This window comes from Pithys albifrons, chromosome Z (genome assembly GCF_047495875.1).
Source record: "Pithys albifrons albifrons isolate INPA30051 chromosome Z, PitAlb_v1, whole genome shotgun sequence".
Lineage (NCBI taxonomy): Eukaryota > Metazoa > Chordata > Aves > Passeriformes > Thamnophilidae > Pithys > Pithys albifrons.
Genome location: NC_092497.1, coordinates 15,314,474 through 15,602,831, shown reverse-complemented (window position 1 = coordinate 15,602,831; position 288,358 = coordinate 15,314,474). Strand labels below are relative to the sequence as shown.

Here is a 288,358-nt window from a genome sequence, read left to right as displayed (position 1 = left end):
ATTAAGGATCCTAAGTGAGGGATATTAACCCAAAAAACATGGAGCACATCTCTAGATTTCACTCTTCTTTTGCAGCTTAGGATTCAGTATCGCATCACCATGCATCCTAAGCTTCATTTATAAGCTTAAATTTGTCTGGTTTCATAGCACTGAGAAGTTCATAATACTGTCTCTCAAACCAAATGTTCAAATACATCAGAGTATGCCAAGGAGGCTGTACCCCGACACATCTAGGCAACTGACTGGTTCTCCTGCAATGATGAGCAGAGATTCTGAAGGCAGGGAGCCTGCCAGAGTATGGGGGCAGGCACAGATAAGACCTCTGTCTGGGAAAGTGCAGAACAGAAAGGCTGCAGAGGTCCAAGCAATACAGATCTTGCTACTGATCCACCAAAAGGCAGAATTATAAGAAAAAAGCTGCTACATCTCAAATCCCTGAAAACTGTCCTACTTTTAATACCACATTTGAGCAGCAAAACTTTCCTGACTTGAATGAATATTAATGTTAATAAATTTGGCTAGTATTTAATTTCATCAGCTAATCTTGTTGACATTTGTTCAGTATCTGTCCTTGTACTTGGACTATTGTTATTGTTGTTATTATTATTATTGTCAGAAAGAAGAATTATATTAACAGTTTTCTATTAGAAAGAGTAGTGCAAATCTGAGTGTCCAGCAGCATTAGGAAACCGATCAGTGTTCTTTCCACTTTAATTTTTCTAATTAGATCCACTGGAAAGGGAATAGTTTTCCAAAGATTTTTGAAACTGCTAAATATGTATCATGTGGCATGAACTGCCATACAAAAGGTCATAACTTTTACCACACAGAAGACCACAAAATATCTCAAAAGCTGACAGCTGATATTTTGTTAAAATGTTAATGAGTAAAACATTCAGTGTTCAAGTTTAGGGACCAGGTTTTGTCAAATTTTGTAAAAATGGAAATTGAGAGTAAGTATTACAGTATTACATGTAGCTCTATTGTTACATATAATCCTATGGTATTACACAGATACAAATTACATTCCACGATTTCAGGAAGCATGGGTTCACTAAGGAATCAAAAAGCAAATACATGATGAAGTACAGCATAAACAAATTTTAGAACATCTTTAAACCATAATCTTCCCTGCAATCATCCAATCCCCTGATGCAGTTTCGTGGACAGCCACCATTCACACACCATAATCCAAAATCCCAAATTTATATAAAACTCTAGGCTCCAGTTCCTCACCTTCCCTCTATTTTCTCCTTGAAGCAATATGCAGGAGAATTTCAGAGAAGAATCCAGAAATGTGTCAGACCAGAGAAATGCAGAAGAGTTAATAAGCTATTCCTATTAGACTAAAGTTCCGAAATAGCCATCTATTTTTAAACACACGACAATGTAATGCTGCTAGCAGTTCATTCACTGACTAATCTATCCTGGATTTGCTTAATGCTCTCCCCCTTTCCAGAAACCTTCTATCAGCTCAAGGAAAAGCGACTGCCTGAGTCCAGCAGAACCCAATGAAAGGGAAAAAACCTCCAGTTTCATTTTACTTTGTAAAGTGGAGGAGGGAAAAACAGTAGGAAAACAATCAGTGGAACCACTTCAGAATTAGTGTTTCAGACAAAAGGAAAGAGAAAGAAAATGGAGAGAGAAAAGAATTGTAAGCAGCTGAACTACTTTAATGGTGATAATTTCTAGAGCACAACTTATTTCTCTATTTATCATTACACTATAAAACCTATTGGATGGCAGTTTTTTCCATACACTTATGAATGAAACTGCTGTTTAAATGGTATGCACATGAAATTATATGCCAGCGGGAAAGCATATTGAGAAAAAATATGACTTTAAAACCACAATGATACTTTTGTATAGTACTAAAGGCAACACACAGTGCCACTGGTGGTTCATGTGACTGTGCATTTAAAAACATAGAGTCATAAGACTTCCTAAGGTTTCTAGAACAGCTTTTGCAAAGAGAGGAAAATGGGAACAAGACATAGAGAGGAATGGCCTTTTCAGCTCTTCCAAACTAAGCAAGCTAACACCACGAGGCAAGTAGATAAAATAAGACAAGAAATGGTGAATGTTGCCCTGAAATCTGAAAAAAGTGCAGCTGGCAATCCAGGTTACATTCTCTCATGACAAACTCTGACTTGTCAGGTGCTGGGCACGATGACAGCCTGGGCACAGTCAGAGCCTCTGGCAGTAAAAGGCGAAGTTCTCACGGGATGGATGCCTCACTGCTGAGCTCAAAGGCATGATAGCAACTCTCTGCTCGATGAGGGCACCCTTTCACCCTCTTGGTTATTTAAAAAAATGCAATGTGAAGAACTGTAAAGTCAAAACCAAAACCAAAACCTTTTTTATTCTTCACAACAGTTTAAAAATGATATTATGTCATTTTAGCACTACAAAAATAAGGTCTGGAAATGAAGACATGCAAAGAGTTGCAGGATTTTCAGTAACAGCTTTATTTTCAGATAGGAAGGGACATTGACTTGTTTGATCTCCTGTACCCTCTCTCTAGCAAACAACTTCCTTTAAGAGTCTGAAACTCTCAGGAAGCAGTGTCTTGATCAGCTCCTGAAGAGATGTCTCTGAAGAAATTCTCCAGCCAGCATCTCACAGCAGGCACAACACTGTCTTTAATCTTGCCTGGTGATATATCATGTGTGAACAAAGTCAACACTGCCCTGAGCTAGAACTGCCTGCTTTGCTGGCACTAAACTTTTCAGCCTCTAATGTAAAGATTAACAACTTCTGGTTCCTCCAAAGGTCCCTGACTGAACCTTCGCAGATGATATTTACTCTCCTGTCTCTCCATGGCAGCAGCATTTCTCAGTGCCACAGCATGAGCTAAGAGACAAAAAGAAAGAAAATGCATGTCTATTACATCCTCTTCATATAATTAGTACTTAATCCAGCTAATCACACTGTTTAATCTGGTGACACCATGCAGAGCTCAACAGGACTGAAAAGAGATTATTCTCATAACCTCTAAATCACAAGGCTGGCATCATTTCATTTACTGGATCAAGGAACTTCATACATTTGTGTATCTCATTTTTGAACCTCGGAGTACCCCTAACCACTCTAAAGGCAAAGATACAGTAATTTATTACAGTGATCATGTACTCTAAAAACAGAAAACCATTAATCTGAAAGCCTGCTCCCACCTCAGAGCCAGCATCAAGCTGACATCCTGCACCCCCCAATCTCTCCATATAGAACTCTACATTTTTCATAGACATGATACAGAATTGAACATATACAGCATTTGTGTGCATTGTTAAATCAATAGCCAAGCAAGAAGACAACCTCTCCTTGCTATGCTCTTTTCTTCTTCATGAAAATGAAGTGACATGTGCACATAGACCAAGGTATTGTGACCATGAAATATTAGAATTTTCAGTCCTCAGGGATGTAAGGAGAGCCACCATTAAAACCTCTACTTTGGACTTCCAGAGAGCAGATTTTGGCCTGTTCAAAAAACTGATTCAGAGCATACCCTGGGAAACAACCCTTAAAGACAAGGGGGTCCAGGAGGGATGGACATGTTTTAAGAAGGAAATTTTGAGTGCACAGCAACAGGCTGTCCCAGTGTGCCGAAAGGCCAGCTGGAGGGGAAGATGGCCAGCTTGGTTAAATAGGGAGATTTTGAAAGAAATCAGGGATAAAAAGAAAGTTTACAGACTATGGAAAAAAGGGCTGGCTACTTACGAAGAATTTACAGATAGAGCCCGGTCATGCAGGAAAAAATTAGGGAAAGAAAAGTGGAATTTGAAGTAAATTTGGCTATTTCAGTTAGGGATAACAAAAAAGTCCTTTTATAAATACATTAATAACAAAAGGAGGGGCAAGGAAAACCTCCATTCTCTGTTGGACTTGGAGGGAAATATAGTTAAGGAAGATGAGGAGATGGCTGAGGTACTTAACACCTACTTTGCCTCAGTTTTTACCAGTAGGACAGGTGGCCCTCAAGAAAACTGGCCTCTGGAGCTGGTAGACACGGAAAGGGAGCTGAATAGCCCTCCTGTATTCCAGGACGAAATAGTTACTGACTTACTGAGGCAGCTGGATCCTCACAAGTCTATGGGACCAGATGGGATCCATCCCAGGGTGATGAGGGAACTGGCAGAAGAGCTTGCCAAACCACTCTCCATCATCTTCCAACAGTCCTGGCTCTCTGGGGAGGTCCCAGATGATTGGAGGTTGGCCAATGTCACCCCAATCCACAAAAAGGGCTGCAAGCAGGACCCTGGCAACTACAGGCCTGTCAGCCTGACCTCCGTGCCTGGCAGGGTTATGAAGCAGTTCATCCTGAGTGCAATCACACAGCACCTTCAGGGTGGACAAGGGATTAGACCCAGCCAGCATGGGTTTAGGAGGGGCAGGTCCTGTCTGACCAACCTGATCTCTTTTTACGATCAAGTGACCCACCTGGTGGATGAGGGGAAGGCTGTAGATGTGGTCTATCTGGATGTCAGCAAGGCCTTTGACACTGTCTCCCATAATATACTCCTGAAAAAGCTGGTAGCCCATGGCTTGGACAAGTGTACCCTCTCCTGGATTAAGAACTGGCTGGAGGGTCAGGCCCAGAGAGTGCTGGTGAATGGAGCTGCATCCAGCTGGCAGCCGGTCACCAGTGGTGTTCCCCAGGGGTCTGTGTTGGGTCCAGTCCTGTTTAACATCTTTATTGATGATTTAGATGAGGGGTTTGAGTCCATCATCAGCAAATTTGCTGATGACACCAAGCTGGGAGGGAGTGTCGATCTGTTGGAAGGCAGGAGGGCTCTGCAGAGGTATCTGGATAGACTTGAGAGATGGGCTGATTCCAATGGGATGAAGTTCAATAAGGCCAAGTGCCGGGTCCTGCAATTTGGTCACAACGACCCCATGCAGTGCTTGGGTACAGAGTGGCTGGAGAGCAGCCAGGTAGAAAGGGACCTGGGGGTACTAATTGACAGGAAGCTCAGCATGAGCCAACAGTGTGCCCAGGTGGCCAAGAAGGCCAATGGGATCCTGGCCTGTATCAAAAATAGCGTGGCCAGCAGGACCAGGGAAGTGATCCTTCCCCTGTACTCTGCATTGGTGAGGCCACACCTTGAGTACTGTGTTCAGTTCTGGGCCCCTCAGTTCAGAAAGGATATTGAGGTGCTGGAGCGAGTCCAGAGAAGAGCAACAAGGCTGGTGAAGGGACTGGAGCACAAGCCCTGTGGGGAGAGGCTGAGGGAGTTGGGGTTGTTTAGCCTGGAGAAGAGGAGGCTCAGAGGTGACCTCATCACTGTCTAGAACTACCTGAAGGGAAGTTCTAGCCAGGTGGGTGCTGGTCTCTTCTCCCAGGCACTCAGCATAAGGACAAGGGGGCACGGGCTTAAGCTCTGCCAGGGGAAATTGAAGTTGGATATCAGAAAAAAATTCTTTCCAGACAGAGTAATCAGGCATTGGAATGGGCTGCCCAAAGAGGTGGTGGATTCACCATCCCTAGAGATTTTTAAACGCAGATTGGACGTGGCGCTGAGTGCCATGATCTAGTAAATGGACTAGAGTTGGACCAAGGGTTGGACTCGATGATCTTGGAGGTCTTTTCCAACCCAATCGATTCTATGATTCTATGATTGTTCATTTTAGGCACTGTCACAGCTCCTGCTTACTATCACTGAAGAGGATACTCCTAATATTCTTTTAAGGTGTTTTACATGTTTTTCCATTGTAACAAAAAATGGACAAAAATTACTGCTTGTATGTACAGTTCACTTTACAGAAGTAAACAGGTTAAGTCAGCAGCTTTAGTGAGTTGTTACTTTATGTCCAAGACAATCACACACAAATAACAAATTGTTGGGATTGAACTTGAAAAATTCCTAGAGGAACCAGACTGCTAGCATGATGATGAAATGAAAACAATGGAGTCTCATTTCTGATGAACATAGAACCTGTTCACCCTTTCTATTTTAGTACTAATAATAGAATTTCTCATCTTATAATGGAGTCTAACAATACATTTACTAAATCTGAATTTCGGATTACAGCAGTTAAATTAAGGCAGAATTCTGAGCTTTGAAAAGTTCTGAAATACTACTGGATTAGATTTTAAAAAAAATATACTGGGACTTCTCATATGGCCTGATGAAGCTGAGTTCTCTTCCTTCAGCCCATATGAGAATGCCAATTCTAACGAAGTTTTCTTGTAATCATTTTTTCAGAGTAATTTAGATTTTTTTTAATTTTTATTTCTAGCATAATAATTCAAGGGAGACTAAATAAATACCATTAATAGAAGTATTTTTTCATCCTTAAGTGGTTTCACTAGGTGACCTAGTTAGTTTGCGCTCCAAGATTTGGGCACAACACAGACATCTTTTGAGCATCTCCCTATCAGTTCTGTACTGAAACACATCTGTCAATCCCTCTATTAGCAGAATGTCTTACACACAAAAAGTATGGTAGCAGAGGTAAAACTTGACTATAAATGTGAACAGAATGAGAATGCAAATAAGTTTTAACATTCAGGATGCCTTGGCAGACAGTGCTTGTTCACAGCCCAGAAATCCTTTATATACACTGTGCTGTATTTGCCGGTGGGAGGATTAGTGGGACCAAGATCAAAACTGAGTTCCCATTGCTAAACCTGCCAGACTTAGGGAGGCTTCACAAAGCACTTCTGATGGATAAAATTCCTATGGAACTGTATTGCACCTCATTGTCATCTCAGTATCTACCAGCGGAAACTCAGGTCCTTCACAGAAAAAGACTCCAGTTTTAAAAAGGAATCGATTCTTATTTTAATTGTGTAGCAGTCAGGAACCAGGCTCCTCTGTAGCACCGTCTTGTGTAGACTACCACCTACAGCATCAAGGCCATTGCTCAGTCTGTAAGACTTCAAACTCCAGGCTCATTTACTGAATGCATTCACCAAAACTGGGTCTGATTATAAACTTTTCTTTACATTTTTCTGCACACTTGCAGATAATGACATGTGTTTCTAAGGTGACCTGAACAGTAGTGTCAAATGAAAAGACCTTTCTCACTGTGTGGACACACTGTCATAGAAGTGCATGCTCCTTCAGAGGAACCAAGGAAACAAATGGAGCATCAAAGTGTGTGACCTGAAGGGTTCTCACTCAAATTATTTTACCCCTGTACTACAGCCCTGAAATCCACATTTCTATTTTACATCCTTCTGATCTCACACTCCATTAAATCTTACAACACACCTATTACACAGATACAGATAGACACCACAGACGCCCATGTGCAATATCCAAGGAAAACCAAAAACTGCCAGAGAACACGGCATTGCTGCAATTCCTCTTCCCACATTGGCTGACTACCACCAGAGTATCCATTGCTCTTATCACTGTTTTTGCCCTCCCAACAGACTTGCCAGTTGCTGTTCCTCACTTTACTGAAGAGAGCAAAGGTGGAGTAGAGATCAATGGAAACAGCCTCTCCCATTCACTTCTAGATGTCGCAAACCAACAGGTGCAGCAATTTCCACTGAAATGTCACTGAGGGCAGTCCAGTGCAATACAGCACATTCAAAATCACCCAGCCACATAAATGCTCTTATTATTAAGAAGTTCTCCGATCAGAATGAACTGAGGGAAAATAACAAAGAAAACAAGGATACTGCCAAGACAAACTCTTCTCAGAAGGAATCACTTTCTGAATCAACATCTGTAAAAGGAAGTTACATTCTTATGGTGAATTCCTGATGTGTTGGCACGACTTTTGTTTCACTGATACCAGTACCTTTTCCTTATGAATACCCTAAGAAATGATGTCCCCAGACAGTGTCTTTTTTAGTAAAGGCTCTGTATTGCCTCGTGTGATGGTCTGCACCTTATTTTTCTCTACTTAGCAAGATATCAGCTGTTTCAAGTGATATCAAGAAACCAAAAGGGATTTGGGACAGAAAAAAACACAAGGGATTAAAAAAACCTCAAAACAAAGCCCTAAGGAAGAATAAACAAGAAGGCATTGAAATAAAATGCTTTAAAAAAATCTTCATTATTTATGCAAAAAGTTGTCAATCTTACAACTGAACTGCTGTCAAGTGAATTCTCTGCCAAATGGAGCTGATTACACTTCAAATTAATATAAAAATTCGTCATTGATAAGCTGTGGAAGAGTTGACACTTTGCATTAGTACTACTTTTGTAAAGCTTTTCTTTGATGTTTTTTTCAAGATCTGACCCTTGTACAACCTGAGCATTTTTCAAATTGTCATGCATGTCCCCAGCCTTAGGGGGAGCTCTCCAGGTGCAGCCCCAGCCTCTCAGTGACACCTGCAGAAATGCAGTCCCAGTGACAAACACAAGTCCTGAAGGATGAGATGTGCAGCTGCAGCAGCACAGGTAAACGGAGCCCAGACTGAATTTCGTTCCCTATAAGCAAAAGGATACAAGATGTAGTGCCACAAAGGTCTGCAATGTTCATGTTCAGTGTGGTGGTGCAGCTGTACAATTCACCCACTCCTCAGCAATTAGGGACTATGAGACAAGGGGAAAGCTGTTGATAAATACCTCGCTGCTTTTCCAGGCAGCATTTCACAAGAGTGGGAAGCGCAACACTCAGAGTGGCTGAACATGCCTGGAAAACCCAAAATTCCTGTGCCCCTGTGGCATGATTTTTGCTAGCTCCAACAGCCCTGTGCACTGCTGAGAGCAAGTAATGAGAATTTCCCTATTAAATGCTAATGAGAATGTGCTACTGGGAATTAAACACTGATTATTCATCTTAAATGTTATATTTATTGAAGCTGGTAAGTGATCAGCTCTCCTTCAATGCAACAATGCCATTCATGGCCAGAGAAGTGGAACTTTATTTAAGTGCAGAGCTCAAGACTCAGTTCTACAGTGTAATTTTTGTGCCTCCTGATTTCTGAACCAGACTTGGGCCTGAGCTCAGAGACTCTTCAACTTAAGTTCTGCAAAACCAAATGAGGATTCTGTGGAACCCACAACAAATGAAAAAACTTCAACTTTGCACCAATCTGCCATGCGTACAAATGAAACTGAAAATGAGAAGCACTGGTAGATTCTCCTTTTGTAACTATTAGCATAGTTTCATGCTGTCCCCTCTCAGCCTGCAATTAATTCACAGTGGCTTGGCAGGACAGGCAACTGCTACTGCAATCAGCTTCTGCAGAACTAAGAAAAGGTGATTCTTTCTATTGAGCTCTACAGAAAACCACATTATCTATGGACCTGCAGATTTTACACAAACAGCCTCTCAAAGAGGCCACCTTGCACACATGAACTGAGCATGATTTCATGAAACCTTTCACAAACATTGAAGTTCACAAGTAGATTTCAGCAAACTACAGGAAAAGGTATGGAAGTAATAGTATCACAATTGCAAAATAACAAAATATATTAACTGCAAAATAGAAAAAAAGGGTTCAAGTCCACCACTAGTAGTTTTTTTGAATTGTTGAATGCCAGATGAGTTTCCAAGCACACTCTAACTCCCTTGCAGGGAATACTCTATTTTGTAACTTTCTTCCAGACTAATACATCCTTATTTTGCAATAAGAGCTTTGAAAGTCATGATAGTATCAGCATGCATTCCTGCACAGTCTAATAACCAGGTTATCTTAATGAGGGACTAAAGAGTCCTTAAACTTCTGATACAATCTCTACAACATAAATGACATAGTAATTCAGACAGAAAAATTACTTCAATTATAAACACCTGAAAAGTATGGGGCTTGGGGCACTGAGCCAAGCCATACACTGCCATTACAGCAACAAATTGCTCCATGGTTTAACACCATGTCTTTCCTAGAAAACTGGAGGTGTATTGGCTGGGCTCCGGGTGCTATTTTCAGAGAAGTGAATGGAGAGCCTTTAAACCAGCTGTTACCTATCTGCTCAGTATTGATGATCTAATTTGCAAGGATTAAACTGTGCACACAGATTAACACACTGATGTGCAGCTGGGTGGATTTACAATTGTCATGACAACTAGCAGAAAATGTATCCCAATAATCCTCTATGAGCAGAACTGTCTCCATGCACAGACACACTTGCAATGATTTCACTGCAAGTATCATGATTAGTATAATCTCTAACTCTCTCTGCATCTTAAAATACCAATTCACAACCACAGGAGAGGCTCAGTTTATGAATAAATGCTGAAAAAAATGAAAATCCTTGAATGCTGTCTGTAATGTATAATTTCTAAGAAAATACTAGTGGTTTCCAATTAATTTTCTATACTTCTGAGTGTGCAAATTCATATTTATTTTATAAACATAACAAAGTCCCACATTAAGCATAGTCTCATATTTCAAGCCAGAGATACACTGATTTCTGTTTTGGAGTTATCTTTCTTGCTAACTTGTTTTTTGTGCTGGTTTAAAGGTAAACTGGGAGGAGAAATTAACCCAACATGAAAGAGATTATAAATCAGAGTTACAATTTAATAAAAATATTACAATAAATGCAAAGGCACAAAGAGAAATTGGTTTTAACCCACAAACCCCAAAAATATAACCCAGCCCCCTGGGGCACAAACACAAAGGGGTTTGTTAGCTCCTGTGCTGAGACCCATGTTGTCCCCCTGAGTCCAAAATAAAAGGAGGTGAAAAACCTGTTGGTGCAGATGATGGTCTCAGTCTGGTTGAGAGTAGCAGTCTCCTCCTGTCAAGGTTCTGGTCCTCCTCTGGATCTGACCAGCGGTACCACAAACCCCCAGATGCCAAGATTATATACACTCAAGTTCAGGTGGGAATGCCCAGTACCTCCCCCAGGGTGGGGAGTTCCACAATGGGTGATCTGACTCTGTGAGTCATGGGGTATTTTTGGAATCATTGATGGCCCATTAGCAGACATGACCCCTCAGGCTGGGTGTGAAGGTGCTAACAACTTCCTGGAGGGGAGTAATCACAGCTCTTATCTCACAGGCTTCTTTAACTCCCAGCTTACAGCCTGAGGGGTCGGGTGTGCCCTGGGCAGCTGCTGCGAATTGTCAATTGTTAACAGTTCATGAGAGATTACATAGTGGGTGGAGAATATACAGCTTTGGTCACACTCACACAGTGGTCCCAGTTGCTGAACCAGTACAGTTTTCCTTGTAATAGGAAGAATCTTTAGTTCTATGATTCAGAAGAGAAAGTCAGAAAGCTGGACAGTGCTTTCAGTTCCATTACTGCCTGCTTGCACAATTATTTAGTCTGTATAACCACAAAGAAAAACTAAAAAAGGGAAAATAAAAGCCATTTACCTACTCTATAGGAAGAGTTAGAGGCTGAACTAAATAATAAGTGCCAAGTGTCCTAAAAGAGAGACATCTAGGCATGAAGGACTACTTTTTTCCAAAGACACAGAAGAGCCAGGCTGGAGATTTTCTCAGTGTCAACCAAGAATATCAAAGGAGAAATTTACTTTCCTACTCACAGTAAAAATCTGGAAGGGGAGCAAATACACTCAACTTTCAGTGCTTTGGAGTAACTGGAGACAACGACTGGCCATGAAGAGGTTGTGTAGTGTTTTCAGCTGTAAGGAGTTAATTCCATCAGTTGTCAGTGTGGTTCAATACCACATGCTCTCATTTGCTGTGTTCCCTCCACCACAGTGTAACTTTGCCTCTAAAACAGAGCAACAACCCCAAATCCTCCCACTAAGAGCACCGTTTGAACATAGAGATCTTACAACCACCTCAGTCACATGTGCTTGCCTCAGGCAAAGCTCTACATCTGCCACAATGCCATGTCTGCTTGGGTCAGTGCTGTGTATTTCCTGGAGTGGGAACTTGCAGTGTCTTCACTCCACAGAGCATCCCATTTCCTCAGTGGTGAAGTCCAGAAAATCCTGCCATGAAATTCAACATACAGGAACCAAAGAAAAATCCTTTTCAGTACAGGGCTAATAAATCAGCTTATGGTAATGTGGTTGCAGTATGAATGACCAATTATTTTTCAATGCAACTTAATTGCCTTCAAAACAGAATCAATATATCAGAATGTATTATAATGAATTATTTATATTTGCAATAATGCAGATCCTGTATTAATTCACAAAATCATTGTATTTTCATTTGACAAAGCTATGGACTCCACAACTAGACATTTTTAGACCTTAGAAGGTGAAATCTTTTTTAAAAACAGTCTGAAAAGATCCCAAACCACCAATTGTAAGAACAGGAAAACTGGCATATTAGGTATCTTTATTTTCTTGTTCCCAAACAGACTATCTATCTATCTATCTATCTATCTATCTATCTATCTATCTATCTATCTATCTATCTATGTATCTATCTATCTATCAATCATCCTGAAGTCCTTGCCTTTACCTGTGGGATAAGACACTACAGAGAAAGGAAGTGTCAGGCACTAGAAGATGGATGATAATATTTAAGTGGACAGGAATAAACTCAGTCAAATTATTTGCTCATTTACAGTGATGAGATTACTCAGACCCTGGAACTGCTATAGATAAAAAAAATATATTTAAAAAGAAATTACATAGTGTAAGAAAACGTTTGTAATTTAGGACCTTTTTGATAGCATTATACTTCTTAAATTCAGGTGGGGTTTTTTTAATACACATATAAACAAATACTCTTCTCTCTCTGAAAACAAGCATCAGATTTCTGTTTTCTTCCTGAATTGTGACCATCTAAACTTGCTGGAGCACGTGGACACCCATAATAACAAATCTGTTGGTGTGAATCCACTGAAATGCCAGACAACATCCTTAAAGGAGCAAGTTCTGAAACTACAGACGTGTTTCTGACACGCGCTGTAAGGGCAGTGACTGTGCCTGGCGCTCTGAAGCCTTAAGGAAAGACTACACTACCCAAGGAACAACAACCCAACACCAAGCACACTACAGCGTGTCCCCGCTCCTTCCATGGACTCAGTAATGCATTTTGTAGGTGAAGCTCAGGACGGGATTTCTTCGAATGAAAATGTTCGTGCCTCGGGCTCCTGTCAGTCCCGAGTGTGAGAGGTGTCGGATAAAACCCGCATCTAAAGTAGCAACTGGAACCCACTGCCCGTCTCGGGGCGCTCACGCCGAGGTATACCCTCGCGTAGCTCTGAGGGATTTGAAAAGGCTCAGCATCAGGAAAATGAGGGATGCCGCACCAGTAATCTCACGGCAGAAACTACGGACCCACAGCATCCTTACGGCGGGAGGGACCTCTGGAGACCGCCCAGCCCACCCCTCACCTGGCGCAGGTGACACTGGAATGCGCCCAGGTGGAGCTGCAATGTCTCCATGATTCCTTCACTCCGGTGTACCTCCTCCAAGCAACCCCCCTCACAATCTAAAACATCCCCGACGAGGTATCGCTGCAATTCCCGGAGCTCGCCGGCGGCACCGCAGCAGATGTTGCGGGAGGGTCGTTCTCCCGGACTGGCCGAGCCTGCCAGGGCAAGCAGAGACCCGCGGGTCGGCCGCCTCCAGTCCGGGCCCCGCTGACCCTTCTCTTCCCTTCCCTTCCCTTCCCGGCATTGGGTTCCCGGGCAGCAGCGCTGTCCCGGCCCCAGCCCGCCATTTGCTCCCGCCGGGCGGCTGCGTCATTCCCGCCTCTTACAGCGCTCCCGGCGGGAGAGCCCCTGGGATGCTCCACAGCTTGGGCAGCTCCGGCCCCGGAGGACAGCCCGCACCCTACCGGCACCCCAAGGGCCTCCCGGACCCCGAGGGAGCCGCAGCTGCTCCCCCTTCCCGGGTCCAGAGTTGTAACTTACAGCCAGGTGTGTTCCCAGGGACAGACCAGGAGCGGCAGAGCGTGTGTTTTGAGGGAAGAACTCTCCCCAAGGGAGCAGAGTGTGGAGGGGGTGTGTGTGGGTGTGGGTGTGTGTACACAGACGCTGGGGGGCAGACAGGATGGCAAGGCGGCTGTGCCAAGGCTTCCACTCCCGCGTCATCCTTCCCTCCTTCAGCATCAGCTGTTCCAGCGAGGAGGCACGAAGGACTCCGCGGGTGGGAGCATTCTGGGTTTCAGTCATATGGAAAGGAAATCATAGGAAAGGAGGGAAGTTGCAAATAAAGCCCCACCAGCAGAGTTACTGCTTGAGGAGAGCCTCTCTCCCTGTGCCTCAGGGTGAGGATGGGGCTGGTCATGGTCCCACCATGGTCACAACCCAGGCTCATCGGGAATCTGGAGTGCGCAAACACTGCGCACAACAGCAGAGAATCGTTTCTCCCCAGCCAAATTCGTGAACTGTTTTTGGAAAGGGGAGATCAAACAGAGCCAAGAAATAGCCCAGCTGTGCTTACCAAACCCCCGGCCTTGTCATCAAAACCACGGGAACTACGTGATTTAGACTGGACTTAAATTACCTGAAAGTTTATTTAATTGGTCAGACAGTTCCTTTAATTCCACAGAGTCTGCCTAAACACCTAAAAATTTTAAGCATTAGGCAGCTAATTAAGGAGGCCTGTCCCCTCTGTGTTATCAAAAGACAAGCTGCTTATCAGAAGGCAAGTATAAATATAACAGCTAATTTTATTTTCATGATTAACGCTGGGCCACATTCTTCCCTCTGCACAGAATCTCATCACAAATTACTTGCATCTCAGAAAACATAAAACATAATAAAAAAAGAATGCAAGTTACATTAATGAAATTATTTGAAATTTTAATCGAGATCCATGTGTTTTGCAACAGTTTCTCAAAAACTACGATGAAACACATTCTTGAATGATACTAAATAAAAGCACAAGTCCCAGGAAATAGTTGTGCATTTGAGGATGGAATAGAAAAGCCCGATTTTAACTAAGATCTATAAGATTACCAAGAGCTTTAGGGAATGTCCTTGCAAAAATTAATTCCTTTATTTAAGGCTTTGAAAAGAAAGTTTTTCACAAGTGTGGAGCACCTCTAACCTCCAGCAGTAATTACGAATTGGAAGTTCTTAGCATCCTTGAACACAGACAAGTATTTTCTAAACAAATCCAACTTTACAGTAAGGAGCTAATAATCGTATTAAAAATGAGATTGATTCTTAACACTGGAAGCTGGCACTGTAATTGCCACTCAGTTGTTCCTAATACACTGGATGAAACAAATAATGCAACATTTAATGGTTGGTATTGTTTTATTGTCTAATATTGATCAAACTATTTACACTCCTGCTTTTCAATCCACAGTTTAGCATTCATACCTATGGCTTTTACTTTTATGTTTAGCACGTTGTGTCAAGTGTCAGAATTTCATTTCAAAAAAACAAGAACCTGATACCATATGGACAAGTCTCCTCTATATTTGTTTAAACATATTAATTTTAAAAAATGATTATTTATAAAAGAAGAGTCTGCTGGTAGCTTTTTTCCAACACATGTTTATCACAGAGTCTACCAAGCTTTTCCTATTTTTAAGTGTCCCTTTTAGAGTGTCCTGCTTCCTCCATGTGGAATCTGTTCCCTCCCTCAGCCCCCCCACCTCTAAATTTAACGCAAAAAGAAAATCAGTAGCTGACAATTTTAAGCAAAAATATAAAGCACTATAACATTACCTACATTGCCTTTTGCAGAACTACATTCTCGAAAACACTAGAAATTTTGTGAAAATGTAACTAGTCAGTGTTGAAAAGGCACGGGATTTTTGTGCTCAGAGACCTTCAGCAACAGTGCTTTTAGCCCAGTCTGAATGATCCGAAATTTCACAGGTATGTGATTGCCACCTACAAAATAATATAATCCCTCAGATTTTACTGATTCTCCTGCTACAGACACCCTGCAAATCTATACAAGTGTTTGCTCCTACTGCAAGACGAAAAGAGGTGAAATTACTCCTATATATACCCAGGAATGGCATAACAATGATACAAACCGTTCATTGCTAAAACCTCACAAAGCTGTCCGTTTCTGTGGTATTTTCTGTTCCATGGCATTATATGAACAGGAAAGTTATTTTTCACATATGAGAGAAGTTTAATTGTACATGAAGAAAGCTAATTTTGGTCCACTTGTTCAGCTTCCTTGGACAGCATATTGGAAAGGTGACCACTGACAATTCAAAAAACCAATGTAAAAGTTAACAAAAATAATTTGGTATTTCATTCTTAAACCTGCAGTGTCATTATCTGTCTTAGTCAACCACATTTGCATTCTGCGTGTCCACTAATTGTTGTGGTTTTAAGTCTTCAGCTTGTTCATGATGCTCCTTATCTGCATCATCTATTTGATTAGGTTCCTTTTCTTCTGCTTCTCCTTGATCAACACTTTGATATTCTACTTGTTCAAGGTCTGTTCCATCTATAAGTTCTGCCTGTACCTCTTCCATCTGTATCTGATTTACATGCTCAACATGTAACTGCTCCACATGAACTTCAGCACCTTGTTCAGTCTGAATGTGTTCAACTTCCAAGTAACTAATTTGTACCTGTTCTTGCAGTTCCTCCATCTGTGTGCCTTTCACTTGATTGTCCTGTATGAGATCCTGGTGCATCTGTTCCACAGTTACCTGTGCAGGGTCCACCTGTACCTGAATTACTGGCAGGACATGGACTTGCTCAACTTGCTCTATTATTGTCATTGATGTTACTGGTTCAGCCTCCATAGCTTCCACTGGAAGAACCTCTTCTGTCACCAATAGTTCTGAAATATTGTGGATATCTTTGAGATGCCTTCTCAGCTCGCTGCCTTGCATAAACCACAAATCACATAAGGTACAGTGGTTGGGTTTGTCACCAGTGTGTATTACCAAGTGATCTTTGAACTGATCCCAGCTGTTAAACACGCTGTTACAAACCTGAAACAAAAGATACAATACATTAAACAGTGCCAACAGAAGTATGACAAAGTATGGTGCCTATTTGAGATCAAGGCTTCACATAGTGTAGCTTCTTGCTGCTTGGATTCAAAAATATAGACACTAAAAGTAAAAGCTGAGAATTAAGCTTCAGAAGAAGAGAAGACTTGGTATTTATTTATTCAGTTTTTTCAAAATGGTGAGCTACTTTGAGTTGTGCCTACACAGGATACCTACAAAAGTCATGAATTAGTAGAGCATTTGAAGAAAAAAAATCAAGAAAAATTTAACCAAGAACTGCTGCAGTTTCTTCAAGCTGAAGAGACACTAATCCACATTCACAACATCTGTGAGAGGAAGAAGAAATTTAGACAGAGAAAGCTATGACATGAAGTAATTAAACTGAAGGGTCACCAATTGTGAGTCACTGGATTATTATATTAATTATTCGCTCAGATCAACTCAAGTGTGTGTATGTGGTGGTGGGGGAGAGGCAGGGAAGGGACACGTCAGATTTCACAGAGGTGATGCCCTGTCCCACACACCAGCCCCTTGGAGCCTCCTGGGGCAGTCACTGAGCAGCTGTCAGTCTCTGGACACCAGGAAGACTCCCACACACACCTCTGAGTCCTTGACCAGCCCCAGACTGGATGGCACAGTGGAAGTCCTGTCTGGGGGTGGCCACAGGGGACCAAAGCAAATTGAAACAGCAACACGCACTCTCTATGCTGTTTAAACCCTGACACATGGACATGTGGGAGCTGGACTCTCACAGGACTCCAGTGGTAGCTGTAATTCTTTTTCCTCTCTCTTTCTTTACTTTTTCTTCTTCTCCTAATCTCCTTTCTTAGTATTTTGCGTGGTTTGAGTCCAGATGGGCTGGAATTTGCTAAGCTGTATGGGTTAGCATGTGCTAAGCCAATGCTTTGTGGAATGCTTTATTTTGCAACCAATGTTACCCTTTAAAATTTTGCCAAGTACTCTTTATTTTCTACACTTTACCAGTAAAAGTACCCCTGAGAAAATCTGTGCAGCATTTCTCCTTTGTGGTCACTCTTAAGGTGTTAAAAGAACCAAGGGTTCTTCCAGTAATCCAGAGGGTGGATATTTTTGGAGCACTGTATATTTTTAAATGAAAATTCCTTTGGTAAGCTCATAGCTGGGGTCTCGTGTCTTACACCAGCACACAACAGTATGTTCAGTCACAACTTCGTGTTACACATGTATGTAATAAATGTTAATCTCACATTCAGAACAAACTTATCTTTAAGACAAAGGCATGTTCCCCAGAATCAGCTTCAGACTAACATAACAACTAAATGTAACAGCATCAGTGAAACTTTTGATTAAATGATTGATTTGAAACACAAAATTAATTCATCTCTAGCAGTATTCAATGCCTTCTGTGAATAAGATCACTTTCTTTTTGGAACAAATAAAGCCAATATCCAGCAGTTTTCTTCACTATATAACACAGTTAAATCTCAAACCACAGCCATTAAGTGAAAAGTGAGAGAAAGAAAGTTGGTTAAAACTTGGTTGTAATAATGCCAAGGTTATAGGTTCAATTGCCTGTGTGGGGCCATTGACTTAAGAGTTGGACTCTGATCCTTGTGGGTCCCTTCCAACTCAGAACAGTCTGTGCTTCTGTGAAAGAAAAGGTGGCCTGAAGGGGGACAAAGAAGAGAGAGGTAGGGATTCAAGGGGTGGGGAGAGATTGCAGTGGAGGAGAGAGAGAGGAAAAGAAAGGGGTAAGGAAGTGAGCAAGGAAAAGAGCAGAGTAAGGTAGGGGGAGGGGGAGAAGAGTGAAAGGGAACGAGAGAGAAGGTGGGAAAGGTGGCTAGAGAGGACAATGAGGGAAGGGGTAGAAAGTGCGGGGAGGAGGGAAAAAACATGTGGCAAGAGCGAGAGAGAGCAAGCACAAGTGAACGGAAGAAAGAAAGAGAGAGAGAGAGAGAGAGAGAGGAGCAGAGATAGAGGCAAGGCATGTGAGAGCATGAGAGTTTGCAGGAGAGCAGGAGAAAAGTGTGTGTGAGATTTTCACAGCCGTAGGGCAGCAAACCAGCAAGTAAAATGCTACAATCGACCTCAGCTCTTGTATTTTCTAGCTGTTCAGAATCAGCTTTTAAAAGTAAAGTAGGATGTATGTGAACAGTTTTTCAAATGACAATTACATATTACCAAATACCCCAGCAAACTCTACAGCATTTATTTTGTTTTAAAGACACCACAGATTGCTATCATAAGTTGGAACTACTTTCCACACGAAGTCGGTATCTTTGGTATCAAACAGAAGAATAAAAAAATAGGAAATTAAATAATATTTTGTATTTTTGACCTTTAAGGAAGCATGCTGGGAAGGGCCTAGGGCAGTGCATTGAGAACCTTGAAAAGGAAGCAGAAAGACCAGTAAAATTAAGCCTACCTCATTAGAATTTTCTGGATTATAAGTATTATGAGGCTTCACATCAGTAATTCCACATTTTAAATAGAGCAACTTAGATAGAGAATTTATGTGTATAGTGTGGTTGAATGTGATCCCTGTATTTTTTTACTGAAGCAGCTCTTGGAGACATAAGGCCACTATCACTGACTTTCCTGTTCAGTTCCCCCCCACGCCCTCGAAGGAGGGAGATCTCTAGCCTGGGACTCTGCTGCTTCCATTACCCACCTGACATTCATAGAGCTTCTTTCTTCCCTTTTTAGCTCCAGCTCCAGACTGACAGGCTGTTAGGTGACACTTGAGTGTGCTGTTCCTAGCAAAACGTTCATGGCAGTTTGGACATTCAAAAGGTTTTTCACCTGTTGAAACAGACACAGTGATTTGTATGTGTACAAAACCATCCAGTCTTCTGTCAGGTCTCTCTGCTTTCCCTCTCTACCCCTTGTCTACGTTGATAAATATGCTGTAAAGATGTGGCCAGGTAGATGATTCTAGAGAAGAAGAGAAGGATATTCGGTGTAAAAGGGAAAAAACCTGATGTGTAGTCATAACTCTCATGTTGAAGAAAACCAATGTAACACTTACCAGTACCATTTAAGGTACATTTAGGCTTTTGTGGAAATTAAATTACCATTCTGACAAAGTAACTTAAAGAAATAGCAGCTATTTCTCACTTTTCATCTGATAATTGTCACAATTAAAAAATCAACATTAGTAAATATACAAAGTGACACATTAAAGAAGTATTTAAATAATACAAACTTTTGTTTTCAACAATAGTAACAGTTTATGCTTGAGAGCTGAAACTGAGCTCCACAAAAAGAAGCTGGCACAGAATGATCATGAAACAACAATGCATTAGTATTAAAACAAACAAAACACTGCACCTCCCTCCTTCCCCAAAATCCAGTAAAAAGAAAGCATAGAGGGAAATAAACAGGCAAAAGCAAGATAAAATTTCCTTTCAGTTTGTCCACTTCATTTCAGCCGTGGTATCAAACACAGAAGCCACCTATGGACAACATCAGGGGAGGCTGAAAACAGATCTTTTTATCATCCAAAGCAGTATAATGTCATCAAACAATAACAAATAAAAGGACTCTACTAATTCCACCATGCACAAACACACTGAAATTCAAGAAAATCAAATTAAAAGAAAACTGGAAGAGTGTGTTTCTTCTAAAATCTGATAATTAGGGACTGGAGCATAAGTCCTATGGGGAGAGGCTGAGAGAGCTGGGGTTGTTTAGCCTGGAGAAGAGGAGGCTCAGAGGTGACCTCATCACTGTCTAGAACTACCTGAAGGGAAGTTCTAGCCAGGTGGGGGTTGGTCTCTTCTCCCAGGCACTCAGCAATGGGACAAGGGGGCACGGGCTCAAGCTCTGCCAGGGGAAATTTAAGTTGGAGATCAGAAAAAAATTCTTTCCAGACAGAGTAATCAGGTATTGGAATGGGCTGCCCAGAGAGGTGGTGGATTCCCCATCCCTGGAGGTTTTTAAACTGAGATTGGACGTGGCACTGAGTGCCATGATCTGGTAAAGGGACTGGAGTTGGACCAAGGGTTGGACTTGATGATCTTGGAGGTCTTTTCCAACCAAATCAATTCTCTGATTCTATGATTAACCTGCAGAGATACAACATCACTACTGAAACAAACTGCTCAATGAACTCCAGAAGAGGATGAGCCATTACAGTGAATACCATAGGAATCTATTCTAGGTAGTTTAAGAGCCTGCATTTTCAGGAATGCAGCAGTTACTGGATATTGAGGTAGAAAGCAAATAAACCCCTATCTTCAGAAATATTCAGAAGTTCTTAATGAGCTTCTCAAAAGAAACCCACATTTCTCACTTAACACACCTAAAAGCTACAGAAAGAAGCTCAAATAATGGGAACATTCCCCTCAGTGGTTACAAAATGCTGTATTTTCGAAGACTGATGCACAGGTAATGCAGAGCATTCTGAACTGCCTCCAGTGTTGCAGGTCACAAATCACTGACTTTGCCCAATGGACTAATCATGTTGGAATTAGATGATCTTCATCTAAGTCCCTACTAATGCAAACCAATCTGTGATTCTACAATACTACAGAGCAGGAGGATACCTGCACGGATGAACAAGGACCTCCTGGACAAACTCTAACAAAAAAGAAGCCTACAGTGGTAGAAGCAAGGACAAGTAGAAGTAGAAAGACTACAGAGTGCTGAGCAGACAGAGATCAGGTTAGGATGGAAAACAAAGCCTCATAGAACGAAATCTGATCAGCGACACCAAGTGCAACAAGAGAAGCTTCTACAGATACATGGTAAAGACTAGGAAAACTGTGGGCCTTCTCCAGAAGGAAATGGGAGACCTGGTTACTCGGGGCATGGAAAAGGTACTCCATGACTTTTTTGGCTTAGTCTTCCTCAGCAAGTGCTCCAGCCACACTGATCAAGTCACAAAAGGCAAAGGCAGGGACTGGGAGAATGAACTGTCTGCTGTAGGAGAGATCAGGTTTGAGATCATCTTGATAAATCTGAAGGTTCACAAGTCCATGGAACCTGGTAAGATGCATCTGCAGGCCCTGAGGGAGCTGGTGGAGGAAGTGGCTAAGCCACTATTCATGAAATCTGAAAAGGTGTAGCAGTCCAGTGAAGTTCCCACTGACTGGAAAAGCAGAAGCATAACCCTTTTAAAAAAAGGAAATAAGGAAGGCCTAGGAAGGTACAGGCCACTCAGTCTCAGCTCTGTGCCCAGCAAAACCACAGAGCAGATCGTCCTGGAAACTGTGCTATGAAGGCAGGCTGAGAGCATTGGGGTTGTTCAGTCTGCAGAAGAAAAGTCTTCAGGGGGACCTTACAGCACCTTCCAGTATCTAAAGGGGGCCTACAGGAAGTTGGAGAAGGACTTCTTAAAAGGGCATGGAGTGATATGACAAAGCGGGAATGGCCTTAAGCTGAAAGACAGTAGGTTTAGATTTGATGTCACAAAGAAATTCTTTAGTCAGAGGGTGGCGAGGCACTGAAACAGGATGTCCAAAGAATTTGTGGATGCCCCATCCCTGGAAGTGTTCACGACCAGGTTGGATGGGGCTCAGAGCAACTTCATCTAGTGGAAGATTCCCTACCCGTGGCCCCAGGGAGTGTAACCAGAAGATATTAAAGTCCTTTTCAACCCAAACCATTCTATGATTCTATTTCTGCTGCAAATACTATTTTCATGTAATTGCTGGTGTAGTGATTGATCAACAACAGGACCAAATACTTTTTAGTACATTTTCTCCCAAGCCTTTCAATTTCATTTTAGCATTCAACCAGTGCTATTCAGAACTTGGAAAGCCTATGACTGAATGGAAATTTTTCCACTGATCTTGGGACTTAAATGGTGGTATCTATTTTGATTTTGATCTTCAGGCTTTTGAAAATGCTAATCTGGAAGTAATTAGATTCCAAATGTTATACTTACTAGATCAGTATGTATTTATAAAGTACTCTGTACCTCCTGTGATATGCTAACTTACTTTGAACCACAAATACTTTTTTTTGCGATAGCAACCAACATATTATGTTCTTCAGATTATTCTGGTTATCTACCACAAACTTTATTCTGAAGAGATTTTTGTTAAGTAGCTTGTATGTGGGTTGCTTATAATGGAGAAACACTCCCTGCTTCATAGGGAAGTAAAGATTTGCCAAAGACCGTTTATAAATGGAACTTTTAAGAGGCTATTGGGAATAGACTGGACACTGTCATATCTCAGTATTCAGTAGTCCCATACACAGACACATTCTAATTAAATTAAGATATTCTAATGAAAAGGCTTAAACAGTAAGAAGCTGCAAAAGAAATAAAGCTGCTATCCTCTATTAAATTTTTACTGACGACTCATGACTGACATATTAAACAAAAACATCTGGAAGCCCAAGATCACATACCCATTACATTCTGAGTTATCTGTGCCATGCTCAGTATCTGTTCAGATAGCACACTTTTCAGTAAGAGGAAGTAATCTCCCATACTATAAGGAAGAAAAAAGGAGCATATGCCACTTTGTACTCAAAAGATGCTATCTAGATTTCAAAGGCAGATTTCACAGTAAAGAAGTGTACTAGAGTGACTAGAAATGTTTTACTGTTTTTAGTAGTTTTGCTTAATTAACCAAGAAAATTTATATAATAGATGAGATGTCAAGAACAAGGATGAAACTTTCCAAACAAGATGGTACAAAAGAGAATTCTTTGATGGTAGTTTATGTCTAATAGGCACTAATAGGCATTTGCTAAGAAGTTACGTAAGATAAGAAACTCTCTAGAGTGTATTCCACCAAGAAGATCATGATTCAGATCATATTTCAACAGAAGCATTTACTAGAAAATTTTTAAAATAAAAGTAGGATCTCAGTTTTGTACTTTCGAAGAAGGAACATGCCTTAAGGAAGTATTTTGAAAAAAATCTTTAAGATTTAATAGACTCAACAAAGAAGCTTCATTAGTGCTTTCTGGTTTTAGGTGCGCATTTTTAAGCAACTCAATCCCCCAAAAGTTTACATCAATGGAAAACAAAAACAAACAAACAAAAAGACATATCAGCATCTTAATTGTAACTAGAAGCCAAGTATTTCTAGCACTCAGGACTTGTGCGTTTTCTTCAGCATATTCTCTATTTTCCCCAAAACGTGCAAAATCTCAAATTGCGAGAGCCAAGGCCACAAGCACAGGAGTGCAGCAGTGCTCTTACCTGTGTGCTTCCGGAGGTGCTCTTTAAAATGCCCAAAGTGGTCAAACTGCTTATCACAGTACTGGCACACATGTATTTTCTTGCCAGGTCTTTGCTTCTTGCTGGCACCACCTTCATCAAGGTGGTAACAGGTGAGGTGCTGTCTCAAAGCACTCTCTCGTAGGTATCTTTTATTGCATATGTCACACTTGTAATTCTCAGTAGAGTGTGTTTTCATGTGTTCCTTAAAATGGTAAAACAATTTAAATGAACGGTTACATTTCTCACAGTGGAATAAATTGTTCATGTGTGACAGCTGAAGTTCCACAATTTCAATACCTTCTACCTGTTTGCACGAGGGATCAGTTGCACTATCATCTTCTTCTTGGACCTGGCACTTTCTCTCTCCTTGACGATATTTGCTGGTGATATCGGCCAAAAGAGCCAAAGCAGATTCATCTGATGTAGCTGTTGTCTGTATGTACTTTATGGATTGCTCTGCAGAAGTGACTTCTTCAAGTGTTTCAATGCTGTCATCTTCCACTTTTATCGTCCCTTCAGCAATCTCAACCTCAATTTCAACGGGCTCTGATTCTGCAGATGGCAGTGTTTCTGTGATAACATTAGAGGTTTCAGCAATCTTCCTCTTTTTTGGTTTATTTTTACCTTGTGCTTCATTTGATTCTAAGGGTGATGAATTTTCTTTGTTCCTGAAATGCATGTGCACAAACATGGTTAAGATCCATTAGCACCGACATAACAATTCTTGCCTAGTAATGAGTTTCTGCATCCAACACTGTAGCTGTTTCTCAGAGTTGAATGAGTGACTACCCGATCTGTGATGTCAGCAGCTAATTTGCCCTTGATCTACACTCCCAAGTTACTTAAAACAGCATGGTTAAAGTTGCTAAAGTGTTTAAAGTACCTCTCTCAAATGATACAAAGTTCTTATCAAGAAGAAAGGCAAGGGAAAATGTGTACTTGGAAAGAAAACTCTCCCAAAAGAAGGAGTTCTTTGGCCTGCCTTCTCAGAAATAAGGTTCAAGTCCCTCCTACGCTCTTCACCTCTTAAGCTCTTGAGTGTGTGCAACTTCCTGTCGTGCTTAGAGCTTGTTAGAAAACACCACAGCTGTGACTCCACACAATGGTTATCATAACATCTTGTACTTCAGGAAGGCACAGCTAACAGCTGAGGTAAAAGCCAACAGGATGGGGAGAGTATTTTAGTTTAATTTTCTGGGCTTCAACACAACCCTCAGTTCTGTTGCTGTTCTACCTGTGTAACACACAGTCAAACCCCTTCTTCCAAAATGTCAGAAACAGCATGTCATCTCAAACAGAAACAGAGTTGAGCAGATCAATGCTTTCAAGTTATCCACAGCACTTACATGCTGCAGGTTGCACTACTGATTACCAGTCTCCAAAGCAAGTGCCTGTGTTCCCCTCAAACAGACTGACTGGGCTAAGCTGTGCTTTTTACTTTCCTTTGCAGCATGATGAATCCTTTCATGTAATGCACGCCCTATCATTTCCACATTTTTCTAGTAACAGGAGACAAGACTTGGCCCAATATCTCCAAGTCATATGTCAGAGATGTGTGGCTAATGATGTAATGCAGGACACAGCTTATCAAATTGCACCTTACTCTATCCACACACAGGGAAACAGAGCAGCTAAACTCAACTTCATCTAGCCTGGATTTCTGATGTCTACAAGATGACAGCTATATTGCACATTACTGCAAGGAGCTCCAGGATCATGTACCAAAAGCTGCCACTGTAGCAGAAAGAATGAAAATGTGACAGCACTTTGTGGAAGTGAAAGGGAAGAAACGGGATGAAAAACAGCACGACGAGACTGGCACCCATTTTTCTCATGTTGGAGTTTGGCAGTGGAGTACACTTCCTGGTACAGGATAAAAGGTGCCACAGCAACATTGGATTAAATACTGAACCCAGATAAAACTGACTATAACAGTTACATTCATTCAAAAAGTTTGAGAGGTTAGTTTTGCAGTAAGAAGTTTTAAAATCACTGCTTATTCTCTCAGAAGTAGCAGAAAGCTGCACAAAATTAAAGCACCAGCACAAACTTTTTAATGTGTTCTGATTACCTGAGGCACATTGTCACTGTGCAGTCAGCTGTCAGTCAGCTGTGGGCCTTCAGACAGCACAGAGATCTGGTATCAGTCACCACCAAAGACACAGCCCTACAACTTCAGCAACATTTACAAGCTGTGTCACTCGCCTTTGAGTTCCAGCCCAAAAATTGTGACATGTCTATTTTAGCCTGTGTAATTCTGACCTGTATGCCATAGTAGAAAAAGTATGTGGTGCTACAGAAGTTAAGGAGGTTCCAGCATAAGGAAGAGCATTTCAAAATACTGGCAGTCAACTTGCAAAAGGATTCTTGAGACTCTAGATTTCAGTGCTGGGAAGAAAAAGAGGCTTATGTGTTTACCTGATTTCAAGTGCTTTGATTGCTTCTAGCATCTGTAGATACTCAGCTGCTTTCCAAACATCATTTGCTTCTTCCTCACCTTGGACCATTAGTTTTGCTGTATAGGTGAACTCAATGAGGTGACGAAATGCCATATTACTTACACCTGTATACAGACAAGATAAACAAGAGTTTCTTTTACCTATTTCTCAGTCTCATCTGCCTGCTGAATCTTGCATGCTTGCCTGCACACCATTTTGATCACAGTACTGTATCTGCCAGTCTGATAAAGATGATACACTTAAAAGGCTCCACAGAACCACTGAGTGGCTGGAATTCATGTTGGAATAAAAAGTTACTACAGATGCATGTGAATCTGGAACAACTGGAGTTTGGCTGTGACAAAGTTAAAAGGAAGGACAAGACGCACAAAAAACTGTTTGAATAAAATATATATTTGAAAGCAAAATATTATCTCCCTCTCCAAAGACCTCTGAGGAGCAAGGTACTGGAGGCTGAAATACTGCTCCAGGAATTTGCTCCTTGACCACCACACAAGTACTGCTCAGTATCTGTCCTGCTCTTGCATACCAGCCAAGGCATCTGCCATTGGCCATCACTGTCAGCCTTTTTCATTGTTAGTTTCAAAATCTTTCATGGAATTTTATAAAGCAAAAAATATGCAAGTATTCCCCCAAAGAACGGTAAGCAGTGGAAAGGACTCAAAAGGCTTATTTCAGAGGGGAAGATGCTGAAAACTTATAGATCCTAATGGCACTGTACGTCTGTACGTGCAGCACCGGCCTCAGAGCGACGCTTTTGTTTGTTCCTCAGGCTTTATTGTGGCTTCCCCCACCTCAGCTCCCCCTTGCAGCACATCTGTGAGCATTCTCTCTCTTGTGCCCAGGGAATAACCTTCTGTGGAATGCATGCAGAGAAACATCCCAACACTGTGTCTAGGAAAGACGCCTTGTTCCAGGAAGGAAAGCTTCCTTAGAGAAAAATAACTGCCTCCTCCCTAGCAATATCTTCTGGAAAAGGGCTATTTACCCCTAAAAACTTCCAAAGTGATGGCTGGGGAGAGGACTGCGGGATTATGCCTGAATTTGCTTTTTTTCTTGGACTTCACTTTTCCCCGGCTTAGGAAGTGGTCAAAGGTTTCCCTGCACTCATTTATGCTGGTGCCTCACACCTTTGCTTCCATGTGCATGGGTGTCCAGCCACTGCTTTGCTGGGCCAGCAGTAGCACTGGGAGGCTCCTGCTCAACCCCAGCTCTGCACGGTCTGTGCTGTTTTCCTCTGAAGACAGCCACCACTGCCTGGATTTTGCCTCAGACTCAGCGGGGGGGGGGGCAGTGCCATCTGCAAAGGAGCTTCCAACTGCCCAACGCCTTCAGAAAGATGGTGAGAGGGTCTGCGCTGCCCATGGAAATGGCTCTAGCCCATCGCTGCAGGCCATTTCCATGTGAGCTCTGGAACTGGCACCGCTCCTCAGAGAGGGTACTTGCACAACCCACGGGAATGGCTCCAGCCTGTCTCTGTGGCTGCCACTCCCAAGTGAGCTCTTGCGGTAGTTTGGCCTAGTTATGCCTTAGTTTTAGTTAGGTGATGCCCCAGAGGTTTTTTGATTTTTTGGTTTTTAATTTTTATAGATTTTAGAAGTACTTGTAATTGTAGTAAAATGTAGATTTTAGTGAACTAGTATTCCTAGTAAAAGGGTAGTTAAATGCCTCCCTGACATCCAATCCCGTCAGATCTCGGAAGCTAAGCAGGGTCAGCCCCGGATTAGTACTTGGATGGGAGACCTCCTGGGAAATGCCGGGTGCTGTAGGTTCTAGTCCTGAGGACTTCACTGGCACCGTCCAAGCTCACTTGGCCGTGACAGATGAACCTCAGGACTTAAACAGTGGGGCCAGTTCTGCGCACGCTGAGCCTCACCTAAAATCCACTGCGCAGGCTGGAAGGGCACACCCACGTGGGGACAGCCCTTCCCAAATCTTCGTTTGCGAAGTTTGGCCATACATACAGATTCCTAGTAGCTTAAGTCCAATGTCTGTGTATACTAACCCTTATTCCATATCAACCCATTAGCTATTTAGTCTTGTTGTCAAAGCAGAGGCTGAATAATATCTTAAGGCCTGAACTTTGAGACATAAATATTGGCAGAGTGACCTCAAAGCCCAGAACACTGGAAGGCCTCCAAGTGCCCTGTGTGCTGCAAGGAAGATGAGGACGATGAAGAGGGGGTCCCAAAACACCCCAGACTCAATTCCTGATGGGACGTGCCAGGAGGCAGGACAGGGCAGGACCGAGAGATGAGTGGAAAGAGATTAGATAGACATTATTATAAAACCCAGAAAACTAGGATTTGAGTTGGTGCCTCATCATGTATTCCTGTAGACCCTAGGCCTGGACATCACTCTAAGTTGGCTGGAGTCCTGTTTTCTGCAGTCTCTCAAGGCATCATAGGCCTAGAACAGGTGTTAATTTTTAGTAAGCATTGGTAGGTGCTACACAGATTAGAAGGGACAGGTGTCACTTGACTTAAGCAACCAAAGAAACATTTCATACCGGTGACATAAACTGAAGTATAAAACCAGTGTGGGAGGAATCTCGTTTTTCTTCTCTTCATGGCCACAATCCGGAGAGGACGTGCTGTATTGTTCTGGGAGGACTAGGCCCCAGTGCCACCATACCAATTTGTTATCTCAGGAAGTATTTTATTGTTAGCTTCTCCCTTTTCCTTGCCAGGTGTCTCTCAGGAGGTGTCTCTTGGGGTGCTTTGTGGGGTTGGAGTGGTGAGAGTTTGCTATCCACTGGGGAGGTGGAGAATTGTTTCTTATCTCTTACCTTTCTGGGAATGAGTTGTATTGCATTTTGCTTTTAATTTTCCCTTTTGTCTAGAAATACTTAAGCCTTTCCATTTTATGTTTCAGTTTTTTAACTCTGTTTCCTTTGTCAGCGGACTCTGAGTTGCTGTGGTGAATACTTGGCATTTTGCCAGGTCAACCCACAACAGCTCTGGAATCACTGCCATTCCCACGTGAGCTCTGCAATCCCTGACATTCCCATGCAAACTCTGCAATCCGCACCATTCCCACGCGAGCTCTGCAATCCGCGCCATTCCCACATGAGCTCCACAATCCGCGCCATTCCCACACAAGCTCTGCAATCTGCACCATTCCCACACGAGCTCTGCAATCCGTGCCATTCCCACACAAGCTCTGCAATCCGCACCATTCCCACGCGAGCTCTGCAATCCGCGCCATTCCCACATGAGCTCCGCAATCCGTGCCATTCCCACGCGAGCTCTGCAATCCGCGCCATTCCCACATGAGCTCCACAATCCGCGCCATTCCCACATGAGCTCCGCAATCCGCGCCATTCCCACATGAGCTCCGCAATCCGCGCCATTCCCACACAAGCTCTGCAATCCGTGCCGCTGCCCCGGCTGTGCCCATGCCTGGCCGGAGCCCGGAAGCGCCCCCTGCTGGCTGAGTCGGTCCCTGCAGCCCCTCCCCGCGAGGCACCCCCCGCTGTTTGCAGCTGTAACTGCACTGAAGGGCAAAGCAAGAGAAGAGAACTGAAAGCTCAGGTTATCGTGTTGTTTGTTCTGGTTTTGTTACACATATACAAATTAGCAAAAAACTGTTATTAGCCTTTTCTACGTTTTGTGCCTGAAGCCTCTTAATTTTGAAATAATAACTTGGAGGGAGTTTTCCTTCTTTCTATCCCAGGAAGGCTTTTGCCCTCCTTTGCAGACATTTTGTCTTGTTAAACCAAGACATTCATCTAAACAGATTGGATGTTCTTGGGGAAAAGACTTTGTGTCATGTCCTAAAAGCGTACAGGGTCAGCCTGACCTCCATTAGCCATGTATTAGGGGAAAGAAAGGAAAAAAGGAAGCAAAACCCACCCACTTAATCTCACACTTTCTCTTCCAAAATATTTAATTCAAGAATGTTCCCTTCCTTTCTGATTTTTCTTCAGAGGAAGAAAAATTTCTTTCCAGTGGTGGTAGCTGTCTCAGAACAACTCAAGAGCAAGGATCTAGAAAGCTAATTGGTATGACCATGCACATTTAAGTGTTCAAGTCCAGGTTGGATAAGGCCTTGAGCAACCTGGTCTAGTGGAAGGTGTCCCTGCCTGTGGTGGGGGGCTGGGCCTACATAATCTTTCAGGTGCCTTCTAAATATTCACATTCTATGATTCTATGTATGTAGGCCTGTACCATGGAGGCTACATTAACTTCCAGCTTGAGCATATAACTCTGTTTATACTTGTATAAATCAGGTTACCTTCAATCTCCACCAAAGGCTCCTGAGTGAAATCTTGGAAGAATTTGTGGAAGAACTGGCTACAGGCAGCAAGAACAGCCTTATGAGCTTTGAAATGGTGACCTGCAAAGAGAGACAACAATTTTGGTTTAGGGTAACACACTCCTCCCTCCACAGTGCAGAATAAGTGCAGATGCAGAAAAAAGACAGCTCAGTCTAAACATCTCTTCACTATTCCAGTAGTGTATAGTCACTGTGTTTCTTTGTAACGTGGGATACCGCAGCGATCCTGTCCCATCTCTCGAAGAACCTTGCTGACATCACTGATCTTGCTAAAGCTCTGCAACTCAGCTGGCTGGAAAAGCCATTCACTCACTCCAGTGTTTCTCTTTTCAGATATTTAAGTTATGGGAAATTTCTACGCGGATTTTTTTTATGTCTTGGGCTGAGCTTTAAGGTTTTCGTTGCTTGTACAGACTGATACATATTATCACCACTGCCAGTATAAACACTGTTGCAGAACAGACGCGGTTCTGCTCTGTTTCTTCTGTTTTACAGACTGTATACCCCCTCACTGTGTTGCCTTCTCCCTGCTGGAGGCACGAACATTCATAAGGCTCCCTGGGACAGAGATAAAAACAGCAACATGGATTGGACCTACATGGCTGCACACCAAACCAGCACCAAGTTCAACACATGGATTTGGTAATGCCAGAGCAGAAACATTCAGGGTAAGCACTGTCAGTTAAACTAGGGCAGTTCTTGAAGGGTAATTTTTTTCCTCATTTGCTTACCGCTTTCTAATCAGGACTCCGTACGATATCCTTTTCCTTCAAGTGAGTTCCTGCTATGCTCTTAAACATGAGATGGTACTCCTCTAGCTAAGCCTGTTGTAGTGGGCAGTGCCTATACTGCCTGAAATGTTCATCCATTCTAAGACTCGTTTAGTATATGAAGGAAGCTTAAATGATCTATCAGACATCACTTTTTTCTAAGGAGATAATAAGCACTTATATCTCTGCCATCCTTTTAAAACAATACTTGTGTCCTTAGAACATACATAAAAAGAAAAGTGAGTGCTCTACCCTATTTTAAGTAAATATTAAACTAGTAGGCAGATACCAGAGAAGGAAGAAGTTTATCTTATTTCAAGCTGTGGTTTGTTTTATTTAAACACAGTATTTGTAAAAGTTTTTTGCATGCAAAAAGATCAGCTCAAGTCAGAGAAAAATATTTTAACAATGTTTTGGAAATCCTTAGACATCATGTTAAATACAGCACTGCAGTTTCAAAGAGGGCTTCTATCTGAAAATATTTAGCCCTTTGTTTGCAAAAGCAGAAGAAAAATTATTAATCACTGCTGGCGTCTCTGTTCACCATGAAATTTTAAATGAAACTTTGCAAGTAACTCACACACGGTGCAGTACTAGGAATTTGTTTGCAGTCCAGTCTGACACTGACCAGTGACAAATTCAAGAGCATCCCAGCACAACCTTCCAAATTCCCTGTATATCACCTGGTTCCCAGGCCTGTACATACCATCGACAATCAGGGTAATATCTGTAAATTGGTCCTGCTCACGTTGTTCATTCAGTCTATCCAAAATAACTTTATAGTGTTCAGGGAATTCCTGGATACAGTCCATCGTTTCCTCGGCTTCCATGGCGAAAGACCAGGTCTGCAAAAAAACATGGTATGAGAGTAAAAATACCATGCCACTTGGTGAATACTGTACACAGTCAGGTCTTTTTTACAAACATAAACTAAGCAGCACTTTGAAGGGACTATAAAACCAATCGAAACACCAAATTGTATTCTTACAGGTTTTTTACCTGATGTGAGCTGACAGGTAGGAAATAGCACAGTTAAGTGGTGTGGAATATTGTCTTATTTAGACCCATGAAAAAACGGCCAAAGTGGGTAAGCGTATTTCTTTATCCTACAGATTCAGTAAGGACCCAGCACCCTCAAAGCAAATACTGCAGTGATGCAACATCTTCATGGCTAATTATTCAACACCACAGCAGGATAATGTCACAGTCTTTATACAGTTACTTCTCACAGTTCCAGTAATCCACTTGGTAGAAGAACAGTTCTTAGACATTTCATATTTAAGTCGCATTTTGCACCTTGTGAACTCAAGATGTTTACTTCCTTTACGCATCCATGTAAACATGCAGCAATTTTCAACTTTTGAGTACACTGGAGTTGCCAGGGAGTTCATTTACTGTCACACTCCACTCAAGCTTATTCATCCCTTCTACTTACACTTCTACCCCTGTAAGGTGAAATATTCTTTGCCAGCCTTTTGAGAGAGACATATATGCTTGTAATTTGATGGCCCTTCCTCCCTTACTTATACAACGGCAGATGGCTGTGGCAGTTGCAGAGGATCTCAGTCATAAAGAGGCAACAGAACTCTGTGCCTGTGGATGAGATGCAGATGTTGGTCTGTTGCTTATGCAAAAGAACCTCAGGAGAGCATCCAAGTGCTTCAATGAAAGCACTTCACAAATCACCCCCAGGCAAAATTACTTCAGATCCGTGCAGCAACACTCATCTCCGACTTCCACGTTAACACAGGCTTACACTTAGAATGCTGCAGGAAAAAACACCCATGGAGAAGTCATTTTGTCAGGAGAACAAAATAAGTAGAGCAGAAGCAACCACTTAGGGAAGCTCAGCTCTACCCGCGACTGCTGTGTTGCCAGCTAGGGAAATGTCAACAAAAATCAGATCCATTACCTGGGGGGCAACAAGCCAGTAATTAAAACACGCAAGAGAAACAGTGATTATTTATTTCAGAGTTGGTGCAAGCCTGGGTGCCTGGTGGTATTCCACAAATGAAGCACAGCAACTATCAAACCTTTTTACTATTTTATATTACTATTTTACTATATTATTATACCCTATAGAACACAAAGGAATTCATGTTCATTGGCTACAACTTACATAGTTCTCTTGCTAATTAGTATTCAATCTTCAATTGGTTAATGATTTGCTCACTTCTTATACTAATTAGTCCACATGCTCAGTCTTTCTCTTGAGGCCCTGGTTTTCTTGGGTTGGTGGACATGATCTCCCCTGGCCAGAATTACCTGCTACCTATCTGGAGCTGATTTCAGCATAATTGCTGAGTTGCTTTTGTTAGTTTATTCTTTATCTTGGGGGTTCTGCCAAATGTCCTTGCAGCCCATAAATTCTGCATTCTTTGTGTCCGCTGTAAGGTGGGCATCATTCTTCCCAAGCTTTGTGAACCTCCCTGTAGGTTTGAGATCATTGAAGCGTGTCTGGCTCTAAGACTCAACAAGGCAATTCCAGCAACAGGTAATTTGTTTTTCTAATGCCTGGATATCATTTAGAGTTTTATGGCTCCTCTCTGTTTCACCGATTAAATCTTCCTTCTAGTTGATTAAGCTTAAAAGTATAAAGAGATCAAACATAAAAGAATATCCTTTCTCAGGAAAATTTTACATATCTCACATTTTGTAAAACACCTGTCAGGATCTTCAAGTGTCAGAGGAGAGACCAGTCTGCATGGCTAGGTGAGGTGGAAGGGAGTGGATGCTGCTGCTACAGTCACTTCACCTCACCTTCACCTTCACCTTGTAATGATGGGTCTGAGACAGAGAACCAGCAGCTCCTGCTTTCTTGCATCATCTGATATTTCACATAAAATCTTGTGTGGGAAGTTGTCAGCCACTTCCTTCACTGTTTAATTCTTCTTGCCCATTTTTGACATATCATAAAAGAAGAAAGACTAGATGACTTGCAGTTAATAGCATGATTTCTTAAATCAAGCAAGATTTTGACCTCCAGTTGTCATGACTTCTACCTACCAAAATGGGATTTGGTTCCAAATTGATTTATAGGGATATCTAACCCACCCTCCCCGCCCAATCTCAAAACAAGATAAAAACCTCACCCCAGCAAATCCAAGATATTTTATAAAGTTTCTTTCTCAGAACTCTTAAAAAACAGAGTAAGGAGACATATAACTTACATTAGCTAGTTCAATGTCATAAAATCTATACAGAGTAAGTGAATAGCAGGAATTTACCATGTATCTCAATGGAGTTGCAGCACTCATTAAGAACTCTCATTTCAAAAACTCGGTAATATTGCAGAAAAAAGCCCACCAGAACAGCACATGTTCAATAGGAACATGACTTTTGGAGGAAGGAGCGAAAGGTACAGATGGGAAAACAAAACTGCCAAGGAAGATGGACAGAAGTGATCCAAGTTCCCATTTATGAGTGGGCTCACAGATGAGGGATGGAGACTGAACAACTACAGCTGCTCACCCAATTTTCTTGGAAACCTCATGGAACCACTGCCTTGACCTTTCCAGCCTGTACCTCTGGACACCTTTTACGGGATCCGCATGTGATTTGCATATCTGTTCTCATAACCTCAGCAGAGCCATCTTATTATTCCTCTCCTCCCGGACTAGTCCAGGCACTCGCTGTATGAGGCACAGACACCTGTCCCTGCGCGGGTCGAGGCCCGCAGGCGGGGGCAGCTCGGGGGGCAGCGGCGGGTGCCCAAACCAGGGCCATCTTGGGCAAGGGGGCAGGCGCGGGGCTGTGCAGTGGGGCAGCGGGAACTCCTTGTGCCTCTGCCGCGGGGTTTTGCACAAAGCCGGGGCCCGGCAGGCGCAGCCCCGATCCCGCTCCCGCACTGCGGGTTCGGCGCCGCGGCCGCCAGGGGGCGCCCCTCCCGCGGGCTCCCCCCGCGGGCTGCGGCCCCCGCGCTCCACAGCCTCCCCCGCTCCCATTGGCGAGCGCCCACGTCAATCAACACGGATCCCGCCAATCGCGAGGCGCGAACCCACCCCAGCCCGGGCGGCGCAGCCAATGAGCGGCCGCCGAGTGCGCGGAGCGGCCGAAGGCGGAAGGCCCGGGCACGCAAGGCCCGCGGGCCGCGGGCGGAGCGGGCGCGGTGCGGGCGGCGCCGGCGTGCACGGGGGTCCCGCGGGGGCGGCCCCAGCGGGGGCCCGACCGCTGCCGGCCCGAGCCGGGCGCTCGGTAGCGCCGCCGCCTCGTTAGCCCTCATTACGTCATCAAAGCGCGCATTAAATCGATCCCTTTTCAATTCCTGGCCGGGTCGCGGCCCAGCGGCGCGCCGCGCCGCGGGGTGAGGAGGCGGTTCCGCCGGGGACTCACCGGGAGCAGCTCCTCGCCGCGCCGCTTCCCGCTCCGCCGCCGCCGCTTCCTGCTGCCCGGCACGCTGGAAAGCGGGGCGCGCGCCGGCCAATCCCGACTCGCATTCCCGGCCTGCCCCGCGCGCAACTCACACGCGACAGGGCGCGCGCGCGCGGGGGGCGGGGCCTGGCGGCCCGGGGCACGCCGGGAGTTGTAGGCGCTCCGCGCGGCTTGGCGGGACAGACACGGAGCGGCGCAGGGAGCGCAGTGGGACAGCGCGCCCAACCCCCTGCCCGGGCAGAGCACATGGCACAGGATTGAGGCCAGACGGTTCTTGTGTGTCTGCACAGAGGGAGACTCGCCGACCTCTGTGGGCACCCTGTTCCTGTGCACAGTCACCCACAGAGTAAAGAAGTTCTTCCAGATATTCAGGTGGAACTTCTGTGTATCAGTTTCTCCCTGTTGCCTCTTGTCCTGTTGATTGGCACCACCGAGAAGAGCCTGATCCATCCTCTCGGCACCCTGCCCTCAGACACTGGCACAGGCTGAGGTCCCTCTCGGTCGCTTTGTGTGGCCGAACAGGCCCAGCTCCCTCAGCCTTTCCTCCTAGGTGTGAGAAATGCTCACATTTTACCAATAAAATATAGAGGGGACAAAGTTGTCAAAGCAAAACTAAACTTTTATTTAACAGATTCGGCTGAACCAGGTATGTCTTTCTCTGGCCCAAGAGACAGATCCAGAACAAAAAGAAGCAGAACTTTTTATATCCTTTCCTGGCCAAAAGGTCCCTGCCCCCCCCTTCCTGTTGGCTGGGAATTGGGGACTCACAGTCTGACCCGGTTTGCCTGCCTGTCCAAGACTCCCCCACCCCCCTCCAAAGGTGGGAAAAACTGTTAGGAACTAATTACACCACCCCCTATTCTCTTAGAGTTTCTTTAGCTTCAGCAAAACCTTAATTCTCTTTCTAACATAAGAGAGATGCTCCACTCCCCTGATCACCTTTGTAGCTCAACTTTTTTCCTCGTGGGGATGGGAAATGCTGTGTCTGCTCTTCCAAATGCATTTTGCAGTGCTTTATGCTAAAGTGACCACTTCCCTTGGTGTGGAATGCCAGGGCACTCTGGAAGGTGGACGGTGGTGGGGCCACACCACCCTCACAGACAGCACTCACACCCCGGGATTCCCTTCAGTCCATGTTCCCTCCCCTCTGTTACACAGCCACTCTTCCATACAGTTCCATAACACGATGTTTTGTAATTTAGATTGAGCAGTGCTCAAAACAAGTGATATGAAGTGGTGTCAAAAGCTGCAGCTGAAATACTGCCCAGCAAGGCTTCTGTTCCACTCTGTGTGCCCAGCTCTGTCACTCCAGGTCCAAGTCCCCACAGCTGAGGACAGAAAGGCCCCGGCAGCACCTGCAGCTACTGGGTTATTTGGCTGAGACACCTTAGGAGGACACAGCAAGTGCGTGGCACGGGATGCAACCAGCCCCTCTGCCACCCTGTCTGAACACTGGCGATGGGGAACTCAGATTACTCTCCTAGGACAGCCTTCAGGGCCAACCCTGCTCATCCAGGTGTCACGTCCTGTCTCCAGATGAGAATGTGTTCAGCCAAATAAACCAGTATAATAATTTAACTTGTCAGAACAGACACAATGATTGCCCCTTTGACAGCCTCTGTGTCAATGGTACAACAGAAGAGCAGCCACATGCAGTGTCTCTGTGCTCTACTGAGCTTGCCCATGCTAATGCCTCATGGGCTTGTTTATGAATTCCATAATTTTCTGTGATGCCACATCTACACCATTACTTTTGCCATATTCTTTCTGTGCCAAAAGGGCATCTATGAAGTTAGAAAAAATCTATGGAAATCCCACAACATCAAACAAACATAAATAGTAGACATTTGGCCAAGTTCAAAATAATTTTTATATACTCTTCAATACACAGACTGCTAAGACTGTACAGCATTTTATAATACAGTAATACAAGAAAGTTTTATCAATACTGATGGTTGTAAGACATGGAAAAAATGTCAAATTTATGTCCCTTTTATTTGCTTCTGCCTTGCTAATGTAACAATACTAATTGTTCCTGTTAGTAGGTCTGATCAGGCAGTTGTTTTCAGTCTAGGTTGCCTGCCACACCCATTCTTGTTTTCTGGTACACAGCAGCACATAAGCAATGTTGATGCCTGCTGCATTTAAAAATATATAAAGATTTGTTTTAAACCACTGGAGATCTAACTTTCAGTAGAAGAATTGTATCTACAACAGCTTATAATAAAATAAAAATATTGCCGAAGTTACCGCTCTTGCAAAGTACAACACAAGAATTAAGAATTTCCATTCCAGCACCTTCTACCTATCCAGACAACATTAGTGACTTGCTTGTTTTTCACTAATGTATGGTTTGTTCTGACTATTTACTTTTTTCTCATGGTGTTTTCCATTGTGTTTCTTTTTTTCCTATGGATTCATCCATCTAATTTTACTGTGAAGTTAAATGGAAGCTTTTAAATGAACAGTTCACACATTATCCTAATAGCTTGTGAAATATAAAATTAGACTGATTAAGGTATAATTCTTCAGACTGTCCTCTTCCTTTCTCAGAGCTGGGTGTGTTGTCTCCCAGCACAGACCCCTAGGATTTCTGAGAGCTCTGTTACAAAAACATACTATTTAGTCGTTAAGTCTAAAAATTACCTGTTTTATAGTACATTTTATTTACATGAGGAGTCATATGTTAAGCAAATATACAAAAGATCTTTATCAATATCTCTGGTTCAACCTGTATTAGCCATTTGTGAGACTGAAAATTTCATGTGCTTTTCTCCTTTTCCAGAATCACCTCAATGACACTGGAGAGTCCTGTATTTGTTAAGGTAACCTGCTAAGTCTTTTGGACATAATGTTCAGCTGAGTTTGGGAAAGTTACCAAAGCATAGATGTTCTCTTCTAGCTCCAGCCTTCTCACAGCAGTGTTGAAGAAGGCTGAGATCATCTGTCCAGACTGAGTGTTGTGTGCCTCTTCTCTTCACAGGGGGAGCTGTGAAGTAGGAAACAGACAAAAATGAACACTAAACTAATAGTAGAAAAGTTTGATTCATACATTTCCATTCTTTAATAAAAGAAACACTTCTTTATCTGAAGAAATGCAGTAATTAATAAATGGCAGATGTGAAACCAAGAATTCAGAAGGTGTGCTTATGTGCAGCAATGAGTAGATAACTATTTTCCAAAATCAGGTGATTCAGATAATAAATGAAGGCCAAAAGGGACCATTACCTTACCTAGTGCAAGGCTATCCACCTAACGGCATATGATATACACCTAGATTGCTGGACAGTTTAGACTGGCTCCCCAAATGGTTTTGAAAGCTGCTTAGTGCACTCTCAGGACACCCAGATCTCCCATACCACAACCAAATTATTCACCCAGTCAGCTGCAATGTGGCCATTACTGGTCTCTTCTATTAAAAAAATTTTTACAAAATCAACTGATCATTCCTGTAATGTTATCAATCATTTGCAAGAAATCTTCTCTGTGTCAGATGACTTAGCATGTCTCCATTGCACAATGACTTGTTCTGTGCATGAAAAGGCTTTACTGTCATGCCTAGAGCAAGCCAGATATGTGCTGTTATGCAAGAGGAAAACATTTCTATAGAGCCCCTTTGATAGGTATGCAGAGGGAAACAATATCTGTTCCTATTTATGAAGTCTTAAAGGAAAATAAACATGGATTGTGCTTCTGACAGAGAACTCTTCTGTTAATCCTCCTTACTTCTTTACTATTTCTAGAGGGAAGATATAAGGACCTAATGAAAGTAAAAATGATAGTGGTTATTGGAAAATGCAATGCTTGAAAACTGTAATGTGTTGAATTGTGGCTTGATGTCAAAAATCCTTAAGCCTTACTCCTGTGACACAAAGGTGACAGCCTGTTCCTCTGTTATCTTTCTGTTTTCAGAGGAAATGACCAGCTAGGACAGGATGGGCATTTATATCTATTCAGTATTATCTGCAGACCTATGAGCTCCATGCCAAATCTTATCTACTGTTGACAACTGTCATATTTTTGTGACTCCGTAAAGACCAGCTGACTAGTGAAATCAGGGAGATCACTCTCTGGTGAACATTGCAACAGAGGATGGTTGAGTTCTAGTGTTCTTATTTATGTATTTTCTTTTATATGATTTTATATATCTGGAAGAAGAAGCAAGTCCAACAACTTACTGTCTATCAGTTTCACAAACCATAGTGATTTGGATTCTGCAGAATTATGAGAAGTATGCCTAAAGGAATTGTATAGTGCCTTAGTATTTAAATAAGAGTAGATGTTAAGTAGTTTGCTATTTTTTTATTTTTCACCCAGAATATAACATCATAGATATAAATATAAACTGGGTTGTGTTGGAAAGTTTCCTCAAAGATCATTAACCAGTAAATATTCAACAGGCCTTAACTAGGTCAGTACTTGTCTAGGAAACCTCTTATGGAAAACCTCTGTTAAAAAGTTATCTGTGTTGATTGTTAAAATGCATACATACCATGCCTTTTTTGTATTGGTATGCATTGTGCATCATGAGTATAAATAACATACGTAGACATTATTAATAATTTGTATGTGTAGTTATTACCTCTTCACAGGTGACTCAGATTTTTCACAACCAAATCTGTAACCTGACTAGCAAAATTATTTTTGTTTTGTGGAGCTTTTTGATAAGCAACAGTGAACACCATGCATCAAGACATGAATTGTTGGATTTTCAAGCTCTCTTTCATAATCTGTGAAAATCTACAGGGTCTGGAAGGGATTAAAGCTAAACGGTAAGAAGAGGTTTCCACTTAGCCCACAATCAGTGCTGCAGTTGCACGTATTATAGATGCAGAAGCCTTAGCAGAGAATTTTTGTTAACTCTTCTTTCAGGCAATGTAATCTTCCTAGAAAACTGTAGACCTATGGATCATTCTATTGCTATGAGAAATTATGTGTGACTGATAGGTACATAAAACGTCACTATAGGTGAAAGTCTACTTCAGAATCAGGGAAACATTCCACATTCAATTAAGATAACAGTAAGAGCAATAAAAAGCTGAAAAGTTGGGCAACCTAGAAATAATTCTTGCTGTTATATAGGGGAATATTGCTTTTCCCTTCAAGAACTTTTCCTTCTGGCACAGCCTTCCATCCATCAAGTGCAATTTCCATCTGTGCCAGACAGTGTGTGCTCTGTGTCATATTGGCTGGGACTGTGTTGATTTTAACAGCAACATAAGAACTCCTTTTGCAGATACACAGGTGGAGCAGCTACCAAAGCACACATGCTACTGAAAGAACACCCAGCTTCTCACTGCTCTGTCACTTAGGTTCTTAAGACCAGCCTCAAGCGTGATCCACACTGTAAGCCTCAAACTGCGCCTGAGCTGCTGTCTGTATAATGATTTGCCTGAAAAATGGATTCTGAAGTCCTACACTTGGCTTCAGGACAACTGAAATCCCTCCTAGTCCTTTAATTATGTATTTTATAACTTAGCTAGATATACATCTGTGTTAAAGAATTAACCAAAGTTTTATTATTAACTTAAAACTTTTACAAGTAAGACATCATGAAGTTTTGCAAAAAGGGGAATACAATTAAAAAGCATTTATTGTTAATTATTACTGCAGTGCAGTCATGGGGTCACTTATGCATTTAGTTTTCTGGTCTGTCTCTCCTTCTGAATGCCTGTTAGTTGTGTTGAAGAGAATGTTCAGCAACTTTATCACCACAATTTTTAAAGTGCTACAATATTTCTTCACAGTCGTATTTCATTTCCTCTTCTTTAGCTCTTACAGGAAATCTGGCAAGGATCGTGATGCAGGATCAGCACAAAAATCCCTACTTTGTTTTTCTTCTTTTTCACTTTTTGCTGACAAGAAAAAGATCAGAAAATGTCAGTTTGCCATTGAGTGGGCTGGATAAAATGCTAATGGGTCAAAGACAGGTGTGGGAGCAGCTCAGTTGTTCCAACATGAGGTACAGACTCTGGGCTGGCTCTGTGGGGGTTATTAACACCTCCTTAAATACAATCCTTATGACTGTTATATGCCTGATATGTAAATAAAACTAGTAAATAATACAAGGCATACATGAATAGTATTTTGAACAAGTCTTCCAGCCCAGAGGGAGACATTAAAAAATGAAAATAGAGGTCAGCTAGAAATGAGGACTTATCAAGGTGAAATGCCAACCTGGGACTCATCTCTCCTATAGTTCTACAAGAGTCCTTTCAAATGAGCATCCATGGAAACCTCTATTGAGTGGAAAGCCGTTCAGACATTGTGTGATGATTACTTCTTGACAGGACCTGGACTTAGTCACATTTCAAGTTCCACAAGTTGAGCAGGTGCTTTTGAAATGGGATGAAGAACTTCAAAAGTGGGTGTTGCCATTATTACCTGTAATTAGAAAACATGATATGAAGCATTTTCAGTGTTAATTCTCAGACAATCCAAAAGGTCCATCCAAACACATGTGAACATAAGAAACAATGGTAATTTCATAGAAGCAGTCAGTAGTGGCTGCTTGAATTTTGCTGGACAGATTTTTCCATGTCTTTGCTATTTGCAGTGATGTGGAGTAGTGTGGCTTGTGTAGGTGACTTCCAAAGGTGTTCTCAGACAAAACTGTCATTGTATCTTCTCTACTCTCGCTTCTCTTTCTTTCCAACACTGAGTTATTTCCTCTGTGTTACATTCTTCACCCTTTATTCTGGAATGCTATTGCAGTTCTACTACTCTGATTTTGCTTTTTCCTTAAACCAACCAAAAACTAGGAGAGCAAAGCTCTAGGGAGAACAGGAAGACTACCAGTGTCAAGGTAGGGCTAGTATGTTTGTCAGATATAATGGTCTTTAATCTTTGCTGACCTATTATCAATGTAATACAGAGGTAATATTTTGTATTAAGAATTTTACTTTGCCTTCATTGTTACCTTTGACAGCTGCATATGTGGAAAATAAATATAGGACTGTAGTATCAGAAGATCAAGGACTTTTATTTATATGTATTTTCTTCAAAATACATGAAAATAATCATATGTTAGTTAATAATTATAATTTCCAGCAAAAATGTGAGCTCTTCATGAGAATCAGAAGTACTTGGATATGTGAAGCTATTAATAATATTTTTCTTTTTTTTTTTTGTCCACCAGTTAGTATGAATTGATGACAGCTACGTTATGTACCTTACCTGGAGCACTGCATCCAGGTTTGGAATACTCAATGCAAGAAAGACAAGGACCTGTTAGAGCAGGTACAGAGGAGGCCACAAACATGATCAGTGGGCTGGAACACCTCTCCTATGAAAAGAGGCTAAGAGTTGGAGTTGTTCAGTCTGAAGAAAAGACTCCAAGGGAGACTGCATTCTGGCCTTTCAGTACCTAAAGGGGGCATGTAAAGAGGAGGGAGAGGGACTTTTTATATGGACGAAGAGTAACAGGACAAGAAGCAATAGTTTTAAATGGAAAGAGGGCACATTAAAGTTAGATGTTAGGAAGAAAGTCTTTGCTCAGAGGGTGGTGAAACACTGTGACAGGTTGCCCAGAGAAGATGTGGCTGCCCCATCCCTGGATATGTTCAAGGCCAAGTAGGATGAGGCTCTGAGCAACCTGATCTAGTGAGTGGTATCCTTGCCCATGGCAGGGGGGTTGGATCTGGATGATCTTTAAGGTCCCACAGCCTTCTATGGTTCTGTGATTCTATTATACTCCAGTGTTAAAGCATTTAGCACTTCCAGAAGATGTGCAGTCACCCAGATTACTATAGGCATGGCCATTGCATTCAGTGTGAGTTGCTGACACAAGTGCCTCTCCACCAACAACTAAGGCCAAGCACTTGACAAAGTACTGTCTGCTGAAGACATAACTTATAACCCAGTACAGCTTTGTCAACAAAAGTCAAGTCTAGGCAGAGGCTGAATGCCACCTGCTATTGCTGACTAATAATGCCAATGACAACAACAGCAAAGGTGTTACTGTAAGATAGTTGCTGTAAGTCCTCCTCCCATACCAAACCGTGTTTTCTGATATAAATCAGGTAAAAATAAAAAAAAAACTTTAAAAACCTGACTCATACAGACTTCAGAGTCAGTCAGTCTGTTCGTGGTTTAATTGTTGCAAGCATATGTATCAGCACAGCTTTCCCTCTACTTTTATATTTAATAAACAGTTCTGTCTTCTCCCAGTCCTTAGAAGGTCAGTATTGCTTTACAATATTTCTGTATCTACCACCTGAGGTACTTATGTTTGGTGTTCTTCATAGTACTTGGAGGCCCCTTTCTGTGAAAATGGTTTTAATTTGTGGTAGAAGATGGCTCTTAGTCTCAGCGTCCTGTGTGCTGCAGCAGCAAAGTATATTTTCTGAAGTGAAAACTGTCACTTGGACTGATATACTTTTCTGTTTCATCTGCATATTGTCTCAGTAGCTCACATGCAATTGGCTTCTTCAAGGGCTTTCATGCTGAAATGGCAGCTGCTTTTGAATTTCCAGAATGAACAGAACAGTAAAAAGTAGTTGATTTAGTCAGTTAGACCTTCATTATTGGTGGCACATTCACATACTCTTGCCCTAGAAAGAGACAATAACATTTTCTATCACATTCAGTATTCCAGGGCTATGCTATTTGAAAAGAAGTATCATCAGTAATCAAAGTTAAAGTCATAAGTATTTTAGTTTAGTATGTAGACTTCATTCCATGTAAGACAATTGCAATCTTGCACTCAGCTATCTGAATATGACCATAAACCCCCCTAACATCTCTTACACATGATAATGTTTGCAGCCACTCCTGTATTCTCAGGAAAATAGAAAAACGTAGAGCCACAAAAAGAAATTTAGCCAAAAATGCATAATCCATTTCTTTTTATCACAGTTCAACAGTTCTTGAAAAAGAACTTTTTTATATGCAAATCACTCTTATTGATTAGCTGTACCCAGTTTTCACTTCAGTTTTTATGTATTTTGCAAAAGATAAAGAACAGACTTGAACTTCCTGTCAGGTTCACTGTATATCGTCACTGAATCCCACCTACTGGGCTGTCTTAAATTCCATTCTGTGTCTAGGGTTCAGTGCAGCGAACTATGTCTGGGTGACTTATTATAAATCATTAACAAGAACTTGCTGGTACCGGCATTTCTGGTGGAAAGTGTTTAAATTTAGTCACCTTGAATGAACTACTGTGGATTTAGCTGATGAATCATTTTCCCCCACATCTCCTAAGGAGAGTTATTTTGTATAAAGGGTTTAATAGGAATTTCATGTCTTGCTGATGATATTTGTGAAGTTTTGATTACTGTTATACTCTCTTGAAGACTCTATCTGTTAATGTGAAGAGAACTTTCTGAATGTAGAATAATTGATGGTTTTGTTTAGCTTTCTTTGTATTCATTGGTCCAGATTTGTAGTGACTATTCATGCATTTACTCAGTGAATTGTACTGGAGAGCCTAAAGCTGTCTGCTGAATTCTGGTGCTACTGCTTAACTGATTATTGTGTAGGATGTGAGATCCATATGGGGGGCATGCACAGATATCCTGCTTTGAGCATGATTACATTTGCTTCTACTTAATTTACTATCCTAAACACTAGAACCCTCAGCAGAGTCACACCAAACTGAAAGAATTTTCAGTTTTCCTCTACAGATCACTGGACTGCCAAATATTACTAAATACACTAGTAAATATACAAAATACAGAAGATGTTTGCTGTGATCATCTTAAGCACCTCTTGGGCACTATCAGGAAATTTGTTCTTCCTTCAAATGATAAGAGGACCACTGGTTTTAAACCCACTGATGTGACAGGGAGAATTTGTGGGTTGATAGAATTATTGCAGGATAAATGCAGAAAGTAAACAGAGCTAGTAAGGAACTCAGAACACATGTAGGTACGCAGCAGCTAGGATCTGTTTGCATTTGTAATCTGTAATCATTTGCAATGATTATGGGTGAGGACACATCTACTAAAAAATATTTCCCATCCTAATTACAGTGTGCTACAGGTAGGTGCAAGATGAGAATGACACTTCATTATTATAATGGTGTTTCCAAGCAGAAAACCCTAGCATTTTGCTACTAGATCAGGTCTTCTTTAAGCCTCATTTGGTTCATAAGTAGACAATTGCATGAAGGACCTATTCCTTTGCTCGCTGAAACACTTCTTTAGGCCTATATCAGAGGATGTCAGCTTTTGTTCCTTCCTTTGAATTCTGAGAAGTGTGCCTTTAGTTATCTTATGCTGCTCTGGATCTCACATGACAGGAACATAGTTACTTTAATTTATCTTCTTACCCTTTACTTAAGTGACCCTTTTTTTACAGCATTTATTCAAGAGTTTAAGGCCTCATAAACAAATGGAAATTTCTGTATATAAGCATTCAGTAACTAACAGCCTGCTGTTGTTGCAATGTTTTCCACAATAAAGTATGAGTAACTACACTGAGTTGACACAGATTTCTAAGACATGAGAAGAACCAGTAGAGACTTTTGATCTGCAAGTGGACTTTGAATTCCCTGCTAATGACATTTTTCAGTCACAAGAGCAAAACAGACACCGAAGTCCTAAGGCTTCATGACAGATTTTGTGCTGGATCTGTGTTCTGCTCCTGTCCTGCCATTCTTGGCACACGTTCCAAATCACTACAGCAGGCTTTACCAGAATGTAATTTCTGACAGCCACAATTCCTTGTTCATTTGAGTTGTGGTATTTGTGGTATTGTGTTGAGTTTTGGTGTTTTGTTTTTTGTTTTTCAAATATGTGCATTACTAGTCTAGATAACAAACCTAACAAATTATATTTCTGTGCTCTGATGCTTTGAAAAGTTTGAAATGTCAAAAAAGGGGGAGCTGTTATTTCTACCAAGACTATTATTCCCCCCCAAAAGGAAAGAGAGTGCAAACAGAACGATAATTATAAAAATTATTGTTTGAATCTGAGGGTTTGTCCAAATTAGAGTTCATAACTGCCTCCTGCTGTGAGATTGGAACAAACTCAACAACTAAGAACATACTTGCAGCAGAAAGCAAAACAAAGATTAGCAATGAAATGATCGGATTCTTAGACTTAGACAGCTTTGTCTGCTGTTTGTAAAAAAGAAAAAGGTAGAAGTGGACATTTTTCACTATTCAAAACATGTAATGCTTCAGCCTGAAGTTTAAACATCTTTAGTGTTTATACATTTCTAAACCAAATTAATTAGATCTTAATCCACAGCCATGATTATAACATTCCCTATCACTTGTGTTAAGTCAGAATATTGAGGCAGTACAGTGATCTCAGATAAGATGAGTGTTATAAAGCAAGATGCTTATGGCTTATCACTAAGAATGTAGTTGAACTCACCTTAAAATTATAAATGTTATAATAAATATAATGTAATATAATACTAAATGATAATAAATATAGCATTTATTGTCACAGTGATAATTGCTAACAACAGCTGCTTCTCCTCTGTAGGTAGGGCAACTGAGGGTCTGCAGGAGTCTTTGCATTCTCTAAGGGAGGAAGTACTAACTTTTTAGTAGTGACCACTGCAGCTTTCCATCCTCAATGTCGTTTCCACAGCTTTCCACAGCAAGGTCACTGTTTTATATGTTAGCTGCTTCAGTTCAGTCTACTCTGTCTGGACTCTTTGTTCTTCAGTACATGTCTTAGCAGCACTCACTGGTATTACATATAGTTTATAGGTTCAGCAGCCTTTAATCAAACCTTGTCCACATCCTCTCTACAAAGCAGAGAAGAAATGGGATGGAATATTGCTCTTCATTTGAGAATTTCTCCACCTGTGTTGCAATAATTGCCAAGAAACCGTCACTGCATTATTTTATTAGCCCTATTAATGGAATATTTTTATTAGCCCTAATAATGGATGTATTAGCCCTATTAATAGAATAAATTTTATTATTCCTATTAATAAGCCCTGCTTCATTTCTGTTTGGCTGCATCTGTGCTTATGTAGGAATTGACAGACTTACTTCCAGACAACGTTCCAGGACTTTATTAGCACTGAGAATCAATACTCAAACCTGAAGCAAGAGGTCAGCGAATCGTCTATGATTTGGAAAAGGACATCATCAAAGATAGGAGGGCTTGGTCCCAACCCAGCAAAGAATGCAAAGAGGTGTTTTCCTAATAATATAAGGAATATAAGCACATTCCTTTCTAAAAAAACTTCAGGACCAGTATGATGTCTGTGTTTTCTGCATTGTATCTTTCAAGATTATTGAATAAAAGTTCAGATCTTTTTTATTCTTGCCACTGTCTAGTGCATAGGACTACTACAGCATAAAACCACAAGTTCAGCAGTTCTCTTTCTTACACCCTGCCAGGAGCATAAAGCTTATCTGTGCAGAAGACAGTCTCGGGCCATAGAACTAAGCAGTATGAATCTCACCACTGTGAACTCTGAGGGCACACCCAGTTTTTAAACATTTATTTATTTACCCATAAACACATAACATTTATACTGAAGGAAATCAAACCCAAGCAAACTGCTGATGAAGTAAAACACATCAAGCATAAACAATTCACCAAGCCAAGAGAGTAATGAAACAGTTTAACCTGAATGTCAGTAGACAGCTCGGTGATGAGAGTGTTAAGGAAATGTAACAGCGAAATACAGAGGGTCAAGAAGCTATTGCAAGTTGCTAGATCTTCATGAGTTTCATGTAGGTACATTGATTTCAATGGCTCAGGTTCTGGGCTTTAACTTTCTACAAAAGCTGAGAAACTGACACCTTCTACAGAACACAAAGTGATGTAATCAAAAGCAGCTGGGCAAAAGGAGCTCAGTATGCACATGCCCTTAGACAGAGCACACGGTTCTCTAAGGCAAATATCAGATAAAGCATATGAGAAAAAACCTGCTAGCTCAGCGTTTTTATAATTAGAGGAGTACCTTCCCCCCTCACTGTGGTTACCACTGTGTTGAGAAAATAAAGACTCTTTGGCCCATCCCCCTCCCCTGACTGTACCACTACCTCCATCTGACTGGGGTGACCAACTAACCACATAATATGATATTTCAAGTCTTTATATTAAAAATACATCACCATTATGCACCATAAGTGCATTTCACTTGGAATTAGTTAATGGAAAAATATTTTGGCTCCTTTTGCTAAAGGGGTTTTCTTCACTTGCAAGGTCGTTCAGAAAAAGCTCCCTGAACTTTGAACCGTATCTGCAAAGTGAGATAAACAAGAGCCATATAAATACCACAGCCCTTTTCCCCACACTGTTTTCTTCTGCAGCAGAGCCAGGCAGAGCTGCCAAGAAGGGGGAGGAGGAAAGGGTAAGTGTGCTGGGTTTACTGTGAAAGAGCTTCATGACTTAAGATTTGGCAGTGTCTGCTTGTTTCTTTGGCTGAAAAGGCTGACTGTGGAAATTTCCATTGGAAACCAAGTAGAAGGTTGAAATGTGAAGAGAAGTATAATGCAGAACATAGCTCTCCTGTGGTTCACAGGGTGAGACAGCTGTTGCTGGGCGCTGTATACCAGTGTTGCAGAAGGCTACTATAAAGGCATAGAAGGATCTCAAAATGTCATAGGAGTTCCATGTGTTTATAATGGATGCAAAGGGAGGCAGCTTTCGTGGTATGTGGAAAGAGTGAAAAAAGGCTCTGTTGGTGTCTACAGGACCACAGTTTAGTCTCTAAAGTACTTTATGTGGAATGCTTTTAGTAGAACTGCAGAAAAGGAACATTAGGGACTGCTGAATTTCACAAATGCAGCATCTGGGTCTTCTTTTAAAAGACCAATTATTAAAATATTTGATTATTTAGAACATGACAAGATTGACAAAACATGTGTTATTTATCAGAACTTATTGTTTTCAAACTATTCTGTCAGACTTCTATGTAAGTGGTGAAGTTACACAATTCCACATCATAGGACATGTTGGGGACCACCTTTATAATTTTATGCATTTCTCAGTAACAGGTATTTTTTGAATATTACAAGCCAAATTTGTGATGTTAATGGAATAAAAGGAAAAGGTAATTACAGAATTTCTCATGTGCTTTTCTTTTCATAAACATTAAAAGGACCAAGTGTGGATAGGAGGTTTGTTAAGATCTGAAGAATCCTGAAACTCAGTCTTCATCTCCTGTTTTTGCAGATTTTTTTCTAGTGCCTGTCTTCTTAAGAGATTTTTGCAATGACATTCAGATACTCCAGACTGACTTGTAAAAATCTTGAAATCTTTTTTAATGTGTTCCGCCAGGTTCTGTAGTCCTTACAGGCTACCAAAATACAGTGTTGGTGCATATACTTTTAAACCTCTTTTAAATACTCTGGAATCTGGAGTGAACTGGGGTAGATTCTTACTAATATAAACTGACTGAGCACAATTGGTTTTAAAAACCAAGAAATAGGCTACTTGAAAACCAGTGAAGTGTTAAAAATGGTCCCAAAAAAATTACAAAGACGAAGAAATAACTCTGAATGCTTACTTTTCAGCTGTTCAAATGCAGTAACAATCCCTTCCCCAAAAAAACAACAAAAAAACCCCCAAACCCATGATAAAGTAAAAACACCTGCCTATTTATTATAGGGGAACTCCATTGAGCAGTAAACAAAGTAGCTCAAATTTATTCCTACAGGTTTGATTTTTTTTTTTTTTACTGAATGGAGCCAATATGTTGCTGTGCTTTCTTATGGGAATTTCAGAACCTGAACTTTATTTTGGCACTGATCTCTTTTTTATTTTCTCTCTTCTCAGGGAAAGCCCAGCCATGTGGGCAGAGCTGGGGCTTGTTCTGGCTCTCTGCTTCCTCCCAGGAGGAGGAACAGAGATCCAGAACTGCCAGGAGCCCCCAGAATGGCATATTGGGGAGGAGAACCCAATGCTGAACTCTAGGGGCTCAGTGACAGTGGTGGCTCTCCTCCAGGCAAGCTGATTGTTGTGCCAGCGGCAGGCTTCCAGGTAAGCATAAATCTCTCCCCAGTTTTGTTATTCAGCTGAGGAACTATGTGTGTCCTACCACAGATGAACTCAGTGAACTCCAGCTGCCTCAAATGCCAGCACTGCAGCTGGCGTGTGTGACCTAGTGGCCAGGTTAACTCTCAGCAGGAGGGTTCTGTGCCAGAGGGTAAGATTCTTTATCTTGACTTTTCTGTGCCAGTGGGTAAGATTCTTTATCTCTTGGCTTTGGTCTGACTGACAGGTCATCTTCTCAAAATTGTATTTACAATGTCCTGTGATCAAGGACATTAATGAAACCCAAACCCCATGAAAACCCAACAGAAACAATTCCTCGAGGTTATGTTTCAGTTAGCAACACCTGATTAATGTAGCAAAGATGCTGAAGCCAAGAAACATCATAATTCTCTGACATGGCTAGATCACCTGAAACAGAGATCTGTGATCGCTCCTTTCTTACCTAAGGTCTACAGGGGGAAAGACAAATCAAAACCTTTGCTTTCAATGTGCTTTTCCAGCCTGTGTTTGGAGGTCCTGTATGTATTTAAAAAAATCCAGAAGATAAGGTAAAGACTGGCCTTGCAAAAAACAGATGAAACATTCAAGGAAGTGATCAGTGTTATGTTTTCATACAAGACTGGGACACTGGGGCCCTGATTTCTAGAGCCTACTCTATGCAAATAATTAGCTATCATGGCCATAACAGTAGCAAGAAAATAATTTTGAGCTGACCCAAACAGGAATAGCATAAAGCCCTTATCTAGTATTCATTTAGTGATTATGAAATAATTTTGGCTTAGAAATTAATAGTACCACTTTCAGATTTGGATTTTAGTCACAGTAGGAACATCTTAGTTTGCCCCCTCTTGGCTGCGTAAGTTCATATTGTAATGGGCTTTGCAAGTTTATTAAGAATTTGATTTGAAAAAGAATTGGTAAATCTCTAGCTCCATCAAAGTGTAAAAAGTGGGCTTTGCATTTGGATTTCAAGGTAGTTGGGTTTGAGTCTTACATTTTAGAAATATTTTAAAGAATCTTCCACATTCTAGATGCTTTCCTGTAACTGAAAAATAAAGGTTTTCTGGAGCAATTCAGTAGGAATGGTACAAATGAAAAGGAAGAAACCCCACATCATACAGCAAGAAATCAGCTTTCTGTACTATTAGCAGAGATAGACTTCTGTGATGAAAAGCTAGAGGAAAGACTTAGTTAGTACTTGGATGGGAGACCTCCTGGAAATACCAACTGGGTGCTGTAGGTTCTAGTCCTGAGGACTTCACTATCACCGTCCAAACTCGCTCGGCTGTGGCAGATGAACCTGAGGATTTAAAGGGTGGGGCCAGTTCTGTGCACACTGTGCCGCACTTAAAAAATCCACTGCACAGGCTGGAAGGGCACACCCACGTGGGGAGAGCCCCTCCCAAATCTTTGTTCACGAAGTCCAGCCATACACACATACATATGACCTAAAACTTAGTATTCGAATAAAGGCATCATATAAACTGTGTTAGACCATGAAGATTATGAGAGAACTGGCATAAAAATAACACTGAATTTGGTTTGAAAACAGATGTCTGATTTACTGCATTCTACTTACAAGGACAGGGAATATTAGCTCTTGTAAAGTCTGGTTTGATCACAGTACAGTTGATAGACATAGAAAATGGAAAGATTGTTTTAATAGTGTTAGACTTGCTATTAACACTGGGACAGAGTAACTTCCAGTGTAATAAAAGGAAGATTGACCATAATAACTTTTGTGGCAAATGTTACAATTCTCTAACGATTTATGGTCCTGTTTCTCTACATTCCCACTAGATTGGAGAACCTGCGAGTGAAGTTAGAGAATGAAGGACTGGTCAACATCTCATATGTGGTTGTCAACCATCAGGGAGCTCAATCCCAGAGGGAATTTCATCGACTGAAAGAAAGTGTTTCAGACTATATTACTGTCTACCAGCAAGAAGAACAGCAAGATGATGTCTGGACTACCTTAAATGGGAGCAAGGATGACTTTCTTATCTATGACAGGTGTGTATTTACAGAGAAACACAGGAAAATATTTGTGTATATTTCATTTCATTGATGTGCAAGTAAAGACATCATAATCAATTGCTAAGATGAAGTGCTAGCATTTACTGGAAAAATAGTCTGCTGTTGCATAAGTGACTTTGGAGTAAATAATTTTTTTGGTATAATTACTGTAGATTTAGATTAACCTAACTGAGTGCAGAATTTGATAACAAGTTTCTGGTTTTACACTGTTCTTATTTTCAGACAACTTCATTACATGCATGCATGTCAAAGCAGAATCAAGGAGGAAAGCTATCCAAGTTCTCGTGGACACATTTTCAGCAGAGTTGTTGAAAATGTAGACATATGGAAAAATTAGTCTTTAGTTGAAACTTAAAACCTCAAAAGAAAATAGCTTTTTGATACACGATTCTGGCACATGTATATTTTGGCAGAATCAGTAATAACTCTAACTCAAATCCTGATTTTTCAATTTTGATGTGATGGTAGTTATTTGAAAAGTCTTATGCTTGTAACGTATCTATCTTAGTTCCTTTATGTTACTGTAATGAACATTCCAAGTGAGTGCTTGTTGCTGGAGGTGCACTGCAGACACGCAGGGAGCTAAGACTAGAGGACCCTATATTGACACTGCAGGTGGGGTACTTAACAAGGTGCCCTTGTGAACAGATCCTGCATTTACACCGTCTCCTTCGAATGGACCAGTTGCATAATCAGGTGCATATCAGAACACTCAAGTACAGACAGAGAGCAAATAGTCAGCATCAAAACCCCCTCATGTATGCTAAATCAGTAATGCACTGCAACGTACATTTCAATCAAAATATGTAGTATGTTGCCTAAAAACACTTGATAAGAATGCAGCAATCACTGTGCAAACAGCCCTCCTCATAAGCCAGACAGGTCTGTGATAAGTGTACCTTTGCTAGTCTAAGTGCCACTAAACCAGAAACTTCTGCCAGTACAGTTTCCACTTCAGCCAGAAGTCAAGCTTCACGCTACTGCCTGATGCCCCTGAGCAGGCAAGCATTTGTAAGGAACATAGTGGATTTGCCTGCAAACTGCTTGAACAGACACTCTCTCCATGGGACTATACAGTGAGGGTGGATTGATGCAAATTAAATCAGATACGATAAGAAGAGTGATTTAATTGAGGTATATGTAACCACAGAGTTCTTTCTCTCCTTAGATGTGGCCGTCTGGTGTATCATCTGGGTCTGCCCTATTCCTTCCTGCATCTCCAATATGTAGAAGAATCCATAAAGATTGCATACTGCGAAAACAAGTGTGGAAACTGCTCTTACATGGTATTTTCTTGTCTCATTCTGTGTATACTAGGAAAGGAAACTGCACTTGACTGGTACTTAAAAAAATTTTTTCAGTATGAATAATCCACAAAGACATGATTTGGAATTAACACAGTTATATGTCTTGTCAGAGAGCTTTTAAACATTTTTCCAAATGAATTGGATCTAATTTATAATAGACTGATTATATGAATACTTGCCCTTTATAGAAATAATTTAAGAAACCTAAATGCAAGCTTGGAGGCTAATTCTGCATGTGGAGTTATATACAGCTAGTGAGCAATTAGGTAACCAAGTCATGGGGGATGGGTAAGTAATAAAATAAATAAATAGGGTTTTTTAAAAAAAACTGGTAATCAAATCCAAGCTGGTCTGAGTTACTATTCATTTTCGTTTGCATTTAAACATAGTGTACAATAGTTAATTTTAAAAAGTCATAATACAAGGTGACAAATTATTGTTGCCACATAAAAGAAGGGTAGCTCTGTTTTACGTAAAATTAAAGATCAGTATTACTCTAAGGAGTATCAAGAAATATATGTACATTGTTGTGGAATTTCAATGAGAATATTAAGTTTTGATCCTATAATGCAGTTTTCCAGCTAAATATAGGTCATAGGCAGGTCAGATGTGGAATCTAGAAAAAAATAATTGTTATTAGCAATTACTGGAATTATAGTTGCTAAAGGCTTGCATTAAGAGCCCTGTCTAGTTATCAGTGGTGTTGCAACACAAGGTTATTTTTGATACATAAATACGTTCTTCAACAAAGTAGCACAAATAATTTAAAAGTGGATTTCAGGTTCTGCAAAAATGTTAAGGTAGTATTTTACAGCTAGTTAAATACAGTGCCCTGTATTTAATCCAAGTCTCTGTTTTTCAGGAACCCGATATTGATGATATATGTGAAAACATCACTAAAAATGCAGATAAGTTAGCAGAACCCGAACCAACTGGTCAGCACTCACATCACCACAACCTGCACAGACATGGGCACCACCACCACCACCACCATCACTATGGCAGTCGTCGTCCCAAAAATGAGAACCATCAGACTTCTTCTGAAACCGAAAGACATCATCCTCACAGTGCCTGGCGTCATAAGGGTTTTGGCCACCACAGACACGATCACATGGGTAGTCATGAGCGGGTAGACACTGTCCCTCCAGGAGAAAGTGTAGAAATTACACAAGATAAAAAGCTATGAAAAAAAGGGAAAAACAGCTGTAAAAACCAGTTGTCTTGAAACTGGCAGACAGCATCAGACTCAACTTCTAGTAGCTGATGCTGTCATTGTCGACACCTTTTGTTTGAAGAGTTAGGAAATTCTGTCACTTGACAGTGTCGTGGAGCACTTCCAAATTCTTGCAGGTGACATGGGCAGCTGGCAGCAGAGGATATCACTGAGTCATGACAGTGACGTCTGCTCTCTGCTGCCTGACAGTCATCAGCAGCAGGAGGAAGTGAAACTAGTGATACCTGAGAGTGACAGGAAAAGGCAGGAAACTGAGCCTGAAAAAAACCAAACTAAGCACCTTCAAAATACAAAGGTATCCTACTAACTAAATTCATACAGTTGCAGGAGTGGAAAAATGAGCAGATTAGGTATTTGTTGCCCCAAATTAAAAATTACACTGACTGGTGTGAGTTAAAATATCACAAGGAATTAGTCTTTTAGACCAGTGCTCTTATTAGAATTACAGAATACCTGTCAAATTCCATCAGCAAAAATCTTCATAACTTAAAAGGTATTTAATTGACCTGTAGTTTGGTTTTTGGGTGCACTTGGAAGATGTCTACATTCTTGATTAATTTGTCTTTCTTGTTTCTCTTCTAACATTCTGCTTGCATTTGTGAGGATAGGGGCATAAACTATGACCTAGGGGCTCCTATCTGATGTTTTGCACTCAAGAACAGAAGATAACCAAGACAGAGATTTTAGTCACTTTTTATTAAGAAGATAGAATATATTCAAAAGCTGAATTTTTTTTTCCTAACCTGGGGATACAAACTGTGTACACAAAAAACTTATTCCTAAGCAATGTGACAACATAACTTTTTATTGAAAATGTAATATACGAACAGTAACTGCATTATTTTAAACTAACAGATTTATATGCTTCACTTTTATGGCTTAGATACAGTAATAGGGTCTATTAATATGTAATCCTACCAAATCAGTAAGATCATGCCTAAATCAAGAAGCAGTGTTAACAGCTCTTCATGCAGAATCAGTATCAGAATCAAAAAGGGGGGGATAAAATTAGTTTAATCTTGGTATAATGTTTATCTTTGTTTATAACAGTGCTGAGTGATAAATCTCTATCAATTAGTAAGGTAATATGCCACTGAAACTTACGTAATTTCTCTGTAGCTTAGCATTCCTAATGTTTGATTAACTGAATGGAAGTAAAAACACTTGTTTGAAGGATTTCTGGATGAAGAAGACAATAGTCATGAAAGGAAAACTGCTATGAAAGCATACACCATAATTAATGATGGTTTAATAGGGAAAAAATTACTCCTACGAAACCTGAGTCTTTTTATTGTGAATGTTGATTAGCAAGAGAGTAGGCCTGAATATACACAGAATGCATGGCTTTGGAATATTTGACAAGAGCGTTTTGAATAAAAAATACTATCCTCATGTATTGTTTTGACTCTGAGATGCGCAGTTTGAAGTATGTTGTCTGTATTTTGCTTTGTATTTACTACTGAAATACTTCATGTCATTCACTCAAAATCGCTTCCGTTTTAAGGGCAGGTCTTGGCCTTTATGAAGACGTTGCTCTAAGTCTCTTATGATGTTTCGGAGAACTTCAATTTCCTTGTTTTTCTCCTCCTGGAGATGCTGAAGCTTCTGCAAAAGTGCAAGCAAAGGCTTTGTTGTTAAAGATCACATAGAATAACAATACAATTTGCTATTGCAAATGAGAAATTTTCTAATAAGAATGTTTTTTCTCATTATTTTGTATCACAAAATTACAAAAACTACTTCCCCAGAATCCTATTTTTGTGACATCCCAAAGTCTCAAGCCTACAAAAAACAACAAAAACAAACAAACAAACAAAAAGGCAGCACATGCATAGTTTTGTATCAGTGTCATTTATGTCAGCTCTATCTTAAGTTTCCAGGTTAGCAATTCTGTACTAAAACTACCTCACACGTGGCCTTTTGTTGTTGAACCCCAGTGGTATCAATATGCAAAAAGACATGACAGTTGAACTTGATGATCCTAGAAGTCTGCCCTAAGTTAAATTATTCTATGATTCTATGAATTTAGTTATGGAAGAGATGTGTGGGAGAAAACACACAGACACAGACATAAATAACCCATGGAGGTCCTGTTTCAAACAGGCTGGAACAGTACTTGGTATCTCTGGACCACGGGCTGCCAAAGCACATACCCTTCGATAAATACTTTGTGGTAAGACAGACGCATCTGAAAATGACTTGGTGGTTTTATCCTGAGCTCTTGCTAATTTAGCATTGAACTGAAAGAATCAAGCAAACATAAAACAGTAAGAACCAACAGGAAAAAGTTACAGTAAATAATTCAAGTGTAATTTTCACTTTTTTTAGTTGCATTTTTTTCCCAAGAGTAATAATCGCAAGCTTATTGACTAATTAATCCTAGGAAAATGAAGCTATGTACATTTATTTTAAAAAAGAATGTAATTACAAGTTATATTTCTTTTAAAAAAGCCTCAAAATATTTCAAAAGTAGTATCAATATGATAAACCAAATAAATGTAAATGAAAAAGACACTACTGAAAAAAAAGTTGAAGGCTCCTCAGGCACATGAACACTCTATTTCTTTTTTAATTTGTGAAAGGTTTGAAGTATTTCCTAATTGTTTCTGTAATGAGATTGGTTTAAAACCTAAGCAATTAAATACATCTCTGCAGGATTAGAATTTTCTATTGGAATTTTATTAAATATATATATTCCCAGAAGTCAGAAATTAAAACCAAGAAAGTTAAATAGAAAATGTTGTTCAAATTTTTTATGGCTCAAAACCTAGAAAAGTTCCAAAGTATTTTAATTTAAAATAGGAACAGAGCAAACTTCAGTCTCCCAGTACAGTAGCTAGATCTTAATTCCTGAGCAGAAGTGAGTCAGTTCCCATTGTGGGAGTACCTGACACTGATCTTTGTAAAGACAATAATTTTTTAAGTTTTCTGGTTTCCATCATTACTTTGTTAAGTACTCGTTAATATTTTTCACTACAGAGTTTCTTTGAAGTTTATCCAATGCCCAATTCATCTTTAAGTCAGCTTTGCAATGCATACCTCTATCTGCAGTTTAATTAATTCATTCTGCTTCTCTTCATTTTGAATTTTCAGCTGTCTGGTTAGCTCCAGTATTTCCAGTTCTTTTTTCTCTCTCTGTTCTCTACACTCCCTTTCTTTTAGTTCAACTAGCAACACAATAACACCAAATATTATGATTATAGAAGATTCTTTGATGAAAAAAATAACATAATTTCCCAAATATTAAAACTTTCTTGAATATCAGGTCAAAATTCATGGGAAAACATTTTCATTAAAGCAAAATCCATATGAAAACTGTGTGAAAACCACACTGTCCCATCCCAGTAAGATGGTGTCTCTTTAAAAAAGTCATAATATTTTACAAAAAGTCTTCTGGTTGTTTTCAGCTATGTGGATGACAAAGAAATCCTGCTTCTCAAGGTTATGCCTCTAATGGAAAAAGTTACTATTAAAATCAGATTTTTCTCATTGCAATATTATTTATTTGTGAAAATAATATCCTATTTTCCTGAACACAGAACAGCAGTCTAGCTTACAGTTCAAAAAAAGTTTTCAGTCTACACTTAACACAAAATTTCATTCCTTCAGATTTTTAGGTCCAAGTTCTCAGCATTTTTTGTTTGGGAATTTCTGGTCATCCTGTATTGCTCTACTATTGCCTTATTGTCACTGTCTACTCTCTTCAGCAAAGAAAAAATTCAGTTATAAACACTTCTAGTGTTCACATTTCTACAAGAAATGGAACTTGTACTCATCCTAGAGGAAATGTAGGTCCTACAGGTTATATATATTTTACCCAATGCGATAGCATTCAATCTTCAAAGAACTTACGTTTTTTCCTTATATCACAGTTCAGCTGTGTTATTTCTAATTTGTGGTCTTTCTCTTTGTTTTTAATTTCTGTCATGAGTTTCTCAATCTGATCTTTATATTCCTGTGAATGTAAAATGTTGTATAAAGATACTGCAGTTTCTGTGCTCTTCAGGCAAAAATTATATACTGTGTAATATGTACTCTATAATTCAGTAGTTGTTTTATCCTCAATCTTGTAAACTCAAAATGCCCAATTTACTTCTTACACAGACTGGATCAAGTCCACAGAGGAAAATGTAGCAGATTTCATTGTACTGCAGCTGTCAGCTAATATAAAATTAGAAACTATACTTCTTAAGAGAATATGTACATGGAGAGGTGATATTCCTTTCCCTAGCCTGGGGTCTGACACCATGCAGTTAGATAAGGGACTACAGTTTTACTTTTGTGGATTTTTGACACTAACATTGCTTTTAAAAAAGAGTATTTAAAGTATGAATTTTGTAGTATTGTTAATACCAAGGATTCCACAACTTCCTACTGGCAGCAGTAGAAAGACCAGCACTGGTGTGCACTGATAGAGTTTGAGCATGCCAAGTGTATAAATACTGGTATAAATGTTTAACTCATAGTACAAACACAGGCAAAGTAAATCAGCATTGAGATTACTAATCCTATACAGGTAACATATCTGCAATCTTTGCACAGAGAACTAACACAACTTATGAGCAGCCCTGCTGGTTTTGCCTCCTTTGAAAAAAATGAGTGCTATAGATAAAAAGAGAGATCATAAATGGAATTTATTTTGAGACACAGATGAGAAGACCTGTTATCTTTGTAGTATTTATTCCCAAGGAAACTAGACAAAATTCAGACCATTATTGATTACCTGGCAGCACAACCAAGCATCTTGAATACAAAAAAACATATTTCCGTATAAAAAATTAGTTCAGTGCAACACATTAGAATTTTAGTAAAAGTTGAATTTAAAACTAAATAGAGTTAAAAAAAATCCCAAATGCATCTTAGATTGAGACAAAGTTCTCAGCATATAGGTGGTTTTGACCTCTCAGTTCTTTTAACACCTTCTCACATGGGTGCTGTCATGAGATCAGCCCTTCTCTTTTTCCATATTATTTAGGAGAAGAGCAACAATCAATGGCAAACCCAAGAATATAAAGATACCTGAACTGATACTAGAGATAAAGTGTTATTCCTCTACCTAAAGAATGATCATTTGTGACGTACCGCTTCACAAGTCTTTAGTTTATCTTCCAAGATGTGAATGGTATCCTTCAGTCTATCATTTTCATCTATGTAAATAAAAAACTGTATGACAAACTAAAAAGTACATTTTGACAATATCATTATCATGAAAGAAGAATAAGGAAAAACTTTTTTGTAGACATTATAATCATCATTTATAGAACTACATGCTCTCAGTCTCCATTTTTTAACAAGAAAAATCATAGTTTCACCCTGGTATTTGCCTGGTACCACTCCTTGGAACTGTTTTTAGCCTTCTGATAAATGACTGATTCATGAAAATCTAGATGGAAAGATCTTTGACTCATAAAATAAAAGATTATTCTCATGACTACAACAGTTTTGAATTGGAAGATGCAAGTTTTTAAGTACTTGTTTCCTAAAAACTAGAAAGTAGTATCTCAAAAAGAGAATATGGAAAAAAAATAGATGCTTAAAAAAATTAATATCAATTTGGGTGTTAAAAGCAGCCATATCCTTGCAATTTTAGAGGTTTATTAATATTTATGCTAATAATGCCTTGAACACATAATTATTATACAATTTACTACAGCTGAACTGTAGTATAAAGATACAGAAAATATTTACATATATTATTTTAAAATAAAAATTAGTAATTGTCAAGTATTTACCAGCAACACTTTAATGATATTATACTAAGGATTGACTCGTTTAACAAGTGATAAAAACTATGCATAAATGCTTTAATATGTACAGTCCAAAAGCTGAATGATACTTTCTCACCTTTTGTAAAATTGCCTGGGCTATGCTGAAATAAATTTAAAGCCCAAATATCAATTAAAATAAACTTACTAAAGCAGAACTTTTTAACCTGTGGATTCTAAATAGAATAATAGCAATAGATATTTATTACAACATGAGATTGATTTTAGATATATTTTTTTAGATTTTTTTTTGTCTGCCAGTGAGTTTGAAAGAAACCAAAAAATATAAACAAAAAATTAGATACCTGCTCATGTGAAATTGCAGTTCAGCATATGTATAAGAACATTTTTGTCTTTACCTTTGATGTTACACTGGTTTTCAATAGTTTGTGTTAGACCCTTTATCACATTCTGTAGAGTAGTACATTCTAAAAGAAATCAAATATCCAGGTTTTAAAAAAGAATTTCTTCACAATTTTACATTTTGTTTATAGATTTTTCAAATATTTTATAATAATTTTGATTAAACATTATTCTAAGTGGTCTTATTGACTGTAGAAATAACTGAGATGATTATGACTGCTTAATTTTAGCTTCTAGTTGGGTGATAGATTAAAATCAGTGTTATGAAGCAATACAAGCAATTTCATAAAATGATTACATTTTTGTTTCTAGCCAGAAAACAAGGAACTTATTGTATCTGGACAATAACAGAGGTTTTCCATATCAATCTTCCAGCAATTTGATGTATTTAATGAAACTTTACTGACAGCATTTTTGCCAAGATTCTTTTTAACAAGTTCAACCACATCCATTCATTGCATTTTCTCACGCACTTTTGAGAGCACATTAACATTCATCATTTGCATATTTGTATTTCATGATTTTATTTTTAAACTGTATTTTAAGTATGTAAACACCATGTGTACTTCCTGTAATACATTTGGTTTTCATTAAATACTTCTTCTATCCCTTATGTTCCTTGCAAACTTATCAGTGAAGTCGCAAAACAGTCAAAGACTGGGAAAATGGGAGACAGTAAAGGTGCGGTTGCTTACTCAGAAAAGTTCTGTTTATTTCTGGAGTGCCTCTGCTTTTCTTAAGTGTCTTTTGATTTCCACAGCAAAAATAAAATACGTAAGTTACTCGTCTCATCAGACTAAAGCTCCGTTGAAAACTTTGTCATATAATTAAAGGTTTCATTACAAATAGTGGACCCAGGATGATGAATTAAGGTCCCAGCGAAGAGTTTTAGTTTTCCATTCAATCTTTGACTGTCTATTTTTCCATCACGTCTGCTTTTCCTGCAGGCTCGTACTTTAGCCAGATGTCTCCTCCCATTCCATGCTTCCAAGAAAAAACAGTAGAGGGAGCACGAGCAGCACAGAAACGTTGCCGGCTCTCACGATGTACTGGATCAAAAACATGCATGGGAAAGTCCTCTTCGAAGTCGAAAGTACGAGGTTCGCGTGCCCATTTGTACCAACTAGTTCCACTAAAAACTTCCTCCCGCCTGAAAATGTATGGAAACTCAAATGCTTGTAATTCATGCACAAGTGGAAAGGTGTCTCTTGAATCACAGCTATTCAAGTGAAAGCCATTCTTCTGTTCAGTCCCAAGAATATCTGCTTCGCTTTCTCATTTTTGAAGGACTAATCTTGGCAAATCCCATACATAATTACAGTTGTAACTGGAAAAAATTACTGGGAACCCACAAGTTTTGCTTGTCTACATTCAGGGAAACTCCAGAATTTTACTAAGTGGTTGCAGGTTTGAGGATCACTGGCATGTCTGTTATGCATTCTGTGTAGTTCCTTCCCAGTACAGAATATTGCCTACATACAGGAAGACCAAACAGCCTAAGTGCTCATTTTCCCTGCTTAATAACTGACTTAATGTAGTTTCTTCCATCCACATTTATAATTGATTTTTTATAAGGCAATTACATCAACCACTTTTTCCTTTCACACCTTAGAAACACTAAGTAAACAAATACGGAAACCTAAAATGCAAAACAGAGCCACCTTCTGTGTTTCATAGATAATAATGAGATTGCTTCCTTCTAAAAAATTACAATAGAATTTAGTTCAGAACTGTAGCACCACAAGAGTCTGTTTAGTCACCACAGCAAAGATTTAGGAGCAGAAAACAAGGATGCCAGACATGCATCTGTCTTAAGTGGATCTGCAATGATTTGCACAAAGCAAAACTTCCATTCTGAATTTCAACTTAGCAAAGAGCATATGAAAAGAAAATAAATTTAATTTACGACCTCGTAGAAGGTGTATACACTTGCCAAGCTGCTTATGTTTTCCCTCCTTATCTTGGGTACAAGTGTTTCACTGCCTTCTCCTCAGAGTTTTAGAAGTTTTCTTTCTTCCTTTGCTTTTCCTTCAGAATTCCCAGTCTCCTTTTACCTTAAACAGTTCTACAGACAGACTTTTGGCAGTCAAGGATATCAAGAAGCCCTCAGGTTCTCAGTTGCTGGAGATTTCTTGGGGTGTGAAACTACTTTTTCTGTTTTGTGTATTTACAGAGTTCTTCAGCCAAGATAAAACTCCACCTCCTCCACTCTACCACCACCAGTAGCCACAAACCCTTCAGACAGGTGGAGCAACAGCCACAAAACTCTTTCTGCTCCTCTGCTGTAAGCAATTGCTGCTGCCTTTGGACCAGCTCTTCAAAAGATACTTTCAGAACTGTGGCTGAGCTGGGTTCTGGGAAACAGCCTGGAACATAAGGCTAGGAGAAATCTTTTTTCCAAGCCACATTTGGCAATATCATTGTATAAAAGCCATTCTCACTACAGTCTGTTAGGATAACTGTTGCCAGAGGAAGTGATGCCTGTAGATTGCGTACCCCTGTGAACAGAGACACACTGCAGACAAGTTAATGGAGAAAGATATAGAGTTTTATTAGAAGAACCTTCCACGATCAGACCCAAGGGGGTTTGACCCCAGGTCTGACCCTATGGTCAGGAAGTCATGGGGTTTTATACCCCTCACAGGCATCCCATCAGAAGTTCCTATTTCTCTCTAATGACCACCCAAAAGTCCTGCCAATCTGCCCCCTTCATGATGGGGGGGCAGTTAGGCCTTCTCTCCTGTTGTTTGTCTTCTGTTATCTTGCAGGTGTCTGCTGAAAAACAGCTCGGCCTTGACAAAGCCTGCTAGCTGGTGGGAAAGGCACTTTAATATTCAGACTTAAGATCAGGGCAACTCAGCAAAGATTCTCTGATTCTAAAACCTTTCTAAAATTGCATTAAATCACATCTTTAGGCATCATAAGAATGAAAGTCTACTTGCTTCATTTGGTCCCTTGCATCTCCTTCAGTTCTGTGAAGAATCCCTCTATAAACCTCATCAATATTAAAGGGTGTTGTTTGGGTTTTTTTAAACCCACAATAGTTTGGCATTCCAAAAGTTTTTTACAAAGAATTGAACTTTGGATGCAAACTCCTAGTACTCTGATTCTGAATACCACATACACCTCCACCCCTTTTGGAGGGTCAGTGTGGCAGGTGAATTTAATAAAGGTGCAAAGCTCAGAATCACAGAATCACAGGATGGGTCAGGTTGAAAGGGACCACAGTGGGTCATCTGTTCCAACCTCCCTGCTCAAGCAGGGCCATCCCAGAGCACATGGCACAAGATTTTGTCTGAACCATTCTTGAATATCTCCAGTATGGGAGACTCCACAACCTCCCTGAGTTTAACCTAACAAATCAGCCATGATAGCTGTCTTGATTTCTAAATGCATTTTATTGCTTTGCTGTATCATTTTTATTTTACTTCCTTATCATCAAGTAACTTTTGGAGTCACCTCTTGGATGTCCTACACTGTTCCAAGTTGCCGCTTTTCACTTTGTGTTTGGGGTTTTTTCCGTGTTTTTTTTTTTGTTTGTTTGTTTTGGGTTTTTTTGTTGTTGTTGTTGCTGCTACTACTATCTCTGCAATCTCTCTTACTCATTAACCAGAATCCTTGTCTTCCAACAATTTTGCCTCCTGTCTATATCTGTAAAACTTCCATGGCTTCAGTTATTGAGCTTTGTTTTTTCCTGACTATCCCTGCTGCTAAAACTTTGGTTCATATTTCAGGTTGATTGCTCTGCTATTTTCACTTGGATTTCTGCCACACAATTTTTTTTCCACTGCATGTTTCAAAAGAAGCTCTAGAGGCCATTCTCTTCAGTTGTATCAGCATAACTATCTCATAAAATAATTTCTCTCTTATCAAAATGAGGCATTACTGTGTTCAAAGCTCAAGTCTGTCCTCTGACTTTCATCTGTTTCCATCCATTCTACTTCCTTGTTTCGGTCATCCCAGCTGCTCTGATTTCCCACGTTGTCTTTTTCACTTTCTGTGATACTTTTTACCCCATAGATTTTACAGTAAGAATAATTTCTTCTTTTTATTCACCTTTACCTTTCCCATTTTACAATCTGTTTTATATAAAACCACTCCTCTCTGGTTCCATCAATAAAGAAGCCTCTTGTTCTGTTTCTGAGTGACTGTCAGGCACTATCTTTTCTGCTTAATAAAGAAACAAGTGTCTCTGACTTAAGTGAAAGTTCACAGTTCACTATTCTACTTCACAATACCCAGTAGAAGATACTTTGTGAAAGACAAAAGAAAGCTGGATAAACACTACCCTTAATACATCCTTTAAATTTCCAAAACACAAAAGTAAATGAGACCTCAGTGAAAGATACTGTCTTCATGTTTAACAAATTTGTTAAGTTTTTTTTTTAATTTTTTTTTTCTAACCTTTATGGACTACTCTATAATGCCATTATCCACAGGCTTCTGTGGAACTGATTTAACTTTATTTTGTAATGCACTTTTTGGAAGCTTTAAATCAAGTTTTATTTCCATATAATTCTCTTATTCATTAGACAATGAATATTCATTCCATAGTAACTTTCTCTGTGCCATTCACAATGTTACAGCTATGAGTCCTGTCAGCAATATTCTGTCTTGTTAGGCTGAAAAGTTTCCAGCCAACTTAAGGCTTCCTTCAGATGTTCCAAAATTGTGACCAAACCTGTGAAGGCCCCAGCTGCATTCTCCCCCAGGCACCTTCTGGATGTTTGGCTGGTGCCCTTGAAAAAAGCTGGAAATAGGTTCAGAAACAGCTGCCTCTCCTTTTCTGAGACTTTTGCCCTGGTCCTGTGGTGCAGCTGTGTTGCAACCACATGCTAGACCCTGATCATGACCTAGGGAGTGACTTTCTGGCTTGATAACAGACTTATCTCATCATTAGAGACCTGGTAGGGATCCCTAGACCATGTCTGGTCTTTGTTACCATTTCTGAACTCCATTCTGACTCAGCCTCCTGAGTCACTCCTATCACTACGTACTTGTTGGTAATGTGCACTTTTGGCTGACTGTGGCTGTCCTGGCTGGGCCAGCCTTGCACGGGTACAAGTGGGAGTAAGTCTTGGGTGCTTAAAGCCCCTGCCTGCATGGCCCCTGTTGCATGACTGGTTCCTGGTTCCCCTGCCCCTTGCTCCTTCCTGACAATACCAAACTTTGCCACCTTCTGTTACCTTTTAGTTTTAGCGTGTCTGTTTTGGTATGTGTAGACTAGAACACATGAAAGTCACAGACCTTACACGGCCATGATGTTTGTTTCTTGTTTTTCTTCCACAATCATGCCCAGCACTGTGTTTGTTTCTTTAACCAGTGATATTTTAAGCAAACACTAATATTTTAAGAGAACTGTTCAGAGGACACCAAGATCTCTTTCCTGAGAAGCCGCCAGCTAAGACCAACCACTGTTTATATAAAATGTGTCCCTTATGCACTGCTACTGGTTTTCATCTCCCCTTTGCATCACCTGTCATCCTGTATCATGGGTGTTTTGGTACATCTAAAGAGATTACCATCATTAGGAAACTTCACTCACTTATCAATAGCTTAATTTCCCAATTTCAGTACTCAATTTCTGATTACGCTGAATTATCTAAGTCCCAGGGAAGATTTAAGTGAAACCAACCAACTGACATCTCACTCCAACATGAAACTAAATTTATTCCTACCCTGTTTCCTAACTTTCAGCAAGGTTGACTTCCCAGAGATGAAAGTCCTACAAAAAGATGCACCTTTCAGCAGCTCTACCAGCTACAGAAAAATAAACAACCACAAATCTACACTGTAAGTACCAGATAATATTTCTCATTTCAAATATTCATCTGAAAACAAACAGTTTTCAAATAAAACAAACAAACAAAAAAATCTTAATTTTATAGTTTTATCTTTAGGTGCCCCTTTATTTGGCAACTTTTTAATTACAATTACAGACTTAAAATTCCCACCTGTAAATGGTAAATACCATTTTATTAGCTTTCATTGAACAGTTTGAATTCTCATAATATTAAACTGTTACTATAAGATAGATTTCATTGCAAGACCTAAGATTAGTCATTACTGCTTTTAACTTTTTACTTTTTGAAAGTATCTTAGATTCTTGCTATTATATTTTTTATTTTATATGATTGAAAATAATGGAAATATTTAACAGAACTTCCTGAGTATATACAAAAATTATACCTCAATAAAAAAACTTACCTTCCTTCACTGATTCCTCCTTTGACTGGCTTAATGTTAGCAACCTGTTACATTTTTCCAGCTGATGAATTAGTAGGTTATTTGCTTCATTAATTTCTGATATTTTCTAGAAAATTGAAAAAAGATTTATATTTTGAGTTTTAAATAAATATAAAATTTAACAATTTCACAACACTGCACTCACAAACCTGTACTATTTCCAATGATTCAGGAAATTCCTGTATAGAGAAGAGCAATGCTAGACTTGAGAGCCTGTGCTATTGCAAGTTTACCTGCAGAATGCTGACATACATTACTAATTATAAACTACTTTCCTCTCAAAGTGTCTCCACAGAATTTACTTCTGTAACATCAAGATATAGTCAGTACAAACCTTTTCCAAATGAAGTTGGTATTACAGGGCATAACAATAAGCTGATACCACTTCAAAGAAATTTTCACTTGAAAAGCTTTTTAAAATGTCACGAGAAAATTATAGATGGTTTCAACATTTTTTACCTCTTCACTTACCTTTTCTATCTCTGAGAAGTCATCTAAAAGTTTATCAAGGTTCACCACACTGGTTTTCTTCATAGTATATTCATCACTGTGATGCATTTATTTCTGAACCATATAATCTAATGATCACTGTATACATTAAAAAAATAGATCTATGAAGTCATATATTTATCACTTATATGAATTCTTATGCACAAATGTAAGCAGAACAAAGAACACCCTCTTTTTAAAGTTAAAACTACTTTTTGCATGTGAAGCTAAACTTCAGCCAACCTAAGATCTCGCATTTCTAGGAAATACTGTGAATGTCAGAAAGCCCAAGAAAAATCTATCGAACGGTTAGATGATACAGTTGAATTTGGAATTTTTGCTGCAACTAAAAAAATTCACCTGAATCCACTTTCACAGACAGAATGATGCATCAGGCACATATTGATGCAGCATCTAGACCATTTTCTTGTGCAGATGCTTTAACTCCTCAGGTTTAACATTATTTACATATTTTCTTATAAACAATGTGTGTTAAGATCCATGATAGACATTGCAGCACATAAACCTTATTGCAGAATAAAAAGACAGTATTTTGCCAAACATCTATATAGTTCCAGATTACTAACACAATTCCTATTTTTATAAATTCTACTTATGAAATCTTCAACTTATGTTTGCAAAATGGATCTAAACCACACAATATGGATGCTTCTAAAAATACCTAAACTATCTCTGAACATCAGCCTCCAGGAGACAAAAATTCCAATACCAGATAATCCAGGTAGTCCAAAAAACCCCATCACTTCTGTATGATAATTTGTGAATGGCCATTTTACAAATAACAAAAAATTACACTAAGAGAGGTGAAACAGGAGTTAGAATGTGTTCACAATCCCAGAAACTCAAAGGGTTTCCAGACAGAAATACTGGCAGTACAGTCAGGCAGGAATAGATAGGTAAATGCACAACACTAAACAGGAACCAGAATTACTTAACTATTTGCTCAGTTGTTCAATATTTACAAGCCTTTATGTGTATTTAATTTCTTCATCAAGGCAGTAAGATACTGGTTTTGTGTGTTTAATATTCTGTTTTTTTCTTGTACCCACTAATTCCTCAGTGAAAGTAAAACTAGTTACTAGCCAAAGTATTTTTTTTTGATCAACAATTTTTTTGGAATATAGGTAATGTTAAAGGATTAATGCTTCTAAGTTAAAAGAGTAGGAGTTTTTTTTGATTAAGTTAGCAACCTTAATGACTTTAAACTTACTACAGTGCAATGATTTGTTAAAATAGAGTTTTAAATATGTATTCAGTTTTCACTATATTCTTAAAATTGTGCTCCACCTTCCAGCTCTGCCACTGGGACCAAAACGCCTGCTGAGCTGAAACAGTAAATTAAAAATAATGCCATATTATTAATGCTGTGTTTTTCCAGCAGGAAAATGCATCACTGTTATTTTTGTGCTTATGACTATTATACACGTTACGTCTTCCAAAGACATTTTTGCTAAGCCTCCCACCCCTGTTTTGAATGGTGTCATTTATGCCACTGGGGGAAAAATTAAAGACTTAATCTGCAGTTTTGACTTCCGTGACACCTCCCTGGAGATTTTTAAACTGAGATTGGACGTGGCACTGAGTGCCATGATCTGGTAAAGGGACTGGAGTTGGACCAAGTGTTGGACTTGATGATCTCGGAGGTCTTTTCCAACCCCATTGATTCTATGAATCTATGATTATTTTAGTGTCTCTTTAACCCTTTGCCATCCATGCTTTTTCAATATCCTTTTCAAACTACTGTGGCTCGTTACCCCTTTTTGGAAATTTAAGGTTTCATTTTTTTGCTTCATACGCCAGGGAAACAAAAAAAATACATATTTAAATATAAAAAGTAAGTAGTTTTTAGGTGCGTATCTCAACTGAATGTAGAAGTTATTCAGTAAGGCGTTCCAAGCATTCCCATCGTTTTCCAGCCCCGCGATCCCGTCCCGTTCCCGCTCGGGCACCTGAGGGAGGGGCCGCGCGCGCGACCGTGGCGGGAACGCAGCCCGGCCGGGACCGTACCACTGCCTCCTGCAGGGGGCGCTGCTCCCCCCCGCCCCAAGCCCGCCCGTGGGCTCGCCCGGCCCTCCCGGCCGCAACGTCCTTCCAGGTGTGTTAGCGAGCCAAGGATGTCCTTGAGCATCCCCTGCTCCTTCTTGTTTGTTTGCTTGTTTGTTTTCGGAAACAGGTTGTGTAATTACATTCCTAGAGCACGATCCACAAACGACAAAAGCCTGTGAGTCCACAAAAATTTGACTTTTTTTCCCCATACTTATACCTTTGTCATGGAAATCGGTATGTCTGCCCCTGACCTGCTATTTAGGCATGTGACGGCGGGTTTTGGGTAAAAGGATAAGATGAAAAGGAAGAGAGAGAGAAAGAGAGAGGAAGAGAAAAATAAAAAAAGGGGAGGGGGGGGGAACGAAAGAGAAAGAAAGGAAAGAAAGACAGGAAAGGAGGAAAGATTAGATAGATAGATAGATAGATAGATAGATAGATAGATAGATAGATAGATAGATAGATAGATAGATAGATAGATAAAAGGAAAATAAAAGGAAATAAGAAAGAAAAGAAAAAAGAAAAAGAAAAAAGAAAGCAAAAAAGAAAAGAAAAGAAAAGAAAAGAAAAGAAAAGAAAAGAAAAAAAAAAGAAAAGAAAAGAAGAAAAGAAAAGAAAAGAAAAGAAAAGAAAGAAAAGAAAAGAAAAGAAAAGAAAAGAAAAGAAAAGAAAAGAAAAGAAAAGAAAAGAAAGAAAAGAAAATGAGTCTTCTGGGGTTCTACATAGTACCAATGGACTTGTCAGAAATGCTAAATACAGCATAGCTTTCTCAGATGGCCTGGGTTTGTTTGTAATAAAGAAGGCAGATGTTACACCTTGAATGCTTTTTGTTGCTGTCGTCATGAGCAGAACTGTTTACTGTGCAAATCAGAAGCTGTGGGTGCATGCAGGACCTTTCATGCTTGTGAACATCCAGAGAAGAAACAATCTACCAGTCATGCTCACCAGTGCTGTTTGCAGGAAGCTGCTTTATTAGAAGATCTGTGGGTTGATTGTGTCCACTAGGACACTGACGCAGCAAACTGATGAAAATGATTTTCATAAACGGAAGATCTGCAGCTGATACACAAGTGTGGAAAGGACACAGTGCCAAGTGTGTCACGATGGAAGATACTAATAGAGAAAGGGGTGCTCCTGTCATCTCCCAGTGAAACATGCTACTCATGTTTCGTAACTCACTTTTCCTGCTTCATTTACCAATTTTTACAAAATCTGTTTCACAATTTCAGTTGTCCTTGTAAATTGCAGCATCCCCAAAAACTGTTAAAAAAAAAAAACCTGTTTCAAAAAAATAAGTCCAAGTTAATAGTTATTTGTTAATTGAAACAACATACCTAGAAACATGTCACTCTTGATTGCTATAAATAGAGAATCCCCTCCCAAACTCTAAGTGGTGAGCATTTTAATGCACTGTAAACCACATGATAAACCACAGATTGGTTTTCGTGTTAATTATTTAGTGGTTGTTTTATTGAATAGATTACATTCACAGGATGATAGGGAATGAAGACAAATCCAATTCTCATGATTAGACAAAAATGTTATATTTGCAATAATGCTGTGCTAAATGACTTGTGTCATTTAAATAAGACACATTGAAGTATAAGCCATATAGATAAGTATGTAATTTGACCACTGGGAAGGTGATTACTATGAGCAGACTGAAAAAATGCAGAAAAAAATTTGAGTGAAAAATGTATGACAGTTTTTGACACAGAAATACAGGAGTAGAATATTTAACTTATAATAGGTTTAGCAATCAGCAAATACTCTTTTGGTTTAGGTTTCAAAATATTGCTGCTAAAAGAGTAAGCAGTTTAGCACTGCAAGCTTCCAAGATATGAGGGTTTTTTTCTATAGTTCATTTACAGTTCATTTTGATTTTTTTCCCCCCTTGTATAGGGTAGTAACTTCTCTGGCAAGACAGTTCAGGAGTCTGGTGGTCACTGAAAAAATGTCTGACATCCACTGTATTAGACAGCTAGTCTTTTCTGGCAGAACGCAGCAGGTAGTTGGTGATGCCGTAAGAATACAATGCAATCTAGAGAGAGTTTCTAACACATACGGAAAACACAGATGACTTTTATTCCCATTTTGAGCATCCTTGTAAGAGAAACTTCTGTGCCAAAGACCTATGACATGATATTGTTTCCTATTCTGTTTCTCACAAACAGCATGATCTGAACACATTTAAAATCTCCTGGTTGGGCATAGGCTTGAGTGACCTTCATGCCATTTTGATGGTCTTAAATATCCTTCTTTACAACTCCAACCATATCAAACCAATGTGTCAGATTCATTTACAGAGTTAAGGTTTGCAAGATTCAACTCGTTTTTCAAAATTTTTAGTTTTGTCTTTTTCTGAAGAGCACATGGAAGGAAGATCATAGGTTTTAACCTGCTCTCGACTACAGAGCACTCATCAGTATTTCACACACTTTAGTGTCACATCACAGAGTAGCTTAGTAAGATGGCAGTATAGTTGTACTATCATGCATCTTGGGCATCAGCATTCTGTTTGCTATGTTTCTTTTTCTGTGTTAGGAAGTTAAAGCTGTCAGAAGGGATTTTTTTTGTACAGAAGTGCCTGTTTCTGTTGCATTCCCTTAAGTGTTCTATATTTGTCCAAAGAACAAAACACAGAAATATACACAAATACATACAAATGTATGTTTATTTATATTGGGTTTGTGTGGCCAGGTGGTGGCAGTGATGGGGGAGCTTCATGGGAAGCTTCCCCCATGTCCAAGAGCACCAGTGCCACATGGATCCAAGACAGGCCTGCCACTGGCTAAGGCTGAGTACATCAGAGATGGTACTAACAACTCTGGGATAAAATATAGAAAGAAAAAAATTTGTTGCCCAGATGTAATTGTGTCCAGAGAAGAGAAAAATGAGACTATGTGAGAGGAACAACTGCAAACACCAAGACTGGTGTAGAAGGAGAGAGTGGAGGTGCTCCAGATGTCAGAGCAGAAATTCCCTTGCAGCCAGTGGTGCAGAACATGGTGAGGCAGCTGTGCCCCTACAACCCATGTAGTGCCGCGGGAGTGCAGTGATCCACCTGCAGCTCATGCAGGACCCCATGCTCTGGAGCAGGTAGATGCCCAAAAGAAGGCTATGACTCTATGGCAAGCCCATGCTGGAGTGCGTTCCTGGCAGGGATCTGAAGAACTGTGGAAAGAGGAGCCACACTGGAGCAGGTTTGCTGATAGGACCTGTGACCTTGTGGGTGTCCCACGCTGGAGCAGCCTGGTCTTGTAGGACTGCACCCCATGGAAAGGGACCCACTCTGAAGAAGTTTGTGGTGAACTGTCTCACACAGAGGTACTCCATGCTGTTCCAACGGAAAGACTCTTTTCCCTGAGCAGTATCAGGAACATCATGTGATGAACTTACTGTAATCCCCACTCCTTGTCTCCTCGCACTGTGGTGGGGAGGACACAGAGCCTGGGAAGGGTGGGGGGAAAGTGTTTTTGAGATTTATTTTACTTTTCAATATCCTACTTTGTTTTTGTTGGTAATGAATTCAATTAATATCCTCGAGTCTGCTTTGCCTGTGATGGTATTCAGTGAATAATTTCTTGCTGCGTTTATCTCAGCTCATGAGTCTTTCATTATGTTTTTTTTCTCCCCTGTCCAGCTGGAGAGAGGACTGAGAGAGTGCCTTTGTGGGGATCAACCCAGCACATTATTAAGTAGGGTAATATGGCTAGGCTTTGCAAAGGCAGATTTGGGAAGGGCTTTCCCCACATGGGTGTGCCCTTCAAGCCTGAGCACTGGATTTTTCAGGTGTGGCACAGTGTGTGCAGAACTGGCCCTACCCTTTAAGTCCTAAGGTTCATCTGGCACAGCCGAGCGAGCTTGGACAGTGACAGTGAAGTCCTCGGCACTAGAACTTACAGCACCCAGTTGGTATTCCCAGGAGGTCTCATCCAAGTACTAACTGGGGCTGACCCTACTGAGCTTCCGAGATCTGATGGGATTGGGTTTCAGGGTGGCATTTAACTGCCCAGGGTAATATACAAGAACACATTTAAATACATAAATATATAAATAAATATATGTCTGTATGGCCAAATGTACCTGCTAAATCAATATCTGTAACCATTTAAATAACCTCAATGAAAAGAGTTGATTGCATATTTGTTACGTAAGTATTAGAGTAGGAGTTTTTAGGAAAAAAAAATCACTTTTAGCATGTATGTTATTTTCTTCAGAAACAGATGTTCTTTCACAAAGTATTTTTTCCTCTGTTCTTTTTACTTGTCAAAGGATAACCTAATCTTTGCTTTATATCATCAGTAATTGGAAAAAAATAATGGTTTTGTATTAGTGATTATGGTATTATCAAAATACATGTTTCATAATTTGTAACAGAAGAGTGCTAAGGAGTAAATTTCTAACGTTGCTTATATGTATCCCATGCTCCTTTAGCGTAATAGGAGTGCTCTCTGATGCAGGATGAAATAGGTAACACCACAAAAAAGGCAAGGTAAACACCAGTTAAATCAGAAATTAAACCTCCTAAAATGTGTATCATTCAGTGAATCTACAAAAACCTGAATTTCATAAACTCCAGAAGGGGTGATTAGAGCCAGATCCATAATCACACAATCTTCTGGGTAAGCTGTACCAATGCTTAACTTAAAATGGCTTTGGTTTGGATTGTGAAATAACTTCCTAAATTACTAGAGATGGAAAATCACTGTATCTTGCTGTCTACAAGTCTTTGTCTGGAATAGCCTGTGTTTATCTGCAGCATAACTTTCAATAAAATATTTAGCCATATGGCATTGAAGGTAGCACGTTCCAGCACTTCATGTCATAGACAGACTGCTACATGCTGTTTCCAAGAGGAAAAAAGCCCCCCTCATATGTCATGAGAGTCTGACAACTTTGTAGTCATTTAGCTTGTCAAAACAATATTTTTGTTTTAAATGTCTCAATGGTCACCCAGACAGGAGTGAAAACATTAATGTGTAACACAGCTTTGTGCTCTGTCTGACACAGATGCTCATTTCATAGATCATAGAATGACCTGGGTTGGAAGGGAACTTAGAGATCATCTCATTCTGACCTCTGCCATGGGCAAGGACACCTTCCACTAGATCAGGTTGCTCAGAGCTCCATGAAGCCTGGCCTTAAACACTGCCAGGGATTGGGCATCCACAACTTCTCTGAGCAACCTATTCCAGTGCCTCACCACCCTCATAGTGAAGAATTTCTTCCTATTATCTAATCTAAACCTTGTCTCTTCCAGTTTGGAGCTGTTTCCCTTGTCCTGTCACTACATGATCTTGTCGAGGCAGTTAAATGCCTCCCTGACATCCGATCCTGTCAGCCCCGGATTAGTACTTGGATGGGAGACCTCCTGGGAAATGCCGGGAGCTGTAGGTTCTAGTCCTGAGGACTTCACTGGCACCGTCCAAGCTCGCTCGGCTGTGGCAGATGAACCTCAGGACTTAAATGGTGGGGCCAGTTCTGCGCACGCTGAGCCTCACCTAAAATCCACTGCGCAGGCTGGAAGGGCACACCCACGTGGGGACAGCCCTTCCCAAATCTTCATTTGGAAAGCCGAGCCACACACACACATGATCTTGTAAATAGTCTCTCTCCATCTTTCATGTAGGTTCCCTTCAGGTGCTAGAAGGCTGCAATTAGGTCACCCTCAATCCTTCTCTTCTCCAGGCTGAACAAATATGATTCTGTCAGCCTTTCCTCACAGGAGAGGTGCTCCATCCATCTGATCAACTTGGTGTCCCTCCTCTGGACTTGCTCCAACAAGTCAGTGTACTCTGACCTGCTGCCCACCCTGTGCTGGATGCAGCCCAGGGCATATTTGGCTTTCTGGGCTGTGAGTGCACATTGGCAGTTCATGTCCAGCCTCTCATCCACCAGCACACCCAAATTCTTCTCAGCAGGACTGTCTCTATCTCTTCATCCCCCAGTGTGTGTTGACCCAGGTGCAGCAACTGGCACATAGTCTTGTTAAATCTCATGAGATGGCCATGGACCCACTTCTCAAGCTTGTCCAGGTCCCTCTGTATGGCATCCCATCCTTCAGGCATATCAGTTCTACCACTCAGCTTGGTATCATTTGCAACTTTGCTGAGTGTGCACTCAATCTCTTCATCTGTGTCATTAATGAAGACAATAAACAACACTGGTTCCCATACAGACTCGTAAGAGACACCACTTGTCACTGATGTCCCTCGGGACTCTGAGCTGTTGAACACTGCCCTCTGGTTGACCTTGTTTACATTTTCTTAAGCATGTACATATCTATGGCAAAACAGAAACCTCAAAAGCAGACTAAGGGCAGTAGTGGAAGCATCATTTGTAGCACCTGTGATGGGAAGCTATAGAAAGTTGTAAGCTCTTCAACTTTGCTCTTACTCCTACTAAGCCTTCTGCAGACTCTTATTTCTTTCAGGTTTGAGGAGGAGAGTTCACCTGCATTCTCTCACAAATTGCAACATGCTGTGGAAGGATCCTCTGCTTTCTCAGACAGATTTCAGGAAGTTTATGTACCATATACTCATATTAGGATAAAGAAGTTTATATTAAAGAAATACCAGATACTGTAGTGATAAAAAATTAAACCTTCCAACAGCGTGTGAATTTACTACATGCATCGATTTTAATAACTGCATCTGCCTTTTATGCTGACTCCTGGCAGCTGCTGTATTGTGCCTGGTTCTCCAACACCATTGGTACAGTTTCTCTTCCACCTGTTTCTGAATGTTGTCTACTTGAATAGCCCTGATTAAAGAAGATGAGGAAACACTTGCTCAATACAATTATGCCTGAGTGTTTAAGTAGCATACTAATCATGGAAATGGATTTGGACTACATCTTTCTTCTGTGTGGCCTGAGGGCATGGTTTCTATGGCAGTTAAAGCACTCACTGTGTATGCAATTAATAATGATTAGTCAGAGAGAATTTTTAGCATAAAATTACATTTAGGCAGAGTCAGTTCCAAGAGAGAACTATATCCACTGGTTATCTCCTCAAAGTCAATAGGCTGTAAAAGCTGGCCAAATTCTTACCAATTCCACTATCCTGGTGAAATAGATACTCTAACTTTAAAATTGATATTGAAAAAGTAATATTCTATGCTTCTTTGCCTACCACCCATGTTTGCATTTCTTCTTTAATAAAAAGAGCAACGAGCTCAAAACATTTTCTCCCTTTCCCTCTCTCATGAGGCATCAGGCATTCTTTTTTGTCTGGTAATGGGCCCCTGAGACAGCATATTTCACTGCAGGAATAAAAGCTGCCTGTGGCTAAACGTCATATGGTTTTTTCTTTGAACTATAGCATTATTTCCCATTCTTACAACTATGCTGATGTGTATGTAGTTGTATATGCTGAGCTATGAATGACAGCTGAGTGTTCAAAACATAGACTGCCATCATTAACTTGAAGCATTTCTAAAAACATGGCAAGTCTATAGAGCACTCTTCTCTAATGCTGTCATTTTAAAATGGAAAACATACTTTTGAGTGTTCATTTTCATTCAGAAAGAGTGAACAGCTCTCATAATCTGATCTCACTTTCTGTATCATAACTCAGGAGAAATATTTCACTCTAAGTAGTAAAGAATAGTAGTGTAAGTCATTATGTTTGACAAAATTATTTCTTATCCTCATGGAAACTGCTATAGATGATGATGTTTCAGTGTCTTGTAACACTAAGCCTTGGAAATGTACATTGGTTTTGATGGACAAAAGAGGCTCAAATCAAAAATCTTCCAAACCAAGGTGGCTTCTTGGTGAAACCAAAAGAATGACACTTGAGTTCTTGCTTTTGAGAAACAACATGATCTCTAAATACAGATTCATACAACATGGTTTTTGAATACATATTCATACAGATTAACGTCTGCCAGGTAATATATGAGTAAAGTGCCACTCTAAGAAAGAGAACAAGTGCAGGCAGTTTACATTCCAAAACTTCAATGCAGTGGAAGTTACCGGGTTTACCACTGAATTACTCCTTGCTTATACTGTCAGTTTGTCATGCCTGTTTCTTATCACCTTGTAAATTGCGGGCATTGATTCATCTTAGAAAGTATAGTTTTAGTAGGTATTTCTAAAATAATGTATTCTATCACTTTTACATTGACTCCTGTGTCTGGCATTGGGACAATATTTAGCATTATTTCTCAATGTGAAAAATAGAGAAGACAAAAAATTACAGGTCCAGAGGTTCTTTCTGTAAAGCACAGATATATTTTCATCCACTGGAAGAAAAGATGAAAGTAAATAAAGAGGTTGCTTTGCAACAATGTACCATATGAAGACATGAAGCTTTAACAGCTATAGACACCCACAAAATCTTCAAGGAGAAACTGTACCAGCAGCACATAGGGGATAGTGTAAAAAGAAATGACAAGTGCATGTAGGGGGTGGCATTCTGTTAAGGAGCATGGAGGTGCCCCTCTGTTGGCCTCACAGGGAGTCATGAGAAGTGTGCTGCCTTCTAGGAGCTAAAGTAAGAGATGTTCTTGGAGATGTTGCAAGAACTTGGGCAGAACCAGGAAAGACTACAAGCCCTGAGGGGTGCAAGTGCAAAAATTTTGGTGCCCAAGTTATCTTTCTTCCATTTTTACCAGACAGGAAAGGGTGCAGCCAGAAAAAGACATACAATGTGAATCAACTTCTGGTTTCATGGCTGGTGCTATCATGAGGGTTTTGGCGCTTATGACCATGGGATATTCTTTGAGGACTATAATCTGTTGGGGAGGCATGGGCTCCACCTGTCTAGAAGAGGCAGGGGGATCTTTAGCGGCAGACTGGCCAGTGTGTTGAGATGGGCTTCAAACTGAAGACCTTGGGGGTGGGATCCAAAATGGCAATACTCTCATGATTGCATCCACTTAGGAAATAAACCAAGCCAAGCAGAGAAGTGATGTGTCCTTAAGAGCCAGAAGGCCACGTATCTCAAGAGTGTATGTGAAGAGATGGCTGAGAAGGGATTTTATCAATGCATACCAATACTCTTTTCAGTGGTAACTTAGAGCTACCTAACAGAAAGGTGTTTACATTCCAGACTTTTTTTCCTCTACTAGGGGTGAATTTAACTGCCAAAACAAAAGCATCTACTGTCATTTAAGCTTTTAGATTAGATAGAATCTACACAAGACCTGTGCTGTTCTGGACCAGCACCTGAAGCCTGATCTTACTCAAAGTGGCACTGTAAGTCTTTGTAGGGGAGCTGAATCACACCCTGATTCTCCTGGAGGAAAGGGCTTACCCTTTTCTACTTGGATTTCTCCAATATGCTCCCTCCCTATCTCCAGTGAGAGAAGGAAAGCAGTAGCACATATCAAGTTATACACTGGGAGAATTTCAGGATATAGCATTTTCCATAGACAGGCTGACATTTCTGAGTTCCTATACTGCTAGGTTTTAACTATCAAGTTAAAACGAACTAGTTTAACTAATCTGATTTGTGGATTCAACTGTATGTGTAAATCTTGAACTACTGCAGCTTATTTAGTTGCAATCATAGGCTGTTCCAGCCTCAGATAAACTGGATTGCTAAATTGGTAACACATGTCTTGGCTAATTCTGGGTGCAGCATGTCCTATCTCTCCATCTATAAATTTAGGTCTGTGCTTCTATTTTTAAATACATACATATCAATCAGTGAAAACAGTGATCTCATTAGGCATTATTTCTGTACTAAGGGAAGTGGCATTCTATTCTACTTTACTCAATGAGAAATACTTGATTTCTGCTAATAAAATCAAATTATCCACAAAAAATCACAGTATGCCCAGACAGATCAAAGACAATACATTTATTAAACTTCAAGAAAAACAAACAAAACACTAACATAGGGAAAGTTAAATAGAAACTGAAAGACACATTTTCTGACCTGCGTATCATGGCTTGTGTGACCAGTAAAGTACCAAAATGACATTCTGAGTTTGACTGAGGTATTTAACTATTTTTGGCAATAGAAACAGAGTAAGAAACTTCTTTCAAACACACACAGAGGCATTTACTTGCATTAGTGTCTACCACCTACAAAACTTTATATGAAACTAAATAATGTAGCTGTTAGAAAAATATAGCAGCAAATTAGCAGAATATCTAATGCATATTTACCATAAAGTACGTGCTAAACTTAAAAACCCCACCCAGTAGTTGGGCCCAGTCCTGTAGCGCTTGGTCACAGAAAGAGCATCACTGAGTTCTGCTGGAGACATTATAAGCAAGACCTGCATTCGCTGCACATCAAACACTTCTCTTCAGGTCAGAGTAAAGAAATGAATGTCCCTGCTTGCTTTCTTAAAAGAACCCTGCGGTGATGAAACCATGGCCTAGGAAGGGAAGTCCTAAACCAACAACAGTTAATTGCAAAGCTCCATCAGGTTCTTAACATACATAAGAACAAAGAGAGCTTTCCTGATGAGTTTCAGTTTTCTCTCCTTTCCTTCTGAAAGTCTGCCTAACGCAGTCAGAGAAGATGCTGTTAGGCTGCAGAAACAAAATCCACATTTGAACAATACTGCACTTAATCCCCTTGTTCCACTAAAGTATTTTAATCCTGTTATAGCTATAAAAATGAACTGCTGGCTAACTCCTGAAGTCCTTAATTTATTTCTTTTTAATCAAGACTTTATGTGGCACAAACTAATAAATGTAGTGGTACCTTTGGCTGTAGAAGGGCTTCAGAAGTTGGTCAAACGTGAAGAGACTATGCTGCTAAGAGCTTATTCATGTATTCTCAAAAATTTTAAGTCAAAGTATGGTTGCACAGTGTTTAATACTGTGGCAAAGAAATTTTGCTTATAAAAATTCTATTTTATTAGCATTAAGTATAATCTGAAGAAGAATAGAATAATTTGCCCAAATATTTTGTGTATTTTAAAATTTTATACAGAACTTTAAATTGCATGTATATATGCAATACTACCTACCATAAGAAAGTAATAGAATCAGTTCCTTTAAGTCTCTACAATATTTCAAAATTTCTCTACAGGTTTCTTTGGAGGTATAAAGTGGCTCTGTAAAAATCTATGTTTTCTTTTAGTTGTGAACAAAACTTCTATAAAACAGAAAATCCTTTTTAAGATTGCAGCAATTACATTCCTTAAATGGGTCATCATAATTGAAATACAGTGTGTAGTGTAATAGAAAACCTTCTGTCTTTATGACTAAAATAGTAAAATATATTTTATTAATTTATATAAATCAAAATAGAAGTGTTATTTAGTCAAGATACTTTTGGTTTTTCACCTAAATATGATCAATTCCCAATTATTGATATAAAGATCTCTGCCAACAGCACAGTTTTTTTCTAAATTCTTAACTTTAAATCATGTGATTTTTAGCTTTATCAAAATGCACTGTATATTAGTAATTTCAATGTTTAGTATCACAAAAATCAACAACCACAAGAACAACACAAAACAGCCTCAAGACAAAATCATAGATATTATTTACAGAACAAAACAGGAATATTTTGATGTATTTTTCATGTTGCAACATTTCAGATAAAATTCTAAGAACCACAAGGAACTTTTTGACTTCATTTTGGTTTCAGCATACAAGCCCAAACTGACTCTCTGCTGTGAAATACTGCACGCACCTAGTTGAAAAAGAGCTATGGCATGATTTTGTTCAGCTGGTCTGTGCTCACGTAGCCACAAGACATGTTGAATTCCTTGTCTGGCACTGGCAGCGCAGTTGCATTGAGCACAAGGCCTTGTGGAGAGTGAACAATATGGATAGACGTGTAGTCTGGGACAGGCACCTCTGCACTTGCAGTTGCTGCTGTTGGGGCTCCAAGAATGACACCAGTAGTGGTAAGGCTCTCTGTGGTGAAGTAACCATCTTCATTACAGCTTTGTTCCTGTACGTGTGGCTCATCCTCTTCGTGTGAGGTCACAGCAATACATTTTTTCACATCTGCCTCACAGAAATAGGTGTTGTCCATGGTGAAGTTTTGTTCTGTGCAGCCTTCACGCTGTGCTCTCTCCACCTTGGATTTCTGCCCTGGTGAAAGCACAACCCTGCCTGCTGGAGTAATATCACTCACTTGCGCGTAAAAGTCACTATTTGTCAACGAATTCTGGTTACTTATGTGGGTATGGACCGATGGATGAGGTGAGTCAATGCTGTCTGCAAAGGGTGGCCACAGCTGGATGTTTTCAGACTGAGTATTAATATGCTGGCGTTGGGTGTCTGTGTTGGCAAAGCTTGCAAGTGACTCAGCTTCATCTTTTCTATCAAGGCACAAGAGATCCTCTTCTTTTTCAGTAGCTTTTCTGAACTGATCACTATCAGAGATGGCATCACATGTGTCACTTGCACTGAAGTCTGTCTCTGGGATATCTGGTTCACAACAACTGGCCCGGCCAGAATCATCATCCTTTGCTCCCAAGCAACTGTGAGATTTCAGGTGATCATCACTCAGGAGCCTGTCAGTATCTGAGATTCTGTTCTTTTCATCAGGGTCTTCTATGTCCAACTCAATAAACTCAACCCATAAGTCATCGTTGTATAGCTTTGTCTTGTAGTCGCCATGGCTGGCTAAGATGGAGTTCACTTCATCTAGCCTTCCCTTCTATAAGCAAGAAAATAAAATTTGTAAAGGAAATAATAAAAATGCTTGTACTTTCAATGATATTAACTTATGTAAAGGTAACTGTAGTTATGTCATAATTGCAAAGGGTGTTAAAATTATGTTATGCAAACTAATTATGTGGCAACTCTCCCCATGTCAGAATTTTCTTCAACAAATTTTTCTGGCTGAGACAATTTTCATCTACTACTGCTATAAATATTCCCACTGTAGATTTTAGAGCTCAGTATTACCTTTAAGAGATCTGGGTCAATCCCTTTAATCTTTGGAACTGGCACAGGAGGAAAAATAAGCATTTTTAACCTGGAAAAAAAATTATGGCTTTTAATTGACAGCTTTTTTGAGAAAGTTAGAAAGAAGACAGGTTTATGTTGCATTTATACTTGATTATTTCAAAACCTAAATGTTTGAAAATTCAATTTCAAATGCTCCTATGAAAAGAATTATTGTTTTCTCTCACTGCTAATTAAGAACCAAATTTCTGCAAGCTCCTTGTTGAAATCACATTTCTGTGGGAATCCACTTTGGAGTCCAGTCTTTGATAATTCAATGCTATAGAGAGAGTAAAATCCTAGAGCTCTGTCAGTAGTTTCCAGTTTTACATACTTTTCAATGGAACATGATACAAGCTTCAGTATGCATTGACTTTCCCCAGATTTTTTTTCAGGGACATTGTGGCCTTGCACAAGCCCATTAAATTTAAATAGGGGAATAGAAAATAGAAGCATTTAGGTGTAAAGAGTGAATTATTTTAAAACTAATAAATAAAACAGAAAAACAGCTGCAAAAATTTAGGCTAGTATTTTGTCATCTCTATGACAGTTCTCTTTTCTGAACAAGAAATGTATTATTAAGGCAGGGTTTTATCCTTGCAGAGAAAGGACTAGTAATTTGCTTATGCATTTGCATACTGTGGAAATACATATTAATCTAATCCTTCATAAAGCACATTCCATATTCTTTGAGGGGACAACCCCTACCCCCCCAAAAACCCCAAAACAATACCCTAACAGGATAGTTTTCCATTAGTAATCCAACAATAGCAGGCCATGCCTATTTCTTCCATTTTAACTCTCTTCTTTCTTTGCATTTAAACAGAGACTGTAGTTCTCAAAAGGAAAATCAACATTCTTTTTATACTGGGTTACTTGCCTACTTTAGAAAGCAAGATGTGGGAATGGTAGATACAAATCCAAATATTAGTTTTGCTGCATTGTTAGTGACCTTGGTGAAGTCCAGAGAGGGCCACAGGAGTCTTAAAAGAATACTAAAGAGAAATACAGGTACCTTTGGCTTAACAATGAGAGGTCTAAATTCTCCAGCTGTTTTTTGGTTTTGGGCAGACCCTTAATGTTCTGCCCAACAAGCCTAACAAGAAGCAGAAATCCAGTAATTTTCCACCTAATCCCTGGAGGGGCACTGTTAACTGTGCGCTGGCTGGGTTATCAGGGTATCCAGTTTAAGACTTGTGCTTGCAGTCACATCCACAAATCAGCTATTCTGACAGGACTGGGCACTGCTTCTGATGAAACAGACAAAGGATTTTACCACTTGTTGCCTGCAGAAATCATTCAGGGAAGAGAAATACGCTCTGTTCCTTTCTTACCCTAGCATAATTCAAGCTTTCATCTATCAACTCTAATGACCTAAACCTATGGCATCTGTCCTAGAGAGCCTCTTTCAGATGACGTAAGATCAGAACTGAGGAAAATATGAATTGGTATCTTTTCAGAATCAGGAGACCAAGCCTGGATATTTTGCATTATGGAAAACCTATGCAGCTTTCTTCTCTGCACAATACATTGTATCCCACCACTATATGCTCCAGTTTGAAGGAAAGGGTGTAGGTTCACAGGTTCAGACAAACTTTCCACATGAAGGGTCCTCAGTGGACAAAAGCCTCCTCCAGCAGTCATAATTAGCACGGAAAATATTTTAAAATTCTGATGGAAGATATACTTCAGTCCTCAGTATCTCCTGTCATCAAGCCACTCCTTGCTCAGTGTGATGACTTTAGTGAGCTTCTGGTCCCACATGTAAGTTGTTCTTGCCCCATTTTGACACATCAAGCTTTTGTCATGAATTCTATCAGGAGCCTTGCTCTTAAATCTGGGATTGGGATGATATTGCAGGGAGTGGTTTCCTTAAATTAAACTCCACCAAAACATAGTGCTACTTGCCTAAATTAATTTTTTAGATCTGCTCCAACTGCATGATACTCTTTTCATTTCGATGACTTGTCCTTACGCTGGTATGTGCAAAACACGTAAGTGTTCACTTTCAAAGTGTATTTACAATGCACTTGACAATATGCATGTGTGCACTGGGTCTTGACCATGGTGTTGCTCCATAGTTTAGAACAGTACTGGTATGACATCCAAGCTGAAATCTGCCAAAACCTATCCCTGAACACACATATTAGGTGATTAATTCGCTTGGAGACCACTTTGTCATTTTTATGTATGTTTCATTGTTTAATTTTTATAAATGACAAAAGTTTGTAATTTTTACAAACAACACAATTCTGTGCTTTGTTTCATTTTATTCCTGTTATTTATAGGAGCTGCAGTCTGTCCAAAGACCAAATATTCCCCAAGGAATCAAGTTCTTTACCTTGGCTTGATGAAATAGAGATTAGTGGAATGGTCCAAGAACAAAATCAAACATATAGATACAGGTTTGTAGGAAACTTTTGAACAGCATGTGGGTAAATTTAGTATTTGCAAAATTTGAATGGACTAAAAAAGCAAACACCTTCAAAGCCTTAGTAAATGAACTATGTGAATACTGTAGAATAAAATGTTCTGCAATGCAAGAGGAAGAGGAGTTGTCATCATAATCAGATTCCCACTGCAGAAGGCCCCATACATTTAAATGCCAGTGTACATGTAGCTTACCAGAATGGACAACGATATTCAAAAGAGTTCCTAATCCCCCAGATTTGAAATAATCCAAGAATACTTTCTGTCATGTCACAGGTACATAAAATCCAACAAATAAAACCTCTTTACCTTGGTTGTTTAGACAGCACAATTAAGATCACTGTTACGGCCAGCCCACATGCTCCAAAGGTAACAACTAAGAACCACGGAAACCCAATTTCTGAAACAAGAGAACATGAACATGTTAGCAGGAATCTGCATCTCTGTTGCATTTTTAATTTCAACCTTCTCTCAAAGTGGTAAGAACTGATGTAATTTTTGGTTACTTAAATGTGAAAGTTCTGTGTTCTGCAGAAATAAAAACATGCTTTTGGTTTCAATATTTTCCATACGAATTTATGAGTCCACTGAGATTCCTTGGAAAAACAGATTGGTTTGACAAACTAAACAAGATCTTAGTAAAGAGGATATCTGTAGCAAAATCAGCCACGAGGAATATGCTGCCTGCTTGGAACATGCTATCAGTAGTCGTGATGGCACATAATACTGCTTGTTAATCCAAGTAGAGAGTACATTACTAATAGCACACTAAATCACAGGCAAACTATTTTTCTCTCCCAGAAACTAGAGTAGGGTGGTGTCAAAAAGCATAGTACTTCTCTTTTGAATGGTTGAACTTTAATTACGTTGTGAAACATCAACTGAAAAAAAATCTCCCTTTTATTTATCTGGCCAGTGGCTATAAATAATATAGAAATTAATTGACAAATGCAATTTAGTAGGAAGGAAGAACAATGCTGATAAATGTTTTATCTCTTAAATACTAGTAATTTCATTATACTTAAGCTGACACTGTAGAATACAATAGTATTCTATACAATAATTTATTCTGCTTTTAGTCTTAGATTTTTCTCATTTGTTCTCAAGATTAAGTTTCTCATACAAATGACACTCATTTTTTTTGGCCAAGGAATACCGGACAGAAAGATTTGTAACTTTATACATGATTGTGAATGACCTTACAGAGAAAAAAGAAAATCAAACATTCAGGAATGAATTTCAGTCCTGTGTTCCCAGCTTAGATTTTGACTAGATGTGCTTTCAGGCATGACTAAAGTCCTATATTGATATATCTGTGTTAAACAGGTCTCTATTTTAACGATAAGTCTTTATCCTGTCAGTAAGACCAGCAATGACCAGCTGCTTCAAAAAGTAAGAATATTGCATTAGAATGTAACTACTTTAAATTTTTATAGTACGTGGAAACCTGAAGTTTAATTCCATGTTCCTTAAGGTGATATATAAAACAAGGAAAAATTAATTCTCCATCAAATCAGCTCACTGCTGCTGTGTGAGATGTGTGGATATGGATCACCCTGAGGAATCTCATTTGCACTGACTGAAGAAAATGGTGGTTGTAGGATGGCCTTAGATTTATACAGCATTTTAATTTTGTTCATATGAAAACCTTGACAACTTAATGCAGATGGGATTAATAAAATAATGCCATATGTACAGAATATTAGTTGTTCATATAAATTAGGAATGAAAACTAATTAATAGGAAGAGTTAAAAAGGAGAATCTAGCAAGGTTTTGAAAGATAAGAGTTATGGGTTGTTTCATTTATTACCTTCACTACTACATTTGGAAATGAAGTGAAGCAGCTTGTTAAAATACATTCTCAAGACCTCATATTTTGAAGAGTTAATTTAGTAGTAGTAGTGCTCAATGAGTGTTTCTTCTTCTGTCTTTAATGGCAGTTTAAAACAACTACAAGTCAGGGTTGTACAAGAATCAGAAAAACACTCACTGCCCTTCACAGTATCAGGATGATCAGAAAAGCATGTAATTCTGCTAACAAACTTAGCCAACAGCGTAACACTTTAGCAGAAGTGACAATTCTCTTGCCTTCTGAAGTGCTCATTTTAGATGATGAAGTGTGAGATTTAACTGTGGTTTAGGCTTTGTAAGATGTGCAACAGCAGTTATGTCTGATTCTTAAAGCTATCTGTATTTTTGCTCTTGAGTAAGTGAGTTGGTGAGTTTACCTCTGAACTTGCATATGGAACTTGTACATTCTCAATCTCACTAAATGATTTTCATGTATTAGGCTGAGTAATCTATTCAACCATACAATATCAATGGTAGGGATAAAAAAACACACACCCCTCCTCACCGAAAAGACAAAAATCACAGTTAATAAAAAAACTTTGCTTATTTACCTTCTGTACAATGAACACATCCACTGTCTGGTTCAGAAAAAGATACGTAAAGGACTTCACTGAATTCCCCAAATTTTTCAGAGGTTCTCTGTCTTGATCGGAGTCGTATCTCGTAATCTCTTCCCGTCTTCAGAGAGTACAGTGGAACCATTGTTGAGACCCTGGGTTTTAACTGTAGAGACAGAGGGACTGTGAATTATTTGTTTGAGTTGTAGTGGAAATTTTACATTGCTTCTTGATTTCAGAAATAAAATTTTGCAGGCATTTTTGCTACTGTAAATTCTAAGGATACCACAAGAAGAGTTCAGAGAAAATTCACATAATTTACTTTTGACTTACTGCTAGGTCATGAGAAATAGCTGTGTTTCAGGGGACCAAGAGTGGAGAATCCAAGCTCTCTGTAAACAAACAGCGAGTGAAGAAAGGCAGCTTCTTCCAGTTACGTGCCATTTCTCACTGATCTTATCAAGCTGTAAATCCTGTTTACTGTTGTAACACAACAGTACTGTGAAGTGCCAAAAACGTTGTTAAAATAATACGTGAGTTTTAAAGGTAGTGCAATCTCCACCAGAATTAATGTGTTTAACTAGACATATCGCATGTTACCAATGTTTTTATTTGGAGAACGCTGCATATGTCTCAAAATTGTCACGATATATTAAATGTGACAATGGAGATTGTGAGAGCTGGCATCAGACTGCTGGTCTTTGAAAACCTGTATATTAACTGCAACATACGGAGATACTGCTGAATATCAAACTATGCAGGAAAACACACTAGAAGTCCTAATAAGTGAAATTTTGCTCTTTTTCTGTTATGCCTCTAAGAATACTTCAACAGTTAACAGAAGTATACAAAAATAACAAAAATGTGTTCAAAAAAGAAAACCGTGTGGCAGATGTTATATTGTACTTTTACTTCAGAATCAAGGATTATACCTGCAGAACTCACCATGGGCTAAGAATTAAAACGCCTGGAAAACAGCAGCCATTGGGAATTTGAAGGAAGTGATGGTATTCAGCCCGGGAGTCAGTACTCCCTGCACCCCTGCCCTAAGTGCACTTGACTGCAGCATGAAATGGACTTTTTCCAGCAAAACTTCAAAGGATAATGAGAGCAAGCAGAGTCCTCCCTGATTTGGCCCTCATCACAGAGCACTGAGCTGTGATCACCAATTCCATCACCTATTAGCTGGATCTGGGCCTGGGTAGACTTTCAAGATTCCCTGTCACACAGACATTTTTATTGGCACTCACAGACAGACATTCCACTATGAAGTCACCATTCTTCTCTATTGTTCAGATGATGGGTGTTTACACAACTTGTTTAAAACACAAAGCAGCTTCACTGGGTCTGTACAGCTATTGCTAGTGAGGACCAGTAGACATGGATAGACACAAGAGGATACAGAATTTTAGTCTAATGAATGTAATGATCAACAGTTCAAGATAAGAGGGTAGAATTTTAAAAACATACACAGCAAGGAGCTAGTAACAATGATGATTTTTTTCAAACTGTAAGCCATGTTGCATTTGTCTCTGTCTCATGAACACCATTAGGTAAGGGTTGATATTTTATTGGTTTTAGGATTTTATTGTTTCTGTTTTCTCAGAAAATAATTGCGGACCCCTTATCACTACATCCTGCTGTTATAAAATACTTCACTAATTAATGTTTTATTCCTATAAGGTATCTATTTTCATTTAGTAAATATATTGAAAAATGAATGGTGTACATGAAAAGTCTAACAACCATCCCAAAATATATAAAAAAAATTACAACCAAGTCTCAGTAAGGGGGAGACCTAGTAAAATATTAAGTACTATAAATTATTTTTTTATTTAAATGCACAAAGCATTATGATATATTTAAGCAGTCAAAGATTATCCTTTGCGTAAAAAATTGGTAACAACTAGGTAGGTATCACTAGATAATGTATAACTAGAATTTTTTTTCTTTACTGCCTCAACACTCATCACAGATTTGTAGCAAGGAATACAAAGAGTGAAACTGGAGCATTGCTCCAGTGCTGTTATTCAGAGATTTGCTATTGTCTTAGTCCAGACTAGGATTTTGTTCAGAAACTTGTCTTTTGTGCTCTGATAGTGTCTCAGGGAATTGTGCCACGTTTGTACCCTTAAGCTGGAAGGCACAAACTCACACAACATATACAGCCTAAGTACAACATAATCTTTAGTACTATGTTTCCTCAGGCAAGTATAGCATTCAGCAATTCCTTTTCTGTTTTCTGAAAGAAGAGCCACTGATCTTTGAACGTTTTGATCTCCTGAGAAGAACTATTCTCAAGGTATTCTGGAATTAGTGATGGTACTGGAGCAAGGACAAAGCTTTATTAGGGTGTTTATAAGACTGATATCTAAAGGCTTATAAAAAAACCCATCAAAAATGTGCATTTTTAAAGAGATTGACTCTTGCTTTTGAAAATCTGCAGATTTTCAGCATCTTACAGGGTATTGATTTACAGCTTAAACTTATTTCATAGGGTTTAAAATTCAGAGGCTATATAATAAGTGTATTTTAAAACAGTATAGAGGGAAATACAGATAAGAATTAGGAAAAAAGTTACAGACATTATAGGCCTGTTTGACTGCAGACTTACTAGCCAGGAGTAGGCTAAAGAGAAAAAGCTAACATTGAGAATGATGAGAGGTGAGGAGGGAAGCAAACCAGTCTGCCTAGGTTTCAATGGGAAAATTTGCCTTTTGTAGATTAAGATAAATTCATAACAGTATCATCTGCTTTCTTTCTGTCAGCTCATATTAATAGGAAAGCTGAGGAAGGGTTCTGATCTGAAATTATTTTCTTACTATGTGAAAGAAGATTTCTCCAAATGCAAATGTGCCATGACACACTGGCACTTAGCCTATGGATTCAGGTAAGATGGGTACAATATTTTCCCTGTAACAGAAAAACTAACCACATGAGAAGTTAAGTGATTTTCAAAAAGAAAACTTTAAAAATATTTGGTGTATCTGTACTTTATATTTTCATAGACTATCCATATAGTCACAAATTTCCCCTTGCTGTCTGGTATGAAATTTGTAAGTCTTGTCTATGTCGAATTATTTTTACTTGCTTATTGTATCAAAACTTAAACAGTAACTCAAAGCTTTTCTTTCCTGTCTTTTCTTTTTTATTCTACTGAAGCAATAATTATATGTATTAAAACTTTATGGGTAGTCTGAGGAATCTGGACTGACGTGGTGACATTTACCAATCAAAATATTCCTGTTCTGACTACTAAAAAACCATGCCCTGTTCAAATAGTAGAAGTTTCATAAAACAATAGAAAAGTATTTTATCCTTGAGAAAACTTGCATATATCTGAATACTATACTTTCTAATCTAACACATTATCCAACATGATAACTATCTTGACACATGAAGTTACAACATTTGCTAGAAACTAGAAAAAATATGTTGTTTAAAAATTGAAGTATAATTACAAATCTGTTGTTTTTCACAGTGGTACAAAAGTGTTGGGGACAAAACAAGACTGTACTTATACTATTGTATAATAAATATTTGCTTCATACCTCCTTCCATTTTGTCTCATTAACTTCTTTGTACTGCAATTCATACTCCAGAGTAATCCATCCCTTCTGAACATCTGCTGTTGGTGGTGGATCCCATCTTACCTGGATATCTGCATGGAGCCCAGTGTGACTCGTATTTAGCAGAGTCCAGTTAATGTGGACAGGGGGATCAGGCAGTACTGTTTAAACAGAGTAATTAGAATAAAACAGTTTTCAATGTGAAATGATCATCCTTACTACACACTATTAAATGATTTCAGGATTTAAAAAGCATATTAACCATGTGTTTTCTGATTATAATCTAATATAAGTCAATGACAAAATCACTGCAAATTTGGTAGCAAGAAGGTGCCTTGCCAGTGGCAGTAGACATGTTCTGCACAAATCTCACCTGGGTGAGTAATAAAGAAGACTAAAAATGTATTTGCTATTAAAGTATATTTCTGAATAGCAGATTATAACACACTGAGACAAACAATTGTCATCAAAATTTAAATCTAGACTTCTGAATAGAAAAACGATTATTAGAGTAACACAGACAAATATTTGATAACTAATATAGAAGTACATTGAAAAACTATGGTATCTGAAAAACTGTATTTTTTCAGCTTAATAAAAGAAAGCAGTGGGGATTCTAGTCCCCTGTAGGAATAAATTAATTGTATATGCACACACCACCACTCTGAACAAGCAATAGCATCTGCAAAGTCACAGAGTTGTAATTCATATTGCCATACATAGAAATTCTAGCTTAGAAGTGTTAAACATCCTGATTGTGTAGATTAATGTTCATTCAGGAACAAAAGACTGTTTCAGTTCCACAGCTTTGCAGAATCAAGGTTTTAACAACATTCTGGCTGGACAAGGAGATGTAGCAGCCATTAGAGATGACTGAGAGTGACAGGAAAGACAAGCTCATTTTAGCTTGCACATATTTGAGAGACCACTGGTATTCAGAAAAAGAAACTATTTATTTGTTTTTATCCTTTTAGCTTTCTTCCAATCTGGACAATATTTTCTGGTGTGGATCACATGACAGACCTTACAAAATCAAATCCTTTCCTATGTCATATTTTTTAGATACTCACTTTTCCAAGAGGCAAAATGTAAACACAGTATAATACAAAAACTTATAAAATAGTAAGTTAATAAGCTTATAAGATAATAAGTAAGATAATAGAAGCATACCTATTTCATCAACACTGAAACATTTTTTATCAAACACTTCATTTTTACTGGCAAGCTGAACACAGTATGATACCCAAATAGAGGTGTAGGATGAGTTGAAATAACAGCTATTTTGTCCTGATGTGATATAATCAGGGCAGTCTTTCCAGTCTTCATCAATACTAAAATGACAACAAAAACGGGATATGCATAAGAGGGAGATTTATAGATCTTACAAAGTATAAATTATAGATATTACAAGACACACTGTTATTATGTTGTAAACTTTATAAAAGAAAAACTTATCAATATTGATGGCAATTTACCATGAAATCACTATGCAAGCAACCTGAACAACTGAGTTTAGGTACTTATGTACTGCTAGTGGCATTTGTATGCTTTGGATGCTGCTTCCAAAAGCATCGATCACTCACACTTGGAAAAGTGCCTGAGGGTAGATGCTGCAGGAGAGCTGGCACAAACCAACCCAGCACTACAGGATGCGAAAGAAGACAATGTGTGAGGAAGGCATACAGAATTTCTAAAACCCAACCTTGGAAATACCAGCAAGAAACCATTTATATTTTTTCAGTCTTTGTTAAAAAATTCATAAATGTTCTTTGTAAATAAAAGAATTGCAGCAGGAAATACTATATCCATTTCAGATCTTAAAAAGACAAACCAGTAGTTATACAGAGTAGCATGAACTCAGTAGTTTCAAAACGTCTGTAGCTAAAGCAAAATGGGAATGTGTAAATTGTTAGGAGTAGTGTATAGGGAAAGTAACAGACATGTATTCAGCATTTCTGAACTCACTTGAGAGAAACAAATTATCCTAGTGAACAGACCTGCTGCTGCTGGTTTTAATCATGATATTACCTCACAATAAATATAAACTGAAAAAGGATCTTTTGAAAAATTAAAGTCTTGGTTTGTTAAAAAATATGAACCTTAAATGCCTTTTCTTTGTAAGAGCCATTGAAGCTGCACAGAAGGATGATTACATCAGTTAAGTCAAGTGCAGCCTTCAGTACTGGAGTGGGTGCTTAAAAACTAAAAAGGCAGATGCTACATAAATTGAGTAGAAAACATTTCTGCCACTGATCTTGTGCCTAGCTGATGAGACCAGACACTGCTCTGAACAAAATGCTGTAACTCTGACAGACTTAGGACTTTATCAATAAAGGTGTACACAATTAAGATACTTTGGCCTATGTAAGCAGAAGATTGGTTTAGATGACAAAGTTCAGTCCTGAGCCTTAACTGTACCTTGCACATTGAAACAGAAATATTTTTACTACATCTTTTATTGTAGTATTCTAATGGCAAGCACAAATATTAAATATATGATCTGCTCAATGTATCTGGTACTGCTTTATCATAGAATTTAATTTATTTTTAAAGTTTGTAATCTCATGGGATGTGCCACTGACAACTGCCAGCTAACATTTACACTTAAATATTGTGTCTTTGCCCATTGCAGAGGAGTTAGAAAATAGGTGAACTTTATGGTCCCTTCTAACCTAAACCATTCTATATTCTGTAATTTCTGAGAGGTCCTGGAAGAGTAACAAAGGAAGCCAGCCTTGCCATTAAGCTCAAATTTCCCATGCAGATGTATCAACTACATCACAAAGTATGTGTTGATCAAAAAGATTGAAACTCTGTTACAGAGAATAGAAACTCACAACGCCCTGTTCCAGTGAACATAAGGCCTGTTCTCATGAATAGCCATTACTGGTAAAGTTCATGTCCTCTTTCCAGATAATCATTGTAACAAAATGAAAATTAAAAAAGCTTAAGTGGGACGTGAATCATAATTGAACATGGCTCAATGAAACACAATCCCTATTCTTGGAGCAGCCTTCTCATCTGAACCTGCACTTTCAGACTTTAATACAGGAATTGATCAAAGAGAACTCAAAGGAGATGTATCCAAACTCCACATCGGTCAGGTATAAGGAATTTCAGCATTGCAAGTCAGATTTATAAGGAATAACTGAAGTAGTCAATTAAAAAATCCTTTCTCAATCCATATAATGTTCAGTTTTAGATTCTGCAACCTGGACCTAAATTTCAAAAGAATGTGTTCTTAATTATTTGTCAAATAACGCTTTTTGCTACAAATTGCTTAATAATTACCAATAAATTCTAACACACTGACAATAATGCACTTAAAACAGTTTTATGCTCTTAAAAACACCATATAACAAAATTTAACAGTAACAAGCTAACAAGCACAGCAAAATAAATAACTCCTCTCTTATATCCTCTTTCAGTTTTTATTACCTTTTCATGTACAATAGTTGTATTGTTCTTGGAGCAGTGAGGTTATAAAAATTTCCATCAGTCCAATAACATGAAAATGTCTCCATTTCAGGTGATCTGCATTTGCTGATTTGTGGCCACTGCAAAAGGTCTGTCATGAAAAATGGCAGAGGACAGAAGGACACACATTAAACAAATCCATAAGCCAGACTAACATGCTGTTAAAATGAAACAGCATTTTTAATGAATAATTAACTTTTCTTCCAATTCCTTATATAAAATGAGACAAGATTAAAATTCTTCTTACGTGCATATACATGTAGATGACTATACCTGTAAGAAGCCAAATTTAAAAGATGGGTCAAGCTCTCTTTTGTACTATGTAGAAGTGTTAGTATCACAGTCTGACACATGGCATGGGGGTTTCCCAGCCTTACAGCTGTGGCTGAGTAGAATAGAAAAGACTATTTCAGATGGAAGGGACCTACAACAATTATCTAGTCCAACTGCCTGACCACTCAGGGCTGACCAAAAGTTACAGCCTGTTATTAAGGGCACTGTCCAAATGCCTCTTAAACACTGTCAGACTTGAGGCAACAACCACCTGTCTAGAAAGCCTGTTTCAGAGTTTGACCACATAAAGAAACACTTCCTAATGTCCAGTCCAAACCTGTCCTGGTGCAGCTCTCAATCATGCCAATCTGTCCAGTCACCAGCACTCGCACGACCTTTGTTTCTCCCCTTGGGACACATTCAAGGACCTTCACATCCTTCTTAAAACTGCAGGGCCCAGCACTGCACCTGATTGAGGCTGCACCAAGGCTGAGCACAGCAGGACCATCACCCCTTTGAACTGAATGGCTGTCCTGTTTTTGGTTAGTTCAGTGTAGATTAGTTCAGTACAGATAGACCTGAATTAGCCCTGCACTTGCTTTAAAGAAAGTGTGGTACTGTAGAGCTACTAACCACAGTATACTATGTACCCAGCTGACAAGTTTCACAATATGTGTGCTCAAAGGGGCTACCTTGAGCTGAGCTCAGGTTTGCCTATATAATGTTGTGTGGATATAACCTTGTTCTGAGAGAGATAAGAGCAGCTCTAAGCATGCTGCCACATGCTGCTTCTATATCCATAATTTCTGTTATAAAAACTGAAACGATGTAAGACCATAAAATGATGGATACAATAAGTCAGCCTCATCAGCCTTTGTGAGAAAAATAGGAACAGAAGTTGCAGGTGTGACTCATTCATCTAAGTAAGGACTTGACTTTTTACTGATTTTTGAGGGTGTTATGGTTTAGCTGGAGATGAAAGTACCATGCAGTTGCTTGCTCACTCCCCCAGCAGCAGAATCAGGGAAAGATTGGAAAGATAAAAGCTGGAAAACTTGCAGGTTGACATGAAGACAGTGTAACAGGGAAAGTAAAAATCACATACAAAGAATTGATGCAAAATAAAACAAAGAACTGATTCCCTGCTTCCCATGGACAGACAGGTTTTCAATCACCTCCAGGAGAGCAGGGCCCCATCATACATAATGGTTACTTGGAAGACAAATGCCATCACTCCAAATACCACCCCTTTCTTCCTTCTCCCCCTGTCCTGGCTGCGTCTCTTCCCAGTGTCCCACATATCCCCAGTCTCCTCAACAGTGTGGCACTACAAAAGGCAGAAAAGGCCTTGGCTCTGTGTAAGCCTTGCTCAGCAATAGCAAAAACATCTCTATATTATCAACGCTCTCAGTACAAATCCAAAACACAACCCTGTACCAGCCACTGAGAAGAATATTAATTCTACCCCAGCCAATTCTACCCAGCACAAAGGGTCTAATGCCAATGTTCCCTATTTGGCCTGGAAGGCTTTCAGAAGAAGATCAAAGGCATATGCAGGTGTCTACCTCTCTTCACTGACTATCTGGGAAATATGAACATTTACTTAAGAAAATTTGTCTTAAAGGCACTTCAAACGTTAGTCAAGTATTTATGGGTAGTGAAATGATCCCTGGTCAGGGAAAAAGATAGGTGTTACTGGCACCTGCATGCGAAGTTCTTTGCAAATGTTTTGGCAGTATCACAATTGTGAATATTAGAATTTCAGACTAGATATAAGGAACTAATGTTTTATGATGAGGGTGGGGGCAGTGAAACACTGGAACAGGTTGCCAGAGAGGTGGTGGATGCCCACCCTTGGCAACATAAAAGGCCAGGCTGGACTGAGCTCTGAGCAACCTGGTCTAGCTGAAGATGCTCTGGCTGACTGCAAGAGGGTTGGACTAGAGGACCTTTACAGGCCCCTTCTGACCCAGACCATCCTGTGATACTATGATAATACTTGTTAAAAAATATTTACCCTCACAGTCAGAAAAAGTATTAAGGTACAGTCATTCACAAGCACCATGTGCTTCCTCCTACACAAGAGGAATTTGTGGCATTCCTGAATTTTGACTCCTTTATTTCTGGCTCAGATAGACAGAGCCACTCTAGACCTTGCAAATTTGTATTTCTTGGTCTTGATGGTTTAAATTGTGTGCTTTATATTATACACTGCCAAGCATTCACATCAGGTATTATTCATTTCTGGTTTTGCTCATCCCAGAAAATTGTCTGATTTTACATTTTGGACACCAAACAAGGTCTGAACATAGGTATGTAAAGAGATTTCACAAGCTGTGTGGCTTACACCTCTCTGTCCGTCACTTCCCTGCATCCACTGACTCCCCCTAGAGCATTTAGAATTCATCTTGCCAACCTAAAATAACTGGTTTGATTGGAAAGATTTAAACAAAGTTGGGTTTTTCATATTTTTCTTAGCCAGCATATTCTGTTTCAAATTTCTTTTAAAAATTGAAACAAATTTTCAAATGAAGTGTTGCAGCAAATGGAAAAAATTGCATTGTTATTTTTCAGAAAATACTGAAAGAAAACATTTTTACTATTGTGCCTGATTTTTTTGTATGATATTCAGTATTTGACAGCTTTGGCAAAATTCCAAAATGCTCTTGGACTGAACTTGATTTGAGCTTTTATATAGTTTTACATCATTCATCAAACAATTTTCATGTGGTAGAAATCATTGTTAAAAACAGCATGTGCTAATGAAATTGCAAACTGTCTTAACATAGATCCAAAATAAAACAGAATAAAAGATTCAAGAACAGTATTATAACTTTAAAAGTGTGTGTTCCATCTTTCAAACTTGAATTTTCTTACTTAATTGGATATCAAATAATTGTTTAAAAACTAAGTATGAAAAAAATAAAATAAATTTTCTGCCTTTACTTCAAAGACATGAGTAAAATGACTCAATTATGTAATACCTATAATCAAGCAGACACAAGTCTCTCCTTTCTTCTATAAAGAGAGAGTGTGCAAGGAAGTACATGTTGTGGGTTTTCCTGTTTCTATCCTCAGCTACATGCAAATATAGTTGTTTTTACTGAAACAGATTAAGAATTTGAGAAAATGATATACTGGAAAAGCCTCCTAAATTAGAGTATTTCTATTGATGTATTTATAGCTGTATTTATATGTAGAACATATAATATTTAAAGCCTGCATACACCATGTTCTCATCTCCAGAGGTAAATAAAGTTGCTCTGTCACTTCTTAACATGATGAAAAGAGCTGAATTGAATCAATTTGCACTTACATTTTGAGAGGTCCAGCAGAATCATAGATATAAGCTCTACAATGTCTTAGTATTATTTCTGTGAATTCACCAGCTTTATACACACTTTTTGGTATATGAACTCTTGTAGGAAAATGGATCATAGCACAGCCAGAAGTGGAATCAGTTACAATGGAGAGGATTAGCAATGCACACAGAATACACATTAAGACTTGGTCTCTCAAACTCTAACTTAAGAGGAATGTATTCCCAAGTTTCACTTTGTTTTCCACTTCATCATGACAGGACAATTAATTCTTTGTCTCTCAGATGTTCCTTCAACCAACAAAGAATTTTTGAACAGGGAATATTTGTGTTCGGCATGCAGTACTCTTGTTTTACTGGTATATATAAATATGTAAGTATATATATATTATATGACCATCTGTAAGAAAAAAAATCTTTCGATTTATTGGTTCCAGTTTGTGTAGAGTTTCCAGCCTTCAAAACCACAGGCTTTTGTGACTGACTGAAGAAAATGTTTGTCATATTGACTTGTATGAGGCTTGGCACTCCTGGGGTAGATCTCATGAATTCCTTGTTTCCCACGTATGTCATTATCAGCATTGTGCAGGACCCCATGTGAGCTCCATCTGAACAAACTGTACCAGAATGTGATATACTGAACACAACAGCTCAGCTCAATGCACTTAGCATAAAGGCAGCAGGGTACTGAAAGCAAAGGCTGTCAAACCACGATTTCAAATGGACTAGAAGAACAAAAAAACCCCAAGGATACACATTTGCTCTTTTTCTACCTGATCCAGTAAGTTCCAGTCAAATTGTCAATTAGTAATCACTTCATTCAAGATAATGGCTTGACCAAATATGCAAATTCAACAGTAAAAAACAGGGGGAAAATTGTCATCTACTTGCTTTAAATTTCCTTTTTTTTTTTTTTTTTTTTCAGAATGGCTTAGAAGTCCCTCTAATAAAATTTGACTTTAAGTGTGGAAGAGTAAAGAACTGAAGTTTATAATTGGGGTGTAACAAAACAGTTTATAATCATCTTGGGGAAAGTCTTGCCATCAGACCTCTAGCGCTTCAGTGGAGACAGTGGTGGAGGAGTATACAAGTTGTACAGAAATATCACTTATTAATAAGAGACTTTGGTAGCTAGAAGAGAAACAAGGATATGACTAACCCATAAAAATCAAGCTAGCTAAACACAAAGTGAAATTGAGCATGTATTTTTGCTGAACAAAAAGCAGTGTTTCTGGCTGTGCTAATTTTAGAAAGCTTATGTAGAATTCTCAGTTACCAGAACTTACTACACCTATCAAACCTAGAGCAAATGTAAATTTACAGAAGAGTAACATGTTCCAATATGCGAATCAATGATAGAGGAAACTTTATGCAAGAGCATATATCTTCATCTAACCCAATCTCAAAGCATACACACTGCATCATTGCTAGAGCACAACAGAGAAAGAAGGAAATGGCAACATAAAGAAGGGAATTAATTACATTGAAAACTGAAAGCAGCTATGAAGACCTAGAGTGTTATTTCCTGTAGCTCAAATTTGTGCCTTGAATTCTCTGCCAATTCAGATCCTGAACCCACCACGCTCATCAAAGGTTGGGCAGTTTAATAAAAGCAGGTTGATTTCTCTGCCACCAGAACATTCTGATTTGTTTAAACTGGGCAGCAAAATGAACATTTGCTGTCAGTGGGTGATATTTTAAATAGGTACAGTCTTGTAAGTGACGTCCTAAACAGAGAAAGTGTGATGCAGTACAGGGAGACAACAACCAGGTCACTTCCTCATCAGGTTACTTGCTAGTCTGACTCAGTTTTGCCTTAAGTACAACCTATCCATGAGGGACCCACAGTAAAATTCTGAAACAACATTTGGGGAAAAGAATAAAATGTCTTCTAGACAAGTAATAAATAGATCATTTTGCCTAAAATACTCCACAGAAACAAAGTGAAGCTTAATAACTCTAATATACTATATCACAGTGAAAACTGAAGGGAAATGCTACATAAGAGAATATTTTGCCCATGGAGTAAGTCTAAATACTGTAATAGTTCTTGATAAATGCTGATGTTTTGCTGAGAAGCATGAAAGAGGAGTAAGTTTTTACCTCTGCCTTGAAGACTAATTTAGTGATTGCTACCTCAAGATATATTAGGAAGGCACTCCTGCAAAAGAGATAAATGTTCAGGCTGTTACTTCAGAAAAAAACTTCTTCCTTCCTTTGTCAAGTGAGACTGATATAGTTGAAGGCATAAATGCCTGCAGAAGCAGAGCTTGTTCCACAGCATCGAAGTCCAATGGCTGTGCTGGTTTTCCACACCTTCTGTGCTAAGCATGCACAGAACAAAAATCAACATGACTCACTGGCATGGGCCATAGGGGCAGTACATAAAAAGTGAGTAAATAAAGCTCAAGACTGATGGAAAAATAATCATGCAGCATTACTCAGTACTACTGCCCATGAGACAGTACAGGGATGACTGAGGATGTGGACATGTATCATCTTTCATGGCATTTGGTATGTGCTTTCCAAATCATGCCCTTGCATATAGTGGTGGAATCAAAGGATTTCTGTTACAGGTAAGCTGCATCTACCAGCCTGCCTTCATATTAACAGAGAGAAGCAGAGCCAAAGGTCATGGTATTTGTAAATCAAAGGCAGTTAATGTAACAAACCCCTTTCAAATTATCTTTTAACTGCTTAAGTAGTTGTCACTCAAATTGAAATTACATTTTTGAGAAAGTATGTATAAAAATAATGTAAATTGCTTTTATTTGTTACAGCAATTGCTGTAGATGTTCAGTATTGACTAGCATTATGTGGTAGGGCATATGAGGAAACATAGAAGTGGAAATGGAAATTAGGTCCCGTGGGCAAACAGGCTGTGCAATAAGCAAACATCACAACAGGTATTCTGTGCCCTTCTCAGTGCAAACAAATTCTAAAGTACTGATAAAAATTTCCAACATCCTTTCTCCTGTGAATGTACTAGCAATTTCCAGACTGATGCCCAGTTCAAAGTTAACAGCTGCCTAAAACCAAACCCACTGCTCCCCATCCTGCAGCATTCCAAAGCCACCTTGCAGTGGTGCAGGATTCTCCTTGCTGAGACATGGCCTCTCCAAAACTTCCAAAGATGGCTGCTCAGAACCAGAACCAAAGAGATAAGCATTCCAGAAAGACAAGCTGAAGCTAAATCCAGCATTCCCAAACCAGGCTCCAACACTTTCCCAAACTCTAAGAGGAAAGCATTCAGACGACATGGGGAGTAAAACTGCCAGATGTGAATACCGGTTAAGAACAGCAACTCGACAAAACTTAATGGAAAGTCATGCTAGGTCACATATTGGTTGTCCTGCCTAAATTTTACAACTCACTTCCCTTTTTTTAACATTAACTCCCTTCCTATAAACAAGAAGTTGTGCAGAGGGAGCACTTTGGCAGCACTGCAGCACTTTGAGCCCCAGAGTCCCGCAGAAGTGGCTGGGGCTGTGGAGCTTACAGCGGGTAGGGCACTGTGGAGCACACCTTGGCACATCAGGTGGCAGCAAACGCCTGTGAAGCAGTGTTAGGAAAGCAAACAACACAAGAGCCAGCCTGAGAACAATGTGGGGAGTGTTTTAACAAAGAAAAAGTTACAGCACAGCTAACATGTGGTGGGAGCGGACAAAGGTAGCAAAAACAGGGATCACAAGATAAAGAAGGACGAAGACACAGGTAGGAAAAAAGGATGAGAAGATGACATATTTGGAAAGAAAAGCACAAGAGGACCTAAGTGTATATAAGACGAAGGCAGAGAAGGGTAGCAAAAGACTTGAAGTAAAGGTAGAAGAAACATAACATTGACAAACCACAAATGGAATGTGGCAGCTGATACAGTCACTGTTAGCTTAAGTAGTGAAGACACCAACTTCTTGGTCTGGTACATACGTAACCTCACAGCTCACAGAAGAAACTGCATGTATCTAGGATCACCCAAAAGAGACACTAAGGTCAGAGATTGGAGGGGAAAGCAGGCGGCGGACAATGTAAAAAGAAACAAGCAAGCACTGACGCAGCAAGTCTCTTTTTAAGGACACCTGCAGAATAATGACAGCACAACAGAAAAACTGAGGTCTTCCTCACAAATCTAACAAGTGTCAATCATCAGGTCCGATGAATTCAGTGGTCCATAAAAGCAGGGCCATGGGTTTGTCAGGATTCATTCACAGTCAAATGCAGCGGTGTATTGTCAATTACCAATGACACTATGTTCCAGACTCTTTATTACATCATCAAAACAGTGCTAGATCAGCAGAAAAGTGTCCTAATGTTCCTTATTATTTATTCCCCATCCACACCCTTGTTATATTTGAATGAAGTAACTCACAAACATACTGGCCTCAATCTGGCCTTGTTCTTGATGCTCAGTCCTTTTAATTCAAACTGCTTTTGGGAGACCAGAGTCAATCTGTAAATTCTTGTACTTTCCGTTGTTGAACTTTCAAGTTACTTCTGGCGTCTGCAGACCTTAGCCATTCTTCAAAATAATGACTGCCTTATGTATGTGCAAGAACACTTTCATACATGACAGAAAAATTCTACCTCGTACTCTACAGAGATTTTCATCAATCTCCATTTGATATTTGAAGTACTAGAATTTGGTGAGGTTTTTATTCAAGTGAAGTAAGTGAAGTAAAAATGCCAGTTCAATCCACAAAACAACTATCTGAAAGTCTTTGAAGGAAACTCCCAAAAGGGCAGCAGCAATTTGTTCCTCAGTCCAGAGGGAAGCTCCCTGTTATAGTTGCCATATACATAGCAATATAAAAACTATGGAGAGAAAAAATACCCGGAGACTCTTACTAGGAAGATTATTCATTACGTTCAACTGGAGTGAAACTCCACAGGACATTACTGATTTATGATATAGAAATTCTTCTGACAAGTCCTGCTACAAGATCTACCTGACACAAGGCTATGTGCACTGAACTGAAGCTGAGTACTCAGAGCAATCCAAGGAGTTTTTTCCCATACTCAGTGACAGTGATGACTGAAAATTTTGTGTGGCTTTGAATATATGAAGACTGAAAGTCCTAGTGATTTTTCACAATTTTTCATGATCACTACTCAACTTGATCTTTAGAGAGACTATGAAGTATACTGGGGCTTATACAGTACTTCCACCTTTTGCACATCCTGACCATAATACCTTATTTTGGATCCCACAAAAGACTGAATTGACTTTTAGAACATTCCATCATGCAGTATTTCTCCTGTTCTTTTTAAAATCTGTTTGGTTACTGTAGCTAGGATGTTTACTCATTCCACAATTCAGATCTTTACTATTTGAATGAATTGTGAACTATGAGCAACCAACTTAAAAGAAGATTCAGTGAAATTTAAAAATCAAACCACAGAATATAGGTATTGTTTTCCGTTCTTTTTATCCTCATAGTTGTCAAGAACTGGAGTACCTGAGTCTTTGCAGTTCTGCAGTGCTTTTGTAAGAGCATTCTTTCCAGTGGGTTTCAAGAGGAAAATGACTGTGACAACGGTTCTGTCTCCTGCTTGGGTAGAGTTCTTGTAGTTCTACTAGGATTATCCTTTTAATAGTGTTTTTAAAGCAGTGATCTCCACTGTTAATGGTCAGAAATGAAGGTACTATTGGGAAATACCATGTAAAAATCCTGCTAATTTACAAACTAGGTTTTTCTGAAAAAAAAACCCAACCAAATGAAGCAGCTCTTACCTCCATGACTTGACATTTGTGCTTGGGATCCCAGCTGGACTCCTACACATGAAAGGAAACGTATGTGACACACTTAAAGTTACAAACAGGGAGTATCTGAAGTTCTTCCCAAAATGAGAAAGTTGCTGAGCTGGATACATTTTCACTTTCTCTGAAACTCTGGATGGTGTAAATACCAAACGTGAGAGAAATCATGTCAATTATATTTGACTGACAGAATTAACAGTGGAAAAACACACCCCCAGTCCCAGAAGTATTGGCAATTCAACACTAGGATGAACAAAACACCAGAGGACACACAAATGGAGGGCACTCATGACTCAGAAATTAGTTGAACTTAAAGGAATAATACATATTTTCCTTCAGCTTTTATTTCTGTAATCTGGCTATGAGCCTAAAAGATCTTCTGGTCATGTCTAGAGCACTGAGTGGCCTGAAGTAAGCCTTCAGACTCTTCCTTATTTTACTATTGCAGAGAAGATTTGTTGTGAGATTGCTTGCAAAAAGTGAATTTCTGAGCAATCCAAACTGCTTCAGCTCTGTGAGAATCATGCAGATATTTCAGCTTGCAAGGACACACACCTGCTGTTTGTCTGTTAGGCGACAGTCACTCCTTGCAAATGTTTTCATGAGAACGTCTCAACTGCCTTCCTGATCTCCGGACATGGACCTCAAAACATCGGGATGAGATAATACAAACACTGGACTTGTGAGAGATAGGCTTTTAACCAATTAGAAGTTCTAGGGTGTTGGGGTGAGACCTTTTTAGCCAATAAGATGTACCTCTAACCCTATATAAACCGTGTGCTGTGGGAAATAAAAGGTCTTCACTGTAAACTTCATAAGCTTGTTGGTGAAGTCCTTTCTCTCCGCGAAAATTTGTTTACTTTAAAGATCTGGACAAAACAATCATACTCAAAATCACAGTGGGCAGATTTATATAGGAAATATATTTTTTTGACAGACTGCCAAGACTGATTTACATTATGTATCCTCTGTTGAACTTTACTTCTCTGACACCCATTCTGTCCTTGTAAGAACCCAGTCCTGCCAGTCCTGAGCTTCAGAGCTTAGTTAGAGAAGGGGCACAGATATAACACTTGAAGTACTTGCTACTTGAAATATAGGCTTCTGAAAGATTTTGAAGTTTGATTGCTATTAAAAAATGGTTCTTTCACATTTGTCTTGTTTCCCACCTTCCTCCAATGTCATTTCATAAACCAGTGTTTTCAAATAACCATAGGAGGAGTTTAGAGGGAAGCTGTGATTTTTTAAATTTGAAAATGCAAACATTTCCTGATAGGACAGAACTAAGACTGAACATTCAAGTTAACTAAAGACCAAGCTAGATCTCTACAACTGCTATTATTAGTCTTTAGCATCCCATAAAAGACTTAATTTCAGACAAAAGCATAGGTTTTCAGAATATTGTGCTAAGGAGGGGCTCATTTCACTGAGTGATATTCATGCAGAAGGAATACCATTTTCATACTTTATCTAGATTAACAAAAAACAAATAGGCACTATCATTGAGGGTAGACCTAATGATTCGTTAAAACAATGAAAGAAGCACAGGTCAGTCAGAAAATGCTTTTACACATCTATAGTAGCACACTTCCTTCTCTGCTAGGAGCTTTCCAATATGCAGTTAATGTCAGCAGGTTCTGACCATTCGACTCACAATACATGAAGAGTTTTGTAACTGCCCTAATTCCAGTTATCCTTAAACAATTACACAAAATTTCCCCAAATTACTTTTTGCAGGAGGAAAACAGGAGAAGCAGAGAGGTTTGCTGTGTGAGCCCGGACTGAGCTTAGGAAGTCAGAAAGAAGAACAGTTGCCAAATCCAAAATGATTACTCAGAAAATCCTGGCAAAAGCAACTTGCTTTCTTGTGTCAAACACACATTAAAGACACATATTAAAGACACACTAACTGCCTGTTAGTTAGAAAGCTCCATTTGCCTTCAGTTAGCTAAATGCAAGTATCAGTCACTGATATATGTGCTATAGATTGACACTAGATATTACTATGAGATAAACCCTGACTGCTTTGGAGACTCTGTAGCTTTGGAAAACCTGAAGGCAGGTACTGCAAACTCCTCTCCCACAGCAACCATGTGTCACCTTGCTTCTTGCTCAACTTTCCTTGCTCCCTTGAATTTTCTCTCAGTATTCTCCTATTATTCTGTGAGTGCCAGCAAACACACCATTAAAGCCAGCAGTTGTTCTGTTGATTTTGCTCCAATGCCTTAGTAAGAGAAAATTGAACTTACAACAGCCCACAGTCACTTGTATGCATTTAGCCAGATTTTCCTGACTACAGTCTCAGCAAGTGTGACGATTCCATCTACAGCCCACTGCACAGTAAAGAGTGTGCTACTCAAGAGAAAGAGTGTGCTACTCAAGACAGGCCTCAAGAATAACATTATAATCACATAATTTCCTCATCAACAACTGGAAGTTGTAATTACACAAAATGACCAAAACTACATTTTTGGCACACCGAGGCATATGGGATTAAGCGATTAATTCACTCCCTCTGCAGGTGAGAATTAAAATACAATGGATGCAAGAGGGTTAGACTTGTATTTAAAACAATGAATAGAAATAACTATGAGGATGATTCATGTGAGAACATCCCTGAGTGATGATATTAAGTTTTACTTCAGGAAATTGTTCTGTTTTCAGAAAAGGTCCTCTCTGGTTGGTGCTCATTTTACTATTGTATGAATCAACATCAGCAGGTAAAATGGATTTACACATGTGTGAGAGAAGGACAAAATCAAAATCCAGTTTAGTTTTGGGTAGAAAGTTACTCTTTAATTTCCTCCTACATTTAATAATCCTTACTACATTTTCTTACAACATTTAAGGTTGGCAGCCTTGTTTCACATCCCATGCGGTATAGCAGTTTTGCTTAGAATATTTAAATTTCTAATGTTTATGATGACTAACTTATTGCTCACAGTATACTAGGTTTCTCGATTGCAATTCAAATTGGGTTTGGGAAGTCTTCATAATTATTTACATATTTTTGCTGTACAGACAGCTGCTTTTGTTACTGCAACAAGAGTGACCTTGTGAAATGTCTCCCATTTACTTATGTGCAATTCTTGATTATACACCAAATCATACTGTCTCTGTTTGTTTAAGCAAATGCTAAATCCTGGTGACGCTAAAGAGTCAGTGCAAGTTTGGAATGCTGAGATGAGTTACACATTAGGGCACCTGTTTCAATAGCATTTCTCAGAGACAGTCGCAAAATCTTTACCTTGAGACTTATAATGCTGAACTCCTCATCCAACCTTTAAACACTCCTGGTATTTTCAGTCACTTCAGACGTTAAGCAGCTCACAATAGGTAGGTGGAAAAAGACAGAAGAAAAAAAACAAAAAAGGCAGAAAAAGACGAGAACCCAAAGTTATGAACTATGAAATCCTAATGACACTTATACTTGGAAGCAGCTTCTTTTTAAATGCATGCTATGGAAAGCAACTACTAAACAGACGCTAAAAATGACCCTGAGTGCTTGAGGGATCATTGGAGAGAACAGAGGCCACAAAAGGAGACTGGAGGTAAGATATTAGTGACGTACACTTGCCTGTGAACAAAAAAACCATGCACAAATGTTATTCAACTGAAGTAAGTGATACCAAATAATCTGTATTACAGCCATAGGTGATATTTATTCTGGTTTTCTGAAAAGTCAGAAAGGAAAATGTGCAGAAATTGGCATTTGCCTCAAGAACCAACCTAGGCTCCTGCACAATTTCTCAGTAACACACAAAATCACCCTAATTTGAAACTAACACCGGTTCTTTCAGAATATGCAATCTTTGCTATTCTGGGGAGCTACAAAATTAAACATACAGTCTCTTGAGCATGTTGCAACATTTCAGAGCTACTTGCACTTACTGGCATGTCTAAGATGTGAACTCGTCAATAAAAGCTCATCATGTTTGCTCTCCCTATTTTTTTTGCCCCACGGCCTGCAAAGCTGAGTTGGAAGTCTGAGAGCAAAGACTTTCAGCATTCCCTTTTTATACCTGGGATAAAGTAATGCTGGCACAGGGAATGCAGTTACACTTTGGAAAAAAAAATTATGCTTAGAGAGACCATCTTGATTGCTTCCACCTACTCTGAAACACTCAGCACTGCATCACAAATAAAGATAAGTCTCCAGAGGGAATATGCAGACTGCAGAGGGGACATTCAAGGACCAAGTCAGCATCAAGAGCTGCCAAGTTCTGAGTTTATGGCAAACTTCAAGTGCTTCTATCACCTTATGTCGATGACCAAGACAACATTATACTGAATGACGTGAAACATGAGAAATAAAACACCATTTCTGCTATGTCTGCACAAGATATGGTATTAGGATATATGATTAACTCCGCCGAGTAGCCCTGCCACAGACAGAGTCAGGTTTAAGATAACACAAATACAAATAAAGATACAAACAACAACAGTTTAAATTTCAAAATAAGAGAAAGTGTTGATAAGAAACACAAAGACCATTCTTTCTCTATATGCTCTCAGGATTGTTTTCATGGATCACATCTTACAATGTTCAGGCATCACACAGATCTCTTTAATAAATTAATCTTTCATAAGACAACAGGGAGATGAAATACATAAGAGCTTAGTTAAAAAAGAAAAAAAGGCCAAGTAGAAGTAGTTATATCCAGTAGTGGTCCTTTAATTTATAATATTAAACTCATTCTTCCCTGAGATAGAAGAGTAATGCAGTAAACAAAAGGGACTGCCACAGAGAAAAGATGCTCCAGTGGTGACACTGTGTTTTACGTTTTCTCTCTTTGTTTCCTTTCTCACTAGCCAGACAAAAGACATGACAGCTTCAGGACTTGAAGAAAGATGTGAAGACATGAACTTTGTACACTTTGTCCTAGTGAAAGCTTCCAGATGTTGCAGCAGAAGAGAAATGGCAACTGTGGTGAGAAGAGAGGGCAACCAAACTGTGAAGGATTATGATCTTCACAATAGCACCATGTTCCCTGTGCTACAGGACACATGGCCAGGATCAGCTTCACAAGTACTGAGTTCACACTCTCAGGCAGTGCCAACACAAAATTAATAGTGCAATTAAAATTCACAGCTCATAAACCCCTTCCTTACTCTTACAAGACCAGCAATATGTTTTTGATAAAACCATCTGATGCGGTTTTGCATTATGTCAGACTCCTAAGAACTTAATTTACATTGACCTTGATAAGTGTGACAGCAACAAAAGATAGCCAGGACTTTGGATGCAGATAACACATAGCCCCTGTCTCACTCCCATCCCTGCCACCACCCCTCCCTCTTCCTTTTCTCCGATGAGGAATGTGGTTCTTCCTAAGATAAGAACACCAGGGGGATATTGCAGGAGGAACTGGATGCTCAGACAATTAATGCGTTCCAGAGACGTGGGAGTTGAGATGTTTGCATTGACTTGTGCACATTGGCCTGTAAAAGGGATGGACACTGGGACAGTGGCGTAGACTGGTCCCCCAGGGGTGGAAGCAGCTCCTGGGTAGGTGCTTGCAGGGTGCATCCAGTTCAAAGATGGAATATTCACTGCTGGATACCTGAGTAAAAGCACCTAAGATCCAACCAAATATGGAGAAAATATTCTAAAGCAGCTCCATAGTGCTTTGTTGCTTTGTGGCTGTGAATTCTGCAAGGCCAAAGCTGTAAACCTGTTATGTTTCTAGCTGAAATGCTTATATTATAACTCTTTAGAGACTATAATTCATTGCAAAGGATGATAAAGTTGTTTTTTAGATACTGCACTGGCAATATTTAGATATTGTATCAGCATTAAATCCAGTCAGAATCACTCTCATAATCACTGTGTTCTACTTCTCGTCTGACCAAGAAAATGTCCTTCTACAACTCTGCTACACTCAGTCTGGTCCCTTCACTGGCCATGAAGGATCCAGTGCAATGAGGGATTTCTTTAAACATATCAAGATACAGGTAAGAAAACTACCTAAACAGTAAGTCAAATCACATCCTAAAATAACACATTTGCCCAAAGCAGGAGGGACAGAATTTAGGTTAAAGGTTGAATAATCTCTTTGTGGCTTCCCTGTTATGGGCAAAGCAATAGAGCACAGGGAATCTTTCCATGCTACAATCTCTTGTGCCCGATCTCTACAAACAAGCCTGGCATCTCATCTTTAACATCTGTAGCACAGTGTTGACAAAATTCCCCCCACAGAACACTTCCCAGGGTGCTGTGGATACATGCCAGTACTGTTGCCCCAAAGCCTTCCTTGTTCTGGGTGGGCTCTACCACTTTTCTTTTCCCTGGGCTTCTTGGCATGCTTTCTGGTTGCAAAGATATGGATTCTTGACTTTGAACTTCAAAAAGCCTAATTCATGCCCTGAAGAAAGGTGCTGAGGCAGTTTGATCTGCCATCAGAAGATATTGATCTGCCATCTGGAGATACTGATCTCTCCTCCTTGACTGCAATTTGACCAACTCCTGCAGCAGGCACAGCTGGCTGTGCTATACGAAGAAGGAGGCTCCAAGGCCACTCACTCCTTGTCCAACAGCCTGTATGACCAGGTGGTACACTGGACCAGGGAAGGGAAGCCCCTGACTGCCAGTACAGGAGGGCAGGGTGGTGGGGTTGGGGGCACACTCAGAAAAGGAGTATTTTTCAACCAAATCAGTTTGTCAAACCAGTTTCCATGTGACTGCAAAAAAGCTTGTGCGAGCATGTGGGAGGCAGCCCTGGTTTGGAAACAAGCAGCCAAGCACAGAAGAGCCCAGTTCTTTCACTGGCAATGAAGTGCTTATTTTTGGGGAAAAAAACAAAACAAGAACTCCCCCTTGCTTCTCATGAGGTGCCTAAGGCTGAGTACCAGTGATTCTGCACAGCTTAAAAATGATGCAATGGCACACAGGGTGGAGTAAGAGATGCAAGCAGAAGCCCATTAAGTCCCTTGTCTTGACTTGTGGTGTGGTTCCAGCAGCAGGAATTAGCATAAAAGACAAAAGAAATTAGATTGCATGGTTTCCACTTGCCACACATGAAATTAATGAGAGCAATTTATAGTGACTAAATGAACCTGAAATTTTGGATAACATTTCTGTTTTGACTATACAATGAGCTCCAGCAGCTCTGGCTCCAACAAATCAGAGAGACGTGTATTAAGGAGGTGTAATTAAGCCAGTTTAGAAAATAACAGTATCATGAAGTTTTATACAGGGCTACTGCCCAGTTTTGCTTTCTCTGAAATTTGAAAAACTGAAGGTGTTTTTAACACTTTTAAAATTTTTCTTAATTTTAACTATGCTCTTTAGTTGTACCAGAAAGAATAAAAGGAAATGTCAAATTGTCACTAAAAATACAAATTTCAAGGTATACATTTTCCCAACAAGATCAGGAATCAAAGAACATGGGAAATACTGATGTACACTGTGTAAAATTTTCAGGTTCATTTCTAAATGATTAAGCTTGAGGTAAGCATCCAAATTAAATTACAGCATTTCAAAGGAGAAGAAAGAAAAATTATTGTACTCAAAAGACTGCAGTGATAATAGCAAAACAAAACTCAAGACCGTCAGTAGTTTTTGTGATCTTAGCACTAGAGAGCACTTAGGATTAGTAGTGAGAGTAAAGTCAGTGTCCACATCACAAAATAGATATAAAAGAAACATGTTAAAATAAAATATATATCAGTGGCAGAGCTAATAATGCCCCTCCTAAATCTTCCTTACGTGTCCCACTACTAAATCAGGTATTCAAATGTTTTAATCTTTGCTCTAATTTATTCATTTGAGGTGACAATGTCAGTATCAGGCACCTGTTTTTATGGAAATCTCCATCTGAAACAGTTCAGTGATTTCTAAGCAGGCTAGAGAAAGTGGTTTGCTCATGCTAAGTGCTCTGGCTGTTCTTCATTTTGAAAATAGCTTTAGAATTAGGAATACATCATCATCTTTGTGGAAATGTGCCCCAACTCCATTATGCACCATCCTGAAGGCTTCACACTGTGCCTCAATTTGCACTGGCCCCTGGCATAGGACACAATGTTATCACATGAGGTGCAGATAGACCTATTGTTTTTATTAAAGTGACTGCTTATATAATGCTATTATAGGTCAGTGTAAGTCTCAATCTGTTGGTGAGATGTTTGTGCTGTTATCTGAGCTGGGAAACCAAACATAGGAGTGATCCCTTTTGAGTCCTAAGGGCACAGAACATGGTGGCACATGTTCGAAATTCCTATGACAGTGGCAAAATGCTGACAGATTAATCTACACCTGGCCCCCAAACATGCCTATGTATGCTCACTGAACCATAAATCAAATATGTTTTTACAAGTTTTCTTCTTTTAGAAATCACTCAGGAGGTATTTTGAGCTCAAATTAGGATCCTTTTTCTTATAAAAGTGCCAAGCCCTTTTCAAACCATGTTAAGTGAGGACCAGATTAAACTATCAGTTCCATCTAGAGAAGCAGCACTACAAAGAAGGAGTATCTCCAGTGGTGCCTTGTAGAAGGTAAGTCAAAGAGCCGTCACTCATTAGCACTGCAGAAAGCCTGTCAACTCCTTCCGAACAGCTGCTGCCACATTTGACAGCAGTAGATTTGCACCATGGGGCTCCCTGTGCTCCATTTAACCCCACCCAGCTGCATTGTGTAAGTCCTACCACAGAGAATGAAACAACTGTGAAGAGCAGAAGTGTATGTACACATGGGTGAACACACATGTACATCTCTTTCCCTGCCTGTCACTGGAGTTGGACAGGAAAACTGTATCCTATCCTAAACTGTTTTCAGACAAGGCTACCAAAAAAGCTAATGAATGTATTTTTAAAATATTAAATATGATAGGACTTTCCAGCCTGGAAAGAGACAATTTAGTAGGGAGATTTTCAAAAGTAGAAATAATGAAGAGATAACCTGAGATTGGTAAGTTACTCTCTCTTGAAATGAAAAACAGCTCCAGAAACATTACAGCTAGTGCAACTAGTAAGTAGCAAGTTCAAAGGAACAAAAGGATGCATTTCACCACTAAACTTGTAGTTGAGCTGTGGCATTTAGGACCCTAAAATTTTATGCATGTATATATTCAAGAGAACAATCGTCAAATTTACAGGAAAAAAATATTCAAAGGTAGTAAAAAATATCAAGGTACCACCTCTGGCTCCAAATCCCCAAGACGCACATCACCGGAGGAAGGCAGAAGGGAGTACTTACTCCATTTTCTGCTCTTCACTGTGCATTTGGCAAGCAAATATTGAAGATGTAGTAGATAGGACACAAAACTAAAGGAATTTTAAATTTTCACTGGCACACTTCACAGTGCTTTTGAAAAGAGAAGCCTTCAAGGAAGACAGACATGAGTTAACAACTTGTGGTGGTTCCAAATATTTTTTCCTACTGAAAATTAAATTAGAATTTATTTGATTAGTCAACCTAGTTTTGTTATCCCTTGTCAGTAAGGCACAAAATCAATAACACTTGCTAACACAAACATGATACAAGCTTTCTTTTCTACTTTTAGTAAAATAATACTGGGCAAGCTCCTGTCAATTCACAGCTCTGTTCTTGTAATTCCTATTCCATTTTACTGCCCCAAGGAAACCTGAGTTACATACAATGTATATACAGAGAGGTCAGAAGGAGGTGTATGGCAGCGATAGCATGAAATTCACAGTTTGGAAAGGTGTAAAGTCCTTTACTCTTCTCTTAAACTCTACCCTGTCTCCTCTCTGTAAATGGCACCTCTCAGGCTTGCTTGCAAGTTGCTATATAAGCACCAGTCTGGGCATCCAGCCAAGCATGGGAAAGTCTAAACCATATCCCCTGTTTAGTCCACAGCCAAAGTAATTTTTAAAGCATTTTTTATAAAAGCAGGCAGATTGTCATAAGGGAGGGTACAGAAAACTGTAGGGAAAGGTGGTTTAATAAAGCCCTTCAACATCTAGTCATTTATCACCAGTAAGACTGATAGCTCCTTGTGAAAAAACCCTCCTATTAATTTCTCAGTTACCAGAATAGATACAGCATTCATGGTGGTTTTTAGACTGCTCCACATGCTGAGATGTGAAAAGCAACAGTGGTCTGAAGAACTAAAGGAACAGAGCATTTCCTGAACTTTTTCCATGTGCTTATTCTGCCACTGAGATTCTACCACAGATAGATGGAATAGATTTCTTTCTTTCTTCCCCCTGCCTGCAAGTGTACCCTTGCAAATCTTGTGGAGCTCTTCATACAGCATTTACTCACTCTGGGACTTCTGAACTACATATGAAGAGAAGGCAGGGGATGCAAAGCTTTCCAATCCAGTCGCTGATGCAATCCGTTTGAGAGTAACAGCAGGGCTCAAGAAAAGGGAAGGGACCATCAAGACTTGTAAGCCTCTGAACTGTCAGAAGAACCAAAAATCTCTCTCATTTTCAATTCCCAAAGAATCAAATGACCAGTACTATTAGTGAACAATGTGTTACAGTGGAATGGCCTGGGACACAACAGTAAGAGAAAGTGCTTAGTGGAATAATCTAATCCAAGTGAACGATTAACTTATATACATTCAGTGAAAATTGAGCAGTTGCTGCCAGGGATCTAGGAAGGTAGATCAAATGAAAGGTGATGCTGGGATTAAGTCCAGTTTGCAAAAAGAGAATAACTAGCATTCTTATGACGGGAAGATGAGAGACAAAAACTCCCTTTCATGCTGTTCCAGAGCATTGAGCACCTCAGACTGTCCCTAGTGACAGAAACCCTTTCACACTTCTCATTTTTATTTTTTTTCTCACCTCCTCATTTCCTCCCTGAGTTCTTTGCTTCCACTGATGTATTCCCTGTCTTCTTTCTCATCGTGCTTCACAGAATCCTAGAATGGGTAAGGATGGAAGGGTCTGCAGTGTACCATGTGGTCCATCTTCTCCGCTCAAGCAGCATCATCTTAGAGCACATTGGGAGACTCCACAGCCTCTCTGGGGTAGAACTTCCTGTCCATCAGTTTCTGCCCATTGTCTCTTGTCCTGTTGCTTGGCACCACTGAGAATAGACTGGTCCACCCCCTTGACATCCTCTTCCCTCCACCCTTATTTTCTTTTATTTTCTCTTTGATATTCCACACTTCTTGACTTCAACCCTGAATTATTTTCAACACTGCCTGTGATGGGTGAAATGTAGGAGTGTGTGATGTATTGTCTCTTAATGACAGTAGGCTGCTTGCTGAAGGACAAATCCTGGCATGGTCCCAGGGCACAGCTCTGTTTTCTGTCCAGGGCAAAGAAGTTCCCAGCAAACCTCCTGAAATGGAGCTCAACCCAGACAGAGGGAAAAACCCCAAAACAAAACAAAGAAACAACCTGAAAGATTTACAAAGGGATCTATCTTGGTATCTTTAATTAGGATGCATTCCACAACTGTCCTGCCCGCTCCACAGGGAACATTTGAGGTTTTTGCTATTAGGACAACTGAATTCTTTCCTAAAAAGTCTGAAAATACATTTTGCCAAGCATTTAAGAAGAACATTTTATGAAGAACTAGGAATAATTAACTTTAGGAATAACATATTAGAATGAAATTGAAATTCACCATAAACCTAGTGAGGCACTAGAACAGGTTGCGCAGAGAAGCTGTGGCTGCCCCATCCCTGGAGGTGTTCAAGGCCAGACTGGATGGGGCCCCGAGCAATCTGGTCTAGTGGAAGGTCACCCTGTCTGTGGCAGAAGAGTTGGAACTAGATGATCTTTAAGGTTCCTTCAAACTCAAACCATTCTATGATTTGTGTGAATTCTGTTTTGCCACTTGAAGTCCAGAAGTATCTAGGAGAACTACAGCTCTGCTTATGTAACTGTGAGAACTTACCAAAGTCCATTTAAAGACTGCAATAATAAATGTATCAACCAAAAATCACAAGTATTACAAATGAAAAGGTATCAAGTCCTTGAAATACCACAAAGTTTCCTCCAAACTGCTGCCACAAAATCCCTGACATCCTTTCTAAGATCCTTGTATAATGCAGCTGTTGCAGCATTTAGCCATTTGTTACAGAATTTATAAACAGATTTACTTCTGTCACAGGTTTTTTTCTGGTGAAAAAACTCTTTGTTGACACAGACAATGACAATTTTTTCTATGAAAACAGTCTTTTAAGTTCACATCAAAGATAAACTGAATAGGCATTAACATTTGAACGGCTTTTTAGAAAGCTGGGTTATAAATTAGGAATGTCAAGATCTCAGTGACTCCTGAGCAATTTAAGTCCTATCACTCATACTAAAATAGACACAAATTAATTACAGAATGAACACAGGGTGGGGCTGGCTCTGCCATGCTTACTCATGAGGAACAGGGTGTACCTAGACAATTCCCCCATGGGACACTTCTGCAGAATGTACTACAAGCCTGTTCAGATTAATATGAGAAAAGAAATATAATAAAATGTTCCTATTTGAACCACTTAAAATGCTAATATGTTGCTGCTAATGAGACCAAACTGGCACACTTCTGGTGCAGTGCCTGGATGAATCTCAGTCCCCAGCACATGAGGTTTTTCTTTTGTAGCTGTAGCACACAGTGGAAATAAAGACATATGTACATAGGAAGAAAATATGTAATAAATATGAGCCAACCTTCCTGAATTCCAACTGCAGCAGCACTGCCAGGATGGGAAATGCCTAATTGCTGGCACTCTATACCTGGCTTTGACATGCACTTTGCCAGTGAGATTTACATCTCTTTGGTACGAAGCAACAAACTGATGAGACAAAAGAAATACAGTTCTAATTTGGGTTCTGGAAGAAAGTAGGCTGTAGCGACCTTCTGTGCATTTCTTTGCCAGTGTGATCCCTTGTGCCTCAGTATAACAAAATTGTCATTTGCTTCTGACTTCTTATCACTCTTCAAGATGTTGTGCTCAGTTCCTCTTTTCCATTCAGACAACCCTAATCTTTTCCTTGCTTGCCACTGCAGTCCTTCAACACAGAGCAAATTGCTGGGCAGCTGCCTTCTCTTTCACCCTGTCTAAACCAGTCCAACCTGGCTCCTTGGCTGCGTATCCAGAGAGCCAAGTCTCAGAGAACATGGACCTCCCATCTGCTCTGAAGTTACGCAATTCGAGATCACTATTAGGGAATATCTACATGATGTTAATAGGTCAGCAGCATATAACAGGTGCAGGCTGTATAGACAGCTGGATCCAACTGCACTTCAGGTAAACTTATTCTAAAGGATTATCCAAACCAAATTTCAATACTTTCAAGAATATTCTCCTGGTATATGGAGAGTGCCACTCCAGGAAGGAGCCCCAAATGCATGGAAGCAGGTAGCTATATGAAGATAGGCATTTACAGTGCCACAGAATCTCCTTCGGCTCATATCCACACAGCTGCATAAATACAACTCTGGCCTGTATCCTTTTCTCCCATTTTAGTTCTTGTCCCCGCTAAATTTGAACTTATTCCTTCCCTCCTCCACACTGCCTTGGCAGCAACAAGGGGTCACTGAACGCACACAAGACAGGCTTCCTGCTCTCGCTTCCCAGGCTTGGCCACATCCCAGCCCACAGCAGCTGGCTCTGGCTGCTGGAGAAATTCTGCTTCATCTCTGCAGCCCTGGGACACAGTGTGCTCAGACACCCTCCGTCGGGAGCACACACAGGCTTGTCAGTGCTAATTGCTGGGAGAGCCTCGGCAAACTGTGATGTCAGGGTCTTAGGAGATTTTAGTTTCTAAGTGCAAACAAGCTTCTACTGAGCACAATCATACAGAACTGAGAATTCTTGCAGGAGCACCAGAATCTGAGCACATTTTCACAAACACAGTAAAAGACTATTCCATGGTGAGGCTACTGGCAACTGTGAATATTTCAGTAGGATAACTCTGGCAACCATAATCACATGAAGTGTTAGCAACACTGCCTACAGTCATTCTGCCATCAGTGAGCCTGGCAGTGCAGAGTAGCACACAAAGTTGTGCTTGATGCATTTATTTGTGAGAATGACAGAATAATTTAGGTTAGGAGGGACTTCTGGGGGGTCATCCAGTTTAACCTCATAGCCAAAGTGGGGCCATCTTTGAAGTCAGATCAGGCTGCTAAAGGCCTTGCCCTGTCCTGCTTTGAGTATCCAAGAGATGGAGATCCTGTGGCCCCTTTGGCAAAACCTTCTCAGTCTGCAGGGAAAGAATATTTTCCTTATGCTGAAATGGGTCATCTTCTGTTGCAGTCTGTGACCACTACCCCTTCCTATTTTTTATGTGTACCTCTCAGAAGAAACTGGCTTGTCCATAAAAGTTCCTGTAGGTAACAGAAAAACAAAGCCAGTTTCTTCAGCTTCCCCTTGTTTATTGTGTGCTCCCGCCCTCTATCCATCCAGTGTCCCTCCGCTGGACTGTCTCCAGCTTGTCAGCAATACTTGTAAGTACTTATAAAGCTCTCCAGATTGCACAATCCCACAAGAACACACTGTCTTAACAACAGTAATATAAATATTATGAATACATTTTACACATCTTTCATGATTCATTAAAGAAAATGACTACTAACAAAGTGGTAGATCTGGGCAGTAATTACAGCACAGTACAGGGCAGTTTCCGCAGGAGTGTTGTACAGTAAATTTAAATAATAAAGCTTATATAAGACTATAAATATTAGGTAGAAAATGTCCTGAGGAATTTCATAACTCTAACAAGAAATATCTGAGACCATGTGGGGTGTAAGAACAGGCTACAAATTTTGAGTCACAATTACTTTCTGTTAGAATATTCCATGTATAGCAAAAACATGTATTTCTGTGAACTGAGATGTTTTTGATTTGCTTCTGAAAAGTATTTCAGAAAACAAAAGCCTCATTAATCACTTTCTACACATAGGAATTGGAAACACTTCTTGTCATTGAACACCAGTCAGTATGTTTGAAGTTGTCCATGGAGAAGCTCTGTAAATTATCCACCTCCCTGCTGGGAAACAGCAACTGTGATGAAAACTTCTCCAGCATAGCAAGGGCAGTTACCTTATCTTATGGCACTAGTTTTTAGCCCTCACACAGGGTTTTATGGGTTTGTCAGGCCACATTTGAGTTCTCCTTGCCTTCACGAAGCCTGTCTTTTCTCTTTTCATTACACAGAGAAACAATGAGGAAAGCAGGGACCATGTGGCACCAGTTATGATGTTCCCAAAGGACAATAAAAATGATGCATTTCTGATAATGCTTGCCACTGCAAGCAGCAGGGCTGCCAACTTCACTCCCGTGTTTCTAATACCAAAACTGTGTTAATAGCTTGGGGAAATGCAAGTCCAGGTATCCTGGGAGCATCCTGCCTCCATACAGCACTTCAGATGGGGAAGTGGACAAATGACCTGCACCAGTACTAACACTCCTTATCCATATGACACCAGAGGTGCCACCCTATGCCCTTGGTGATGCTGTTGTGGGTCAGTGCCCATCGAAGGCTCTGCACTCCAATGTGCATTCATGACCTGTAAGATTGATCATGTTTCTTCAACTACAATTAACAATACATTTGATTAATTTTTAAAGATAATAAAATTGTATCTTTTGGATTAGTCTATGAAGTCCAGCATATAAATGCACTGAAAATATCAGTATTTATAAATTACAGTCTATCTGGTAAGTAAAGAACTGTAGTTGAAGTGTTGAGTAAGACTGACAGACCTTGCAGTGTAACTCTAAATATTTATCAATGTCCTATTCTAAAATAATAATAAAAACATAAAAAACCCATCCCCAAACAAAATAAAACTCCCAAAACTTTTGAGCATTAGCATTTGTAATGGAAGCACTAAGTGCATTGAGACTGATGGAAGTCTATTTAAAGACCAAATTAGTATTTCAATTAAACATATACTATTACTGTATTTTTAACATCATTAGAAGTAATAAAAATAACAACAGTATAGTAAGAGCATTGCTAAAAGAGGTGATAGACAAATATTTTTCCTTATTTCTGTCTACTGCTATGTTCTTTGTTTTTTCTGTGTGTCTTGATATAGTCACTAATATCTTTGCAGCTGATCTGCCTTTTGTACAAAACAACTTGATAGCAAGAGAAAAAAAGGGGAAGATGAAAATGCATACATTACACTGCTAAAAAGCTTCTATATCTGGGGACAGGTGGAAAATTTATAAATGTTTAAACATAATTCAAAGATCAATTATGGAGTTGCCTCTTCTAACTCCTATATATTTTTGACATATCTAAATAAAAGATGAAGACTGCCACTGAAGAGAAGCAGGAGTCCTGTGCTTGATTTGCAACATTACCTAAAAACCCGTAACAGCTGTACGATTTCCCTCCCTATCTTTACAAACAACTGTTGAACTCTCCCAACAACTCCCTGCTTCAGCTTCATATCTGGCTCAGCACCTTCTGCTATGATTTCCAAATGCCCTCTAGACACACACTTGTGCACGTACTGCTGCATCTGTTACTTATTAGGGAGGGATATTTAGCCTGGTTGGAGAATGACATTCTTTGGCAGGGAAAGGAAATCTGCAGGTTAGAAACACCTTTTAATTCCATTTCTATTATTTTTTTATACATGGCAAAACAGAAAGAAAGGAGCCTGTGACTCCTCTACAGAAGGCCAGTGTATCTGTGCAGATTCAGGTTTCTCCCTAAGATGTTGGAAAATTATTTAATTTTCTTTCCTTTGAACTCCCAGTCAGCTTGGCATTTTTCTGCCTACCTGTCCCTGACAGACCTTTTCTATCAAGAGTTGTTAAAATTCTGCCTAGGCTTTCACAGACTCAACAACAAATTCATACTGCCTACTCCAGCCAAAAACTGTAAAATGACACTGTGGAACAGAAACAGCAGATAAAATTATCAACTTGTCAGGAAATGTGCAGAGCAGACAAGAAAGCCCTTATAGCCTACATTAATTTAAGAGGCTATGCAAACATTTTGGAGCAAAGGAACAGGGTATTTTATACAAATGAAAGTGTTGTAGTAAATTAAAGTACACTCTTGTCAACATAAAAGGGTCAATATGGTGCTGTGAATGCCACATACATAGGAGAGTTTATTCAGAATATAGCAACTATCATATTCTGTCTTGCAGGATTTCAATATCCAGAAGTAACATAAAGATGTAGTCATCTATGTAACATCAACAAATGTGAGATTCATTTAATTCAGTTCTGGATACCCATATGATGTATGCAGCACAGTCAGCATCCTGTACTATCAGTGGAGAGAAAGAGGTGACATGTAACATCATATAATACTTGATGGACACCTACTTTAGGATAAGCCGAATCATGTTTGAAGCACGTCTGTCATTCCTGTGTTAGTGTCCATCATTATCTTCTAAGATCTCTAGCTACAGGTGTCCAAAATTTCTCTATTTACTTTCAAAATCCAGGTGAACTGAGTGTCTCAATGACAATTTTTTACTGAAGACACTTGGCAAGACAAATGAAGGAAACGCTTTGCAGGAACTGCAGTTAAGGAACAACTGGTTGTATAATGCCAAGGTCATGGGTTCAATCCTCTATGTGGGCCATTGACTTAAGAGTTGGACTCGATGATCCTTGTGGGTCCCTTCCAACTCTGAATAGTCTGTGATCTGTGATCTGTGATCTGAACTGGCAGAGGACGTGAAGGTCTCAGCGGCTTCAGCTGTAGAGACCAGGAGAGTTTTGGAACTGGTGGAGGCAATAGAAGTTGCTGTAAAGGAAATGCTGGTTAGACATAAAATTTGGGGGTTTTTTCCCCCCCACAGTGAGGGTTGACAATGACAGGAATAGGTTTGCCAGAGAGTTTGTGGAGCCTCTGTTGTTGGAGACACTCAAAACTTGAGAAAGATCTGAGCAACCTGATCTTCAAACTCAGCCCTGCTTTCAGCAGGCAGCTGGACTAGAGACAGACCTGAAGAGTTTTCTTCTGATTTAAATTACTCTGTGACTGAAAGATTCCATGACTCAACAGGGACCAAGCAGAACAGCTGCTCAACTGTTAACTAAGAAGGCTGTTCTTCAGTTTAATACTATGGGATTTAGGAATTCAACTTTGGATTAAAACAGTACTATCTGGAGATGTGAGAACTTTTACAGCTTTTCAGAAGCAAATCTTCCTCCCAGAAAATCACTCCTGACATATTTGAAGACCCGAGACAATTTCTTCCCTGCTAGTGCAAAGGAATAAAAGTATGTAAACTCTAAAAACAAACGCCAAAAACAAAAACACCCCCCCCACACACACACACAACCCCCCTCCCAAAAAAGAACCTCAAAAAACCCTGACAGACTCTGTCCCTCTTGATGAACTAGAATTATGCAGCTTTAATTTTATAGAGCATTTCTAGAGTTTCCCTGAGTTTCATTTTCCTCATATTTTTATTCTTATCCTTCCCCATGTTACTCCAGCCCTTTTATGCATTTTTACTTCACTTCAGCCATACTCAGCTGTCCAGTTCATTCTTGACTTGAACTGCATTATTAAAAATTACTTTATTTACTCTTTCTCAAGTGAAGACAAGAGATTGAAACATTCAGTTGACTATACAAAAAGATACGGTTAACACATGCATATACACACTTGTTGCTTCTGTTTCCATCTAGTGGACAAATAAAGTTTAATTTCCCCTAATCCTCCGTACAGTGTTCTTTCTGTTTTATTCCAAAGAGTTTCACACAGGTCACAAATGAGCCAGAAAAAGGATATCTGTAGAACAATGTATGAAACTCGACTGATTCACTGCAGGCTTTTCATTGTAACAACATTTAGAACTAGGCTTCTCAGACATCTGTCAGCAAGACTATGACAGTCATAGCTGCACATCTTTAAACTCACCATGAGCATTTCCAACACTAGATCTTTCTGTCTTCCTAAAACTTATTATTCCTCACAAAAGAAAACAAATATAGAAAACGTTGTTTCGAATGCTTGTGCTTCTGTCAGTAAAAAATGGTGCCACTCATTAAGAAGGAAAGGCCCTGATTATAAGAACTGTAAGTCCTACTGACAAATGGAACAGCTTATCATGTCCAGGATGTTATAAATCAACAATTAATGACAACAGTTAGACAGTTAGGGCTCACTATTCTGACAGGAAAAAAAATCTCCAATGACAATACCAAATGTAGATTCCAGTTGCATCTGCTCATAAGATCAGGCCAAGGCATCAGGAGCATGATGGAGTCCAGCCATTATTTGTTTTCAGAATGGATTATGTCTACTATTTAGAGAATCATCTTAATAAAGATCCTTAATCCTTCCCAAAGCATAAACAAGACTGTCCAGCTTGTGGTAGCAGACAGGAAGGTCAAATTGCACACTCAGCTTGATGAGAAACTTACTATTTTCTAACCCTGAACAGAATTTGTTTGCTTATTTCTGCAGGCAACCTAACTCAACGCATTAATGCATTTATGTCTTGCAACTCAAATTTCAATTTTAAGTAAGTGGTAAGTAATTGTGGTAAGTACAGAGCTCATAGATAGAGCTTCAGATACTCATCAGTAGAAATATTGCCTGCCTTGCTGTCACATTGCTTTATGTTAAAAATATGTAGTTGCTACAAATTCCTTTACTCCATTAGAAAAGAAAAAGTCTGAAATACTTTTTGCTTGAACCCATTTTGCATTCAAATGTAGTGAATATCAGTGTCAGCCTTCTTCATTTATCCCTCTTTTTTTCCAGAAAGTTTCATACTCAGTTCACAATTTTTAACTGCTCTGGTCCCAGTATTTTCTTTGGTTGCACTTTCATGTTTTCCTCAGTCAGTGGTCAGAACCATGGATCTGGCAGAATTGGTGTCCTTCAGCACAGTTCACCATCTCCAGTGTTAGCTTCCCTTAACCAAGCCATCTCTTTTCTCATGTGAAGTAAAATAAATCCAGGAAGTGCCTTTAATTTTGAGTGTTGTTGGGTGAAAACAGTTCTCAGCTCCTTATAGAATGAAATTAGGGCCTAATAGCCATACTCAATCCTTTGAAATGTAAGTCTTCTGTCAGAGACTAATAAATTACTTGCACAAGACTTTAAACCGCAGAACAAAACACTAATGAAAATCTACATCCACAAGCATTTTAATACAAATGCAACTGAAAATCAGCAAACTGCATGATATTCACTCAGAATACAGATAATACTGTTCCTATCTTACAAGGTAATACATATCAAATGATGTAATTATCATTACAATTACTAAAAGTATTGCAACCTGTGTGGACATATCTAAACACAACTATATAGAGGGATTCCTCTGTTTATGAAATGGTGGCATATCAGGTCCTCAGCTGAGGTCACCTCTTACCACCCAGCCCATCTGGGACCACAAAACCACGTAACAATTTAAGTGGGAAGTCTCTTTGGTAGATGCTCAGTTCACCTTCAGGGCAAGGGCAACATCAGTTAGATGAGGTTGTTAAGGCCCTTGTCCAAGACCATGTTGAGGGTTCCTGCAGCCTCTCCAGCACACTCCAGTGCTCAGCCACCTGCTAGGGAAGACATTTCCCTTAGGTCCAAGAGGATGTTTGCTGTGGCAGCTCATGACCACTGTGCCTTGGTTCTTTCGCATGTACTTTGGAGAGCAAACTGGCTCCCCCATACATGAAACTGCCCTTGCTGTACTAAAAAGCACAGAAAACTGAAACCTGACCCACCTTTTTCAGGCTAAAAAAAGCCCTGTTCCTCCAAACATTCCAGTTCTCCCTCTGTGTGGTGGCCATCCACTGGATCCTGGTCTGTCTTCTGCTGGGATGTTCGACATCATAAGAAAACCCAACACAGCATGGAAAAGAGAGGAACAATCTCCTCTCTACCTACCTGAAATGCTCCTGATAGAGCAGTCCACTATATGGCTAGTTTTTAATCTCACCCATCGTCACCCACCTCTTCTCTTCTGTTTTGTCCTCTCTTACCTGGCATGCAACTCCTTGAAGAAGCATCCTGCTGTGAGCATGTGCAGAGAGCACACCCTGATAAATTCACCACTGCTGAACAGCATGATCCGTACTCTAACACCTTTTCCTTTGCACATTTTACATATATTTTTCAGGTTTCAGACATCCTTTTTATCATTCTATAAAGACAACCCCTTGTTTCAGAAAAGTCAAAGTATTCTCATAAATTACATATGGTAAACAAGTGAAAATCAATATGCTACTTGCCAGGAATTTCTTATTTCAGTGGACTAAAAGTTAATAAAATCTAAAGAGTGTTACAAACATTACAACCAAAATCTCTCTACTTCATGATTTTAGTGAGAGGAATAGTAATTGAAGTTACCTAAAACACAAAATAAGTAGAAACAGTAAAGAAATTTTCTTTTCCCTTCCCAAAACACTAGATTTGACTTGCATACACAAGGATCTACTGATCTTCCAGTAACTAAAAGTCAAAAACAGTTGTTCTCTGTATTAATGGATTATAATCTATCAGGATAGTGCATATTTTAAAAACATCACTTTTATTATTAATATAATAAAAAATGCAAAAACCAGTTGTTATAGTTTGAGCTGGCAAAATGCCAACTGCCTGGTACCCAGTCAAAAAGTCCACTCCCAGAGCAGGAGAGTGAGGGAAAACAGCAGAAACGAGGCTTTAGACACAGTGAGGTTTTTATATTTATACAGAGAAGAGGAGAGCTTAACACAGAATATGAAATAGCACATAGTGACAGGAAACAACAACAGGCTCACTGAGGTCGCCCCAGCTAACAGATGAAACTCCAAACCAACCAAACCTCCTCCCCTCCTCCCAGCAAGAGGGAAAGAGGAATTAACAGGAATGTGCTCACGTCCCCGGGTAAACAGACGTGCCGACCGGCAGGAGGGCCTGATATCAGCAGTCGGGGAGCAGGAACCGTCCTGGTCAGAAGCATGGACCGAAAAGAGAGCGAGACTCCTCCCACCTTGCTTGTTATACTCCCCGACACTTCCTGATGATGTCAGATGATATGAAATACCTCTTTGGCTGCTTAAGTCATATGATACCTGTCCCCTCTAATCTGTGTCACAACCTTTGAGGCCTGCTAAAAACTGAGGCCTAAATGGGAACCTATGCTGACTAAAGCCAAAACTACTACACCAGTCGAGTAAAACTGGCTTTCTCTTAGGATTTTAGTCTTTCCTCTGCCAAGTGAGTACATTTCAACCAAGTCATTTCCCTTAAGATTTCTGGAAAATCACTATTTCTCTATATCACTGTTTCCCAGGGCAGTTAAATGAAAGTAATACTCTCAACACCCATTGTTGTGATTTTGTATTACATCTCTATTAAGTATTTTGATATTCTCAAATGCAAGGTCCTCTATAAGAAGCACATACTATGGTCATTTTCTCTGTATGTGGTTCTGCTAGCAAGTCTGCACTGCTGTCCTAGTTCAGCAGGAGGGACCAGCTAACACTGTGTGGGGGTGATCAAAGCTGTGTACTCTACACCCTCTAGTCATTCCCCAAGGTCAATGGGCCATTAGCAGCAGCTGCCCAGGGAGCCATTATCACCTTCACACCCAGCCTGAGGGGGGCAGAGCTGCTTGCTAATGGGCCATCAACAGTTCAATACCCCCTGGCTCCCAGAGTTAATCACCCATTGTGTGAGTCCCCGCCCAGGGGGAGGGACTGGGTGCTCCCTGAGGGTACATAAGTGGGTGGGTAAGAAGACCTCGGGAACTTCTCGTCGGATCCAGAGCAGCAGCAGGACCTTGGCAGGAGGAGATGACCGCTCTTGCCCAGACCACAGCCCTCGCCTGCACCAACAGGTTTTCCTTTTTCTTTTGCTCTGGACTTTGGGGAACCACAGGGGTCTCAGCACAAGGGCAAACAAAACTCCCTTGGGTTTGTGCCCCAGGACACTGGGTTATACTGCTGGGTTTTTGTGAGTTGAAAGCAATTTCCCTTGTGTGTCAGTGTTGTTATTGTAATATTATTATTAAATTTTAGCTCTGACTTATAATCTCTCTCGTGGTGAGTTCATTTCCCCCGCTGGTTCGCCTTTAAACCAGCACAACTGCATATGAAGACAACAAGAGCTTTTTAAATATTTATCACAACACACTATACTTCAACTATGACTACTACTAAACTATTTCACTTATTTTAAATCAAACTGTAGCACTAGTAGAGGCGAGGGGTTTTTTTGTTGTCATTGTTGTTTTCAAATTACATTATGTCTTGCCTTGGATGAGTGACCAAGTCATAATCCTCCTGCAGCAGTGGCTGGTGAGATTTCTTTAAATTCATAGGCACTGCTAACATTTACTTGAAAATTTGTCTGTCTTGTTAAAACAATGCAGTGATCCAAACCCTGCAATTTCATTTTATTTTTTTTCACCAAATATCCTAAGGTGTTACTGATCTATTTATCCAATATTATGGTTAGCTGTACTTCTTTGCCTTTAACATACATGAGAAAAGTGGAAAGTAAGCCAACTGCACCTAGTATAAAACAAAGACTGAACATTGATGTCAATGATTGAATTTTTTTCAACGTAACTTGAACAGAGAGAGAACTCAGATTTTTTTAAGTGACAGCTGGTTTGACATAATTCACTACACTCTGTTTTATCTTTGTGGATAAACTGTTCAGCTGCTTATTTTTGAGGAGAAAGAAAAAAACCACCCTTAACCTCCAATTCTCTAATCACACAAAATAAATACACTAAACCCTAACAACATTAGATAGCCATGCCTAAAGTTTTTCCCTTAGGAAAGCTATTTTCACTTCTCCTGCTACATCAGATGGGACTAGCTCACTGCCAAGAGCACGTGTTCTTGGATGTGGCTGCAGTTCCTGAGGAGGGATAAAACCTCTTCAGCTGGAAAAACCTGGCTGCAGAAGGAACTATGAGAGGAGACACTGAGTGCTGCCCTTCCTTGTTCTGAAACGTTCTGAAATTTTTCTTCTTGTGTTTTTTTCCCTCTGTTTTTGTTTTGTTTTGTTTTTTTTCACTCTAACTGGAATGGTACTTATTTCATACCAAGAGCAGAAAAGGAGCCAAAGACTCTCTCAAGCTGACTACGGACTCGATGATTTCCAGTATTTTCTGTGGAAATAGCACAAATACCAGAATGGAAGAGGACATACCAAAACAGGAGCTGCCCTAATTCTCTACTACATTTCTACTGCTCCTGCTCAACTGAACTTTCATTTGGGCACAATGTTTTTAAACTCTAGCTTAAGGTTTGCAGACAAACAAAACAACCATGGAAAAGTAAGACTTTTGAGGACCTCACTCCTTTATTGTTTTATTTTAAAAAACTAGCTGTGTACTACTTGTCTCAATTAAATATTTTTTACCATGATTTTCCAGAAAGTTTCTATGAGATGCAATAACTAGCATAAAAGGGACTAGACCCTACTTGAATTACTTTCACTATTCTGCACTGGGACACAGTGTAAAATTAGCTATGCCAGTGGGATTATTTCCTCCAGGGAACCTGTGTGCTGCCATCAGGTTATGTCTGCACACAGCACCCGAGCTGGTTTGAGTGAGCACAAGTAAAAGACACCTTCGTTGCAGAGGCTCTTGGTTTTTCGTTCCAGGATATCAATTATAGGGGCGTCTGACAAGTAACAGCTTAGGAAAGGCCACATAAAGGAAGACCTACACACAATTTGTTCCAGCACTTTCCTCATCCTTATTGGCCTTCTCTTTGTTTTTCCAGCTCTGCTGCATGTTTTTGGTGTGGGGAGGAGCAGAGCTGTGATGAGCAGTGAGCTGACCTTCTCGGGGACAGACTGTCACAACAGCAAAATCCCATCTCTGAGTCATAATGTTTAGAGTGCATGAATTTATGTGTCACATTACAGTTGTGTTTTGCCTACAAGCCTCATTTGACATTAATCTACATTATTTATTGATTATTTAGCCAGGCACTTGCCTTGTAAGGACTTTCTGCAGCTCTTCAGCTGGCCCTTCATGATTAAGTGAGGCATCAGCAAACTTCTTGTGTTGCAGACTTCAACGTTTGCCTCCTTTGCAGAGCTGGTTATGAATATGTAGGAAAGAACAGGTCCCAGAATAGATGTCATCTCACTGAGCCCTGCTCTTTGTTTCCCAGCCTGCCTGTCCATGCAATTACTGCCTCCCTTATACCTCTAAGGGATTAACTTTTCCTTACACAAATGTGAATGGTTTCCCTCTTATTATGCTTGCTTTATAAGAATCTACTCTTTTATGTGTGCACAGTAATGATAATTCAAGATGAAAAAGAATTCCAATCAACCACAATGAACCAACTAGATTTTATATACCTTCCTGTACTGATGTGCTCCCCCCCAACTTTGCTGGTTTGGCACACTGTGCCTGCTGGTTTTAAGGAAGAGCTGTGTCCTGACAGCTGGTACAGAGTTAACTTTCTTCCAGTAGCTGGTGCAGTACTGTGTTTTGGATTCAGTATGAGAATCGTGGTGGGGACCCAGTGATGTTTCGGCTGTTGCTCTAAAGTGCTTACCTTGTATCAGGGACTTTCCAGAGACAATGCTCTGTATCTGACCCAAAAAACGTAATTTGGGGGGCTTTATATATTTTCTAAACATTCCTATGCACTCATTCTGCATGAAATGTTAAAGTAAGTGAGAGGTCTCAGAAAATAACAGAAAGAGAAGAGAAACTAATTCAGCAGGAAGATTGAACCCTCATTTATGAGCTGGTTGCGATCCAGTGCTGTCCTGGAAGGAAGCATTTTGAACTCCCCATACTACTTCATTTTTGAGCATGAAAGAAGGGTTTCAGTTTCAACAGGTTTCAACTCCACCATTTCAAATACACTAAAATAATTTTAAATAAAAATTAAAATATGCAAACAGAAAGAAAATATCCCTTACAGTAAGAAAGCTCCCACAACACTGGACTGAAATGCCCAATATATATTTCTGTCTTCTCTAGACAGATTTCATTTGCTGTATTTTGCTGTTTTATGAAAAATGAACTATTTTAAGCATCTAAATTGCCATATGATTCATACTGATGATAAAAGCTAGCAGAACACATTTGAACTTTGCACACATCCACCTCTTCGTGTTTTTAATGGTTTAGAACAGCCCTAATGTATTTACACAGGTTAGGAAGCTTAAAAGCTGGAACACAGAAAACCTTTGGGCTAAGCTCAACATGATTAAAGTTCACAGTAATGGATGAAAAAAAAATCAGAACACACTTAAGGCCAGAAAAAAACCCCAAACCTGCTTTGCAAACACTTTAAATTGCAGAATTTTTTGTTGAAAAAAACCAAAAAGTAGAATTTTCTCAGTTATTAAAAAATGTTGGTTTATTACAGAATTTTCTTCATTTTTCAAAAGATAAGTTTTGCAAAAGGATTAAATATGACATCTAGAATATGTTCTTATGTACTACATTTCATGCTTTAAAGTAAACTAAATTTCTAAGAATACATCTGCTTCAGTAAGGTACAATAAAAATGAAAGGAAAATGAAGTAAATTAGAAAATCCCATTGAACCCATGGTTCTACAACTACAATTATAATATGACAAATGTAATTATATTTCAAGAAATTGAAACCAGATATCTATCTACTTGGAGATCTATAAAAATGTTTTAAGTGGCCCAAGTGCCCCAAACAAAATATTACAGTAACTCATTGAAAATACAGGTAACAGATAAGCTACCTTGAGATTGGAACAAAAACTAAAATTCTTATTCTTTTAAAACTTCCCATACTAATACTTCACTAAGAAAGATACTTTCTGGGATCATTAAAATATTTTGTAGCTTGAACTATCTTCTGCCTCATTCAAGCAATGCAGTTTAACTAGTTCTTAAAATTCTTTAAGACTATGTAAAATCAATAAAAATTTAAGAAATATGGTTTATATTCATATGCTTTTTCTAATGTCTTTTCTACATTTAGTGAGTTATTCAAGACTAGGAAAACAAGGTAATGGGCATCAGGCAGCTACATGTAGAAATGTTTGATTTGCTACTCTCAATATTACAGAATCAATTATGTTGGAATAGATGTCTGAGATCATCAGGTTCAACCTATGACCCAACACCACTTTGTCAACCAGATTATGGCACTGAGTGCCACATCCAGTCTTCTCTTAAACACCTCCAGGGATGGTGACTCCAACATCTCCCTGGGCAGCCCATTCTAATATCTAGTCACCATTTGTCTAAAGAAATTCTTCCTGATGTCCAGTGTAAACCTCCCTAGCACAGCTTGAGGCCATGTCCCCTCATCCTGTCAGCAGCTGCATGGAAGAAAAGGCCAATTCCCACTTGGCTATACCCTCCGTTCAGGTGGCTGGAGAGAGTGATAAGGTCCCTGAGCCTCCTTTTCTCCAGGTGAAACATTCCTGGTTCCCTCAGCCCTCCTCACAGGACTTGAGCTCCAGACCTTTCACCAGCTTCGCTGCCCTTCTCTGAACTCACTCCAGCACCTCAGTGTCGTTCTTCAAGTGAATATTGTTACTATTTACATCCACAATGATAGGTAAAGGATTGCAGATGGATGTGACCTCTCCCAGTTTCAAGCAAAACTGTAGCCTAAGGAAATACAAGCATACAAGCAGTATGACAATTAGGCGTAGATCACAACTAAAAATCCCACAAGTATCTAGTCACCTGCAGCATCATAATAAATCATGATAATAATAAAACAAAATTCAACAAAATAAAATTAATAATACATGTATTTGCCATTTATCTGGAGGTAAAAATCCCCTTTGAAACAAAAAAGTAAGAAAAGCAAGGGAACTACCTAATAAAGTATACAAGGGCAGACAGTTAGGGGATTGCTAAGGCCTGTGCTCCTGTGACACCTGCGGCTTATTCTTTATTTAGGAGAAGATCTGCCAGTGCTAAAGATGCTTACACATAACACAAAAGAGCTAGACAGGAACAAGTGCTAGCTTGCTGTCTTTAACAATGCTATAATTAACATTTATATTAATCCAGTCAGTATTTGGGTATGCAGAAGAAATTGGCAGGTTATACTGTTTTGAAGGAAGGGAGGGAGCCAAGCACAGCACTTTGCTGCTGGTGTTTCTTTCGTCTCACTTAATGGTGCCAAATTGACAGTCCAAAGCAAACGTGCAGCTCAGCCAGTGACAATGCAGCCTTTTCCACAACATTTCATCAATATGTTTTAATGTGCTTCACACATATCTGCTTTGAAAGGATGATGGTACACTGAGAGAAGTCCTTGCTCTGCTGACAGACTAACAGAAAAACAATTACATTTCTTGACCCTGGTAATTCCTGAACTGTGCTTGCTAGCAAGAAGCTTGGCTTTAGTAGTAGATCTAAATGCTCTCAGAAACTAAGCAGTTTAAAAATAAGACAAATTTGATCTGTGAAAATGTATTTAGAGCTGATGTGAGCATCAGCTTGTACAAGTACTTTTCACAAGTACCTGCTGGTTAGCAGAAACTGTGGACCAGTGAGAGTGCTTTCTCCTGTCCCAGCAGAGATACTTCAGTCACTACCTGCCATCAAGGATGTCTGGGTCACTTTACAGCTTCTTCAAACTTTGGTCATCTCAGCTGAAATTTAACAAATCAGGTGTTCATCTTGCAACACAAATATTTTAGAAAATTTCACACAGGTCAACAGAATTCTTTCTGACTACAAGAAAGAGGAAAAATGGATTAATAATTCAAAATATTTTCTACTTTGAAAAGCTCCAGAATTTTTATTTTAATCTTTGGATCGTATTATTCTGTGGGGAGAAAAGCTGTAAGGTCACATGGGCAATAACTAAAAAAGAAAAGTGGTAATAATTTGTTAGGACTGGTTCTGCCTTTCTGTCTGTTCTGAGAACATCAGTGAATTGAAGGAACACCAAGTGGCACTAAGGGCACCTCAGCCTTGAAGCAGCCCCACAGATACAGTGTTCCAGATGCTGCTGATGCTTCTAAAATCATTAGTATGAAAGGCAAGCTTTCATTATTCAACCTGACCATGCTACACCAAGGAAGAAACACACGCATGCACTAATGTGCACATGCTGACACACAGATGGAACAGTATGTCTGAACACAAGCTCCATTCAGATATAAAAGTGTGGGTGGCCATTTCAGAGTTTCCCATAGCAACAATTAGTTATGGGCCCACATCAGCACAAGTCCTTGCCTGTTGGAAGAAAAGCACAGTTTCTGCAAGTATGCAGATTTATGCAGAAAAAAATATTCACTGGAGGACACTTCAGTGCTTTCTCTGCTTGTGGGTGGTGTCCCTTACCTCCTGACAAGCACACAGACTCCCTTCCCTGCATTGGTGGAGGAGGCAGCCTGCCAGCTCCACGAGCACTGGAAGAGGAGATACAATTTTTTATCATTTTGCTCTGCACAATAAATGCAATGCTGTTGACAGAGGATATTGCACAACCTCAGTAATTTCATCACCATAATATCTGATAAACTCAAAGCGATTAAGGAGTTTATCCTTCAAGTCCCTTCTCTCTTTATAGCTGGGGAGCTGGGACACAGACATTAATCAAGTTTCCAAGGACATGGGGGAATTTCTGTGGCACAGTCAGATGCTGAAAGCTTGTTTGAGACCAATGTCATTATTAGAGAACTACTAGTCTCCTGAAGTCATGGGTATTTTGCCTTCTTTAGGACAAGTAAATGCTTTGGAAACTCACCCATTCCTGTTAACATGCCTCAGCCTTATCTGAAGGGCTCAGGTTATTGTCCCCCTTTCACTTTTCTATTGAGACATCTGCTAATGACAATTCAGGTAAAGGGGGCATGTTCCAATCAGAAAACAAAACCAGTGAAAATGGTAATTTCATACCCATCATGTAGTAACCACTTACAAGTAATAAAAAACCCTAAGAAAACAAAAAGAACCTCATCTCACTAACATCTTAGCACTGAAATAAACACTTGAGAACTCATGACAGCTTTGCAGGTTCCACAGACTGGGCTTCAAGGATTTGAGCATGCCAGCTCTGAACTTCCTGGGACACATCCATCCTATAGCCACATCAAACACACAAAACCTTTTATTCCTTATTTAAGACCTAGGCCTTGACCTGAAGAGCAGGAAGTAAGTCTCATTTTTATGCATTTTTGTAAAAATCACATCTTTCTAACATGCTACATTTAAATGCTGTAATGCCTTAACAACCAGGAAATGCTGTGAGAACTCTCTACATATATAAGCAGTCAAGGCAGCTTACCTCTGGTGAAGTGACAATGGATTCAGGGCTTTTCTAAAAGTAATTTGTTAGAAGACTACAGCAGTTTCAATAAGCTACAGCTGAATGCATGATGGGATTTCCAAAAGCAAGTAAAACAGCATAGAGAGACCACTTCTCTTTAGATCCAGGAGTCCTGCCAATGTAACCATATATTATTTTCATCAGTCCCCTATTCTGTTCTTAAAGAGGGTTAAGAGACACATACTATGTCTAATATTCTGTTTCCTTTAGGGATAGCTATCACATTGGGAAAACAATGCTGTTTCTAGAAAGCCAGTGCTTATACATAGGTATCTAGGGACTACTGGAAATGTTAATTGTATTTCATACATCTTTGGAAGTTGCCAAGATGTGACACACACGAAGTAAAAAGCACTGACATGGCCATAACTCATGTTTCTTGAGGGATTTCAAGGGGATATAATGAAATTAAATACCAAGGTTTAACTGTTGACACTTGTCTAAATTAGAAGAAAATAGAGCCTAATACCCTTAAGAAAAAATGTGCTTTTGGGCTTTAAAAAATTGGAAGAAAAAACATATTGAATTCCAGTGCTAACAAGCTCTCATAACTGAAGAACAGCATTAAACAGTAATTTACAATCAGCTCTTCTGTTATAATGCTGGATAACACAGACCAAACACTGACTCTGGTAGATGCAATCCTTTCACAGTCTTTCCTGTAACTAGAACTGCTACTTAAGACTATTACCTAGATAAACTGGTGTAGTACAACACCAGCCCTGCTGTACTGAGGGGATAAGATAATGTGACAGATTCAGAGCTCTGCAAAGAGACTATAGTTATTTTGAGATGGTCAGAGCTTCTGGAAAGAAACCCTCACCTCCAGCAGAACACTAACTGAAAGCTGCCACTCACTTATCTCAGAAAACATTCACAAGGTTGCAAACGTGCCAGATTCTGTAACGCATGTTCCTCCTGGTCAAAAACAAATGTTTCTTTGACTCAGGAAGGAAAGAAAGGACAACCCAGAGAAAAATCTACTTTAAACTATGATCAGTGTTCACAGTCTTGGAAAAGTAGTAAACGTAATAGCAGCTGGGTGTTTCGGGCAACCACATGAAATTCTGATGATTTTGTCCCTCTTCCATCTCTTAACATGAAGTCTCTGTCAGGAGGGTTCTTGCAATATTATTGCAAGTATTTTTGTAGACAAGGATGTAACTCTACTTAACTGGCTTGGCCAAGAATGGAAGGTTAAACAGACTCATCTGTGACAGCTGGATAGCCTGAAGAGCTCCAAAAAGTGAGTCTTGCCTGCTACCTCTGTAAAGTACGGCTGTACTTAAATTTAGTTCTGAATGGCCCTAGGTGTGTTGAAAGGCATGTGCCAAGAGTACGAGAAGATACCTTGGGGTTTTCTGTTTCAGTTCCACAGCTCCCTGTTGTGCAAATACTATGGAATCAGAAACGAATGAAAATAAATTATTGATTCATTCCACTATTTGTGGAGCTACCCTACATGCTTTTTTTTTCACTGTTAAGTGGCTTGATAGATCTTCGCAGCATGAAGAGCTGAGAACTGGAGCTAGGTGGAGAAGTCCTTGGATAGCAGGGCTATTTCAGACAAGGCAGTTACCTTCAAACCTAACTCAGCTAGTTAGAAAGACCAAATATTCCCTACAAATCCACTGAAAAATACACTGGAGAATGAACAGTTCACTAGAAAATAAACTAAGTTGTTTATGTACACACACCAGCTTTTCTTTACATTTTTCACCAGTGTTTTATACCCCTTTTTAATAAATCACTTATATTTCCTTTATCCTAGAAAATAAATGGACTTAATTAAGTTACGGAGAATAATCAGACAAGTGACTTACACCTTCAAACACCTCACTGGGATGAACTCCAAATATCAACACACAGACTACAACAGAAAATACTTCTGTGTTCCACTCCACCCTCAAACAATTCTGGTGCAGGAGCTCTCTAAAATAGAACCTGAAAAGGCATTTCTTTTCCTTGCCAAACCATGAACCACTAATAATTTCCATCCCTTTAATAATTACTTTTAACTTCCAGAAAAACACTTCACTGCAAGAAAAGAACAACCCAGGATATATACAAGTGGATTCAAACAGATGGTTTGAATTAAACCCTATACAACAGTAACTATAGTTGACATCAGCATTTTCATTGGGGTAATTATATTGACTATTAACTATTTAATCACTAACAGCAAATAATAAATAAACCACGTTAATGTTTATAGTTACTACCTTCATTTGCTTCCCTAACACTTGCAATTTCCTGTTTGAAGTCAAGCTATCACATTATTGTTTGTTCTGTGTTTCAGTGAGGAAGAGACCGAACACAAATTCAAAGGGCATTATGACATTATTTTATTTCTACATGATCTTGTTCAAGATTTGATATTTATTAAGCATTACCTTTTTTTCCTGTTTCATAGTAAGCATGGGAGGCCAATACTAAGTGTCTTTTAAAAGGAACATGGTGTTTGCCCTGTCAGGCACGTAATCGTTCTGCATATTTTGTCTTTACAAACTGAAAAACAGAGGGTTGTTGCAGATAGGGAGTCAAAGATAAACTCTTGATCCAAGTAAGTTTTCAAATTTGCATCTGAAGTTTCTATGCCAGTCCTAAAGCCAAGACTACACATTTCTAGGGGACTAAAAACCACACAAAATCCCAGATCAAATAAAAAATAAACATATTTCTTTCAGCATGTTTCTCTGAATATGCTCAGGGTAACAGCTTGGGATAGCCCACAGAAAACACAGTTCTTGGTCTAGGTGAATTTTTGTATTCCCCCAGGGAGACCTCACTCCACCATTCCATCAGTGCAGTGCCAAATGTGAGTACACACGGCTGTGGGGCTCCAGCAGCCCCCACTCGCATCCTTCTCTCTCATTCCTCTGGCACCATGCAGAACTCCATTGGCTTCTATCCTGTTCTGCCACAGAGTTCTCTGAGCATAAGAAATCTTTATTTAATTTCTGCCTGTACAGTCTGTGGAAGTGACATATCCTTGAGTGTATCCATTGCAGAAGATCATAATTTGACCCTTTTTCCTCTCCTTCTGATTAATTTTTTTATCCATACAAGTCCTTTCATTTTATGCCCTGGCATTATTTTCAGAAATCTTTGCTAAGGTGCTGTATCAAGGGTTCTCACAAAATTCACATTTCAGGGACTGAACAACCATTTTCTCTGTGTGTTCAAACTTTTTTTTTTTTTTGAGTCAGTACCTACAGGAGACAGACACTGTTTTTTGAAAGAAACATGACTTCACAGACTCTGAAACATATTTACTAATGTATTTATCAATACATGTAATTTTCAAGTTTTTTCCAACTTGCTTTCCCCAATCTTTGACAAGCGCAATTTTCTTGAGTTCTGTTTCACAACCGCTGTCAGGTCTGCTACATCCCACTTCATCACTGCCAAGGCTGATACAGTATAAATTTCCAGCTATACAATATGTAACAGTTTCTTTCCTGTTGCTTTATTTGAACTCCCAAGAACATCTTGATCAGCTATTAAGAATGAAATAAGGGACTGGCACTATGCGTGGCTCTTTAGGTAATACATCAACTTTATCAAGACATTTAATTATCTGTAAAAAGATAAATTAAAATCCTGTATTTCTAGAAGAAGAAAGTCTTCACTGCAAGAAAAATTCAAAATCCCTAGCAGGGTGACAATTTGTTAGATGTTCTGCAGAAAACTAGAGTGCTGCTACTCCTTTATTTTACAGCATGCTTCTACAAAGGGCAGACATAATAAGCAAAGTAGACATAACAAGCAAAGTAGAGAAATCTCTATCTTGTTAAGTAGTGGGACTCATTCCAGGTTCAAAAAGCTAGAGAGTCCTTACTGATGGTTTGCAGCTCTGTCACTCACCTACTGTATCATTCTTCCACAGTTCATTCTGGGCACCTCTCCAATAGCACAGAAGGGAAAGAGTTGATGTTAAGTACTCTTATTCCCCAATGGGAACTTTGACAGAGACTTGTGGAGGGTCACACAATGGCCAAGCTCCCCACCAGTATCTCATTCCTGTTCCTCTTCTATCCTCAGAAGCATATTATCATCTGAGTACCAATACCTATGCCTGAGTGCAATAGGGAAGACTGTGGGAGTTGCCAAAGTTGGGAAACAGGCAACCAGGGGAGTCTCTGGAGCCCAACTAACCAAGAACTCCCCAAGGGTGGACTTAGGCACCCTTCAGATGGTGGTTTCAATTCTAGAACTATCCAGCTGTGCTGCAAGTTCTGATACAGCCCTGAAAACATCTGGTTCTCCTGCTGGTGGTGACCAGTTCAAAGCTTTCAGAGTCTCTCTGTGTGACTCAAGAACAGAATCTTGTGAACTCCTACTCTAATATTTCTCTTTCACTTCTGATCCCTTGGAACCACTGAAGAGAACAGAAAGTTGTGCCACAATATTGCTGAGGTGCACACAATGCTTCCTTCTCTTGTACTGGCAGGACCAAGTCTCTGTTCAATGACAGCTCTCCGACTTCCAGTCACACTCTAACTCAGCTTCAAGTCCGATCCTTACTGTCTCTTTTTAAGTATGAAGAGAAGATGCAACACTGCAGTCTCCTGGTTCTAAAGATCTCCTGTGTTTTAAATTGAGCAGTGAAAGTTGCTGCACAACAACTGCATCACTGTTTAATGAAAAAGTTACCCCTTTTCATGGACATTTCATTCTATGCTAGAAATATGCAGCAACTGGGGTTCTTTTTCCTGTTACAGTTAGGTGGGATTGAAGCATTGTGCTCACTGTGTATTTCACTGTATGAAATGATAACTCATATAATATGGTTTTATAGTACAGGTTTATTTGCTTGAGCTAGTAATCCTTTCCCTGGTGCAGAATACTAACTGCGGTGATTTGGCTAGTGAAGTACATGCTCTTTCATCAATAATCCACATGAAATACACAACTACACTTAAAATACAAACTGGAGTTACAAATAAAAAACTGTAACTAGAAATTTTCTCACTTGTTAAGCTTCTTAGATAGTGGTAACAAACTGCTATGCACGGTTTTGCATCATTTCCATCATCTGATCTTCATCTTTAAATACATAGACCTAATTGCATGTGTGGGCAAAAGTTCGTGTTTCAAACTGGCCTAACTCCTCCAAAAGCAAGCCACAAGTGGCCACCATCAGTCAGCAGTTCTGGGTGTAGCACAGTCCTGGTAAGGGATGAGCAGTTCTGGTTCACAGGAGGACCAGTGTGTGTGTTGGTGGCTTGGCTGCAGGCTGTAAATCTGCTGCGGAGAGCAAAGATGTATGCTGGCATCATAAGCTTTGCTGCTGAGAGAACGAAAGACTAAACTCACCTTCTGCCTACACCTTCTGGCTACACCAGGCACTACTACTGATGTTTAGCTAATTCTTGCCTCAAGACCCAGCAATAAGAGACAGGAGATCAGTAATTTTATGTTTAAAATAGAAGAAAATAGGATAGCCACAAAAGAGGAATGAGGAAAATAGACACAATAGCAGGAATATTAAAGACAGGAGTAACTGGATGGAAAATCCATGACATGTACATTATTTTGCAGGATGTCTGACTCAAACTGATTGTCCATTAAGTGTTTTTGGCAGGCTTATGGGTGAAGATATTCAAAGGCTTGAAAATCTCCAGTAAATGTTGGAGTCACAGACGTGGTTTTAGAGAAAGTGACAAAGGAGACAAGTCTCCACAGCCCCAGTTAGCCTTTAAACCACTGGATCTAGTCACTTACAAGCCTAAACATAGACATTTAGGGGCACAGTTTCAGGCCCGAAATACCTGAAAATGGGTTTATTTTTTGAGTTTTCTTACAAAATAAAGCCCTGTCTACAATTAATTTTCAGCATGTATTTTCCACTCTTAGAAATCCCAAATCCTTTTCTGTTAAGATAGAAACAAAGTGAAATCCTTTCTTCTCCATGAAAGAGCATTGGCCCAGACAAATGGCTTATCTGAAATATATACCTACTGGCTAGGAAGCAGGAGCAGCAAAAGTAACTCAGAAGTGCACTTCCTTGCCCTTCCCTTGGATTTTTCTGCTAGTCATCAAAGCCATCCCTAATCCCAATGGAAAGTAATGATGGAAATACTATTTTGCTGTCTGCCAAAATGAATCTTCTCTCCAGCCAAAATGGCTTACCCAGATCACAGCAGTATAACATGCTTCCGTGTGCCAAGTTTTATGATTCTGGCTCTTGGAATATCTCTGCAGCAATTTCTTCTACATAATGGAATACATTTCTTGCTCAGAAACACTTAAATTTCTGGAAATAGGGTAACTATTCTAAGGGCTTTGTTTTCAGGTGGAAGTTATAAACCTGCATTTTCAACAGTTTTGCCCTCATCCATGTAAATCAGGATGCACCAAGATGATCATGGTTTTGAACCTTTCAGGTTTTACTGCCAGCTCTGCTTGGGCTTATGTTCTGTACCTACTGCATAAAATTGAGGAAGTAGGCAACATAGAGAAAGGCTATAGCAAAGAGGCACCAATTAGAATTAAGAAGATAAACTGTCCACCACAAACAAATGACCTCACACTATTTTATGGCACTACTATTTACCAAGAGGAGGCAAGAAATTTTGCAGCTTAAGCTAAGGAATATTCTGCCCTTTCTCCCTTCCTAGTAAGATTAGGATAGCAATATATGTCAAGATGTCTAGTCTTTCTGATTATTGTTAAAAATAAAAGAATACCTAAGAAATGGCTTGTCATTGCAGTGACTGCAGTCTCTAAAATTTGAATTTGCTTAAATCATGAAACATGTTTAGAGCAAAGAGCCCACAGAGATACTGATCTTTTTTTCTGACTATTTCAAGCCATGCAATGAGGTCCCTGGTACATCCTGACTCCATGAACTGACTGACAAATTTCCCTCTCCTGGAAGACAATATCCTGCCATTCAAAGGCATCTTTCTGCTTATTCTGATTCTAATAATTCTTTCACGTGTCATAAAGGTCTTCAGACAATATGTGTCTGCTACTTAACTTCACAGTGACAGCAAGAACTGTTGCTGCTGTCCTGTTAATCAAGTGAGAAGGCCCCCTCACCTTGGCAGAAGACCTAGAGTGTGTAGCTGAGCAGCTGTAACACTACTCAGAAGAAAGGACGCAGAATTATGCATATTCAACAAGGCAACTGTAAGGACAAGGCTCAGTTCAAAATGAAGACACCAGACTTTAGCTCTCTTTAGGCTAAGTAGGGCAAAATCCAGTTGCCTGAACATCTGTAGCTATCTCAGACTGCCTGGGATAGTCTGCCTGCCTTCTACCTTCGACTTACAAAGGCACAGATGTGCTGTATACAAGCTTTATGCAGATTTTTGAGTACATAGAGGATATGCTTATGATGACTCTTATCCTTAGGTGTCCAAGCTCCCAGGAGTCAATGGAGAGCTAGTCAAAACAGTCCATGGAACAATGAACAGTTGATGGAGTTGATTTAATTGCCTGAAAACAGATAGTCAGGCACATATAAGATGCCTGACTGTAAGAGTGCTTCAGAGCTCTTTAAGCTTCTGGCTCAGTGCGTTCCCTCTTATCTGCTGTGAGTCTCACAGTCTTGGCTGCTCAGGTGTGTCTTTAATGACACTGAAGTCCTATGCATGGGTTGTGTATTTAATCTCCAGCTCTGTAATCAGAGCACTGATGTACAGTGCTCACATATAGTTAGATGGTTATGTAATATGTAATGCACACAAAGCATCAAAGCACAAGAGACACCAGTGTAACAAAACGATGCTTTGATGGAAATAAAAATTAGATCTGATAGGTCTCAGAAAGGAAAATAATAATTCTATTTCTTACATAAAAGTTAGGCAAATTGAGTATTTGAGCATGACAGATTTATAAAATAATTTTAAAAAGTTGTGATGAGAAAGCATACATACATTTTAAAAATTGGACTAGATAAAGTTAATAACAAATTCAGGCTCACAGCTCTAAAAATTGTAATTGTTCAAAAACAGTTCACTCAAAAGTTATTTTTATTGTGGTATCATTAAATATGAATACCTCTCTAAACCTGTTTCAGAGGATGCACTAACAAAGCTGTAATAGTCTGGAATGAACTTTGATCTACCATAAAGGAATGATAAAAGACATTTCCCACTTATTTTCATTGGGAAGAAATTCATTTTGCAACTGCGTGAGGTTATGCATCATTTTATTAACTGGGAATAATTCCCAGTTTATTCCTCTATGTCCTTATTTGACCTACACTCCTCAGTTGAGAAGTAGACAATATTACATTTATTTTGCTTCCTAAACACATTACAGTCTGTGTCTGGAGCAAATCCCCTCAACCAACTGATGTCAGCAGGTATAGGAAACTAAAATACCTTCATGAATTCTGGATATGTATTTGAAACACCATAGCTACACTAAAGTAAAATCTCTAACACAATTTATGTGCATATATACAAATGCAAGCTTTTATTTTTTCCTGTATGACAATTATTTTGCACAGATGTAGGTGATATAAAGCAGCACTCTTTCTTGTTCATGTACCTAATTAACAACATTCAACTAAAATGTCAAAATAACACAATTACCTATCTTCAAAGCAATGAACTCTTGGAAGCCTAATTCTGCTAACTTAACAAAAATGTCTTCATCAGCTGCAAAAATGGCCCCTGCACTTTCCAGTCCTGAAGGCACAAAACCTGTTTACCTATAGTCATTACACACCTATTAGAAATTACCTTTCAGTTACTGTGGTCGTTACATTTTTTTTCTGCCACTTTCCTCTGTTCCTCTGCTGCAAGTCTCAGAGCTGCTCAGCCCTAAAATACAGTCAAAGACCTGGTGCAGTATATTTGCTTGGTTACATTCAGCATCACCCTCTGAGAGACCGTGGGCACTCCTGTCACTTCATGCTAGCTGCAGTCTCAGTCTAAGAAGCCAGAAAGCCAGCTTCTCTGCAAGAGGAGAGAATGAAAAACAAGCTAAATCAAGGCAAAGCCTTCAGCAGGACTGGGCACCAGTCTGGAGACAGCAAATAGGTGATTAAATGTCCAGTATCTGGTCTCAAATGTTATGCTGTTGCCTAGCCAACTGCTGGCCTCACACCCTCGACCCGCCAGAAGGAAACACGTATGGGATTTCACCCCATGTTAAGGGTGGATCTGACTCCATGGCACAAAGCCAGCTTGAAGCACAGGCTCTTGTAAGGCTGAAACTAAGCTTTGTTTACTTTCAAGACATAAAAGCCTCTCAAGTCTCTATTACACTGGTTCAGTAATAGGCTTTAGGTGCAAAACTAGAAAGCAAGTGTAATTTTTATTTCTTCTGCTGCCAAAAATTCACTACTGAAGTGAATTTTTTGGATAACCATGACATTATAGCTACAGTTCACCAGGCAGTGTATCAGATGTGGTACAGTCAGGAGCACATTTAAGTTTACAGGAAGGCCTCAGCAAGAGTGTGCTAGGCAGAGCTCTATAAGATTGTCAGGATTCATCACCCAACTGTGGCTGGATGCTCATGAGAACTTTTGCAGTTATGAGCACAATCACATGGATGAAAAAAACCAACAAAATATCTAATAAACAGTTCTAATCTAATACCCTGTCCTAAGTTATGCAAGAAGAGGAAAAGGGTGTTCTTTCATGGTGTTATCCTAAATATGCTTGTTCAATTTATATCTTCTTGTCTGGCATTCTCAGTTGAGCATGTTCCCCACTCAGAATAAATGTGGTACAGCATAAGATGCAATTTAGTCATTAGAAATCACTTCACATGCACAAATGCTTTAATAAGGGCATATGTATCAGGGCATATATATTTAGTGTTGTACTTAAGCATAGAAACAATAAAAATAGTCTTAATGTTTTGGTTTTGAAGGTAGTCTCATGGAATCTACTATTTCATCAGTATAGACAAAGTCACACAAAGATGACACTGTGGTCAAGTTTTATTTATAACACAGATTTTACTGCACATCCAGAACCCAGCTCATCTGCCAAGGGTCATAAAATCCTCATGTGCCCTTAAAACTCAAAGAGAAATCAGCTGGTCCAGTAGACTGCACTGGGGCAGGGATTATTTTCTCATGTTGAATGAATCTACTGTAAAATGCAGACACAGGGGAAAGGATCAAGTCAGGACACATTTATTTTTGTTCTACTAACCATTCTGTCATGGCAAGGAATACAAGGTCGTACATGTATCATGTTTGGTAAAAGTTAAAGAAAAATCCTCAACTAGCAAGGGAGAAGGCAGTCTTCCAAGATTCTCTTCCTGATAACCCAGAGGACAAGCATTTAAGCCATACACATAAAATTAAATGAACAGAAACTTGTGTTTTCTCTATCTAACCTGCTGAAAATGAATTTTATGGAAGAATCACCTGAGAACTGATAATCTGAGTTGTAATGATGTCTTATTTCAGCTTAATGTCTCCATTAACATAAAGGAACACCTCTTGTCTCTCTAGTGGTTCTGCAAATATGGATAATCTAGAAATTTAAAGTATGCAAGTCCAAAAAAGTACAGAACTGTACCAGGAAAAAGGAGGATGGCTATACCTTTAAACTATAGAACAGTTATTACTATAGGCAACTATGCCATAGCCTTTTGGTTTAGTACCATATTCTAATCCTAGAAGTGGAATGGATAAGGAACATGGCTTGCAACTCTGTAGGTGTTTAATTTGCATTCAGTAGCACGCAACTATGGAGGTGAATTAAAAAAAAAAAAAGGAAATTGAGAGATATCAAAAATTTTCATTTCAAGTTGTATCAGTTTATTTATAGTTTGTCATGGAAGCTGTTTTCATCCCATGTCTTAAAAAATTACTTGTCAAACTGCCTTCTCTCACTTGCTCTGCTAACATGAGGATTTTGACTGGGGGTTCAGGAGGGGCACCTGCTTACAGAGCCACCTGGCTACAGCTGCTTTGTAGCTCTGGGAGAAATAGGGACACGTTTGCATTAAATTAGTTATTTGGAAAACTGTTACTGTTCTCAGTTCCAAAGACCAGAACAGGACAGAGACAACCAGGCTGAGTTGCACTTCTTTACATAATCAGATCATATCAAGTGTAAGCAGATCAGTCTGACACAACATGAAAATTTCACTGGAGTTTATGGGAATTTTTTTAAAATGAGTTAAAGACTAGTCCATCTGGCTGGTTGAGCGGCCACGTTCTTTTCAAATCCCTTTTATAAGCTCTACTCAAGAATTTCCAAGTGTATTTCTTATGAAACTTGTTCATATTGGTCAGAGATCCAAAGCAGACAGTCTCTAAATGCTTCCTCTGTATGTCCAAAGAGCCCTATAATTAAAATATGAATATACTAAAAGACTTGTTAAGGAAAAACATCCACTAGTTCATAATAAAAAATTATCTCCATACAATTATTTCATAACTGAAATACTTGAGCAAAGAAAATCCAGGTATGTAACACCAACATTGATCCAGCCTGCTTACACATTAAAAACTATTTATGCAATTCACCTACATTCTGCAACATGTCTCAATCTTATCCACTGTATTTACAAAAAGATTAACTGACATTTTTTTCACATTTCACATTACATACTCGGGTTACTGCAATCAAGAAAATTGCACAGTTGTGAAAAATTCAATAAAAAATACTGTTTATATAAAATATTATACAGATGTACACACACAAAGGCAATGAAAGATATCATAAAACTTACCATCACTTGCAGAAAGTGAGTCATTTGCATAGACCAGTGCCAAAATAAACAGCAGATGCCAAAGATCCATACTTCTAATTCTGTAACAACAAAAGACAGTGAAAGTTTCTTTATAAACAAACACAATATGATATTTAAACTATTATCTAGTTTTATTGAATTTCTGATTGATTTAAACCAGAGGTATATTTAGTTTATGATTTATTGCCTCATAAAGTAATACATTGTCTTTCAGTCTAGCACAGAGACTAAAGACTGTATTTGCAAGAGAACTAGCTTACGTGTTTCTAGTTCATTTAATATAGAGGGAGGAAAAAAGCAAGTATTGTCAATCTCTAGACTGCTTCCAGGGAGCAGCCACATGGGGATCAATCCCAAAGACTAGCACAGGTTAAATGCAAAAGTAGGAAAAGAATAGTACTCTTCCAAGGAACACAGATGAGATGATCCCCTTTCCATTTCATGCACCTTCTGAAGCTGTATTAATCTTCCCCTGACATGTACAACCCTTCTCATGTCTACACCTACATGCAGTAAAGCTGCAAGAAGTGGTGCACTTCCACAGGCCAGCTCCAACACCAGAAAATGGCTTGTTAGCAGAGAAGCACCCACTTCATACCCATGGCCACTGCTCATGGCAGACAGCACACCAGGAGCAGAGGGGGCAGCAGAGTCGTGGGGCTGCAAGAATGAGACTAATCCAGGCTTATTCTCTGCACAACTGTCAGCCCCTACCTCAGTGGCCCTGCTCTGCCACGCTGCTCCTGAGAGGCTCCCCTGGAGACTTGTACCTCAGTTTTACCTGCATCATTTATGAGAAAGAACCTCCCAATGGAGACCTGAGCACATGCACTAAAGCGTTTCCAACCTCCAAGCATGCAAACCCTTACAATCCCAGCAGAAACCAAAAAGCCTTTACAACTTCCCCAAAAAGCACACTCCTTTTCCTTTCCCTAATTCACCTCTGGCACACACACATATCCTACCACCCCATCACACAATCCTGTTTTAAGGTACTACTTTCCTCCTGCCTTTATCACCAGCATCTGCTAACAACAGTGAAGGGCAGAGGCTGGTCTGCGCTGGACTGGCAGACAGTGCAGCCTTCTGCACAGAATTGGATCTGGCTCCCAAAATCTCCTGTCCATAGATAATATGGGGAAAGCATACATACTATGGATTATGACCTGACCATTTACAACCACAGAGATTACCAGAGACCTTTAAAACCAAAGCTGCGACAAAGATGCTAAAATGAGCACTCATGTTGAAATATGTCAAGCAGCAATTTTTTGTTGTGTGGCACAAACTACCACCATACGCTCACACCCCCAACTCAGTGATGCAGCAGAGAGAGAGAATACTAGCTTGACTTTAACAATTGACTGTAAATTCCTATGACAGACCTTGATTCTACACTGAACTGTTTTTCAGTTAGAGATATTCTTTCTTTACCTAAAAGGAGATGAAATCAAAAGTGTGCAAACAACCAAGCCCAGTAAAGAGTAACAACCTCTAAGTGGGTGTTACCAATTAACAATTCCTGCTACCAAATCTGGGTGTCAAAAACCAGTCAGTTTCCTAGTTGAGTTAGCAAAGTTTGAATTAGATTAAAAGCTGTAAAAATGCAAGGATGCAGAGTATGTAAGACATGGTAATGCTAAATTTAAAAGATAATCCCCTCAATTTTCTTACCCTAAGAGAATAATAACACCCCATAAAAAACCCAAAACCATTACCAACTCCAGATTTATGCTGTTCAGTACAAAACTTGAAAATCAGAAGATATTTTTCACATCCTCACTAATGCAACTGCTCAGTAATTCTCAAGTTTCAGGCTCAATATAGGAGGCATTTATTCAAACTGCTCTAGACTAGCAGAACCTAAGCCAGACCTGCAAAGGCAAACAAGGAGATGCTTCCCACTGCACCCACATCAAGGCAAGGATGCCCAGCAGCACCACGCAGGCAAACTTAGGCCAGCCTAAGTAAGCATGGGACAGCTACTTGGAGAGAAAGGCTGGAGGAGCTCTGTGGACTGACCAGGCACTAGCAGGGTTCTCCCCTGGCCAAGCAGACATGGGTCTCTCCAAAGGTGACCCCCCTGTTCTCAGTGGATAGGGAGGAAAGAGGTGTGTTAGTGATGATTTAGGGCAGTGTGGGAGTGAAGCAGCCTGGGGAGCAGGACCAGGAATGATAGCTGCAGATGCTGGAGTGCAAAAAGCTGGGAAAAAGTTAGTATGGCAAATCACAGGACAAAAATCCTAACTTTCAGAGACAAGCTACACTGGCACAGCACAATGTCCATTTGAGGTCAGCTACATTTTCAGCTAGCTCAGCTGGTCCTCCTCCTTCATCCGTACTTTTGTTTAAAGGATTCTTATTGTCTCTCATTAACAAATCTACAAAAATGTGTCTCTGTATTTGCCAGTTCCTCTCCTCTTACATGATTTCTACCCAGTCAGTCTTCTCTCCATCTCAGCCCTTCTACCTTCCTCTCCCTGAAGTTTTGTTTCTTTGTTTCACAGACCTGAGCATGTTTTATTTTCAACCTTCCAGCTCTCTCCCTGTCACAGTACTCAGGTATCCCACTCTGCCTCCATATTCACACTTCCCTGTTCTCCTGTGTCTGCCAGCATCTGCTAACTTCCCACCACTCTTCTCCAAGTTTTCCTATTTCTTCCTGCCTAGTAACAGCACAAGAAAAGCACAAACTCTCACGAGTTCTCCCATGAGAACAAATGTCATCAGAGTCCATCATTCAGAGCACACCATTTCATTTTCATAACCACACCAAACAACTCTGTGGTGGGACCTGGATCAGCTCCCACATGCAGCTGTCACAGCACAGGTATCCCCCCCATCTCTGCAACCCTGCCTGGTGGCCATCTCAGCTTCCTTCCAGGAAGAGTGGTTTCACAGCTGGAGCGCCAATCTGGGAGCCTGGAAACACATCACAGAGGTCAACAAACATGTTGCACTTCAGTAAGGTCATGCTACTGCAGTTGAAAACAATCCCATTCCAGTACTGCTGTTCCTCTTGCACTGGCAGATTTGTTTACGTACCTGCATACAGTGAATTCCATCAGGAAATTGTTCTAGTTAAAACTGGTTCATAAACATTGATTGCAAAGAACCTATTTGCTGGCTGGGTTTAACAGGACTCCACAAAGGCACAGCCCAGGAGCAGAGCCAGGGCAGCACAAACATGGCAGTGAGCAGTGAGTGTGGAGGAGAGGACACAGCTACCCTTCATTGCTCACCCTTCCCTTCCCTGCTCAGCCACAAGACTTTGACTAAAACAACTAGCTCTCTGAAACAGAGCACAGGATTAACTTGCATTCCTAAACCCCACAGATTATCAAAACTGCTGCTTGCCTTTTTACTAGTAGAATGCAGTACAGAAACACATGATGCTTCTTGAGTGGATTCTTACAAATGACACCATCGTAGCAAGACAAAACAAAGTGTCTCTGCTCCTGCTGGAGCCATATGGGATCCTCCACCACATTATCCATCCAGACAAGTTATACAAAGCAGGAGCTGACCCATCATGATACTGCTTCTGGTGGTACAGAATAAATATTCTGAGAAGGGTCCTCTGAAGTGCCATCTGCACCGTTAGACACCACTGCCTTGCACCGCTGTCCTTCCTCTAAGACACTTCTCCAAACTTGTTGTCAACAAGAACAGTATTGTGCAGAGGCCTCAGTGTTAACCTAGCAAGAGACAGCTTCTCTGTATGCATTAGGACAAAACTGACCTTTAATGTCCTAGTACTACCTACCTCCCAAAACCTACCCCATAGGCATATGAAAGACAAACACCACTAAAAAAATTGCTTTTATTTAACAAAAATAAGCGCCAAATAGTGGTTTTAATACACACTATTCTAAAGAATAATAGTCTACATCTTACCCAACTCCAGCAGTTTGTAAGAATGAAGAGAGCTAAAATCAGGGAAAAAAAATTACAGCAGCTGACTGTCTTCAAGCCAACTGAAACTTGACCACAGAAACATTTGGCTAGAGGTCAGCTCAGGCTAATTGCTTCAGTACAGAAAAGGAGCCAGGAGTTATAAAAAGGATAAAAAAAAAGTCTTGGCTGTTTTCTATAGCAATGTTGGAGTAAGGTCAATCACAAGTGAATTTAAACACAACATCTCTCCAGTGGGATGTGAACATAGTCAGCATAAACAGGCAAAACTGGGCTAAGAAGCTCCCTGAGAAAAGAAACAGTTTAGTCACAGCATACCGAGTGCTTTGCATCTACTCTGGTCAGGTAAAAACGTTAACGCTTTGGAGTACACTGTAAGGAGTTTTGCTTATAAACAAAACTTGTTTGGAGCGAGATCTTGACCTTCAGATATCTCCGGAGTCAGAAAGGACCAGAAGAAAGAAGAACAAGGACATTGAACTGCACCTATGAAGGCATTTTTGCTTTTGCCTATACTCCAAATATGAGATTTCTTCCCCAGGTAACGTCCTCCAGTTTAGCATGGTTGGCCACAGCAGCATATGTGCAGCTAGTACAGAACCAAAGGAAGACTCCTTGCTGCAAACCAAACCACAAAATCACTGAGCGAAGGATGATCTGAAGAGCTTTTCTATACGTTGTTGTTTCATCATTCCATCAGATCACAGACAGGAAAGGGCACAAGAGTGTGCAAAGCAGATGAATATATGCCAGCTGATTCACCACAATAAATAAGATCGAGTGCTGAGAAGGGAAGGGTAACTCCAGGCTCTCCAGGTCTGTTCTGAGTCTTCCTTACTCCAACTATAAAATATGTACGCACGCACTCATATAAAATTTTTCTGGGTGAAAAGCCTTTACTTTTCACAGTGTGGACCTTTTTAACCATTCATCTCAGTGCAGGACCATTGACACCAAGAGGTAATATTTTTGTTGTTGCTTAAAAACATTCAGAACAGTTTGTCTGATCATGCATAGCTGAAATGTCTTTTGCCTGCTTACCCTCATTCCCCTGAGTGCCAACAGGATGGAGCAATTCTGCGATCAAAATTAGTTTCAGCCCTTCCAATCAACACAATCTAAAACTGCAATGGACCTAAAGCCTTCTTTGCTTGCATGCTGATATTCCAACTTGATTAAGTCATAAGCAGCCCTTGGAAGAATGCCCTTTTTTACAGAACCCTTGTTAGGGCTATATACTCAGATGTATTAAGTAATACAAGTAACAAATTATCTCAGTTGATATGAATAACACAGCATTCATCTACTGTTACTCTGGATTTGAAGAAAAAGGAATGATACCACAGAAGTAGAAATTATGTAGTTCAAATTAAAATACCCCAAAAAACCTCATAAAGGGCAAATTTCAATTAAAAAAAAAGGCCCAAAAGCTAACAACAAAAGACAGGACCACTGGAAAAGAATTAAGGACTCTAGCATAAAGCTCCATTTATTATGCATGTTTTGATGCAAATTTGAGGACTACTAAAAGGTACATTATAATTACAAACTAAAACTATGCAACAGAGGCAACTTTGTATTATTAATTAGATTTTTCTGGAAGCTAAATAATTTATAATAGTTTCAAGTGTTAAAATGTTCAAAATTGCAAGGAGAATCTATTAAATTAATTGCTCATTTTGGATTTAGAAAAAATATTTTATTCCCTACACGAACTTTTCATTTTAGAATAGAGACTATATGAAATCTTCAACAGCGGATTTATTTCTATCTCTATAGTAACAGGCACTTTCAGTGCTTTTACTATAGCTGGTTTCCTTTTCCCATGGATAGATGTGTCAGCTAATTACTCTGATTTAAAGTGGTAACAGGCCAAACGGGTATCAGTTCTTGGATGTGGCTAAGGAGCTCTTCAGTGAATCCAGACTTTGGACATTGCTCTGGCCTTGGACTGGAAGCTGTTTAAAGTCATACTCCAAAAAGTGTGCTACGAAGTCTAAGGATGGATGTTGCATATGGCATAACAACTCCCTATTTACAACAAAATCTGTTATACTTTGACAGCAGTAACCTAATGGGTAGGTACATAGAGGGAGGAGACTTCATTTGTAAGATGAGGAGATGTTTCTGTCAGAAGACAATTGCTAAAGAGGATTGCAGTTATAGTTCTTAAGTTTCTGTACAAAACACAGACAGAAAATTTTGAAGTTGGAAAAGACTTAATTGCTTTGCTTGCCTTTCAGCCCTGCAAATAGATCAAAGCAGCAAAACAGATGCATCTCAGCTGAAAGAAATTGCAACATTTAGCTGCACGTCATGCAGATGTGAATGGCTGAGCAGATACTCAGCTTTACATATAATTGTATCATTAAGGAAGAGGATTCAGACCTGTTTATGAGAATGGTAATTTTTTCAGGCTATAAACACTTTCTCAACTACAGAAGTACTTTTTCCAAGGCTTTTCCTTCTCCTTTTGTTTTTTTTTTAATTATTATTAATATTTAGATAACAGTCATCCAAAAGACAAAATTCTTCTCTTTTCTTTGCTATTTGTACAATCAATTGCAAAGAAACATGAGAGAATTTCTCTATACGAAACAAAGTATATTCCATTTGTTTGAAGAAATACGATGCCTCAATTGAACGTCAAATGTCAAGAAAGCAAAGAGAAATTTCTGAGTCTGTATCTAGAACCAATGCCCTAGTAATCTGTACTAAGAAAAAATATCGGTTTACTCAAATTTCACTCAGATAAATATTCACACTTTCTATAAAGAGATTAAATGATATTTCCAGTGATGCAAAAAAAAAAATCATGCCAGTATTAAAAACACCCCAGAAATAAAAAACTCTTCAGTATCTTTCTCGCATTGAAGTTCAAATCTCAACAGGACTTCAGAAGTGTACACCCAATGGATCAGAGCAGGGAAAGACATCTGACTTTAAACAGGCAAGGCTATATATTTAACATGAGAACCTGGCTAAGCAATTCTCCTAGAAGTGCCAGTGAGCTTAGCACCTCAAAGCAATTATGAAGAATTTATGAAACACAGAAATCATGCTGAAAAACAACCTGTGTGACATCGCACAGTTTAGGCTGGAACATGAGGGAAAACAAAGAGGATTAATCTCATGCTTAAAAATAAATAACAATCTTATATGTGCTGCCAGATCATCATTACACAGCAGGCCAGTTCCACTGCTTTAGTTGCCATATTCTTTGCAACCCTTCTCCTGTGTGGTACTATCTGTCTATCACACAAACTAGAAAACTACCACCTTGGGCAAAAAAAGTCAGTTAGGCTTCAGCACACTTTAGAAACAGATCTGCATCTCATCTCTTGGACCTCTTCTGTAACATAAAAACTCTGCTCCCTGTGATTGCTGAAATTGCTCTTTGAGAACTGGAAGGCAGGTTTGGGTTCAAACTGATTAGAAGAAACTGAGAGGATGCTTTGCTCAAAAATATTCATCGATAACCAAAGCAAATTCTGGTTCACCTGAGATCAATGGCAGTTTCATAATTTTGAAATATAGTTTGGTAACAACTAAGCAGGGTTTTACTTTTAAATAGATTTATATATTAAAAAGAAATATTTCTTCCAGTAAAAAACATCTTCAAGCAGCTGTAAAATTTAAGTTCAAGACCTCGGTATTTGCCCTAGTCTAATGGAATTACTTAACAGTTCATTATCATGGAACAAATTAATTACATGGTTTAATCGCATGCTAAATTATTCGTGTGCTCCTAATCAGATTAAAGACTATATAAAAGAGCCCGTATGGTATTTAGGAACTCATTAACTTAAACAGCACAGTAAGTGAAAGCTAGTAAATGACAGACAAAGCATTCTGAGTGCATTTCTGGATGGCCACTCAGGACTTCCAAGCATTCACATATTTACTATCAATTAGTTCACCTGATAAGACATCTTGACAGGTCTAACAGTAATCAGTGCATTTTCAATTAGTGCAGTTTTTTATGTCCTGCAGTTCATATCAGTTTAAGATATGATGTATATTGATTTAATCTGCATCTGTAATATGCCAATTGAGGGTAACTTTCAGTCTCAGTTAAACGGATGCAGTTAGCACAAGAGCACATCTATTCAATGCAACTGTTTCTCAAAATAACTGCAAGAAAAATATCTGTTTAAGAAGTTCTGTGTGAATGAGAAGCACTATGATTGGCTTTCCATTGGCCTTCTCTGTACGATCATACCAGCATTGTTCCCTGACCCTAGTCACTGCTGATTTGATGCTTTAAGTCTGCACAAATCTGAATACATAAACAGTAACAACTACCAAAAACCAGCTTGCTGCATTCAGCAACTGTATAAAACTACTTTGTATACACATAAAGATTTTGAGCTTGATCCTTAATTGTGCAAATTAGCACAAAGTTGAAAGAAACACTGAATGAAACTAACAAGGGGAGAAATTATTGAGTATTTTTAAATGCAGCACTGTCAACACATGTGTACATGAGGTAAAGAACAACTTGTGAAGAAAAGCTGATCTTTGTTCAAACCATTCACAAAAATCTTAAAAAGGCTGTTAACTTCTACCTCCACTTGCATTGGTAAGATCAGGACTATAAAATACCCAGCTTTAAATTTTAAAATACATTTTGGCAAAGAATCTCACATACAGAAATAGGCTATGCCTACACGTACCAAAGTACCTGAAAAATGTATGAGCATTTTTAGGTACCATCCAAACAAGATCTCTAAAACCTTTATACTGGAACAATCACTTCCAATACACATTTTTATGACACAGCTGTTGATGACACATTTTAAGCCAAGAGCTGTGGGAGCAATGCTATTATTTTTTAACTGGTGGTTTTTCCAAGGCTACAGTGTCCAGTATTTTCAAATATATGAAGACTAATCAGCGTATTTGGCTGACTGAATTTATTGGAAGCCAATGTAATGTATAAACTGGGTACACTGCTTTGTTTTTCATGGACTTCAAGTAACTTTTCTTCCAGATCACATTTTGGAACATACCGTGGCATTATTCCAGCCATTTCAATTATCACAGGTCCTGAAAGACTTCTTCACAAGGAAGAAGCAGAAGTGGGGTTTGGTTTGTGCACTTGCACACACTGAGCACACATATGCACACACACATAGTGGTGGTTTTGATGAAACCTGAAGGTGTAACTTTACAAGTGTTCAGCTGGCTATTTATATTCTCATGAGAGGAGGAGGTTCTATCCCATGAGGCAGATGAGACTGGTTTAGAAGACCAGGAAGAAGTGGGGGAAGCCTCAAGTAAAGTCTTTTTTCTTCCACTGGAGAGGTCAGAAGGTATGTCACATGGGATCCAGGAACAACTTGCAGATGAGACTGATTATTAAGGAAGCAGAGACAAATAGATTGCACAGTGGGTGATCAGGCCAGCTTCACATTTAAGGGGAATAAACCAAACAGCCATGCCTGGCAATCTTTAGAGTTAGTGACCTACTGAACACTTACTATTTTAGAAAGTTTACCTCCAAATTAATTTTCCCATCATTTCCTCTGAGAAAACCCTACCAATGAAGACATTCAGAAGGGTCTGCAAAATAAGCCATAGAAACAGACATATTAATTTTAAATGTAAATCAACAGGTCTATTTTTGAGATGTATTTCAATCATGTCAAACAGTATTTTCCATCAACAAATCCTGAAGCAGTTTGCAGCAGGAGTAAGTGGCATTATCTCTTCAACAGACAGGGAAGCAGAGACAATGGGAAGAGGAGAAACTTGCCTGCATTTACAACACAGTCTAACAGCATAGCAATGTACAGATTGCAACCCTCTCCAATGTCGTATGTATCAAAGAATATTACAGTCTTGCAGATACACTGCCAACCATCTTAGTACCACAGAATAAAGCTGTGGTGGATTAAAAACAACCCCACCCCCAAAACAACAGACTGACAGTTTGCATTAAGACAGAAAGAACTGCAATTTTGAAGAAAGACCAGCTCATTTGAAACACTCAAGACACTAGCATAACCTTCTAAGTATCTAGCTCTTTTACACACAACAGGAATGAACTATGCTCTTTAGCTGTCCTAACACCAGTGTAGTGCAAGTAAATTTCTCTCTCCACACTTACCACTCCTCAAATGTCAGAGACAAAAGCAATCACAGTTCTGCATTGCAACGTTTACTTTTAGACATCACAGATAAAATATGCAAACTCTTAACTGATAATCTCAAAATGAGATACTCTGCAACAAACAGGTGCTACAAAAAACAGAGCTGCCCAGTGCAAAGCTGGCTGGCTGATGTAGAGCACATCTGTCCCCACTCATGTTATGACTTCCTCCTCAGCAGGAACTCCATCACAACACGAACTGGCTCATTAAAAAATGCAACTTTGGAGCACATTCAACTGTTTATTAAAACAGAGCAGTGCATTCACATTTTTCCATTGCTGTTATTGTTATTTTACACAGGACTATGAGACATCAGAAAATAGATGTTTAGAGATAAAATTCTCATGACTGCCCTGAGAAGCACCTGAGAGCCTAAGCCTTTACTCACAACCAGGGTAAGTATTTCTCAGATTCAAACCCACTTTGTGAGGGATACTCATAAAAAAAAAATCCATATCAACTAGATCTCAGGACTGACATAAGACACACAGTGACATAAATAGGAGCAGACTGCAGCTGGAGAGAGTTTTGTAAAACCCTGTTGGGGGCTCTCCTAGTCTAGCACAACACTCAACTCCTCTGAAGTCTGACCAGCAGCCTTGTCTCAGTACCCATTTTTATATTGGAATAGGAAGCTGCTTGCACAGAAGCCTATCATCAAGGGTCAGAGAAACTGGCCCTCTCCCTCTAATCACCACACCAGTAATCACCCTCACATCACTCAACCCGGTGCCCTAAATGGCAGAATCACCTGCATGACTATGTGTGGAAACTGTCAGTGCAGAAGAAAAAAAGAGTATGACTCTTCCTTTTTGTGATTCTTATACTGGATAAATTTAATGTCACAGGGAGGTTTATTTCTGGAGAGATCAAAGGTTTCTGTTTTTAGAACAGAAAGTTTACCATGTATAAAATACTTTAATCTTTCCTTTTTTTTTTTAAGAAGTCATTAGTGATGATACGACCTGCTCCTAAAATATGTATGATACTTACCAATCACATTTGAATCATATGTAAGCAACTATGTTCACAATAAAGCATGGTGAGACTAACTGCTCTTAGGTACTACTACAAAGTGTGCAGCAGCACTAAATAAATCACTTCCACACAGATTATATTTTCCCCAAAATTGCTAGAACTGCGGGGCAGAGTTTTGAATTGCTCCTGATGCATAAATGAGTCCAGATTTTTAGTTTATTTATTGCATAGAAGTTTTTCTTCAGCAATCAGACTTGATAACAGGTGGCTAGATTCATACACTTAAAAGAATAAAAGAGGGTCACGCTTAAAAGCAAAGAGTTTAAACTCTTCTGGTAACACATTGTCAACAGCACATCAAATATGACAGGCCCTTGTGAATAACAGCATTTCCAAAGTATTGGGATGTTTTGCTTTCTTCTGAAAGTTCAGAACTATTGGTCTTCATTTACAAACAGGAAACTGAAATACAGGTGACAGAGGGTGACAGAACCCCAATGAGACAGTGGTGGAGGCTCAGAAGCAAGGTCAGACGCTGTGTCCAAGCTGAGTGCTCCCAGTGCTAGGCATGCTTTTGGCACTGCTGCTTGTGGAGGAATTGAGAATGGGCAGTTTACCTAGGGATCAGCTGGCTCTCTGGGCACAAAAAGGCAGAAAAACAGAGCACAGAAGTAGTTTTCTGTATGGTTGTTTTGCTATGTTTCCGCTACAAAACGTAAGTCACTCATAAATTGTTTTTCAATTCTTAACTGTATGAAAAGGCATGGTAACCACAACAAAGAGGGTTTTGGTTAAGGAGATCCCTAATGACTAAATTACACCTACTTTACAAGCATTTTTACAAGTAGCTTTTCAATATTTTAACCTTCTTATTTTCTTGGTGAAATTGGTATGGACAAATCTTCTAAGCAGAGATCCATGGTACAATGAATGCACCTAGAATTCTACCATCTGGTTTCAGAAACACTGAGAACATGGATATAGGATAGCAAGTTTTATCTATTGTTATCATAACCAAAGCAAGAAGTATCTAGAATTTCTCTTGTATTTAATGACATTACAATCGTGTACACTTAGACAAGAATAGCAGTTCAAGTCTCATAAGACTCCTACAGCACACAGATAGCAGCTGCAAAGTCTCATGCAGCAATTTAACACCAGATAACAGCTTTTCAGCTTCACGCCATGAGCAGTCACAGGTCTGAATCCCTTATACCACAGTATATTTCTGTGATGTTTGATCCAAATTCACCCCACTGTATTCTGATTATGCTTCCTCTAATACATTCTGGATATGAATTAGAACCAATATGTACATTCAAACCACATGCCATTTAAGTGTAATTTAAACCCATGATTTATTATCTACAATGTTTTGATATGCATTTTCACTTTCTCACTTGTAAAATACAGATTTTTTTTCCTCTATTTGCTGCATTTGTGTGCATTTAAAAAGCCAGGCAAGTAACAGCCTAAATAACAGTATAAATTAGACCTAGGTCATTGAAATCCAGGATAATGATTTTTCTCTGACAATGGAAAATGGCTTTTAAACATTTCTTAGAGTCACCAAGTCCTCTGTCTCAAAACCTGGCTACTAGAAATTGACAGAAAAGGGTTTGAAGCCATAAATTTAATCAGGATTGAATTTCAAAACCTATCTCTATTGTTTTGGGTAATAAAACATGACAATTAGATCCTAATCAGAATTCTATATACTGCAAATCCTACTTATCACCTCCTGTACGAATGAATCATGGGATTTATGAGGATTATCTGCAGGGCTACAGGATCCTATTGATTTCCCTGCTTAGCCAACATTGGTAATAAAGGCACTTAACAGGTAAAACAAAAGTTATCACACTACCTCAAATGTCAGCAGAGGATGGACAATGCTTCACGCCTCCCTCAGCTCAGCTGCAAGTCGTGACCTTCTCCAGCCATCCCAGCACCTACAGGAAAGCAAGAGAAACAGACAAGAGATGAGTTCTGAAACAGCAAAGGTCACCTGCAGTGGGAGGGCAACATAAGAAAATCCAAATGGGTGTCCTGGCACTGCTGTCCCTCAGGGAACGCCACCGGCAGGGCATTCTGCCTGGTGACACCTGGGCTTCTCACTCAAACAGCAGCAGTGGCCTGGAAACCCATGTCACTGAGGGCTTGCCAAGCTGCAGGACCCTGTGCTAACCTTGACATTAAAATGTACAAACACAGATTTAAATGGCAGAGACCTCAGGGTGACTAACCAACGCTCATTCTTAATGCACATTCCTGGTGAAAATCAGCTGCACTGGAAGTAATCTCTGAAGCACCAGGAGGATAAGTGGTATCTCACTACTACTATAGCTACTTTACACAACAAATTACAGTGTGGTAACTTACAAACTGGTAATTTTAAGTAAATAACATTTCCTTTTTTCTCTAAAAAGACAGTGTCTAATCTCACAAAGATGGCATGCTGTTGAAAAAAAAAGTAGTACGTCATTTGTTATGTTCAGAATTCCTAAGCACATTATCACTGCCATGATATTTGGCACAGCAGCAGCACCCAAAATGGTTTTGAATTAGTAGTACTTGTGTGTTTAATAAAAATAACATAAATTCAACACGGAAGGTTACTTCTTCCCAGGGACACAAGTCAGCTTTTAAAAGCATTTTCAAAAGTCAGCCATGGTGCCCACATTATTTGAATCATTCATAATAATCTGGTTTCTAGTGGGTGTGACTACGGAAAGAAGACAAGATTTCACAGTATCAGGCTCTTTAAATAACCAGGGGAAAAAAGGAGTTTGCAAAATCCCACAAATAACACCTAAAGAGAGTCTGTGGACATTCAGACTGAATACCTAGGGCCACACTGCCTCAGTCTTAAAAAGTCCTTTAAAAGAAAAAAGTAACATTTTTAAAGAGAGTTTTCATTGACTGAGTTAACACTAGCCACAGAAAGAGCAGCAAGAATCTTTTTGTGCCTACAGAATTGTCCTTCTTTTATGTCCATAATTTTAGTGTATGGATAGATCACAAAATAATGAATAATGAAAAACAAAATGTGACTGTGGGTAAAAATTTCATTAGTATTTCTCTGGAATCCTTCCCCACTGCAATGTATTTAAAGGCTGTCACTTCTATATTCACATTAAAAAAAAACCTGAAAGAACAATGCCCAACCACCAAACAAAAAAAAATCTTGAACTTAACAGAGAAAAAAACAACAATATGTAATATTATTATAAAATAAATCATCCTATGAGTGTTTAGCTGAAGTAAAACCTGCAAGCAGGGGTCCCTCCTGGTTCACATAATGAAATAAGAGGACTACACAGGTCTGCTCTTCTATCCTATAATACACACAGCCAAGAGCTATTATTCCAGTTTTCAGAAAGAGCTTCCATATATAATTCTGTTCATTTAATTTCTGATTTTCAAATTAATTCTGAATTTCAGAGAGAGTAACTGAGCACTGGGGTCACAGCTCTTTTTTTCCAAAATTAAAGGGGCAGCTTAGTCTGAAACAAAGTTGTATAGCCTCAGCTAGCTGTTGACTGAAGCAAGCTACCCAGGGCTACTGACAAATTTCTGTTTCAAAACACTCAGCAGGGCACTAGCAAGGGGAAATAACCTTTATACTACAAAGACAGAATACTATTACAATGGGACAAAGCAAATTATTCCAGTAGTCTTTCCAAAATATTTTGAAATCCTGCTCAACAGCAGAAAAGATCTCTTAGCTACTTTATGGGCAACAAAGGCAAATGTTCTAACTTCTGATTGGCTGACTGTACTCAGAACATTCTGTTTCACTCTTGGCAGCTATGGTAATGTGCTCCGACCCTTGTCTTTTGCTGCTTCAGCAACAGCTACCAGTGGTGGTTGTGATGGCTACCTGTGGCTTACAGATATCCATAAAATAGTTAAGGGCCATAGATCTTGCTTGACACTTAAGTTTTCTTCAACAGTGAAGGGCTGGTTGAGCGTGCGCCAAATACGTCTGCTATGCAAATCTGACTGTAAGTCAATCATCCTACTCCATAAATAGCGGACAGCCTGAGGCCCGTCCAGCTTTCCTGCATAGCAGCAGGCTGCATGAGTACAGATACCTCTCAAGGCCACTCCTTGAGAATGAGAGATTCCGCACCATAAAAGATTCTTGGAAAGTGATTAGCAGCATGCTAAACTTTGAAATCTTGACATAAAATAGTGATGTGCACACATAATCCTTTAGACATAAGCTGTTGACCAAGTGTGGGACTAAGTGTGGATCCAGCCATAAATGAACCCTTCTCAGAACATTCAGAACACAAGAGGGTCCTTTCTGAACCTCATGACTCGATGGGAAGGTCTTCTGGACAGCTTTGTCTGACCCCATCCTCTGTGCTGTAACCAACCAAATATACCTTGCTATCTAATATTGCAAAACTGCTGATGCATTTGCCAAACTTCGGTAAATTGCTGTTCTGCATCAATAAACATTCTGCTGCTTCTCTCTTGCAAGTGAAGTGAGCCACTCTACCCACCTGCAACAGCAGAAAAGTGGTGATAGCACAAAAAATGCCAGCAGCAACATCGTTTATCTGCAATATTGCAGTTTAGAACAAGCCACACATGTACAAACACAGTTACACTTGCACTTGTCTCTGACAGGTCATTATGTGTGAAAAACAGGCACTACTGCACATAAGGTAATGAGCTAGATACTTAAATGATTGAGCAGCCTCCATTTAAATGGAAAAACTGCAGCTTCAGCAGAAGGACAACACAGATTCATGGGAACAAACAATATAGGTGAGGCTTTTTTTTTCAGAAACACATATTTTGCCAGAAACAGAACTGATTATTGGAACCCACATGGCAAACAAAAGGACTGCAGCACTGAATTGAAATAGGGCCCATCCAAACTAGTGTGCTTCACAAAATAAGAAACAGACTCAGACTCATCACTCCCTTGACTGGGATGTGAGGATCTTTGTCCATTATTATCTTCTCATTCTGTCCTAAGCTAACCTACCAAAAGAAAAAAATCTGGATGATGAGAGAGATCCAAATGTGCCAAAAGTTCTTTTGGTCTTAAAAAGGGCATCTGAGGAAAGGCCCAGTGCTGACAAAAAGGTGGAAGGACTTTCATCCCTGTCTCATGTAAAATCTTAATTGAAAAACTGATGAAGTACAAACTAGGTAAGAGGATAGTGAAATGTACTGAAAACTGGCTGAAATGCCTGGCACAAAGAGTTTCAAAGTACAGCTGAACATTAGTAACCAGTGATGCAGTCCAAAAGTAAATGCTGTTTAAATCTTCTCTAATAACTTTTTCACTGAAGAGGTGACAGAACAGTGGAAGAGATTGCTTAGAGAGATTGTGGAATCTGGGTCTACTCAAAACTCAGAGAGACATGGCTCAGCACAACTGCATTAATGAAATCCCACTCCAAGTAGGAGAGTTGGACTAGAGTGATATCCAGGGATCCCATCCAACCTTAGTAATTTCATGATTCCATAATTCTGTATATTGACATAAATGAAAGGCTGCAGGCAGCGTTAAAAAAAGAGGAGGGTATGACATGGAAAAAGATGGCAAACTATGGACACCCTGTGACTGCATGGGCCATGGACAAAGAGTGCATTATTTCTAAGCAAACACATGATCTGGATTCACAAGTCCTAAGACATTGTTCAGGAGTCCCCCCCTGCCACTGTGCTGGGCAACCAACAGATGTATCAGAGGATCTCTGGTATCTGTGACAAACTATTTCCAGAGAATTTGTGCTTCTAAGATTTGGCCTAAGGAATCCTAATTTTCTTCTTGTTCTATTTCTTCTGTATTTTACTTCTTCACATTTCCAATTAAACACCTCAATAACTAAATTCAAAGGACAATAAAACATAATTTCCCTGAGATGTATTCTAACTGTACCTGATAAGCAATTTATTCATCTCTCTAGTCTGCATTAAATATATGTTGTACAGCACTCGCTGAGAGTCATGAACTACTTTTTCCTAAGCCTGTTTTGAAAATACTACTCTGAAACAGGAGGAAAAATGGACGCCTCAGATGTACTTTTTAATTTTCTTCAATCAAATAATTCCATTTATTTGATGGTAAGTTCAATATGAGTCAGCAGTGCCCTGGCAGCCAAAAGAGCCAACCATGTCCTGGGGGGCATCAGGCAAAGCACTGTCAGTCAGTCAAGGGAGGTGATTTTCCTGCTCTGCTCTGCTCTGGAGTGGCTTCACCTTGAGTCCTGGGTGCAGTTTTGGGCACCATAACACAAAACCGACATCAGGTTTTTTAAGTGTGTCCAGAGGAGGGTCATCAATAGGGCAAAAGGCCTTGAGGGCAAGGTTTATGAGGAGCATCAGAGGTCACTTGGCATGTTCAGCCTGGAGAAGAGGCTAAGGAGGGACCTGACAGCACAATATACCACCCTCATGGGGGGCAGAGAGTGGGAGGTGCTGATCTCCTCTCTTTGGTGACCAGTGGCAAGACATAAGTCATAGAATCATAGAATCGATTAGGTTGGAAAAGAGCTCCAAGATCATCAAGTCCAACCCTTGGTCCAACTCTAGTCCATTTACTAGATCATGGCACTCAGTGCCACGTCCAATCTGTATTTAAAAACCTCCAGGGATGGTGAATCCACCACCTCTCTGGGCAGCCCATTCCAATACCTGATTACCCTCGCTGGAAAGAATTGTTTTCTGATCTCCAACTTAAATTTCCCCTGGCAGAGTTTGAGCCTGTGCCCCCTTGTCCTATTGCTGAGTGCCTGGGAGAAGAGACCAACCCCCACCTGGCTATAACTTCCCTTCAGGTAGTTCTAGACAGTGATGAGGTCACCTCTAAGCCTTCTCTTCTCCAGAATAAACAACCCCAGCTCCCTCAGCCTCTTCCCACAGGACTTATGCTCCAGTCCGTTCACCAGCCTTGCTGCTCTTTTCTGGACCTGCTCCAGCACCTCAATATCTTTCCTGAACTAAAGGACCCAGAACTGAACACAGTACTCAACGTGTGGCCTCACCAGTGCAGAGTACAGGGGAAGAATCACTTCCCTGGTCCTGCTGGCCACGCTATTTTTGATACAGGCCAGGATGCCATTGGCCTTCTTGGCCACCTGGGCACACTGTTGGCTCATGTTGAGCTTCCTGTCAATTAGTACCCCCAGGTCCCTTTCTGCCTGAATGCTCTCCAGCCACTCTGTGCCCAGCCTGTAGCACTCCATGGGGTTGTTGTGGCCAAAGTGCAGGACCCAGCACTTGGCCTTATTGAACTTCATTCCATTGGAATCAGCCCATCTCTCAGGTCTATCCAGGTCCCTCTGCAGAGCCCTCCTGCCTTCCAGCAGGTCGATACTCCCTCCCAACTTGGTGTCATCTGCAAATTCGCTGATGATGGACTCAATCCCCTCATCGAAATCATCAGTAGATGTTAAACAGGACTGGACCCAACACAGACCCCTGGGGAACACCACTAGTGACCGGCTGCCAGCTGGATACAGCTCTATTCACCAGCACTCTCTGGGCCTGGCCCTCTAGCCAGCTCTTAACCAAGCAGAGGGTACACTTGTCTAAGCCATGGGCTACCAGCTTTTCCAGGAGTATATTATGAGAAACAGTGTCAAAGGCCTTGCTGAAGTCCAGATAGACCACATCCAGAACCTTCCCCTCATCCACCAAGTGGGTCACTTGATCATAAAAGGAGATCAGGTTGGTCAGATAGGACCTGCCCCTCCTAAACTTGTGCTGGCTGGGTCTAATCCCTTGTTCATCTTGAAGGTGCTGTGTGATTGCACTCAGGATGATCTCCCCCATAACTCTGTCAGGAACCGAGGTTAGGCTGACAGGAAGCTGCACCAGGAAAGGGTCAGGTTGGATGTTACGAGAAGGTTCTTCACTGAGAGGGTGATCTGTCACTAGAACAGGCTCCCCAGGGAAGTGGTCATGGAACCAAACCTGTCAGGAGTTCAAGGAGTGTGACAACAATGCTCTTCATTATGTGTTTTGGTCTTATGTGGTCTTGCAAGGAGCAGTCAAACTCAGCAATCCTTACGGGTCCTTTCCAACTCAACACATTCTGTTGATTCTATGATTCTTTCTTAGGTTCAAACTTGTTACCTTCAAACTCTGTTTCTCTAATGTAAAACGAGGTTTCATAATCTCAACTGATATATCATTCTGCAATGGTGAACTCATTCCTTAAAATCTTTCATCAACTTTCTCGTTTGCACAGGTATTCCCTAAATTCTTTCAAGGAAACTCGAACAAAACTCATTAGAACCTTCCATCATTATTCCCTTATTCTTCTGTTCGGAGAGCTAAGGCTTTTTAACCTGTTTTTCTCCTTTAACCTTTACACTTGCCTTACCAGCATACTCTGGACAAGGGAATCACAGACTAGTTCCAAATCAGAGCCTTTTTGTATGCGCCCCCCACCCCCTCCCCAGTCTATTCATATCCTTAGGAGCCTAACAATAAATCTTGCCCTTCATGCTTTAAATACTTCACTGAACCACATTTCTGTTCTCACAGACTTGGCAGTCTTTCCTTCTTTGACATAACAATAACCAGAACATTTTCTTAGCAGCACTAAGCTGAGTAACAACTGATATTTGCTTTGGCACTCTTAGTAGGGATGAAAGATGAATTTATGTTTTCCATTGCATTATGCTTACTATGTATATGTGGACAGGATAGCTCAGATCTGCACTACAGTGCAAGGCCAAATACAGGAATTAATACATCCCTTCAGCTTTTTAAAATAAACCCACCAGTGTTGTTAAGATGCAAATAGGCAAGAAACCCAAACTTTCTAAGTAGGTAGCAATTTCACTTGACATACAAGACAGGTCTTGTGGTATCCAGAAATTCAGACTGTCTTCCATAAATGAAATATGTTATTTTCCCAGCTACAGTTAATTATCTTCTTGGGTTGGAGGAACGTTACAAAGAATAGTTTAGTCAATGTTAAAAGACAGTATTTTGAGGTCTGGGCAGCTGGAAATCCAGAACTCTATTAGCTGAAACTGTTGCTGACATATCATTAACTTAAAAGGAAAAGTTTCTTGATCAATTAATAGGGAAATGTCAAGTATAAGATTAGAAAAAAGATGTATTACAGGATTATTGTAGCCATTTCTTGTGTTCACGCTTAAGAGACTAACAAACTTCAAAAGAGCATGGACCTAAAAATGTTGTTTGAAGTCTGGGGCAACTTTTTATAATCAAGATGATAGCCCAAGTATATTGAGAAAAATACATAATGGCTTACTGTATCTGATAATAATCCATGTGTGGAAGAAGCAATTAACACTAGATTGCTCTTCTATGAAATATAAGAGATAATGATGAATTGAGAATAAGGAAAAAGAAATTTAAAAGCCTGAAATGACATGAAATCTGGAATTTACCAAAGGTCAAATAACAATAATTTAAAAAATCCCTATACTTTATATTGTTTTTCATGTAAACAAATTACTGAGTACAAGCAGCTGGTGACCTGTAACAGAAATAGAGAAAATACAGTGCTGCAGGACTATCAGACATTATCCCCTGAAATCCCACTCTTCAGAGCCAGATCAACTAATTCTTGCTTGATTCTCATCTCTGACTACTGAATTTTTCTAAAGACCAATGAAAACCTGTGAAGGTTTTGCAGCCTCGCAAGGCAGTCTATCGCAATGCATATCCCTCACACTATGAAGATTACTCTGCTGTGTACCTCAAGTCTCTCTTGATGCAATTCAGTTTCTCTATTCCCATAAAACTATAGAGCAGACTACTCCTGCCCTTTTTTCATAGACTTTTACCTACCATTACACTTCCCTGCCTCTCTAGAGCAAACAAAACCTATTTTTCAAATAAATTTTCTGGATTATGGATCATTCTCATGTACTCATTCTCCACATTCTCTCTCCCGTTAGCCCAAGTCTGAAATAGACTTATCAAAGCAAAACAGAAAGGATCACATCAATAATTCTTTTTCAGCTTTATGCATCCTGCTATATCTGTCCTTCTGCAAGTGGATGGCAATTGCATTCTTGACTCATGATCAGCCTGCTCCAGATAGTTTTCTGCAAAACTGGAAAACCTGGCTTCTGAATAATTAGATGCCGTTTCCTATTGCCATCTTTCTCTCCTTTTTGGTTAAACATTTCTTAATAGGCAAATAAATTGTTGATGGATATGGAAAAAAAAAGCTATTAACTAAAGCAAGGATAAAACTGTGGTTCAACAAATTGGAACTGTAAAAAAGTAGAAGAAAGAAAATACAGAATTTTCCAAAAGGAAATACAGAATTTAAAGAAAATCACCTATTAAATGCATGTTGCCAAAATTGTTACTGTTCTAAGAAAAACATAGTGTATAGAATGATTTGACAAACTGTTAATACAGAAACATACAGACAATACATACTGGCTGAAAAAGCGCATGACTAACCAACACAGTGGGTGAAGAATTTGGTGTTTTAAAATACAGTGCTTGAAATTCAGAGACACACATTTTTAGGTTTACTGGTGTGTCCTAGTTCAGCAGGTGGGACCAGTTAACACTGTGTGGGGGTGATCAAAGCTGTGTATTCTACACCTTCTAGTCATTTCCCAAGAACAATGGACCATTAGCAGCAGCTGCCCAGGGAGTCATTAGCACCTTCACACCCAGCCTGGGGGGGCACGGCTGCTAATGGGCCATCAACAGTTCAGGGATACTCCATGACTCCCAGAGTTAATCACCCACTGTGTGAGTCCCCACCCTGGGGGAGGGACTGGGTGCTCCCTGAGGGTACCTAAGTGGTGGGTAAGAAGACCTTGGGAACCACTTGTCAGATCCAGAGGAGCAGCAGGACCTCGACAGTAAGAGACCACCACTCTCGACCAGACTACAGCCATTGCCTGTACCAACAGGTTTCTCACTTCCTTTTGCTTTGGACTTGGGGGAACCACGTGAGTCTCAGTACAAGGGCTAACAAATCCCTTTGGGTTTGTGCCCCAGGACACTGGGTTTTGTGAGTTGAAAGCAATTTCACTTTGTGTCAGGGTATTTATGGTAATATCTTTCATTAAATTGTAACTCTGACTTATAATCTCTCTTGTGGTGGGTCTGTTTCTCCTGCTGGTTTACCTTTAAACTGGCACATAGGGCCTTAGTGTGTAACTTAAGCGAAGTTAAAACCTCTATGGTTCTCATTTTCTCCCTACTTTTTGAAATTGTGTAGCCTTAGGACATTGTTCTTAAGGACAAACAAAGGAGATTTAAGGGGATTGCACCAAACTTACCTCCTCTCCACCACTGCTATGTTTGAGCTTAGTTTGGCTGTTCACTCTTGCAGCTGCTACCCTAAGCATTACTAAAGATCTTAATTTTTAAATGACTGGCTTTACAGGTTCTACAAATGCCTCACATTCAAACAGAGCAATACCTGTGAGTGGTCACTTCCTTCAACCTTCTTTTCACTCAAAAGCAAACACAGAAAGCCCACTTTGTTGTCATATCCCCAAACAGCTATTTTATCTCTTGCCTCACTGACTGCTCTGTCACTTCTGTTTCCTCAAAAAAGTCAGGATTTGTCATTTCAGTTTCACAGGGGTCAGATTTCACTGAGACAAGAAACGCAACTCCTGGTGAGAGTATTTCACCTAAAACGATGTAACAAAATAGACGGATCTTTCTATACTTTTGAAGTACATTCTCAGCTTTTCTGTTCTGAACTGCACTTCATCAGGTCTTTTGGAGAGTCAAGGAATCTGGATATCATTTGGCTACACAGAGCAATGCCTAAAACCTACACTGCCTACAGCTCCAAGGTCAGCACGGCTGGCACTATCCAGAAGAATGCATGTGAATACATTGAGCATTAAAGAAAGATACTGAAGTCAGCCAGGAGTGAAAAGCGCAGCTGGAAAGTGCACATGCATGGACTGAAGGGCAAAAATGTAGCCCTTCCACCTACTCTAGATCACTAACTAAGGTCTGTTCTTTGAGTTAAGCTTCCAACCCTCATCAGCTGCTCCTGCAATATGCTGATATACTCATGGCTTCAAGTACTACTGGAACATGAGTGAATGCACTAATCACAATAAAAATAAACATTTTGTTAGTAGAAAATACTGGTCTTAGTTTTGTTCATCAGCAATCACTACTGAGGTGTCATGTACAAGGCAGCAAGAGTGACTAAGATTTACATTTCAGTTGTGGCTTTTCTATTGCCCTCTGTCAGTTTTCTGGGATGAATTATTTGCAAGCTACATATGTACTTTATGTATTTTCCTAGTCTAAATATAGTTCTCTTATGGCAATCCTCCACAATTTTGGAAAATAAATACTCTTAATGCTAGAGAGATGTCTGTTTAAAAGCCTTTAAAGCCACAGGAGCCATATATGCTATCGCTTTCAATAGCTGTTTTCCAAACTCTAAAAAGAACACATTTCTTGTTGGTTTTAGTCTTCCCCTTATCCATCCTTTCAAAATTTTTAGTTTCTAAAATCTAAATTTTAAGAATGATCCTTAAAGAAAAAAGCTAATAGATCAGAAAAAAAAGAATCTCTTACAGGTCTCAGGTAAAGGCAAGAAGAATTTTATTTCAGAGCCAAACCTTTCATTTTGGGAGATTTCGAATCCAGCTTCTTAACTCAATGAGGATTATACATGGCATTATAGGCCTCTAACATCCAAGAAAATAGAGACCCAGAAGATATATTCCATGTCATGAATTTTGAACTTTATACAGCAATACTATTCCTCCATTCCATTTTAAAAGCAGTCCCCATTTGCTTTGCTTATTACTCAAATTAATAGAAGGAACATAGCTCCAGAATATGTCCTTGCAAGTTGATCACAATGAGGCATTTGGAAAATCTGAGCATTTAATCCATAGCCCTTCCATTTGTATTCCCTAAAACTGCCTTAGCTTGTATATATGCATTGTAGGATTTCTGTATATGATATTTGTTTGTTTCATGTTGTGAGTTCGTGTTATAGGTGTCATTTAAGTTCTGCTTCTGATTTTCATGTATACTTGCACCTATGCTGTCTCTTTAGCTTGAAGTATTTTTGATGTATCTCAGGAAAAGTGCAAAATGACATGCTGCCCAGCTGAAAAACGGAGTCCAGCTATGAAAGCATCAGCATCAAAAATTAGGTTTCTTTATGGGTGTGATGCCTAAAGATGTGATTTAATGCAATTTTAGAAAGGTTTTAGAATCAGAGAATCTTTGCTGAGTTGCCCTGATCTTAAGTCTGAATATTAAAGTGCCTTTCCCACCAGCTAGCAGGCTTTGTCAAGGCCGAGCTGTTTTTCAGCAGACACCTGCAAGATAACAGAAGACAAACAACAGGAGAAGGCCTAACTGCCCCCCCATCATGAAGGGGGCAGATTGGCAGGACTTTTGGGTGGTCATTAGAGAGAAATGGGAACTTCTGATGGGATGTTCGTGAAGGGTATAAAAACCCTGTAACTTCATGACCACAGGGTGAGACCTGAGGTCAAACCCCCTTGGGTCTGATCATGGAAGGTCCTTCTAATAAAACCCTATATCTTTCTCTGTTAATTTGTCTGCAGTGTGTCTCTGTTCTCAGGGGTACGCAATCTACAGGCATCAGGTGGCTAACTCGGAAACAGAAAGTATGTGTGGCAGGAATTTTCTTGGGGGTGGGGTGGTAAGAATTTACACAGAAGTGAGATGGAGAATTCGTTCAGGGTGTGTTTTACCTGAGGTGTCAAGAAAGAATATGTGTCTTGTGCAATTCACATTTTCAGCCAATTACTTGTCCATTGATTTAGGCTTGTTTTCTCTTCTAAAAATTATAAATCAACAATCTTAAATCAGACACAGGAATTCAAAGAGGCCTGTTTTCAGGGGCTGGAAGTTTCAGACAGCCTCCAGCCTGTACCAAATAATAGACTGCATTAGGAATATAAATTTCATTATGTCATGTAAGTATTTACTGGCAATTTTCTCACATTGGCTTACACAGTACATGTCACAAATGGGAAGTAATTGCAAAAGGGAATCAGGTAAACTCACCTAACACTGTCAATTAACAAAAAAGGGAGAGTGCTATCTCTTCAGTACACAGACATCACAAGGGATCCCTCAAGAGATACCCATGTGCCAAATCAGATAATCTCTAATAACTTCCTTATGAAACATTTGTAATTTGACGACAAATGATGTCATTAAAAATTAAGGGTTTGCAGTTTTCTTGCATTTCTAAGGTATATTTACTAATGTGTTTGTAAATTTAACTTCCCCTGTATAAAAGTGACTTGCAAGTTATCAAGTAAAATTATTTGCCAGAGGAAAAGAAACTAAAGCAAAGCAATGTGGATTTTTCATTTCTCCTTAACCTCAGATTATTTCAGAAGTTTCACCACAATGGACTAATTGACGCTGACAGTAACTGAGTAGGAGATGTCACAGAGAATGCTCCTGGGCATAACAACTACAGTCTCCCACAAAGCATGTGCACTTATAGAGATGTAAATTATGATTCCATGTTCTTCCACTTAATGGTAAGTTTAATGTAAAGTTCATTTGTTCTTCAAACATTCTTCTAAAACTGAATCCTCATTTCCCATTACTGAATCATTAACTTAATGAACCTCTAATTTACCTAGTCAATGTTTAAGAATCTAGACTAGAGGCTCAAGTGTTTCATTTTGTTACTGCATGAATCTTTCAAAAGCTTAGTGAAAAGTAGTTATTTCTTTAAGCAGTTCTGTACTGGGCGCAAAGAAAAAGAAAGTTAATTTTCTGGAAATAAAAGCTGAATATGACTTTAAAAAAACAAAATACCAGTCAGAATGAAAACAGGTGATCTATACAGATAAAGAAAAAAAGTTACACTGAAAAGAAACACTGATTAAAAAAAAAAAAGGCAGCATAATTCAAACAACTCTCAATTCAACTTTTTGTTCATAACTCTGGTACATGCTACCTTGCCTTGTCAAGAATAATGAATTAGAACAGTGGACAGCTGTTAAGATCGCCAGGGCAGCATGAATTACAGAATAGATCACTGTCAGACTAAAAACTCACCACAATATTTTTAAAGATAAAAGTATAATTTCAGCATTTGGTCAAGGATCTGAAAAAATTTATAGATAAATGGATTTGTGTAATCTTCAGAGTGCTTTGTTCCTTCTAAAGTGCAACTAAGTTCTCAGACCAGACATTTATATCAGAACATTTTGATAATTTTATGACTTGTAACTTTTGATCCATCAGTGATTTGACCCTTCTACGAAATATAGTTTATCTTGGTAGCTCATTACTCAGAGACCTAAAAATTAAAGAAACTGTTTGCAGCAACTTGAGTTGCAATAGCAGTGTGCGAAGCTGAAAGTGCTTCTCACCACAGTGAGTGCCTTTCTCCAAACTCATGAATTTTGCAAGAAAATTATCACATAAAATCAGACCCAAATACAAAACCAAGATGCAGTTACCTGCCATGAATGTTGATTCTGAGTATTATTAGCCTTCTACATAAATGCAGCAGACAGATCGAATCAGCTATATCCACCCACCTGCAAAACCCAGTTAACAGAACACTAAAGCAGAATGAGATTAATCCTGTGATAGCTTTTCCTACCAGAAACAACCCATTCCTGTAACCACAGCTGAAGTGAGATCCATCAGGAGAAATCTGGTAACTTTCACCCTAACAAAACTGAATTACTTTGTTAATTGACATAGAAAAGCCAGTCTTAAGCTAACAACACATCCTCTTTTTTTTTCTAGGCATACCACAGACCCTCTACTTCACTATGTTCCCGCTGCTGCAATGATGTGAGGTATGTCAAGACTGGCAGGCAAAATACATGGCATGCCCCTCACAGTCCCATCTTTGAAAAGCAGTTCTTATTGTCGATGAATGGCTCCTAAGCATCTTTCAGCTGCTGGATGAATAGGATCTGGTGAGATCTATCACATCTCTGAGAACTACACCTGTCAACAGGAAAGCAGTGTATGAATAAGGACATACTTGAATGAGCACAGATGGATTCAACTCTGACAGTGCAAGAAAGAGCTCATATGACACTCCCTGTGCATTAGAAAAAACAAGTGAGAAAAAAAAAAAGAGGGGAGGTCTAAGACAGCCTAGGTAGAGGGTGGAATGAAACAGGTGGAGGGAAATGAAGAGTTTAATGAAGCATTGTACACTTAGCTCAAAGGGATGAGAATGACTGAACAAGCAGGGCAAGACAGAAGAGCCTGGTAGGGTAGGTGAGGCAGCTGGATGCCATGTACCAGAATTTGCACATCTCATTCACCATAAGCCAGCAGACAGCCTATGGCAAACACTTCATAATAGCCAAGAAAGATTCAAAACAGACAAACAAAACTCACAGGACAGCACAGTCTGTACTGAACAACAGCCTGTGTCCAGTCTGGCCCACAGGTTGGCTCTTTCCAAGTGGGCAGTGACTCAAGAACAGCATCATTCAGGCAGCATGGGTGGTGTCAACTCTACTACAGAGGCACCACTTCTTTTCTAGGTATCCAAAAAGTGCTTCAAGGGCATTTGGCAGAACTCTGAAAAAACTCTGTGTTCTCTTTGAGTCAACATTCAAGTTATTCTAAGGCAAAGCCCAGGAAAGACAAAGTAATTACAGGCCACATCAGTCTTACACTTACCAAGATATCTCTGAACAGTGCAAATAAAAGATATCAGGGAGCTGCCCAACAGCTACACCAGATGGGCCACTGTCCTAATGCTGCCACAAAGTCACCAGCCAGAAGAACTTATCTAAGACTCTTCTTCCCCTCTGGTTTCTTTCCTTTTTGAGGCAGGAAGAAAGATGTGGATTAGTGCCAAAACAATCTGAAGATCTTTCTCAAGTATTAAGCAGAAGAACAGGGGGTTTTTTGTCTATTCTAAGCCCTTCAGTTCCTTCCTCTCGCTCTCTGTCCTACTATTCCACTCTTCCTCTCCATGCTTTCTTCTGACCTTCCACACTCTTCTGCCTCCACTTTTCCATTACAAATGTGTTCAGTATTTCTCATCTTACAAAATTCTGTCCTATCAGCCCAGAACTATCATGAGTCTTTCCACAATTTTCACTTCAAACTCATCAAACAGTGCATCCAACCACTGAAGGTCATCCTCCAGTTTGTGGGACTGACTCTGAAGGATGGATCTTTTAAACCTCAAGAAAGTTACTGAAGATCTGTTTTTGGAAGAAACTCAGAATATGAATTTCACTCTCAGTCTCCCTCGCTCACTCGTCTGATTGTACTCCCCAAATCTGTTTTCTTCTGGTGATGGCTTCTATGGAGCTCCTTACTTCTACACTCACAGTGCTGCTCTCTTCCCCCTCGTCTTTTGGAAATCTGACCCAGAAACACCAGCTTCGCTTATATTTAAAATCCTTTCACTGAGGATATTCCAACTTCTTGCTCTAAATGGATTTGTCTTGTCATACTGAAAAATACAGTTGGGAAGAAGTTTAAATAGCTGTAAACTCAAACTGAATTTCACAGAACTGAGTTGCAAAGAAAGTCTGAAAAAATCCTTTTTTTCTTCCTCCTGAACTTAGTACTGACTTCTTTATTATATGAGGCAATGATTTGTTTAAAGATATTTTGCGTATGAAATGTGACCAAAATCTAACTTTAGAAGCTTAAAGGACAGTGGAAAATGAAAGAAACTTTTTAAAGGACAAAGCAAATTTAAATTAATCACTCCACCTTTTCAAGGTGTATCAAATAATTTTTAAAAGTTCCAAAGTGAATTTTGCCAGAAAATAAACAAACTGTTCTTGAAACTACACAAAGCAGAAAGTTTTCACGTTAAGTGTTCATAAGCCACTGATTGCATTTTTAGCAACAGATTTCATACAGCTGAGGCCCATTGTTTTGGCTGGTTTTTTTTAATTGCCACATCAACACAGAAGAACACCAATGCAATTTGGTTGGCATCCTATTACGGATGCTATCCATTTGAACTGCCTCTATCTGATATAATGAGATCTTTATAGAAAGTTACTTTGTTTCTTTCATTTTATGCCAAAATAATAGTAAATCAGAGCAATCAGAAAGCATTTCACCATGACTGCTTATACTTTGATAAGCACAACTTGTGCTTTTAAATGATAGGAGCCTGCTCCACACTAAGAACAAAATCACACTGGCATCTGATTAATCAAAACATATCAGTCACTGTGCCCTTAACTGAACTGAGTTAGACAGCTTCTATCTATATTATTTCATAAATACGCATACAGGAAAATACAATGTCAATTGGCTGGTTTTAATAATAATTTGTATTTATTATTAGAACAACTGCTGTATTTTTTCCTCTGAGCATCTTTCCATGCCATGTACTTAGGCAGATGTAATTTCTGTAGAGTAAAACATTAATATGAACTTTCTTTTTAAATATATGTATATATTTCTTTTAAGAAAAGAAGGGCAGGTACTGAACCAAGGAAGAGTCAATGAAGTGTGGTAGGCAGAAACAATGAATCAGGAGTTCCAAAATGTTTCACACATTGGTGACAGATGTAGGCACTAGCGTCTTGGAGATCACAACTCCCACACATACGTATCGTGGCCATATTATGTGCCCAAGGAGTGCAAATGTCACAGAAAGGATCACGGCAGAGTTAAGTGTTGAGGAACGTCTTGTAACTGGCAAAGAGACACCAACCCAAATACCATGCACTTCAGCTGCAGAATAGTGATTCTGACATTACTCATACAACTTACCTCATTTTTAGAGAGGGAAAACAAACTAGGAAGGCTATCCATTGAGCCAGCAGTTCAGTCATTTACCAATTAAATTCTTTCTTTTTCTTCCCTCAGAACTCATTAATCAAAAACTTATTATCTTCAGGTGCTATTTTGTAAAGCACCCTTGGAAGAAACAAGCCCCCGGAAGCAGTTTGAATCCCCAAAGTCACTATATAGCAAGTACAGAGTATCTACAAAAGGAACAGGGCTTCCCGGGAATAGCCTGCACCTCAGTCCTACTGATAACAACATAGATAAACCTGAATATTTAAAATAAAAAGTCTGAAAATGGAAAATATTAAGACTTCATTTTTCAATTACTCATTTCCTTCTACACATTATTTGAAGTCTCTAAGGGGTGATATTTTCCCCTCTGAACTCTCCAAACTGCATCTACAGGTTGCTCCAGGGTCCCCTAGTACATGAGTGTAATTATGGGCAGAAGTACACTAGTTGAGGTATTCTGGAGCTGAATTGTACTCTTTAAAAGCAAAAATGAGAAACACCTCTCATACAGTAAAGAAAAGCACACATAAAAAGCTCTTCTTGTTTCCAGTGCTGACTAGCTAATTACAAATATGTGTAATATATATGCAGTTCCTAACATGGAAAACTGCAAGTGCCAACTTATGCATCAGTTCTATGGAGAGGTGGACTCAACTACCTCTCTGTGTAGTAAGAAGCACTATGATCCCATAGATACTGCACTATAGGCATGTTCCCTCATCCCAGTCCTACTGCACTGGACTGCTGAGAGCAATGGTCTGCACAGCACCACTGTAGCCTGTTGGACAGACAGCTGCGGGCTGTTCTCCCATAGCTCACTGGGCAGGAAATGGGGGATTTAATGAAAAGCTGAAAGCTCTGCTTCCCACAATTCCTTTGCATGATTTACAACAATCATGGTAATTTAGAACTGGCAACCGCAGACCAGAATGCTTGACTGCTATTGTTTTAGTAGCATAATCAAATTACCCATTTTGGGCTATTACAATTAATTTGTTACATGCATATGTTATCACTTCCTAAAAAGTAAGATTACCAGATGAAAAAATTCAGCAGGGAATAGCAACATGAACAATATTCTGAATATAATTCCTAATCTGATCCACACTGACAAGTCCTTTATTGTAGCACATATTTTATCCTGAAATAGAATTTTAGAAACTTTCAGGCAGTTGGTTCTTTTCCACTCCAGTCCTAGAAAAAGAATGAAGGAAGGTCTTTAAAAATAAACATATAAAATTCCAGAACACTAAGATAATTGCACAGATGCTTAAGTAATCCCTCAGGCCCTTAAAGCTTTAATTAAGACTCTAAGCTACAAAGACACCTACTGCCAAAGCTAACACCAGCCAGATACCTGCCTCTTTCCCAAGTTAGGATTATGAATTATGGCAAATTCCCTTTGTAAGCACATATGATACATCAGCCAGAAGTGTAAAAGGTCATGCTTTTCTTACATTCACTTTTGTGAGGAGATTTGTCATCAACATTAATAGGTTAATTCCACATGACTGACATGCAGATGTGAAGCATACAGAACATTGCAACACCCATTACAGCACTCCTGTGCAGCATTGGACTACACAGAGCAAGAAGGATGCAGAGGAAAGCTTTCTTTATATAACACATTGAGAAAAAAAAATGAATCACACCAAGTAGGCAGCCTAGCAGAATTTGCTCTATAAAATAACTACAAAGAAAAGAAGTGGGGTCACCTGACACTTTATTAAGAAATCTGGATGTTTAATGAACCATGGGTCTAAGTATTTCAGTGAAGAAAGTTGATAGTTCATACTAATCAGATCCTTTCCTATCTTAGCAAGGGGAATCCTAAAATGGAATTGCAACACTGGCAGACATCAGCTGTGTACACACTGTCCTGCCAGATGAAAAATGAGCCGAGTGTTGTATGTAGATCCTTCCTTGCCTTCCCAATCAGGTTTATTTTACTATGGTTCTGACCATGGAGAGACACCAATCCCTTAGAGGTATATTTCATACCTGTTTACTCTATTTCAGATTTCATCCAGAGGTCCTTGTTTAGTCCAGGTTACATCCACCTAAAGTGTTAAGGGAATATCCCACAGCACCAAATATTCTGCAAATGCAGTGTTGCAGAAATCTGTCGCACAGTAGAACAAAGATTTTGCAAACAGTACCATTATTAGCTACTCTTAAATGCAGCAGCAGCTGTATTTCTTGAAAATTTGCTTCAATTAAATAAACCATGAGCACTCAAGAACAGTTATTTCACTGCTAGGAGAAGACACCAACACACAGATGAGCACTACAAGCCTCTTCAACTGCCTCCCTGGTGCTGGCAGCTGTGTGAGCATGAGCGTCTGTTTTACTACAAAAATCAAAAGTACTTGAAACCACCACTGCCACAAACACAGCGATCATTTCAAGAGCACTGTTATCTTTGAAAGCATCAAGAGATACTGAGATAGCTGGGTTTCACTAGAGATCAAGGGACTAGACCCCTACTCAGGTGAAATTATAAAGCAGATATACATCATAGAAACCTAGGTGGCTCTGATTGAGGGTCTTTTCCTGTTCTTCTGTATATGTCATATACCTGTTTCATTATGACTGAAAATATCAGGGATCCACAATTTCCTTAGACAGTATTTATGGGGAAAAATAGGGTCTATAATATTAAAAACGAGAGTCTTACAATTAAATCCATTATGCAACTTAGACATAGCTCAAGAGCCTGACAAATAACAGATAAACGTTTTTAGACTTCTAGAGGCAAAAGTTTTATGCCCATGGATCGATCAGTAGTTTTCCACAGTAACACCTGCAATTCTTGGGCTTGTTCTTTCTATCTGAAATCTTCAAGAACCTCATGGTGTTTGTTCTTTGTGGAGATCATATAATTCAAATATTACAGAAGCAGAGAAAAAACATTCCACAGAGACACAAATTATTATCCCTCAGCTATATATCAGCCACAGAAATCTTCATGTATATTTTCTTTCCTCAAAAAATCCTGGTATTTCAATATTATGTTAATACAAATCAGTTTCTTTTATTTAGATAGTCCTTTCCATTTAGGCCATTCTGCATTTGAGTAAACTACTCACAAGTTGCCAGCTTTGGAAAAGGAAACACAGAAAAATGCAAAGTATTTCATAGTTAAGAAGAATTGCTCTTTAGCTATGGGTCATCAGTATGAATACATTCAAAGCTTTCACAGCTTATATTTACCTTCTATGCAACTTGAACTTTCTTACTGAAAGGCAGAGATCTATACCATCTGTAGAGACTAGGCCTGTGATAATCAAATAACTCCAACAAAAAATACATTTCTTTATTATTGTGCCATCCTTCAAATTATTTAGAAGCGAAATTCAGTAGCTGCACCAGGGCAGAGTGATCTGTCTTCTCTCTAGAATACACTGGGGAACAGCTGCTGGCAGCCCTGGACAGCATGTGAAGATGGCACTTCCAGCAGGTGCTATATTTTTAATATAAGATGGAACACCACAAAGCTTCTGAGGAAGCTGCTATGTGTTTATAAGCTTTTGAGTTCAATTAAATCTAAATACTACTAGATATAACTGCTCAGTGACACAGTGCTGGCAATCAAAAGCAGTGCTGATGCAAGCACTAGGTATTCTGATTTGAACACATTACTGCACTGACTGACACAACCACAGGGGAGTAACAAAGTGTGCACATACAATTCAAAGTGTCTTGATATTAAATATGAGGTTGTAGGAAAACAGACCTTGCTAAGACTAAATTGTAACATTTAGAGATTAATTATGTTATTGAGAGAGATTTCTTCATTGTTTCATACTACAAGAAACCAATTATATGATAAAATAAACACAAGAAAAGAAAAAGAGAAGCCTTTAGTGATGTCTCCATCGGAAAGTCATTAAAACCAATTATATACGATTACGAAATTCAAAATAAAATGCTGTTCTCTCCTTTCAGAGTAGATCTTCACCCAGCCAAGGCTTCTCTTCTATCCAAAATCCTTGGTCAATTTGGCCTTAGCATCCATCAGGACATTTCCTCCTCCATCACAGTAATTCATGATGATTGCTGGTTTTTACTAAAAAACCATCTGAAACCTGTCCAGGTCCAGACTACCAGTTTGCTGAAGCCACAATGACCTCTATATGGAAAGGTAGAAGAGGAGCAAAAGAGTTGACTAGTATCACATTTTGCCATCTGGGCTGGGTCTAAACCAAGTCTGGGTCATGGGAATGTTCCCAGGACTTTTGTCCCTGCAAGACAAAATTTATTCATTTTCCTTGAAGTCTGGTTATGTCTAGAGCTAAACTGTTACCATGATCCCTGACGGACCCCCAACTTGGGTCAGTTGCTTACCACAGCTGAAAGCAATTATTAAGCATGTTTTAGGAACAAAACATGTTGATAGTAAAGAGGTGGGCCATTCCGCATCAGCTGGTCCGAGTCCCAGACATGCTTAAGGTACCAATCCATAGCTCCCAGGCAGCCATTTCCACACTCTGGAGACACCCACCTTGGGGGGATGCTGCAACACCATTTTTAAGGGGCTGTGGTGCAACAGCAGGAATGCTACAGCTGTGCCTTGTCACTTCCTGACTTCACTTGGAATAATAACACTGAAGCTCTTCCAAAGTATATCATCCAAGGAGGACCCCATTCAGATGATTCTTAACATTCTCAGAAAAAATGCAAATATCTCTGCCAGTTTTGAATACTGTCAATCATACCAACTGTCAAGCCATTCGTAGCTGAGGTGCAGTCTCATTAATAAATAGAAGCTATTAACAAAGACTGTGGAGGCCCATGAGAGGCCATGTTAGGAATGCCACAGCACAATATGCAGAATACAATATTCTAAGATTGAAAAAACACAGCCCTTTTAACATACTACATTATGTCTAAGTTTAAAACTCTGCTTACCTTAGTACTGGATGTTCAAAAGAGCTATAAAACGTTTATAATTTTCTATTATATTTGAAGTAGTTTTCTGTAAATGAGGTGATTTTTAACTAATCATATTTCTCATCAAATACATTATAGCTCAATATGTTCATCTGTAGTAACCCCTGGGAAAGAAATGCTTAGTAATGGTTACTATTTGTATAGAGTAATGGTAAAATAAATGTGCATTGTGAATTTGTTCTCCTGGTTTTGTGTCTACGTGTGCCAGGAAAAGACATCCCTTCTACATTGATGATTAATTTTTAATAGACTGGCTGTGGGCTGAACTATTTTGTTGCATTCCTTGTGCCTTTGAACATTTACAACTGTATCATCTCTCCACTGGTAGGAGTAATCACTTGTAAAGCACACACTGAGCTGTAAACTGCGAACCATTATGATCTCACATCTCTTTAAAATCCGGGATTGACAGATTATGACAACTAGCTGATAAACCTGTAACCAAAAATTTAGGGTACAACTGCACAGCCAAAATACAGATGGGATGGACAGAGTCAAAAAGGGCACAAACAAGTCTCCAAGCACAAATGACCCCTTAAAGGGACACATTAAAATCAGAAACTAGTTAAAAAAAATGTTACTTAAGTTACCTCAAGAAAAATATTCTGCTAAATTTTATAGCTATTTTTCCTATTTTCCATACTGTATTTGTCTCCCTTGCTGATGCAGTGCTAGATAAAACTGTGACATACATACTAAAAATGAGCCTAAAACACCATTAGAAGAAGACAGGAAAAAACACCCAGCAATAAAGAGAGAACAGTAATTATTTATCAATTAAATCTTTTTTAAAAATCACCAATTAATTATTTTTCTTGCATTCTTTTAGGGACTACCACTTTCAGGTCATTTGTAGAAAAATCTTACTGAACTAGAGAATGTGCCAAGTTGGAAGAGACCCACATGGAGTCCAGCTCCTGGTTCAGCACAGGACCACCATCCACAAAAATCACACTATGTGCTTGGGAGTATTATCCAAATGCTTCTTGAACTCTGTCAGGCTTGGTGTTGGGACCACTTCCCTGGGGAGCCCATTCCAGGACCCAGCCACCCTCTGGATGAAGAACCTAATATCCAAACAAAATCTCCTCTGACTCAGCTTTAGGCCATTCTCTCATGTCCTGTCAAGGGTCAGCACAGAGAAGAGATCAGTCTTTGCTCCTCCTTCTTCCCATCACAAGGAAGTTGCAACTGCAAGGAGGTCTCCCCTCAGTCTCCTCTTTTCCAGGCTGAACAGACCGAGTGCTCTCAGCTGCTCCTCATACAGCTTGCCCTCAAGGCCCTTCACCATCTTCAATGCCTTCATTTGGACACTCTCTAAGAGCCTTATATCCGTCTTATATTGTGGTGCCCAAAACTTCACACACCATTTCAGGTGAGGCCACCCCAGTGCAGGGCAGAGCGGGTCAATCCCCTCCCTCGCCTGGCTGGTGATGCTGTGCCTGATGGCCCCCAAGACAGGGCTGGCCCTCCTGGCTGCCAAGGCACTGCTGACTCATGTTCAACTTGCCATCCACCAAGACCCCCAGGTCCCTTTCTGCAGCACAGCTTTCCAGCACCTCATTCCCCATCCTCTGTGTACACCTTACCTTCCACTAAACATTTAGGGCGAGTCATATAAAATCATAGCTAAATCACTTTTAAAGTAAAAATACATAAAAGGAAAACAAAGAGAAGTATCTTTTCAAAACCTGATTACTTTCCAACCATTAAGACATTCAGGCCTAAGAATTCAACTACCGAAATGTACACAAAGGGAGATAGTGAACAGAAAAACATGATGTGAATGGCACCACAGGATAATTTATGTCAAGCATTATCCATTCTCTGATAATGGCAATCAAATCAAACCTCTATACTTCTAAGGGAACACTAAAGGTAAAAATTATGAAAGCACAGCTCCTGTTCCTTTTGTAGACAGCAGCAGAGCTGGCCAAGGTCTCTACCATGGGACAAGGCTTCAAAACTTGATGTCTGTACAGTGTGGATAAATATAAACAATAATAACCCTCAGAACAGAGAGGAGAATGCCATCTCAGCCTTGCCACTAAACCCCATTTCCTGCATAGGTAAATAATCAATAATTAGTTTATAAAAACCTGATGATAAGAGGGTAGGCAAATTCTGTGTCTTTATTTTGGGATGGTCTTTAGTCAACCTGAACAGAAAATTACATTTACTTAAGATCAATAAAACCATAATTCCTGAGGCCATAATCACATGTAAAATCAAACCCACCAAATACTTAACAAGTATAAGGCAGACAAGCGTTTTGAGACTTTAGTATTACTCACTCCATCAAATATGAAAAACAATTATCAGAAAACTGAGACCAAACTAATGTCAAGGGGGTTTTGGTGTTTCCCCCCCTCCCTTTTGTTTGTTTTTTAAACTGAACTGATTGCAGCAATCAATAAATAAGTTTCAAAGAGCTCTTTCAGTAAAGGCCAGGCCTAGCCAGCAGGTATTACATTAACTGTCATTATCAATTACGACTCACCGGGAACAGACATTATTTACAAAGCAAGAGTTCTGGGAATCCACTCGTGTTAAAAGAACCTCTGTACTGCTCTAGAGCAACATTAGCAAAGCTAAGTGCTGCTTCATTAAGTGCAGTGCACACATTCTTAATGGAGAGCAACTTTAGTAGTCAGAGGAAGTCCATCTTTACCATCCAGTGTGGGATAAACACATTCATGTTTGGAATTTGAGAAATAAGAGAAAACAGTCTGTTCATTTTTCTTCTCCCACTGCTACCCCAAAAAGGCAGGATGTCAGAAACAACGAATTAGTGTAAACTAGACAAACACCCTTCACAGTCACTAAAGTAGTGCAAAACTAGACAAATATCCTTCACAGTTACTAAACTCTGTCAGCTTTTAGCAGATGTAAATGTAGTAAAGGAAGAATGGTAAAAATGGCAAAATATTTCACTTTCTGAGAGCTACCTCCTCAATCCCACTCAGGCAGGTATCAATCACTCCACAGTTTATGATGGAAACAGCCAAACACAGGAGAGAAAAAAGGACAAGTATTTCTGATGAGTCATTTTGCTATTTCTCAATAAATCCTTCCCCTCCCCTCTTCAAATGCCTCTTCCAATAGATACAAATATCAGAAACACAGTTATTAAGTCATCCATACTTTAAAAAGGTTACTCTTTTGATGATTAAAAAACATGCAAGTTACACAAACACAGATATATCACTCTGGCTGCATTAGACTTGAACACAGAGGGAACCTATTAGCTAATGACTGATAGGCAGAACATTAACAGGGCAAACCTCTATTTTGGGATAATAAAGATTTGAAGGATTTGATTTTCAGTGCAACAATATGAGCCATATGTGGCAAGGAGATAAACAGCATCATTCCCTGAGAGAGGAGAAGGCTCTGGAATGCTTTTAGTATTCGCGTTAAGACACTGAAAGAAACATGCAAAGAATGTGTAAGTCTCTTTAAGGAGGAAAACATGTAGTACAATTAAAAAGATAAAACATCCTCTACTGCAATCAAACATAATTGTCTCTCCTTTTAATAGAGGTCATTTGTCACCACCCTGAAGGTGCCTATAAATTGTAAAGGGCAAAACGGTTTCCCATCTATCTCCTAATGATAAGTGGCATCGAGATTTGGAGGGTTTAACTGTTGGTTAAAGAAACAGCAGAAAGAACAAGGGCAAGATGATTTCTTCACTTTTAAAAGCAGCTTTATCCTGAAACGCTCTGAGATTCCTGTACTTTGGTACAGTTTGGATAATATCCTATTAACTGGGAAAACATGCTCATGAAATAACAATTTAACTAAGAGAATTCCAGCAAGCAAACACAACTGCTGCTTATTGTAAAAATAGAAGTAATTTTATACATAAACAAATATGACTCAGTCCTACACAGTAGTTTTACTCTAAGAAATCCATGTCGGTTCCCTGCACTTGAAACTGTATGTCCAACATTTCCCTGCTAAAACCTGCCTTGTTGCTCTCCCTCAGAACTGACAAGACATGAAATGAACCCTTTTTGGAGAGATCCATGTGTTCTCATCCTGCACCAGTGATTTTAATACTGGCCTGTGCTCAAAAATCTTACTGCAGGATCAGGACCTACACAGTGTCCACTCTGAGAAAGCTACTATTATACAACATGTATAAATCTGTGTAACAGCTCACAGGTTGAGAAAGAAGATGTAGAAAATGAGGCTGTTTCTACTCACTTTGTTTTAAATAGCTGAGGCATTCATACACCAAAGACAGTGAATGGGATTGTATTAAAAAGTTTCTTGACTTGCCAAGTTTACCACAGGGATTCAACATTCACGAGGTTGGCTTAAAGTCATGCTTAAAAATGAGCTTGCTTATCTCTTCTGAGGCCTCAGCCTTTAGGATTCACATTCGAAAATTCTGTAGGCAACATGGAAGGCTAAAGAATTTCATGAAAAACAAGAGAAAAGCATACCGTGCTGCTTCAAAAATTAAATACTTTCAAACATTTTATAGCACTATGTGTATAATAAGATCACATCTGTAGCAAGGTGCTAGACAGACATGAAGGAAAACAGGGAGTAAAACAAACACAACAAACCTTGCTATATGCATTTACCTCTTTTCAGCATTGCCCCCCAACCCTGAAATATGACACTGTCAAGAAATATACAGGACCAATGAGAAAAGGCAGGCTATGCCTTCCATCAGGCATTTACCATTACTGAATTTCAAAATATTCAAGTGGACAGTGCTCTTTTCAAAAACCAACCCCTTTATTACAGTCAATTTGCTTTAGCAGAAGCTCACACTTGTAATCTCTCAAAAAACCACCAGGTTTCCCTTAACTAGCTGAACATAAAGGGTAACATTATGTTTGTGTACTCTCTTCCTTCCTACCTGGTTTGCAAATTTTTATTTAAATATAAATAGCATTAACTTTCTCCATGTGATACATTTAGCAGGTTAAAAAGTTCACAGGAATATATATCACGCATCTAAGTAGCCCAGGGTGAGGAGTAATTACACCTGAGCTGTCACAGTGAAAATGGAATGCAAACTAATTAGTGCTGTACAAAGAAAAATCATTATTCCTCAATAACAAACAGCCCCATCTTCAAAGTCTTAGTAAACCAGCCCTTATAATTCAGCACTGCCTTCAGTCCTTCCTATCCCCCAAAGCCAAGAAAATAATAATTAAAAAATAAAGTAATCCACCCTCTGGATTAAGACAGGCAAGCAAGCTGCTCAGTGGAAGCTCACCTTCTAACACATGTGCAGCCATGGACAACTTCAATGGAAAAAAGCAGCTGGGATATCCCAGAGAAGGAGACAGGCTACAGGACAAGGGGGGCAATCTTGGCTGCTGCAGCCTCTCTCAGTTACCACTCCTTCCCACTTGCCCAACAAGTAGAACTCCCAGATGAACCCCACACCCACATCCTCCCTGACGATCTCCATCTCTAGACAAGCACTCCATTCATTTGTTGTCTCTGGTATTCAAATATTCCCATCCAAATTGCTAAAAAAATCAGCAACATGTAAAATGTCTACTATCTGTCCCACCAAGTGCTCTCAAGGCAATAGAGAACTCCATTACCCTCAGTACAATTTGGACACTGCTCACATTAAATTTTCCAGGAATGAGCCCTCTGACAGAATAAACAAGAAAATGTGTAAAGGGATCATCTGGAAGTTTAAGGGCAAAACTGTGCAGTGTGAGAGCAACAGCCCTGTGTACTCAAAAATCAACAACCAGATTCCAAGTATTTTGGAATATGATCTTGGTATTTCCTTTGTTAACAAAGTTTATAAACCTGAGTTGATGCCAGAGAGAAAGGGAACATTCTCATTTTGCAATAAACCTCAGGGAGAGCACAAGCTGTTAGCAAAGCTCTCCCTCCAGCTCACGACAACCAGCCTGCCAGTTTAGGAGCTGTACTTGCAAAGTTTTGTAAGTAGAAGTTAGGACCAAAGGGGACGCTCTACTATCAGACGCTTATAGCTTGACCACTGCAGTTACCACTTTAACCCATGAACAAAAGCAGAGCTAGGACCTTCACTGACCAAAAACCAAACAGGACTTTGAGCGTTGGCTCTGACAAAGGACAGTTGGCTCTGATGGCAAGTCATCAATATCATGCTTATGTGGCGTGGGACCAGTCCAGATCCACACCAAAAGCTCTTATGCCCACCCTTAACCTGGAAATAAAGATGGATTTTGTGCATTTCACTAAAGCATTTTTCAGTCTGAAGCTTCTTCTAACACACATTCACTTTGGGCAGTGGTTGAAAAGAAACCAAAAAACAAACAGAAAAGACCAAACAAAAAAGTGATTACATCTAGGGATTTCCCAAGATTTAATACAGTTTCTCATTGCTGTATTACAAGATTACACACCTCTCTGTCCTTGAAGAGGGTGCAGTGTGAGTAGGAAACTGTGGCCTCTTGTGTGGACAGGTCAGCAGAGTCCCTCAAAACCGCCCATTGAGCTCCACAGGGTCTGCTGCAGATTTGTTTTGCTTTTTTTAATTACTTAGCTAGAAAGTTAGTGAAAAAAACCTTCACCACAAACACCATGGTCTCTGCGCTGCAAGGCTCTGTGCTGGCGTCCCTTCTCCATACTCCCTCAAAAGTCTGGTGTCTCCTCGGTAAACCAGCTGCCACTCTGTAAACCTCCTGCCGCTTGTCAGGTTTTCTGAACTTCATGTCTTTGTTGCCTGCTGTGGCACACTTTTGTTTGGCAGCAGTATTGGAAAGAAGTTGCCTGATGTGCTGCTCCCATTAATGCGCTACAGAGTTCCAGGTGCCTGTGAGACAATGGCATTTTCTCATTATCTTTTTCTCCTTTGGTTTCCACTGATTTTTTTATTTTTTTCCCCCCTGACAAGAACTACTGCCTAGCCTGTAACGCCTTACTTCTTGATCACTCTGACAGTTTATTTCATCCAATCAGAGGCAAGCTTACAATGAAACACTTACACAATTCACTGCAGAGAAGATACTAATTATCTTCATCTAAATTAAAAACGCAAGAATTCCTCCACTGTCATATTTCATCAGGCTATATTCAAAATTCCCTTAAAACTTCAGACTTCAGAAAAATATTTTCCTACAGCTACTTTAGCAAGGCACAAAGAGGCAACTAATATTTGGGATCATGACATTTCAGCAGGCACACAGTCAACAACAACAAAAAAAGCACAAATAATCACCATGCATCACAGCTGCATGTGACTTTATTTGTTTTGTTCAGCTCCATAAATTATCCTGCTACTCCTGAATGCTGCCTGCCAGTTCTCCAGGGCAGGTATCTTCATATTTGTTTAGCACAGATGACTGAATTGCAAACTATGGCTATGGCACTGTATTAGTAATAAATTATTGTCACCTGAGGCAAGAATCTTTGCTCCTGTTTATCAGAGCAGACAGCACACACCAGTGAAATTCAGCACACACCACTGGAAAGCATGCACTAAACTGAGGAGAGTGAGGTGGACTTAGGCTTCTCGTATCTGTTGAGTCTTTACAGAAGGTGAATAATAATTCAGGTATCAATTGCAGATACTTAATACTGTATCATGTGAGTATTCCTCAGTAACTTCAACAAAATTGGCAGAACACCCACACAGATGAGCTACTCTTAGGTCATTCCCATGTGCTGCCACAGCTAAATCCTGCCCAACATGCCTTTCCAAAATTTGTCTTTGCAATGTCCTGGCTATGGACCTGTCAGACACCTTGTACCTGAATACATAGGCCATTGGGTTCCTGCAGGCAACAGACAGCAGATCCCAATGTTTCCAGCTCCCTCTTTTAGCCGCAGCTCCGCAACAGGGCTGGCAGCAGCATTGGAGACGTAGGGCTCTCAAAAGGCACCTTTGTGCTGGCCAAAACTAACCTGGTCAGGGGCTACTGCCAAAAGAACTCGACTCGCCCTTCCTGATGACAAGGCAGGCCCCTGCCACAGGCTCCCTTCCTCTCCTGGCACCAAGGCAATTGCAGGACAAGTTGTTTCAACTCAGAGAAAATGGAGCTCCCAGTGAGGGGTGCAGCTCATGCACCCTATGCCACAGCATACATTGCAGTCCACACGGCAGGGAAATGACAGCCTTCCCAGTTAATCAATCTCAGTGTTAATTTCCAGACTCAGCTTTGGAATGTATTTCACATCTGAATCCATCCTAAGCAGCCTGTCTATTGCCACATGCTCTACAAAGCTGCGTCACTCTTAATTGTAGTGACTCTGAAGATTTACCTTCAGATTGAAGAACTGGAGCTATTTTGAGAGATAATAGGCTTCCAGTACTCCAGCACATTGCCAGAGTAGTCAAGTTGTCAGCTGACATTCAAGGAAGAACAAAATCCAAAGAAGCAAAAAAAATGCCAGCTGGAAAACTCTTACTTTCACTTATGCAGTCTCTATTTACCACGAATCTTAGGAGAGCTATTGTAGCTTGCTGGAGGCATATCTCAAGGCTCAAAACAGCAAACCTGCTTCTCTGTACATCAGCATTTATGAATTTTTATGTACAAAATCTGATATGCAAACACCATGTTTTCCTTTGGTAAAACATGCCACCATATATGGAATACCTGCAGGGGAAAATCACATACTTACATTCTTTGGAAAAAATCAAATATGTTTGATGACTAATTTCCAATTATGAAATATAACAGTCTTATTCCTTCAAGACAAAATGCCTACTGACAATAAAACACAAAGTAACACACTCTTTCAGAAACAAACAGCTATTATGCCCACAAATTTATTTCTCCCAAGAGTTTTTCACCTCACAGAATCAAAGAATGGTTTGAGTTGCAAGAGACCTTAAAGACTACCTAGTTCCAAGCCCACTGTTGTGGGCAGGGACACCTTTCACTAGGCCAAGTTGCTCAAAGCCCCATCCAGCCTGTCCCTTTCCAGAGATGGGGCATCAACCCCTTTTCTGGGCAGCCTGTTCCAGTACCTCACCACCCTTACAGTCAAAAATTTCTTCCTAATATCTGATTTAAATCTACTCTCTTTCAGTTTAAAGCCATTCCCCCTTATCCTGTCACTGCTTGTTCTTATAAAAAGTCCCTCTGGCTTTCTTGTAGATTTCTTTTGTGTGTGTATGTTTTTGGTTTTGTTGTTGCTGCTCGTGTTTTGTTTTTTTAGCTTAGTTAAGGAGCCATTTCAGATGTCTCTTAAAAAAAAAAAAGTCAAATGCATTTTCTTGTCTACAAAACACCCAGAAACATGCCAGAAAGTAATTAGGAAAGACAAGCATATAACGACATGCAAGCTGCAAGTATTCAGTTTTTAGTCTGGAAAATAAAACACTTAACGGATAAGGAATGCTTTTGCTCCAGCTCTTTTATGCATAGCTGGCATGACTGATCTGAAAAATAAGAGAACATGTGCCAGTCTACTTTTCAGGCAGAGTTCCGGCAGCAGAGAAATTCAAACAGAGGAAAGAAAATCAGACTAATCATACCAGGTGACTGAATTAACTTCACAGAGTAACAAGGCGTGTACCTGAGGGACTGCTGGTAAGTCTCTACAAAGAGACTCGTTTGCACTTGAAGCCTGCCAGATTCCTATTTTTGCTAAAGAGCAAGTTTTAAACCATTCTGAGATCGGTGAAGAAGCACTTGCTTTCAGCAGAGTGGTCAACACATGGCAGAGATCAGAGTAACAAATTATCTCAGAGGATATCTACCAGTGTTTAAGTTTTTCTGGATTTATGAAAAGTATCTTTTAAATAAATTTGACAGCACAATCTGAATTTTCGGAAAGTATGCTGAATTTTAAGCAAATGCCTAGAGATCTAGTACAACACAGAAACCTTCAAAATAAGCATATTTACTGCTGAGCATCAGGATGTACTAATGACACCATACTTGAAACTTTCCCTTAAATTTCAATAGAACCATTGCTTCTCAAGCTCAGCTTGCTGATGAACAATTGAGAAAATTTCTATTATGGAAAAAAGTTGTTCTTTTTATCATGCAACTTGGCAGCAATAGGTTATCAAAGATGTATCTGTCCCAAATAATGCTGGCACTGTATTTCAACTACTTAGCAAAATAGCTGTGCAGCATATTATTGTCCTGCGCCTCAGAGGACAGGCTTGCTGCCAACTGGGTCATACCATAATCAACACACCAGACTCCAGAAAGGATGCTAAGATTTCTTCCAGCAACATCTACCAATGAGCAATTAGATATATTTAGCGAATAGAGTGCTGGATTTTCACTTTATTAACAAATTGCTCAAAAGGATCTGATCAGCAGATAACTTTAATGGCCTGACTTCATACTTAGCCATGAATTTTAATTTATGAAAACCTTTCAGCTCATACTACTGCCAAAGAAAACAGCTGGAAGAAGAGCAATACTCTGTTTGTAGGCTTCCTGAACTGTTGAGTTGGATACATCATCCATAAAATACAAGCAACACCTGGTTGACTACTAATTACAAGACTGCATAAAAACTAAGAGCACAACGTATTCAAAACAATACCAAAACACACAACCAAATAAGAGGAGGGAGAAAAAAAGAGAAAAAGGAAAAGTGGTTCTGCTAAGGTTTGAAAAGCAGTGCCAGGAGCACAGGCTCTAAAGGCTTACATCTGGCTGAGATCTTTTTGAACTCACTGCAGAGTCTCCCATGCAGTCAAGGATAGGGTTATGGCTCCATTCCTAGCCACAAGCTGTGTGTCGCTTCCAGAAGCTACTACTTGGAAAATACAGACCAAATCTTTCACTCCTATTATCCTACAATCTATGATACAATTACTTTTTCACAGCTACATTCAAATCCCCCCAAAAGATTTATGCATTCCCACAGCTAACAGGTCAAGATGAGATACAACATTTTGCATAAATATAATTTCTATTTGCTTGTCATTCAAACTGTGTAACAGTCCACGGTGTACTAATAATTCCCTACAAGAACTGGATTGATAATTGGATTTGAGTGATTTTGGAACACTAGGTCCCTCAGCAGTGGTTGCTGTTCTCTATCATTCAGCATGAGCCCCTGGCAACAAGTGATTCCACTGAGTAATCTTGGCAAAACTTGGAGATACTGTTTTGAATTTCCTTCACAACTTCTCAGTGCCCAACTGTATTAATAGCTGAAATTACTCTTGTGGGTCTTCTTGACCCCATGATAGTTATTTCTAGTGGTCCATATGCCACTTTTTCACCATTTAAACCTTTGCTTAAATTTGTAACAGTTAAATGACCACACTCTACACAGTGACTTGCTGGTAATAAGGGAAAGAGCCGGCAGTGTTTTATGTCCATGGATACATCTTTGAGCCAAACAATGGCCAGAAGAACTAACACTATATAAAATACATTCAAAATTTCTCCACATATCTGCAGATAATTCCCTTAGACTGCATGTCACTCCTTACAAAGGAGTTACAAGGATGGTTTGGAAAAAAACATCATCCTTCACCCACCCCACACAACATGAGTCTGCAAAGAAAAAACACTAAAGGAATATAAGCTTTTTTTTTACAATTTTGAATGACAAAAGAACATAGTGAATGGCATTAGTCCTTTTCTGTATTAATGGAAGTGCTCTGTTAAGACAAAGAAATGAATGGTAAAAGTAGCAGGGATCAAAAGTCAGTGCACAAACCCAGAGCTGCTGACAAGCAACTATTATAATCTAGAATATCCAGGAAGGTCAGTGCTGTTGAGGTAGATGTACATACCCTTCATGCTTGGTCTACAGCGTAAAAATTACTGTTTACTCTAGATGCCTCTAGTGCTCCTCTGTTGTTTCCTAATGCCCCAATTCCCCCAGCAATTCTTGTGATCATAGCACCCACAAATGACTGCCAGTCAGCTCTGCCTATGAACTGCCCCAAAGAAACAAAACACAGATGAAAACGTCTCATTTCTGTCTAGTAATTGCCTCAATAAATACAGCTGTTTGTTCAGGCTTCCTGCTCTTCTCTATTAGCAAGCTTCCACCTCTACCAGTGCCACACTTCCACCAGCTTCTGCAGCTCTGCCCTCTTAGATACAGACAATACGAGTCCAAGTCACAGAACATGGGAAGAACAATTCTTCTTTTGCCCACAAAATCAAACCTGTGTTTCATACAAACGGAATTGTATGTATGAGCAGTTCACATGAACAGTCATAGCCTTTTGTCAGATCTGGCTTCTTGGCAGGAACCTTTCAACTTTTAAAAATCCAGGCAAATTAATAACTAGTGAGAGACACCTCTTCTGTTTCAGCCCCAACAACAAATGGTGCCAGCCATTTTTTACTGACAGCTTACACTTCATTTTCACACTCCAGCATCAGTAAATAAAACAAAAACTGAAATGTAAACAAACAGTATGTATCCCAACTGTTCACATATAAAACGAATTGGTGAACAACATCAATTGTTTGATGCAAAAATACCATCTTTCTGTTCTCTGTATTTTTACGAGCTGTTGCACTGACTGGCTGCTACAACAGACTGCAAGCAATATGCCATCTGGAAAGCATAGCAATGCAAGCTGCTGGCAAAATCAGTCCTACCCTACCAAGAACATTTCTACTCCTACTATAGCTCTATCCACAAAGTAGTATAATCTTAACAAAGATTAAAAAATATTTTTAAAAACAGTATGAAAATACACTTCTGGGTGCAATTCAAGTTACATTTGAATTTTTTAATCATCTTGAGGATGTGGGGGTTTTTACTGTGTTTTAGTTCAGCCCCTTCAAACATCCTTAAACAAGTCATTACACTTTAACTCAAACTTCTCCTTTTGATTACAAGCCACATAATGTTCAGTCAGTCATATGTTCACATAAATGTCCACTTAAGACAGTGAAGTAAATAGCTCAGAGACTGTAACTTCAGTCTTTCAAATATCAACTAATAATTCCCCATGCTTTCATGTCCTGGTCTTCTATTTGCACATATTCCATTTTGTTTCAGAAATTATTCAAAATACATGCTGTCCAGGGCTCTTAATCCCTCAACACCATGAAACCTTCTGTCCTTTTCTGCATGATTTAGTAAACTGAAACACCAAACATGTCTCTCACTGTGGAAAACTTCTTCCCTCTTCTAATCCAAAATCTCCTGTGGTTAACTAGGCTCCTGAGTTCCTCAGGTTTGAAATAACAAACAATATGCCAAATTTTTTAAAAAAAATCTGCAAATCCTACCTCAGCATAGAAAACAGGAGCATGGGTACAGAAGGTTCTGCATAAAGATTTCCATTATATCATTCAATGTCAATGTCACCAACTACTCAAAGGGGGCTCTCTTCCTAAACCCTATGTTCTTTCACTTTGGTGGACAGACTTTATTTTCACTGGGTCCATAAAGTTCCCTTTGGCTCTTACAGAGTGGGCCTTTCTCCTGCAGCATTAAAGTAAGAGAAGAAAAGGGACCAGCAATGATTTTCACAATACATCTGGTTAATGTAATGAAAGATTAACTTTTTGAAATTATGAAAAAAAGCCAATAGAAGAGGCCACAACAAACAGATGGGTGCAACAGTAAACAACATTACTTTTTCCCTCATGGCATCAAGCACACTCATCTATGCCACAAGCTGGATCGAACACACAAGGACACAATGGATCATTTATTTCCCCTGTATGTTAGATACAGTTTTTATACTGTAATACACAATAAGCTGAAAAATCATAGAATCATAGAACTTTTAAGCAGCTGGAATGGACCTTAAAGATCATCTAGTCCCAAGACCTCACACCTCCCACTTCAACAGGTTGCCCAAGGCCTTCTCCAATCCGGCTTTGAACACTGCCAGGGGTGGGCCATCCACAGCCTCCCTGGGAAACCTGTTCCAGTGCCTCACCACCCTTACAGTAAAAAGTCTTCAACTAATATCTAACATAAATTTCTCCTCTTTCAATCTGTACCCATTACTCCTTCCCCCTGACAAAGAGTTCCTCTCCAACTTCCCTGCAGATCCCATTCAGCTACTAGGAGATTGCTATGAGATCTCCACACAACCTTCTGTTCTCTAGGCTGAACAGCCCCAACTTTCTCAGCCTCTCTTCTTAGAGAAGGTGCTCCAATGCCCTCATCAACTTTGTGGCCTCCTCTGGACTTGCTCCATCAGTTCCGTGTCAGTTCCAACAGTCACACTGAGGCACCAGAATTGTACACGGTACTCCAGGTCGGGTCTCACGAGAGCAGAGTGGAGAGGGAGAATCACCTCCCTCCATCTGCTGCTGCCCACAGTCCCTGATTCGGGATCCCTTCGATCCGTTGCAGCCCAGGATTCGATTGCCTCTCTGGGCTGTGAGTACACATTGCTTGCTCGTGCAAGTATTCTTGAATTCCTCTTTGATTTGATGCAAGTTGGGAAAGCCCCTCATACCACTTAAGGAGGTGAATGCCATCCTTCTTTAACAACACCAGCAGCATCACCGTGGCCAGCTAAAGTCCTGAGAACTCTCAGGCAGAATCCACTGGAGTTAACAGGCTTGTGTGTGCCTTGTGCTGTGTAAAGTACATGCCACTAAATAAACTGTGTCTCAACCCAGTACAATCAAAGAAAATATATTTCTCAAAGCTACCTATTATTTCAAGAAAATTGACTATTCAAGTGAGATACTTATCTAAGAACCAGCAGTAATGAGGCACAGGCTGCTTTACAACAGTGACTGCTTTTTCTGAAATGGTTTCTGAACTGACATGGCCACCCCAATTACAGCACCTTAGAGCAGGAAGATACCAGAGTTCATCACACAGTTCCACAAAAATAGCCTTTCTCATGGGGAAGTGGAGGGGTCATTTCCCCCGACCCAGGCTGCAATCCCTCCATGCTGTACACACTGTCCTGCACCACCAGAACTGGTCAGTGTACAAGGGGCGAGCGGGGACTGTATCACATAACAAGCATCTCTCCTGTGCAGTGTTTGTTACCACCACCCAGCACAAGCAGACCCAGAGGCTGACTGCCGCTCTCTGAAGGTCAGAAATCACAGCTGACAAGTGTAAAGCACTGTTTCACACAGTCTTGATCCTACAGCATTAAGAACAGCTCATCCACACATGCTGGATTAGTAGGTTGGCAATGTTTGGAACAAGCACAAATTAAGCCTTGAATTTAGTTGCATGTGTTTCTGTTACATCCGTGCATGAGCCAAAATGAGCAGGATTTCCAACTGCACCCTGCAAATCATTCCTTCCAGTGGTTCAACCCACCTAGTACATGCCCTAACTTTTCAGGACTCAACCTGGAAGACCAAAGCCCTAGCATAAGCACAGCTCACTGGGCTTGATCTATGTGTGCCGTGAAATACACATGGCCTGACCATGCTGCATTCTGTTGTGTTTATTTGACATTTGACTTAGTTCTTAGCACTACTCAGTGTACAACTTTAAACTGCCACAGTCATTACAAAAGCAATGGCTTCCTTAGAGCTTTCTTTGTAAGTTAAAGTTCCATAATGTTCCCCTGACACACTTGACAAGGCTCAGCTATAAAATACAATCAAAAGCCAAAGATACAGCAGCTCATTGCTTTTAATTGCTGTTCTGTCTAATCCTCCTTCCAGATCTTCCTCTTGGCAGAACAGGTGAAGTTTCATCCCAAAGTAATCACAACCCGTTCTCTTCAACTTAAGCAAAGGAATGGACAAGAACCACCACCTAGAAGGAATCCTGCTTTCCTTTCACTGACTTTCTGCAGCATCACGTAATGCCAGTAGCAATCTTATGAACTATCAAAATACTGAACAGTTCAAGCTTTTCTGTATGAAAACAGTAAACAAGGCATTGCTCAAAACAATTATAAAGTAGGTTCATAACATGATTCTTGAGCAAATACAATTTAATAAGCATTCCATAACAAATTCAAACAATACTTGCAGTCATGCAATAAAGGAGATCCCATTGCACCAACTCATTCTCTAGGTAGCACTAATAAAATATGTATGTGAAAAAAACAGGCAAAAAACATGGAATATAGCAGAAATGGGGCTGAACATTTGAGAGCAGTTGGGAATAAGGCATGGAGTTTGTGATGTAAGGCGAAAATTGACAAGCATGCACATTTAACTGAGATAGCTGAAATAAAATGTGTTTGTTCCTTCAGCCTGTTTCTTCTGGCCTAGATGCTCTTCATGGTCAGACTATCCTCAAACTCCAACTCTAAGGAAGTTGTTTGGCTATACCAATAAGGTTCCAGAGATGGACTACGTGTGGATTAAAGCCCAAGACTGTTGCATACCAGTAAGGCACAAAGACATCTGTTCACAGAACTGACAAAGGTACCTTTTCTACCTACCAGCAATGCATCCTAGAGATCTACTGGAATATGGGGTTTTCAATCTCATTTACTCCCGAGGCAGTAAAAATTCAAACTCACTTTAAATGTTTGAATGCAGTCCTTTCCAACTGCCCCTCAGAGTTGTTGTGTGTTAGCTGCTGACAAACTTATTTTGTACAAAATTACTGTCACGCATCTGAAATAATACTTCATGTTTGGACTGACTACTTATAAAGTGAGTTTGAAGACTGTAATGGATTTATGACAGTATTTATACAGCTTTTAAAGTTCTAAATATTATCTCTGTCTCATTATTGTCATACTAAAATGCAAATGATTATTCATGTTTATGTCTTAATTTATCATCTTTGTTCTAGGATTACAAGCAATAAGCTTAGTAAGTGATCAGAAGCAGCAATCTTCTGCCTTAATGATTGTAAATCCAGCAAAACATCTTTTGTTTGTACATTCTGAGTTCAGTGCCTCACATTATGAGCCCATCCTCAGCAGTCACCCTGAGCCAGATGCAGGTGTCCAGCACTGTAATACAGTAATGCTGTGAGTCTCCCTAAATGGTTACAAGAAAGGAGAAGGGGAAGCATAAATCATTCCACACCAACAGCATGGATGCTGTGTTTATCTTCTTAATGCAAAGAGGTTAAAATTTTTGCTACATTTACCAGTTTCATATCCTGTCACCAGCAGTCGCAGAACAGAGCTCTTGGTCTCCAGCATTCTCCACACATCCCTCTATGGTGTTCCCAAAAGACCACAATGCCATGCAGTGGATCCCTTTCACAAAACATAACCACTAGTTCAGACACATAACAGGACATATAGTGCAGACTGTATCACTACAAACAGAAGTACCTCAATGAGTCTGATTTAGAAGATACGGGTGTCGGCATGGAAATGAAAGGATTTTTTGGAAAGTCAAAAGACAAACGTGATTAGCATGGTAAGTATGAATAGCATGGCAAATGGAGTTTTAGAGTTCTTAAATGTTTGATTACTGGTGTAGTTGTACAGCTACTAACTATATAGGTAACAAAGTGGGACAACCTTACATCTGACAAGTTACTCTGACCCAAGCATACATATCCACGCATTTAACAGAAGTGTCTCACGTATTATTAACCATCTCTGCCTGCGTAGACTGCACCAAGGGTATTTTCCAGCAGTTATTACTTCAGTAAAAAAAATTTTAATTGTCTTTTACATTCTCAGAACACTGTATGTCTGAAATGCCCAGCAAACAGCAAGGTACGTTACACTGTTCAAGTGAGACATAAAGTCCCACCCTATTGCAAACCACTCTGCCACTGTGAAGCACTTAAAAAGTTTATACTAGCTTATTAATAATTTAAAAAATAATATTAGCGGTGACTAATGTATTTTCAATGGAATACATGCTTTCTGAAGGTCAACAAAATATGTACCTTAATGTATTTTCATTTCGTAATCTGCAGTAAATGTGACATGGACAACATCCATCTCTGTCAGGAAACAGCCTTTACAATTTTCTGGGAAAAGCTGTTTCTCATACATTGAAAACCAGCTCTTTGGTAAGAGGATGCTTGTTGCATCTCTCATGAACGACAATGATGTGTAAACAAACACCCACCTCATACAAAGACTTAAATTGGGACTCATATACGGTAAAGAAAGATTTCCCTTGTGATAAACAATTTGAGCACAAAGTGTTCCTTCAAGTCCTGACATAAATCTGTTCCTGCCAAGCTAGTATCTCATTGCATCAGCCTTTCGCCTTCGCCACAGCAAAGTAGCAACCCTACCACCTCTCTGTTGCTGCTTTCTTACACTGCCCTCTTCCCAGAATTACTATCTCAGCTCTGCTGGATCAAAGAATTGTCTTTCCAGCAGATAATATTTGGTAAAAAAAATAAGGAAGATCTTTCATTTAAAAGAAACCTGACCCTCTAGCTAGCCAATCACTTATGGTCTCCCATGTGGACTGAACAGACTCATTATTATACTGCTGGTATCCTTGCCCTTCCTTTCCCCACCAACTTTAGGCCCTGCTCCTTGTTATTGCTATCATTTTTATTTATTCATAATCCTTTCAAAATATTTTGACACATACCTTAAGATTGCAAGACCTTCAACTGGGCTGAATGCAAGTGCTGTCGTGTCTGATAAAGCAATTCTTACTTTTCAGTTATAAAAAAACACCTCAAAACACACAACCATCTCTGCCAACATTGCTTTCTCAATGACAAATATATACAGCTTCTACTTTGTCCATGGAAATCTAGTACTTCAAATAAGATACATGATGTCATATTTATTCACCCCAATGCTTTCATTAATAGCACAAGATAAATACTTTGATAAAAAACAATTTCTGAAGCAAAAGGAAATTTCATTTAATAGGAGCAAGGCCTAGGTCTAGTTCATATACACACTTACAGACAGACAAGCTCATATAGGCAAGCAAAAGAGACCCTGTGCGTGAAAGTCATAACGTAAAAGGACCTCAGTCTCCAGGTCATGGAAAGGTACCAACCCAAAACCAGGAGATTTGCCACCAGTTTTTGATCATTCCTTACTGGAAAATGCCACAAGAGGTCATATACAGTATAACATGCTACTTCAGTTTGTAAAAATGTGCAGAAGTAAGCTCCATACATCTCCTCAAAATAGCCAGTGTCACGCAGACACACATGCACACTCTGGGAGCAGAGTTGCTGTGCTGCACAGTGCGACAGAAATTAACACTTCTAAAAAGCCCTCAATTCTGTATACTTGCGTGGTGCTCACTGTGCTGTGCAGATACATCAACACCAGAAGACAATGAAACAGCCCATAGTAATGAAAACAATGCTTGACCATACTCAGACAATTTCACTGCAAAATATCTGGGGAGTATTATGACCAGCCTATACATCAGAGTAACTTATAGCTCCATATTTAGTAAAAGTACCACTACCATTTACTGGAGATGTTAGAAATTACTTCTCAGAAGGACTGCACACTGTCTTGTTTGTCTATCCTTTATAACTTTTAGAACATGCAAACGTTGTGAATTAACACGAGCAGTAATTCTAGTAATGCAAGACTGAGATGTGGTAGAGATGAAAACACATTCCTATTCAAACAGTTCAAGCCGTCTGAATAACTTTCAGTAATACTTACATTTATCACTCAGAGCCACAAGACGTCTTAACTGCAATCTACTTTAATCTCAATATTTTAAAAAGCATCTTCTAAATAAACACCAGTATTTAAATAAATCTTACCAAATCTCTGCAAATTGATTCTATTCCCAAATCCATTTTCATCACTGATGTGAGCAAACAAGTCTAAGTCTTTCAGATTTAAGTTAAGAACACCTTTACCTGACAAATAACTTCAATTTTTCCTATCAGTACATACTTGATTAAAGCACCTATAAAATGGGATGCAGCTCAAGTAGTGTGCTATAGCCTTGAATTGCTTCTTTCGTATTTCTGATTTAACCACGAAAAGAAAACACAAGGAGGAAAGTGAAGCCGTGACTGCATGCAATAAGTTAATAATACAGTAAATTCTGAACAAAATAGACACTACTGAAAAGATGAGTAACTAACACACACCAACTCACTTATCTAGCATTAGTCCCGTGAGAGTTTGCATCAAGTATCACTGAAGACCTCGTTGGGGTAAAACACTCCTTATTCCTCTGCATTAACGCCTGTTTTGTATACTTCTGCTCAGAGCATTTGTAGTGTTTGCTTTTAAAAACATTTTCTGTATTTTTTTATCCTGTGTAATACTTTCAGCAGGCCACACATGAAGAAACAAAATTATAGTTGGGGGAAAAAAAAAGAAAGAAAAGAAAAGGGAAGGAGAGCATTGTATAAACTGGGAAAAAAACACACAGAAGAGAAACTCCGATTAGGTCTACTACAGAGGGGGAAAGACTGCGACGCTGGCAGCTAAACTACCATTCTCGCTCTGCTTTTGAAATCCAGGTACACGCGGAAAAGAGTGTTTCTCCAGAAAACTGATTCTCCACACATCCGAGGGCAGGCTTCCGTCGACCGTCGCCCCTAACATCGCCCACCGCACGCGAGCTGACGGGAATTCTCGTCCCCCGCCCTCCGTCCCAGCCCCGGCCGGCGCTGACGCCGCGCTGCTGCTGCCAGCTCCCGGGGAGGCTCCAGCACCGGCCGGGGCCGCGGGGAAAGCTCGCAAAGCCCCGCCGTCTCGGGCCGAGAGCCGGGTAAGAGTGGGAGAAGCCCGTCAGGGGGCTGGGGGTGAGGAAGCCGCTCCGCGTCCGCGGCGGGCGGGGAGAGGCGCGGAACCGCCGCCCGGTACTCACCGACTCGCTCACAAAGTTCGCCCAAGTTTCGGCGGCGAGGCGGGCGGCGGCGGGCGTGGTCCTCCGTGGCGGGCACCGGCACCATGGGAGCGCCTCAGTGAGCGGCCGCCGCGACCGGCCCCAACTTCGGGGGCGGCAGCGACAGGCGACAAGGCGAGCGAGAGCGGTGGGGCGCCGGGCTGAGCCCGCACTCCTCCCGCAGGGCGGGGCGCGGCGGGCGGAGTAGAGGACGGGAGGGGAGGTCAGCACGGGAGCGCTCCCCACCACCTCTCCCTGCACGCCCACCCGCCTCCACCCTCAACAGCGGCGGCGGCACTAGCTGAGCTCTCGCTCCGCGGCCGCCCTGCCCTGCCCTCCCTGGCTGGGCACTGGGCACTGGGCACTCCGCGGCCGCTGCCGCGCGCACTCCTCCTCCTCCTATTCCTCCTCCTATTCCTCCTCCTATTCCTCCTCTTATTCCTCCTCCTATTCCCCCTCCTCCCCCCCGGCAGCGGCGGCCCGCCCGCCACGAGAGGGGGGTCAGGGAGCGGGGCCGGGGGAGCGTGTCTGGCGGGGTGGGGCGGGCGGGGGAGGCTCAGCGCGTCCCCGGGATCGCTGCCGCCCACCCCGTGCTGCACCGCGGGGCTCCGTCTAGGGGGAGACGGCGGCTACTGCAGCGCACATCCCGCAGGCGGCACCGACCCCAGCGGGGCGCCAGCGCTGCGTGCACGGCCCGCCCGGCGATGGATACCGCGGATAGACCGCTGGGCTCCCGACGCGGCGCCTGCCAGCCAGGGCAGGGCTGGCGCTCGCGTTTGTGTTCAGGAGGGCGACGAACCCGATTTTAGGGGGAGGGGAGTGTCCCCGTGCCACGGGCGTATCTGCCAGGTGGAAGTGAAGTGGTTTTTGGACGGCTGATAGGATGATGTTGGGTACCTTCTGTGACCAAGTGCGTGGCGGTGTGCAGGCAGAGTTGAATAGTGTGAGCGGAGACAGGAGCTACAGAAAAAGGCAGAGCAACTGCCAGGGATTTTCTTGCAATTATTAAATATTTATCTTCTATGAAACACCTTAGAGAAAAAAACCAATTCAAAATAAGCGTAATGCCGTCAGTTTATTTAGATACATTTTATTTACGTTGACGACGTACCAGAGATAGACTTTTACATGCAAAGGTGACCTCAGCAGTGACACACTCATCCTGAAGGCCCCTGGAGCCCTGTCCCTTGTGAACCCCTCACCTTCAGGTTGGCTCAACATCGGCTTCTTCATGGGACAAGAGCCCCACAAGTCAGTGTTCTAAGAGTTTCATCATCATTTGGTATACCACAGTGCAAAATCCCTTCTGAAATTAACCAGGAATAGAAGAGAATTGTAGCTCACCTGTTAGAAACAGAATAGTTAAGGGGTAATTAGTTTCTAACGGTTTTTCCCACCTTTGGAGAGAGGTGGGGGGTCTTGGACAGGCAGGCAAACCGGGCTAGATTGTGAGTCCCCAGTTCCCAGCCAATAGGAAGAGGGGGCAGGGACCTTTCAGCCCGGAAGGGGTATAAAAAATTCTGTTTCTTTTTGTTCTGGATCTGTCTCTTGGGCTAGAGAGAGACGCATCCGGTTCAGCCAAATCTGCTAAATAAAAATTTAGTTTTGCTTTGATGACTTTGTGCCCTCTAAATTCTATTGGTAAAACGTGGGCATTTCTCACACACCCAAGGTCCTTGCTGTGGTTTGGTGAACAGGAATACCTGTGCCAGCACGAGGAGGTTGTCCGGTTACAGTGGCTGGGGTCAGTGAGGTTCCTGGCAGCTCTGGCAGCTCAGGCTGGTGCTGCCCTTGCCTTGTTACTGCACCAGGAGCTGTGTGACTGGGCACTCCTTGGCTCCAGGGACCTCATGTGCCTCAAACACTAACCTGCAAACATTCAAGTAATCTGTCCTGAGCCAGGCTCAGCAAGGATCTAGACTTGCCCTTGCCACTACAGTGTGGGCCCAGGGCAGGCTAAAGACATATAGCTGGGGCAAGATTGACCATGAGATGCAACCTCAGCAATTTTCAATTGAATGGATGGATTTAAAATCTGACATGTTGATAAACACATGACAGAAGTATCACTGAGGTTTTAAACTGAGAGCACGTAGATTCATCTTCTCTATTCCTGTGCCAGAACCACCTATTGCCTTTTCCTCATTCAAAAGTCATGGGAACAGAACTCTATATTTGTTGACGGTATTGAGTAGTACCATAGTCTTTCCATTAATATACGTGCAAAGGACACTAAGTTTCAGTTTTTAGCACTTAGAGAACTTATATCTGCATCTCCTGGGAGATGGCTGTGCTGCCAAAATAGTGGTTGTTATCCAGGCCTTTCATTTTTACCTCTTGCTACTGAAGCTGTGGCAAAGCATGATTAATAACTTACTGGGTTAGAACTTGCAACCACAGACCTGATCCTGGCCCTGTAATTTGGTAATGGAAGCACTATGTTTGAAGAGGAAAACTTGTATTCCAGGTCCAGAGATGTTTATGGGGTTTGTTTAATACAACATTCCTGTAACATAGTGAGATCTGAGACTATGACAAAATGTTTTGTATTGGCCAAGTAGCGGTGAGACCTGAACATCTAAAATACCATATAGATAAAAAAGAGGAAATACTTTATTACTCCCTCATTTTACGTACAAATAAATATAGGTCATAATAAGTCCAAATATTTATTAAAAATGCTGGGTTTATACCTGCCTGGACTTTTGGTATACTAGATAAATTTTTTTGTTTTTTCAGATGGCAGGTGGTTTAGTTTCATGGAGATTAATGTCAAACACAGTTCACTGCCAATAAAACCAGATTTAGGCAAAAGCAGCCACAGTAGTTTTCCATCAGAAAGTTTGTGAGGGTGTGGGTGTGGCTGGAAAGACAGGAGACAGGTAAGAGTGTAGTTTTTGCACTGTCTGCAGCTGGTCCTGGAGGTGTGAAAGCGCAACTGTGTGTGTAACTTGTGAGTAGGGTAAATATTTTTAATTTTCTTAATCTCTCCAATACAAATATATAGCATAAAAAGCAGCCAGTGGTCTCTTGGCTTTTCTCCTATTGAAAAAAAAAAAGGTCTTTGTTTTCCAATCTTTATAAAAGGCTTGGAAAAGCAAGCCTAACTTGAGTACTCTCTGTAAAGATACCTGAATTCTGACCATTTGCTCTGACGTAGTATCCAATGATGCCTACACTTACTTTTTTCTCTGAACGTGTGGTTGCCACTTCAGTCTATTCCAAACAGTTTACTGAAAGTCCTCTGCAACCAGGTGCGGAAGCAAAAATGGTCTCTGAGTCTGGTTTTGCTCTGTTTATATTAGTGTATAACATAGTGTTTATCAACAGAATGTCAAATAGGATTCCAAAAGCGTAGTTCATAACTTCTCCATCTTAAAGAGGCTCCTTTTCTTTAAAGTGTCTATGGCAAGTGCTGATTGTAATTTCTGCCTGATTCACGGTGAATGCCTAGTGGAAGCACTGACTAAGGTCTGAGCTTGTACAATAAAAAGGTAGCAGTATTGGTTATGTCTGCCAAACTTCTGTTGCTTGATTTAGCAGCAAAACCAATGTTATTATGTATACATTTCTAGATCAGTATAATGGGGTCCACATGCAGTGGCCATGCTCAGAAAAAAACAAACAAAAGGATTTCTTTGTCTAGTAGACTTTGTACTGGAAGGAAATAAGGTGACTTTTCTGTTGCTAAACATTTTGCTAATACAGTATTGCAAAATGCTCATAATTGATACTGATTTACCTGTGGAGCTTTTACATGAGGCCTGAAACAATATGGTCTAGTCTGAGTAGTTCAACATTCCCTATTGTTTGATGTTTAAGTGAGTACAAGTATGTTTCTCTTGGGTGAAGAACTACTTATACTAAATTACAAAAGCATTTTTATTTTTCAAAACTGCATGTTAAACTGCAGGAGACTGAGATTAAATCAAGACATTGATATTACATATTCTTAATCACAGGTTAAATCTATCTTTTTATCTATTTTCTTGGCTTCTTTTTAAGACAATCACAGGAACAGATTCAGTTTGAAAGAGATCTCATGAGCTCACTAGTCCAATCTCCTGCTTACTTCAGAGTCAGTGAAGAGGGAAAATCTTCTTGCTCAGGGCTTTACCCAGTTGAGTTTCTCCATGGATAGAGACTGCACAGCATCTTGGGGCAACCTGCTCCACTGCTGCACTGTCCTCACAGTGCAAAAGTTTCCTTTCTTCTCCCATCTGAACTTCTCAGTTCTGATTATGATCATTTTCTCTGCTTTGTCAACCATATATTGCTGTGTAGAGCCTGGCTCTTGTCTTCTCAGTGTCCTACTTGTAGCAAGGGGAAGGCTGCTCTGAGGTGCCAATAAACCTTTCTCTTTTTCATGCCAGAGCAGCCTTGTCCCTCAACGTCCTTTGGGGGGGCTCATGCTCCAAATCCTGAGCTGAGAATCCTGGTGGCACTTCACTGGGTCACTCCAGTTTGGCAATATCTCTGTATCACTGCATGGGTTCCTTTCTTACCAGGGCAGGATTTTGCATTTCTCCTGGCAGAATTTCACGTCTCCCATCAGCCCACTCCTCAGCCTGCCTGGGTCTTGCTGAAAGACAGCCCTGCCCTTGAGCATATTGGCTGATCCCTCCAGTTTGGTGTTATATGCAAACTTGAGGAGAGCACACGTTACCTCCTCCAGGTCATTGATACAGGTATTAAACAGGATGGGTACAAGTTTTATTGATTCTGTAGTACTGCACTTGTTACTGGCCTCCAGGCATAGGGACTATGAATCCATATTTTTTATTAGTACAACACAACATATTTTTCCAATTACTCTTTTCAATTAATCTCCACTGATCTTATCTAGAGGGTAATAAAAACTTGGGAATGTAAAAAGAACATGTTGGCCTTTTAGAAATAAGGTAGTGATTGAGATGCACATGTGCTTCCCCCTTTATGTTATGTGTTCTGGGTTTGGCTGCGATAGAGTTGATTTCTTCTCAGTAGCTGTTACAGTGCTCTGTTTTGGATTTGGAATGAGAATGGTGTTGATAGCACTCTGATTATTTGGTTCTTTGCTAAGGTGTGTTTATCCCAAGTCATGGACTTTTTTTTTCTTATCTTGTGCTCTGATGGTGGGGAGGTTTGCAAAAGAAACTGGGAGGAAGCATAGCTGGGACAGGTGACCTGAATTGACCAGATGGATATTCGACACTTTAGAACATTGTGCCCAGTATACAAACTGAGAGGAGTTACCCAGAAGGGGGTCCAGTCTGGATTCAGGAAGGGGCATCTGGCATCGGTCAGCAAGTGGTGAGCAATTGCATTATGCATCACTTGCTTTTTCCTTTCTTTTTTTTAATTGCTATTATTACTATTACTACTACTATTGCCATTGTTACTACTAATATTACTCTTATTTTTACATTATTACAGTATTTTAATTTATTTTCAATTATTAAACAGTTGTTATCTTAACGTACAAGTTCTACTTTGATTCTCCTCCCCTTTCCACTCTGGCAGGGAGAGAGGGAGAAAGTTTGAGCAAGGGGCTGCGTGGTGCTTAATTTCCAGCAGGGCTTATAACCATGACACACGACTTTAGAAAACATAAGGAGAAAACAAGTCCACTGCTGTGTGAAATTTAAGTGAAACTTAACCTTTAGGGAGTAAAATCAGTCTTTTAGGCATATACTGTGTTTTCCATCAAAACATCTGTTCATAGGATAGTAACAAGTCAAAATTCTTTGCAGTGAGTAGGTCACATTTTTGATGTTCTTTATTCATCTAAGGAATAGGAATAGCTGAAAGAGAAAAACTCCTTTAATCTAAATTTCCATCGCAAGTAGAATTGCAGAAAAAAGTACCCTGGCACACGATTGCTTGCCACAAAAAGAAACCACACTAATAAAATGCATATTCCAACCATGATCAGACTTGTCCCAAGAGCTGGGAATGCACAGTGCTTGCTGTATGCAAAAGAAAAATAAAAATATTTAATAGCAGCTCTGTGCTCAGCCCCTGAATGTGTGGAAAAATTTAGGTTGTGGGTTGTCTGGGTTACTTCCTTTACAGCTACAGAGCAAAGGTCCCCCGAATACTTTATATGAAAGTGGAATAATTACCTAACCACTATCTGTGGAAACGGAGAATTTTCTTTCGGGAACTAATCTCCAAGGAATCAATATGAACAAGCATTTTGGATAATAAGACAAAGAGAGGCAAAGAGAGAAAATAATGAAGGAACACTGCCAGAGCCTGAGGTCTCTTGCTCTCCGTTTCTGTTACTTTTAAGGCATACATCATGTCATTATCTACAGGTAAGATAAAACAAAGACCTATCTGGCTGTGTAATGGAAACACCAACTTTCTGGTTCTCTAGGAAAAGTGTAAATGGCAGTATTTTGCTTGCTTTTTTTCTGAAGAAGGGAGATGGAGGAGAGTAGAAATGAAGGTTTTGCTTTAAGTGATATATTCGCTGCTCTTTTTTTCTAAGATAACTAATATAAAAGCTGGTATCTTGGCCTATTTCCAGCACTATACAGGTTTTCCTGCCTTCTAAATGTTACATTAGCCTGAATAACTACTTCAAGTGAACAGAGAAAAACATAAATCAATTTTATGATAAATATTGTGTTAGTGTTGGCCTGTGGATCCTAACTGAATCCTATCTTTAGTCTTTCAAATGTTTATTGAAGATAGTGACCATCATCTGCAAAGCTGGAATTCAGAGTCTGAGATCACTTTTGCACTTACGTGTCCACACTGTTCTCCATTTCCTTCTACCAACAGCACAAGTTTAAGTGTTTGGTGAAGCTTCTCCCTAAAATGCTAGGATCTAAAGTATCTCAAAGGTTTAAGAATGTTAAACAAGACTTTTATGGATTGTTTCCTGTGCTTAAATGTCTATTCTAACATATTGGAGATCTAACTGGTTCACTTTTCCAAGTATTTTACATTTTATTTCCCCAAGCATGTCTTCATTGTCTACCCATGTTTCATGAGCATTTTTCTGCAACTTTTGCTACATATCCCTGCTCTCCACCACAAGTTCTTTGATCTGTCAGATTTATGTGGGAAGGAGATCACAGAAGCTAGAGCAGACATTATGCTTGACTATTTGGGTACTTAGATTCACTGTAAGCTAAAACAGTAGTGTTCATGCAAAAGAGAACAGGAATTTGATCAAGGTCACAGTGTATAAAGTATGACTTGAATTTCTTGGACTAGCTGAGTATAAACAAATCTACAGGGTACTTTCTCATTTTCATAAATCTGGGAGTTACAGGAACAGCAGTAACTTTTAATTTACAATTTGGCTGAAAGTCTATAATTGACAGATCTTAAACATATGTGACAGCAAGGGATTTGAGACAGACAGACTAACAATATACATGGTATTGTCATCTCTGTGTAACTGGTATTCTTTCGATCGAGGACAACATTGATCTCTTTCTGAAGAGCTTGGGTTTTAACATCTACTCACCATTTTGAGAAAAACATGACATCAGTAGAGGAAAATCCTGAATTAATATTATCTTGTCATTCAAATGCTTACAGGGAATTGCGAATCAGTACTCAAAGCAGAATATTGTCTTACACATGGAAGTTCCTAAGATGATGGGAGGTAGCATTTGGACTCTTCAAAAAGACTGTTGATATGCTTCCCAATTCTAGTCTGTACAATCCATCTAATCAGGTGTAAAAATCAGATCCACAAGTATGTAACTCCCTGGCTTTTGTATTATAGAGCCCTTTTTGCTGATGCTACACTGACACTTCTCCCTTCAGAAATTTTAATGGAGGTATAACCACCTTGGCAGTCAAAATGCAAACCTCTGGACCCTTTTGTTCTTACTCAACAAGTCCTTCTCCTTCGTGAGGTTCTCCCATGGACTTTCCACTTCCACAGGAAGTGGCTTGGCTGTCCATCCCCAATATCTGTTGTCCTGTGGCCCTCTGCCTGGCTGAAATTGCTGCACACATTTATTTCAAACTCTTCATCCTGAATGCTTATACTGTGATGGTTCTTAGTGCTCTTAACAGTACGGTAAGGCAGTGAAGGCTCAAGTCAGCTGGCACAGAAATGACCTCAAGAGTCATCCAGTTCAGGAAGTGTCCAGCATTTCAGCTTAATAGAGCAGCATAACAATGTTTTACCTAGGATGAAAGCCATGCGATGAGTATCATTGCCTTGGAGAGGCCAAAGAGCAGGAGTCCTGTGAACAGCAGGGTTCTTTCAGGACTCCTGAGCTCCATCGTGGGATGTAGGGCAAGCTAAATATAAGGCTGGGTTCCAGGAAAATAGGTGACTTCACTCTAAAGAGGATTTGATGACTCTTTCTTTTCATAGGTGGAGACTAAGATTGAGCAGTAGCTCCTACACCACAACAAACCACCTGCTCATCATGTGCTTGACGTGCTTGACATGTCATCATTTTGACATCACAACCATATTTGAATTACTGAGGAGCCAAATACAGCTGAAACCTGTAAGTTACCTACTCATGTTCACTCATGTATAAAGCATGATTTACTGTCCTTACCTAATTCTTGATATTTTCTTAACTGGCTTTCTTAATGTCTCACTGGTAAAAGCCCCCTTACCTACCAAAACCACCAGTATCAGATATTCAAAAGTTTATAATTAGAATGTTTTCCTTAATGCCTAACACTTTTTTTTTCCAGCTACAATTTAAATTCTAGAATTCTCCTACCCATTGAAAATGGTGATCAGATTATTCTCTTCCGTATTTGAAAATAATTGCCGCATACTCTTCAGTTTTCCCTCAATCTGAGGTCAAATGATCTCTGTTTTTGAAGTCTTACCTCATAGGATGCGTTCTCTTTTCCTCTAATCACTTGCACTGTTTTGAGCTTTCTTCAATTGGCCTGTGTCTTTCCTGAAGTGTAATGTCCCAGAGGGACCAGGTTCTCTACCTGGCATACTAATAGTGCTCAGAAGAGGAAGGCATGAGGGCTGTACTGCTCTTTATGAACCACAGCATTCAATTTTATTATTCTCACCTAAGTGCAGTGTATAATTTAGCATTTAATCCACTTTTCATTACACCACTGCAATTTCTCAAGATAATTCTCGCTCTGAATTATGTCTTGTAACACATTCATGCTTTCACTTCTTTCCAGTCTTTTCTCATCTGCAAGCTTTATTCAGATTTTTAAGAAAAAGTTGAATAAAGTCAGAACAATGAAAGATCCCTGAAAAACCCTTATTTTGTGATATGACAGTATCAAAATAAAGGAAATGTGTTTAACAATATATGCATTAGAAAGTTAGTCTTTATGCTATTACCTTTCATTTTCAAGAGTTTGTGAAGACTCTAACTGATTCTAGATATGTTTTTTGGGGTGGGGGTTGTTTTTCTGTTTGTTTGTTTGGGTTTTTTTGGTCTTTGGTTTGGGGGTTTTTTGTGTCATTTTGGGGGGTTCTGGTTGGTTGGTTGATTTTTTTTTCCTATGAGTTGAAGTTAAATTGATTAGTTTATTTCCAGGCTCTTCTTTGTCTGCTTTCCCCCCTCTTTTTCCATAAAGCAGTTGTTATTTTTTCATCCTTTCCCAGTCTTACATGTTTTAGCAATTTTTCACTGATTCTCAAATAATTGCTAATCTGATGCATTCACCTAATTCTTAAAATGTCCCAAGCCGTAGTCTATCTCATCTGGTTGGCTTGAGGACATTTTGTAATCCACTCCTGTCCTATTTCTTCCCTGTTTTACATTGAGTACTTAACCCTTTGTCATGAATGTTAATTATGCTACTGATGTGCCTGCATGACATGCAAAAAAAAGTTTTAAATACTCCAGTTTTCTCAGGATCATCATGCCATTGCTTTGCCTCTACTGTCACAAATAGGCAGCAAAAGCAATCCCAATTTTCTTTTCTTTATTTTTACTGCACATTACCTTTTGAAGTGTTTCCTAGCTGTATGTTGGGGTTTTGACTTAGTTTTCTGATTGGATCATAAACTCGTGCTGTTATTTTACATGTTTTACAATTCAAATTGATTTCCTCTTCTCAGATGAAACTTTGTGATTTTGAGATCAATTAGAAGTTCCTGGCTTAGCTAAACATGTCTCAGCATTCTCTTGCTCTGATGATAGCTCATGTTTTCTGCCATAACAACTCTTTTTTCCTATGATTTTTTTTTCTTGAGTTGGTGGAAGTTAACCTACTCTGAGTCCATGTTTGGATGAGATTGTCTCCTTCATTTCCTATTTTCTTTCACAGGATTTCATAGTCTATAGTTTCACAGTCACTGTCCCCAGGTTGCTTTTCATCATTGTTTTCTCGAAAAACTACTCTTCACTGGTAAGAAACACATCTAGAAGTGCCTCTCCTCTGTTTTTGCTGATGAAATAGAAATGGGGACCAATGCTTTTCAGTACGGAGCTTGCTAATTTATTCCTGTCCAGATGTTTCCTTTCCTACCCATTCTTCTGACAGTTAAACTGTCTTGTGACTCTTTGGTTTTGTGTGCTGAGTGTTGAATAATTTCTCATGTTATTGATAAAAAAGGCTTCCACTGCATGTGTTCCCTGTTCACGTGGCTTAGTTTAATGATAGCAGCAATTATGTCCTCCTCTTCTTTCACCATCACCCAGAGGCTTTCAGCAAGTCCAACTTCATCCCCTGTCTGGAGCTCAGCATCAGTGCAGAGCTGTATTCTTTGCTGTCAGATAGTCTTGTTATGTTAGTTATCTTACTCATAAGTCTGTTTTACCAATAAGGTAATTTTTGTGGTCAAGTTTTGGGTATCCTTACTCCTGTTGATTTCCTGCATTTCCTCATGCTGTTAACTTGACTTGCCACATTCCTACCCTCTCCACACTTTTTTCTATTTACTTAAATTTGTTCAAATTTGGTTTATACACTTGAAATGTCCACATACAGTCATACAGAGTGAACACATGGTATATAAAATTAAATCTAAGCATGCAACTTTTTCCTTGTTCTTTGATGGCAAGTTGAACATGAGTCAGCAGTGCCCTGGCAGCCAGGAGGGCCAACCGTGTCCTGGGGGGCATCAGGCACAGCATCACCAGCCAGGCGAGGGAGAGGATTGTCCTGCTCTGCTCTGCACTGGGACAGCCTCACCTGGAATGGTGTGTGCAGTTTTGGGCACCACAAGATAAGAAGGATACAAAGCTCTTAGAGAGTGTCCAAAGGAGGGCAACAAAGATCATGAAGGGCGTTGAGGGGGAAACTGTATGAGGAGCAGCTGAGGACAGTTGGTTGTTCAGCCTGGAGAAGAGGAGACTGAGGGGAGACCTCATTTTATCAAAAATCTAAGTTGAGTGTTGAGTTGTACTTTTATTTGTCATCATTTACTTTAGTGTAATGCAGTTTAGATACCAGCCCTTAGGTAATTTGCAAATGCAATGTTTAAAAGTCTTCAAATAATGGCAGTAATATTTACCTAATGTGGTTTTGTTATTTTATTTTTAATCACAACAATTGTATCTCTGAAGTGGAGCACCAACAGATGTGTCCTTTCCAGTAGCCTTTCACTGAACTTGATAACATTCCATCCATCCTGACTCTTGTAAACAGATGCTTAGATATCCAGCCAGCCCAAACCTCTGACACAGGCCACATCTAGAAATAGCCTGTACAGAAACAATCCTATAAAATATTTGACACAGCCACGGGGAAGGCCCCATTATGTTGTGACTTGTGCTACTTGCTGTTTACTAAGAACATGAATGACTTTGACCCCAGCAGTTGTGCTCTAGTAAGAGAAATGGTTACTAAACTGCTTTCTGCCACTTTCCTAAGTTCAAATTTTTAAAATTTTGAATTAGTAGTTTTCAACTATTACTCCTGTTGCAGACATTGGCCTGACATGACAAGGAGCCCAGCAGCTGGGGCTGCTCTGTCTCACATGAGGGACTTGAGTTTAAGGGTTTGCTTGCCTCTACCCTCACTCCCAGATCAGTCCACGCCTGGCCAAAATCTTTGCATAGGAGAGCCACTGAGGTATTCTTGTTACATACTAAAAGTTTAACTTAAAATATAAGATAAGTCATTAACTCTCTCAAGGACAGGGAAATGTGAGGGAAGTTTGTAATTCTGGAGATATATCTCATAAAAAATATAGCCTTTCTTACTCACGGAGCACAGACACTGTTTACGTCACCCTGCAGAGGAAGCGGAAGCTCAGTGCTGATGTTTCATAACTGCCTGGAGAACTAAAACCTTCATGCCCCATCCATTTATCTGCAGTGGAGGAATAGCTGGGAAGTGTGGGCTGGGTCAGGCAGAGAAAGGACTACAACAGTGAGATCGCTGTCTTTAATATGTACATGTTTCAGTGGTTTCAACAAAATATTGTCATAATTGTAAGTCTTCTCATATGTTGGGGCTGTCTCATTAATATTTTATTTATTCCTTTACACCTGAATGATTTTAATGCAAAAACAAAAGTGTGAAGTTTTTAAGAACTGTTTAAAAGTGAAATACAGAGATCCCCAATGCATAGGATCACATATAGAGCCTACATATATCCTGATAGCTAGTCATCATGAGATACAGGTATACACCAATGCCTCACACTGCTTACCTACATGGGCAGAGAGGGAAGACTGATGTTCTTCTTTGTATTTCCTGCAGTTTGTATGTGGGGATCTGGTCCACAATTTCCAGCTATTGTATAATCTAAACATCTTGAACTCTCTCAAAAATCACCTTAAAAATGCTTCATTGAGATAGGAGCATCAGAACTCAGCTTTTCTAAAGGTGATGAGTATTCATCTAATTTCATACTTAAATATATTCATTGCCAGCAAAAATCCATTTCTGCATGAATCAAAATTGTCCTTTACATGAAATTACTCACTTCCTTCCAGATGCTTTCTCTGGGTATATTCATAGTTACTTTATTGTCTCTTTGCTTTGACTTTGATTTTAGCAAGTTGTTTAGTCCCCTCTCAGGACTATTGTGTCAGACTGTTACAATAGTCAGTTCTAGTAGGAATGGAGATTCATCTGGTTGTTCTTTGTACTTCATTTTTCTAATAATCCTGCAGCTGACCTGCCCTAAAAGGAGAATTTCCAGTTCAATGCAAATATTTCTTTTCTTTTACTCCTTTCTGTTTGCTTTGTTTTGATTTGGATCCAAACCTGAAGATTTTGACATTTCCAGTGAAACAACTTCTAAGAATGTAGAAAATAAGTTGTCACCTTAGTTCTACTACCCCGGGTCTGTGACTTTGGCTTGGAGCAGTGAAATAGAGATACTTGACTCCCATATATTGGAACTGGCTGCCCTGGAGCCACAAAATCTGAAATCCACATCTGTCATGGTGTGGTCCATTTGCTGAACCTAGTGTGAGCCAAGTTCCGGGTTTCTGGGAAGTTCCCAGCAATCCAGCCACACCTTGGGTTCTGCTGAGGCTCCTCAGAGCCTACATGATCCAGATCACACATTTCAGTGTGTGAAACACACGCTGTTCCATGAACTGGTTTTTTTGTCTCTCTAATATTTCCTCTCTCTGTACAAAGTCCCTTGTCTGATACATCTTTCTCCCCATAGTCCCTTCTTTAGAGCAAGCCACAGCCACTACAGTGCTGAGTGAAGCTTGTGGTCTCTGGGGGAAGAGAAGCCAGTACTACCCAGGAAAAGCAGAAGCCATGCCACACGGAGGAGCAGAATAGGCAATGCTAGAGTACATGCACTTGTTTCCCTGTGTTGCTTGTATGTACCTTGATTCCCTAAGCATTGCTGACAAAGCTGCATCCAGTCATAATTCCCTTTTTCATCTTGTACTAATCCCATATTTTTTCTTTTAGTGAAACTATTTTCAATCTAGTGCTAAATAAAACTGGACCAGGCAATGAGATTGCTCAATGGGCCCCATAGGCAGGTTTTTACCTGAGTCAGCAAGTCCTGAATACTGCCGGGTGTAGCACTGGCTGGGAACTGTTTCCAGTAGACAGTATGGAAGTGACTAAACCACTGGAGCTCACTTGCTCTTACACTGTCCTTCTTCACTGTCCCGGCAGTGTCTGAATCCCTGGGTATGTAACACGGTACACGTCAGGGTTATGTGATACAGTCCCTCCATTTTGTGCTATGAAAACACTGGTCTGGCAAACTGAAACCTGAACCTTCACACGATTTTAGCTACCACACAAAAATAATCATTATATTATACAGAGCTGGATGAGGTCCCAGAGGACAACATGGTCAAAAGCTGTGTAGTGTGGGCATTGCCTATCCATGACTGGTTCTGTTTCACTGACTAGTACAGATATAGGTATGGTCATCTGCCTGCTTGAGCTGTCTCTAATTAATTTCCATAACTTCAAATTTAGTAGGGTCAAAACAAGGGATTTTTTTATTTTATTCAAACATTACCCATTTTCTGTCTATGTGAATCAACCAAAAACTCCATTTGAGCCAATGCACTCAACTTTTAAATGGTGCTTTGTGTAAACTCATTAGAGTTTTCCTCACAGCTAGTGATCTCCAACCACAACACCCCTGACCTCCACACAGTCACAACTTTTTGAGATCACAGTTCAGAAATACAGAGTTGAAATTAAAATTACTAGAGCAGCTATCTTCATTGTTTCAATTGCTTCTTTCAGCTGCTGCATAGTACATCAAGGCTCACTTTCTGGAGTCTGTTCCATGTCAAAGAAAAACATTATTATTTATATATATTCGTATTTTTTCCAGATCTCTGCCAGTCTTCTCAGATCCCACCTCTCTCCTCCCCTGCTTTCAGCTGCACAGCTCTATTTCAGTTCAGGTTAATGATTTCAGAGAGGCTGAGGCTTCGTATGATCATTCCCAGCCCACTCTTGTAATTGATTTGCTGGAGGAATAGTCTCTTGTCTGGTAACTGATCCTTACTGACAGCAGTGGAGTAGTTGCAGTGAATTTCTTAGTCCTTTCTCTGGCTGTAATTACCTGGATCATCTTCATGTTGCTCAAAAAAGAGCAAGTACAAATCTGGTATGATCACTGTCTTTCTTACTATGTTTAATATTAAGCTCTCCTTTATCTTCTCTGGTGCAGACTTTTGTTCTTTCTACCTCTGAATGGTTTCAGCTCAGGTTATGGTTACTGTTTCCTTTCCTCTTCTTCATATACTTAGGTATCTAGAAATAAAATGGAGGTCCCTTGGGACATTAGATTTGGAAGCCTCTTATGCTGATGTATCTCTTACTACTTTTCAACTCCATTTTAAAATATTGAATTATGCTTCTCCCCATCCCTAAATTGCTTCTTATATTTCCCTGTCATAATAAAAAAATCCTCCAACTTCCCATAATCTAGCCTGACAGCACATTTTATAATGCCTTGGGCTAGTAAGAGCAATGTTTCCCTTATCTGTGCATTCTAGCTACTTATTTATCAGTGTCATAGCCATTTATAGGCAGCTGAGAGTACAGAACAGCTGACTTCCATCTATTAATGTAGAGTTTTCATTCCTTTTTTAAATCAAACCTTCATCCTGAGAATGATGAGGCTCCCCTCTTCTGCTTCAAAGGCAAAGTCCATGAAATATGTGTTGAATGTGAAGTGCAGCTTTGAAGAGCAGCTGTGACCATCACAATACTCATTCTTTTCCTCACTGTTTTACAAGCATCAAAAATTGGCCCTACTGCTAGGACTCAAGCAAATCAGGGATCCAAAACTGATTAAACAAGGCAATTGGAGCACATATATTCCTGAAAGTACTGGAAAGAGCAAGACTTACTAAAGGTATGCCATGACCTGATGATCCTGCCTGCTGGGACAAGAAGAGTGTTGGTCTTTCTATCTTCTGCTGATTTTCTGTGCGATTCCATAACATTCTGCTTATTGCACAATGAGATGATGAGCCTACTGTGTTGCAACTTCACCCTAGAGCTATTTAATTCATTGGACTGACAAGTGTTCTGTTTCATGGGGTGATAAATACCAGCAGAGTTCCCAGGCCACCAGGGTTTGTGACATGACCCCTGATTATGGTCTGAGCAGAGGCTGGAAGTAGTGTGAGTGCATATCTGCCAGACTTCATCTTGTGATCAAAGCATCTCAAGGCCATTTCACCGAAGGTCTTGTCCCCTCCAACTAGTCCCTTTTGGTCACATCCTTCTTTTTCTGTATGATGGTCCTACAGGGTGTTAGTTACTGCAAGGGAATCGTTAATACAGCAACTTCCTTTGGTGAAGGAGAAGGCCTCAAAAAGTGCATTTGTGGGTGTTGGCTGCTAACCTTAACAAATATAATTTTCAGATTTGACTCCACTAGGCTGGGTGATTTAGTTCACCCTTCCTCCTTTCCCAAGCATTAGGTACCCTTGGAGGTGAGTCCTTGCACCCCACAACACCACTAAGAGCATTTTGCTCTGGCCAGGTACGTTCCACTGGCATCTGAGCTCTAGGACAATAGACAGTTTCATCAGAGTCCCATTGCTCTGCCAATGCATAGGAGCTTTTCGTCCTCCCTGACCAGACAGGTCTGTGACTCCCTCCATGGTGGGAAGGTCTCTGCATCAAGATTCAGGAAGTGAAGTAGAATGAGAAATGGAAATGAGTACAGTGGTCAGTAACATAGACCCTATCCTCAGCCTGAAGAAGACCAAACAAAACAAAATGCAGAATCTACCAAAAAAAGCCTACAGCAGTATAAAAGTGAGGCACAAATGGTGTTCTGATGGTAGTTTTGTTGTAAAATTACTCATCACTAACAAAATTATAGAGAAAATCCTTCTTTTCTGTGTGCAGAAAGGTGATATGCCTTGAGGTACAAAGCACTTGGGATGTGAAGGAGGTGTTAATGGGTGACTTGCTTTGATTAAGGGAGCCTGTGAACTTTGAGCACTTATTTCTTAGGCAATCTTCAAAGAGTACATTCCCTCCAGATTCCTCTGAGAGTCAGGCCTGTTATAGAGAATGTACTTTGCTTTGTAGTGAAGAGTTGTTTGCTTTCTACTCGTCTTACTGAAACCCTCATTAATGCCTATGATCACTTGGCAGCACCATTCGTTTTCCATTTTAGTCTGAATTCATTTGCCTTTCAGAGCTCTGCTCATTTCTGAGCACAAATAGGCTCTTCACTTTCTGAAGGAAGTAATGACTGTCCTCACAGCCTCTGGATCTTCAGCCATGGAAAATGGCTAAAGAAATTTCGGTAGCATGGGCTAAGACAAACTCTATTCCCTATCACACAGTTACCCCAACACAGTAAGTTTTCTGACATTTTTGTTGCGAAGCCTCCATAACATGGCCTGTCTCCAGCGCTGACACAGCTGTAGTGTCATAGTGCAAATGCTTAACATTCTTCAATTCACTTAGTCTCATTTCCAATGCAGCAAAGTGCTTTTTCCCTGTGCATAGATGGGAACTGAGACCTCCAGAGGCTGAGATTTTAAAAGTTTCATCCTCTGCACACATTTGTGTATCTCTACTGCCTGTAGAAAGACCATTAATAACTGTAGAAACTAGAACATCTAAACATGAGTTAGATCTTGTCCTGAATTTCTTGCTGAAAATGGCAGAGGAAGTAGTTTGTGATTCACGTAATTGGTCATGAGTATTTTGAAGCCCAAAATATTACTGAAGGTGTTGCTTAATTTCTCCTATTAATATTTTCTCCTTCTTGTACTTTGTTTCAAGAGGCGGCTGACTAATCCTGTACTCTGAAGAAAAACTTCCTTTGCATGTATTGGTAAAAGACCAAGAAGGTACCTCTCATTCCAAAAAGAAGCTGAAAATACAATCAGTCCATCATTTGAGAAATGACAAAAAGGAATAATTGTGATTTTTTTTGGTGTTATTTTCCTTTACAATTGGTTTGTCTCCAAGCAAAGAGGATACATTTGGCAATGACACCTACTCCCACTGCACTGTCATTGTAAATCAATGACTAACTGGAAATGCATAAATAAATATACAGACAAGATTTGTTAAGAGAGGCTGACCCTAAAACAGCAGCTGAGGACTTTAGGTTACAGTCACAGGCAACTACTAGCACACCTTGAAAAGTGATCACTTAACATTTATATTTCCCATTAAAATTGTACCACACTGTAAACTGAAAATAGGCCATAAACTATTTTGGGTTACAGCGGTAGTTTTCAAGAATTAACCAGTTAACTATTTTCCCCCTTTGAGGTAGATTTTGAGAGCTGAGGCAATGCTGTTGTTCCTGGTCTCCCGCTTCAGGACTTGCACAGGATCACCAACTTCATGGTGCTGTTGAAATCTGTAGCTGTAGTAATTTCCAAGGTAGCAATAGGATCACTCTTATGAATGTATAATAATAATCTTTCCTAAAAGAGATTGAAAAACTGACTGAAAAACTGATTTATTGCTGATAATAAGATTGAGACTGGGCAAACTGGGTTTTTTTGAGAGTTATCAGAGATTCTAGGCATTTCCTCTTGCAAATACTCTGCATCAAAAATAGAGTATTACAGTAAACTTGTCTTTTACAGGTGCCCATGTTAAATATGGCTACTCAGATGAACAATAAAGTTCAGAGCACAAAATACAAATATATTCAATTCACTAATTCAGTAAGTAAACCTGTAAGTTCTCAGCTAGCAGGACAGAAAGTTGCATGTGAAAGAAAGCACTTGTCTGACTGTTGCAACGGGAACTGTTCCATTTGGGATTTTATTAGATGACAAATACATGAAATGTCTTTATAAGTGGTTAAAATAGTACAGAGACTGTTTAGCTTATTTTAAGACATAAATCCCAAGGGCCTTTGACAGAAGTGAAAAAACCCCAAACAAACAAATAACAAACAAACAAGAAAAAATACCATCCCCCAAACAAAAACACACTCTGGAGAAGTTAAAAGTTCATTCAAAGTTGGACTCATATGTCCAACTATGCATGTCTCAACTGCAGGGGCAAAAATTAGACTGAACTTTTGAATTGAAATTTCTATGGTTTTGAATGACTAGTCGTGCAAGTCAGTGATATTAATTTTCAGAAAACAACTACTGAATTAACACAGCAATAAACTTATATATTTCTGATGTATGACCTTCACATGTTGGGTAAGAAGATTTAAGAAGTCAGCTTGCAACCATTTTCTAGAGAGATTCAAACAGAAATTGATCTTTAATACAATTTCAAGAGGTCCAATTTTTTGTGGATTTTTTTTTCCAGATGAAGGATAGTGAGAATATCAGCCTTGCTGTCTAGCTAGTGAAATAAAAATAATAAATAAAAATATATCCTGTAAGTATTCCTTGGCAGTAAAAATCCTGATAAAAGAAAACCCTGATTCCTGTGCTATACTTTTCATTGATGCCATCCTATCCTCCATCTGTCTATGCATTCTTCTGGTGTTTCTTATTCAGAATATGCAGGTAGCCTAGAACTACTACCAATTGTCACTGTTCATTCCTTCTCTTGATGCTCTTATCCATCCACATTTCTGCCCCTTTAAATACCATAAGGTCCAGATTTCATATTTTCCTTTGGCATGTTTCTTGCAACCTCCTGATCTCTCCCACATTTGTGCAGTCTCATCACTTTCTGAAATCTCTAAATCTACAGCTCTGTCTTCTCAGGTTCTGGATTCTTGGTACTCCTGAGTTCAATTTTACAATAAGCCTTTTGCCCCACAAGAAAAACACAGTATTGCAAGAACAGAAGTTTCTCCTTTGTTAGGAACAACAGGCAGTGGGCCTTTTTTGTTAGTCTCACATACAAATCTAAAGCTATCTGTTTTAGAAGCTAAAAGTCAGTGCAAAAGAAGGCAATGGATAGCATATGCATGAGATTTGAAATGCACTTACAATTGTTCACATTCAGTGATTTATCCTGTCTTATACTGATGCTTCTGAGGATGCTCCAGAGGAAGTCAGATGATATAGGAGCACATATAGACAAATCTATTAATTTCCACAAGATTAATGTGCTGTAAGAACTTTGTTCATTAACCTGATCTAAAGTAGATTTTATCCTGTGAGAATTTCCATAGCTTCTGTCAACACTGTTGGGGGGAGATGGATAAGCTACATGTTGTAAAAATTATGTTAATAGCAAGGACTAACTCAGAAATTAAAAGGTGAATAGCTGTTCCTGATGCTGCCTTTTGGTATCTTCATGCACACTCTCTAAATCATGCTAAACATGCTTACAAAATATGCTGTTCATTTTAATCTCTTCCAATCTTGACCAACAGCATTACTGACCCTATATTTTTGCTTTATTTCAGAACTTAATTTCTCACATATATTACTGTTTCTGTCTGGTTGGATATCCAAACATGGCATGTTTTCCTTTAACCACATCCATAGTACTCTGGCTTGAGGATCAATGTAAATAGTAATTAAATGAGCCAGGGAAACTTGTATAGGTGCAATACAAAACAGCCCTATAAAAAGCCTTGAAGGAGTCTTGCAAAAGGATTACTTAACCCTTTCATCATAAAAAATCTGTCTTCCTGTCAGATTAATTCATCTTAATTGAGCAGGCATTATGCGGTACTTCAAAACATCTCTGTATTTTTTCATTTATATTTGAATAAATGGTTTCCAGGTGGCAAGATAATATCCAAATCCCACCAGTCATAAAACCTTTATACTGATTTTAGTGGGGTTGGATCCAGCCACAAAACCACACACCCAGGAAAATAGTTACAAATGCAGGGGAAAGTATTACAATGACAAATACAACTCAGGCTAACACTCCATGCTGCAACCACACAGATCTCATCTGAGAAGAAACCATGAAAGATCTTTGCACTAAGAGTTTCTAAATATACAAAAAAAATTCATCATGGAAGGTGTTGAACTCAACTCTAGGTCTTGTCATGGAAGATACAGAAGAGTTGGAATTATGACTGACTAGGCAGTAAGAATTATAAACTGACAATGCTCATTTACACTTGCATGAAGACAATACAAGCTCTATCAGTTCCTTCTGAAAACTTAAGAAACTATTCTTAGACTCCCTCTCAGAAACCTGAGCAATAATGCACAAAAGAGTGAGAAGTACCTACACCGGTCAAAGTGATTTGAAAAAACACAGCTTCAATAAGAGGATAAAGAAACAAAATAAAACAATAAAATGGTAAGAGATAAAAAATTAATCTACAAAATAAGTTATGTCACTATTACAAACCTTTTCTCAGGTTCATGGCAGCAGTCCAAATGCAGGCTAACTTCCTTATCCCAGCTAAGAAGTATGTAAATCAATCTCTGCAGTATGTGGAACTCCAGGGCATGTATTGCTGGGTAAAAGGTAGTTTTTCTTATTTGTATGGACACTCTTCAACTCTACCACCACTCTTGCTGCTTTCCTACCACATCTGTCATCATCGCTAGAGCACTTCCTCAACTGCTGTTGGTCTTCAATATGTGAACTCTTTTAAGCCTTCCAGGAGACTATTTCAGTGCTTAACTCTTGGAGGAATACAAACTTACTCTTAAAAAATGGACAGTATTGACCATGATTTTTACTTGTCTTAAGTTCTTTCACGCTGCCATTGCTGGCTGCTGTCACTGCCAGAGCAACATTTGTCTATGGGAATATTTGTCAAAGATTTCATTACTGTAAATTTCCAGACATGAGTTGCAGTCCTACAATCACTTTAACTTGATTTTTTTTCTTAATAAAAGTATCCTAAGTTATTGCACATCCTGCATGTAAACAATGTCTGGTGCAGCTGTTCAAATCTCTTCTTTGTTAACAAGTGCCAAGAGAGGCCTCTTCTCTCAGACATGTCCCTACCCACATTGAGTTCTTTGGTGGCTATAAAGTATTTCTATTTGTGTGTACTTTGAACTGAAGAACATCTCCAATAATGAGAACAGTGAGCTGAAATTTTCTTTCAACATTGAATTTTTTTTCTAATAAATTTCAGATAATTATTTCAGAAGTAATTTTCTGGGTAATAAAATACAAGAGCATAGTGCAGAACAAGATTTGAACCCCATTCTGCTAAACATTTACTTTCAATACTCGATTGCTTGATACCCAACAGCTACATTCAGGAGTCTAAATTCTCTATAACAGCCTGTGGACAAATGTCGGCATCTGTGGGGTGGTAGCCCTGATAACCTCTCGATTGTTTAAGGGGAACACTTCAGTCCCTGGAGGGGTGCTCCCAGGAACCATAGCTAAACATGAGATTTAGTAAGAAAAATGGCTTAGTAAGAAGTATCCCAAAAATACAATTTCTTCCTCATTGGAAGTTTGAATATCATGTTTTTATACTATTGTCCTACCCCAAAAGGGAATCAAATGTTCAATTTTAATTTAGAATCAAGAGTTCATTCATTGCTAAATTTCCTGCTAACTTTTTGTCTGGTTGCATTTCATTGCATACATTCATTTTTAAATCATATCTCAATTTTAAGATTAAACATGTAGAATAGGATGAAAGAGCTTGACAGAGTACTTAAGAGAAGTCTAAGCATCAAAGGCTTTCTGCTTAACCGGTATTTCTGTTTCAAGAGCAATGACTTCAAGTAGCAGTAGTAACAAAGGACAATTAATATAAAAAATAATTAATATAAAATAGGAAACTCCTGAATTTTCCAGTAGTTGCTTACATGATTTTCAATCAGTAACTCATTGTGCATCCCTTCCTCTAGTTATAATACAGGCTATTTAGGGCAGGGACTGCCATCTACTCTATGTTCTTATGATTGTAATGCTTCTCTGTCACATTGGATGCCAGTGGTCACCAAGGATGGACCTTACAGTTTGGAATGTGTGAGTTTTTTCAGACCAATCACCACAGAGCATTCAGAACAAATAATTTACTAGATATCAGTTTTTCCAACTTGCTAACAATGACTGAAGAAACACAGACAAGGACATCCAATTCATTAGCTATGTTAATTAGAGGTAAACTAATGCCACCACTTAATGACAAATGCCATGTAAGTTTGATGAACACTGAAAGTGTTCTCCTAGGAGTGTAGTGTTATGTAGGCCTGTAGTTAAGATAAACTGGTATTTACAATTTTAATGCAAATTATTTTGCTCTGAAAAAATTAACCTACTGATTATTTCTATTATGAGGCAATAACCATATCAAACACAGTTGTTTAAGGTTTCATTCTAAGCCACTCCATACTTGATTATTGCTTCACAAAATAACCTGAGTTTCATAATCTGATACAACTACCTTATTGTTCAAGTAGTTAGTAAGCTCTGGGCAAATTCTCAATATCCTTTCCAAACTTCAGTTACAGAAAACTATGTGGTAATGTGAGAGTTAATAGCTGAGTCTCTCAGATTCTGGCATACTCAAAGCATTTTCCATTTGCTAAGATTTGTGACAAAATTTTAAGACCATATTCCTAAAGCCTGATAAAATGCACGCTAAGGGTTTTTAGGAATTCCTTTAGGAGTTGCACAGATCACAGTGCTGGGTGTACAGAAGCTACACAGATTTCTTTTCACCAGTTTAGCCTCACTGTATACAAGAGCAGTAAGGACACCATACATCACTGGAGTCAGAAATACTTGGGTAATTTATGAAGTTTTCAAAGGATTTGATGATTTCAAAAAAGTGATTCTGTGTATCTTTTAGTATACTTGTGTGATGCGTAAAATCTCACAAAACATTCACTTTTGTTTTTTATGAAAATGTCTTACAAAACATTTGATAGTATAATGAGAGAAACAATAAACAGAACTAAAATTAGAGCAGTGAAAAAATATAGCCCTTCAGGAATGAGGAATCCCAAACTTTTCAGTCTTTTCAACTCTTCTAAAAATTAAAAATTCTGAGGTAAAGGGTTTTAAACTACATCCCACCAAAATCAGTTTCAGTTTCTACAGAAAGCATCAGTTGGTTATAGCTATAGGTAAGTAATTTTCGTAAGTTTCATCAGTAAATAAATCAAATCTATATTTGAAATATTAAATGAGATTATTTTAAGAAGCAATTTTAATTGGAAAAACAACATGAAGAAAATGTTGAACTTGCTGCAAATGAAATATTTGATTGCAACATGCCCAAACCAACTATTATGTGTTTACAAATGGATAGACATTTTTTAAAAAGGAAAAAAAAGAACCCATTATAAAAATGGCTAAGTACACAGGAGATAAATTGTTAGGTTTCTGGATACAGAGTTTGAAACATTTAATGTTAATTCTAAGTTAAAGTTTTGTGTTTTACTGTGTAGGAAATCAGAAAATCTTTTTTTTATTATTTTTACCCAAGTAAGACCTCCCTTATCCCTCTCTACATATTCCAAATCTCTTTCTAACATGGAAAGAAACCCCAGTAGATTAAATAAGACAAAATCTAAATGTCAAAATAATCAGTTCTTAAGATGGGAAATTCAGACCTGAAAATACTTAAAAAGCACACCTGAAAAATTAAATTGAACAGATATACCAAAGACGTTCATGAAACCCAGGTACTCCTGTCTTCAGTGTGCAGAGAAAACAGCTTCTGTATACTAAAGATGGAAATACTCTAGCAATGTTTAAAAATGTCTGGATATGCAGTTATGCTGCCAGGGTAGGCTCGACTGACCCAGAAATTCATAGCATTCCTGAACATGCATTGTGTTTCAACACTGTTCTTGGAAGAACTGGATTTACCTTATGGCAAGTGTACTGCATCTGTGAAGCCCCACCATGGAGCTTAGTACAGGCAATAAGATCCCCACGTTAGTTAAGTCTTGGAACTAACACTCCAAATCTCCAGAAACCGATTTAGAGAAAACAATTTTAAGATTATGTGACTGTTAGGTAAAATGCTAAATTTATTTCCTCAAATGCATTATCAACACATCTATTTAACCACTGTTTTCTCTGTGTAAAGTGGAATGCAATTATGAGATAATTGTTTATCAAGCAGACTAATGCAATTTTAAATGATATACATTTCATTTACTTTTCTTCTCAAAGTAATACCACACATCACATTTATATTTTCATTTCTTTGCTTCTGATCCTAGGATAAACAGTTATGCATAAACATGAATCTGAAATTATTTTCCCAAAAGAAAACTTTCAGTGAAGAAAGAGAAAAAAGTGAAATTGTAAAAATTAAATGTTAGATTTCTAGGCATATCACAGAATTGTCATGGAAAAGTAGAATTTAAAGGCAACATCCCTCCCCCAATCCCATTTCCTCCTTTCACGATCTGCAGTGCAGAAGAGAAGGGAAAAAAGAGCATTTTACAATTGGAGAAGGGAGTGACAGATACAGGCAGTCACTAAATGTGTGCCAGCCTCAGCACCAAGAGCAAGTCAGACTGGACACCGTGGTTTACTCAGATAAACTGCAGGAACACAGTCCCTCCTGTCTCCCTGGCCAAGCCTTCAAGACAAGGAAGAAAGTTTCCTGATGGGTCTATTGCTCTAGAAATGCTGGGTTCTAATTCCTCATGCTTTCTCCTGTAGCCTCTAATGCCAACCACCATCAGGTCCAGGTCTCCTCCAGAAATCTCTGTCCTCCTACCTTAGCTATGCAGCACCAGGCAAGACCGATAGTGTATCTCCCACGGCAGCGACAGAGCCACACATCCGTCCCACCCCTGCCTGGGGCCCGATTGATGGAAGGTGGGTTCTGTTCTGAAGCTGCACAGCAATGCTGAAGTTCTGCTGGACCTGAAGTAAAAGTCCTGGAAAGGGTAAAGTATATTACTGTGGGCTCTGTGGCATGTTTACCTGGGTTCAAGGGTTTCTGGCCAGAATTGGTCCCTATCCTCCTGACCGGAGCAGGGGTGAGAGAGATACGCCCTATCTGTAACTGCCGATGTCAACATGTCCCCTGCATGGCCTTGGAGCTGGGACTGGTTACACATTGTAGCACAAAGCACTTATTTCAGCTAAAGGGCAATAAGACTGGCCTAGAGGCCCATTCAAAAAAAATTATTTGCAAAACATTCTCAGCTGTTCATTTGGTTGGTTTTGCTCTCCAGACAGAGCCTTCATTGGTCTGCTGAGATAGACATGTTGCCCTGCCAAGTTTAACATTTCCACACCTCTGGAAGACCTGAGATGTTGAGAGTTGGGTAATGAAGCAAATGGTTTGAACCCACATGGGCACAGATCTCCCATTCCAGGGATATCAACTACCTTCATTACATATGTCAGTTGTTCACTATACTATCTTCATGTTTATGCTCTCTTTATTCCTTTCATCTGCTTTGTCACTTTGATACAAATGTGTTTCTGTCAGAGGCCAAGCTCTTCTGATGGTCCTTAAATGACTGTTAGCTGACTGGAAAAATAACTCTGAAGCACTTGTTCTGAGAAAGAAAGGCTCATTCTTTGATCAAAGTACAATCATTTTATACTCATGCTCCTCTATCATAAAAGGTTGAGATTTTGTAAGCGCTGAGGTTGTGTACCTCCCTAACACTTGAATCAGAAAGGAAAGAGAAAAGTGGAAGTGATCTCCCTCAAATGAAAAGTGCATCAGGCATGAAAATTTCCAGAAGATGCATTTTCTCCAGTTCTGCCCATGCAGGAAGGGGTGAGAGGTTCAGGTAATAGAAATCTCCATGAAGCCACATCTGTGAGTGGCAAAGAATTTGATCTTGTCCAAATTGCTGTCTGAATAGTGTTAATTCACACACAGATTTTTGTCTTTTGGGTAATGAATAAAGAAACGTCAGGTTATAAAAATATTAAAAATATTTTAAAAATTAAAATATTAAAAATATTAAAATAGGATATCAAGGTATTAGTAGTAATCTCTAATATTCCCAGTTCTTATTTGACTAAATTCTTTCCCATTTGTATGCTGAAATGTAAAAACTTTACCTGTTTTCCAGAATGGCTTGAACTTTAAGAGAAAGGGGTTGTGAACATATCTTAGATTTCACATCTCGAACATGGGGAGAAACTCCAAACTTTTTCTTCCTTCATTGTTGCTTTATACATCTGTGCATTCAACACTGTGGGTCCATCCCAAGACATCCTTGAGAGAGATCTCAGGGGCTGAAAAAAGCCTCCCTGTTAAAACACACAACCTTCCTTCACAAGAAATAGAACACAAGTACTTTGAAGCAAGTTTTGGTTTTGATATAATGAAGGCTGTCACAGCTGAATTATATGAAGATTGTTAAAAACAAAGCAGAATAACCCAATGATTCGTGTTTTCAACACAGAGCAGAAAGGTTCTTGCAACATCTACATTTTTTCAGAGAAAAACCTGAAGCATAATCATTCACTGAAAATATTCTCCACTGATATAATATTACATCATTTGAGCATGGCCTTCACTGAACATTACAGGGTTGTTGCTAAGAAACACTGATATTTGATACCAAATTATATTACTGACATTGGATTTTTACTCCTTATTATGTTATAACTTGCTTGAAAACAGCTTCAATTATACTATAAATTGAAGGAAAGCTAGCAGCCTCTATTCAGTACCTTTTGTGTTTTAGTTACAGGCAGTCCTTCTCTTTTTACTCTATGTTTGTAACAGTTCTACAGTATTTCAGTCAAAAGGTATAATACTGACATTATTGATGGTCTGCATCTGCATCTCCTATACAGCCATCTCAACAATAAATCAAATGTTCTCTTTGATTTTCACTCAATATATGCCAAATTGCAGAAAGATTGGTCTTAGAGTTTCTCTATTTTCTATCTTAATGTGACAGTCCATTTTGACCTGCAGGTAATAAAATAAGAAGCATTCAAACCCATAGCTAATGTTTTCAGGGCACTTCATATTTCACTTGTTTCGATCTATGCAATTCAACAGTTGAAAGCTGAAAACAAATGGATGTTTTTTAATATGTATTTTAGGTCCCCTGTTCTTCTGTGTGGAATATAGATATTTTTCTTCTAAAAGAAGCACTCATCGAATAGTTGATGTATGTCAAGTACGTACAGCTTGTGCTAGGAAAAGTATATCTTCATTTGTACACATACATAGCTGTTCGATTATTTTTTGTATATAAAAACAGAGCCAAGAACAACCATATCTGAAACTGGGATCTCAATGCAACCAGTACTTCAGAAATACACAAGTGGAAAGCAGAATCCTTCCTGTAGTGTTTAAACCTCAAATAGTCAAAATGGACAAATGCTAAGGTAAGTAATGGTAGACTCATAAAGATTTTGCAAAAGGACTTATGATTTAAACCGTGTTTTCATGCATAACCTTTAAGTAACTTGCCCATCATTTTGGTACCAGGGCTGTTGGGGTCCTTCTGCATCTTCAGTCACAGGCTTGCTAAGCTGATGAAGAGGCCTTTAAGCTAAAGTTGCCAGGGGAGGGAAACCTCAACCCATCCCACTCCTACCAGTTTCCATTTTGATGTCAGGACCAAAAAGAGATGCCCAGAGCTTGGAGGAGGATCAGAGGTCAGCAGAAAAACAACTGGAGAGCAGCACAAAGGAATTCCAGCTGCTCTAGATAATGAGTTGGCTTCATCGAGGCCCAGCTAAAGTGTCTCTATGCAAACGCACACAACATTTAGATTAGAGACATGCTCATGTCTACAGGGCTATCATCCTACTGGCTTCATGGAGATGTAGGGGATCCTATGACTGGAGTGTTGGAATGGATTGGTGCAGTCTCTTTTGGAAGGTCAGGCAAAAGAGACGAGGAGGCAGTGTCACTGCCTATGTCAGTAACCAGCAGGAATGCACTGGTTCTCTGCCTGGGGATAGATGAGGATGTCATACAGAAGCTGTTGAAATAAATGGAAGGTGGAAAATGTTATCACAGCACTGTATTGGGAAAAAAACCTAAGTATTCCATAGGACGGAAAAAACCCTTAAGCTTGTAAACATGTAAGGATCAAAAGAAAAGATCAGTGCAGTTGATGGAACAAAACAGAAGGATAGTTGGCATCTGAAGAAAGATGCAAGAAGTGCAGAGAACTATCTCACATTTCAGGAATCTGTCAGCACTTTCTATGAACTACAAAGACCAAGCCAATGATGCAGATAAACCCACTCACTGAATTCTTGGGAGGAAAAGGGACCACTTTGCTGTGAAAGAAAAATGGATGATCAAGATGAAAACTGCCTGCAGAGTAATACAGAAATCTTTCTGTAAACATGCCTGAAGAAATGTTGTGGACGCTGTAATAGAAACAAGTAAAACTCACTTTACCTTTACAAGCTTAACCTTCCTTAAAAGTACAGCTAAACAACAAACAGAAAAAAATAGCAACAATAAAGGCTAAAATTGTACACTTCTTCAACCAAATTTAAGAGTTTCAGGATATCTTCTGAGGACTAGGGAGGCATCCATCAAAGCAGAGAATAAAACTAAAGGAATTTAAGTCCTCCACCATGACATCTGGGAAATTTACTAGAAGGTGGACAGTAGGAGCAGATAAACTCATTGTGCTTGCAAAAATAGAGCAAGAAATCTATGATACTCTAATGAAAGGATTGGGCCATTATAACACACAAATACCAGATTATCAGATCACATACCACATCATGTGGTACATCTACCCACATTTTAGGCAGTAACATATGTCATTCTATTTTCACTCTGAAATCTGTCACAATGTCCTTTATTTTCTCTCACTTGAAATCCCTTCCTTCTTCTGCTTCCTATTGTAAAGTCTGCACACCATCATGGTACCTCTCTACTATCCAAGTGCTGAAAGGCAGTACAAACTTTTTAGCCTTTGTCATGACCTGAAATATGCCTTAAGCTGCATGTCTTCCTACTGAGAATATAGATGTCTTCTGACTTGCAACATCATCAATGAGTCCATTTGTGCCTTTTGGCAAGGAATTGCTTTTATTTTGATTGCCATCTACACAGTGGGGAGGTAAGAGCTTTCTGAAGTTTATTGAGTTTGTTTTGCCTAGACAATTAGAGAAAAAAAGACTGATACACTTAATTTGCTTTTTGTCCTGTTTTGTAATTATTTTCTTAACTTTCATTATTCATTTGTTAAAATTTCTTCTAATGCGTAGTATAATGTCAGTCTTACAGGTAAGTATTGTTTTTCTCCTTCCCCAAACATAAGCACTACATATTTCAAACAACCTTGATTTTGAATTATTTACTAAGACCCATTGGGACTCAGGATTTCACTTGATAAGAAAGGAAATTCTAGTAGTAAGTTGAGTCTAAGATTTGAAATATGCATATTAACACAGGGTAATACCTACAGAAGTTTTTTAACATTCTCCCAGCTAAGGAAGGTGTTGCATACAGGCAACCATAAAGCAGATGTGCAATTCCTCCAGAGCTCAAACAGCAAGATTCTTATCCCATTCATATCTATCCCGAGACATCCTGAATTGAAGTACCTTTTATCAGTTCAGTTGTTGAATCTACATTTCAGTGAAGTTGCTTTTAATATGCACTAAACAGTATTTCTTGTGAAAGTGTCTTTCCTTCTAAGAAAAGCAGAACTTCCGGTTTTGGTCAAAAATACAACCTTGAGAATTTGTATCATTAAGTACTGTTTAACTGCATTTCCTCTTATGGGTATGCCTCTTAATCCTTTTGTTTTCTTATGGAATGAAAAGAGGGTATGTCTGTAGTTTACCACTGAAAAATCTGCAGCAAGTTACCTTGTACAGTGAAAGACTTATTGTTTATGTAAGTGTAATGAAATACTGCACTACAGCACTGCAAGGACAGTACATAATAAATTGAAAGGAGATTGAATTAGATCTGTAACAACATTTCTCATAAGCAATACTATTTCTTTTCCCCCTTGCCTGAAAAATATATTTACTGATCATTTCACTCTAACAAAGAGAATATCACAATTTCTTTTAATATTCAGTATCACAGCAGACCTTCGAGGTTCTGATTCTTTTTTCTTGATAGTCTGAATTATCTACTACTTTCTTAACATGTTCTTGTTAAAACGTATATATGGATTTAATTTTTAACTTCTCTTGGAATTGTTTAAATTCTGCTGTGCATTCTGGATTTCCCTTGAAGGATCTGCACAAGCTTAGTATTTAAGAAACTTGGGTTAACTGTAGATAGGCTTTAATGTTGTTTGGGGATTCTATTTTTTAAGACTGCTGAATCTTTATATATGGAATTACATTTTTATTGCTTCCTGAGTTTGTAAGAAACAAACAAAAACCAAACATGAGTAACAAATACAAAAAAGAAACACACACTGTCACGTGAAAGGGAGGAGAGAGACAGAAATGCAGAGATTTCTAGTCTTAACTGTATTAATAAAAGTTATTAGCTATAAGTGCCCTCGAAGTAATCAAAGCCTTATGAACCCAGCACTGCCTGCTGAACTAGGACAGAACACAGGTTGGAAGGTTTTCTAACCCCTGATGTGAGGACCACACTTAAGCCAGGGAGAACTCATTAGCTAAATAAGCGCCTCCAGAAAAATTAGAGCCCTATGAACCCAGCACTGCCTGCTGAACTGCTGGACAGAACACAGGCTGGAAGGTTTTCTAACCTCTGATATGAGGACTACACTTAATAGCTAGAAAAGAACTTTTCCCACAACCACTCCTGAAATAACATTTATTAACACAAATATGTGACAGTTATTGTGGGTTTCACTTTGCCGCTGATAACATTCAGCTGCAAGATTGTATTTAATTGATAATAAAAGACTCCAAAAGAAACCAGCACAAAACACATTCTGCAGAGACAAACACACCAAAGTCAAGTTACAATACAGCAATATATTCCATTTCCACAACAGACAGAAGCTAGCAACAAAGAACTACTAACTAAAACACAGCCACCTAAAATACTTATCCAGACATTCAATAACATAGGACAATAAAATATCTTGCACACCACTCTCTCTGTAACACAAAACTAAAGGAAAGAATAGAGCTGCTTATCAACACACATGTTGAAAAAGAAACCGCACGTTGAAAGTAAAGCAAGTTACTGTAGTTGCAAAACAGAGCTGGTCTTATAAAGTAAGAATAGCAAAAAGCAATAATCTAATATAAAGTAGCAAAGTGTGAAGTTAGTTACTGTTATTAGTATTAATGTAGCAAAACACAGTAAAGGAGATGAAGCTTTGTAAGAAAGTAAAGTTAAGAAAGTAAAGTTTACAAAGTATAGAGGAAGAGAAAGCACATGGTCTTCTTACCCCTACATTGTTTCAAGAGGTAGGAAGAGACAGGACAAAGCTGCCAGTAGCTACCTCAACAGAGACAGTGGCATTTCCCTTCTCTCTACTGGAGTTTAAACTCTGAACACTTTTTATACCTTTTTTTTTCTTTCATGTGGTTTGTGTGACTAAAAGTCAATCTTTTGATGGGGTGATAGAGATGCCCAAGGGGAGGTGGCTCCTTTGAGCTGTCATAGAAGATACCGCAAAAGGGGGCCATGCTATTTTTAACGCTCCACCTTTTGTTAATCTCATTAGTTTGAAAGCTTTTGTTCTCTGCTGGAGCACCCTTCCAGGGGCTGAGGCATCTTCCTCAACCCATCCAGGCTTATCAAGGGCCATCACCCCACACACATTTGTACAAATGCCTCACCCCAAAGCCAATAATTGTATTGTGTTAGCGTCAGATTTCTCATACTTACAGAAATTAGTAAACACCAGAATGGAGAAACATGAAGAAAAAGAGTCCACAGATCAGAAATTAGGAATTCTCAGCCTTAAATATTAAGTATTTATCAACCTAACACAAATACAGCCATTAAAAGAGGATGAAAAAAGTCAGCTGGGTGTAAATTATATAATTCTTGTTTCAGTAAGAACACAGTGTAGACAGAATTATCAGGAAGGTGCTTATTAGTCTCAAACAGAGTGGAACAGATGATAGGAGTTCACTGCAGTGGTTTCAACAAGCCTACAAGAACTTAAAAAAATGATTTATTAAAATGTTTTTATCTTGATTCTCCAAATTCTGATATTATATGTCTCTCACTGACATGAGTATTGTCTTGCCTTTTGCATGGACACAACAATAATAAATCCAAGGGAGGCAGGAACTATTCACTTTATTCCCTAGTTTTTTGTTTAGTGGACGCTGAAACACAGTCCTTGCAATCTCTGCACAACACAACCCAAGAGGCAGGTCATTCAGAAGACACGATTCATCTCAGCCAGTTTCTTGGGTGAACATTAAGCATTCTAGAGTTTTATTCAGAACATGCCTGAAAGTGTCTCATCTTCCATTCACTGGCTTAAAACTTGCCCTGGAACTAATCCTAACTATGATTTCTGAAAAACTTGGTATTTTCCCAAGGTTCAATGATCTGTGTCTGTCAGACTTGGTTCTAGGCAAAAAAAGCAGCTGAAGAAACCCTTCCTTGTCCTTTTCACTTGTCTGAAAGATAAGCACAATATTCAGAGGGCCGGAGATACAGATTTAGTTCCTTGTCTTCCAGGATGGATCTAAACACACACATCCTATCTCCCGAAATCAAAACACATGTTGTTCATTCTGGAACAGAAGTCTATTCTGTCCTCCCTGAGCTATTTCACATTGTGTGAAGTAGTCGAATATTGATTGGAAATGATAACACTTATGATGACTGCATGCTCTAGTGACTACAGCACTCTCCTAGGAGAAGGGAGAGCTGGAGTTCTATTCTTATTCTAATGAATATTTCATTATCTCTGTTAAATGTTCTGTGGCATATGGACAGGAAAGACTACTTTCCAGCTTCAAGAAAGAAACCAAACCTCTCTCACTCCTGATCCATTCAGCTCCAGTACAGTTTAAAGTCCAGGAGAAGAAATGTCCACGTGGTTTGCTTGCAATCTGAATCAAGAGAAAATCATCATCACCCATGTCTGGAATAAAGAACTATTTCTTTCTCACTTAGCAAAAGATGGAACATAGGGATCATGGAGGAGGGCTCAGACTTTGAATTCTTAGTGAACAGAAGACCTTCCGTGAGTAAAACAGTATAGGGACTATGCCTCAGAAAGCATAAAACTTAATGAACACTCTCTCTTGTTTGTTTTTTTTTTCCTTTTTTTTTTTTCCCCTTCCAAATTTTCAGAATACTTAACCTGGTACACTGGATCTTCTGAATGACTTTTGTAAGCATCTTAATATTTTCACGTATTATTTCCAGAGCCTAAGAGACACAGCAACATAGAGTAAATATACTTTTGAGATCAAATATGTACTGTGCTTTGCACTGTGATTACTGGATTTCTTTTGACTATAAATCTTGTGAAAATCAAAGATAATTGAAAAATGAGCAGTAAGGTAGAAAAGTTTGAATATAGGATCTCAAGAAATTTGTTTTGCTCATCAGTTGTGGGTTACAGATGGGAAGGGAAAAAGTAATCTTAGAAAAAGCTTAGAAAACATTTCAAAGAAGATATGAAAACTAGCAATCTTGGAGGCAGAATGAGAAAGGAAGACATCTTTGGAAATGCTATTTCTCTAAAATTTTGAGGTATAAATGAGGAGTTAAAAAATAAAAGCCCAAATTCTTATATTACTTTTAGTATTAATGTACTATCTGTGACCTGAAAAAATCCCAGGAATCAAACATATAACACTGACTTTCCATTTTGTTGGATATTTCACCTTTTATAGGTCATTTTCTATGCTAAAAAGGCAGAAATAAAGCATAAAAAGTGTACTTTAGAAAGAATTTTTCATTTTGAGTTCTGGGCTGTAGAACATCAAAGGTAATGTGCCATGTAAAATAGAACTGTAAACTAAAGACCTCAAATATTTACATACAGAAGCAAGCAAACAAATCAGGCTAAATTAAGTATAAACAAACATTCAAAATTTTGGCCAGGATGTATTTGGTTATAGAAGAAAAGCATAGTGGAAACCCTGCACAAAATGGTGTGTCGATGTTCATGCAAAAGGAAAAGGTTGAAATACTACATATGCATATGTTTTGCATATTAAAATGACAGCTGACATAGCAGGTGCCAGATCAGCAAAGATAGCACATTACACCCAGAAAGTTACTTAGGGTTACTAGGACAAGGTGTAATATTTTGTTGAGCTTGTGGAAGTCATTCATTCCACTTATGCCTCATTTGAAACAACATGAATTAATCATCTCCAGTTAGTACCTTGAGCTCATCCATTTATTTGTATGACCGGTTTCAGTGCCTTATTATTAATTTTATTTCTGTGTCCTAGTCACCTATCTAAAAGGGGGTTTTTTCCCCCATCTTTAAGCAAAGGTACAGAGTTGTCATTTCCAAATCAGAAACTGATTTGCATATCTCTAGTAATGATGATCCTGATTTCACAAGTATAATCTAATACAGTTACATGACAAGTGGAATATCACAACTCCTGTTTTCCTCTCCTGGATGACTAGGAACAGAATTTACATCTTTGACCCTTTCTATATTTGTCATGCAATTCAACAATTTTGACCTAACTTTTTGGCTGGCTCTTCCACTTGTCGACAGGGTTATCCACAAGGCCCCACAATGTCATGTGTTTCCAAGCACTTTTCTTCTGGATTTTGTGATATAGATGGTAAAAAAAAGAACAAGGATGCACATTCTTTTCTGATCTTACAGCTATCAGAGAAAGGCAGTGACTGATTGTCCCCCTTCTTAGGCATCAATGCCATTTCCACTAAGCCACCAAGGGCAGGTGATGGAATTTTCCCAGAGAATCCAAATTCTCACGGCTCCCATGCCCTATGTTCAAGCACAAAGCAATTTTCTCCAATATGCCTTCTTTAACATATGCACACAAACGTTTATAAGAAACCCTTATAAAACATTGTATCTACAACATAATCTTCTGCCAGGAGAAGATAAAGTCAACTTGGTTGTAAGCCAGCAGAATACACTTCTGCACACTTTAGCACACATTATGGCCTAAAAACAGCAAATGAAAGAAGAGATTTTGTTGTTGTTTTGTTTTTGTTTGTTGCTGTTAAGTTGGATAAATTGAACAGTTTCTAAAATGTGTCATAGCACAGAAGTACAGAAGTCCAAAGGACAGATGTGTTCCTACTCAAGCTGGGGAATACATATATTCCCCTGTGTCATATGCAGTTGGAAATGCATCTTGAATTTGAGGTGGTCATTATGAAACTGTGGTTTCTGGAAGTTCTGTTGCCTCAGGAATCACCAGCTCCCTGGCTATTCCTAATAAATTTGGCAAATGAAGGTTATACTTCTTCAACAGTTATTAAAACAGGAACGTATCTGTAGAGTACTTAGCTTTTAATGGAGTGTTCTGCATATGACATTTGGTTTTCAGCTACAAGCACTTCTAACTAAGACCAAAAAAAACAAAAAACCCAAACCAAACAAAAAAGAAAAAAACCCAAACCACCCCACAAAGAAAATAATAACTCAGTCCCCCTGAGCTGATATTTGATCTTTGAGTTGGTTTAATCCCAAAGGCACCTGTTGGCATGTTCTGTAAGTCTGTGTATTTCTGGCATCTCTTCCCAATACAGGACAATTAATTCCAGAAAGGCAGTTCCAGATAGACAATATCTTGCTGGGAGATTTTCTCTGAAGTAGGCTACTATCTTTCTGTGTTGATAACAAATTAGATATAGAGAATGGTTCAGAGAAGGAACCAGGTAAGTGAGCAAGGCATTACAATACTCTTAAGCTCATATTTTCTGGAATTTATTACTTAAAATCAGGCCTGATTACTAATAGAGCTTCCTATTCAGGTAACTCCCAAAAGTGGAATTGCAAGATAACTCAGCACTGTGAGTGTCATCAGGAAAATAAAATATTTCTGTGTTTGTGGATGGTGAACTCTTGTGCAAAGTTATTCCATAAAGGCACAAAGTCAAAATCAGCACTTTTGAAGTTTAAAATGATAGCAACAACGAACCGGTTATTCACAGTCTTTTACAACATCATAGTGCATTGACTGTGCACACTGGAAGTTCTTGTTACTGTGGTTGAAAAGATATAGAAGAATGAATTCTGTCTTACTGCACTCTCACAGGTCTGGAACAGTCATCAAAATATATCATGATTAATGGGATGCCTTCAACATTTTAAGTGGATTTAAATCTTGTGGAACTTTAAAGCACTACATGAAAGCACAACAGTACTCAGTACTGGTCTGAGGAAGACCGTCATAACAGTCATGTGGAAATTTCAAATACTGAAAATTAAAGTAGAAAGACCATTGATTTTGACTTCCCTTCATGTTCCCATTAGAGGGTGAAAACTTATCATGTGTATTTAGGCATGCGAACATCTGAGATTCATTAAATGTCTTCACTCTACTCCTGCAGAATCACAGAAGAGCCTAAAATACTTAGCTACATAGCATTGACATTCAAAATCCCACAGGTCTAAATGATACTTGTAGATATTTCCATATACTTTCTGAGAAGCATGAATAGACCCAAACACAGGTTGGTTGTAGCCCAGCCTTTCTGTCTGGACTCAGCCCAGATCCCTACTTCAAGCTCTGCTTGTACATTTTATTCAGCTGTCCCTCATATAAACCATATGTGGTTTCAATGGAAAATGGAAACACCTCCATGCTGCTGACAGCTGAAACACATACCATTGAGAAAGCAAGTCACATTGATATAGATACAATATCTACCAGCTACTGTCATCTACCAATTGTTATAGAGCTTTTCATGCAAAGAGAAGTAGTTTTACCAGGAAGAGGGTGCAACCCTCTCTTGTTCAGATGCTTGAATTATTTCCAGCTCCGTTAGTGTGTGTTTCTGCAGGTTGAAGTGCCTGTGCAGAAGAGACATATTTAACCTGAGCAGTGTTTGAGTGTACTCAGTGTATTATGTTACAGTTATGCCCATGGCAAGGAGTTTGTGGGCCTTATGTTTCTTAGAGATAATTCCCTTGATGTTAAGAAAAGATTAGTTCAAAGTATTTGTTTAGGGACATTTTGGGCTTTGAAGATTTTTTTCCCACTGTTCACTGGTGAATTCACTTTCCATTTTTCTTACCATCAAGTTGGATGATCTCATTATTGCATGTTTTAAAAATAAAGGTCTATACAGGTATATTCAGGATCTAAAAGTATTTCACTGAAATACTATGTTTCAAGTTTGAGAGACATGTCTTAAGTCTAACATCATGTTTTTAATAAAATTCTAAATGCCAAATGTCTGTTCTTTAAGTCTATCAAACTTTAAAAACCATTTAAATGAAGGAAGGAAATTTGAGATTTACATTGTCACTCATATTGCAGGTATAATATAGAACAGAATATCTAAATGTTATAATAACAGCTTGTTCATAATTTTCTTTGAAAAATTACAAATTCTCTGACTTACTGAAAAGCAAAACATGCAGTTTGTCAAGAACCTCTCATTTATTTTTTTTTAAATCAACTAGACCAAAACTATAAATAATGTTACAAGGTTGAAAATTAATGGTAAAATCTGTACTACAGAAATTCTGTGGTTTGGCAACTGATGTCCTCTCCTGTAAACTGCACTTTATTCTTTTTTTCAAACACTGATTTCAATCATTCTTTTATCATACTTTCCTTCTCTATTTTGACTGAGTATCTTGGCAGGAGGAATGCTCTCAATGTAATGTTTGAACACCAGTCACCAAAATGAAGCACACAGTTCACATGATATGCCTAAGATATGTCTAGAACTGATACAATGAGAAAGGCTGTTTTATTTTTTAATTTATTAAATTAATACTATTGAAGAATGGGTATCTTACTTACTTTTTCAACAAAGTGTTCTGTAGGCCAGAAGTCTATTCTCTGGAATATCTTAAGACAGAATTTTTTTTTCTTTTAGATAAGCTCATGCACACGAGACAGCAGGAGCCAGCAAGAGAAGGCAGATGTAATCTCACAAGTCACATAAAACACAGGCAGCTTAGAAAATCCTAGCTATGCAAACTTAGAGGTTATGGTGAGATTGCATCTGTAAATATATCCATGTTCCCAATTAAATTACTCCTTTAGATGACAGGATACTTTACTAATTTACAGAACCATTGTTTTCTTGTAGAATCTGCTTGGGGATTCAGGGAGAGAATCCTAATACCCTTTGCCTTTCTGTGGTGTTTAGATCCTTACTCTAAACATGCATTCCTTCCAAAGCAAAACTTTAAACAGCCCCAACTACCTAAAAACACTTAAAAATGTAGACAGATAGGTTTATTTCTGTACTTCTATCATTTTTTAAACAACCTCTACAGTAATAGCAATATTCTTCCATGACAAATATGATCAGTCAAAAGAACAGTTTCATATCCATATCACAAGTAGAAGAGAGAAACTGGCAGGGGCATACTGAATCTACTCCATTTTATTTTTCCTTTAAAATTGTTAGTAGTTTCAGGGCTTTATGATGGCAAAAATATTTGGATATTATACAATCATCACTAGCTAAGGGGATAGACATCTTAGTGCTTATAGAACATTAATCACACTTGCAAATTAAATAGTTTGTTACTATATTCATCTGATGCATAACATAAACACAAAATTCTGTACTATCTACTTCCCAAATTAAAAAGCATAGGTCAAATAAAATGTTACAAAATAAAGCACACAAGTAGTGTTGGAAGAGTAAGATATCTGGAGGACATGATGTTTGGGTATTATATTTATTACTTTGGTTTGTTATATTTAAATTTCCTCCTTTGTGTATATTTTTTCTCTCATTTTTTCTCTGTTTCAAACAGATTATCAACTCCTCTAAAGCATAATATTATTCTTAGATATGAATTCTTGATCTTTTCTACTCTGTTTGTGTGAGACCTCCACACGGAGTACTGTGTAACAGTACTGGTGTCCCCAGCACGGAACTGTTGGAGCAAGTCCAGGGGAGGGCCACAAAGTTGATGAGTGGACTGGAGCACATTCCCTATAAAGACAGGCTGAGAAAGTTGGGGCTGTTCAGCCTGGAGAAGAGAAGGTTGTGTGGAGATCTCAGAAACGTCCCAATATCTGAATAGGCCCTACAGGGAAGCCAGAGAGGGACTCTTTATTATGAACTGTCGTGACAGAACAAGGAATAATGGGGTACAAACTGAAAAAGGGGAAATTTAAGTTAGATATTGGGGAAAAATTTTTTACTGTGAGGGTGGTGGGACATTGGAACAGGTTTCCCAGAGAGATTGTGGATGCCCCATCCCTGGCAGCATTGAGGCCAGATTGGATAAGGCCTTGAGCAACCTGGTCTAGTGGGACGTCTCCCTGCCCATGGCAGGGTGCTTGAGACTAGATGATCTTTAAAGTTTCTTCCAACCCTTAGCATTTCATGATTCTATGCCTGATATGATTATTATCAAAATTAATATAAGTTATTCTAGCCATTTGGAGGTTGCTTCTTTTCCTCTTTCAAGTCTGTTTTTCCAGTCCTCATAATGAATTCTCCCCACCAAGCTCCAAATCAGCTACAATCTGAGGTCTTCTCACCAATTCAACTCCTGTACTCACTATGGTCTTCTACATTGGTTCCCCCCTGCCATGAACAATTCATTGGTTTTGGTCCTGGAGTACATCTGACCTCCAAGTTTCCCTGCAAGATTCACCTGCTCCTCACTGCCTTGTCCCTGGGATGAGCACAGAGCAACCAGGAGAAGGGTGGAGAGCAGTCTTATTGATCACAAAACTGCATGTGAGTATTATCAGCATGATACATAGATGTGATCACAAGACCTATAGCACTTTTGTCCTTCTGCTCAGCCCTGGTGAGGCTTCATGTGGAGTTTGTGTCCAGTTCTGGGCTCCTCAGTACGAGAGAGACACTGAGTTAGTGGAGCAGGGATAGTGGAGGGTAACAAGGATAATTAGGGGATTGGAGCATATCTCTTATGAGGAAAGGCTGAGGGAGCTGGGCCTGTTCATCTTTGAGAAGAGATAACTGGGAGGAGACCTCACCAATGTCTCCTCTGATGGGATACCTCCTCTGATGGGATAGTCAAGAGGATGAATCACGTTCTTCTTGGTGGTGCCAACCAACAGGACAAAAGACAACAGGCAGAAACTGATGGACGAGAAGTTCCACATGAATATGTGGAAGAAATTTTTTACTATGCATGCAACTATGCACTGGAATAGGCTACCCAGAGAGGCTGTGCAGTCTCCGTCACTGGAGATACTCAAGACCCATCTGGGCACAATCCTGTACCATGTACTCTAGGATGGTCCTGCTTGAGCAGGAAGGTTAGACCACAGATGCACTGTGGCTCCTTCCAATCCTATCCAACTCTGTGATCTGTGAATATTTTATTTCATAAGGTGAGAATCTCAGGATTTTCTTTTGTATTATTTATTATTCTTATGTTAATGGAATAATCTGAACCACCTGTACCAGAAAGAAAATTGAACTGATCCCAGATGTACTGAACTCCTAAAGATTTTCTGAGTTTAAATGATGAGTTCTTAATGTTTTAATATTGGCAGTACTGAATGCATAAGGCTAATTGGAAACTATTTCTTTTTGGTGCAATGTTTTCATTGGAAATCTTGATTCAACTAAACCAAAACTTTTTGTGGAAAAAAGTAATTTTCAAAAAGTTTCTTAAACATTAACAAGCATTTTGTGTTAACACTTTCAAACTCAAATATTTAATGTGCTGAACCAAAACATTGTGCTAAAAGCAAGTCCACAGAGTAAGTTCACAAGTTGGTGCATAAACACATTGACAAGCATTCATTTAATGTGGGGGCCACAGGAGTGATTAAGTGGCCAAGCTGTATTATACCAAATCTACATTTTCCAAATTCATTAGACATGATAACTTTCCAGGTCTTCCTTAAGAAGTACCAATTCACTTGGTGGGAAAAGAAAAGGAAAAACTGTCAGTTTACTGGTGGTTTCATAATATGTAGATAATGTTAGTGTGTGGGGAAAAGGAAACAAGCATGTCCCTGAATTTCTCTGAAAGTTTTTCACACAATGGGTAAGGTTGGAAGGGATCACAGTGGGTCAGCTGGTCCAATCTTCCTGCTCAGGCAGTGTCATCCCAGAGCACATGGAACAGGATTAAGTCCAGACAACCCCTCTTGAATATCTCTATTGAGGGAAACTCCACAACCTCTCTGGGCAGCCTGTTCCAATGCTCAGTCACCTGCACACAGAAAGAGTGCTTTCTAATATTCAAGTGCAGCTTCCTGTACATCAGTATCTGCACTAATTTCTTATAGCACAGTCAGAAAAAAAGGATTTTGAGTATTTTCTAAAGGTTGAGTGCAAACCTATGATTCTTCCTCCACCCTTCATATGAGATATGCTTAAAGAGTAAGTACTAGGAGATACAAAAACCCCATAAACTGGCACAGGCAGGTGAGGTAGATGAAGAAAGTTTCACGTCCTGCTATTGCATAGATTTGGGGAACATCTTTTCAGTAATGGAATTTCTTACTCAATAAAAGATTTAAAAGCTTACGGGATTTTATTGTTGGGGGGGGGGTGTGTTTGGTTTTTTTTTGTTTTTTCTGGAGGCTTGATTTTTGGTTTTGGTTGTGTTTGTTTCTTTGTTTGTTTGTTTGTTTTGTGGTGGTGGTGATGTGGCTTTTTGTTGGGTTGTGTTTTTTTCTTTAAATTAAGAAACTCCCAAACTACACAGAGTGAAAATATCCCATTAAAAGCACATTAATGGACCAGATCTGCAGTTTCAATTAAGAGAATAAAAAATCTGGAAGAAAAGTAGAACAGTATAGGTAATTTGGAATTTCCTGTTTACTAGGTAGCTTTCAACCTGGGAAGTTTTATGTCTAGAAAATTTCAAGCATAGGTTTCTTTGATCTGAAGGAAAAAAAGGAAAAGTTGAAACTGTGTGAACTACAGAGATATTAAAGCCTTTTTTTTTTTAATTTGTGGAGTGGAGGATATAAGATTTGACTGATACTGTGTGACTGCATTTTTAAAACTTTAGAGATAGCTTTTTTGAAAGAGGGCATAACTTTGCTGTCACTTCTGTTCTTGCCTCCAGGTTTTCCTTTGACCTTACGAAAACAGCATCCTTAGATGTAAGTTCAGGCGCTGCTTTTACTCAGATGATGCTAAAGTCACCTAAAGGAGAGAAATCTGTATGTCCTTGTCAAATATCAGAATGTAGCACAGCATTCTTTTCAATGCCAATGTCTATTTGTTGTAACATATGGAATCCAAACAGGTTCAAATACATAAATTAGCTGAGGTTTATGTTGGCAAATATTGCTAATGCAAACATCTGAAGTTTCCCACAGCAGAAATATGTTAACTTTGTCCTTGTAAATGCAGCAATGAGTGAAAGCTAAGACTACAGAGAAATGGAGGGTTACCAGTTTTTTCCAAAAGGCTGGCCTTTGAATGTTAGGCAGCAGCACTGGAGCCAAACTTCATCTAAACTTGCCCCTTTTTTTTCGGTAAAATGATTGAACTGGCAAGACAGCAGAGGACAAAAACTAACCATGGGAGAGTCAGAGACATAGTACAAATTTAGGATTTTGGAGTAGTGCTGAGAGTTTTTCTTTTGTACTGACAGACATACATACATAGAAGTACATGGACAAAAAATAAGTCTTAGTAAAATAAAAAAAGATGACATTTGAACAAAGAGCAGCTATGGTGGTTTTTCACAGGGCGCTCTTCAAACCAGTGCAGTTTCACTCCCAGCTCCCATTCCTGGAAGCACAGGGTCATATTGGAATAGGGAAAATTACTGAAGACAGCTTTCTCTGTGGCCCAGATTGTGGTGTTACTTAGTTGTTAGAAGCTGCATTTTCTGAAGACAGACTTCCCAACAAAGAAACAAGCACGCTGGAAATGGAGCTCCAAAAACTTGTGGGATGAAGAAGGGCAATGGTGAAGAGCTGTCTTAAATGGGTGCATGGGTGCAGCACATCTCAGCATTTGTAAGTTTAATGGGTATATCAGGTAGGAGAGTTTGGCAGGAGAAAAACTTCACAGATGTGACTGAATATACTCAGGCTAGTTGTGAATGAGGCCTCTGCTACTCTACAAGTGGATGCATGGCAAAGTGAAGTTTAGCACTCTCCAAATCCAACCATTTGCTTGCATTTTTGGGTAAATGTTCAGCTACTGCAACTTTCCCACTGTGCTGCCTCTCAACTGCATTGCTGGCAGTGTCTCAGCTGAGAATTTTAAAGCTAGTTCAAATATTCTTACAAAAAAAAAAAAAAAAACAAACCAAAAACCCAAAGCAAAGCGAAACACAAAAACAGGATTTATTTGTCTCTGCTATGGCTTCTTCCACAGCTTCATGACCAACTTAGTCTCCGACTAGCTTCTTGAAATTGCTTTAAGGCTGTGACTCAGATGTCAGGGTGAAGACTATGTGAGGAGTAGGAAGCACTACACTAGTGCTTTCATAATATTATCTTGCTTTTACATTCTGATCTTAAAGACTCAGTGATCTTAAAGGTCCCCTTCTGCTGCCACCCATTCAAACATTAATCATCAGACAGCACAACAATCTCTGTCCAGATTTGTCTGCATACATCTGCTGTCTTCAGTCATAATCCTGTGAAAATATTAATAGACAAGTAAGACTTTCAGACTTTTTCTCTTACTTGGTGTTTTCCAGCTCTGTCTTTCAGACATGAATACTTTTTGGAACAGTGTGACCTTATGTTTTTTTTCTACTTTTTTTCTACTTCAATGGTTTTGTTTTGGGGTTATGTATTAGCTTTTAAAAGCTGTCCCTAACATACTAGAACATCTTGTTAACTTGCATGCCTAACAGGATCTTTCATCTCAAAAGGAGATTGCTCCATCAAAGCTACTTATCAGTAAAATTTCAAAGGTGATTAAATTGAATGAGGGTGGCAAGTTAGATTTTCTTCAGCCCCACAGAAAGCATAATAATAGTGATCTCGTTTCTAATTTTGTATTCAAATTTTGTTGTGCAACTTAACAGAGCAGCTGAAGAGAAGTAATTAGAAAAACGTATTTCCTATAGCAGAGGCAAAAAGGAATGCAATAAGCTGTTTTTCTAAGTCTGAAAATGGTTGTTGCAGCCAGGGTGGACTTTCAACACATGTATGACAACACTTGTATGGAAAGAACTAAAAAACATTAGAGGGTCTAGATCAATAGCAAGATTTCTTACATGTTAAACTGAAGGTGATACATGTAAGTAAAGACTAGTGCCCCAAACCATGGTAAAGTTCAACAATTTAAAAGGTCAGAGTTTCTGAAATAAAGACTACAACATATGTCTCTGTAAACAGCAAAGTCCACCCACGCTTAACTGGTATATGGTGAGAGCATAGCAAATACAAAACACATCTTCACAGTACTTGGGGTGGAAGGAGTGTGTACCTAGATTTTAGTGGCAAAGTCTTCCATCATCAAAGTATTGCACTTCTATTTGTATAATACATATTTTATTCTATGTGTTTTCTGCTCTATCTGCTATATTCTGGTTTCCATGGAGTTACTTAAAACATAATAGCAAACTCAACAATGTGATAGTTTGGTGTAGAGTTTAATGGCTTTGGAAATGCTAGGGAAATTTAAGTTAGATATCAGAAAAAAATTCTTTACAGAAAGACTAAGGAGGCATTGGAATGGCCTGCCCAGAGAGATGGTGGATTCACCATCCCTGGAGGTTTTTAAACTGAGATCGGACATAGCACTGAGTGCACGATCTAGTAAATGGACTGAAGTTGGACCAAGGGTTGGACTTGATGATCTTGGAGGTCTTTCCAACCCAATCGATCCTATGATTCTATCAAGTTTAGGTATCTTGGATGGCAGACTATGACCCAAAAGTGTGTGCTCACAGCCCAGAAAGCCAACCTAATCCTGAACTTTGTCAAAAGAAACATGGCCAGCAGGGTGAGGGAAGTTTGTGTGAAAACTGCATATTACTTATTTGCTACACATCATGTTGGATGGAGATGAGAGAACCTTCCTTTGAATTCATTGTGCCAGTAGGTGGACAGATACCCTTATGTTAAGGCCTCAAATCAGCTTTTTGTGATTTAAAGACTACTTCTGATAGGACTGTATTGTACAATTTTTACCAGCTTCTCTGAATATCTTGCTTCTAGTTTTAAGGCAGTGATTTTCTCTGTAATTAATTGCCAATTTAATTTAGACATAAAATCATTACTGTAATACAATTCCATCTATAACTCACATTTACATTCTATACTTGAAGAAGATTCAATGTTAACTACAGATAATAATGTGGAGGATTAAAGGAGATCACACGACAAACCGTTATGGTTTTAGGTAGAATGCCATTTATTGATACACTGCAAGTGGCTTATATAAGGTCAAAGCTATGTGCCAGTTGGCTATAGTAATTTTCACACCATAAAGCAACATTTCTTATTGGTTATATTCCATATCTCACAAGTCCACTGTATTGATAAAACATCCTAATGGTTCCCAGGTGCATCTCAAGAGTCCTGTGAGAAACTTTCAAGAGTTCTTGTGTGAAAGTCTGGGTAGTTGCTGTGTGAACTCCTAGGGAGTGACTTCTTCTTTACCACTCAGCAGCAGCTGTGTCTTTGTTTGTTCTTTGCCTGGTAGATGCTTCAATCTCACAGAGTCCATACAGTCTGGATCACTTACATGGCCATATTCTGTAAGAAATTACTCTACGGTTAACTTTTCCTGAGTTTTAATGTGTGCAGTAAGGTGCTGCATTTATATAGGAGGAAATAAAATAGAAAATATATGTCATGGTATGCTGTTATTACATTACCACTCTAAAAAATAGACACTAAGTTGATATTTTATTGAAATACCAATTTAAGTTTGTGAAACAGAATATCAAATCAAAAAGTGTAAACCTTTCTTTTGAGCCTTTGTTTTAGTGCAACTGAAGTAAATCTTGAATTTGCTGTGAACATATGAACTGCCCCTCTCGTTCCCTGAATGCGAAGATGCTTTTTCATGAAGGAGCATTCTTTGTCTCTGAATGTCATACTGAAAGAAATGTCTTTAGGATGTTACACATAAAGGTTCAACATAGAGACAAATTACTTGTTATAAATTGCTTTATTGTCTAATGAAAAACATTGAGCAATTTCAGCCTGCTTAGCCTTCAATGAAAAAAGCTGACACAAAGCTGAAGAACACACAAGAAATGTGCTTTGCAACACATGTCACAGGATAATTTATCATGCAGGTACATGTTCAAGAGTCTAAACCCTGCCAATCTTTGGGACTCTGTCAGAGGACACAGGCCTGGGTGAGGTGGCGTAATAGAGTGTTCCAACAGTTTTCTGCAGCTCTTGTCACGTCAGCATCCCTTGAACTGAATGGAGCTCAAATGAATCAAAGTTCTCCATATGTGATTCACTGTCCTTGATGCTGCCTTTCTTAATTCTATGAGACAAAGAAAATGAAATTAAGAAACACAAAGTACTACCTCAGAAAGCAGGGGTGACTTTGTGATGCTGAAGACTGATCTCGAGCAATATAACTTCCAGTTACCAGCAGCAAGTAACAACAAAAATTTCTGCAAGGGCTGCCTCAGGTATAGAAGTCATTGTTTGCATTATTGAAATAAGTTCTATTTGTGCCTAGGAAACTCTCTCATGTTTATTTTCCCTGGAGTTTGACTCCTTTCATTACTGCAGAAACAACCTTAAGCTTTACATTATTTTCTACAGCCAACAAGATTTGTATACAGTCACATATGGCCAGATTTGCAAGTGGAAAAAATTAGTATTTCTTTACTCCTATCTGAAACTACAAGGATTTTTTTTCTGTAGATTTTGTTTTCATCTCAAATATTACAGGTCTGTCTGCAACTCAGACATTACTATTTATTAGTACAGTATGTTCCTCTGCTTCAACTGCTGTGTCAGAGGTATACGGCATTGACTTGGTGCCTTAAGCAAACAAGAGAGTAAAAGTATAATCAGATAGTCGATAAAAAGATTTTCAGTTGGAGCAGACTTTGACTTTTGTAATTCTTTGAAACTGCAGTTCATTTAAGGTTACCTTGTTCATGCAAAATGAGAATTTCTTCTGATGAGTCTTCAAATCCAGCCTGATCTCATTAGCAATTGAATATGATTGAAATTATGAAACCCTTCAGTATTACAATAGAATAGTTTAATATTAACCTTCATCACCAACTTATCTCTTGTCATTCTAAGGAATACAAACTGGAAGTAGACTAAATTAATCCATTTTATCATGGCCACAGTCTCTTTACATGAAAGCTACCATAGTAGCTTGTCCCCATTAAAATAAATATGAAAATAAACACATGAAGTTCTGCAGCTGCAAATACATCCTTTCAATAGCAGCTGACCTTTATAAGCTGCAGGTATGATCCAAGTTACCCCTAATCAGTGCCAAATCCTCCTCTTGTTTTAGAATTATTACTAGTCTGAGATACATCCTTACCCTGAAACATGATGAGAGGACTTTGGAGCTCTCCCTCAGGGATTCAATACTTCACTACAGTCTTGACAAAAGCAATTTTCCTTGGTAAAATAACAACTTAATCAAGGCTTGTGTCCTCCAGGTGGAGTCAGTGAAGAGATCCAAACTGAAATATCTTTCTGCTCTGAAATGACAAGAGAAAAGCTAATTCATCTGAACATAAAGTAAAAAGGACTGATAAAAATAGCTTTTGGAGTGTTCCTCAGTCTCACTAATGGAAACAGGTATTTTCATCAGGCAAAAGAGATATCAGAAAAGTTTCAAGGGATGTTTTAGACAACATGGCCAGCCAGACCAAGATCCAGAGGAAGACATAACTGAAGATAAATACCTGGACAGATATGAGAGACAGGAGGGTATCAAACAGGACTATGAAACAAATAGATTTTAGCAAGCAGATAACTGCAACAGAGCAAACAACTCAGTACAACAGCAGTGAAGAAATAAGGTCAGACACCAGGAGTGAGGGCACCAAGGCAATAGCAGGCGCAGGACTGAAGCAGGGCTGATCAAAGGTGCAACTGAGACAGAAGAGCAGAAATCAGATTCTTTGGAACTTGACACTTGGCTGCATCCAAAGTCACAATGAGGAGGAAAAAACGAGACGTAGAATCCCATCATACACTTCGTATTTACAACAAATCATCTGACAGCCTTCTGGGGCAACCTGCAGCAGCAGCAATATTACACAACTTTTGCAGTAACAGGCTGTAGACAAATACAGGTCTCACACCCTTGGCAAACACAGGCAGAGGCTTCTAATAATCAGAGGACTGGTTGCAAATCACATAATAGTCTTACACGACACACAGAGGTTGTTTGTTCCTGTCCAATCCCCCATGACTATTAATGGGCATGGAGACTCAGCATTTAAAGCACAGGCCATGAAGAACCTGGATTTCCAAGGATGATTTAATTCCAAAGATAGATTTAACCATGGTGATCTTGAGGAGAGCTGATCAGTCAGAGTTGCATGTAAATACTGATTTCTAATTAAAAGAAAAAAATAAAAAATGTGTAAGATAAGTCAAATTGGATATAAAAAATTTATATATCATAACCTGAACTACAGAGTTTTTTGGAAGGATACCCAATTAATTTTACAAAACTGTCTATCAAAAGAGACACTTGATATATTGAAATATTAATTATTTTTCCCTTAAGTCTACTGTTTCTGTTATCTCTCATGATTCAGAGTTGCAGAAATTTATATGACAAAAACTCAGGATAAGAGAAAGTGTGCGGTACAAGAGAAAAGTTCTAGATTATGTCCCTAGTGTATGAGATTCTGATGGAATTGGGAACAAAGGGTTGAACTACGTCTCAAAATCTCCAGCCCTTGTTCTTGTGGGTGACTTTAACCTGCCAGATATCTGCTGGGAGCTTCATACTGCAGAGAAGAGCCTGTCAAGGAGGTTCCTGGAGTGTATAGAGGAGAATTTCCTTCATCAACTGGTAAATGAGCCTACCAGGGGGAAGGCCCTGCTAGACCTACTGTTTACAAACAGAGAGGGGCTGGTAGATGATGTAGTGGTTGGAGGCCACCTGGGGCATGGTGACCATGAAATAATAGAATTTTCAGTCCTCAGGGATGTAAGGAGAGCCACCATTAAAACCTCTACCTTGGACTTTCGGAGAGCAGATTTTGGCCTATTCAAAGAACTGATTCAGAGCATACCCTGGGAAACAACCCGTAAAGGTAAGGGGGTCCAGGAGGGATGGACATGTTTTAAGAGGGAGATTTTGACTGCACAGCAACAGGCTATATCAGTGTGCTGAAAGGCCAGCCGGAGGGGAAGACAGCCAGCTTGGTTAAATAGGGAGATTCCACAAGAAATCAGGGATAAAAAGAAAGTTTACAGACTATGGAAAAAAGGGCTGGCTACTTACGAAGAATTTACAGATAGAGCTAGGTCATGCAGGAAAAAAATTAGGGAAAGAAAAGTGGAATTTGAAGTAAATTTGGCTATTTCAGTTAGGGATAACAAAAAGTCCTTTTATAAATACATTAATAACAAAAAGAGGGGCAAGGAAAACCTCCATTCTCTGTTGGACTTGGAGGGAAATATAGTTAACAAAGATGAGGAGATGGCTGAGGTACTTAACACCTACTTTGCCTCAGTTTTCACCAGTAAGACAGGTGGCCCTCAAGACAACTGGCCTCTGGAGCTGGTGGACAGGGAGAGGGAGCTGAATACCCCTCCTGTATTCCAGGAGGAAATAGGGACCGACTTACTGAGCCAGCTGGATTCTAACAAGTCTATGGGACCAGATGGGATCCATCCCAGGGTGATGAAGGAGCTGGCAGAAGAGCTTGCCAAACCCCTCTCCATCATCTTCCAACAGTCCTGGCTCTCTGGGGAGGTCCCAGATGATTGGAGGTTGGCCAATGTCACCCCAATCCACAAAAAGGTCTGCAAGCAGGACCCTGGCAACTACAGGCCTGTCAGCCTGACCTCTGTGCCTGGCAGGGTTATGGAGCAGTTCATCCTGAGTGCAATCACACAGCACCTTCAGGGTGGACAAGGGATTAGACCCAGCCAGCATGGGTTTAGGAGGGGCAGGTCCTGTCTGACCAACCTGATCTCTTTCTACGATCAGGTGACCCAGCTGGTGGATGAGGGGAAGGCTGTGGATGTGGTCTATCTGGACTTCAGCAAGGCCTTTGACACTGTCTCCCATAATATACTCCTGAAAAAGCTGGTAGTCCATGGCTTGGACAAGTGTACCCTCTCCTGGATTAAGAGCTGGCTGGAGGGTCGGGCCCAGAGAGTGCTGGTGAACGGAGCTGCATCCAGCTGGCGGCCGGTCACCAGTGGTGTTCCCCAGGGGTCTGTATTGGGTCCAGCCCTGTTTAACATCTTTATTGATGTTTTAGATGTGGGGATTGAGTCCATCATCAGCAAATTTGCTGATGACACCAAGTTGGGAGGGAGTTTCGACCTGCTGGAAGGCAGGAGGGCTCTGCAGAGGGATCTGGATAGACTTGAGAGATGGGCTGATTCCAATGGGATGAAGTTCAACAAGGCCAAGTGCCGAGTCCTGCACTTTGGCCACAACAACCCCATGCAGTGCTACAGGCTGGGCACAGAGTGGCTGGAGAGCAGCCAGGCAGAAAGGGACCTTGGAGTACTAATTGACAGGAAGCTCAACATGAGTCAACAGTGTGCCCAGGTGGCCAAGAAGGCCAATGGGATCCTGTCCTGTATCAAAAATAGCATGACCAGCAGGACCAGGGAAGTGATCCTTCCCCTGTACTCTGCGTTGGTGAGGCCACACCTTGAGTACTGTGTTCAGTTCTGGGCCCCTCAGTTCAGAAATGATATTGAGATGCTGGAGCAGGTCCAGAGAAGAGCAACAAGGCTGGTGAAGGGACTGGAGCTTAAGTCCTATGGGGAGAGGCTGAGGGAGCTGGGGTTGTTTAGCCTGGAGAAGAGGAGGCTCAGAGGTGACCTCATCACTGTCTATAACTACCTGAAGGGAAGTTATAGCCAAGTGGGGGCTGGTCTCTTCTCCCAGGCACTCAGCAATAGAACAAGGGGGCACGGGCTTAAGCTCTGCCAGGGGAAATTTAAGTTGGATATCAGAAAAAAAATTTTTTACAGAGAGAGTAATCAGGCATTGGAATGGGCTGCCCAGAGAGGTGGTGGATTCACCATCCCTAGAGATCTTTAAATGCAGATTGGACGTGGCGCTGGGTGCCATGATCTAGTAAATGAACTAGAGTTGGACCAAGGGTTGGACTCGATGATCTTGGAGGTCTTTTCCAACCCAATTGATTCTATGATTCTATGATTCATTCTCTGAAGAAATACCTGGGCTTACTCATTTCCAGATACTAATAAGAATCTTGGAGGTCAGCCACTTGCACTACCATCTAAAATGCATTAAAAAGGGATGGCAGAAGGAACTGTCATTGGAGTTTTCAGATTACTGAGCTTTGATCTAAACTTAATCTTAAAAAAATATGTTGGTGTTTATGGAAATGTGCAGATTTCCCAGCACCCAAACTGGTGAACTAATATATAGACATACATTTCTTAGATGCAAACTCTGTGCTTCATTAAATTTTGAAAATTATGCTGAAATATTTATGTGAATTTAATACTTTAGTTATGGAGGCACTATATCTTAATAATTACAGTTTATTATTTACTAACTGAAGAGTACATAATATTTCATAAGTTCACATAGTCCTGCATTCATTCAACTGACTGTTCAGAGTGTTTCTTAAATATTTGTACACTACCCATTTGTATATTCTGATTCTCTCAGAGACATGGCCTACACTTTCTTATTTCACATCTTCATCTGTTCAAGCCAGTTCTGTAGGAGACACACTGCCTGGCATTACTGACACACACAATAACATTTCAGATTATGATAGCTGGAATTAAAAAATAAGCCTTACTGCAACATTTCCATTCTTAAACAAGGCTTTATAAGCAGGATGGATACATGCACACTGTAAACTCAATGTGTGGATTTCATCTCCACCTGTTCTGCAAGTGGTATACATAACATCTATTATATGCTGCTGAAACATTTAACCTCTAATTATTTTTTAAAGCACTTCAAAGAAAATAATCCTGTAAAAATAAGATACTAGATAGGGAAATAATAACATCACAATACCTAAACAAACATGGATACATCTCTATCTGTATTTTGCAGTGTTGATGCAATTGACTTCTAGAATGCAGAAAATACTACTCAGAATTGGTAAAAAAGGTTACTTCATCAACTATTTTGTGGCAATATTCCATTATGGCAACATAGCTGCTAGACAGAACCAGAATTGTAATTGGGAAAGATGAAATGTGAGCTGGAAAGATGAATTACAGAGGTTTAACACAAACTGACCATTTTCCTTTTTCCTCATGATCAAAAGGATTATATGATTAACTGCAGCAGGTTCAGTTTTGTTCAATGTAGCGTGCTGACTTAAGACTCTGAGTATCTTCACTGAAAGATTTCTGAAAAGCTGATGTAAGGGACACTGCAGCAATATTTTAATGGCTTAAGAAAATGTAAATAACATTCATTAAGAGCAGCTGCTTGTATTATAAACAGTTAATTTCTAAAGCCAAGACCCCTGTTATCATGTGCTAACTCAACAGACAAATTTAAAACACTGAAGAAGTTGAATGGTTTTCTTCCAATTAACCTAAAGTATATTGTAAAGATGTTTGCCATTCTAGTTAGAATCGTTATCATTTCTGGCCTACATTTACCCTCCACCTTCACAGTCTTTTGATTTTTGTTGGTAATTTAAATGCCATTTCTTTCCTCTTGTCTAGTGAAGGTTTTCAATTTATTCATCCATAGTTTATACCATTTTTTTGTCTTATAATTAGTATTTCTCTTGTTCTCCAGTGCGTAATCAAAGATTTCCAATAAACTGAGGGTGCAGGCAACACCCCAAACATACCAATTCACTTATAGAGATGCTATAAACTGATCATTTAAAAACTCCATCATATTGCTTGACATTCCTTTTATTTGCATAGAAATGAGAACCATGTAGAGCCGTCAGGGAACACAAGCAGCTCCTAATGGCGTGCAAAGGGTCAGCTAAACAGGGAATCTCACTGATTCTCCAGAAAGCCCACCATAATCATTTTTATACCCAAACCAATAGGTTTTCTACCTGTTTTGTAAAGAAATACAGTCTTCTCATTTCTGCTGCTTAGCTTCATGAAATACGGTTAGGTACTGCTAGTAGCTACATCTTAACCTCTTTTAAACTTGTATGACTAGTCTACAGCCTTTGTTTGAAACACATATGCTCTGAAACTTGGATTGTAAACATCAAGCTATTGAAGTATACCTATCAGTAGCCAAAAAAAAAAATTATCAGTCATAATATTGAAATGGCCTGTTTATACATTGGGTTACTCCACAAAGAGTCCTGATACTGAAGTCCACGTAACCTGTTGCCCTTTGAGAGGTAATGTTTTTCTAAAAAGTGCATTCTCTCATGGGAACAAGTGTTTTGTCAAGATTCTTGCAGCACCCATGCTGCTATCCAGCAAATCATAAACTTTTGTGAAATTCAAGATGTCTTAGGCTTTCCATAGAGTGATCTGGATAAATCACCAAAACCAACAGATAAAGTAATGAACAATCCTTTTTTTTCCTTTCCACAACTGAACTTTTTAACTAATATCTCTAATCTCAGTTTACATCTCTAATTTTTTCCAGTGATGTCTTTGACTAAGAACCTGTTAGCACTAAATATATTCCTTCCAGAACTGGTTTTGGCTAAGGTTTGGAATACATTTTAGCTGAGTTGATTAATGCAAGCTTCTTGATCTACTGCTGCATCAGGAGCCTCCTCGCTACATGTATCTTAGCTTAACACATTACTATGGCTTTAGATTAAAAGTCAGCTTTCCGCTTTCAGTATCTGATACAATAGATCATAATGCAGCTATGTTATTTAACTATTAAGTCTTGTTAGTTTTTCAGTGAACAGAATGGGCATCCCTTTGTCTGCACTGGGCTGCCTGGATATTGTATTGCAGCAGCCCTGAGAGGAAAGCACAGAATACTGAATGTCATTAGCTTGCCCTGACCAACTGCATGATGTTTGTATGCTTGACATTTGAAAAATTACTGTTGAAATGCATAAAATTAGATTTTTCTTATGGAACATAACTCCAAACTAAAGGAAGTGCCCTTTTTTATAATTTCCGGATAAACTATACTCAAGATGATGATTGCTGATATCCAGGCAGTGAATTACACCTAAGTTTTTTCAAATCACTAACATGTAATTTATCTGTGCTACTTATCCCTGATGACCAGTTATTTTGTGAAAGAGAAAAGCAAATCTGACTTTTATCTCATCACTGAATAAACAAAAGCATATCTCAAAGTTCTGTCTACTGAAAAGCAGACACTGTCAGGTTTTGCAGCTTAACTGTGAAGCAAAAACACAGTTGCCTCTGTGGAATATTTTACAGTCATAAATATGGGCAGAAGCAAAAGCCATATTGTGAAAAGTTAAGAGAAGAAACAGAAAACCAATGAGGATTATTCTGTCTTGAAACCTTGGTAATTCAGTACCTTGACTTTTAAAACAAGGTAAACTGTTCTTTATTCCTGAGCAGTAAAAATAAATCTCACTTAGTTAAAATCACAGTATGGACAATCACATCATTATTTCCCTGTATGATAAATTCCTGTGCAGTGGAATGTAGAAATAATAGAAACATGCTTTACAGAAATCTCTTGACCAAACTCCTTTGTTCTAGGAAATTACTTTGACAGGTATCAGGATCTTCTTTTCAAGTTATGCTATATCATACAACTTTCAATAACAAAAATAACAGCAACAATGAAACCAAACAAAATAACACGTCCCCAGACACACACACACACACACACACCCTCCCACCCCCTTTCTCCAATAAAACACTTCAAGCACACTTCTCATAAAACAGATCTGTATAAAGCAATCCACAGGAAAAAAGAATCAGAACAATCATAAAAAAGTAATGACATATTTTATACAACTGAACTAGTGGAAAAGGGTAGATGAAGAAATGCATTATTTAAGTGCTGAGAAACTGAAATCCAGAGGTTGCACAATGCCAGTGTCCTGAAGTTCGAGTGTTAATCATGTAATAAATTGCAGGAAGCTCCTTGAAATCTCATCAACATGAACTGTAATAGTAATATACATATTAAGCTGAACTTCTAAAGTGCCTGTTGCAGTACTAACTAGATGTATTTTCACTGATAGAGACTTGAGGATCACACAAATATTCTTAGAGGCAAATAACTGAATTCATTTTAATTCCATAAATCTTGCTTGGCAGAGGCTTTATCCTACTCAAATAGAAGAAAGATTCATTAACTTCATCATGCTTTGTATTGGGCCACATAAAAACAATGAACACCTGAAGGCAAATCTGTTTTATTTTCCTGATCTGGAAAGAGCAATAGCTGGGAAGCTCAATAACCCATATGCAGCATGGGACACTAGTTGAAAGTGCTGCTGATAACAGTTCCCCCTCAGATATGGACAAGTGAAAAATAACTTTAAAACTGGCATTTCAGAAATTAAGGGGAAATCCTGTCCTCAGAAAGTGGATAGAAATCTTTTTCTTGATATTCAAGAAGGCAACAGCATTATGTCCTCACCTTAGTTCAATTTATTGTCACAAATCTGTCATAGTATCTATGGTATGAATCACTTCACCTATTGCTTTGTCAGTGGCACTGTGGCTGAACAGATTTAATCCATACTACCATTTGGTCGGTTTGAACCAGCAAAAGAGAGAAGGAAAAAGCATTTTTAGAGAAAAGTGACTTTACAAAGTACTGTACCATTTCCTCTCTTTATCTGTTTTCTTTATTTCTGTGCAGTAAGAGGACAAAACATAAAAGAAAAAGGGTAGGCAGACCTGATATCCCAGTGCCAAGGAGGCCTCCCCCTCTTTGATCTTTTGCACATTCTGCCTGGGCATTGCTCACAGATGGGACAGTTTCAGTGTCTGTGCCTCATCACAGTGGAAAGCATCTCTGTGACTGCTTTCTGTATAAGCTCCACTGGGAACAGAACTCTTCATGTTGTTGATCTCTCTGGTGAGCTCAAACTAGTAAACAAAATAGGCTTTCAGGGTCTTTTCCTTTCTTCCTCATTAATCCCCAGAATTCGGTTTGTTTCAGATATATACCCTATGGCAGAAAACCAAGAAAATCAGATTTCAGCAGGAGGAAGCACACAGCACAACTGTGACAATTTACAATTGTGTGGATTAGAATTTGTTGCTAGTGTATGGCTTAATTAAATAGAACCCAATTTTAAAAGGTTACCCTGTATGCAGCTGTTAATATGTAAGCACTCAGTACTGAATGTAGAGAAAAGCTGCAAGGCAATTTAAGCATTTAAACATGAAAAAAAAAACAAAAATGAAAAGAGAAAGCTGGAATTGATTTTTGGGGGGTAGGAGTGTGATAATTTTTTTGTATTCTACTTTTGTTAGTTGGTGGTAGCTCCTTAGATAGCGGTTTTAAAATCTGTAGGCAGAAAAGTGGACTGTGAAGTCAATAAACTCTTAGACCCATATTCAACAGCAGAAGGAAACAGAATAGGACAGAAAATATTTTTACACAACAAGTAAAAGTTGAGCCTGCCAAAGATGACTACAGTTGCAGCTATGTTAGTGCCAACAGTGCATATGTTTCATATGGGCAGCTGAATGCTTTCCATTCAGTCTATGAGAATCCTGTTCTCCTGACCTATATTAACTGGAAATACTCTAAAACTTTGAGCCATACAGAAACTTTTCACATATTATCATTCCCTGCTCTGTAAAACTTCTGAAGGTTTCCTTACACATGTATATATGGGGTATTGTTCTTTGTATTTCAGTGAAAAAATAGTGGCTTTCACTTAAAATTTGGAGAAAACAACCAAAAAACCCATTAATTCCAAATAGATTGCATCGTAAGTGGGCTTTTTGGCAAGCCCAGACAGGCCAGATGAGGTACACTGTGAGAACATGCTTGGTCTCCCTGATGATCTACGTGCCCAGATTTCTCCTTAGAAACTGAGTGTACGTATATGTGCATGTGTGGATGGAAAACAGCACAGATTTTGTCCCACAGGGAATCAACGTGCTCAGGGCAAGTGTCCAAGCCTGGAAACTGGGAATGTTTCCCAGATCCCAAAGTACAGACATAGCCACAGAGAGACAGGGTCTGGCTTCCCAATTCTCTGGTTTTCAGGATCTGTTGTCCAAAAGGCTCTGCGAACAGGCCTAAAACTCTTCACAATCCTTTGTGTTTTGATAAAACCTGTCTTCAGGAAAGAAAGAAGAATTGTGAATATTGACATGAAAAACTTCAGATTCAAGCTTTCAGGTCCTCATGAATCAGTTTGATCAGGAATCAAAACAAGGACCCAAATAAGGTTCTTGATTGAGATAGAAAATATCCAGCAGTAAAGCAAAGCACCTGAGAAGACACATTTCTGAGGAAATACTATGGCACAGCTCTTGAACAGCAATCCTGTAAGTGGAACAAGCAATATAATCCCCCAGCCATTCCTTTTGGAGGCTTAGAAGAGAGCATTGAAATAAAAAATGCATTGAAAAAAGATAGCTACACCCACAAACATACCACCAAGACTGGAAACCCCATATCTTTGCTGGAAACCTATAGCTACTCCAGAGTCTACAGACAGTACAGTCTTTTCTCCTGTCCAATGGATTTGTGAACTGTGTAGTCTATGGAAAGATTTCTAGTCTTGTAAATCACCGTCTCTGAGTTTCATAGGTTTTCCAAGTGCTTCTCATCACAAAGATTAAATCACACCAAAACTCAAATGCAGCAGGTGATATTAAATATAGAACAGAGTATACAAATAATATTTAAAAATAAAGACTTTGAGATCTCACTGAAAATCTAATGTGTTTTATTCTTGGATATTTTTCACACAAAACACAGGCTAAACTACTTTGCTTGCTATCTGGATCAGACAACAAAATAAATGAAAATGTAATAGTAGTTTAACACAGTATTCTTCCATTTTCATGAGAGCAAATATGCAAATTAATAATTAGGTCACACTAGCTACATTTGGAGGGATAGCAACCTAATCCCTCTGTTAAGGTTGCACTTTTCTCTCCCTCTTGACAACCAGAAATGGTTAATGTGGCTGATAGAAATCTTATATGTGTATCTCCTTCAGGCTACTAGTAGCTTCATCTACTTCAATGTCAGTTTCCAAGGGAACCAACAAATTGAGTCAGTGATAAACAGGGTAATCAATTTCAGTTATTTCCTCTGCCTTTCTGTACTAAGCCAAAATGTCCTGTTATCTCATTAAGCTGATCAAGCATGGGTTTGTTCTCTTATTCACTTAATACAGCTCTTATGAAAAACAATACTTCTACTGCATCATAACAGTAGAGCTTTACAGCCAGGTGAACTGAAAACTAGTCTTATTCACAAATGCCAAATCAAAGCTTGTGGAAGTGGCACAGGCACAGCTTTTAGTAACAGACTTAAGAAATGGCCAGTCTTTGAAAGACAGACAGGCAGTGTGGACATATATGCTGAAATTTATTTGATCTTCATTTACCATCCAAAGCTAGTTAGCTCTGAACTTAGCAAACCAGAAACAAACCGGAAGGAAGTAAATTGTGGGCTCAGACTTTACATACACATGAAAAAAGACACTGAAGAGAAATCTGAGAGAGCAGAATGATAATGAGATGTAAGTCTAGAAAAACATTTTGGAGTAAATTTTTAGTGGCAGAAGTCTTGCTATTATAATCTTAACATAGACAGCAATGTGACTACTATTCAGAGTCCCTACAAGAAGCAAAGAGAGATTACGACAGTCATGGCAGAACACAGTCCAAACCCCAGATATTACTTAGTTTGACAGCAGTGGAACATGGATCACATGTGTTTTTGAAGTCCGGCACCCAGACCACCACCTATCCTACAACTGATGTATTTCAGGTTAAAACCAGCTGAAGTCAGCTTTTACCATCAAAGTTTTGCCTTAGGTGATATCAATTCAAATGCACAATAGAATACACTGACAATAAACATAAATAATGGATTTATTAAAAGTGGAAAAAAGTGACAGTACAAAACTTACAGAAAGATCTACACATATAAAAACATATAATATACAATTAAGCCCCAACTCACTGATAGCTAATTTTTAAAACAACAAAAGTGTGTCTTAATTCAAATTAGCTGAGGAAAGGGACCAAAAAAACCCCCAAAAAACACCAAACCCAAAACCAAAAACAAAACAGGAGAAAAAATATTCCTAACACTGAAAAATTAAATTCCCAGAACTACAGAGAAATTTCTATCCATGTTTTTTATTTAATGACACTGACATTTTACCACCTTCCAACTGTAGTTCAGTAGACTTGTAAATGACAGGAAATATTTCTGTCCAGTTATACTAGAATAGTTTTGGAGCAGCAGCTATGAAGTAATTTAAAATCAAAGTAATCTCTACTGACTTCAAAGAGTAGTTTATATTATTTCTGTTTATGGAAAAGAGATTCATTGCACTATATTGAATGGTAAAAGGGATTGCTCTTTAGCAAAGAAATTCCTTCATGAAGGCTTATTTCACAGTTTTACAGTCAAGTTTCCGTGAGGTCCCATGTGTTTTCAAGTAGCCAGGATGCTGCAAAACAAGGTGGCAATCGATCTCCAGTGATGACATACATGATAATCCCATATTACAGACTCTCACTTGGGGGACAGAAAACCTGCTCACCCATCTCCTGTCAGACTGTTAACTGTGCCATGGCAGAGAGAGGAATAACCTTTTCTTACCTTTGCTATACTGATAAGTGCTAAGATGACCTTGAGGCAAATAAAGGAATGGCAGTTAGATACCAAGAACAACAAGTTTATACCTTTGAGATGTAATAAGGAAAAATACATCAACAGCAAGCACAACTGGTTCTTCCCATTTCTCTGAGAGAAGCTCTGCTTCTCTTTGTGCATCTTTTACTGATAATACAAGCACATGGTAAGGTACAGATTTTTGAAGCTGTTCTCTGAAAGCAAGACTTTAGCTCTGTTTGTTTTGCAAACACTTCTGTCTCTTTTGAGGTAGGCTTGTGTTCACTGTCAGATAGACAAAAAATTCCTTATTCTCATCTATTTAATATTTGCATCATTAGAATCCCAGTTGTTTTGCAAGACTGTTTTTACTTATTTTCAAATAGGCAGGTTGATTCAACATTTTGCCTAATATATATGAATTTCATTGCTTGGCTAAATTACAGGCATGCATTTAAATTTGCTCTTCAGCAAAGCTCTTTAAAATCCAGCTTATCTGAAATAATTTCTTTTGCAAATGTAAAACTGTATTAAGAAATACCAAAAAAAGTGCATGTGAATGCAAGCATCATGTACCCAAAAATACTCTAACCCTTCCAGTACATATGATACTCTTCTCTGAATGTCTTTTGGTGTTTTCATTCCCTTCTCCTGCTGATGAAGTCAGTCTGGAAAGACTTTTTGGGAACTGCTGCCAATGAGGAAGGTTGGTTCTGTTATTTCATTCATAACAGCTAGACTTAAAGGCAGCACTGATTAGGTCGCTATATCCCTTCCTTGGCTTCCATACCTGCCTCAGATGTTTAGCATTTGAATCAGACTTTGAAGATTTCATTGAAGATTGCCTAGAATCCTTTTCATAGGCATAATTAGTATTTAGAAATTATATTTACTAATTTGGGAAAGCATGAGAATCCTTACAAGAGTATCTAGTCAAACCTGTATGTAAACACTGTCACTGAATAATTCTACTTTTATAAGGACATCAGATAATTATTGTGGGTTTATTACATGTGCACAAATATCCCAGATAAAGAGATAATAAAGTTTTGGAAAGTTTAGTTTAAAAGTTGCCTGGACAAATAGGGAGTTGAAAGATTTAGAACTGGAAGATCCTAACCTACAATTTCTGGCTTCTTTAACTCTTACTCTTGACAAGACTTTGCTACAGGAAATGTCTTTGAACAGTCCTCAGACCTTGTTCCTCTGCAGCAGCTCTGAGAACCTTCACCAGGCTCAGATATCACATCAATGAAACCAAAGAGCTGGAAAGCATTGGCAACATGCTTGGAGCTCAAAGCACTCGGTCACATCCTAGGCAAAAAACCCACATGTCTTCAGTGTTTAGAATACAAATAATTCAGAGGACTGCCCTTATATTCAAAGATCAAAAAGTCCGTTCAGATGCCCCCATACCCAGATTACTTTTTGGAACATTGCATCTGGCCCTTACCCAAGAGAACAAAATATTACCAGAAGTCCTTCATCCTTCCTCTAGACAACAATTCTACAAGATCTATAAATATTCTGGCCAATAATAAGATACTCTATTCATTATTTGTCATAATAATACACAGCTTTTATTCCATTTTGTGATGAGCCATGAAACAAGAGGTTACCTTCTATAAAAACTATAGGACATCTTTACTCTGTTTATGCTAAGATTTTTGTGTAGTTTTTAATAGATCTCTATTTTTTTAAGAGAGAGGGAAATAATTTGTTGTTATGGTCTAGTGATAGGACCATTATTAAAGAATTAAAACATTTATAAGCATGCTTAACATTTAACACTGCTATCCTTTGCTTTGTTAATATTTCTTAAATGGCAACATAACTACTAACACAAAGAAAAACCATTAAAAAGCAACAGATATTAAAATATAGACCATTGCTTTAGCTCTCCATCTAATATCTTCTTTCATAGATGGCAGAAAAGGAAGCAAGATTATTTACTATGTAATTTCTCTCAATACAGCAGTTAAAAAACACCCAGTACATTAGCTCCACACATCATAACCTACTTTCTGGCACAGTGGTACATTTCAGTCATCATCTTGTATTTAGTGGGTCTCAGGGATCATGCTTCATTAGAAATTCCTTTGATTTAGCAATTTAGGTTGAACAGATAAAGGAGAGCTGTAATGAACAGATAATTAAAATTACAAGTTATAGTAATTGGTGGGATTGGAGGACAGGCTCAATAGGTGACTCAACCTTTTAGCACTCAGTAGATTTGGTTAAATTTCAGTAATAAGAAAAATGTGGATTAATCCAAATATATGATGAATGTGCTGTTAACACCTTCAAATGCTTTAGCCTCTCTTGCATTTATTTTATACTGATTCTCTGGTAGCATTGAGAGCCCGTTGCTTCTTGGTTTTGTTCTGCATGGAAAATTGTATGCAAAAATTAACACTGAAGAGCAATCAACTGTGATTCTAAACACCAAAGAGGGTTTATTCCTAGAGTATGGGCTCTGAGGGAGTTTAGCTGCTGGAAATCCTGGTAGTGTGTTTTGGAGTAATAGAAATTCAAGACTCTTCAGGGTTTTCTAAACATTCAACAATGCATCACAGAATGTGTTGACCACAAGTATCACTTGGCTGTCAGAATTATTTTACTTTGGTTCGGGACTGCCCTTTCAATTGCCCCAATTTGCTGTGCCTTGGCTCAAAATATGGGGAGAACTAAGAGCATCCAACCTTGTTTCTTTTCAGACAATGTCAGTCTAGAAGAGCTATTCTAGCTGCTAATATCTGATCTGGCCAAGTGGGAAGAAGTAGACCTTCTGAAACATGTGCTGTGAACACTGTGCACTCTTCAGCAACAGTGCTACCCGTGAGATCCTCTTCTCTTCTCTCATGTCATTTTATCCCACAGGCACTGCCAGTGGCAACATATCTTTGAAGCTTGTGCTTCTTCCCTAAGCACAACTGGTTCCAGAACTGGGGACCTGACCAATAAATGCAGGGAGCTTGCTCAAAACAAGGCTTACCTGTGCTTCTGGGCTATAACCGCTCATTCTGTATGCACTACTTTGCAGGTAAGAGGGGATGGGAGGGCGGTAAAAGACAATGTGATGAGCAAGGTCTGAAAATGAAGTGGCAACAGCAAACATAGGAGTGGGAGGAACTGCGTCTCTGAATCATGATTCTTTTTTTTTAGGTCACTGCAGTTTCATTTCACCTTTTTTTTTTCTGGGTATAATCCTTCTTATCCATCTCCTTGCATGTAGTTTTCTGTCTTTTCATTTGTATTTGGTTATTTGTGAGGACTAATTGTTCCTCCTAGAAACTGTTATTTCACCTGGTCTGTAGGTCAGCCAAGGCATATCTGTCTGAAGGCAGATGCAACAAAGAAAGACCTGGTTATGTGGTTAAAAACTTGCAAACTCCAATTTCTTGTGGGATAAGTGAGTAGCCTCAGGAATATTTTAGTGAAGATTTGCACCAAAATAAATCTGAATCCAGACATGACTCTTCTTTTAGAGGCATTTCAAGGCTGACAAATCAGGTTTATTTGCCCCACCTCCTATGAGCCAGAGCTAAATTGGTGTATTTGATATTTTAAAGGCCTCTATGCTTTCACCATTACCCTCCTTTCTCACCCTGGATTTTCTCTCATAAATGGCTATTGGTATGTCGTTAGACTGGTATGAAGTAGTGAAGTATTTTTCTGTAAATAACAGCAATCTTTGCGAAGGACCCAGATGTGCTTGCCCATTCTTTACTGTGGATTAGATTGAAAATACATTTGTGAGAATGATCATAATCTTTATGAGTTCTGGTTAGACCTTAAATTATTGTTGTTATCTTTTGATTATAAGTAAGTAATTTAAGGCATTCAATTTAATCATTTACACTGCTGTGACTTAAGCATTTTCAAGTTGATGCAAATTAAATTCCACAACATCAACTTTAATACATTTAAGGTCTTAGAGCACTGCACTTCTATCTACACAAATATTATGTTTCCCTTTTGAATCTAATATAAGCAGTATATAATTCTTTCAGAATCATTGTCTATATGGTTTGAAACAGAAATACTAAGTGCCATAACACAAAACCACTGCCACAATAACTATATAAGTAATTAAGAAACTGAGCATTTATTTCCTACCTGCTTGTAAAGCTCACAAAGTCCAGAGACTGCCTTGTGCTAAACCAGCCATGCTCCCTTTAATGATGTCCATTTAATTATGAATTAAACCATCATATCATAAAGTAACAGACATAAACTATTTTTTTTAATCAGAGAACCTAAATATTACCACCAGAAAATCTGGCCTGCCATGTTTTTTTCAAATGACTACTGGCTCTCGAATGTTCATGTTGTAGACATGATTTTTCAGATGTGGTCACTAGAGTCTAACTTTGTTTTGAGCTCCACATTTTTCTCCACTGTTTTGCGTTGTTTTTTTTAATATATATATATATATATATATATATATATATATATATATATATATATATATATGTGTGTGTTTATAAGATCCAATTGGAAATCTGCCTTGGGTAGAGGAACATGTCTATCTGGAATGGATTAGTATTTGCACCCTGATTTGCACTTGGCAAATAACAGCTATAGAACACCCATGAAATATTTTTATATCTCATTCCAGGCCAACAAAACTTAAAATATCAAATACTTAAAAATCACACTAATTGTGAAGACACTGTTCATGTGCTAAAATTTGTGTAGGATAAGGCCTGACAACAGTAGAAGGCTGTGAAAAAACCAAAATAATTCTCAGAAGCACTCAAAAAGTTATTCATAAAGCAGTAGTACTCATTGTGTGCAAAAACTGTGGAATCCAGGCTGTCTAACCACTACTTTACTCAGATTTGAAAGCACTGAAAACTAATAACTGACCACATACTCCTTAATTCATTTTGTGCCACTACACACGATGAGACATTCTATTTTGTCATGTGAAAGGCTACTTTCCTAGAGAAATTAATGACACCTTACAGCATTCACTGGGAGGGGAAAGGGAGAAAGAGACAAGAAGAAACACAAAAGTCAGATAATTGGTATGTTTTTAGCTTGAACATCCATATAGTCTCAAATAGTACAATGAGTTGTAATAAAACAGGGAAGAAATTTTATCTCCTCTTCAGGATTCGCTGATATGCCCTGTTGTTAGCTGCCTGTTTTAGGATTCCAGGTAATATTTCAAAATAACTCCTACAGGCAAATTGTTTTGCCTACATGATGAGAGACAGTGACCTCATTTGTGTGGTGATGTTTAGCTGCAGGTTGCAACACTTTGACAGCACTGTGTCTGACAGTTTGCAAAATAGAGCAGCCTCTGCACCTTTTTGAAAAAGATAATTACACAGCTCCATTTCATTTATTTAGGATGTACAGGCACAGTTATCTTTAAATGGTTGAAATTGCCTGACAGTGAAAAATAATTCCACCCTGCTTAATTTGTAATTGATCTAGCTGGAATAATCCTGTATTTCACTGAGTTGTCCCTTGCTGTAAGTAACTGATCTGAATGATGCTAACTAATACAATACACAAGAGAAATAAACTTTAAATGTTGAGGTTTCCACCACAGGAAATAATGTTTCAGTGTTTGGTGTGACAGACCTCACTCATTACGTGACAATCAAAGGGCAAACAGAAGCTGGTGCTGATGGGTAATTGTTGAACTGCACAACATAAGAGTTGACAGTTTCCCTCCAACAGGGCCAGATGTAAACCTTTCTCTTCTCTGCACAGTAATGCTCAGATCTCATCTGAGAAGCACAGCCAAACCTGTACTGATAATGTTTTCCATCCACTTCCAGCTACTTAGAAGTGTTGTCAAGTTATCACTTTCATTCTTTAATTGTCAGTTAATGATTCAGTGATTAATTTTGCCCTGGATCATTCCAAAGGAGAAAGATTCAGTGCCAGCACTGCCTCACAAGAGCAATGAGCTGGACAATCATGGGCGCCAAAGAAATTTAGCTTGGTCTTAACTGATATTTCTGGAAAAGCAAAAAAAGGGCAGAGTATGTGCTGTTTCTAAATTAAAAAAAAAAAAAATCAGAAAGGATAAATTTCAGGCAATTTAAGGACAATTCAAACCTCACAGTGTGCTTATTTTGTCCAGATCACTGACAAAAACATTGAATAAACCCTGTCCCTCACCACCACTATGGACTTAGTTTCCACCTTGAAAAGTCATACTTAAGCCCTACCTTTACTCCAACAATTCAGTCCTGTAAAGCACCTGTCCTTCAAACCTCTGGCAATTTACAAGAGATAAAATACTCAGAAATTCAACTGAACCCTGATTATTACAAAGAAATGGAACCTTTTGAAATTTTTTTGTTACATACATGCACAGTTGCAGACTGAGAATGAGGTATTAATAAGATATGTCAGGGGGAAGGAGTGAGGAAGAAAGAAAGGAAAAGAACTTCTGTACCTTTCTCATTGCCTTTTTATTTTTTGGCAGAGTGCTACAGAACCACTCTTGGTGATCAGGAATATTAAACAGTGCAAGAACTGTAGAGGTGGTCCAGTGCTCACATGAACACCATTCCAATATATTAGAGGTAGCCTTGAGCTAACAAACCATGCTGTAAAGGGAGTTACATAAGTAGCCTAAGAAAAAAAAAATTGCAGCATTCTTGATCATAAAGAGTGCCAGAAAGACAGCTGTAGTGAAAGAGCTTACAAATTAAAACAATTGCAATGCTATAGAAAATGTGATGTTGGAAAAAACTGGGCAGGACAAATTAATGGTAACTAGAAAACCTGAAAAAAGTAACCTGTTAAAAGTATTTATTTTCTCCAGCAGTATTAATAGATCAGAGAAGGTGCTGGTAAATACAAGTAAGTCCGACTAAACTGCAAAAGATGATGGAGAAAACACACAGCTGTAACAGAGGGAAAAAAGTCTTCCTAGTAGAAGTACCCCTAATGACAGGCATAACTTTGTTTCCCCAAAGGCTATTCCAAAACTGGTAGTGGTGATGAACCCATAAAGTATCTACATAAATACAATATGAAAGCACACAGCCAAGATCCCTCAGAGAACAATCATCCCTCTCCAGTCAACTTATTTTTTTATGCATGACTACAAAATGGTTGATTGTGGAATTAGTTAATATATTTTTTGACTTCCAAAACAGGAACTAACATATATTAGAACCTAGACGGCAGGGGGGTGGGGGAAGGGAACCCAACCCAACCAAAACAAAACAAAAAAAAAACAAAAAACCAAAACACCACCACCCAAAAGCAAAGCCCTACCGTGCAAGAAAAAGGGTCTATAGAAATTCTTGCTTAAAGATTGCATTTGATGGGCCATGGACATACAGGACATGATGAACTCCATGTTTCTTTGTCAGAAATATGACTTCAAAATTATATTGTCACTTTGAAGTTATTCTCTTTTTTTGTACCATCCTCAAATGCTGCAGGTGTGTTATCAATAAAAGTTCTAATTCTTGTGCAATACTGGCTGAGACTAAATATTTTTTTCATATTGAGTGGACTAGTGTAATGAAGAGTATAAGGTCAGCACACCTGGAGACTTCCATGATCTTCAAATTATACCCATAGTTGCAACAGGAATCTTTGATAGGAATGTATTACAAGAGGACTTCGAGGTAGGTATTTTAAATCAAGCCCATTTTCTTTTAGCAATTTGAGGTCCTATCATGTTTCATTCCAGTTTAAACTACGTTAAACCTGCAGATCAAACAAAATTATTTCAATGAAACTTAGCTGAAAAAAGTTAAGAATGCAATGTGGCACTGCAGAGAATAATCGAAATACCATGTTCCAAGATAGTCTGCAATGAAATTGCTAAAAGCTGCCCTGGAGTTTTCATTAGCACTAATACATTTGTGCTTGAGACAGAAATGTTTGTGTTTTTCTTAATATAGTGTAATTTGGTTAGGAAGCAAATTTGATTATTCTTATAGCCTTTCTGCATACTAATGGTTTGAAAACAGTTTCCAATATATTCAACATATTTATCTCACTGAGCAATGTACCATAGTTAATATGGTGCTGGCTAGGAGAAATAAGGGTGTATTTTCATCCTTCCTTGTTTCTCTCTGTCTTAGCATGGAGGTCCCTGTGGGCCAGGGACATGGCCTGGCAACACTGCTCATACTTGCCAACATATTTATTTGCTAATAACCCCACTGCAAATTCATGGAACAATAGTGCAGCAGTGTTGTGGTTTATGCCCAGCTATCGACTCAGCCCACCCGGTTGTTCACTCACTCTCCCCTGGTGGGATGGGGGAGAGAATCGGAAGAGTAAAAGTGAGAAAAGTCATGGGCTGACACATAGCAAGCTTAATTGGAAATGCCAAAGCAGCATGTGAAAGCAAAGAAAAACAAGGAATTCATCTAACACTTCCCAAGGGCAGGCAGGTGTTCAGCCATCCCCAGGAAAGCAAAGTTCCATCACACGTAGGTTGGGAAGACAAACATTGCTCTGAACATTTCCCCTTTCTTCTTCTTTCCCAGTTTATATGCTGAGCATGATGCCATGTGGGAGAGAATATCCAAGTGTTCAGTTTGGGTCAGCTGTACCATCTGTCCCCCTTCCTAATTTCTTGTGCCCCAGAAGGCTGCCCTCTGGTGTGAGGAGCGGTAAAGACCTTAACCTTGTGCAAGCACTGCTCAGTGATAATGTAAGCATCCCTCTGTTACCACTGTTTCAGCATAAGACTAAAACACAGTCCCATATTGGCTACTATGAAGAAAATCAACTCCCTCCCAGTCAGAGCCATCACAGTCATAACAGTGCAGGCCTGTTAGATAGCTATGAACAACTTCAGTAATAAATCTGTACCTGGAAGAGGAAACTTGTGCTGGTTTAAAGGTGAACCAGCAGGGGAAATGAACTCACCACGAGAGAGAGATAATAAATCAGACCTAAAAAATAATAATAATATTACAATAAAAACACTGACTAAAAGAGAAATTGCTTTCAACTCACAAAAAAAAAAAAAAGGCATTGGCAATGTTGATGGTGGCATACCACTTGGCTGCTTTGGACTCCAGCTCATACGGAAGCTCCAGCATGTCCGGCACAGCAGCACTCAGAGGGGGTGTGACCTCATTGAGGCCACAGTAATCCACTGTCAGCCTCCACTCTCCCTCGACTTTTGTACTGGCCATATGGGGCTATTAAAGGGAGAGTGAGTCTTGCTGACCACCCCTTGACTCTCCAGCTCACGAATCATCTTGTGTATGGGGGTCACAGAGTCTCGGTCAGTGTGGTATTGCCGATGGTGCACTGTGGCTGTGGCCAGCGGTACCAATTGTTCTTCAACTTTCAGCAGTCCCACAGCAGAAGGGTCCTCTGAGAGGCCAGGCAAGGTGCTCAGCTGTCTGATTTCCTCTGTCTCCACAGCAGCTATGCCAAAGGCCCAACGCAGTCCCTTTGGGTCTCTGAAATACCCATTCCTCAGGTAGTCTATGCCAAGGATACATGGGGCTTCTGGACCAGTCACAATGGGGTGTCTATGCCATTCCTTCCCTGTCAAGCTGACTTCAGCTTCCAGTACAGTCAGCTGTTGGGATCCCCCTGTCACCCCAGAAATAGAGATAGATTCTGCCCCGACGTATCCTGATGGCATCAACGTGCATTGTGCACCAGTGTCCACTAAAGCTTTGTATTTCTGTGGGTCTGATGAGCCAGGCCACCGAATCCACACAGTCCAATAAACCCGATTGTCCCTCTCCTCTACCTGGCTAGAGGCAGGGCCCCCCTAATTCTGGTCATGGTACTCACTGCGCTCTCCCTGTGAATATGACCGGGAGGTTCCTTCAAGAGGATCGGGCATAACATCATCATTCCTATACTGTCTAGAGCCTTGCCCGCGAGAGACCGGAGCAGCCTTCAACCTTGAAGAATTCCCTGTGTTAGTTGTGCCTCTTTGCAATTCACGTACCCGAGCTGCTAAGGAAGAGGTGGGTTTTCCATCCCACTTCCTCATATCTTCTCCATGCTCATGGAGGTAAAACCACAGATTGCCACGTGGAGTGTACCCTTTCTCCTTAGCTGGAAGACGCCTGCTCCTGATGGCAGAGACTCTCATTTGTTCTGGAGAGACATGGAAGAGTCCTTCCTTAATCTTCCAGTTCAGCCAGTTTTATTTCCACAGCTGAGACGTGGGCTCGTAATGGAGCAGTGACAGTGTCTTCATAAATCCTGAGTTTGCTGACCAGTGCGCCCACCTTGTCTTCTCCCTCTCTCCACTGCAATGTTGCAAGGTAGTGAGAATACATTTCTGGCCCAAGTTGTGCAAATTTTAACCACATCTGGGATGTGCACTGGACACCATCTGGACTTTTAGGGAATCTCTCATCCTCTGAAAAGATTATCTCCAGTACGGCTAATTCCCTTAAGCACCAGATACCTTGTTCCATCGTGTTCCACTGTCCTTGCTGTACGTGGAGGTCCTCCTTACAAAGATATCTCTCCCTCACGCTTGACAACAGTCACTGCCAGAGGCTGAGAGTTTCCTGTCTCTTTCCAATGCCCTATCAATGACCACATCTTGAGACAGGGATCCCACCTGCCTTGCCTCACTCCTATCTAGAATTGTATCATTGGCCGCCGCATCCCAGATTCGAAGCAGCCAGGTCAAGATGGACTCATTTGCCTGTCGTGTGAACTCTCTCCGGAGCTCACGCAGCTCTCCCAGGGATAGGGACCGGGTGATTATTTCTGGCTCCATTTCTTCTGCTTGAGGTGAAGGTCCTGACTCTTCCTCATCATTCACTATACGAACTGATTTGGTCTTTGATTTTCTTTTCTGGACAGGGGCGACTGCTATCGGTTTCTGTTATCCTTCCGGCTCCTCTATGATTTGTGTGGACATGGTGCTGGTTGATGTATCTCTTTTCCTCTCTGGCTCAGCCGTGGTTTGTGTGGACATGGTGCTGGTTGATGCATCTCTTTTCCTCTCTGGCTCAGCCGTGGTTTGTGTGGACATGGTGCTGGTTGATGCATCTCTTTTCCTCTCTGGCTCAGCCGTGGTTTGTGTGGACATGGTGCTGGTTGATGCATCTCTTTTCCTCTCTGGCTCAGCCGTGGTTTGTGTGGACATGGTGCTGGTTGATGCATCTCTTTTCCTCTCTGGCTCAGCCGTGGTTTGTGTGGACATGGTGCTGGTTGATGCATCTCTTTTCCTCTCTGGCTCAGCCGTGGTTTGGATGGACATTGTGCTGGTTGATGTATCTCTTTTCCTCTCTGGCTCAGCCGTGGTTTGTGTGGGCATGGTGCTGGTTGATGCATCTCTTTTCCTCTCTGGCTCAGCCGTGGTTTGTGTGGACATGGTGCTGGTTGATGCATCTCTTTTCCTCTCTGGCTCAGCCGTGGTTTGTGTGGACATGGTGCTGGTTGATGTATCTCTTTTCCTCTCTGGCTCAGCCGTGGTTTGGGTGGACATGGTGCCTGTGGATTTGCTCCTTTTCTCCTCCTCCTGATGATGCTGTACCACACCAAGCAGTGTGCGGTAGGCAGTGGCCAGGGCCCAGCAGGTTGCTGTGAGCTGCACATCTCTGGGACTACCAGAGCATCTTCCTTTCACATAGCTTAGCATTTTGGCAGGGTCCTGCAGTTGTTCTGGGGTGAATTTCCAGATCGTTTGAGGAGAGAAGGTCTCCAAATACTGGCCCATATCTTCCCACTTCCCGTGCCACTCAACATCATCCGCTCCCAGGGCAGGCCTCCAGCAAACCTCCTTAGAAAACCCAGTTCTGACTCTAAACATGGTGTATACGGTACAGAGGAGACAAAGCAACACTAACAGCACTAACAGTAGGATTATGCTGTCCCTAACATCAAAAGGAAGCTCAATATTTTCAATGATTGTTGTAGCAGAGGTGAAAAGGTGGAAGTAACCATCTCCGCCTGTTTTCCCCACAGTCTGGGTGCTATTTTTAATGAGACCCCAGAGGTAACAACCCAAACCAGGACAGGCACACCAGACTGAATATATATTCACAATGAAATTCAGTGCTTCTGATGTTATGACAACATAAACATAGTATATTAATAAAGCAATTTTGATCCTTCTCCCTGGTATTAAAGAGAGCATCAAAATAGGCACATGGTTCCCCATGTGTTGAAATATGAACAGGCTCAGGTACACCATCCACATGAATACATCAAGCAACATGGTAGTCAGGGAGTTTCTGTATCCAAATACACAAAATGAAATTGTAATTCTGACTTCTCTCTCGTGGCCACACGTTGGGCGCCAAAAGATGTGCTGGTTTAAAGGTGAACCAGCAGGGGAAATGAACTCACCACGAGAGAGAGATTATAAATCAGAGCTAAAATTTAATAATAATATTACAATAACAACACTGACACACAAGGGAAATTGCTTTCAACTCACAAAACCCCAGCAGTATAACCCAGTGTCCTGGGGCACAAATCCAAGGGGGTTTGTTTGCCCTTGTGCTGAGACCCCTGTGGTTCCCCCAAGTCCAGAGCAAAAGGAAAAGAAAAACCTGTTGGTGCAGGCGAGGGCTGTGGTCTGGGCGAGAGCGGGGATCTCCTCCTGTCAAGGTCCTGCTGCTGCTCTGGATCCGACGAGAAGTTCCCGAGGTCTTCTTACCCACCACTTATGTACCCTCAGGGAGCACCCAGTCCCTTCCCCTGGGCGGGGACTCACACAATGGGTGATTAACTCTGGGAGCCAGGAGGTGTTGAACTGTTGGTGGCCCATTAGCAGCTCCGCCTCCTCAGGCTGAGTGTGAAGGTGATAATGGCTCCCTGGGCAGCTGCTGCTAATGGCCCATTGACCTTGGGGAATGAATAGAGGGGGTAGAATACACAGCTTTGATCACCCCTACACAGTGTCAACTGGTCCCTCCTGCTCAACTAGGACAAAACTGAAAAAGAGATGGAGACCTCGAAGCTATTCAACAAAGAATCTAAGAATGGCCCTGAGATCCATTCCTTAATCTGACCTGGACAAGAAGAAGTGATCTGTAAGCGCAGGCAATTTCTAATACCAGACACTTCCTTCATCAAATCCAAAAAGCATAATAAATGCAACAATTAGAAGCTGACACCGAAAGATGTTCCCGTTTTCATGTGCTGCAATGATTAGTGTGTGTACACAGTGTACACTTTGTGAGTTGAACAGTGTAGCTTAAAATCATTGATTGGATATTTGTTATCATGGTACATAAATTAGTGGCTTATGAACATTTGTTTTGCAGCAGATAGGAATTATGTAGTATAAGATTTGGCCTCTGCTCTTAAAATCTATGACTATACCCTTTCCATGGAAGAGCATAATTTATTACAAAGCCCACCTTCTGGCATTCCACATTACTTTGAATACACTTTTTTCCCCCTGGTAATTCATACTAAACAAGTTTGGCACTATAAGCAGATTCCCAGAGACACTGATGTCAGAAAGTGAATAAATAAGAGGAATGAGAAGTAAAAATAGGTCAGACAGTGTCTTGAGGTATCTACCTACTACTTGCATAGTGCCTTTGCCTCAAAGTATTTTGCAAAGATTTATGACATGATTATTGTAATCATTTGAAGACTAGAGAGATTTGGAAACAAACACTTAAACAAAAAGCAGTGTAGGAAAACTTTGAAAGTGATCCCAGTTATCTGTCCAGTCCTCAACCCTAAAAAATGGGGACTTCTGTGCCTCCTTTAGAAACATTACAGATATGCTGAACCATTGACAAAGACCCTGATCTAACAGAGGAATTGATAGATAAATTACTCAAAAGCATAATTGTGAGCTTTCAGAATGCCCAGCTTTGAAGTGAAAAGCACTGGACTACCAGACTAGAAAACAAATATTAAGCATGGAAATAAAAAACAGTATTAAATGGAGGTAAGAGTCATACATCAGAATTTCCCTTTGTGTTATTCATACTGGGCAAACAAGAAGGATGCTACCAGTTTTGCTCCAAAACTTGATCACAATAATAGTAATTTAGCTCAGCTGAACTGCAAATCTCTATTTTCCAAGGAATTCTCACCTGGGTTTTGTTTGTTTGGTTGGTTTTCAGTAAAAACATCTCTATTTTAAGGCTGGAAGAAATAAGTTATACCCGGGCAGTAAGGCAAAATGAAGAAGACAGACAAAACTCACCCATTTTACACAAGTTAGCAAGTCATTTCAGATGGGGAATGGGATTACCACATTGCAGCACATTAGTGAGTTAAGTGACAAGAAAGACGAGGGGAAAAGTTAGTGACACAAGGTTTAGTATCCCTGTTTCATACCCAGTCCCAAAGGGGCAGCAGAAATACAAGTCTGTGCAGCACAGCTAAAGGTGATTTATTCCTGGCACAGTAACAGAAACAGCTTGAGCCATTGCCTACAAGGAGAGACTCCCAGCTAAGAAATCCCTGAGCTTGTATACCCTTGCAGTCTTCCTGCAGACAAGTCTCACTCTTCCTCACCAGTCTTCTGCTGCTGCTCCTCTCAAGTCGATCCACCTGGCTGGTGTCACCCATCATGTTATCCAAAAGGTCAGCAATTCCCAGCTCCTACTGTGTCTCTCAATGTCCATTCACCTGGCTGGGGTGACCCATCTTCATACCCTTTGTTATCCCAAAGGCTGGCAGTTCACAGCCTCCCGCCTCTGTCTCCCACCTCTGCCTCCCACCCGGAGCTCTATCTACATCTCAATCTGCAGATTGTGAGTCCAGCTACCTGGACCAGATGTGTTCCTCCACAGTGCTCCTTTTCTTTTAATTGAGCATACCTGCTAATACACTAAAAGGGGGGCGGGGGGGGGGGACCCAAACAAACACATTTTAAGGCATTTATCCACTGCCCTTAATATAGAATATTTTACCAGTGACAAACATTATGATGCAGGCTAAGAAGACTGCCATAGCAAAAAAAGACATCTTTCAAGGCATTTTATCATTTACCTTATTACATCACTGTAGGGGATAAACATAGCAGGATTTAAGCTAAGAAGATCATCATAGGGTAGAAATTATTACCAAGATATTACCATAAAAGATTCTCAGAAGTCAGTTACTGACCAAATGTTTGATCATTCACTACTCATTTGATATGAGAATGGTGTATCCAGGTATCCTTACCCAAAACTGTAACAGCACCATCAGATTTTCATGAGAGTATGTAGGCTAACACTTCATCCCCAGGTTGTATATGTTGTATTTCAGGTGGGCTGGGCTGAAACTATTGTGCACACTTTATCTGCACTTGGAACTGGGTCTTAGCTACGAGATAAGTCCCTGGTGTAGTTGAGTGCCACTCAAAAGACTTTTTGGTGGTGTTAGTTCTATGCATTGTCTCAGAGTATTTCAGACATCCCAAAGAGCCAAAGGTAAGGCTTCTGGCCATTTCACATTAGTGCATGTGTTTATTTTTGCTATCTTTTCTTTCAGTGTCCTATTCATCTATTCCACTTGACCTGAAGATTATAGGCACTTCTGTCTGATTTCTACGAGGTTAACTCATTTCCCTTTTCCCAGATATGCTGCATGTGACAAAGCTCCTAGTTCTGCTCCTTGTGCACTCATCCTAACTGGGAGTGATTGTGCTTCTATTACCTGTCCCCAGGTCAACATGACATACCCAGACAGACCATTGCTGTCCTTGCAGGTAGTAGGATGGGCCATCTGCAATTAGAACTAGATCTTGGTTATGTAAGGGATCATCAGTTAAATCAGTTCATGGTTTACTTTGTTTAACTGTGTAATTTGCTCACAGTGGTGATATTCTCCATCATTAGGTGGAGGCATTATGCCCACAGGATTCAATGCGTTATATCTTTTTAAAGATTACACTATCTGCTGTTAGGAATATCAATTCATGTCTACGTGCCCATTGCAGCATCAAAGTATAAGTTACATACTGTTAACACTCATAATGTCATACATCTCTCTTCAGCAGTAGGTACATTTTCACCCTAGCAATAAGTCAAAACCCACCAAATTGTGACACAAAGAATGTGTCTATCTGAACAAAGAAGTGCATTCAAAAAGATCTAAAGTCTATGCTGATACTTATGTGGAAGGGCATAAACCATGCTAATAGTAACATCCAATAGAACATTGTCCCTAGCCAATTTAGCATATATTTCATCTATCCTTAATTTAAGAAACTGTTTGCAGAAACCATATTTGGTTAAGTTAGTTTTTACTGTCATCAGTAGATAACTTCAGTTAGGTGCATCTGAATCTGCAGTAGGCATTACTTTTAGTAGAGCTTCACTGAAATTAGGTTTGGAACTTGTATCAAGGTCCAGGAATTATGTAAGATATAGCAGAATAAATTCACTAATATCTCTTCATTTAAAATGTGTTTTTAAAACAAAGCAGATAACTTTTGCCTTTTAATATTTTCAGCCTTTGTTTGGACCGAAGGAACCATTATGTTTTGAGTTATTGAATACCAAATTTTAAATCTATTTTGTAGTACCTTTGCATACAAACCCAATGGATTTAGTAGACACATATGTTTTGAAAATAATCTGTAAGTAGTAAAATATTTGGTATTTTATCAGCCTTTTGCATACTGTCCCACCAGTGTTCTACCTCATGTGGGACATAGACTGTTACAGGATGTCCCAGGAGAAGGGGGCAGCTCTTTTCTAATATTGTTTCTGCTACTTCCACTGTCTTATTACAGGCTGGTGCTACTGCTGCAACTGGATCTAGTTGAATGGAGTAATATGCAACCGGTCTCCACTGGAGTCCTAAATTCTGCATTACCACTCTATTGGCTATTCCCTTATGTCTAGGTACAGACAAATTAAAGGATGTGGGAGAGCCCAAGAGAAGGAGAAGACACTAAAGCTCCTTTTATTGCTTTACAGACTTGCTGTCTCTCTGGGCCCCATGCAATAGGCACAGTTTCTTTGTTCTTGAATGCCTTGGTCAGAGACTTACTTAGTTCCCTTAACCTAATTTTAACCCATCAAAATATCTGTCAAATTAATCTAGTCCATGACTTTGGGCTTCATTTATTCTGGTGATCACTCAGGACAGGAGAGCTGGTGTGTTGCTTGTAGTTATTAGGCACCAAAGCCAGCTCACATCAAGTCACTGCTGCACTAACACCCATTTGTTTGGGTGGTTCCTGCTATAGTAATTCCTGTAACATACAAACCAAGTCATAGCTTACAACAATTTTAAGATATATCCATTACAATCTCCACCCCTGGTCCTTTTGGGCCAGGTTATCTGTTTTAACATTGCAGATTCTTCCCCTTGATCCCAGCCTGACTGCAACAAGGAGTTCCTGTCAGAGTCCACCATTAGTATAGTCCACATCACAGTCCTCCATGGGCTGCAGGGGGACAGCCTGCTTCACCATCATCTGCACCAAAAGCTGCAAGGGACCTTGTTCCAGTGTGGGTCTCCTGTGAGGCCACAAGTCCTGCTGGCAAACATGTTGCAGCACAGGCTTTTTGTGGGGTCACATACCACATCCACCTTCAGGTATCCACCTGCTCTGACATGGGATACTCCACAGACTGCAGGTGGATCTCTGCTCCATTGTGGACTCATCAATATGTCACGGTACCTTCAATTCATGTGCACACTGGAATTCCAGCCTGTCCTGTACAGCAACACAGGAACAGTAGCAGTACCCTGGCCATCTGCCAGTCCCGATGCATGGCTGTGGCTGCTACCAAAACCTTTCTGTGCACAAGTCCATGAGATTACCACAGCAAGCACCAAAAACAAAAAGTGGCCATTAACAAGCATTAGACTCTAATATAGTCAGGCAAGTAAGCCTCACAGCAAGCACAGGGGCCCGCTGATTACTAGCTAAACAGCAATAACACCTCTAAATTCAATGTTGCACATCCCAGTCAAATACGTCACTAGCTCAAAGAGTTCAAGGACTACACTGGGTGCCAAAAATGACTGTTGTGTTCCGCCCCACTTCAGATGCTGATAAGAGCTGCTCAGCTCTTCTACAGTGGAAAAGAATGTATCTTCCATCCATAAACACTCCTTGTTGCTGTGCTAATAGAGATAATGATGAAAAAGACGTTAACATTCCACTCTTGCCAGAAGAGTTAAATCAGAAGGAAAATTTATCCCAGTTGTAGTTCTGTGTTGCCTCTTTCCACATTTCGGAAAAAAAAACAGGCTAAAAGAAGCATCTTTCTCCCTTACGAAACTGCAGATTTCTTCAGCAGTCTTGACTTCGGCAATAACAAATAATTCCTCAGATGGGGTTTTCTAGAGGACAGATATTAGCAATAACATCTGCTGCCTGCCTGTGCTGGCTTGAAATTCAGTTCACGCACCTGATTCTATTTCAAATATTTTTTTTTTATTTTGTAAGGGTGTCCTAGTTAAGCAGGAGGGACCAGCTAACACTGTGTGGGGGTGATCAAAGCTGTGTATTCTACCCCCTCTATTCATTCCCCAAGGTCAATGGGCCATTAGCAGCAGCTGCCCAGGGAGCCATTATCACCTTCACACTCAGCCTGAGGAGGCGGAGCTGCTAATGGGCCATCAACAGTTCAACACCCTATGGCTCCCAGAGTTAATCACCCATTGTGTGAGTCCCCGCCCAGGGGAAGGGACTGGGTGCTCCCTGAGGGTACATAAGTGGTGGGTAAGAAGACCTCGGGAACTTCTCGTCGGATCCAGAGCAGCAGCAGGACCTTGACAGGAGGAGATCCCCGCTCTCGCCCAGACCACAGCCCTCGCCTGCACCAACAGGTTTTTCTTTTCCTTTTGCTCTGGACTTGGAGGAACCACAGGGGTCTCAGCACAAGGGCAAACAAACCCCCTTGGGTTTGTGCCCCAGGACACTGGGTTATACTGCTGGGGTTTTGTGAGTTGAAAGCAATTTCCCTTGTGTGTCAGTGTTGTTATTGTAATATTATTATTAAATTTTAGGTCTGACTTATAATCTCTCTCGTGGTGAGTTCATTTCCCCTGCTGGTTCACCTTTAAACCAGCACAAAGGGCACATTAATCTAAATGTTTGAAAAAGCCAAATCTCATATGACTCACACCTCTTCTTGTTTGAATAGGTATGCATGTTTATCCATGCAGCATATGGAGCACCACCAGTAGGAGATGGGCTTTCTCACCCAAGTCAGGCAGAGTGATACCAGTACCTAAATATGTAATATTAGAGGGACACCAACCTTTTTGATTTATTCTTTCAGTAGAAAAACACAAGAATGATTTGGCTGGAAGATGCTGATCTGCTAGTCTGCTACTTCAGTAGTCTTCAACTATCTCATTCACTGCTCATTTTGGATCCAGATGATAAGGTCGGATGACTGAGATCATAGAATCATAGAATCAATGGGCTTGGAAGGCACCTTAAAGATCACTTTGTTCCCGGAACATCATCCACTTACTGCTTTGAACCCTGTCCAGCCTGGCCTTGAACACTTCCAGGGATGGAGCACCCACTTCTCTGGGAAACCTGTTCCAGTGCCTCACCACCCTCACAGTAAAGAGTTTCTTCCTATCTAATCTAAACCTACATTCTTTAAGTTTGAATCCATTCCCCTTGTCCTGTCACTACATGCTCTTGTAAATAGTCCCTCTCCATCCTTCTTGTAGGCTTGCTTGAGTTACTGAATGGCTACAATTACCTACCACTGTCACCATGGAGACTTCTCTTCTCCAGGCTGAACAAACACAATTCTCTCAGCCTTTCCTCACAGGAGAGGTGCTCCAGCCCTCTAATCATCTTGGTGACTCTCTCCTGGACTTGTTACAACAGCTTTATGTCCTCGCTGTGATAGGGACCTGAGATCTGGACACAGTATTCCAGGTAGGGTTTCATGAGAATGGAGTAGAGGAACAGAATCACCTCCTTAACCTGCTGGCCACCCTGCTTTTCACACAGTCCAGGATATATTTGCCCTTCTGGCTGTCTCATGTCCAGCCTCTCGTCCACCAGCATCCCCATGGCCTGCTTGTCAGGACAGCCCTCAATCTGTTCATCCCCCAGCCTGTGTTCATACTGGAGGTTGCCCCAGTTGAGGTGCAGCACCTTGCACTTAGACCAGTTGTGTCTGTTCTTCAGACATCTTGTCCTTCAGGTGTGTCAACAGCACCATTCAGCTCAGTGTCATCTGCAAATTTCCTGAGGGTGCACTCAATCCCTTCATCTGTGTCAAGTTCATATTGAAGATACTAAATAACACTAGTCCCAAAATGGACCTCTGACACACACCACTTGTCACTGATGTCCATTGGGATTCTGAGCCATTGACCCCTACCCTCTGGATGCCATGACTTTTCATATATGATGGAGAGTGGCTTGGTAACTATATCAGCCAATTCCCTCAGGACATCAGGTCCCATAGACTTATGTATGTTCAAGTTCTTCAGGTGCTCATGAACTTGATCTTTACTTGCAGGTGGAAGCACTTTGCTTGCCCTGTCCCCATATAAAATGTTACCAGCTCTCTAAAGTAGCAAGGTTCATCTATGCAACAGATCCATGAGCTAGTAAATGGACTAGAGTTGGACCAAGGGTTGGACTCAATGATCTCGGAGGTCTTTTCCAACCCAATCAATTCTATGATTCTATGATTCTATACGTAGGCATACAAGGAAAAGTGTTTCAGTTCATGAAGCTTGTTTTGGTCTTTGGGAAAAGGGATTAGAATCTGGGTATTTCTCTAGAAGCCTTTGGAGGGTCTTTAATATTTTGGTGGAGGGATAAACAACACTCAGCATTTCAAAAGAGCAATCCCTGTCCCCTGGGAGAAGAGACGTTTTAAACTTCTGATTTCAACAGAATAGTCTGAATTCCACATCCTAAAGGGAGGTGATACACTAATATCCATCTAACTATATCATATGAAAAAGGCTGAACAGAGATGTACACAGAAAGCTTGCATGGATCTTCATTATACTGGACTCTGGATCCAAGTTAACTGTATAAAAGCCAAGTGTTGCAACACTCAAGCTTCTTTTTTGGATCTAACCCCAGATTTATACATATAATTGTTGCTAATATGTTTCACTGTGTTTGCAAAATAAACTGCCCCACAGAAAATTCTTCAGCACCTTTTAGATGTGATGGTTATTCCTCTCAGGACAGAAGTGGCCATCAGCTAAAGTACTTATTTATCATTGTCCTTATTAAGCACAAAGACTCCACATTTAAACACACACCCACACCCACACCCCTCATTAAAATATTGCACAACTGCGAAGTAGCTATGAACAGAACCTTATATTTGCACTGGTTTCTGTTAACAGCAACATGGAACTTTACCTCCCAAGGTGGAAAGAACCCACAGCTCTCCTTAGCAGGCAGAATCCACCTTTTCCCTTAACAGGACCTGCTGCACTGGCACAGTGTATACACTAGAAAAAAGAGAACAACAGTCACCTAACACAATCTGAGAATGGAACACAAATTACCCAAATCCTCATTATTAAAAGCCATGGGAACATAGATACAGAATTTATCCCACGTATCAGACTGCAATCCAAACTCCAGGACTGTCATGACTGAGACACAGAGAATCTCATTACACCCTCAGTGGTGTTCAGCATGTACATATCTACCAGTTCTGCAGAAAATACTCTTCTTTTGTGTAAAATGTGGATGTTGTTTAGAAAGATAATGATGATCATTCTTAATTTCTCAATACATTGTAGGAACTGCCCTGGAAGAAGATTGCTGAAGATGCTCAGGCAACTATATAGAAAGAAATATAAATTAATATAAGGAAAAACAAAATTTTCTGATTATAATAGAATGGTTTGGGTTGGGAGAGACCTTAAAGATCACTTAATTCCAAGACTCCTGGCATGCACATAGACACCTTCCACTAGACCAGGTTGCTCAAAGGTGGTCATGAACCTGATCTTCACTTATCATCTGTTACATTAGCTTTGAGATGTGATGCAACCATTTTTTATTTGATTCTGAAGTTTATAACACTTGGGCCTGACAAAGTGGTGCAGTTCATAGCTACAGCCCACTTATTGCCTTCTCAGAAAATGCTCTGGATTTGTGAATGCTCAAGGTTTGATAGCTATTAACAAAACCAGCAGCAGGTGCCACCTTTCTGAGTGCATAAATTTTATAGGTAAGGACTGAACATTCTTGGTATTGACTCTATTCAAACAGTTCTCTATATTTCATCTTTTTCTGTTTACTTCATGGTACAATTTGGCCTTTACTCACACCTTTAACTGCACCATTTTATTATGCTTAGCATTTTCTTTATTCATCCCATACTTCTGGATACATGCCAGTTAATATGAACCATGCACTGAACTTTCAGAGCTATTCTGGGGGATGAATCTGCTTCTATTGCCTGTCTATGCAACATAAAAAATCAGTCCACAGACACATGCATAAAGCAAAAACAAAACCAAACCAAATAAAAAAAAAGTAGAGAGATCATCATTACACTCAAACCAGATTGTTTTTAGGCAAGTTTTCACAATACCACAATGCCACAAAAAACAATGTAAGACAACAAAGGAAAGAGAACTTACTGTTCACAAAGAAATCTTTTCAGCATATTTGTGAAATGGAGAATTTTACAAGAAAATGGACCAAAAGTAAACAAATCACCTGAGAGACATCCAAAGGAGAAAAGCTGAAGTATGGAAGAACTAAAGACACCAGTGAATGGTCTCCTCTGTAGCCGTACAAAGAGGGTAGGATTTGTGCAGAGACTCTTGAAGATAGTAGGACCACTAGGGCTAGGGGTGCAGAACACAGGAGCACAGGACACAGTAGACTTGAAACAGTTACTTGTCCTGAGAAATGCAAAACAATACCTGAGACACAGAAGCAATGTGGCTAGTGATGATCTGGAAGGAAAGTATCACAAATTTGCTTTGGAAATCAAAAGCTCTTCTAAAAATGGAAAGGGCATGAAGACATAATATTTACAGCAACTTGGGCAATATCTAAGGATATGCATTATCTCTTTGCAATAGCATAGCTAGTGGTAAATGATATTAAAGGATAATCTGCTAGGTGAGATAGCCTAAATAAAAACTAACCTGCACTACAAGTAGATTTATTAAGACCTTAACCCAAACTTAGCCAACAAGACATCTTGGGGATGTGACTCTCTGACTTGCTTCCCTCACAAAAGCTTTGAAAATTATTTACTTTATAGGGACACAATAGAGATCAGTTAAAACAGTGTGTGTGAATGGAGAATGACTATTGAATATTTGTTGCAAACCAGGCCTAGTGAGACTGCACACACCAATGTGATGTTCAAGCAAATCCCAAGTTTATTCAAAAACACAGGTAATATATGACCTCAAGTGAACCCGCCCTAGGTGCGGTGGTCTGACTCCAATTGGTTGAGGCTGGAAACATGTCCTTTCAATGTGAAAACGAAACTTGTAAGGTGGTCCTCCAGACCCACCTGAATCAGGGCTGCAACATCTCCCCCTTTTGTTTCAAAGAACAAAGCAAAAATGCAAACGACATAATACACATAACTCCTTAGCTAACTCATCCAATGGGGAAATTGCTACCATTAGGATACTATCCAGATTCATGCATATTGCAACTTGAACAGAAAGGCTGAAAATTTTGAAAATTGAGAAATAACATTTTGAAAGTCTTAAATTTTGCTAATTCAAGACTTAACAGGGTATTTAGCGGGTTACACATCCCTACCTCCCCCTCTCTTTTCAAAATAGAACTTTTGGAAGGAGGTACAGTAACCTTTGTAAACTAACACCAACCAATACATGATGAAGACATGTATGTTTGGAATTTGCAAACTTACAGCTAGTGCAAAACAAGAATCTTTTCTTTCACGCGTGAAATTGTGGTCTTTTTGTGCAGTCGTCACTGCACAGACCACTGTAAACAAACTGCAAATTTTATTAAACTTTGTGCAAAGTGTCCAAGAGTGTAGAGTAACTTCACTTAGCAAAGAAGCAAGTTCAGTCCAGCTGAGCTAAATCTCCTTATGCTATAGTTCAAGGTCCATTCTCAGAACTTCTGTGTGGCCATCACAGAGGTCTGAGAATGAAGCTTTGATTTTTAGTCCTTATACACTCTTGGTAAAGCAGTAAACAAGTGTGAATTTACAGAGAAAATTCACAAAGGCTAAACTTAACTACTTACATTCTGTAGAAAATGTTCAGCAGCTGAGGGGACAGGTGTCCTTACCCCTACAGCCTGCTGGGCAACTTGGCAGTGCAATAAGCTCAAAACTGCACTTTAACTGAAAATTAACAGAATTTCAAAATACAGGCTAAACAACATGCTCTTGAACTGGACTGTTCTTGTTTGATTGGACAGTTAACAACTAGTCCTAGGCTACTACTGCTTGTGGTTGTGGTTGCCATGTGGAGAAGGCAGCTTGGCTCCAGTTTCCATGAGCTATTTGACTGGCTGTACCCCATGGCCTGCAGCCCCTCTGGTTTTTTGGAGGCCTAGCTCTCCACCCCATGTTTGTTAGAGGAGTACCATCCTTTTTATATTTAGAATGACAATCCTGGGCCTTGTGACCAAGTCTGTGACAACGGTTACATTTTCCAGTGAAGCTTTGAGTTCTGCTATATTTTGGTTGTGCTGGACAAGATTTTGTTGTTAAATTCCAGGGTCTTTTCCCCCTTTTTTGGGTGGATTGTTTGCTAAGAGCTGTGGCTAGGGCAGAGGCATGTAGCTTTGCTTTTTCCTCCTCTTCTACCCAGGGCAATCTGGCACAGGCTTCAATTAACTGTACCAAAGTAGCTGTAGCTGGTAGAGAGGCTATGAGCTGTTACCAGATCTTTTAATAAGGCTGGTTTCATGTCAGGGGTAGTATTTGGAGCAGCATCCAAAGCTTCTGTTACTTTATCTACAAATTCCATGAATGTCTGGCCAGGTTTCTGCATTATTTGCATATAAGGTAGAGAAGGTTTTCCCTTCTTAGGCAGATTAGAGAATGCGGTCAAAGCAGCATTCTTTGACTGTTGCAAAATATGAAAATGTAATGCAGCTTGTGTTTGTGGGTCTTCATAAGCTCCTGATCCCATTAGCTGGTCTAAAGATGCTAATTTTAAGGGATGTCCAGTTTCTAAGTGTATATTTTTGGCCTGTTCCTCCGTTAACTGCTCTTTCCATTTCTGTAGAAATATCATATAAGCAGTAGAAGGTAGAATAAACTCCATTAAAGCCTTAGTGTCTGCTGGGATTAGGTTATTGTATTTTATGAAGGCTGTGATTTGGTTTTTTACCAAGGCATTGTCATAGCCGTATTGAAAGACTATACTGTGTATTTTTTGTGCAATTTTCCAATCAAGTGGCTCCCATTTTGAGCCTTTTGTAGTGTTAATCACAGGTGCAGAAACCAGGGGTTGCAGGGAAGGTGAGGGTGTACCTACTTCTGCAGCTATGGATACTAACTCTTTGTACCTTTGCTGGGTATTAAGTGTGAGGTCGCGAGGTGGCTTTGTGACTCCATCTGCAGAATCTGGTACCTGGGTATCAGAAAGCTTTGAAATTAAGTTAGCAGCATCGCAATTCCCAGCTCCCCCTACCCTGTTCCAAACAGAGGCTTCTTTGTCTTTCGGTGCCGTGCCTTTAAACGGCTGTGCTGTTGCTCTCCATTCTGGAATACAGCCGGTGGGTGTGGCTGTCGGTGATGGAGGCTGCAGGTACCAGGTTGCCGGCGCAGGGGGTTCCAGTGTCAGTGTTGGCAGCTGCAGGCAGCGCGCGGCTATCGGGGAGAGGGTCCCCACTGGTGCTGCAGAGCTTGGGTCCTGCGTGACCAGCGCTGTGGGAACTCATTCTCGGGACGCTTGCGCTGTGGATGGCACGCAGTGAAGGGAACGCCCAGGGGGAACTCCGCTGGCTCCACTCCACTGGGGAGGAGTCTCTCCCCTCTCCATGACGCAGTCGATACACGCAGGAGGTGGTGGGGGTGGCGCAGGAACTGATTCGCCCCAGGGGTGGGCGAATTCGGAGCCGACCCCGGCCCCTGTGAGCTGCGGGGGACCCGTGCCTGGTGCATATGCCGTGATTGGCAGGCAGTAGGGAAGGGGGTTGGGCGGTCCTGGCGCCTTGTGGTAAGGGCGCGCAATTCCTTTGTTTGATTTCGCGGGCTTTGCGATCTTTGTTTTCCTGGCCACACGGTTATCGCGGGCGGCTGTAGCCCTGTTGGAATGTCTCCTGTGGCAGTCTTCTGCCGCAACGGAGCGACTCTGGCGTACTCGCGGGGCGGTGGGGAGCGCGGCAGAGGCACCCCAGCCCCAAGGTACCCACAGGGCATGGGCGGCAGCGGCGGCGAAGCCAGCGCCGAAGGTGGATGGACAGGGGGAGAGAAACTCCACGGGGTTTGTCCCCCTCCTCCACATGTCTCTCTCGGCTGAGGGCATCCCCCATCGCGCCTTCTCGGAGTTAGGATTTAAACAAAAGTAACTCACGGTTTGGCATGGCTGGATGTTTTCTGCAACGTGTCTCGTGGGGTTCCAAGGTTGCTGCTGAGGTCCTGCCGCTTCTACAGTGGCAGCCGGTGGTCTCATCTGCTGTGCATAGGCTGTTTCTTGGTAGTCGTAA

The 288,358-nt window shown here is 39.6% G+C and overlaps 4 protein-coding genes and 1 long non-coding RNA gene across 11 annotated transcripts; 1 reads left to right on the top strand and 4 right to left on the bottom strand.

Annotated features, from left to right (window-relative positions):
- Positions 1 to 14,576: 14,576 nt before the first annotated feature.
- On the bottom strand, positions 14,577 to 35,833 carry ZNF131 (zinc finger protein 131). 3 transcript variants are annotated; one of them, XM_071580348.1, is made up of 8 exons: positions 35,730 to 35,811; positions 32,104 to 32,242; positions 30,586 to 30,687; positions 26,309 to 26,453; positions 24,195 to 24,558; positions 23,870 to 24,092; positions 19,379 to 19,509; positions 14,577 to 16,707 (listed from the first exon to the last, which is right to left on the bottom strand). In XM_071580348.1, exons 2-8 carry the CDS (start codon positions 32,225 to 32,227, stop codon positions 16,045 to 16,047), a joined length of 1,752 nt encoding a protein of 583 aa, XP_071436449.1. In that variant the 5' UTR covers positions 32,228 to 32,242; positions 35,730 to 35,811; the 3' UTR covers positions 14,577 to 16,044. The 3 variants fall into 3 exon arrangements, with proteins under 3 accessions (XP_071436449.1, XP_071436450.1, XP_071436447.1); XM_071580349.1 differs by having other exon boundaries at positions 23,870 to 24,558; positions 35,730 to 35,833; XM_071580346.1 differs by lacking the exon at positions 35,730 to 35,811 and adding an exon at positions 34,869 to 34,986 and having other exon boundaries at positions 23,870 to 24,558.
- Positions 35,834 to 48,936: 13,103 nt separating this feature from the next.
- On the top strand, positions 48,937 to 56,656 carry SELENOP (selenoprotein P). Of its 3 annotated transcripts, none has more exons than XM_071580438.1 (5): positions 48,937 to 49,040; positions 50,468 to 50,671; positions 52,487 to 52,699; positions 53,892 to 54,009; positions 54,893 to 56,656. In XM_071580438.1, exons 2-5 carry the CDS (start codon positions 50,481 to 50,483, stop codon positions 55,538 to 55,540), a joined length of 1,170 nt encoding a protein of 389 aa, XP_071436539.1. In that variant the 5' UTR covers positions 48,937 to 49,040; positions 50,468 to 50,480; the 3' UTR covers positions 55,541 to 56,656. The 3 variants fall into 3 exon arrangements, with proteins under 3 accessions (XP_071436539.1, XP_071436541.1, XP_071436540.1); XM_071580440.1 differs by having other exon boundaries at positions 54,893 to 55,567; XM_071580439.1 differs by lacking the exon at positions 48,937 to 49,040 and adding an exon at positions 49,722 to 49,742.
- A 90-nt stretch (positions 56,657 to 56,746) lies between these two features.
- Positions 56,747 to 68,196, bottom strand: CCDC152 (coiled-coil domain containing 152). Its single transcript, XM_071580441.1, has 8 exons — positions 68,110 to 68,196; positions 67,600 to 67,705; positions 61,389 to 61,457; positions 60,347 to 60,411; positions 59,117 to 59,219; positions 58,304 to 58,431; positions 57,418 to 57,504; positions 56,747 to 56,869 (listed from the first exon to the last, which is right to left on the bottom strand). The coding sequence occupies exons 1-8, from the start codon at positions 68,194 to 68,196 to the stop codon at positions 56,747 to 56,749; spliced, it is 768 nt and encodes a 255-aa protein (XP_071436542.1).
- An 11,791-nt stretch (positions 68,197 to 79,987) lies between these two features.
- GHR (growth hormone receptor) lies at positions 79,988 to 226,960 on the bottom strand. 3 transcript variants are annotated; one of them, XM_071580740.1, is made up of 11 exons: positions 226,801 to 226,960; positions 159,011 to 159,095; positions 146,075 to 146,154; positions 104,273 to 104,314; positions 94,914 to 95,043; positions 92,646 to 92,806; positions 91,458 to 91,636; positions 87,901 to 88,072; positions 85,807 to 85,897; positions 83,029 to 83,098; positions 79,988 to 82,777 (listed from the first exon to the last, which is right to left on the bottom strand). In XM_071580740.1, the coding sequence occupies exons 3-11, from the start codon at positions 146,142 to 146,144 to the stop codon at positions 81,815 to 81,817; spliced, it is 1,878 nt and encodes a 625-aa protein (XP_071436841.1). In that variant the 5' UTR covers positions 146,145 to 146,154; positions 159,011 to 159,095; positions 226,801 to 226,960; the 3' UTR covers positions 79,988 to 81,814. The 3 variants fall into 3 exon arrangements, with proteins under 3 accessions (XP_071436841.1, XP_071436840.1, XP_071436842.1); XM_071580739.1 differs by lacking the exon at positions 226,801 to 226,960 and adding an exon at positions 201,390 to 201,823; XM_071580741.1 differs by lacking the exons at positions 104,273 to 104,314; positions 226,801 to 226,960 and adding an exon at positions 201,390 to 201,823.
- A 21,458-nt stretch (positions 226,961 to 248,418) lies between these two features.
- LOC139684315 (uncharacterized) lies at positions 248,419 to 250,198 on the bottom strand. Its single transcript, XR_011699903.1, has 3 exons — positions 250,161 to 250,198; positions 249,499 to 249,661; positions 248,419 to 248,466 (listed from the first exon to the last, which is right to left on the bottom strand). It is a non-coding gene; the product is annotated as an uncharacterized lncRNA (long non-coding RNA).
- Between the last annotated feature and the right edge of the window lie 38,160 nt (positions 250,199 to 288,358).

Excerpts from the sequence above, each read along its gene's own strand:
- ZNF131 (XM_071580349.1), bottom strand. The coding sequence starts at position 32,227 with ATGGAAGCCGAGGAAACGATGGACTGTATCCAGGAATTCCCTGAACAC. Across the intron at positions 26,454-30,585 it reads GCCTTTGGTGGAGATTGAAG|GTGTAAGTAATATGGCATTT; the intron begins GTAACCTGATTT and ends GTCTGTATACAG. Across the intron at positions 24,559-26,308 it reads ATCAAAGCACTTGAAATCAG|GAACAAAGAAAATTCATCAC; the intron begins GTAAACACATAA and ends CATGCATTTCAG.
- CCDC152 (XM_071580441.1), bottom strand. The coding sequence starts at position 68,196 with ATGCATCACAGTGATGAATATACTATGAAGAAAACCAGTGTGGTGAAC. Across the intron at positions 57,505-58,303 it reads TAATTAAACTGCAGATAGAG|TTCAATGCTAAATTAGCAAG; the intron begins GTATGCATTGCA and ends TGATTCTTTCAG. Across the intron at positions 56,870-57,417 it reads CACAAAGTATTTATCGAAGG|AAGCTTCAGCATCTCCAGGA; the intron begins GTATGTGCTTTG and ends GCACTTTTGCAG.
- GHR (XM_071580740.1), bottom strand. The coding sequence starts at position 146,144 with ATGGATCTTTGGCATCTGCTGTTTATTTTGGCACTGGTCTATGCAAAT. Across the intron at positions 88,073-91,457 it reads ATGAGACAAAATGGAAGGAG|TTAAAACCCAGGGTCTCAAC; the intron begins GTATGAAGCAAA and ends CTGTCTCTACAG. Across the intron at positions 82,778-83,028 it reads TTGACCCAGATCTCTTAAAG|AAGGGAAGGCTAGATGAAGT; the intron begins GTAATACTGAGC and ends TCTTGCTTATAG.